At 40.2% G+C, this 242,500-nt stretch overlaps 12 protein-coding genes and 3 long non-coding RNA genes across 20 annotated transcripts in view; 7 read left to right on the forward strand and 8 right to left on the reverse strand.

The window, feature by feature from the left end:
* Positions 1 to 2,069, reverse strand: part of ndufaf5 (NADH:ubiquinone oxidoreductase complex assembly factor 5) — a 19,537-nt gene extending 17,468 nt beyond the window's left edge. Inside the window, exon 1 of the mRNA XM_044342916.1 lies at positions 1,693 to 2,069. Within this exon, the coding sequence (XP_044198851.1) occupies positions 1,693 to 1,935 (243 nt within the window). The 5' untranslated portion in view covers positions 1,936 to 2,069. The remainder of the gene's footprint in view (positions 1 to 1,692) is intronic.
* Positions 2,070 to 3,066: 997 nt separating this feature from the next.
* Positions 3,067 to 12,717, forward strand: esf1 (ESF1, nucleolar pre-rRNA processing protein, homolog (S. cerevisiae)). 2 transcript variants are annotated; one of them, XM_044342312.1, is made up of 14 exons: positions 3,067 to 3,167; positions 4,922 to 5,365; positions 6,237 to 6,574; positions 6,659 to 6,772; positions 6,907 to 7,016; positions 7,254 to 7,406; positions 7,536 to 7,650; positions 7,912 to 8,089; positions 8,162 to 8,344; positions 9,690 to 9,817; positions 9,995 to 10,085; positions 10,663 to 10,754; positions 10,866 to 11,018; positions 11,948 to 12,717. In XM_044342312.1, exons 2-14 carry the CDS (start codon positions 4,945 to 4,947, stop codon positions 12,311 to 12,313), a joined length of 2,442 nt encoding a protein of 813 aa, XP_044198247.1. In that variant the 5' UTR covers positions 3,067 to 3,167; positions 4,922 to 4,944; the 3' UTR covers positions 12,314 to 12,717. The 2 variants fall into 2 exon arrangements, with proteins under 2 accessions (XP_044198247.1, XP_044198248.1); XM_044342313.1 differs by having other exon boundaries at positions 8,174 to 8,344.
* A 1,562-nt stretch (positions 12,718 to 14,279) lies between these two features.
* On the reverse strand, positions 14,280 to 23,965 carry acaa1 (acetyl-CoA acyltransferase 1). Its single transcript, XM_044342809.1, has 12 exons — positions 23,415 to 23,965; positions 22,514 to 22,607; positions 20,586 to 20,643; positions 20,431 to 20,510; positions 20,285 to 20,327; positions 19,552 to 19,650; positions 18,192 to 18,272; positions 17,381 to 17,571; positions 17,126 to 17,305; positions 15,709 to 15,764; positions 14,804 to 14,949; positions 14,280 to 14,703 (listed from the first exon to the last, which is right to left on the reverse strand). The coding sequence occupies exons 1-12, from the start codon at positions 23,583 to 23,585 to the stop codon at positions 14,628 to 14,630; spliced, it is 1,275 nt and encodes a 424-aa protein (XP_044198744.1). The 5' UTR covers positions 23,586 to 23,965; the 3' UTR covers positions 14,280 to 14,627.
* Positions 23,966 to 24,766: 801 nt separating this feature from the next.
* On the reverse strand, positions 24,767 to 30,073 carry btbd3a (BTB (POZ) domain containing 3a). Of its 2 annotated transcripts, XR_006400445.1 has the most exons (6): positions 29,893 to 30,073; positions 29,281 to 29,519; positions 28,364 to 28,454; positions 27,855 to 27,973; positions 26,053 to 27,712; positions 24,767 to 26,019 (listed from the first exon to the last, which is right to left on the reverse strand). XR_006400445.1 is itself a non-coding variant. In XM_044342756.1 (5 exons), the coding sequence occupies exons 2-5, from the start codon at positions 29,418 to 29,420 to the stop codon at positions 26,680 to 26,682; spliced, it is 1,383 nt and encodes a 460-aa protein (XP_044198691.1). In that variant the 5' UTR covers positions 29,421 to 29,519; positions 29,893 to 30,073; the 3' UTR covers positions 24,767 to 26,679. The 2 variants fall into 2 exon arrangements, 1 of the variants encoding a protein (XP_044198691.1); XM_044342756.1 differs by having other exon boundaries at positions 24,767 to 27,712.
* Positions 30,074 to 33,703: 3,630 nt separating this feature from the next.
* LOC122974503 (E3 ubiquitin-protein ligase TRIM21-like) lies at positions 33,704 to 40,125 on the reverse strand. Its single transcript, XM_044342541.1, has 2 exons — positions 36,429 to 40,125; positions 33,704 to 35,616 (listed from the first exon to the last, which is right to left on the reverse strand). The coding sequence occupies exon 2, from the start codon at positions 35,605 to 35,607 to the stop codon at positions 33,964 to 33,966; it is 1,644 nt and encodes a 547-aa protein (XP_044198476.1). The 5' UTR covers positions 35,608 to 35,616; positions 36,429 to 40,125; the 3' UTR covers positions 33,704 to 33,963.
* Positions 40,126 to 40,467: 342 nt separating this feature from the next.
* Positions 40,468 to 105,613, reverse strand: strn (striatin, calmodulin binding protein). 3 transcript variants are annotated; one of them, XM_044342314.1, is made up of 18 exons: positions 105,264 to 105,613; positions 69,134 to 69,237; positions 66,328 to 66,401; positions 65,518 to 65,602; positions 58,889 to 59,059; positions 58,654 to 58,789; positions 57,572 to 57,731; positions 54,702 to 54,815; positions 52,183 to 52,326; positions 51,956 to 52,092; positions 49,932 to 50,107; positions 48,355 to 48,402; positions 46,958 to 47,079; positions 46,619 to 46,786; positions 45,451 to 45,591; positions 44,083 to 44,184; positions 43,216 to 43,302; positions 40,468 to 42,088 (listed from the first exon to the last, which is right to left on the reverse strand). In XM_044342314.1, the coding sequence occupies exons 1-18, from the start codon at positions 105,459 to 105,461 to the stop codon at positions 41,919 to 41,921; spliced, it is 2,337 nt and encodes a 778-aa protein (XP_044198249.1). In that variant the 5' UTR covers positions 105,462 to 105,613; the 3' UTR covers positions 40,468 to 41,918. The 3 variants fall into 3 exon arrangements, with proteins under 3 accessions (XP_044198249.1, XP_044198250.1, XP_044198251.1); XM_044342315.1 differs by lacking the exon at positions 54,702 to 54,815; XM_044342316.1 differs by lacking the exons at positions 65,518 to 65,602; positions 66,328 to 66,401; positions 69,134 to 69,237; positions 105,264 to 105,613 and adding an exon at positions 61,545 to 61,616.
* LOC122974529 (E3 ubiquitin-protein ligase TRIM39-like) lies at positions 76,215 to 78,338 on the reverse strand. Its single transcript, XM_044342572.1, has one exon. The coding sequence runs from the start codon at positions 78,336 to 78,338 to the stop codon at positions 76,695 to 76,697; it is 1,644 nt and encodes a 547-aa protein (XP_044198507.1). The 3' UTR covers positions 76,215 to 76,694.
* A 2,560-nt stretch (positions 105,614 to 108,173) lies between the features above and the next one.
* On the forward strand, positions 108,174 to 109,853 carry LOC122974540 (E3 ubiquitin-protein ligase TRIM21-like). The gene has a single exon (XM_044342582.1). The coding sequence runs from the start codon at positions 108,174 to 108,176 to the stop codon at positions 109,815 to 109,817; it is 1,644 nt and encodes a 547-aa protein (XP_044198517.1). The 3' UTR covers positions 109,818 to 109,853.
* Positions 109,854 to 115,507: 5,654 nt separating this feature from the next.
* LOC122974554 (E3 ubiquitin-protein ligase TRIM21-like) lies at positions 115,508 to 117,762 on the forward strand. The gene has a single exon (XM_044342583.1). The coding sequence runs from the start codon at positions 115,508 to 115,510 to the stop codon at positions 117,149 to 117,151; it is 1,644 nt and encodes a 547-aa protein (XP_044198518.1). The 3' UTR covers positions 117,152 to 117,762.
* A 12,685-nt stretch (positions 117,763 to 130,447) lies between these two features.
* LOC122974426 (E3 ubiquitin-protein ligase TRIM21-like) lies at positions 130,448 to 132,281 on the forward strand. Its single transcript, XM_044342456.1, has one exon. The coding sequence runs from the start codon at positions 130,448 to 130,450 to the stop codon at positions 132,092 to 132,094; it is 1,647 nt and encodes a 548-aa protein (XP_044198391.1). The 3' UTR covers positions 132,095 to 132,281.
* Positions 132,282 to 134,755: 2,474 nt separating this feature from the next.
* Positions 134,756 to 138,911, forward strand: map1lc3c (microtubule-associated protein 1 light chain 3 gamma). Its single transcript, XM_044343021.1, has 4 exons — positions 134,756 to 134,914; positions 135,007 to 135,062; positions 135,158 to 135,264; positions 138,582 to 138,911. The coding sequence occupies exons 1-4, from the start codon at positions 134,782 to 134,784 to the stop codon at positions 138,742 to 138,744; spliced, it is 459 nt and encodes a 152-aa protein (XP_044198956.1). The 5' UTR covers positions 134,756 to 134,781; the 3' UTR covers positions 138,745 to 138,911.
* Positions 138,912 to 170,615: 31,704 nt separating this feature from the next.
* LOC122975005 lies at positions 170,616 to 180,274 on the forward strand. 2 transcript variants are annotated; one of them, XR_006400535.1, is made up of 2 exons: positions 170,616 to 170,912; positions 177,101 to 180,274. It is a non-coding gene; the product is annotated as an uncharacterized LOC122975005 (long non-coding RNA). The 2 variants fall into 2 exon arrangements; XR_006400536.1 differs by lacking the exon at positions 170,616 to 170,912 and adding an exon at positions 174,800 to 175,572.
* Positions 180,275 to 180,542: 268 nt separating this feature from the next.
* LOC122974986 lies at positions 180,543 to 184,408 on the reverse strand. The gene is made up of 3 exons (XR_006400522.1): positions 183,822 to 184,408; positions 181,525 to 183,516; positions 180,543 to 181,272 (listed from the first exon to the last, which is right to left on the reverse strand). It is a non-coding gene; the product is annotated as an uncharacterized LOC122974986 (long non-coding RNA).
* Positions 184,409 to 205,064: 20,656 nt separating this feature from the next.
* On the forward strand, positions 205,065 to 207,746 carry irf2bp2b (interferon regulatory factor 2 binding protein 2b). The gene is made up of 2 exons (XM_044342689.1): positions 205,065 to 206,115; positions 206,445 to 207,746. The coding sequence occupies exons 1-2, from the start codon at positions 205,350 to 205,352 to the stop codon at positions 207,203 to 207,205; spliced, it is 1,527 nt and encodes a 508-aa protein (XP_044198624.1). The 5' UTR covers positions 205,065 to 205,349; the 3' UTR covers positions 207,206 to 207,746.
* An 18,912-nt stretch (positions 207,747 to 226,658) lies between these two features.
* LOC122974992 lies at positions 226,659 to 228,582 on the reverse strand. Its single transcript, XR_006400523.1, has 2 exons — positions 228,215 to 228,582; positions 226,659 to 227,996 (listed from the first exon to the last, which is right to left on the reverse strand). It is a non-coding gene; the product is annotated as an uncharacterized LOC122974992 (long non-coding RNA).
* Positions 228,583 to 242,500: the final 13,918 nt, after the last annotated feature.

A 242,500-nucleotide genomic window follows, 5' to 3' on the forward strand; every position in this document is an offset into this window, starting at 1 on the left:
ACCATGACCAACCAGGACTGACCAGGACTGACCAGGACTAACCAGGACTAACCAGGACCAACCAGGACCAACCAGGACTAACCAGGACCAACCAGGACTGACCAAGACCGACCAGGACTGACCAGGACTAATCAAGACCAACTAGGACTAATCATGACCAACCAGAACTGACCAGGACCGACCAGGACTGACCAGGACTAATCAGGACTAACCAGGACCAACCAGGACTAACCATGACCAACCAGGACTGACCATGACCGTCCAGGACTGACCAGGACTGACCAGGACTAATCAGAACTAACCAGGACCAACCAGGACTAACCATGACCAACCAGAACTGACCAGGACTGACCATGACCGTCCAGGACTAATCAGGACTAACCAAGACCAACCAGGACTAACCATGACCAACCAGGACTGACCAGGACCATCCAGGACTAATCAGGACTAACCATGACCAACCAGGACTGACCAGGACCGACCAGGACTAATCAGGACTAACCAGGACCAACCAGGACTGACCATGACCAACCAGGACTGACCAGGACCGACCAAGACTGACCAGGACTAATCAGGACTAACCAAGACCAACTAGGACTAACCATGACCAACCAGGACTGACCAGGACCAACCAGGACTGACCAGGACTAACCAGGACCAACCAGGACTGACCAGGACCGACCAGGACTAATCAGGACTAACCAGGACCAACCATGGCCAACCAGGACTGACCAAGACCGACCAGGACTGACCAGGACTAATCAGGACTAACCAAGACCAACTAGGACTAATCATGACCAACCAGGACTGACCAGGACCGACCAGGACTAATCAGGACTAACCAGGACCAACCAGGACTAACCATGACCAACCAGGACTGACCATGACCGTCCAGGACTAATCAGGACTAACCAGGACCAACCAGGACTAACCATGGCCAACCAGGACTGACCAGGACCGTCCAGGACTGACCATGACCATCCAGGACTAATCAGGACTAACCAGGACCAACCAGGACTAACCATGACCAACCAGGACTAACCATGACCAACCAGGACTGACCAGGACCGTGCAGGACTGACCATGACCGTTTAGGACTAATCAGGATTAACCATGACTTGATAAAACTAGCAAAGCGCTATATGCGTGCTGTCCAGTTATAAAAGAACTTTAAACAAATTGTTCTACAGGATTCTTTAGATGGAAATGACTTCAGCGTTTGAATTCTTTATGATAAAAATGTATCGTTGGGTTTCATCCTACTTTAATCATATCATAATCAATAAATCAGGACTATAATTTTCTCATTTTCAAGTATGAACTTTGAAACCAAACTTAAAAAAATAAGAATATATAAAACATCTGGTGACAACTCGGCAAATTCTATCTGCTGATGAAGATCAGTAGTTTTCCTGCATCAAGTTTTAACTATTAACACCTGGTTCAAACTCTTACATCATAAGAGGTTAATGACATCATGTAAGTTACACACGTTCAATCCAGGAATCACATCAAAGATTTTTTAGAAGAAAGTGATATTTTATGGGTTTCATACTGTTATGTTTATATTTTCAACTGTTTTGATGATGATGTTTTGTATGTTACATGACAAATATTCAAAACAGAATGAATACAATAGTTTAAAAAGAGGTTGTTCTCTTGCAGGATTATTGGCTGACAGTCTGAACTCACCTCGTCTCTCAGGTAGTCAAACTGGTGGCTTTCCTGCAGAGCTGCCGCCCAGTTCTTCTGCCTCCTCTTCATCGTCCTGTCGAACACATTCATGGTTCCTCTGCTTGCCACTGACAGCCCTCTGCATGGCTCACACCTCGGCCCTGCCTGCAGTCTGCAGCTCCAGCTGCCTGAGGAGGCTGCAGAGGGGGATCCGGCTGCCTGCAGCCTCTGCAGGACTCTCCCGCACACTCTGCTGCTCATGGTGCTGCTTCACAGAGCAGGTCAGCAAGTCAGCTGAGGATTAAAAACACAGATACTCTAATATCTGAGCATTGTGCAACATCTGAACCGACTTCTTCCTGTCCTCCACATTGAATGACCTCAGGGAAAAGAAGGACGGAAAATGCGGAACTGGATTATGAAGGTCTGAATGAAAACTACGGAACTGGATCACAGCCTGGAACTGGACCAAACATTTAAAAACGTCAATACAAATATGTAAACCACTATAATTACCAGTGCAGTGACTTTTGCCACCACAAATACCAATTCTAATAAAAGTAGGGCTGCAACTAACAATCATTTCAACCATTGATTACTCTTTTGATTATTTTTATTATCAATCATTTATCAGGTTAGTCTATGAAATGTCCAAAAATAGTGTTTTCAAATATGTAAAATTAAATATTCACACATTTGAGACAATGAAACCACAGAATAATCTGCACTGTTGCCTTAGAAATGACTCCAGCAATTAAAACTTTATTTAAAAAAACATAGCTGACAATTAATTTTCATTAAATTAACTGGTGAATAATTTTAGCAAAAATTAACACTAATAATCAAAAGAAGTTAAAAGTACAAAAATACAGTTATACCATCATCCATAAGTCACGAGAGAACAGTGACATTATTAAGATATTTGATTAATAGTGCTTTAAAAGTGAAGAAGACGGTTGAACTGATTTTTATCTAAATAATTTAAACCCTTTAGATACGTACAATAGTTTGTTAGGGCTTCATATGTTGCTGTGATCTGTAATTGTACATTTATCACCTTAAATTGCAAAAACAATAAAAGTAAAAGTGTCGCAACGTCCCTCTCCACAAGAATAAAACAAGAATCATATTATATAAGCTGTCAAATAAATGTAGTGGAGTAGGAAGTACAATATTTCTCTCTGAAATGTAGTGGAGTGGAAGTATAAATTAGCATCACATGGAAATACTCAAGTTAAGTACAAGTACTTTATTGTAATTTAAGTACAGTACTTGAGTAAATGTAGTTGGTTACTTTCCATCTCTGAATATTAGTTTCTTGATGTGAAAAACTCGTATTTGTGGTCAGAAACGGCTCCTGTATCCTCAGTGCACGTTTTCTTATGTTTGTCCCTCTTCGCTTGCCTTAGCAGCAAAGGGGCGGGCAGAGAGTTAGGTCACGGAAGCGTGGCATGCCGGGAAAACACGTGTAGCAGGAGACCGGAGAGATATCGGTAAAGATTTAAGCTTAACATTTTTAAAATGTTTAAAACTGATTTTAGTGTGCTTTTTTTTAAGGACGTGCATGCGCAGTGTTGTGTTTGCTGTTGTCTGGTTTTCCCGCCGTTACTAAATGTTTACTGTTTACATATTGTTTACATGTGAGGCGACACAAACACTTTATAACAGTAACTTCAGGCTTAAAAGACGAGTTCACAATGTGTCTTAAAACAACAGTCAGGAGCGTAAATGAACATTAAAGCTGTTTTTCTTGTTGTAATCATTCCTCCTGTTCATACTGACCATTAGAAGATCCCTTCATAATGACCTTACAATGGAAGTGATGGAGGACAAAATCCACAGTCCTCCTTCTGTGCAAAAATGTATTTAAAAGTTTATCTGAAGCTAATATGAAGCCTCAGCGTCCTAATGAGTCAAATCAAGTAGATATCTTTCAACGTTACAGTCTTTTTAGTGCCAAAGTCCCTCTTTTTGTTACTATACTTCCACCTGCAGCTCAACAGGGAAACACTGTCCGAGGAAACACAAAGAGGGAATTTGATGCTAAAAAGACTGTAAATGTGTCAGATATCCACTTGATGTGACTAACTCAGACTGCTGAAGCTGAATATAAGCTTCACACAGACTTTTAAATGCATTTTTTTACATTGAAAGCACATTTGAAGGATCTTTTAATATCCAGTATGAACAGGAGGAATGATTACAGCGAGGAAAACCTCTTTCACTGTTACTATGGACACCTGACTGCTGGTTTAAGACACACTTGAACATTCCTGAACTTGTCTTTTCAACTTTTCAGATTTACTTGGTCCTCAGGGGTGTTTAAAGCCAGATTGCTAGTTAAATCAGGTGTATTTGAGGAAATTCAGATTAATAAATAAGGTTAATAAGTCTTAACTAAATTACCATTGAAACTAATCTCTACAGTAACCTGGACTTGTTAAATGATTAATATGTGCTGCTTTGTGGCCACAAACAATCACTTCTGTCTTTATGATGTCTGTGTTTCTGAGTCAGTTTTTGAACCAGACTTGACTCAAGTTGCTCACATTAGCTTTATGTTGCTTTATGAAACAGATGGTTCAGTTTTTTAGGCTCATTATGAAACTCTCCTCTGAATCCAGATCCTAAAACTATTGATTTCCATTAATAATTACCGATTGATTTAATTTTTTTTTTAAATGTCGAGAGACAAGTTGTGTGCTAAAACAGCCTAGCGGCTCACTTTCTTACTTATTTTTACTACAGTTGATAACATAATTGATAATTTTCTTGGTATAAAAAAAAAATCACCTGTCAGTTTGTCCAGTTGATGTTCATCTCATCGGCTCTATTATTGATGATGGATGTCAAATACCTTTGATTTCAGAAAATATTCAAGCAGAACTAATAGTAGTCAACACATTTTTAGTGTTACTTTAAACTCCATACTTGTTTACCAGTAAAAAAAACCACAGTAATTACAGTGATGATAAATGATATTTCTTAGGCTTTCAAAAAAATCTTCCATTATTACAGACAAGTTTTGTGCCTTTGACACCAGTTTAAATTAGTAAAATGACCAATTCCTAAAAAGTTTGAAACATGTAGAATCTGCTAGAGGCTGACAGAAGTAAAGACATTAAAAACAATTCAGGTTATTTAGATTGTTTTCATTGAATTCCATGTAAAGTAAACTGTTTGGAATTAAGACACTGTTGTCTTTGTTGTCCACGTTAACCGACATCTTGTCTTGTTTTTCTGGCAGGTGACGCTGTGATTTTCGCCGCCATGTCGTCCAAAAAGAAGCAGGGCGCCGATGAGCGTTTCCTGCGTGTGCAGAAAGACCCTCGCTTCTGGGAAATGCCCGAGAGAGAACGCAAAATCAAGATCGACAAGCGTTTCCAGTCCATGTTTCACGACGAGCGCTTCAAGGTGAAATACACCGTCGACAAACGAGGCCGTCCCATCAACCACACCTCCACCGAGGACCTGAAGCGCTTCTACAAACTCTCCGACTCAGAGGAGGAGGAAGAAGAAGAGGAGGGGGATGTGAAGAGGAAGAAGGCGGAGGGCAAGAAGAAGAAGAAAAAAGTGAAGGAGAATCTGATGAAGGCTGATGCAGACGTGAAGAAAGGAAAAGCAGCGCAGAGCAGAGACGTTAAAGCTGAAGTGAAGCAGCCTGAACGAGGAGTCCGAGTCTTTGAAGAAGGTGAGAAGATGTTTTCATGTTCGCTGATACAGACGTGAAGAAATGATCACAGATCGACAGAATCCAAAAGGATCAATAAGAGATTGATTATTGACGTGGTTATTATTGGTTACAGTTTTGATCCAGAAGAAGGAAATGTCTCTTTAAATGTTTAAATGTTTAAATTGGAGGGAGTTTAGTTTATGGACAGAAAAACTTTAATTATCGTTCAGTTCATGTGTGAATCTGATTTGGCCTCAATGAAACAGTTTATTACATTTTGATAATTGAATAAGACGTTTATTGGTTTCAGCTTTGTGAGGATTTGATGCTTTTCTTTGTTAAACATGATGATAAACTGAATGTTTTTGGGATTTAGTTTGTTGATCAGACAAACTTTTAAAGATGTCAGTTTGGAGAATTATAGCAGATGTTTTCTTGCATTTTATAGGCCAAATCAGGGATGCACGATATTGGATTTTTTGCCGATATCCGATATTCCCAGTCTACAATATTGCTCAAAATATTGCTCCAAATTCTTTGATTTCAGCTCATTAAATGTGAATATTTTCTGGTTTCTTTAGTCTTTATGACAGTAAACTGAATGTCTTTGTGTTGTGGACAAAACAAGACATTTTCTGACATTTTATGGACCAAACAACTAATCAATTAATCGATAATCAAAATAATCGTTACTGAGAACAGCTGCAGGAAAGTGTTGCTGTAATAGGAAATAAAACATTATGGAAACGACCAAACTGATCATATCGTTCCTGCTGACAGACTTTTTCTTCTTCTTTTGCTCCGGCTGCAGTTATATTTTTGTGATGTCAAGATGTGAATCTGAACCTTGTAGCCTCTAACTTCACTCTCTTTTTATTATTTTCCTCAGGGGAAGAAGATGAGGAAGAGGAGCAGCGTCCTGCAGAGGAAGATGACCTTGGAGACAGTGTCACAGAGGGGAGCGAGGAGGAAGATGAGGATGATGATGCAGAGGAGGAGAGTGACGCGGGAAGTGGATCGGACGAGGAGGAGGAGGAGTCCGGTCTGGATTCAGGGGACGATAGCGACAGTGGGCCGGATCTGGCCAGGGGGAAGGGCAACATAGAGACCAGCTCAGACGAAGACGACGACGATGACGATGACGTGGACGCCATCCTGCGGAGAGAGGAAGAGGAAATCGAACACGACTGGGGAGAGCTGTGCAAAGACGCTCCGCGGAGCGACGAGGTGAGCAGAGTCTCGGTCGTGTGACACGCTGAAGTAAAAAAACGTAAAACCAGTGAAACTATTTGTTTGTTGTTTGTGTTTCAGGTTTCTGGCCGACTGGCCGTCTGCAACATGGACTGGGACCGGATGAAGGCCAAAGATCTGCTGGCTCTGCTCAACTCCTTCACACCTAAAGGAGGAGCTGTGCTGTCTGTCAAGGTAAAGCTGCTGTAAACGCTTCTAATCTGGAGATTACCGACACTTTTCAAACATGTTTTGTTATGGTGGACAGGAGACTTTTGTCTGTGTGTATGAGAGATAAACAGCAGTGCATGCTGGGTATTGTTGTCCAGATCTACCCGTCAGAGTTTGGGAAGGAGAGGCTGATGGTGGAGGAAACGCAGGGACCTCTGGAGCTGAAAGCGCTGCCTGACGACTCCGAGGACGACACAGAAGAAGAGAAGTAAAACACGTTTCCTGTTTCCTGTTTCAAACCTGTTTAGTTTAATCTGGTTTAATGAGACTCTGGTTGGTTTTCCTGCTAACATGCTAAACAGGACTTCATCACATCACTTATCTTTCCAGAAACAACTTCCTGGATTTTATTTAATCTTTAGAAACTGCTGTGACAGATACAGCTGGATGTGATCTTCCTCTGGGTCTGATGTGTGTGTGTGTGTGTGTGTGTCCGTCCTCTCAGGGTTTACAGGGAGAAGATGCGTGACTACCAGTTCAAACGTCTGAAGTATTTCTACGCCGTGGTGGAGTGTGACTCGACTGACACGGCCGCCAAGATCTACGAGGAGTGTGATGGCTACGAGTACGAGAGCAGCTGCTCCGTTCTGGACCTCCGGTACAAGAAAAAACAAACAAAACATGAAAACCATTAAAATCAGTAATTTAAAACTTCCAACACTCAAACACACAGTCAGAGAGAAGAGCGTTTAATCTTTGTGTCAAAACTCAAACCTCTGTCGAACAGGTTTATCCCTGATGACGTCACGTTCGACGAGGAGCCCAAAGACATGGCGACAGACGTGAACCTGACGGCCTACACGCCCAAACTCTTCACCTCAACCGCCGCCTCCACCTCGAAGGTAAGAAGACCGATGCTTCTTATCATTAAAGATGACGGCAAAAGTCAATATAAATAGAAACTAGAGCTGCTACTAATTATTATTATTATTAGCAGAAGCAGAAATGAGAGAAAAACGGTTAATCAATTAATAAAATTGTTGCAGATAATTGTCTGTCAATCAGTTAATTGACTGATGGTTTAAGCTTCATGATGTAAAACTGTTTCTGTCTTAAAAAACATTACAAACAGTAAAAATGAGACACTTGTTTGAACCAATCAGGTGCAGCTAACGTGGGACGAGACGGATCACGATCGCGTCACCGCCCTGAACAGGAAGTTCGACAAGAAAGAGCTGCTGGACATGGACTTCAACGCCTACCTGGCCTCCTCCAGTGAAGAAGAAGAGGAGGGTGAAGATGGAGGGTTTGTGTTTGGAGAGGAAGACGACACAGCGGAGGGTGAGACGATAAAACTTTACTTCAGTCACACATATTGTTTTAAACCTTTTGACGAGGTTTTTAATGTTTTTGTTGTTTCTGTAGCTGAACGGACGGACGAGCCCGTCGTAGAGGAGGAGGAGAAGAAGAAGAAGAAGAAGAAGAAAAGTGAGGAGCAGATCTCCAAGTACAGACAGCTGCTGAAAGGCATCCAGGACAAAGAGAAGAAGATCCAGGAGGACAAAAGCATGGAGATGGAGATCACCTGGGTGCCAGGTAACGTCTCCATGATCACCTACGTCCACAAAACAGATCATATTTACACTGTAAAATGTTATTTATTATTTTATAACAAGAGATTCTTATCGAACACGAGTTTATGGAAATAACATGAGAATATCAGTCAATATATTGTTATAATAAGTTTCAGTCAAACTTTAATATCAGATCAATAATTGAATTGTTTTGAACCAGGACCTTCAGTATTTGGTTTAAGCAGCTGAAGGTTGTTTCAGTCTGTCAGACACGTACGGTGGCCCTGAAGTGCACATCACAACGACAAATGACAAAACACAAAGCTTGTTGCTGATTGGATGGACGCGCTGTCTTGTTGTTTTAACAGGAAGGAGGCGCTGTCCGCCTTCATTTGGGGTCTGTGTAGTCTCCGCCCAAAGCTGTTCAACTTGACTCATAACAGGATAAACAATCAATGTATTACTTTGATTTTCTGTTCTTCGTGTGACGTAAAAAAAACCCCAAAAAACTCCACATGCTTTCATATATATATATATATAGAAGGATAGATGGATAGATAGATAGATAGAACAGCGCCTCCTTCCTGTTAAAAAGACAGACAGTGCGTCCGTCCAATCAGCAACAAGCTTTGTCGACAGCACACCTTTTCCAGTAGAAGTTAATGTTGTTGTGTTTTCTGCTTTTCCGGTCGTGTTTTGTTATTTGTCATTGTGATTTGTACTTCAGGGCCACCGTAGACACATTTTAAATCATCATTACATATTTCTTTTTGCTGCGATATAAATATAAATATCCGACTCTGTATCAGCAGGTAACAGATATTTAAGGACTCAGATCAAGATTATGACATCATGTCGGCACAATTATTGAAAGGTCTCACACTATAAACATCCTGATACATACAAACAATGTAATGATCTATAAAAAAAATACAATTTGTCTCCAGACAACAGCAGAAGTTCCTGTTTTTTAATGGTTTACTTTGTTTTTAGCGACAGTTAGCAGCTGGAGAATAAAATATCTGAACAGCTACCAGATGGTTTGACATGAATCCTTCTGACTTTTCCTCCAGCGTGATTTGAACATTTATGGTTTTGAGTGAAATATCTCAACAACTGTCAGATGGATTCAAGTGATATTTTATATTTATTTTATTTATTTGTTCCCCTCAGGATGAAGGATGTTTATTTGTAAATCCTCACAGAGCTGCCAGACAAAGTCTCCTTCTTGTTGTTTTATCAAATAAGTCTCGTCCACGGTGACCTCTTTGACCTCTGTGGGTTTTTACAGGCTCTATAAGGCTCTGCCAGGTATTGTGAGGTATTGCGAGCCGCAGTCAGCTGACTGTGTATTTTTGTGCGTGCAGGACTGAAGGAGACGACGGAGCAGCTGGTGAAGAAGAAGATGGAGGGGAAGGACAAGCTGACGCCCTGGGAGGAGTTCCTGGAGAAGAAGAAAGACAAGAAGAAGAAGAAGAAAACTCAGAAAAAACAGGTGAGTCTGCAGACAAGAAGCAGCATCACAGACACCCAATTAATAATTAACAAGCGTGTTTGAACACTGAACAATATTAATTTCAGATGATCCGTAGACAGAAATATTAATCAGACATCAGAAACACTTTATATGATATATTATATATGATATATGATATATTTTGTCTTTAATCAGGGAGCTGACGAGGAAGAGCTCAGCGATGACGAGCTTCCTCCAGACGTCGACCTCAGTGACCCGTTCTTCGCTGAGGAGCTCGGTGCTACAGGTGATCAATACTTTCAGTTTATCAATCAATCGATCAGACAGTCAGTCACAGCGGTGTTGTTGTCTTTGTGTTGGACGGCAGCGTCGGTCCGAACTGGAAGATCAACAACTATCGGATACGTTTTAATGACGTTATTCACAAATATTGATTCAAACATTCAGAACATGATCAAAAAAGAGAAAAAAAACAGGATGCAAGTACTAACAGACGTCTTTTTGTGTTTCCCTGAATGTTTATAACAGCTGAACAGAGTAAAGTTAGTGTGACTCACAGATCACATGTAGATTATTTATTATCTTATATAAAAATATACTGTTTATAATATAAATAATCTCAAACATATTGGTTGAATCTAACGTGCAGATTTGGTCTCTTTGGAAAGTTCACTCTGAATGTTTGGTGACAGTTTGTGTAACAAAATAATCTCAGCTCAATAGTCCACTTACTTAAGATTATTATGAGATGCAGTTGAAAGTTTCCATAAACTTAAGTAAGAGGACCTTTGAGTTCAGGTTGTTTAGTAATGGAGCGTGTTGATCATAAAGGTTCAGTATCGTGTTTGCTGATGTGTCTGCAGACCTGAAGAAGAAATCAAAGGGGAAGAAGAAGAAGCTGGAGGAGGAAGAGGAGCGGACACCTGAGGAGGAAGAGGAGCTGGAGAGACAAAAGGTCAGAGGTCAAACCCAGCTGAGCTCATCACTGAAAAAAATCAACAAAATTATACTCAGAAGAAAATATTTTGTCATGTTAACATCTAAACCTGTGTGTGTGTGTGTGCAGGCTGAGATGGCTCTGCTGATGGAGGACGACGCCGACGACGCCAAACACAAACACTTTAACTACGACAAGATCGTAGAGCAGCAGAACCTGAGCAAGAAGAAGAAGAAGAAGCTGCTGAAGAAAGGCGAAGAGCCGCAGAACGACGACTTCCAGGTGAAACTTTCAGTCTGATTTTAACTGAAACACAAAGTTTCATTTGTTAAACTGTTCAGGTTTGGACCATTTGATCAGTATGCAAATATAAAAAAACAAACATTATTAGGTGAAGTTCATCATTCATTGGCTAAAACTAGAAGATCCACTAATTTAAAAGGTAAAGTTTCAAACATGGAGAGAGGAGGAAACTCATACAGATAAACTAAACCAAACTAAAAGGGAAATTATTTATTATTTATTTATTAGGGACCGAGCCCAAAAGGCAGAGGAATACTGTAAAATAGTAGTCCTATTGTTTTTCATGTGTTTGTTTGTTTCTTTATTATTACGCCACTTAAACCCTTAATTTGACCCCCTAAACATGCTCAAAAACTCACCTAATTTGGCACACACATCAGGTCTGGTGAAAAATTTGATAAAATGTAAAAATTAACCCCTAAAGTGCCAAAATGTGCTCTCTAGCGCCACCTATGTAACTAAAATGGCCCATAGGAATTTTCTAAAATTAAAAGTGTCAGAAAAACAAAAACAGGATTTTTAAGCCTCTTTTCACTTTTATTCAGATACAAATTCTAATACTGGACTGTCTGCACATCCCTAGTCTCTGTTCCATCAGACGACTGAAAAACACGTCTGAAACACTTCGACTAAGATGAACATGATGTCAGATTCAGTCTGATTATGAGACCGACAGTTATAAACGGCAGAACTGTTAATCGATGATGTTTACAGACATCATCAATGATCTCAAATTGACAAAAATCTAATCTGCAAGTTTGTTTTCATGGATATGATGAAAGTTGTGACTCCTTGGATGGAAGGAAGTTTAAGACGAATAATTGCATAATTTGTGGTTAAATTTGGGTAAAACATGCAAAACAAGTGTTTTTTTATTTTATTTTGATCCTATCTTCTCGTGTCTCCAGGTGGATGTTAAAGACCCTCGTTTCCAGGCCATGTTCACCTCTCACCTGTTCAACCTGGACCCGTCTCACCCGAGCTACAAGAAGACCAAAGCCACGCAGAGCATCGAGGCCGAGAAGCAGCGGCGGCGAGAGGACGAGCATCGCCGCATGGAGGACGCCGTCAGCGCTCCGAAGGCCGCCGTTGCCGCCGCGCCCACACAGGTTGCGGAGGCCGCCGCGGGTAAACGGCAAAAAGACTCTGACGCTCCGCCGCCTGCGGACGCCTCGGCGAAGAAAGCGATGGACCCCGGACTGTCTCTGCTCGTCAAGTCCATCAAAAGCAAAACGGAGCAGTTTCAGGCTCGGAAGAAACAGAAGCTCATGTAGGTTCAACTCAACGGACACAAACTGCTTCTCTCTAAACTCAGACTCGGTGTTGACGGTCGTTGGTCGAACTCGTCAACATTTATGTCGGACTGCAGTGCTTCTTTCTTTCTTTTTTTTTTATGTGCCGGTTTGTACAGAAAAAATCCAACAACATGATGATAAAAACAATCAGATCACGTTGAAATGTTTTATTTATTTTATTTTTATTTACTGGTTCAACATAGAAATCAGTGTCAAAGAATCACAGTTTAGTTAAACAAAGATCTGCAGTTATTTAAAGGATAATTCCAGTTTATTATAACTTGTCTTATTTGTGTAGTTTGAACATGACGACAAGTTTTATTAAAGCAGAATTATCCTTTTTAAAAGTCACAGTTGTTTTTAATGATGACAGCAATTAAAAACAAACAAACAAATTTTTCAAACAACATTCAGGTCATAAATTGGTCCTTTTTCTGATGGATCTTCACTGAATTACAAAAATCTGATCTTGACTCATAAACACCTGATTAATGCAGATAAATATCACTGAGTATTGATCAGCTACATCGAGTCAAAGGCACTTAATCACCTGATATCTGAACTGTGTCGTCTATACAGTTATTAACACCTACAGAGCAGCAGCTTAGTGACTCATTTAATTTACATGAATTAATAACGGACTCAACAGTGTGTGTGTGTGTGTGTGTGTGTGTGTGTGTGTATGAGGGGGAAAACTTGTACTGGGGAAAGCTAACGTTCTGCAAAATGCTGTAAAACATGAAACAAACTAAGGAGCCACTTATTTTCCTTCACAGGTTGAAGTTTTGTACCCTGTGTCTTTCTGGATTAATGAGAACAAAGTATTTACAAAACCTTTCGTCTTGCAAAGCTAATTATTATGTTATTAAATTCAAAATGCGCCTTAATGCCTGACTATAAGACTACGAGACAACTCCAGTGTCTGTGCGATGCAGCGTCCGGGTGCTGAACATGTTATTAACTAATGAATAACAATCAATATGTTATTTATGCCATTTGTTAAATCAGAATCATAGAAGATAAAAATCTCAATTCTCACAGTCTTGCAACCCAAACAAAATCCAAGTCCAACGCTTCTATTTCCAATTAGATTCTGTGTCTCAGGCTTTTACCAACAAACGTGTTGAACATGTTTCCTTCCTCACAAAACTTTTGCAAAAGCAGATTTTTACACATATTTTGTAGCTTTCATTGAATTATTGTTTTCTTACTGATATAAAAACTGTCGGCAGGAAGATGTTCTATTTAAAAACTGCACAGAGAAGCTTTACAGTGGGGCTGTAGTCTGCTGGTCAATTAGTTGGTCGATATGCTCTCGTTCGACTAAATTCTCATTGGTCGAATAATCTCCGTGTTATTTTTCATAAGGAGAAAAGTGCTACATCAACAGCTTTCCAGGATTGATCCATTATTTCCTGCGGCGGGAGGGACAGACCAACAAATTACCTGTGAAAACAACGGTTGTGTATTCAAAACACCCCCGTTGTTTTCACAACTTTGAACTCGCCCAACCTAACGGAGACTGCTGGGTCCAACTGTACTCAACGGTTACTGAACGTTTACTGAATCTGTGTTTCTCCATCTTAACACAAAGAGAACTCCCGCCAGGCCAAAAAAATATTTATTATTTGATATCTGAATGAATATCCATTCATTTGAAAATCGACAGCGTTTGGGAGTCTCTGAGCAGCGCTGTTCCGGTACGTGAGTCAACCTCTGTGTCGTTGCCTGGGAAACCACTGGTCGCGCGGCTCCGTTAAGGAGTATGTTTGCGTAGCGAGCGGGAAAGAGCGAGGGACAGAGAAGTGAGGTGGATGCGAGCGGAGCAGAGGAAAAGGTTAGTAGTAAATTGTCAGTCGGGCAGTAAATGTACAGTACAGACTACAGTGTTTCAGTTAATAAATGCTAAAAAGTCACGTCTGTTGTTTCCCCAAATGCCGGAAAAGTAAAGGAGGTTAGCTCCAAAGTTAGCAACAATGGGTTAGCATAACCTGAAGACACGAAACAGAGAAATACAGAACAGAGAAATGTGTGGCTTCAGGTAGTGTATCTCATGTAGCTCTTTGTTTTTGCTCTGCATGTCGTACAAACATGTGACTGACAGTGTGACTGCGTTCAATCACACCGCTGCCTGTAAACAACGTCACAGAAATATTAAAAGGCTCTAAAAAGTCAGATTATTGGAGCGATTTTTAGAGAAGAAATGACTCGTCAGACGGAGCTATTACAGATTACCTCTCCGGTCTGAAAGGGGCTTCTAATCACAGTAACAGTGCTGGTTTGTGGTCGGTTCTTATGGTCCGGGGTATTCAAAGACAGCAGCGGCTCCCATTCCAGTCCCGATGCACATGGACACGACGCCGTACGCCCTACAGACGACATTCAGGGCAGGAAAACACAAGCAAAAAAGGGACAATAAGAACTTGTTTTTCCACACACGTCTCAGTAAGAAGTGAGGTAAAAACGAACCTCCTGCCTCGGCGTCTGAGCTCGTTGAGCAGCGTCACCACCTGACGAGCTCCGGTGCAGCCCAGAGGATGACCCAGAGCGATGGCGCCGCCGTTAGGATTCACCTTCTCCATCGGGATCCCCAACTTCTCCACACAGTACACGGCCTGAGTAAGTGGTAAAGGTTCAGTTCACCCACATCTCCAAGAAACGTCTTCACACACTCAGAGGAAAAGTGTGTTTTTTCCAGAGACTAAAGTCACCCTGTTGAGTTTCTGGTTCTCTAGTTGCACTACGGAGCTTTTACTCTATAGTTCATTATCTGTTCATACAGCAGCCTCCACTCATGGGCGTCAACTAATGATTGTTTTCATCATCCATTAATCTGTTGATTATTTTCTCTATTAATTGATTGGTTGTTTGGTCCAAAAACTGTTAGAAAATTATGAAAATGTCAATCACTGTTTCCAAAAGTCCAAGATGACGTCTTCAAATGTCTTATTATTATTCAGTTTACTGTCACAGAGACTAAAGAAACCAGAAAATATTCACATCTGAGAAGCTGGAATCAGAGAATTTGGACTTTGACTCAAAAAATTAATCGATTATCAAAATAGTTGGTGTTTAATTGTTGGCAACTAATTGATTAATTGACTAATCGTTGCAGCTTTAGTGTCCACAGGAGTTGTTGACAAATATACAGATATCTGCAACAACTAAATTATAGTGTTATAAACCATTTTTTACTGTTTTATATTGATTATAAATGCTAAATGTGGGGAAAATAGTGAAATAATAATGTGTTACCACATGGACAAATAAACAGTTTAAGGTGAAATGACCCTTTAACAGACATCCATACAGAGAGAAAAACGTGACATTTCTGTTGTATCATCACAAACAACCTGAGCTTCTGTGGATCTCACCTGACTGGCAAAGGCCTCGTTGATTTCAAACACGTCAATATCAGCAACAGTGAGTCCTGAAGGAGAAACAGACAGACTCTGAGACGACGAAATGCTTATTACACTAAATAAAACTGCTGGATGGATGAACTGTGGAGACTTTTTGTTACGTCTCAGGCTCTAAACTGTCAGACTTTACTCAACATTCAGTCAGTTCTCATTATACATCATTATGCAGCGAATGTATGAAATATAATAATGACATTTATGTTCACCAAAGTTATTACGATTCGTCCTCTGGGGAACATGAATGTTGGTACCAAACTAAAGCCATCCAGTCATTGTTGTTAACGCGGCTAAAACCTCAGCTGGGGCATAAAGTATACGTTACCCCCGCAGCCTCCGCCACGTAGGGTTCAGGTCATGATATTGTCTGTATTTTGAACATAAAATAAAACAAATATTTAAAATAAAATAAAAACTTTACCGGTCAATAGTTTTCTTTGTTTGATACGTCAGGGATTTTTGGTACAATTAAAACATTAGGCGGGAAATTCAAATCAGTACAGCTCAGTGACAGCATGGGTACCGCTGTCAGAGACACTTAGAAAATGAAACGAAAATATCAAAGCGGTGCCCAAAAACGGCACAACAAGGAAAAAATCAGTGGAATTTTTCTGCCAAACTTACGAAAATCACGACTATATCTGGAACGGTAAATCCTGTCAGACGTGAAGAAGGATGCAGTCTGTTAATAGGTGGGTCCCTGTATAGCTGACAGTGGTTAGCTACTATACAGTTATCGACCATTTTGGCAACAGCCTTATTGTGACGTTAGCTAGCCTGTATGTTATGCTGAGTTTTTTTCCAGAATAATATAAATGTTATAAGGCTTTCATATAGCCGAACCTACGGGGAATTCGTCTTTAGGCACAAAAACGGCTATAGTCCACATACAGAGAAAAATATAGCTACTGCCACACAAGTGTCATAAATACAGGATAGGCTATTTCATAAATAAAAACACAAGCTATAATAAAAATGTTAACGGAATGTTCAGCTTCAGCATCAGGACAGGGAGAGCACATAAAGGCGCAAATTGCTTATAAAAGGGAAAAGCTTGTTCTTTCCTCACAGTACAGCTCTGTAATACTGTAGTACTCTGTAGTACTGAGTATTTGATTATTAAATCCTGCACTCTGCGACAATGTGTAATGGGGTCAAATGCACAGGACCATGGACAGGTCCTGTATCTTGCCTCAACCCCCCGCATGGTTACGTTACGGCTCTGAACCTCAGTAACTTGTTTTAATTATAATTTGGGTGGAATCATTACTTCGGTCGACAAAATTGGATTTAATCCCATTTAATGAATACATTAAATTATTGCCCAGCTGGAGGTTAAACCATATAAAAATAAATCACACACACATCTTACCGGCCTGCTGCAGAGCTGCTGGGATGGCAAACGCCGGCCCGATACCCATGACATCAGGAGGGACCCCCACCACCGCGCTGCCCCTCAGGACTCCCAGCACCGGCAGACCCAGAGCCTCGACTGCGGACCTGCGACCAATCAGCACGGCTGCTGCTCCGTCACTCACCTGACTGGAGTTACCTGAGACACAATAACATGTTTGTGTGAGTCATTCAGACTCATCGGTTCACCTGTTGCTTACAGCTGGAGGCTCACCCGCCGTGGTCGTCCCGTCAGGTTTGAAGGCCGGCCGGAGTTTGTTCAGTCCCGCCAGTGTCGTTCCCGGTCGGATCCCGTCATCCTTAGCGACCGTCACCTCGCGCTCTTTACCCTCGTCGTCCACCAACTTAGTGGTGACCGGAACGATCTCCTGGTCGAACAGACCCGTGTTCTGCGCCTGCGCTGCTCTGTAGGAGGAAGAACCAGGCTGATAAACATGTTGGTGCTCGAGATGAAACGATTAGTCAATTGATCAATCAATCAAATCAACAGAGAAGTCAGTCATTTTTAAGCAAAAATGCCAAAAGATTTGCACGTTTCCGCTTTTCAAATGTGATGATTTTATGTTTTTCTTTGTCATACATGACAAAATACATGACTGAATATCTTGGAATGTTTTTCAGATCAGCTCAGTTTCTTTGGGTTTTTTGTGTTTTTTTTAATTTTATTTATTTTTCATTAGGGTTATAGTGTCATGCAACAAAAAAATGTCATTATTTCATGAAAAAGCTCTCACATTATATAATAAAGCTTATTTAAATAGCACTTAAAAAGTTCTTTCCAAAGAGCAGGCATTAGGCAATAAAATAAGTGAAAGCTGTGAAACTTCTTGATCAAATATTTAGAATATGGGACCAAAAAAGGATGTTACATTACAACTTATTAAAAATAAAGAGAATGTTCTTGTTTAAACCAGAAATTGAGCTTTTTTTGTGTGTCATTTTGGCAGCAATAAGCTGCCATACACAGACAGACGTTAATGTCTTGACATTTACGTAAAAAAAAACCAAACAAACTACTTAATTACTTTTGGTGCGAACTGAGAGCGAAGGCATCCTGTTTCTCTCTGGAGATCCCAAATCTCTCCGCAACGTTCTCTGAGGTGATGCTGCAAAAACAAAAACACACACAGTTATTGATCCTGACATATAAACACAAATCTGATCACAGTGAACAGCTGTACGGAGCTCGTCTAAAGAATTGAAATGAGCAAAGCAGTCTGGTCTATCGAGGTGTTTTAGTGGATTATACATTAATTTCAAAAAGCTAACTGTATTAGATTTTGGAATTAGAAAAGAAATTATGACCATACAACAAATTTTATTACACCAAAAATTTTGGGTGAGATGTTACAAATTGTGGGATTCTGACAAATTTTGAGATAATAAATGTTGCTTTTACACATCTTCTAATGATCATAATCAATTGAAAGTTAATCAAAATCTGGAATTATAACAAAATACATTTTGGGAGTGTTGTAACAGATTTCAGGCTAATTTGAGATTTTGGGTTGAACTTCCAACATAATTTGACGCTTAGAATACAGTTTAAGATTAAACAAATGTTGATTACAGCTAATTTTTGGATTCTGGTAACACAATTTGAGGTCATACATTTTGTGTTTGCATTAAGAAATTTGGGGATTATAACAAATACATTTGGGATTGTACTCAATTTGAGGTTTATCAACATTTGGAATTATAAACAGGTTTTAGGGATAAAACTGTTTTGGAATTACAGAACATTTTTGTAAAATGTAAAGACATTTTAGGGGAAGTACGACAAAATTTGGAATTATACCCAAAAGAGGAGAATAAACAAAATGTATGATTATTTAACAGAGTTTGGAATAATAAATGTTGGGGTTGCTATGACACATTTTGAAATACTAAATAGATCAATTTTGGGGCTAACCAATTGGAGGTTAATTTAAATTTGGGATTATTTACATTTTGTTAATGTTATAACAAATTTGGGGATTACAACACATTTTGGGGCTGCAGTAACACATTTCAGGATAAATGTTTTGTCATCATATAAATATATTTTAGGGCTGTATGGCAACATTTGGGAATATAACCAGTTGGAGGTTTCACACATTTTGGGATTATAAAGAAGATATTTGAGGGTGTTACAACAAATTTGAGGAGAAATTGGATTGGCATATAACACAAAATTATAGTTTTATAACAAATTTATGGATTATAAATGACATTTTGAGAACAATCTGCCAGATTTGGAGGATTTGGGGGCACAAGAAGAAATTTTGTGATTTAGACAAATGATTTTGTGGTGGTGTGACATTGAATTCTGGCATCATAGCATCAGATTAATTCCCTGAGTTAAAGTACACATGATATCTACAGTTGTGTGAGCAGCAGTCTCACCCCATCGGGATGATGCAGTCTCTGGCCTTGTCGTTGTCCATCAGCCTGGAGCTCAGATCTCCAGGGTTTCCCATTGAACGCAATGACATGCTCTCAACTCTGACAGACAGAAACACAAACAGTCACCTGACACCATTTTTACATTTTTAATGTGTATAAGCAGTAATAGTAGTAGTAATTTATTTGAACAAAATTCTCAGAATCACTCCTCGGAATTGTGCTGAAAGTTAATTTAGGACTAAATAAATCCTTCCTCAGAGTATGAAATGTTCCACTCTTACTTTCAGTGAGGAGAAGGACGACTCAGAGCGTGAGACGTCACCACAAAATAAAATCTTTTGATCTTTCAATACGCTTGTTCTCATCAAGATTTTATAAAACATCTGTCTTCTCACTGAATATCTCTGCCTGTACGACGTCTCCTGGAAACTCAGGATAGTTAGGAACAGGTTAGGACACTTCTGCAGTTCCTAAATATTGACTGAGACAGAAGTGATTTCCAAAGTTAAGAAAGTTGATAAAATATTTTTACTCCTCGTCCTAAAAGTGGGACCAAAAACGTGTCACTCTCAGAAGTTTTGGCCAGTTATGAGTGATTTTGTTTGATGTTCTGTAAGTTTTATACTCAAAGAAACTTTATTTCACTTAAGCTTTTATAGCTGAAATTACAAATAAACCTTAAACTTCATGACTGATATCTGAGTCCAGATGTCGCAGATGTTGACTGACTTACCCACAGGCAAGTCCCAGATCAATGGACCTGCTCCTGATGGCTCCTGCAGAGACAGGGTTACAAACAGAGGACTGTGGTTAAGTACACGCTGTTTATTTTGTGTGTTTTTAAATTTATAAAATCATAACAGAAGCATTCAGATTTACCTGCTATGTTAAACAGAGCCTGCAGGCCGGAGGAGCACTGCCTGTTGACGGTGTAGACGGGAACCGTCTCTGGAAACCCACTGAAATCAACACAGAGCAGTGAGACACACTGAGGCTGAATGACAGAGGTGTGAAGTAATGATTAGTAATCTGACCTGAGGAAGTGTGCCACTCTGGCCATCAGAGCGCCGGCGCCGGGCTGCAACACGTTACCTGCAGCCAGAAACACACGGGGCAGAACAACAGTGAATTTAAATGAAGAACTACGTCAAAACATCTGATTTACAAACAGAGATTAATCAACTGATTTCCTGCAGGAACAGGAGAATCAGTCTAGGACTTAAATTAATCCTTCGAGGTGACCAATTAATTAATCTACCAATTATTTTCTTTCAAGGTTAGAAAATGGTGGAAAGTGTTTTTTATATTTTCCAACAGTCTTCAAATGTTTTGTTTTATCCGACCAACAGTCCAAAACTCAAAGATATTCAGTTTACTGTCATGTTTGACAAAGAAAAGCATCAAATTCTCACATTTGAGCAGCTGAAACCAGCAAATATTTGGCATTTTTACTTAAAAAAAGGAATAAAAGGGAATATTCAATTATAAAATCAGTTGCTCGAGTTTGTTTTGAGCACAGAATCATCAATCAGCTGCACTCTGTCCATCCACAGGTGTCCCACAAGGATCTATCCTGGGCCCACTGCTGTTTACATTATATATCAATGATTTGTCATCTGCATGTCCTTATACCAGCATCCAAGTGTATGCAGATGACACTGTAATTTATGTACATGGTAGCAATATGACACAAACACCATGGTTCATGTAACAGCATGGTTAAAGCAATGCTGTTTGTAACTAAACATGTCCAAAACAGTGTCCAAGACAAGCAAGTCAAGAGTTGAGCAGACGTCTTTGTATCAGAGGGAGAGGCTACAGAGGAAGAACACATGGGCACCTGATTATTGCTTTAAAGGCAACATAACATGCTTTTTGTGAGAGATGACGTCAGCTCATCGAGCATGCCCATGAACTTCCATCTGTTCTGTAGGAGGTCGTTCACGTTGTTCACTCTCATATTTCAGATCTGATTCAGCTCCAACATGTTCGGATGGATTTAAGAAGTTGACATTCGGAGTAAAGAAGGAGAAAAAGAAGTGAAATTCTGCTACTATAGTTTGTTTACGTAGCCTCCGGAGCCGGAGGAAGCTTCCTGAAGCTGACCAATCAGAACAGAGTGGGCTCATCAGGAGGCGGGGCCTTAAAGAGACAGGAGCTAAAACGGCCTGTTTCAGACAGAGGCTGAACTGAGGGGCTGCATGAAGGACCAGTAGAAGATAAATAAGGAGTTTTTAACTGGAAATCATGCAAAGATATTCCAGTAGAGCCCCAGAATATAAATATAGAGCTGGAAATGTGCAGAATACGTCCTCTTTAAGACAGACTTGAAAACTGTCCTTTAAACCACAAGTTTTAAAAAGCTTTTGTTGGTTTTGGTTTGTTTGAAAACCAATTATTGATTAATGGGTCATGTGTTTTATGTGCTGAAACTGCTGAGAAATGAATCCATGCTTTTGTTTCATTGCAACTAGATTATTACTGTAACTCTTTATAATCTTGCCTCAGTCAAGGAACTGTAGCTTGTCTGCAGATGGTTCAAAATGTTGCAGCTCGTCTTCTTACAAAGACAAAGCACAGGGAGCAGTTTACTCCACTGGCTGCTAGTAGAGTTTAGTTATCATCTATCAGGCTCTACATGGTGCAGCCAGGGTACATTTCTGAATGGTTGTGTTCTTAAAGTAATTTAAAGTCTCTCAGGTCAGCTTAGCAGAGTCTACTAGATGTTCCCAGAGGTTGATTTAAGATGAAGGGAGACCATATTTGACCCTAAACTTTGGATTACCTCTTACTATTAGATTATCCAGCTCAAACCCACTTATATTCCCTCCCTTTTTAAACTAATGTTTGCTGTTTTGTAAATTCTATTTAACTGGTCATTAACTTGAGGGTTTTTTTTTTAAATTGTCAAATAGAAGAGATTACGTAATAGATGACATAAGAGCTGAAGGTCTTGTCTCACCCACACAAACGTCTCCCAGCTTGTCAGGTGATAGTCCAACATCTGTGAGCACAGCTGTCATCACTGCACTCAGCAGCTCGTCAGGTGTGGTGTCCTGAAACATCACATTCATGTACGTTTAAAATTCTGTCGCTCAAAGTTACTACAGTTCAGCTGCTTCTTTCTTTAGTTTTCAGTGTCTAAACTCCCTCACAGTTGACTACGACAGTAAAAGTACATAAGTATTATGAGCTTGATGTAGTTAAAGTATTGCAGTAAAAGTAGTGGTTTGGTCCCTCTGACTGATCATCATCATTAGATTATTAATAGTGAAGCTAGTTTCAATTACTTTATATACAGTTAGCTAGTTTAGTCCAGTGGTTCCCAACCTAGGGGTTGGGCCCCTCCAAAGGGTCAGCAGATAAATCTGAGGGGTGGTGAGATGATTAATGGGAGAGGAAAGAAGAAAAAACAAAGTTCTGATACACAAATCTGTTTTCAGTTTTTGGACTTTTTCTCTAATCTTTGATTTTTGCTGAAATATTGGATCATTTGAACATTTATTGAAATGAAAGCATGTGAGAAGTTTAGAGGGAAAAATCACTATTTGGTGGAGCTGTTAACAACTCATAGACATGTGAAATGTGACCCCGACTACACACTGCTTTTTGTAAGACGTCAAAAGCCAAAAAGGTTGGAAACCACTGGTTTCATCTTTAACGATGTGTTGTATTTTAAAAGCTTGTTATATTATCCATTGTGTCAAATCTTCATCTGAAAAGTAACTAAAGCTGTCAAATAAATGTAGTGGAGTAGAAAGTACAATATTTCCCTCTGAAATGTAGAAAGTAGCATCACATGGAAATACTCAAGTAAAGTACAAATACCTCAAAACGGTACTTGAGTAAATGTACTTTGCTACCTTGAACGCGCCTCTCCTCGCCCTCCCTACAGCCGTCCTCCGGCCGTGAACCAGCACCACGTCCTCCGGGCTGTTGGCCGCTGCGGCTCCGCACTCCGCGCTGCTTAAACTCCGCCTGTCAGAAGAAGCAGCGGGAGACAAATGTCCCGAAATAATCTTTAATCTGTGCATTATGACGACAAAACAGCCGAGTTCAAGTCTGTAAAGAAACACAGCTGGTCTACTGTGAACTGTCAAACTGCAGCACTTCCTTCTTTATATAAACAGGACGGAAAGAGAAGAGGGACAAACTACAGCGAGCTGTATTGTCGCGTTTTTATTTTCACAAATTTAAAGACAAAAAAAAAAGTTTTCCAATACATTTAATGAGATTATTAGCCAAAATCAATACACAGTCGCAAATATTGTGCTGCTAAACCTTCATTTACTATTTTCTTTTCATTTTATGTTAAAAGTCTTGAACCATTGAATCTTCTGCAAACAGCGTTTAAAACTTTGTAATACATAATTATTTTATTCTACATCACTGTTTAACAGTAAAAATAATATATATTGGCAATTTACCTTTTTTTTTCAAATTTTTCTATATTTCTATATATTTTGTATTCATTTAAACTATTAAATGAAGTTGTAAACATGTATTGTTTGACAAATAAATATAGTAGATATCTTATAGAGCTGTATTATCATTTTCTCAGTCAAACAGTTTTTAAAAATAAATATCAATAAATCAAATTCAAAAATCCAGTGTGGGTCAGACCCAAGTCATTATAGACGGTCTATATATTACTGTTTAATAATAATAATAGTAATGTTATCAACCATTTACCTTTTTGTATATATTTATATCTACATATTTCATATATTAATTGAAATTATCAAATCAAAGTTGTATAAATATATAAAAATTGTTTCCTCAGCGTTTTAATTATCATCATGAACACATGGTTATTATTTTTATTTATAGATCCTTTTTTTTCTCTTATTTATTTCTTCTGTGTGCAATGCTGTTATGTTTTTTATGATTTTATCCCATTTTTATTTTATTCTACACTTTTATTAATTTTCCCCTCGATCCTCATAACTATATCTGTTTTTATTTGATTGTATATCTCAGTCTGTTCAACACTTTGACAAATTTTGTTTTTAAATCTGCTTTTTAAGTAAATTGACTTCACTCATAAAAAAATATCTTATACACATATATTATCATGACTTTTTAAACTTAAATATCCAGTTTATATGTCAGGCTGAAGTCGTCATGGTTTCAATTCACCATCCAGCAGATCAGCTGAGTTTTAACAACAGTCTCGTACTTGTTTCACAATCGGAAAAAAAAGAATTTGGACGAATCGATTGAACCTTTTATTTCCAAATTTGTCACAACAACACATTCATAAGGCCACTGTCACCGACTCACTGCACATTCTGGTTGGAATCAGACAACAGGAAACAAAGACATCCAAAAATATGATTTTCTCCATATAGAATTATATAAAACTGCTTTTTTGTTTTTTCCCTCCATTTTCAAAGAGATTAGATGAAGTAGTGCTTCAGGACACGGAAATATATTTACACAACTGAGACAATAATGACAAAAAAAAAAAAAAACACAAGATGTGGAAAGAAAAGCATAGGAACTGCTGAACATCTGTATCTGTGGGAGTGAAATAAGATGAATACTGTTCTTTAAATACAAACACAAAAACAGACGTACAGTCACACATAAAAATCCTTTCAGACAACCTGCAACGCTGCAGGCTGAACAGGTACATTTCAGGTGGATTATGGGTAAAACGGCCTCTTTAAAGTCGCCACATTTCATCAAAAAGAAAAAAAACCCCCAAGAAAGTAGTGTATAAACCGGAGTAACAGACAGGAGTGTAATATAAAACTCATTATTCAGCTTTAAATACTAAAACCTTTGACAGTAAACACCTGCGCGCACACACACACACGCAAGGTAAAAATAATAATAGTGCTTCGTTCTGTTTTAAAGTCCTTCAGTTCTTCAGAAACAGCAGGAATGTGTTCAACTCTCTAAACGTCGTCACAGAAGGAAAAATCTGCACGTTTCTTTAAGGCAAGAAACTGAAAACCCTGTTCCTGTCTCGGAGAGAGAAGCCTTCAGAGGACGACGACAGTACATGAAACACCCAAACAGCTCAGGGTGTGTTCTTTATTTATTTTATTATACTGTATGTGTTTATACTTCATGATTTAAACACATTAAAATGCACGTTTACTGCAACTCAACGTATATTTTAATGTAAAGCACACTGATTTTAGTTGTAGTGAAATGTGCTTTCATAAATAAAATTGTCTTGCCTGTAAGTCACAGCACTTAAAGACATGATTAGTCAGTTAATTGATGACATCTGATACTTGATTACGACTGTTTGAAGACGTCTGTTGGCCTCAAAAAACATAACTGACAGATAAATTTTCCCCCCGAATTCGTTCAGAGACGTTCGCACGGCTGTTTTCTATAATACTTGTAAAGATTTGGGGTATAATGTTACAGGATTATTAGTGCTTTAATTTTTTTCTCATTGTCAACAAATCTCATGTTTCAACAATAAACTGATCTACTAACGAGTATCCCCTGTGATACATCTTATTCCTCTGTGTTGCAGACGTCCGTTATTGTTCATAAAATTATTAAAAACACGTCAATGAGCCACACGGCTGACTGAAATACTCACTACAGCACCAAATGTGGATTCATCCAAAAAGTCCCAAGCAGCTGTTTTAGTAAACCTTTCTTAAAATTGAAACTATATATTTGTGCGGTGTTTATAAAGATTTACATCTTCAGTAGGAACCGGTGAGCTTGTAGTTGAGAATCACAGACGTAGAAGAGAAGACAGAAAATACTGAGACACCAACATATTGTTGAGATCTGCTGACAGTAAGAGAATTGTAGTGATACTCTCTGCAACGTGTTTACATGAACTCCCAACTTTAACTGTAACCAAGAGAAACAATGTTGACTAAAACTCAGAACAGCTGCTGCAAAAAAAAAGACAAAAAAACAACAACAACACAGGTGATGAAGGAATGTGAGGATTCAGCTTCTGTTCACTGTAACTGACTCTCGTGGTTTCAGTCAAACTGTCATCATGTCTCGGAGGCTCGGCAGATACTTCAGGAGTCCCTCCCTCTTCAAACAGCTTCCTGAGAACTCGTCTCCACGGTTTCAGATATAAAGTCTTCATGGCAGTGAAGCGGGAATCTCTGCGGCGAGTTTCCTTCCGGGCCGGGCTCAGGCGTAGAAGATGAGTTCGGGGATCTGTCCTCCCTGCACTCCGGTGCCGTTGGTGCTGTCTGAGGAGCACTGGAACTGGAAGGTCACTTTCCCACACTGCACCTCTGTCATGCCCTCCTGGCCGAAGTAGCTGAGCTCGTTGCCGTCCAGCACCACGCTGGCGGTGTAGAAGGTGTCCGGCTCGATCTGCACCGGGTACTCGAAAAAGACGGGGAAGGTGCTGCTGGAGCCGTCTGAGAAGTACTTGATGATCCTCTGGGCCATCGGCACGCCCTGCCGCTTCAGCTCGATCTTGGCGTTGTACTCGGCCGAGCCGCAGCTGGAGCCGTACAGGCCGAAGCCGGCGATGAAGACGCGTTTGTCCACGGCGAACTGGATGCTGTCGCAGCGGCCTCGGTAACGCCACTGGTTGCTCCTGTAGGCGCAGGACTGGAAGCGGTGGCAGCGCTGCGGCGCCAGGCCTTTACGCGGTTTGGTGCAGAACAGCAGGTCAGGCTTCTTGGCGGCCGTGTACCACAGGAAGATGTCGTTGGTCTCGTTGAGCGTCAGCACACCGGACTGCGCCGCTCCGTTGGCGAAGTCCTCCAGCGCCATGGTGGGGATGCGGATCAGGTAGATGGCCTTCCCCAGCACCAGACGCTTGTTCTCGATGGTCGGTGTCAGGTCTTGTCGTTGGCACTCGGCCTCGGCCCAGTTCAGCGCCGCCTCGAACACCACCATCTCTTTGGCGTTAAGCGTCTCCCGCCGCAGGATGCTCTCCAGCGTCTGCGTGTCGATGTCGCAGAAGCCCTCGGAGCGCAGCGCCAGCTCAGCCTGGGCGTCGATCACCTCCCAGCAGCGTTGCGTCAGGTCGGGCTCCTCGAACAGGCAGCTCTGGGACAGCAGCACGCAGGCGTTCTTGGCGCTCAGGCTGGTTTCCAGGAAGTTGACGCAGGCACGGGCCAGGTGAGGCACGATGTACTTTTTGGCAGCGTAGAGGGTGGCCAGCACCGTGTCCGCACACAGGTCGATCTCGTCACAGTAGATGTACCTGCGACGTAGAAACAGACTCTCAGAAGTTCTGCATATTTCTACAAAAGTAAATCGTTTTATTGGCTGCAGCTTAACTGCCCTGTTGTGCTAAATGTGACATCAAAGTCCATAAAACCTGAATGAATCAGAGGTCGACATACTTCAGCATGGCGAGGAACGACGGCGGCTCCACGTCAGGGATCCGGATCTCCTCCTGATCCTCGGCCAGTTCTCCGTAGAACATGGCGTGGAACACAGAGCTGCCGACAGCCAGGACGTACTGCCGAGCAGAGCGACGACACGGAACACGTTCAGAAACAATATCAACACTCGCTGCTTTATACTTTTACAGATTTCAAACTGCAAACAGACATCTCACTCTGATAGATTTCCCCTCAATGATTTTAATGGGATTTAATTATTTTACTGCAATACAACAGATATTATAAAAACAAACTTTTTACTTCAGAAACTTCTAAATGCACTTCGTAATTGTTTTGTAATGTGCAAATTTCTATAATTTTCATACAAGTGGTTGTGATTTCTAATAACATTTTTGGTTTTTCTTATGATTACAACTTAAAATTGTATTTTCTTCTTTTTATTACAACAAACCCTGCAGCAGTAAGAACAACCTGGATCTCAGGGACCAGACTGATCCTGGTTTTACCTTGTGTCCCGGCACTCGCTGCGTCCCGCCGGGCGGCCCGACCACAAAGTGAACATCTGCCATCATCTCATTGTTGAACATGACTGAATTCCTGCAAAAACACAGAATTGACCGACAGTTGTTGTCTCTCATGTCATAATGTACTTTCTACTCTACTACATTTATTTGACAGCTTTAGTTACTTTTCAGATGAAGATTTGACACAATGGATAATATAACAAGCTTTTAAAATACAACACATTGTTAAAGATGAAACCAGTGGTTTCCAACCTTTTTGGCTTTTGACGTCTTACAAAAAGCAGTGTGTAGTCGGGGTCACATTTCACATGTCTATGAGTTGTTAACAGCTCCACCAAATAGTGATTTTTCCCTCTAAACTTCTCACATGCTTTCATTTCAATAAATGTTCAAATGATCCAATATTTCAGCAAAAATCAAAGATTAGAGAAAAAGTCCAAAAACTGAAAACAGATTTGTGTATCAGAACTTTGTTTTTTCTTCTTTCCTCTCCCATTAATCATCTCACCACCCCTCAGATTTATCTGCTGACCCTTTGGAGGGGCCCGACCCCTAGGTTGGGAACCACTGGACTAAACTAGCTAACTGTATATAAAGTAGTGTAAACTAGCTCCACCTCCAGCAGCTACAACAGTAACATGCTGCTCTAACACTGATGCTTCACTATTAATAATCTAATGATGTCATATATAATAATATATCAGTCAGAGGGACCAAACCACTACTTTTACTGCAATACTTTAACTACATCAAGCTCATAATACTTATATATAAAATACTGCACTTTTACTTAATTAGTATTTTTCATGCAGAACTTTTACTTGTACTTGAGTTTTTTTACATTGCTGTATTAGTACTTTTACTTCTGAATACTTCTTCCACCTCTGTGAGACACTGACCTCTCCCGGATGGTCGGGTACAGGCCCTGCCAGTTGCAGCAGCCCTGTGCGGCGGCGGTGTTGTTGTTGGTCCGGTTCTGCTGCTGGTACTGCTGGATGGAGGGGAGCAGCTTCTTACTGGGGAACAGCTCTGCTGCCATTATCCTCCCCTCAGACTGCAGGCCGGGTCATAGCAGCTGCTGAACCGGACTGAACCTGCTGCTGGTGGATGAGGAGTGACCGGCAGGCTCCGGAGAGGACTGCCGAGAAACACATTTTACAATCAAACACTGGAAAAAAAAGCACCAAACTACATTTATAATCCGGAGATATGACGCTGGGGATGAGCTAACATTAGCTAAACTAGCCTCACAACGTCAAAGTTCAGAAACGTTACATCAATTAAACCCTAAAACACTAAATATCTTCCCTTTGAGCTGTGTAAGTTAGGCAGACAAACACTAACAAATAAATAAAAGTGAACTAATCAGTGTCCAAACCCCGGGGGGATGATTTTAATGTTAACTTTAGCATGTCTGTGCTAGTTAGTGAGCTAACTGACTAAAAGGTTCACCGCTCAGTTTGTCGGTTTATTTCTCGGTCTATTTGATAAATAACTCGGTTTCCACTCACTTTAGTGTTGTGCAGAAGTGTTTGTGATCATATCTTCTCTCCACGTGAAGCAGTTTTTAGTTGTTAAAGACAACAGACTGGCGGCTCAGCTTTGTTTACAGTAGCTAGCAGCTTCTTCTGCTAATGTTTACAGCAGAGAGAACGAATCAACAGCTCAGTGGCGCCACCTGCAGGTCATATATGTGCAACTACACCTAACTGTAGCTGAAGGTAACTGCTTATTATGTTGTATTACATAGATAGATAGATAGATAGATAGATAGATAGATAGATAGATTTAAAGGCACACTTTTCTTGCTGCTGTGTGATGCTGCAGGTGTTGAATAAAGTCAAAGGAAAGAATTTGACGCACGGCCAACTGTGAACAGCAAACAGAACATCAGTATTGATGTTTATGTAAAATCCCAGATACATTCAGTCACAGTTGAACAACATTATTGTAAGATTCAGACATTAATCCAACATTTTTCAGACCTGCCAGTCACATTAATAGCTGTATTCTGATTAATATTTCAGCAGATTATGTAATAGATGCACAATACTAGAGAAGTAACTCAGTAACTGAGGCGTTTGTGCTCTCTGCAGTTTTCAATATGGACCAACCTCTGTGCTGAAATGTGGACTAAAGCCTGAAACACTGGAAACGGCTCCACTCACTGTATAGAGCAACTTTACTGCCTTTAATACATCTATGACATGTATGCGTCTTGTTATGTTCAGCACCATATTCCCCCAAATTAGCTTTCTTTGAGCTCTGGGGGGAATTAGATGTCGTGTCAATCAAAACAATCATGATATATAATGACCATACCCTCTGAAACATGATTTCAGTTGAACTACAGTCCCACCACAGCAGAAACTATAAGGGCGTCTCCCCATGTGGACGGATAACCAGTCAAGAGGCTGGATCTAAAAACAATACTAAGCAAAAAATACAGACCGAGACACTTCTTTTAAAAAGTTTAATAAAGTTTAAATTGTAGGGTTATTAGTAATTTCATCAGCGTGTTAGTATAAATATGTTAACTTCACTAGATCATTCTCTCTCATTTACCAAATAAATATCTGTATTCATTTGTTGTGAAGGAACACGGTTGTTTACTGATACTGACCCTGTTCAGCTGTAAAATGGTTTAGTGACACAGCCTCTGTATGTTATCAAAATGTGTAAAGATTAACTGATTAAGTATATGAATTGTTCATATTCAAATTCAGTCTTTATACAGACCTGGTATCTTTGCAAACTTTGGGATGTTCACTAGATTTTAAAGCTCTGTTGGTTTGAACAGAGTTTCTCTTCACATGTGTTTCTCATGATGGATCCGTCACCATTGAAGAGGTTAATGAATGAATAGTGGGAGGATATTGAAGACGAGTAAAAGGTAAAAATCCAACTTTTCATTTTAAAATTGATGATTGTTATGTGTCTAATCATAATCGACACGCTAGTATAGACTACTGTGGCAGTATGAATACTTATGAATACTTTGCATGTTTACACAATCGGTGTAAAATTTAAAGATTAATTGATTAAGTATATGAATTGTTGCCACTGCTTAATAAGTTGCTGATCATAAAAAAAGGATCAGCCAGTTTGATTGACAGGACAGATGATCAGAGGGGCGGAGTTTTTACCATCATCATTAACACAGGGACTGAAGTATGGGTAGAGTTTCTCAGTGAAGGAGCAGCCAGTAAAGGAGTAGATAAGAGCTGCAGCATCTGCGTCATAAAAGGAGACCAGACCCTCCTCATAATCCACAAACACCCCCACCTTCTGAAGCTGAGACTTCAGAGAGAGACGGACTGAAGGGTCATTACAAGCACTGTACTCATTTCCATTTTTCATCACTATAGTCCAGTAACCATCCTGAGGACTCAGTGTGATTTTTTCCTTCCTGTTGATCGACTCTCTGGCCACTCCTTAAGTCCAGTCAGTCTTCCCTTCAACCTGAACCTCAAAGTAAAATCTGCCTGAAGAGAAACTCTGCTTTCCTAAAATATTAACATAATGTGTAAATCTCTCTGGGTTGTCTGGGAGATTCTACTTCACATCACCATGATTTACTTGTTTTCCATCATCAGACAGTATTTAGAGAAGAAAGACGAAGAAATAAAAAGTAAGACAGGAGAAACTGTGAAAGAATATAATCAATGCAGATTTAAAAACATCAATAGTGATCATGCAAGTCTCAGACTTTCTGTAAGTGTGTGTAATAATCAATTAATAAATTCCAATTCAATAAGAAAGAATCATTTTTTTGAGTTAGAAACAACTAGCACAAGTTTTTATTAATATGTTTTATAAACTCTTTAGCACATTTTAAAAATGTAACATATTTAATACAATATTAAATAATATGAAAACAGGCTGGAGCTGAATATTATTTTACCAACAGAATTAGAGTGTTAGCCAAACAATCTTTAAATACAATGTAAAATGTTATTATTAGCAGCCATGTACATGATTTTGTGTTCGACAGATTTATATTAGTATTAGCAGCACATGCATGTATATAAGCTAGTGTTCACATGTAGGTAGTCAAAAAACTTATAGGTAGAAAAAATACTATTCAGTAATAACTATAAGTATAACATTACAGGTTGTGTTTGTGTGTTTAGTGGTGAAATGGGAATGTCCAGTCGTGTCACATGATATGATGATGATTTGGATATTGATTGGTAGAAATTCCATTGATATAGTCTTTCTTAAATACAATAATAAAGAATTTAGTGTAAATAAACAGTTTATGATGTTTACAGGATATGTGTTGACTGATGACTGAATATACTGTATGTAGAATATAATTGTGTTTATTGATGTGACCTATATTTTTTCCAGACAACATTAGAAGGAGATATATTTCTACATGAACATTGTAAAAACTCCTTCTATGTGTTTGCATGTGTTCATTTTCAGGTGTTTTTAGCATAAAGAGCTGCTATTTGACAGCTGATACAAAACGATATTTAAAGATTATTTTACAGTCAGAAAAGAAGTCTGCTGAGATGTGATGTTGCTTCATTACTTGAGTCAATAGTTTCTTTCTTCTTTCATGTTAAGAAACAAACATCCAGATGTCTTTCTCAGAGTGTTGCTGCATCCTCCTGCAGCTCAGACAACCAAGGTGGATAACCAATCAAGAGGCTGGATCTAAAGACAAGACTGAGCAAAAAACACACAACAAGACGCTTCTTTTTAAAAGTTTAATACAGCTTGAATTGTTGGGTTATCAGCAATTTCTACATGATATAGAAATGTATTAATACATCAGCATGTTAGTACACTTCAAATAAAATATGTTAATTTCACTTGAGTAGACCATTCTCTCTCATTTACCAAATAAATATCTGTATTCATTTGTTGTGAAGGAACATGGTTGTTTACTGATACTGACCCTGTTCAGCTGTAAAATGGTTTAATGACTCAGCTGCTGTATGTTATTAAAATGTGTCTGTTATCATAATTAAAGGTGAAAAAAATCACTATCACTATTAATATTGATAGAGATCAATAGAATTATACCTACAGCCAAGTAACTTACAAACCAAGTCAGTAAATCTTGGACACTAAAATAATTGTAATTTACATACTAACAGTAATATTAACTTATCACTACATCACTGAGTATAACAGATACCAGTAAACATCTATTTTCACTTTAATAACTCCATCCTTTATAACAGAGACACATACTCTACTCTTTCTGTTCATGTTCAAACCTTGAAGCTAAATGACACACAGTGAAATATTCAACCTCAGGACATCATGACTGTTATCTTGATGAAAAAAATCCAACATAACTCAAATAAAACAGTAATATAAAGAATCATAAATGAATGACCACATGAATCATATCCTGATGAAAACACGTTGAACATGTACATCTTTTAACATGAATGACAGCGAAACTTTAAAAAATGTATCAGTTTATCAATGTTTGGTGTGTTTTTATGTCTCTAATCCATTGACTGCTGTATCAGTATTGTAGTATCAATACTTTGGTGTATATTTGCACAGTGGATGTAAAATGTAAAGATGAATTTATTTGCATTGTTGCAAAAAATAGATCAGGCAGTTTGATTGACAGGACAGATGATCAGAGGGGCGGAGTTTTTACCACCATCATTACTACGGGGACAGAAGTATGGGTGGAGTTTCTCAGTGAAGGAGCAGCCAGTAAAGGAGCAGATAAGAGCTGCAGCATCTACGTCATAAAAGGAGACCAGACCCTCCTCATAATCCACAAACACCCCCACCTTCTGAGGCTGAGACTTCAGAGAGAGATCGACTGAAGGACCAGCAAAAGCTTTGTACTCATTTCCATTTCTCAAACATATAGTCCAGTAACCATTCTCAGGTCTCAGTGTGATTTTTCCCTTCCTGTTGGTGGACTCTCTGGCCACTCCTAAATCCCATTCAGTCTTCCCTTTAACCTGAACCTCAAAGCAAAATCTGCCTGAAGAGAAACTCTGCTTTCCTAAAACACAATAAAAAAAAGAAAATCTCTCTGGGTTGTCTGGGAGATTCTTCCACACATCACCATGATTTACTTGTTTTCCATCATCAGACAGGATGAGCCAGGGATTTGCTGTATCAGGATCAAGAGTCACATCCACTGCATACTGCTGGATCCTCTTCAGCTCAGCCTCAACCAGCTTCTTCATCTCTTTACTGAGCGTCTCCTCCAGCTGAGTCACAGCTCTCACCACAGTCCCCTCATATGATGGTGGACGGACGCTGACCTCTGTCCAGTCTTTGGTGGGTGGAGCAGCTTTCAGGGACGGGAAGTTTTGGAGGAGGTGGAGGTGGTCTTCAGAGTTTGAGAGCTGCTTCACCTCAGAGCTTCTCTTCTTCAGCTCAGAGATTTCCTGTTCCAGCTCTTTGATGAAGTCTTCAGCCTGTTTCTCTGTCGTTCTTTGCTTCTCTTCAGTCGTCTCAATGAGCTCATTCAGGCTTCTCTCAACAGAGTCCTTCAGAACGGTGAAGACCTGAACACCTTCTGCTATCTCTCTGTCTGCAGCTTCCTGACTGAGGTCAACCGAGTGTTTGATCTCTTGAATCTTCAGTCGTCTCTGCTGGATCATCTGCTGAATTTCAGCCTCTGTCTTCCCCAGCTCTGCCTTCTTTCCTTCATATTCTTCTTTCAGAGGAACAAACTCATGTGTCTTGTGGTCTAAAACAGAGCAGAGCATGCAGACACATGTCTGGTCGGTCTTACAGAACAGCTCCAGAGGTTTATCGTGTTTCATACACATCCTGTCTTCCAGGTTCTCCACAGGGTCCATCAGCTGATGTCTTTTCAGACGTGATATTGTCAGATGAGGCTCCAGGTGAGTCTCACAGTAGGAGGTCAGACACACCAGACAGGACTTCAGGGCCTTCAGTTTGGTTCCAGTACAGACGTCACAGGGAACTTCTCCTGGTTTGGCAGCTTGTTGCTCTGAGCTGCTGCTGCTGGCTTTCTGTTGAGCTTCCTGTCTGAACTGAGAAACCATCTCAGAGATGAAAGTATTGATGTGCAGCTCAGGTCTTGTGTAGAAAACCTTTTTACACATTGGACACAGGTACTGGTCATTACTGTTCCAGTGTTCATTGATGCAGTTTTTGCAGAAGTTGTGTCCACATGATGTGGTGACTGGATCAGTGAACACATCCAGACAGATGGAGCACAGAAACTGATCTTCAGATCGCAGACAGCTGGCAGCAGACATATCTACACACTGAGAAGACAGGTGAAAATGTGAAAAATAACTTTATTTTGTTCAACTTCAATTTAGAATACTGACCTTAATGTTTTTGTATTTTAATTGATGTGAAGTTGCTGCTGTAACACTGATGTCTCTAATGTTTCAAACACTAATGTCTGAGGGACCGAACTGGAAGAACGTTGTATTTGTGATGTATTTGTGACTTCTACCAGGTTGCCACTGTGGCTGTTGGGTCAACAAGCTTCCAGATGTTTCACACAAAAAGACAGCAGGCAGTGTGGGGGTTAAATAGTTATTAATTAATAAAATGCTTTATTGCTATTTCCATGACACTTGTGGTCCTCCATACCTGACTGTTGTTTATGACAGACTTGAGAAATAGTGAACCCGTCCTTTAATGCAGAGAGCTTCTTTGCTTCATTAATGAATAGTTAGTCTAATGATCATATCAGCAATAATTATTTGGAAATGGACAGAAGAAATGAGTTTAACAAGAAAATAATTTAGAACAAAAGTTAAAACTTGCATAAAGATAATGATCCAACAGGAGCAGCAGCCCCTCACAACAAGAACTGATGAACTAATTTATCAATTTATGCCTCAATTTTCTAAATCAGTGTTAATAATGATGATAATGAATATATTTCAGCTTTAAAATAAATGTGCCTAAAGTCAGATGACAGTACAATAAATTTATTTGACTTATGTTTATTCAACAGTTGTGAGTTTAAAATGAAAAGTGTAACTTCCTGTTTGAGAAGAACTGTAAGTTTTCTGTTAATTCTGGTTGTTGAAACACAGTAAATATTATCAGCTGTACTCACCGGTGTTTGAGTCAGTTGTTGAGAAAGAAGTGAAGAACTCGGTTTAATTTTTCTTCAGACAGAGACAGAAACAGTTGTGTCGACTGCAGCTCCTCGTGTTTCTGACAAACTGTCAGTTTCATTTGACGAATGTGACGTTGACGTTTCCTCTTTGCAGTGTTGCTCCACCTCTTACTGCAGCTTGTTTGTGAGGTTTCGTTTCCTCCTTCAGGTTTAGATGATCATAGTTAAACACATCTGGCACAAGATGAGTTTAATCTTTGGGAAACATTTTACTTCTGTTATCTTCTTTTTTCTGTAGTTTATTGCAGCTCACAGAATAGTTGGGGGGTGGAACACAAAACACAAACCTCAGTGACTTTAAGAGGAAGACTATGATAGTGAAATAAAACACCTCCACAAACAGTTTCTTCTTCTGCACAGGATTTAACTGCAGTGATACTGTATAGCAGAGTAGTTTCATTTATCACATAATGTGTTTTCATTCACTTTCCAGCCAGGGGAAGATCCCAGTAAAAAAGAAAAAGCACATCACCATCATGATATACAACATATTCCTTTATTGTTGTTACCAATAAATCTGTCACTCTCCCATTTTCAAACTCAAAAACTAATAAAAGAACAATGAAAAAAAGAAAACAACAACTTTGTGTACTTTATGTACATCCAGATGAGCTTCTATAATCTCTCTTTAATAGTTTCACTTTACACATTAAGGGGCAATAATAATCATTTACAGGCAAACTGGACCTGACAACAGTTTTCAGGTTTCAGTTCTGGTTTTTGGCGACAAAATGTGATTTGAAGAAAAGTTTCTGTGTGACACAGTTGAGCTGCCTCCATCAGTACTGACTAGTGTTACTGTGTTTGTATGAGTCGCTCCAAAAGGTTTAATAATCAGATTCTGGAGTGAAAATGGTGAAGGATGAGGAGATCATAATATTGGTAAATGCACTTGTTCTATTGTTCTGAAAGTGAAACAAAAAAAGACGACGTTAATGTGTCATTTACGGTTTTCTGTTCTGTTCTTGGTTCATTTTTTGTCATTTTAATTGTAAAAAATATACTGAAATCAAAAGTCACCTTTATTTTCTTCACATTTCAGCTGCTGTAAACTGTAATTTGCAAACAAAAGTGCAGAAAGCTGTCGAGGTTCTGCTAAATATTTTCATTATCGACTTGTCGTTATTCACTTTGACTGGAAAATGTCAGAAAATAGGAGAAAATAATTTCCCGCAGCCCATCAAGACGTCTTTAAATGTCTTTTTTTATTTGACCAACAATTCAAAACCCGCAGATTCAGCGTCTGCTTGAGATCCATCATCACAGGTTGCGGTTCACTAAAGAGTTTCTTCTTTCTCGCATTTGAACAGTTTTTAGAGGCCTGAAGAGATAAAACCGTCCAATATTTCACCATGAAAAAGCAGAGAACATTAAGAATGAATATATATGTTGTTGTTTTTTCTTATTTCCACTCTTGTTAATCATCTTTTCTATTTCCGAACATCTACTGCAGATAGTTTTCCAGTTTTCATTTGTCACACAAGTCTAAATACGAGTTCTTCTTCTCATTAAAGACAAAAAGCAGAAAGTTTGAACTGTTGAACGTTTGTTTAATCTCCGGTTCAGTTCACTGCAGCTGCTGGAGGAGCTTCGGTTTGTCTTATTGTTTGTGATTGACAGGAGGTGGGATTTTTAAATATAAAATTATTTATATCTGACATGGCGGACGTGCGTACAAAGAGCCAGAATTAAAGATACAATAATTAAAAACTCTCCTTCACATTGGAGCAGGAACGGTTCACTCCAGGTGTTTGGATTCACCTGAGCTGAATCTAAAACACCCAAACAACTAAACTCCATCCATTTTTTTAATGTAATTTAAAGGAAAGCAGACTTTGAATGTAGCTGCTAACTCGTTGTGTGTGTTTGTTGTTGGATAAATAATGTTTGATCATTCGGCTAACACAGAAGTTGGTAAATGATAAGCTGAGTTTCACTTTGCAGCTAAAATATCCCTTAATATCCCCTTTACTCCAGAATAATAAATAGATCTGATTTTATACTTAAAACGGTACACATATCTAGTTCCCCTTTTTACAGTTTTGCAAATCACCTTAAAGCAAAGCCAAACAACAAAACAACCTTTGCAATTGAAAGTTTCCTTCTATTCCAGGTAATCATCTTCAGCCATTTTGAGATGATGTTTTGGTAAAAAGCAACAAATATATAATGTAGTGCTGAGAGGTGAAGTCATGTATACACACTTTTTATAACACCAGCAGAAACCTAAAGGAATAACTTCACTTTTCAAGTAAAACAGAGAACACGTCTTTAAAAAAAATATCTACCTGTATCTTACAATCTGTCACCGAACACAAAGAGTCATTTAAAAAACTAGTAATCGCTCCAAATAATAATAATAATAATAATTACACAAAATACAATATTTCCAGGCATTCAGCATATAAAGCAGAAACAAGTCAGACGGGGAGCTTGTGTGCAGTTTTGGGACTCAACAGGAGTTTTTTTTTTTCACAATAAAATGAGCTAATTAGCAACAGCAACTGTCAGGTTTAGTAGGAAGCATCTTGTCGCTAAAGACGACACTTGGTTGAATCTTTTGGCGTTTTAGGGTCGTAATAAATACTTTTAGTGGTCGAAGTAAAACAAATAAATGAGAAAAGCTTCACTGCAGATTATTATTGCTGCAGTTCGTCAGGATTTCCAACTATAAATATACAATAAAAAGCAGCAGGGTTTCACATCGAGCCTCGTCAAGACAACAATCAAAACTACACAATCAGAAGAGATTCAATCCTGAACATTTTTACATCCCTGCAAGGAAAAAAAAAATCCACCTGACACTGGTTGGCCAAGATTTCAAACCTGAAATGTTTCTGTCATTTCAGAATAGTTTAAAAAATGGTCTCAGTGGGGATTTTACTCTGAAATATGCAGATGTGTTTACAGGTGGAGGCTCGGTGTATATTACAATTATCACTGACAACATGTCACAGCAGCGTCTCCAGACACACTGAAGGTGTTCATCTCAAAATGACACAGATATTTTTGTAAGAAAAGAGAAAATAGTGTTAATTTTCTTTCAGTATGGGGTTGAAAATAGATAATGAGTGAGTTTGTAGTGTTCAGGTGGAAATAAGGACTCAAATAAACTTGTCCTGACTTTAAAAAACCTGCAGCAGCACAGTATTCTCAAACTAAAAGAATTACTCAGCCAGCTCTGCTACACCTAAACTCACCTTTCACCACATTTAAAAAAAAAAAAATCTTACTTATCTCAATACGTATTAGACACATCACTGCTGCCAGAATTAATGGATGCGACACCACAACTAGTGTATTTGAAGCCAAGAGACGTAAACTCCCAGTTAATTCACTGAATCAGTTTTTCAGAAACTGGATTCAGAATTTTTTTTCTCGAAGCTCAACAATGTATGAAAAATATAGAAAGATGTCTGAAACCAGAGGATATTTAAAAAAAAAAGTCCAATCAGGACGGTTGTGATGAGCCACAAATGTTGGAAATGAAACTTGACTGTGTTGGTAATCATGTTCATTTAAATCACCATCATAAGCTTTGGTTTGAGAAGATTAACAAGTATTGTGTGTGTATCAAAGCCTGATATCTTATTCCTTTGTCCGTTGTTGTCTAAAAACTGTGTCTAATGTTAGTTTGTTTAGAAACGGCTCTAAAGACTAATAACAGAGTCACGTTTTCAGTCTCTGGAGAGTAGTTCTGTGTAAGACAGACGCCACTGAGCATGTGCAGGAACGCCGTTCCGCTTATGGAGCTTCGCTAGCTTGTTGTGCTACATATCACAACCTCTTGAGTTTTTTTTTACAATGTAGTTGTACAATACGGTCCTGCACATGCTCAATTGCGTCTGCTGTACACAGAACTACTCTGCAGAGACTGAAAACCCAGTGCAGCGGTGTGACTCATTCATGTGTTTTCAATAGTTTCTGGACAACAACGGAGGAATAAGATATATCAGGCTTTGATACAGACACAATACTTGTTAGTAGATCAGTTCGTTGTTGGTTTGGATCCAAACATGAAGATTTGTTGACAATAAGAAAAATATAGAAAATCACCAGCCTCATCCTCTAAAAATGGATCTGCAACAATAGAGGACTATACAGGAAATTGTTGTGGAGGAGAATTTTGTCCAAAAGTGCGGCTGCAACAGCCTCTTTCTGCAAGTAAAGGCCTGGTAACAGAAGCATTTACAACAGCGACATTTCAGACCAATGACCACGGTTAGTGGACTCACTTGTGACCTATAGCTCAACTCTGACAACCTTTGAGGGAGCAGAGAGTTAATTTCAGACTCTGCTTCAGTATAAACTTCTCCACAAAGCAGACGCAGTACGGTCTGAAGTCATCAAGAGACACGAGTCAATGTTATGAATATGTTCTCCTGAATAGACAGTGTTTGTCTGGCAAGTAGTCATTTTTACAGAAAAACACCTACCACCTACACCTTTGGGAGGATGTGGGATTTTTGATGTCACTTTCTGGTCAGACTTGGTACCAAGAGTTAATTTCATATCATTTAGCAGACGTCACAGTGTTCAAAACATCTAAAAGCATCTTATTTTAGATTTAAATTTGTCAGGTGTCGGAGATCTGACCTCCAGAGGGATGAATCTCTGCCGTCATGTTGTCATTCGCTCTCAAAAATCAAACTCTTCTTCTTCAGTTTACATGAAAAACTTGGGACAGGAAATAATAAAAATCACACCAAATTAATTTAAAAGCAAAAGTCCTGCGCAGTCGGACGTCATCTTGAGGTGAAATATTAGTGCTCATTTTAGTTTGGATCATAAATGTGGGGTCTCCTTCTCCTTCTAGTCTCCTTCTTCACATGTTGGATGAAACATATTCGGTTTGTTAATTTGCTGTTTGGAGGGAAAAAAAAAATCAAACTGGCTCCCACAACTTCTGATCAATTCAAAATCAATTTTCCTCAACACTTAAAAGAATTTATGTTCTGAAGAAAAAAGGCACATTATTATGACAAATATTTCAAAGCAATATGTCGTCAGGATGTTTACGGGAGTGTTCGGGGTTAATGAGGAGAGTTTGTATGTTTACCTGTTAAAGAAAAAGAAAATAGATTCCAGCTTTAGTAAAATGTACCGAGGGTTCCTGTTTTTTATTAATTTCTTTTGCCTTTTCCCCGTTTTGCTCTCATTTATCATCTCATCCAGAGGTTTGTTTGTTTCGGGACCCAGGCCAGCCCGAGTCCAGGGGGTGTGGGGGGTGGGGACGAATATTTGACAAATCTTTAATGAGCAGTCAGGGTCACTGTCACCAGCTGACCACCTGATGATTCCTCCTGCTTCAGAAACAAACTCCTCCATTTGTCCAAAAAACACCAAAACAAACCCCGCCCTCTTCCGTCACGGCGTCTCCTTTACTTGACGCTCGAGTCCGACAGTCAGCTGCAGACCGGTGTCGGGTCATACGAAGACCTTGGCAAGTGCGTCTGCCCCGGCGCTGCCGATATAGCACTTAGTGGGGTGGAACGCCACGTCGTGGATGGACTCCTCAAACTTCTTGCGGTGGGCGGTGAACTCCTGGATGCATGTCTTGCTCTCCATGTTCCACAGACGGATCGAGCAGTCGTGGCCTGTGAGGAAGAAGAGAAGAAGTCAGTGAGGACGGAGGAAGAGCATTTTGTCTCTATCAGGTTAACTGTAAACACGCTTACATCAGACTTATAAAGTACATTTCCATCCACCTGAGCTCTTAATTTGCGCATAAAATATACATGAGATCACATTTAGTAAACCCAAAAATAATGTCAATAATGTGCTCTTTTTTTAAAATATATTGTTAATAGTTTTTTATTATGAAAAGGAAGAAAAAAGGTCTCTTGGAAAATATCAGAAATGCTCCTTTTTGTCTCAGCCTGCTCAGGGGCGTGTCGGTGTCTGTGTTTGATCGACAGCAGCTGGGAGGTGTGTGTGTGTCGGTGTCTGTGTTTGAGTAACGGTATTTAATTGAACTGATGTAAAACTAGGGGGCGCCATCATGAAATGAAAGAATTTAAAATATACATTTTTCCCTTTTGGTTTCTGACTTTTCCTCAAAGGAGAACACAGGATAAATGATTTACAGAGCGGAAATGTTGCTGCAGAGGACAAAAAAAAGATATTTCATTTAATAATTTCATATATATATATATATATATATATACATATATATATATCTTAACACCTGACAGAACAAAGGCCTAAATATGGCAAAAAAGAAAGAAGTCTTGTTTAGCTGAGATGAAAACTTTGGTGTCCATAATGTGAAGCAGATACTTCCAATGTAGATGTAGTTTTGGTGTGTTGCTGCCACCTACTATTACATTTCTCTACTATCTCAGAGGACCAAAAAACAAGAATTAAAAAGGGCAGCAGACAAATACATTAGAGATACAGGAATCCAATCTGTGGGAATGATATTGGAGCCAATACTGACTTTATTAATAAGATCATATTTCATAGTAACGTGTAAATCTACTGCTGCTAATCTTCACTACCTGCATGTACTTCACAATACAGTAAATGTATTTTAATGTGAAAGCGGTGGTAGGCCTTTACTGTCAATCCAGACGTTTTGTGAGTAACATTTGCAGGTGACAGATCAGGAGTTTTTATCGAGTGTCAGGAAAAATTCAGTTAAAGCAAAGAAGTGGTCACCTGTGGTCACATGACCGATAATCACAATGTTCAAGACATCGGTCACCGAAAATGTTTTACTTACTTCCAGACATGAGGTACAGTCCATTTGGATCCACAGCGAGACTTGTGACGGAGTCCAGGTGGGCGACCATTGAGTGAATCAGTTTACCTGCAAATTCAGAATACATTAAAAAAAATCAGCCATTTAATCAGTTTTGGTAAAAGTCTTTAAGGACCAAATATGCTGAGTCATTTCTTACTGAGAAGACTGACTCATTTAAAGGATCAGTCTGGTGATTTTCTATATTTTTCTCCTTGTCAACAAATCTCATGTTTGGATCCAAACCAACAATGAACTGATCTTCTAACAAGTATTGTGTGTGTATCAAAGCCTGATTAGATACCTGTAGTGATCCTCAGGACTGAGGTTCCTAGTAAGGCGGACCCCATTGCACATAAGCAAAAAGTGGTTCCATTTACAGCTTCACTAGCTTGTTGTGCTACATATCTCAACCTCTTGTCTTAATACTACATTATAAATTTCTCAAAGAACTTCAGTAGAAAGTCAACAGGTTGTGACATGTAACACATCAAGCTAGCAAAGTATAATAGTACTATCTTCACTATCACGACTATCATCATAGTAGTACTATATCACAATATTTACTCTTTGGAGCCGTTTCTAAACAAACTAACGTGACCAAACTCTTCATGATGAAGGAACATGTCACCCAGAGCAGCGGTGTGACTCACTGATGTGTTTTTAATAGTTTCTGGACAACAACGGAGGAATAAGATATATCAGGCTTTGATACACACACAATACTTGTCAGTGGATCAGTTCATTGTTGGTTTGGATTCAAATATGAGATTTAGCTTTATCTTTTAAATGTGGTTCTAACAGATGTGACGGTTGGTGTGATGCTTCACTCCTCCTCAGTGTGTCTACCTGTGTTATTATCGAAGAACTGGATGTGCCGGTCCTCCTGGGCTGTGATGGTGATTGGCAGCGTGGGATGACTCAGCACTTTGTTGATCTTGCAGGGAGCTTCTGCGTGGAGGCGGACGTGAGAAGAACAACATTATCGTTTAAAACCCACAATCTTCAGTCCATCAGCGAGGACTGCAGGCACTTAGTGAGAGACTGAAAGCATCGAGGCAACAAGCTGTTTCTCGACTGTCAGAACCAACCAGCATGATGGGCGACATTTACAAAAGGCCTGTTAAATAACTGTAATAATTATATTTTAATTATATTTTTGAGTGAAAACGTCTCAGGTAGGAGTCAGGTCTGTCAAGGAGGATAAAGGATATTTAAGCAGCCGACACAGCAGAGAGGTAGTGCACATAAAAAGAGGATTTTAGATTGAAATATAACTTTATTGAACCCCAGAGAAACTAGTTTGGTCGCCTATGCACAGTAACAGAAGATACACAAGTTAAACAAGCCGACAACATATGAAACACATACAGTAACACGCAAACTAACACATAATCCAAGAGGACATTAATGTAGCTCCCAAACCCGTCTAGTCAATAAACTAATAAACTATATATATATATATAAATATATATATATATATATATATGTAATACAATCAATCAATTAATATATAAGAAGCCAACTGTCACGCACTTAAAAACATGAGCAGTAATACAGGCTGTAAATATGAAATAGAACCTTTAAAATCAATTGAAATTCAATTAAAATTAACCAATCAAATGTTTTGTGGAGACTAATATTACATGCATTCAATATCTGGGTCTGAATAAATATTTCTGATACCACAGCAAACCCCAAAGCTTTGGCATCTATACCAAAATATATATCGTCTTAACTACTTACTTTGCTGCGTAAAAACACAGTTTCCTCCCAAGATATTTCTCCTTTTTAAAGGGTTAAAAATAATTCTGCTGCTCCGGCTCACAATTACTATGGTCGCTAGATGGCAGCTGTCACTCAAACACAACTTTATGTCGTTTTTAGGCGACTAAAATTACGACCTGTTGTGTCGTTTTTCCTGGGAGGTCAGTCAATCAGTGAGTATGTTAACAAGGTCAGGTATCTGATAAACATTTGCCAAATTTAAGTACTTGACAGGTGTTGATATTTGGTCTTATTGACACAATTCAGTCACTACTATAAAAGTAAGAAAATTAGTATCTTTTAAATATAAAAGCAATTAAACAGCCAGAGATGAGAAGTCTGCTGTTTAATTTACTGACCAACGTGAAGCGAACAAATCAAACAGGTACTAAATATTCTCTCCCTGAGAATCGAGGTCACCTTGTTTGGGTCTGTGATTGGTTGACTAACCTGGCGGGCCGGCGGACTCCAGCTTCAGGACGAGCTGCTGCGTCTCCATGTTGAAGAGTCCGATGTGGCCGGTGGTGAACGACGTCACCATGTGAGCCGGCTCGCTGCTCACCACGTCCACCGAGGTCGGCACGCCGAGCTCTGAGAGACATCAGACAGCAGAGACTCATCAGAGGTCAGACGGTAACTGGTTAAACATCACCGACCGTCAATGGAAACAAAACTATTAAAGACACAGAGGATGTCCCAAACAACTGTATCCAAGGAAGACTGAAGAGACTAAAGGAGGAAAATATCTAACAAACAAGACCAACAAGAAATGTGTCAAGCCGATGCTCGATTGATCAGAAAATTTGTGAATCTTCTGGTGATCGGACAGAAAACATGTTGAATTTTCAAGCACACATCGAATTTCCCTGCTGGTGATATAAGAATAAGATGCTTAAATAGCATTTGGCTTAAAGTAAGGCTAACATGCTATAATTAACACGCATGTTAACATGCTGAGTCTCAGAATGTAATGTTTAGTGTGTTAGCTTATTTATACACTAAATGTTATCAGGCTAACATGGAGCATGCACAGTTTAGCATTAGCAGAGCTAAGGCCAAGTAGACTTCAGTCATCCTTATTTGATGTCTCCTATGAACTGAAGTGTTGGACAAGTGGACATTTAGACCTGTTGTTATTGATGCCGAAGGAAAAGTCAGATGATTCATCCTCTGAGGAACATAAATGTCTGAACCCAAACTGATGTCAATGCATCTGATACTGTACATACTCTATACAGTTATCCATAATGGCTGCTACAGGCGGTTAGTTTCTGTGTTGACTTTCATTCAGACTCAAACAAAAGTTTGAAATGATTCATGTAAAAATCATGTTTATTTGTTTATGTTGCCCTGATGTACAACGTTTTGTGCGCTAAATGTGTTTTTGTGTGTTTCCCAAATCTCTATAACAGAGCTGGAGAGAGCAAAGTTAGCATGACACATAGAGCCACAATGGCCTCATTTACGGGAAATACATCGAACCCGGAATTTCCCTTTAAGTGTCGGACTCACAGACTGGCTGATGTGAACAAAAACAGTTGCTGAGTCAGATTTTTAAAAGCTGGACCGCTGAGACTCCTCTGATAACGATCAGGATGTAGGACTGAACGTTTCTCACCTCCTCGCTCGTTGAAAACAGCGAGAGACGGCGAGGTGTCGGCGGCGTTCCAGAGCCGGACCGTTCCATCGGCCGAGCAGGAGAGGAGGCGGTGGTGGGCGGAGCTGTAGACCACACCCCACACCAAGTCTGTGTGACCGCAGAGCGCCCCCCGCAGGACTGACGGCTCTGCCGCAAACATGAGAGAGAGAAGACTGATTAAAATACATTTTCTGCGACAGATTTTGGACACCAGGTGGCGCCAAAGTCTTCACATTTTACCCTTGAAATGGGCTTCAGGGGAATAATAAAACCAACAAAACACATGATGTAGTTTTGATGGGACTAACTGGAACGTACCATATGAGTCGTAGGGGTCGATGTTGGGGTTCGGGGTGTTCCAGCTCTGAATGGTGCCGTCCACCCCCCCACTGAAGCACTGCTCACCGCTCGAGCTCATAGTGACACACAGGACAGCACCGCTGCACAGCACAAAATCATAATTTAATAAGTTTAATGAGTTCTCTTTGAATGCAATTTCACTTAAAAAGCCTTAAAATGAGACGGTTATGGAACAGGATTAAAGCGACATGAGAAGTATGACTGGACTTTTAGGATTAATCTCACAATTATTCTGATATTAAGCCAAAATCATGACTTTTACAAAAGGTTGTGTAGGAATTTTTTTTTCCAAACTACTTTTGTTTTTCCTCACAATAATGTTTTTGTTACCTCACATTAAGTCTCACGTTCCCTCTGATTCACAGAGGAAGGCTGAACTTTAACAGTAGCAAAGAGCACAGATTCATAATATAATATAATATTATTATATTATTCCTCTGCTTGTTGTGACCGCAGTGTGAGAGGATCATTGCTGTAGTTTATGAATACCACAGCAATGACACATTAGTTTTTAATGGGTGTGACACTCACTACATGCATGCGTATGTGTGTGTGTATGTGTGTGTGTGTGTGTGTGTGTGTGTGTGTGTGTGTGTGTGTGTGTGTGTGTGTGTGTGTGGGTGAAGCTTTTTTGATAATCAATTAATAGTTTTGAGTCATTTTTCTAAAGAAAGAATTAAGAAATAATGTCCAAGTTCTCTGATTCCAGCCTCTTAAATGGGAATATTTTTTAAATCTTTGAATATCTTTGGGTTGCAGACTGTTAGCTGGGACAAAACTGGAAAACAGTAACCAACATTTTTCACCATCTTCTTACATTTCATAAACCAAACAATTAATCAATGAATTGAGAAAATAATCAGCAGGTTAATTAATAATGTTTGTTGCAGCCCTCGTCTGGATTCATGATGCTTCCTCTGCTAACGTTAATACCCCAGCAGCTGTAAAGAGTAGAGTAGACATGTCCACAGTCACAGCTGGTGGATGTTTACTGTCAGAGCTCCGCCTTTCAATGAGTAATAAATGCACAATGTGAAGTCTCACATCATCTCTCCGTTCTGTAGTTTCTGCAGAGTCTTAATCTAAACTGAGGGATCAGGTTGGTGTTACTCAGAGATTCTGACGTAATATATTCTGGTGTTGAGCTCAGTTTCTGGCCCATAATTTCAAAAACAAAACAAAAAAACAACAAAAACAACTGTTTTTTAGAATATAAATAAGACATCAGAATACATCCCTACTCCACAGAGCAGTGAAAACACATTGATTTGACTGCTGGATAAAGTCCAGCAGTGCTGAGAATAAATATTTATTTCCAAGCAGCCTTCCAAACAAACAGGTAAACAGGAACTCACCTGTGAGCTCTGAATGTGTAGATGGGCTCCACATCTAAAGCTGCACATCTGGAATATTAAAGCAGAGAACAACAGTTTTCATCGTCTAACATTTGATAGATAATGTCTCACTGTATCTACCGGGAACAGCAGGGATTATGTTGTTTATGCCACTGGAAGGTTTTAACTGTGAAACAAGGAACCAGTGCTGAGGAACATGATCCTGAAGTTATAGAGAGCTGAAGTCATGACATCACTTCCTGTTCCACTAGCTTCTGTAACTCAACCAAGCGGCAACCTCCAGGGCTGTAAAATGAAGCCAGAAACTGCAGTTCCTTGAACGACCACTTGAGGCTCCAAAAGCGAGTCAATCCCCATAGACCTCCATGTTAAAATGTCCAACTTTACAGCAGAAATAAACATGTTTACAGTCTGGTACAAACAACGGTTTTGGTCTCTGTAGCTAATTTCCTCTTTCATGACAACTGTACGGGGGGTGAATGTTTTTATAACTCACCCTTTTAAGTTTTATTAAGCTGTAAAGTTCTGCATAATGAAGGACATGGCTGCTTTGAGTGACAGGTCCACCAGCCGCTAGGTGGCTTGTTTCAGCCATTCGGCCCGCCTCTTTGCCCATTTTTGATTGGCTGGGAGTTAGGCAGCGTCACGCACTGCCAAGATGGCGACGGCCGGAGCGGCTCACTTTGAGCTTCAAAACCGCTCTTCAGAAACCAACGAGTGACGTCACGGTAACTACGTCCATATTTTTATACAGTCTGTGGTAAAGACATGTTGATGTCGCCTCCTACAGGCACAGAGAGTAACAGCAGCTGGGTTTTTGAAGCTTGTTGCCAGCAAAGTTTTAAATCTTCAGCGTTTCTTTCATCGGTCTTTCTGAAAAAATGAAGCGTGTTTCTTGACTTTACTTTACGTGTTCTAACAACTCGGCTCTGCTTTTAAAGCTTGAAACATTTGTGGCTTTAACTTTAAAAGTTAAATAAAAATTATTTTTTTAAAAACTACAGCTGAAAGTTTATCGTCATGGCAGCCAGCGTAGCTACGTCCTCACAGTTTGGTTTCATCCATAAAATCACTCGTAAATTCTGTTATTTTTCCAAACTTTTTAGCTGTAATCTCTGCTGTCATGAAAAGTTAAAACAGCATTCCTCTGTTCTGCTGTCATTACAGACGTCTCAACTAACCAGACACTCAACACATGGACTTGCATTCATAAAAAGGTTGCTAAAACAGATATTTAATAAACAATGATGTCAGATCTTTTTTTTTAATTACCCTCCTTATCTAAACAGGAAGTGAAAAACACATTTTCAGCTCTTAGTTTTTTTAGATCTCAACGGGATTTTGAACTTGAGGTTTTGCTACTTCTGGAACAGAATCAACAGCAAATGAAAACAGGAGCAGATCCAGGAGGCATTTTACTAAAATATGATGGACTATTCTAAACTGGATATTAGAAATAAAGGTTCATATTTAATATAAAGCTGTTTTAAATAAAGGCCTGTATCTCTCTGCAGTTGAGGTTTATAATAAAGGATTAACGGCTTATGAATGAATACAGTGATATTTGAAAGCCTCACTTCTTGGCGGGCGCCGTCTTCTGGAGGTTCCACAGTTTGAGGGTGTGATCCTCGGAGGCGGTGACCAGGACGGGCTCCACCGGGTGGAACGCCAGGCCGCGGACCGAGTCGAAGTGGCTCCGCAGGGTGAACTTCGGGTTCCACGTCTTCCTCAGCGCGTCTTTGTTATTGGTGATCTGAAGCAGGGAAGGTTCTCATTAGGCTTTCTGACCAGTTACTTTACTGTACACAAGTTTCGATTTAATCAGCCTTTAAAGCAGCGTTACACAGTTCTCTACACTGGTGGATCTCAGAGGCAGCGAACCAAATTATACCAAAGACAGACGAGCAGAATCATCAACATTTGGATTTTCACATGACTGTGATTTCTTAATTTATTGTCTGTAGAGACAAAGAGGAGGAATGCATCACTTAACAGTAAAAACTACCAGTAAAAATAACAAAAACCACACCAATCAGAAATGTGTCCTGCGATTACACAAAGAGAAATTTCAACATGTAACAGAAAATCAGTTTAGTTCAATTCAAAACACTTTATTTGTCCCCGAGGAGACACGTAGAGAATCACAGTCAACAAGAAAATTTAAAATCTTAAAATGGAAAAAACTGGAAAAATAAAAAGCAAAAAAACCCAAACAAACCTAAAACTGACTGTCATGGCAGCTTCTCAGTTCAATTTATCAGGTTTCATTTGACTTCAAGTTTTGAGAGGATAATAAAGAGTGAAGTGTTTTTATGCCTCAAATCTGCTGAAAGGCTGCGTTCAGTCTGACTGAAACGGGTCGTCTGTCAAAACTTTTGAACCTCGAGTTTCGACATCCAACACGGGACTGAAAGAGCAATTAAAAATCTGTGTAAGTGCACATTGCTTGTATTTCTTTTTTTTTTTTTTTTAACAAACATTCTTTTTATTGTTTTCACAACATAACAAAGAAATATCAAGTAATACAATTACATACATTGAACGAACATGTCAACCCCCCACCCCCCATATTATTCCAGGTCTTGGTTGGGGGTCGGGATCATGCTTTATAGTCTGTTACCTCGTGTAGAAAAGGAAGAAAAAAAGAAATATATTTCTACAGTATTATTTACTGCAAAGAGCCACGTTTCACATGTCTCCAGGTTCTTCCATCACACCTGACAAGTCTGTTCCTGATACATAGTGAATGAAAAGGTCCCTGATCTGCTGAATATGATGTTGTTGATGTTTTATGGAACAGGTAAAGTTATGGATCGCTCAGACAACCACCTGCTTATACTTGGTCTCCTGGTGTTTTTCCATGAGAGAGCTATTTACTCTTTTTGCCATTAACACACTTAAGTCTATAAATATTCTTTGATTCTTTTTAAGTTTCAAATTATCCGTAATATAAACAGCTGTGGAATTAAGGGTATTTGAATCTGTAAAGTATTTTGAGTACATTGTTTCACCTCTTGCCAGAATTTTTGTATTTCTGTACATTACCAAGTACATTGGAAAAAAAGTACCTTTTTCCTTCTCACATTTAATACAAATATCAGGTAAAGTGCTGTTATATCTGTTTAACTTATCTGGAGTTATATATGTTCACATCAACCAGTTATATTGTAGCAATTTCAGGCAGATGTTAGTGTTTCTCGATTGTGCTTTAGTGAATGTCTCCTCCCACTTTTCTATTGGGATGTCTTCCTGTAGGTCCTCCTCCACGCCTCCAGACGTCCTGCAGATGTTTCTGTACTTCCATCTTTAAACCCCTCTCTAAGCAATTCATGCTCATTAATTGTTCTACGGTTGACATTTTTGGGGTGCATAATGTTTGATTTTGGCTGTATTTTATTTTGTAATGTGAACGCCATATTCCTACTGTTTATCTTGCGAGTGTCCCAATAACAGGTGTGCAGGCTGTGCGGTGTTTGTAGTCTGATAAACTTTCTCTAACTGGTCTCCATGGATCATATTTCATGGCGTCGCTGAACACCGTCTGGGCTGTTTTCCTTCTCAGCACCACTAGAGTGACATCCTGCGTGTCGGTTTAACTCACATCAAAAGCCAGGCTGTCGGCCTCGTTGGCGACGGTCAGTCCGGCCAGTTCTCCCAGTCCGAGCTCGTTGGAAACCGCCTCGTCCACTCTGCCCAGTATGAACGACTTCCCCGATGACGGCAGGAAGGTCATGGCCTCTACGGAGACAAAACAGTCAGCAGGGTTAAAAAATTTAAGTGTTCAGACCTCAAATGAGTAAATTAACTAGCGGTTAAGGAGCAGGTTACCTTCTTCTGGGCGTCCCACTTCATGCTCATTGAGTCTGGGCACACTGGGCCGGGAGGGGGGCGTCACAGGGGGCTGCATGGAGGGAAGCTCCACAACCTCCCGCAGGTTGGCCAGCATGTCCTGGAGCTTAGACCGGTTTGGTCCTGGAGGAGGAGGACGAGGAAGAGGAAGAGGAGGAAGAAAGTGACGCAACAACAAGGAGAAGATGCGAGATGAAGACAAAAAATCAGAGGAGGAAACAGAAACACGGAGGCAGGAGAGAGGAGTTTGGGAGAGAGATGGAAAACAGACAATCAGCAAAATGAAGGCAAAGGAAGATTAAAGATTTTATACTGTCACAAAAAAATACAATTAAATCTGAATCGAACAGCATGAAGGATGGAAATAAAGCATTAGATGGATGCAGCAGCAGCAGCAGCAGCAGCAGCAGCAGCAGCTCTAAAAGCTTCCAGAGGATCCAATAGAAAGAAAGATAAAATAAAGCCAGAAGAATAAAAAGCGACAGAAATAAGAAGAATATCTGCAGAAACAAATGAAATGTAGAAGAGGCAGCTGCAGAATTCATCAACATACAGACACGAAGAAACAAACAGGGATGAACTGATGTTGTTACTGGTTATTAACTGGATTCATCAGCATCAGAAAACTGCATGACAACAGAGTAAAGCAGATCCCTCTAATGGTGATAAACACATTGAACCTCAATTTAAATTAATGGTTCAATAATGGATTAGAGTGAAGGATGTATTTAATATTGACAACATATATGTGATTTTTGGGGAAAGTGATTCCTTTGGGAGGTTTGGGGGGAAACGTGCAGAGATTCAGGAAATCAACAGGAAGTTAAAAAAAGAGGTGAAGATTAAAAAGAAAAAGGTGGGAGGAATAAAAGAAAGGAGGAGCGGAGTATGGTAACCATCAATAGAAAAAAAAAAAAGACAAAGAAGATGGGAGCGATGTCCGCTGTGGTGCAAACACTCAAAACACTAAACCTCTGATATACAGAAAGGACGAGATGACAAGACGGAGTGGAGTTAGAGAAACGTCCAGGATTGATTCTCATATAATTTCCCATTATTGTTATTATTTTAAAGGATCAGTCTGGTGATTTTCTACATTTTTCTCCTTGTCAACAAATCTTCATGTTTGGATCCAAACCAACAATGAACTGATCTACTAACAAGTATTGTGTGTGTATCAAAGCCTGATATATCTTATTCCTCCGTTGTTGTTCCAGAAACTATTAAAAACACATCAGTGAGTCGCACCGCTGCACATGTTCCTTCATCATGAAGAGTTTGGTCACGTTAGTTTGTTTAGAAACGACTCCAAAGACTAATAACAGTGATCAGGTTTTCAGTCTCTGGAGAGTAGTTCTGTGTAAGGCTTGAATTTGTACTGAGAAACTTACAATGTAGTACAAAGTCCAGAGGTTGTGATATGTAGCACAACAAGCTAGCAAAGCTGTAAACCGATGTATGTATGAAGAGAACTGGGGCCCCGTTCATTCCTATGAAAGTTGCTCAGTGGCGCATGAAGCAAAAAAAAAAAAAATCGACTTCCTGGTGTGAAAGTACCCGGATCTTCCACATTGTGCGGCCCATAGAGCATGCGCATAGTTTCACTGGCCGAGTCGACTACTTCCAGTTTAGCCCTCCAGCTAACTTGAATGGGGATAAAACAATTTAATCATGCTTGTAGGCTTCTGAAATGTGATTGGACCGAACGGATTTAATTCTGATAGTGAGTCATTTCGCGGGGGATGTGACGCTCAGAAAAATGTATCCGCTGATTTACAGACGTCTCTTTCACATTTAAGTCTATGGGTTTAAGTCTTTTTGGGTCAGTGTGCATCACGTGACGTTGTAATTACACGGTTTGGCCGCTATGTCAAATTGGCTTCAAAGCCTGGTGCTCTTCCTGTATCCACATTCAGAACCACATTCCCGCACACGCTCAGTTGTGTCTGCCTTACACAGAACTACTCTCCAGAGACTGAAAACATGATGCTGTTATTAGTCTTTGGAGCCGTTTCTGAACAAACTAACGTGACCAAACTCTTCATGATGAAGGAACATGTGACCCAGTGCAGCGAAGTGGCTCACTGACGTGTTTTTAATAGTTTCTGGACAACAACGGAGGAATAACATATATGAGGCTTTGATACACACACAATACGTGTGTGTACTAGTAGATCAGTTCATTGTTGGTTTGGAGCCAAACATGAGATTTGTTGACAAGAAGAAAAATATAGAAAATAGCCAGCTTTATCTGTAAATAGTACACTGATATTGCTGATATAACAAAAATTGCTCATAAACTTAACTACACTACTGTCGTTATTATAGTAAAAGGTGCAGTTGTATCCTGAGTTGCAGTGTGATCGTTCCGCCGGACTGACTGAGAGGAAATTAAACCGAGTGAGAAAATAACAAGTATAAACTAAAGAAGAGTCAGAGGAACAATGAAAGAGAGTTGGGAGAAACAGGATGAACCACAGGCCCGGTGCTGGACTTACTCTTCACCCCCTTCTTGCCCTTGCGTTCCTTCCTGTACTGCTCCTTGAGCTGGGCTATCAGTCCCTGGTCCACATCCCAGGCCAGTTCACCCAGAGGAGACTGCTCTTCCTTTTCTACAGGCCAGTAGGAGGAGGAGGAGGAGGAGGAGGAGGAGGAGGGTGGGGTAGAAACCTGTGATAAGTGTCTGGATGCACTACATATCCAACAACTTTACTTTGACAAAACTACAGAGTCACATGGGATGAGGAGGAAGGTTTTTAAGGATTTTTCAAGAGAATTTCCCTCAAATTCTCCTCTACTGTCAAACAAACAGGTATGAAACAGTGAATGTGTGAAACACAAATGAACACAAAAGATCCAACAAACATAAATGGAGAATAACTGAGTTCACATGAAGCTGAAACAATTCTTGATGGTTCTCAGCGGTTCTGAAAGTGAAATGTTAATGCAGACGAGAGACGAGTCACAAAACACTTTTAACTGTGAAGAAAACATTTCACAAAGATGATCATGACTCATGAGAGAAAGTTCTGAACACACAAATATTTTTAAGTCTCTGTGGTAACAGCAGAGGTGTCAAAACCATAAACGGTCCAGAACTCAAATACTTGACTTACAGTCAAAATAATAAAACCACTACAAGGACACATGGAGTCATAAATGTCTCTGATTAGTGCCTAAAAACAGCTCAGCCAACATCATCCAACCGTGGAGCTGCAGCAGGTTCAGACCTGCAGGTAAAGACCAAGCGGCAACCTCCGGCGCTGTAAAATGAAGCCAAAAACTGCAGTTCCTTGAACGGCCACTTGAGGCTCCAAAAGTGAGTCAATCCCCATAGACCCCCATGTTAAAATGTCCAACTTTACAGCAGAAATAAACATGTTTACAGTCTGGTACAAACAACGGTTTTGGTCTCTGTAGCTAATTTCCTCTTTCGTGACAACTGTACGGGGGATGAATTTTTTTATAACTCACCCGTTTAAATTTTATTAAGCCGTAAAGTTCTGCATAATGAAGGACATGGCTGCTTTGAGTGACAGGTCCGCCAGCCGCTAGGTGGCTTGTTTCAGCCATTCGGCCCCGCCTCTTTGCCCATTTTTGATTGGCTGGGAGTTAGGCAGCGTCACGCAATGCTAAGATGGCGACGCTCTTCAGAAACCAACGGGTGACGTCACGGTAACTACGTCCATATTTTTATACAGTCTATGGTAAAGACATGTTGATGTCGCCTCCTACAGGCACAGACAGTAACAGCAGCTGGGTTTTTGAAGCTTGTTGCCAGCAAAGTTTTAAATCTTCATGTCTGCAGCTCTGCCAGCTGTCAGTCTGTTGGTCGGTTCACTGCTTCAGTCCAGACTGAAATATGCTGCTCATTTCTGTGAAAGTTGCTGGTGGCACATGAAGCCAAAAACTCATGTTTCTGATCGCTGGGCCCATGGAGCATGCTCAGTAGAGACTTCCTGTTGGCTCTCCGCTCACTTGAAGGGGGATAAAATGATTCAATCACGCGGCTCTTCTAGACTTTCCAAATGTTATTGGACTGAATGGATCAAATTCTTCAGTCATTTCACTCAGACACTTTCATTCACTATTTTTCAGCTGCTCCTTTTCCAATGATTGTGTGTGTGGGGAAGAAACACTTTTACAATTACAATTTACAATTTCGTTTAGCAGACGCTTTTATCCAAAGCGATGTGCATGTTTGGGCCGGTGTGCATCATGTGACGAACCTGGACGTTGTATTTACAGTTTGGCCACTAAGTCAAATTGGCTTCTGAGGGAACTGGGTGTTACAAGTGGGTTTTCTGGTGTAGAACTGGTCTGAAGAGGACCAATCAGCTCCTCCTTGTGAAGAATCGACAGTAAGAGCACATATCTGCCAAATTGTAGTTTCTTGATTTTCCTGCAGTCATAAATGACGTTGATAAAAATAAACCTGGTCTTTTGTCGGTCAAAGGTCACATGAGCAGATCACTGTGGGGGAGTTTACAGGAATGACTGCAGCCATGATAACAGCGTGCTGAAAGAAAGGATCTCATCATCCGTCCTGGTAGCCCGGGGCGACTGATGCGTCGGGTTGTGGAGGTGGCGTGGGTTCAAGAAAAAAAAAGGCTTCAGAGTCAGAAATGACAAATCTGTTTCGTAACAGACGGCACGCAGCCAAACAGACTGTTTTTAAATGTCCTTTGTTACGTGTGCACTCGACTGGTTTATTAGCAGAGTCTGTGAAGGGAAAATAAAATGATACAGCTTTAAAAAAAAAAAAAGAGAAATCTACAAATCAAAATGCTAAATCTTCCCTCTTTTGCCAAATGCACAGACTCAGTTCAAGGCCTCGGTGTGTGTGTGTGTGTGTGTGTGTGTGTGTGTGTGTGTGTGTGTGTGTGTGTCGTGCTGTACTGAGTCAGCACTCCTTTACAACTACAGTATCTGGACTGTGAAGTGTTGAATCACGAACTGCGTGGGGATGCTTTTTGTCATTGGCCCCGACGACACTGAATGTGTTGCTAGGTAACAGTAGAAAAAAAAAGGGGGTTTTGTGTAAACTGTGGGGGCAGCCGGGTCACCAGCTGGGAAGAGAGTTTTACATATATACAGCACAGGATCGGCCTTGTTCTGCCATTCAGATCCGTCGGTTTGATTTCTTTTAAAATATTTAGCTTTGTTGTATTTGACCTTCACAGACTGAGTTCTCTCTTCTATTTCTTTTCTGCAGATGACTGGCAGGACTTTGCCACCAAAGAGATTTCAGAAACCTGCTTTTCTTCTTGTTCCTTCAGCTGGATGTTGTTTCCTCACCTTAAATCTAAAAGTTTAACACGTGAACCTACGAGCAGGATTTGTTACATGTTCGGTTTGGTCCACTCACCCCACTCTCCGCTGTCCTCTCCGCTCCTGTCAGGTGATCCGTCCAGTTCGTCCGGACTGGCCAGGAAATCGAAACCCTTCAGGGCCTCCTCTGTGTCGGGGTCGTCGCTGAGGTCAGAGGTCGTGGAAGACGGAGTAGACGACTGCTTCTTCCTCACCATCTGTGAGGGAGAGTTATAAAATTGCGATTTAAACTTGCGGCTCAGACAGAAAATTCAGGTTGTGTTTGGTCGTCTAACAGAGTTTTTACAGATTCACCGTCTCCCTGTAGCAGCAACTTTCAGATTTAAGAGTGTGAGCTCACATACTGTAGCAGACATAACTGTAAATATAAATATGACCAACCAGGACTTTAAGACCTCGACGGCTTTTAACCTTTGGCCAAAACACAAAGACTGTTTCTAGTTTGATCGACTGAGGTTCAGAAGCATTTTATCAAGACTTCTGTCAAAGAGGAAAACACAGAAATTATCTTGACGATCTTTCTGATTTTTTAAAAATCTAAAAATCTGAAATAAGCTTTCATTGATCCGTGAGTGGAAAACCAGATGTTACAGCAGCACATGAATGAAATCAATTGAAATTAGAAATAGAATAAATCAGAGGCGACATTATAAAAGTTATACACGACATACACATTACAGTACTTTAGAATATGTAAGTGAATTGTGCAAATATTTGTGCAAAAGAAGTCCAGTAGTGCAACTTTGTGTGTGAAGTATATATATAATATAAGTATAAAGGTGTGAAAAATAATGTACATAATAATAATATAATAAAGGATATAATGTTATATATATATATAACAGGTGCAGGTACACATACTGCGGTAAAAATACAATACTATTAAGTATATAATATAATAGAAATAGAAGAGAATAAAATACTCTGTTATGTGTTATATAACATATAATCATATAAAGAGCAAAATAATAATAATAATGTAATAGTATTATAGTGTTGTTATAAAGTTATTTAGTTTAGTTTTAGTTGTTGTAGAGTTCTTCTTCCCCCACATAGTCAAACAAATGCAAGTGTGCAGCTGTAAATAAACCAGAGTGTGTGTGTGTGTTCGTGTCTTACTGCAGCCAGATCCAGGATGGTTTTATCCCGTCCTTCGCTGTCCTCCTCCTCGTCCTCGTCGCTGAATTCTGCTGCAGCGCTTTCTATGAACTTAAAGGCCTCCAACACGGTGGCCGAGTCCGACATGTCCGGTTTACTGGAGGAGAGAGACGAGCAGCTTATATTACCTAAGATTTCTGTAGAATCATCTAAATAAACCTTAATTCTGTTATATAATTACTGTCTCATCTTGTACCTGACCATGCCGCTGTCCTTCAGAGAGGAGGGTTCGGTGCCGTTGACCATCGGTTCGGTTTTCTTCTCTGAAGGTTTCTCTCCTGAGTCTCCGGTCAGACCCAGCAGTGCCCTCACCCTCTGAGACTTCACATCCAGGATGGTGTCGGTGTATCCCACCTCCTGCAGGTACCTGAGAGGGGAGCAGGAGACGGGAGACAGGTTAGAGGAGGCGCAGGAGGCAACGAGAGCCTCTGGAGGAGAAGCAACAACCGAGGTTTGACCACCATCTTCTCTCTCTATCTTATTCCTCCGTTGTTGTCCAGAAACTATTAAAAACACGTCAGTGAGTCACACCGCTGCACTGGGTGTCACGTTCCTTCATCATGGAGAGTTTGGTCATGTTAGTTTGTTTAGAAACGGCTCCAAAGACTAATAACAGTGATTTTCAGTCTCCAGAGAGTAGTTCTGTGTACGGCAGACACAACTGAGCATGTATGGGAATGTGGTTCTGTTTACAGCTTTGCTAGCTTGTTGTGCTACATATCACAACCTCTGGACTTTGTACTACATTGTAAGTTTCTCAGTACAAATTCAAGCCTTACACAGAACTACTCTCCAGAGACTGAAAACCTGATCACTGTTACTAGTCTATTATTAGAAGAGATTTCTTATAAAAGTGAAATCCTTCAATTAGAGTAGTTTTGTCTGTTTTCTCATCTCTTACAGCATTTCTTGGCTGTTTGACAGATGATTCAGATGATTGTGGAAGTTAAACTGAGCTAATCAAACACTTTGAGTGCTGACTGACTCTAACAGACTCACTATAAGCAGACTGGAAGAAACTCGCCAGTCAAACAACCCATAATGCATCGCTCTCTGTGGGGGCGGGTGTCACAGTGATGCTCTCTCCTTTCAGAAAACGATCTCTGATGTTGTGAACGCGTTAATTAATTTTGTCTCGTCCACAAAATAAGATGACCCCACTTTTTAAAATGCAATTTTCAGAATAAAACACCGTCTTCTATTCGGACTAATACATTAACTTTTGTACTTTAATCAAACACTTTGTTTTATTTTGAAAATATACTATCAGTGGCATCCTGAAAAATAACAAAAATGTGAGTTCTCAGCTGTATTTTCATTCTTTAAATATTTTATTACCTGAATTTCATATTCATAAATGCAAATTTACTGGTAAAGTTACAAAGTCACATAAATGTCACTTTGGCACAATGACTGAAATGATGCTGATATTTGAATAATATGTTTTACCATCATGGGTGTTTAGAAAATTTGCTGCTCATTTATTTTATATTCATGTAGTATTTGTACTGCAGCAGCAGCTCTCCAAAAATAAACATAGAACATATTAAATTAAGCAGAGATTCTGCTTTTCTTAATGTATTAACAAACCCCGAAGAATGTAAAAATTATAAAAACTTTTATTTTGTTTAAAATATCTATAAAAATGTCAAGCTAGCCTAAAATTAGAGCCGCAATTAGTTGATTTATCAATTAGTTGCCAACTATTAAATTAATCACCAACTATTTTGATAAACAATTAATTGTTTTGAGTGATTCTAGCTTCTCAAATGTGAATATTTTCTGGTTTCTTTAATCCTCTGTGACTAAAACAAGACAGTTTAAGTTGCATCTTGGCATTTTGGAAACACAGATTGATATTTTTCACTATTTTCTGACATTTTATGGACCAAACAAGTAATCAATTAATGGAGAAAATAACTGTCAGTTGCAACTTCATACAGTAAATGCAGAGTCTTTGTTCTCTGAGTCTGTTCAGTTCCTTCTGTGTTATTTGTCTTATATCTTTATCAAACTATACAGGAAAAAGCAATAAAGTTGGCTACAAAAAACAACTTAAATAAATCAATAATCTACACTTGGTCTATATGTGATAATGACACAATAAACTTGTTCTTGTTTGTTTATTTCAATCCAGAAGAAAGAAAAAGCTTCTGAAGGAATAAATCCTGCTTTTTTTCTGCCTGAATAATTTCTTCCTCATTAACACAGAATGTAGATGTTGGTTTGATTCCTGCTGGAAAATCTCCACACAGGAAGTGACAAAGAACTTAACGAGAGATAATAAGATACTTTAAAACTTCATCTGAACACTCAACACAATCCAAACATTCAGTCAATAAACCCACAAACACTCGGAGGCCTGATATCTTCATTCTGTTGTTGCAGCGGTGCCTTGCTGTACCGCCGAGCTCCACAACAACACAATTACATCCACGAAGCAGCTTCCTTAAAGAGCAACGCCACCCATGTTTGTGAACATGAACATGAACACTAAAACTGGAGGAAAGAATCCGCTTCTGCTCAGCGGACGATAGATCAGCTGCAGATTTGTTGAGTTTTCTTGATTTTTGTTGACTTGTATGATTTCTAGCACACAAATGAGGTTTGAACTCAGCACTTTAATTAACTCAAAACAAATCAGATTAACATTTTTGTGGCTGCAAAAAAAGTCAAAGCTCCATTATTTAGCTGCTGATTTTAAGTCTTTTCTGGCTGATTTTGAGCTTTGGTTCAACATGATGCAAACTCACAAATGCTCCATCGTAACGGAGAGAGATAAAGTTCTTTTTAAATGTGCAGAATTTCCCTTTAACCTACCTCGTATCAGAAGAAGTTTATCTGTACTTTACCTCCTCGCTTCGGGGGGGAACCGGAGAAGCAGAGAAGCGCTCAGACTGGCGAGCAGCGTTTTATCAAGAGGTTTTATCCTCAGTGGACCGAAGTTTAATGTGAAAGCATCTAGTGTGTTTGTTCATAGAGAGAGAGAGAGAGAGAGAGAGAGAGAGAGACAGAGGGAGGAAGGTCGGCCTCCCTCCCTCTGTACCAGCCTCTCCGATCGCAGGAGGCCTCGACGGCTCCACACAATCCTCCATTCACTGTCAGCACAGACACACTCGCTGTCAAACACACACACACACACACATTCAGAAAATAAATAATATGTGAGCAGACACACAAATGTCCTCACACACACAGTTACTAGAGCCGCAACTAACCGTTATTTTCATTATCGATTAATCTGTCAGTTATTTTCTTGATTAATTGATTAGTTGTTTGGTCCATAAAATGTCCTTCAATGTGTTTGTTTTGTCCACAAAGACATTCAGTTTACTGTCATAGAAACCAGACAATATTCACATTTAAGAGGCTGAAATCAGAGAATTTTGACTTTTTTTACTTTAAAAAATCGATTATCAACATAGTTGGCGATTAATCTAATAAGAGGGCAACTAATCGATTAATCGCTGCAGCTCTAAAAGCAGTAATGGACAACATGAGACAGAAAACACAGAAAGTCTCACAGATGTAAACATTTTTCTAACAAAAAGACAAGATCTGCTCATCTTTGTATTTGTTATGTACAGTGTTGGGTGTAACGCGTTACTGTAATCACACTACATCTGTCTGTAACGCAGTAATGTAACACGTTACTGTTCCTACATTCAGTGATAACAGTGGAGTTACTGATCAAAACATTCTGTCGTTACTTGCGTTACACGAGTTCTTCAATTATCTGCATTAAAAAATAATCAAAGGTGCCTTTCATGCTCGCTTGCACAACAATCGCCTGACCTCTCACTTTGACTTGAGTTATGAACACACGAACACACGTGTGTTGGAGAAAAGATGCACACTACTTCAAATTTTTTATGTGAAAGGACAAGAATGTGACGGTAAACTGTGCTGTGAACACAACATCACACAGCAGCACCTGCAAAGGCAACATGCTAACACAAAGACTCCAGGACACCAAACAAGCAGCCAAAGCTTGATTCTCAACAGGTAACGTTAACTAAAGCAGAGATGAACAGGCCTGCAGCATCGTACACAGTTCAGAAACATACTCAGCAAAATACCGATAACAGACGTCCATCATCATCATCATCATCAGACAGGAAATCTTCTTCTTCTGTATGTCCTCCTTATTAAGACAAGGATTTGCTCTGATATGTGGGCGTATGTAAGGTTTAACGTTATATTGGTAACTGGCAATTACACCACAACGCATCTCAGACGTTGTTGCGGAGTAATGCAAAAGTAATGTAACGAGTAGTGAGATTAATTAACCTTTCACGGGGAGTAATGAAGTAAAGTAATGAATTACTCTTTAAAAAAGTAACGAGTGATGTGTAATACATCACAACCCCAACATTATGTATAAAAAGCAGCACACTGGTGGACGTCGTTGTCTTCTTACACAAAACGATTTCCAGAGAAGAAAAACAGATCAATATTTCAGCCGCTTGTCAATGAAGTTGGAAGATGTTTATTTATTTTAGTATCAGCTGTTCACCTGCCATCAGCCTTTTCCTAATTATTAGTGTGTTCAGAGCTGCAACTTATTTTCATTATCAATTAATCTGTTGATTATTTTCTTGATCAATAGATTAGTTGCTTGGTCTTTAAACCCTAAACTGTCTTGTTTTGCCCACAACACAAGATATTCAGTTTACTGTCATCAAGACTAAAGAAACCAGAAAATATTCACATTTAACAAGCTGGAAACAGAGAATTTTAGCATTTTAGCATTTTAGCATCGTTTCCTGCTCCAGGAGTTAAATACAGCAAAGTCAGCTAAACTTCTGTTTAAAGAGATGCGTTACAGCGTCTGTAGGTCTTCTCCTCTACTGTCCCATGTGTTTGACTCTTCAGCTGACAGCAGCCAATCAGGAGAGAGATGCTCCAGGCTGCGCTTGGATTTTATAACTGAACTAACGACCAGGATGCACTTTTTATTCCTCTGACTGTTTATTCCTCTGAACAACATTTAAAACATACATACAGGTAAAACATGTAGCTCTTATATCAGTTTAGTGCAGGGCGGCTGCTCTGCAGGTGCGCTTGATTTTACTGTAACTGCAGTAACCGGGCGGAGACATGAATAATATTTCTCATACGAGGCTGTACTGAAGAAAGAAACCAATAATAATTAAAGCTGCAAGCAGCGTTGAACGGGCCCTCGCACCTCTGCGCACGTCCGACCGCGGCGCAGTCGAAAGTCTTCTGTGACGGGCATGTAGATGTTTTCAGACCCGGCTGTTTTCAGACAGTGCAAGAAGGAGATAAACATCACTTCCTTTTGTCCACTATTTTGCCTGCTGCTGGGGCAGCACTGATGGAATATTGTCATGTAGATGTGTTCAGGCCGAGACTCTTATCAAACATGTAAAGTTTGGTGCAGACTGGAGCATTTACAATAAAGTTATAGCAACTTCCTCTGTCATGATGAAACATCAAATCTCAACAGTGTGAGAATTTTCTGCAGGATGAGACATGAGACAAGTTTTGGGCCCATTCACTTGAATTTTAATTAGTAAATTGGAAACTCTTGATGAGTTTGTGTGTAAAACAAATTAATTTCCTAATTTTCATCAAGTTTATTTTTAGAAAAGTAAAGACTTTTGACCCACATGACCTGGTCAAAGTTTGATTGACATGTGTACTGTCAGGTGTGTAGAGACAATAAGTAACTGCAGCTGTACACAGAAAAATACTCATATATTTGAATGGAGAGTGTGAGCGAACCGCTAGGTGCTCGGGCCCTAATAAAGGAAAAACTGCAGTACAGAGCTACAAATTTTAGTTTTGAAGGTATTTTTCTGCAGCACTTTATCACTAAACTGTCAATCTCACTCTGTTTTTTCCCTTCCCCTCATAGGTCATCCCCACTACTGAATTATACATATAAGACCTATAATTATTGTAAAATAAATGATAATAGCACCAAACTTCATACAAAGTTTGTATATAATGTACTGTATGTATATAGACCTTTCTGCTGTATCCTACAAAAATGAGCTGCATTCAACCCCCACACCAGTGGCGGCTGGTGACCCAAAAAATTGGGGAGGACAGGAGGAAAACCAACAAACCACATCAAACTATATCATTGTTCCCCACCTGATGAAATCAGAGGGGTGGGGGGCAATTTTATATGCCTGATAATGTTTAGTATGTCGGCCCATAAGAACCACATATATGTAACGAGGTAAATACAGAGAATATGTTACTTTTCCTTCTGAGTCGACGCATCAGTCTGACGTAGCGACTATGAGTCGACTGAATATCCTGAGTCTGGTACAACGCTACCAGACAAAAAAATAAATAAATACATAAAAGTTGCATCATCTGTGTGAGAACATGAATCAATGTGATGGATCACGTCTGCAGGTCGATTATCAGAGTGATGAAGTGAAACAGCGATCGATCACAGAACTGATGATTTAGAAAACATCAGCAGGAACGAACAGCTGGAAACATGAAAAAACACTTTATGTTTATACATATATAAACAATATGTTGGAAATTAGGTTTTCAAACACACACACACACACACACGCAGACAGGAAAGGAAACACACACCGGCTCCAACTGGTCACAGTGGATTAGTGTTTGATTCCCATTAAAAGTGTTAATCTCCTTTAAGAAGATTGACTCTGCTGCTTTCTGCTTTTTGTTCTGAGACACTTAAACACACACATACTGCTGTCCCATGACACTGAATTAGGCTGTGTGTGTGTGTGTGTGTGTGTGTGTGTGTGTGTGTGTGTGTGTGTGTGTGTGTGTGTGTGTGTGTGTGTGTGTTCATGTGTGTAAACTCACTGTCTGAGCAGCTGGCGTCCTTGTTTCCAGCTGAGCTGATGGCTGCTGTTGGGAGGACTGGGAGCCTCACTGTCATTCCCTTCATCTGAAACACACACACAGAGAGAGAGAGAGAGAGAATTACTAACATGTTTCTGTTCATCCATTCATTATTTTCCCAATGCGATGTAGTCCAGAGGTCCTTCTCCCCGGCTACAGCTCCTCCTGGGATCCCAGATGGGATCCACAGGGAGGCGTCGTGATCAGGTGATGAACATGAAGCAGCAGCTGATCAGTGTTTTTCCATCTGAAATTAAAATATCATGAAAAAGTTTTACTGCTCGGCTGACGAGGAAACGCAAACAGACTGAGTGAATAAATGATGAATCACGTGACTCGAACGTCACTGAAGAGCTGAAAACATCAGATGTGTGTGGAGCGATGATGAGGAGGCTGTAACCTTCCTCACATCAGTACATGAAACTAACAGAAACATCATATTTCCATCATGTTTTCCATCGTCTGAGCTTTGACTCTTTTAATGACATCGTCTCGTTGTTTCCTCTTCTTCTTCTGTGACGGTTTAACGGCAGCGACTGGAGGATCAGCGCCACCTGCTGTTTATCTGCTGATATTCACACATCAGCAGTGGACGGAAACAAACATTCAAACATTTCCTTTTGGAATTTTCTGGAAATTCAAACAAACGTGGGATGTCAGGAACGAAAAACTGTCATTTTAACCATCTGTGAACAAAATGCTGCACTATAATAAATAATCATTCAAAGCAACATATTATTACACCGTATGTAATAAATGAAAACGTCTTACCTGAATCATAACTAGGAGGTTTAATCTCCCCTTGGTTCAGTTCTGTCCCATATTTCAGTTTATGATATTTGGCCCTGAGGATGAACACACACACACACACACACACACACACACGTATAACATGGTTATCACAATGTCTGATAAGGTCTTATTAGTTTAGTTAAATCATTCTTGTTGAATTATGTCTTTTTGGAATAAATATTATCAATCTTTATGTCGACGTACATGTGTTTAACCTGATTATTAAATAGCTTAAAGATGTCACATTACTGCTGATTATTATCTATAAAAACACAACAAACAGCCACCAGATTCATTTAATTTCAGCTCAACATGAGACTTGAAACCTGCAGCAGAGACACAGTCAACATTTATTGATAAAGTATCTGATATACAGCTGAGTAAACGCTGAATGTGAAGGATTATTATATTTATCTGCAGCAAGTTTCAAGTCTCAGCAAGTTCATTTATAACAGCAATGATGGATATTGATCAAAAGTGGCTTAAACCATGTTGCAGTGATTTGTAATCAGGATAAACTGATCGGATTTATCAATCAGAGTCACTTTGAAATGAAATGAAATCTGACTGCAGATTAAACTGTTCATGATTATTAATATTCAATAATAATATCAACATGTCACATGTCTCACTTTGTACATCTGCTGAACATTTAACCAATAAATCATTTTCATATTGATGAATGTTGTTCTACTTTTACTACTACTTCTACTTTTTTTTTTTTCATCATCTTACTAACCTTTTATTTCTGATGCCACTTCATGACCTCATCTATAGAAATAATGTTTTCATTTATGTATTTTATGTGTCTGGAAATAAAACAACGCAGTTTAAATCAATAAACGAAGCAGCTTCACATTGTCAGGACAGTTTTTAGGAGAGAAAAATAAAACGAAAAAAAGTGAAAAGTGTGCGTGATGAGATTTTTGGTAATGAAGTAAATTTTTAAGGGAGACGACATGTTTCTAATGTGAAGACATTTTATTTTGAAAGTGAGGGAACAAGAGAACATTTCTAAAGTGAGGATATTTTATTTTGAAAGTGAGGGAGCAAGAGAACATTTCTAAAGTGAGGACATTTTATTTTGAAACTGAGGGAGCAAGAGAACATTTCTCAAGTGAGGACATTTTATTTTGAAAGTGAGGGAGCAAGAGAACATTTCTAAAGTGAGGACATTTTATTTTGAAAGTGAGGGAGCAAGAGAACATTTCTCAAGTGAGGACATTTTATTTTGAAAGTGAGGGAGCAAGATAACATTTCTAAAGTGAGGACATTTTATTTTGAAAGTGAGGGAGCAAGAGAACATTTCTCAAGTGAGGACATTTTATTTTGAAAGTGAGGGAGCAAGATAACATTTCTAAAGTGAGGACATTTTATTTTGAAAGTGAGGGAGCAAGAGAACATTTCTAAAGTGAGGACATTTTATTTTGAAAGTGAAGGAGCAAGAGAACATTTCTCAAGTGAGGACATTTTATTTTGAAAGTGAGGGAGCAAGAGAACATTTCTAAAGTGAGGACATTTTATTTTGAAAGTGAGGGAGCAAGAGAACATTTCTAAAGTGAGGATATTTTATTTTGAAACTGAGGGAGCAAGAGAACATTTCTAAAGTGAGGACATTTTATTTTGAAAGTGAGGGAGCAAGAGAACATTTCTAAAGTGAGGACATTTTATTTTGAAAGTGAGGGAGCAAGAGAACATTTCTCAAGTGAGGACATTTTATTTTGAAAGTGAGGGAGCAAGATAACATTTCTAAAGTGAGGACATTTTATTTTGAAAGTGAGGGAGCAAGAGAACATTTCTCAAGTGAGGACATTTTATTTTGAAAGTGAGGGAGCAAGAGAACATTTCTAAAGTGAGGACATTTTATTTTGAAAGTGAGGGAGCAAGAGAACATTTCTAAAGTGAGGACATTTTATTTTGAAAGTGAAGGAGCAAGAGAACATTTCTCAAGTGAGGACATTTTATTTTGAAAGTGAGGGAGCAAGAGAACATTTCTAAAGTGAGGACATTTTATTTTGAAACTGAGGGAGCAAGAGAACATTTCTAAAGTGAGGACATTTTATTTTGAAAGTGAAGGAGCAAGAGAACATTTCTCAAGTGAGGACATTTTATTTTGAAAGTGAGGGAGCAAGAGAACATTTCTAAAGTGAGGACATTTTATTTTGAAAGTGAGGGAGCAAGAGAACATTTCTAAAGTGAGGACATTTTATTTTGAAAGTGAGGGAGCAAGAGAACATTTCTAAAGTGAGGACATTTTATTTTGAAAGTGAGGGAGCAAGAGAACATTTCTCAAGTGAGGACATTTTATTTTGAAAGTGAGGGAGCAAGAGAACATTTCTCAAGTGAGGACATTTTATTTTGAAAGTGAGGGAGCAAAAGAACATTTCTAAAGTGAGGACATTTTATTTTGAAACTGAGGGAGCAAAAGAACATTTCTAAAGTGAGGACATTTTATTTTGAAAGTGAGGGAGCAAGAGAACATTTCTAAAGTGAGGACATTTTATTTTGAAAGTGAGGGAGCAAGAGAACATTTCTAAAGTGAGGACATTTTATTTTGAAAGTGAGGGAGCAAGAGAACATTTCTAAAGTGAGGACATTTTATTTTGAAAGTGAGGGAGCAAGAGAACATTTCTAAAGTGAGGACATTTTATTTTGAAAGTGAGGGAGCAAGAGAACATTTCTCAAGTGAGGACATTTTATTTAGGAAAGACTTTTGTTATTATTTGCTTCAGGTGAAGGTTGAGTTCTACTGCAGGGAGTGTCCTCACAGGTCTGCTGTACTAACCTCTCTTGTTTGAGGGCGTACTCCAGCATCTTGATCCGCCTCACCAGGTCCTTCTTCAGGTTCTCCTGACCTCGTCTCTCCCCCTGCAGGAAGGCGATCTGAGCCTGGAGGGAACACAGGAAACACTGGATGATGACTGATGATTTGAACTTAACTCTCCGCAGTGTTTTCTATTAAATGGATGCATTTACACTATATAACAGCTTTTATCCAAAGCGCTTTACAATGTTTCTGCTGCTCACACACACACACACACGCCGACAGCAGCAGGCGACCACGCAGGGTTCTGGTTCAGTCGAACCATCGACCTTCAGATTTGTGGACGACCTGCTCTGCCCCCAAAACTATTAACCACTGATTTACTTTAACGTGTGTGTGTGGATAAAAACAGCAACACACAAACCAACAGACGGTGTGGATGAGATTAACGGAGTCTCTCGGGGGGGTCAATAAAAGCATCTAATCTCCATTAAACACGATGAAGTCTGAAAACACCTGACAGTCGTTTATCTGTGAGGCTCCGTGTTTCAACATTCAGCACATTCAGCTGTTGTGATCTTTGTAATTATTAGTCTTGATGATCCTCTGTGCGTTCTCCTCTTCATCTGCTCTGCGACCGTCTAATTCCCCCGCAGAGATCATTAAACTTTCATCGAGTCTAATTCTGTTTTCGTTAAACTCGGTCCCACCGAGGATCCAACTGGGAGGCGGCGTGTGGATTTAGGAAAGTGATGTGTGGTTTCTCTGAGGGGGGGAAGTGCTGCGAAGGACCATGAAGGCTGAAATAACTCTCAAACACACACACACTGATCCATAGCAGAAAACAACATTAACATTTTTTTTTTCTTTTACAAGCTTCATCTGCCCAAGACTGACAAGATATTAATCACTGAAAAACTAAATAAAATTGTCCAGCTACAAATTAAAACAGTAAAAAGATCATTAAGAGAGAAACAATAAATGAAGGTAAATACAGTCAAAAACAAAAACATATGATGTAAACAAGCAAAGAAGTCTTGAAGTCAGAAACAGATCTGAGTGAGTGAATGATTCCAGTCTGATGGAGATTTAAATCTAAAAACACGTCTTCCAATTTCTATTGAAATTACAGAAACAAGTCTGATGATCTGAATGGTTTAAATGGATCTAAATGGATCTAAATGGATCTAGGGACTCTTGTAAGCATGAAGGATGGTTAAAGTAAATACATTTAAAAAGAAAAAGCACTCAATGAAAAATGTCTCCTGGAGTTTAATGGGAACCAGTTTGAAACAATGACGAGTCGCCTCTAAAAACAAATCCACTGACTGAACTGGCAGCCATGATGATGATGATGATGATGATGATGATATGCTGAACAGAATATTGATTTTGCATCATTTTTTTTTTTTTTTTAGTTTTATTTTAAGTTCATTTCATCATATTTAAACTCCATATTCATTCAGATTAAGACATTATGATTTCTGGGCAAATTAGTGTTTTTTTCTGTTAAGAAAAGTCAAAAAAAGAAAACTGGTGAATTCCACATGTTCTCTAAAATCACTCATACGTGTCTCTTAAGAATGAATCTTGCTTCTAGCATGAAGGAAGATGCAGTTTTCTTATATTTCTATATTTAAAAATAAAGACTTTGACAAAACTTTCACTGAATCAGGACTCGACCCAGAAACTGACAGGAGATTCTAAAAGTTTACTATAACTGTCGCTCCACATCCTGGCGGTCAGGAGGTCATCAGGTTGTGGCGGCGTGGTGTTCCTATTCAAGAGGACGAGGGTCCCAAAGCCTCCTGGGAAATGAGGACAAGCTGTCTGAGTGTCTAAACGCTGATGGGACTGTTGGGAGACTTGTGACCGACTAACGTTGTGCGACTCTGCGTCTGATCCGTCTTAACGTCTCCTCTCAGACGTCGTACCTGGTTGGACACGAGGTGGCGGCTTGGCGGCGTGGGAACAGACGACATGTGACCGACCCCAGGGGTTGAGGTCACATAATGTGGGTAGAAAAAGATGAACAAAGCAGGGAAAACTTACTAAAAAAAGTCTTTCAAGCAGCGTCTGAAGGTTGTTGTTTGGTCAGACGAAGGTCGTTGAAGGTCATCAAGCTGAGAGACATATTCATATCATATAAATGTGCTTAAATGTTGTCGTTTTGTGCTCTTAAAGGACGGTTCAAGCTCTTCCCACGCTGCAGGACACCTACAGCAGCAGCAGGGTGAGACTGAGAGCCCAAAATATCACAAGAGACACTTCACAACCCAACAATGGAGGGTTTGGACTGCTGAGGTCTGGCAGACGCCTCCACAGTCACATGACTGAAGAGGAGTTTCTATCCTCAGGCCAACTGGATCCTCGACACACACACACACACTTCACTTCAACAAAAACTTCCACACACGGACACTTTTACCTGCACACCAGGTTATTTAACTATAAACACTGGTAGATTCTGGGACTGGTAAGATTTGTATGTATATACAGTAGTTTTTAGCAGATTGGTGTATTTACTGATGATTGATTGATTATTTGTTGATCCGTTGGATATTCCTGCACAGTAACTGAGGATCCTCTTCACTCCTCTGCATGTATGACTTTGTATCTCTGTGCATGTGACTAATAAAGCTTTTTGAATCCTTGAACCATGACTGTTGGTTTGCGCTATTGTTTACAGTGTGTTTGGGAGCTGCAGGGAATCAGCTGTTACCCTGCTGGATCGATGCCATCAGCGCTGACATCATACCCTAACCCCCCCCCCCCCCCCCCCCCCCCACCCCACCTTTATTCCCCTCTAACCCTCACATATGTTTGCTATGAGGTCTCATATTAAATATAACACCTGACCTGGTTTTTACAGCGACTGTACACACAAACACACACAAACTCTTGGAGCCAGCATGAAAGCTGCATCACTGCACACGTTGCCTCCTGTTCTTTCACTCTTTTATGCAAAATACTGCAAAGTATTCAAGGTGCAATAAACTATATTAAGTTACTTTTTTCTAATAACACTCAATTAAATCATTCCTGCAGGGAATAACCAGCCAGTCTGCTGCTCTGTGAAAAATATGTTCTGCTGCTTTTAGTTCATCGTTTTGCTCTAATAACAGTAAAAAAAACAACAAATAAACAAACAGAAAAAAAAAGGTAAAACCAAAACAATGCTGCCTCGTTTAAAACTGTGGAGAACCGATCTGCTCAGGAGCTAACACAAGCTAACGATATGCTACCTGTCAATCAATACTTAGTGATCCTCCAACCATTCATCTAGCGCCATCATCAGGTCGACATTTTAATTTGTCCAACACTGATTTATGATCAAATACCTGCAAAACTACAGACATTAAACACTTGGTGTTTTGTGCTAATTAGCAAATGTTAGCATGCTACAACACTAGTAAAAATTTTAATTCATCTGCATGTTAGCATTGCTACTGTGAGCATAGTGCCAATGCTAAAGTTAGCATTTAGCCCACCACTGTACGTTACGGAGCTGTTAGCATGACTATAGACACGTTAGCGACACCACAACCACATAACATGTAAAACACGTTAAAGGACTTTCATCCGCACACATCAGGATTCACTTCTGTCTGTTTCCCACCAGTGATATGAGTCAAATCACCGAAAACTTTTACATCCCAATTATAGCTGCAGTACTTCTGTCTCTATGTGTAGTTTGTATTACAGGCATCAATCAACACGTAATGACAACACAATGGTGAGTGTTGCACTTTAGTCTTGTTCCAGCTTCTTCTGTCCATAAACCAGCTAATATACTGTAATAAAATGTAATACAGTAATAAGAAATACTGATTTAAAGTACTGACTGTTGGAGAAATTATGTTCGTCATGATAAAGAAAAAATATTTTACTTCTTGAATCTACTTGAATCAGAATGTGGTCTGTTGTGTCGTCTCTCTGATATTGCAGAAATGATCGAACCAGTTTGGAAATAAATCAATCTGTGATTCATTGTTTTGTTTTGAGCAGAGTGGACGATGCAGGCTGCTGCTCACACACACACACTCTGAGGAGGAAGTAGGACACCCAGCCCTTCATCCATGTCAAACACACATGATAAGTGGGTCGCTCCACACTCGAGGCCACTGCGTCTGCATTTCACTGAGATGATGACAGTAAACGTCATTCTGAAAATGAGACGACGATGTTTGAAAACTGTCGGAGTGACAGGAAACGCTTCATCACACAGAACCGAAGCTTAACATGATTCCTGTTAAAACACAAACATTCTGCATCTATTTCCTGATTCTGTTGGTGCAGAACTGTTTAGTCTCTAAAGGCTTTCTGCCTTAATGATTGTTCAAAATCAATAGTGATTGATTACATTGCCAATAGCTGATTTTGGACAGCTGTTGATGTGTTTAAGGACAATCTGATGTCTGATATTTGAGTCAATTATCAAACATTTTTCACCATGTGAGCAGCTTTGGTCCAAACTGAAAAATCTCAACAACTATTGGACAGATTATCATGAAAACTTGTACAGATATTCATGTTCCCCCGAGAATGAATCCTACTGACTGTGATGATGCTCTGACTCCTCTAGTGTAATTTCTGTTTTTTTATTGAAACATCTAGACATCTATTAGATGCATTTCTGTGACATTTGGTCCCCAGACGATGACCTTGAATAACTTTGATTTCCTGACTTTTCATGTAGCGTCATCATCAAAATTTGAATCCGTCCTTTACTTTGGTTTATGACTAAATACCTTGTAAAAATTATACTTGCTAAACATCAACATGCTAGTATTATCATTGTGAGCATGTTCACATGCTGACGTTAGCCCTTAGCTCAAAGCACCACTATGCTTCAGTGTAGCCTCACAGAGCTGCTAGCATGGCTCTTGTTTTCACATAAGAAATGATCAAATAGATATGATCATCTAAAGTGGCTCATCAGTGCAGTTTCTGCACCTGATCATCAAAAAGTCCAGATGAAGGCTATGTGCCAAAATAAGTGTTTTTTAAAAATGTATTAACCATATTGTTTGTATAAGGACTCAAGAAGTCTTACGGCTGTTTATCCAGCCTGCCCCTAACATGTGATGCAGTAAGACATATGGGAAAGAATCATAGCTGCATAAATATCTTGGCTGCATCCAAAGAGAGACAGTTTCTAATATGTCTAAAATAAGTTGTACTTTATGGTTTTAACTGGTTTTTAAACATGTTTCTTAAAGTTTGCATTTGGATCCAGTGTCACACCAAGATATTTAAAATCAGTAACTATGTCAATTTTTTCACCTTTGATGAAAATATCAGCGTTAGGAGGTTGTACCATAGTTTTAGTGAAAAACATACCGTTTGTCTTGTTTACATTAAGACTCACACATGATTGATCAAGCCAATGTGTGATCCTTTCCGATGCAATTGTTAGCTTAGCAGCAGCTAACTCAACTGTTTTTGCATGTGTGTACACAACGGTGTCATCTGCAAACATTTGTAGTTCTGCATCATTACACTGTTGAGGGAGATCATTAATATATAGGCTAAATAATAGGGGACCTAACACTGACCCTTGTGGAACACCGATTGTGCACTTCATGTTACTGGACAGTGTGTCACCAACTTTAATGCATTGTCTCCTATTAGATAAATATGAAGACATGCATACCAGTGCTCTAGAAGATAAGTTGAATTTAGAGAGTTTTGAAATTAAAACATCATGATTGACTGTCAAATGCTTTATGTAGATCTAAAAATACAGCACCAACTACTCCTCCTTTGTCAAGTCTTGATTTAATTTGCTCTATTAAGTGCAAGGTAGCAGTTTCATTGGACTGATTTGCTCTAAAGCCAAACTGCATACAATGTAGACCAAAATTGCTTGTATTAAGAAATGTTGTCAGTTGTTCAATGTCAACTTTCTCAGCAACCTTTGAGAGTACTGACAGTATACTTATTGGTCTGTAGTTACTGCTTCAAGGCGATCTCCAGATTTAAAAATAGGCGTGACAACGGCACATTTCCAGTCATCAGGAAAGGAGCTGTGTATGATGTATATGATCGTCTTCACGTTTCAAATAGTCTGTTTTACATTTTTAAAAAAGAAAAGTAGTTCATCAATGCAGTTTCTGCACACTATCATCAAAAAGTCCAGATGAAGGCTGTATGCCAAAATGTGTGGGTTTTAGAAATTATTTTAGCCAGAAAAATTCTTGATATACATAATCTGTTTTACAAGGGAGACCTGGTCCAATTGAGCTGCAGTAGAAGTATAATAACAAAAAGAGGGACTTTGGCACTAAAAAGACTGTAACGTTGAAAGATATCTACTTGATTTGACTCATTTGGACGCTGAAGCTTCATATTAGCTTCAGATAAACTTTTAAATACATTTTTTGCACAGAAGGAGGACTGTGGATTTTGTCCCCCATCACTTCCATTGTAAGGTCATTATGAAGGGATCTTCTAATGGTCAGTATGAACAGGAGGAATGATTACCTCTCAATAGATTGTAGGTCAGTAAAATAAAAACAATAATCAATGCAGAGAGAAAATATTGAAACATGATGATACAAAGCTGCATATGTAGACTAATAAGTGTTTGGTAAAGAAAGCAGAAAAACATTTGTGATTGTTAATGAACTGTAACAGAAACACAAACACAGCTTCTCTGTAAACCAGGTTTTATTTTTTGTGTTTGGTGTTCAACAAGTCACTGCTTACTCAGGCCATGTTTTTAAAGCTTTACATTAAAACTACAGACATAGTTTAGTTTACAGGTTTTTACAATCACATATTTACAGATTTCTTTAAATCATAATCAATCTCATCAATATTCAAACAAACAAATTGGCCAAAGTGGACAGAAACGAAACAAACCTCAGACAAGATAAGAAAATCCTTTATACACATTATACATATATTCTATTAATCAACTGTAGAGCTGCAACTAATGATTATTTTCATTAATAAACAACCTTGTTTTAACCTGTTTTTGAATCATTATTTAATCTATAAAATATCAGAAAATAGTGAAAATATTCATCACAGTTTCTAAGAGTTCAAGGTGTTTTTGAATGTTTTGTCTGACCAACAGTCCAAAACCCAAAAATTATTCAAGTTACCATCATATAGAGCAGAGAGTAGCAGCAAAACCTCACATTTAAAAAGATGGAGCCTGAGAATGTTTGTCTGACAAATAATTTAAACGATTATCAATCAATCAATTCATTTCTGTTGTTCTGTCATTAAGTGTTTCAGCACTTATTACAACCTGTAAAATATTGACACATATTCTGTGGAGTCATGGTCTCAGCCGAACTCTACAATGAAGCTTTATGACACTGTGAAATATTCACACTTTGTTTTCTGTGGTTTCACTTCAAACTGAAAGTTTTGTTTTTTTTGGAAACTTTGTCTTTTTGACTAGAAATGAAACTAAAGTTCTGTGGATTTGATCAGATGTTTAAATAGAGATTTAATTTTAGATAGAAATCCTAGTTTGTGTTTTTTCTCATAATAAACAAGAATGTGTTTGTATATTTACTCTCTTCAAAAACAAAGACACATTTATGACATAAAACAGGTGATAACTCTACTCAGTTTGATTGACAGGACAGATGATCAGAGGGGCGGAGTTTTTACCACCATCATAAGGATAGGGACTGAGGAATGTGTAGAGTTTGTCAGTGAAGGAGCAGCCAGTAAAGGAGTAGATAAGAGCTGCAGCATCTACGTCATAAAAGGAGACCAGACCCTCCTCATAATCCACAAACACCCCCACCTTCTGAAGCTGAGACTTCAGAGAGAGAACGACTGGAGGGTCATTACAAGCTATGTACTCATTTCCATTTCTCAAACATATAGTCCAGTAACCATCCTGAGGTCTCAGTGTGATTTTTCCCTTCCTGTTGATGGACTCTCTGGCCACTCCTAAAGCCCATTTAGTCTTCTCTTTAACCTGAACCTCAAAGTAAAATCTGCCTGAAGAGAAACTCTGCTTTCCTAAAACACAGGGACTTGGAGAAAATCTCTCTGGGTTGTTTGGGAGATTCTTCTTCACGTCACCACAGTTTACTTGTTTTCCATCATCAGACAGGATGAGCCAGGGATTTGCTGTATCAGGATCAAGAGTCACATCCACTGCATACTGCTGGACCCTCTTCAGCTCGACCTCAAACAGCTTCTTCATCTCTTTACTGAGCGTCTCCTCCAGCTGAGTCACAGCTCTCACCACAGTCCCCTCATATGATGGTGGATGGATGCTGACCTCTGTCCAGTCTTTGGTGGGTGGAGCAGCTTTCAGGGACGGGAAGTTTTGGAGGAGGTGGAGGTGGTCTTCAGAGCGTGAGAGCTTCTCCACCTCAGAGCTTCTCTTCATCAGCTCAGAGATTTCCTGTTCCAGCTCTTTGATGAAGTCTTCAGCCTGTTTCTCTGTCGTTCTTTGCTTCTCTTCAATTGTCTCAATGAGCTCATTCAGGCTTCTCTCAACAGACTCCTTCAGAGCGGTGAAGACCTGAACACCTTCTGCTTTCTCTCTGTCTGCATCTTCCTTACTGAGGTCAACTGAGTGTTTGATCTCTTGAATCTTCAGTCGTCTCTTCTGGATCATCTGCTGAATTTCAGCCTCTGTCTTCCCCAGCTCTGCCTTCTTTCCTTCATATTCTTCTTTCAGAGGAACAACATCATGTGTCTTGTGGTCTAAAACAGAGCAGAGTATGCAGACACATGTCTGGTCAGTCTTACAGAACAGCTCCAGAGGTTTATCGTGCTTCATACACATCCTGTCTTCCAGGTTCTCCACAGGGTCCATCAGCTGATGTCTTTTCAGACGTGAAGCTGTCAGATGAGGCTCCAGGTGAGTCTCACAGTAGGAGGTCAGACACACCAGACAGGATTTCAGGGCCTTCAGTTTGGTTCCAGTACAGACGTCACAGGGAACTTCTCCTGGTTTGGCAGCTTGTTGCTCTGAGCTGCTGCTGCTGGCTTTCTGTTGAGCTTCCTGTCTGAACTGAGAAACCATCTCAGAGATGAAAGTATTCACCTTCAACTTAGGTCTTGTGTAGAAAACCTCTTTACACATCGGACACGAGTACTGGTCATTACTGTTCCAGTGTTCATTGATGCAGTTTTTGCAGAAGTTGTGTCCACATGGTGTGCTGACTGGATCAGTGAACACATCCAGACAGATGGAGCACAGAAACTGATCTTCAGATCGCAGACAGCTGGCAGCAGACATATCTACACACTGAGTATGAAAAACAAAAGACACAATTTATTCAAAATAAATTTAAATTATTTGTTCAAAAAGAAATAAAGATAATTATTGTTGTATTAAGTATAACATGTGATATTAGGAAGTAATATTGAATTATATCTCTGTTATTGATCGGGATGGGAACATGTGAACAGAGTCGTGAGCAACTGTGATCATTGAAGTCGTGCTGGCAGCTCAAACATTTATCCACAAGGCTGCATGGTGAGTTTAAAGTTGTTGTTTACTTTGATGACGTGTTTTATGTGAGCTGGTTTACACAAACACAGTAAGAGACTGTCATCTGCAGCTCTTTATCTAACAGCTCATTGTGGCTGTTTCTGCTTGTACTATTCTTCCATACAATCTTTAAAATGAACCACTGACAACATAACACAGAATATGTCCATATCTTGTTGTGTAGACCAACTGTTATTGAAGAATAGCACTGCTAACAAAGCTCTGCTAACTTGGTGACAAACACATTTTATTACCTGCAGCTGCTTCACAATAAAAGCTGCTGCTTGTTGGTAGAAAGCTTTTAATGTGAAACAGCTACAGGAAATAGAATGCAGTGTGTCTGTAGGAAGTGATCAGTAAATAGTAATAAGACCAGGAAGGTTGGAGTGAAGCTGAACTCCAAACCACAGAGATTCAGTTACAAGTTACAAAAGTCCTGAGAACTGACACAGAGAGACTGTTTAAAAAACAATTAAAGTTGTTTCACTGAATCTGTGTAAAAACATCTTTAGTTATATTGTCACTAATTTCACAAGTGTCAGTATGAAATGAAAAGAGTGGAACTTCCTGTCTGCTGTGTTAAAGCTGGTTGTTGAAACATTAAATATGATCAGTTGTACTCACCAGTGTTTGGCAGAGACTCTGCTGTGTTGTTGAGAAAGACTTGATGAACTCAGTTTAATTTTTATTTGGACAGAAGTGGAGAGACTCGACTGCAGCTCTGCTGTTGCTCTGAGAAACTTAGTTTCAGTTCTGCAGAGTGACGTTGCAGCTCTCTTATCTTTCCAGTGCTGCTCCTCCTCTTACTGCAGCTCTGACTGAGTTTGTTTCCTCCCTCTGATTTACAGGATTATTGTGAAATATCATGGAGCAAAGGTGAAACTGTACAGGTGGGAGGAGTAAGACACGTGAAAAGTTGTTGCTTAGCTTAATTATGTGTGTTGAAAGTTTGAGGTTTTTCACAAGGTGATCAAAAAACAAATAAACCCTGATTTTAGATTTACTTTTGTCACAAGAGACTAAAAGTTTTGGACAGAAACACTGAACTATGCAGCCAGTTTTTCATGTAACTATTAACTTCTTTTTCTTTTTATCTTGAACTGAGTTCAACAAATGTCGTCTGGTCAACGTTGATGTTAAATCAAGAGTTATTTCAAAAACACATTTTCAACTTTTACCTTTTACACTTTACTTCAGCAAACACGGAAAGAGGTGAAAGACAGTTGACAACAACCAAAGGATCATTTTATTTTATTTCATGCAGATATGATTTCTATCTTCTAATGGTCAGTATGAACAGGAGGAATGATCACATCAAGAACAACATGTTTCAATGTTCATTTGGACTCCTGACTGTTGTTTTAAGACAGACTTAAAAAAATTGAGAAGCTGTCCTTTAAGCATCTGGTGAAATAGTGACTTTCAGATTTATAAATAGAAATCAATCAATAAATCAATTACTATAAAAGATCCTGAAATGAACTCAAAACACTGTTAGCCTGGAAGGAAATTCATCTAATTAATCTCTTTTCCAATGTGGACATGACAGAACAAGTCTAATGGAGCCTGAAGCATCAATACTGTTGCTATGGTTACCTGCAGTGTAATATACCTTTAGAAAATTGGTTAAACTGTAAACAGACGTGTGTTCATAGTTACACACAGTCACAGAAAGAAATTAAACTCTTCAACTGACACAATCAATTAATTTATCTACATTTCAAATACAACAATCAGTTTCCTCTTCCTGTCTGAAAGTGCTGTGCTTTATTGAGAATAGTTTCATCAAAACAGATTTTCATTGGTAGCTTTAAACCAAATGATGTATTTTTTTCAGCTGATTTAAGGTCACTGAATCTGTAACATCAAACTTCACCGTGTTGCAGCTGTAAAGACGAGCAGTTCGAACATCTGCAGTGACTACATCGTCTGTTGCCATGGCGTCTGAACTAGGTGGGATGGGTGATGTTTAACGGGGTTTTGTGTAGGAAGGCATCAGTGGTGCGTCGGCGGCGTCTTTCCTCATAATTATGGATTTTACTGACAAGTCTGAATGTCATGTTTCAGCAGCGGCGTGTAAATGCCTTACAGCGAGGAGAGAAACAAATCCATAGCTGAGGTCAACGCTGTGGTACATCTGTACAATCACAAGACCTCAAACTGCTGCTTTTATTCTCAGGTTCAATTGTGTTGCTTTTCACTCTGGTTTCCACTCCAGTCCAGTTAGGCCACAAACAAGGGTGGACAAATATGGAGGGGGGTGGTGGCCAATGAGTGGGACTTCTTTTTTTGTTCCATTTTAACATTTTTTTTAACAAAATGACTCAAAACGATCAAAGAGGACCTATTCGGCTCATTTCAATCTCTATATTTTCACTCCACTAGAGCAGCTTTGCATGACTCACAGTTCAAAAAACTCCTTATTTATCTTATACTGGCCCTTAATGCAGTCCCTCAGTTCAGCCTCTGTCTCTAACAGGCAGTTTTAGCTCCTGTCTCTTTAAGGTCCCCCTCCCGGTGAGCCCACTCTGTTCTGATTGGCCTGCCTTCTAGAAGCCTGCCGAGGGGAGAGTCGTGTTAAGTTACCGCCGATGCAAACCCAACATTTCCTGCTTTACTGCTTGGATTATTATAAGCAGTAGATAGATATTAAAGATATTAGAAGCTTTTAAATGACTAAATAACAGGAGACCTTTATTGTGAAGAATTTACAGGAAATGAAATGTGTTCCTCACTGAATTAGCGAAGCTTTGTTAGCGGTGCTAAAAACCAGTCGACACAACAACATGTGGAGATATTTGGATCAGGGAGGAATAATACAAGTAGAAACAGCCACAGTGATGATGATGTTTGATGAAGAGCTGCAGACGACTAGCACACCTCCAACAGGCAAACAACTCATTTTTACTTTTCCCTGCTGCGTAATGGAGTCATGGCTTGGCATGACTACCCCCAAAACAATGGAAATATGCAGTAATGTTAGCGGAGCAGAGTAGTGAACTGGTGTCACCAGCCGACTTCGGCTCAGGCCGAAAGTAGAAAAAAAACGTTGGAAACTGAGCGTCTCATATCTCATGTTCATGTAAACAAGTACAACAATCAATCTTAATGTGTCAACTTGTGCTTTGAGGAAATGTGAGAGGCATTTTTTACCATTTTGGACATTTTTTTTTTTACACTAAATGTTTAATTGAGAAAATCATTAGTTGCAGTGCTGGTAGTGAGCAGTAAACTCAAACTCCGGGCTTGAAAAAGTCCTTTCTTTCTCTTCTGTTTATTCAAAACTAACCACAGATATAAAACACACCACATCCTGTGTGTCCAGAAAGATCTGCCAGATAGAGCAACAGATGGAAAATCTTTATTAACTGTAAAAAGGTTGTTATTCCTCTGCTGAATCGGCAGGTAGGACCTCCACTCAGAGCTGCCTTTACACTAAATGCAGGAAAAACTATAACCCACTTGTTAAAAATTACCATCAGACTTTTTATCCTTTTTAGAGGAGAGTCAGTGCTCTACATCTGATCACAGAGGGAGCAGCGAAAAGAAACTGCTCTGATTCATAAAAGCTGCACAGAAAAAAGCTCTTCTTAACTTATAATAATGCTTCTCAAAAAGGTTTTAAATTCATATTTTTATGGTTCTGATTCACCAGAATGTTTAATATCACTTTGTGCTGGCAGATATTTCAGAGTATGAAGCTGCAGACATATTTTCAAACTGAGCAGGTACTTGATGATGTAACATAACTTAAAATGAATCCAGTAAAAACAACACATGGCTCAACACCTCTCGTCAGCTGGTTGACTGTTCTTTGTCCTTGTTCTGCCTACGTGAAGCAGCATTACTCTGAATTCTCTAAACAGTGTTCAGGACCTTTATGTACCTCAGTAACAGAAAAAAAAAAACAGCTTTTAAGTTCTAATTTCCTGTTTTCCTCAGTTAATACAAACTCAACACTTCTCCATGTAGTGTTCATTTTGTCAGCTATTCTTTTTAATTTGTCCTGCATCAAATGTCCTCGTTAGTTTTTTAAATGATATTTATCAACCTCATCCTTCTTTTTTAAGTCAAGCTTTAGTTGACTAAACGTCTGGACATTTTAGTCTCATCTTAGTCAAAGAAAACTGTTATTATTTCAGTTTTATTCAATGAAAACTTGATGTTTTAGTCTCTTTTAGCCATCAGATTCGAGCCAAAAACATCTTCAAATGTCTTGTTTTGTCTAATCAACAAAAAATCATGTAAATCCTCATTAGAGAAGCTGAAACCAGCAAATATATGGACATTTTCTCTTATAAAATGACTAAAATGATTATTTATTCATCAAAATAGTTGGCAATTCATTCTCTGCCGATCAACTAATCAATTAATCGGCTAACTGTTGAAGCTCTACTGTCAGCAACAAGTCCACATGTAACTGAAATGATCCTGATATTATAGATATTTCACAGATTCTGTATCTGTGTTGAGCTGAAACTCACTGGTTGACTTTCTGTTTGTTCACTATAATAAAACATTTGGAGCAGACTGTCGGGATTAATCTATAGAAAGTGAACATTTCATCCTGATAATCATGATTTCCTCCGTCTCTTCCTCACTGAGCCGCCGTCTGCCTGCTGTGAAGGATGTCGCGCTACAGAGTCTTACTTTGTGTTCTTGAAGATAACAGGGATTACAGTCCACAGGAAGATTAAAGTGTGTCAGCGTTCAGCTGCCCTCGATACAGGAAACAGCACACAGACAGGAAGTACAGCTCTCATTAAAGTCAAGACCTTTTCAGACGTGAAGTACCTAATTTTTCTGGCTTCGTCTGTGTGTTAAACTGATGCTTTTTGTCATTCAGACACACAAGACTTTTACATTAATGTTCGTTACAGCTTTATTCAGACATGACGGGACATTTACAAGAAAGAGACACTAATGTTTGCACGACATTTAGTGAGCAGCACAGAGTTAAAAATGTTATAAAAGGAAGAAGACAGTTCCTAGTAGCATCACTGATGGATTTTAAAACCTATTTTGCTGTTTAAGTCTTGATGAATGATGAAAATGTCTTTTTCATACCAGTTTCATCATTTAACATTATTAGAGAGCAAATTCTGTAGTCGGTTAATTATTACAATTAGTCCACTGACTGGAAATTAATCACCAACTACTGATTTATTCTTTTAATCATCTTTCAGGCAACAATATCAAACATTCAGTTCAGCTTCTCACTTGTGAGGATTTTATGTGGGGTTTTTTTTGTCATATTTGTTAGTAAACTCTTCAAAAATCTTCAGGTTTTGGACTGTTGGTTGAATGAAATGAGCAGTTTGACTACATTAAAATGATTATGAGCACTTTTCACTATTTTATGACATTTGGAAGACAATAAAATGTATCAATTATTCAAGAGAAAATCATGAGAAGATTAATAGATAATTAAAACAGTCGTTAGTTGCAGCTTCTGCCTGTTTTATAAAGTCAAAGCGCTGCATGACCAGACGTTCAGTTTCATCACTGTTGGCTCGCCTGCTGCATGTAAAGCTGGATATTCATTTATTCATTCATGCAGCTGTGTGAGTGAAAACATAAAATACAGAGAACTGATCAGATTGTCCTCAACAACTGATTGAACTATTTTTATTTTCTTTGTGGATAAGAGATGAAGAGATAATAAATGATGTATTTAATCTCAAAAGTGTTAAAAATGTTTAAGGTCTGATCTTGTGAGATTGCCATTATGACTTATGTAAAAGGGCGTTTATTCAGACATGAAGCCAACAGATTAATGTAAAGGGCTGCATGTCTGAAGAAAGATACTATATATACTACCGTTATACTGTATATAATACCGTTATACTGTATATACTACCGTTATACTGTATATAATACCGTTATACTGTAAATAATACTGTTATACTGTATATATACTACTGTTATACTGTGTATAATACTGTTATACTGTATATAATACCGTTATACTGTATATATACTACTGTTATACTGTATATAATACCGTTATACTGTAAATAATACTGTTATACTGTATATACTACTGTTATACTGTAAATAATACCGTTATACTGTATATACTACTGTTATACTGTGTATACTACTGTTATACTGTATATACTACTGTTATACTGTGTATAATACTGTTATACTGTATATAATACCGTTATACTGTATATACTACCGTTATACTGTGTATAATACCGTTATACTGTATATACTACTGTTATACTGTGTATACTACTGTTATACTGTATATACTACTGTTATACTGTGTATAATACTGTTATACTGTATATAATACCGTTATACTGTATATACTACCGTTATACTGTATATAATACCGTTATACTGTATATACTACTGTTATACTGTGTATACTACTGTTATACTGTATATACTACTGTTATACTGTGTATACTACTGTTATACTGTATATACTACTGTTATACTGTGTATAATACCGTTATACTGTGTATAATACCGTTATACTGTGTATAATACCGTTATACTGTATATAATACCGTTATACTGTATATAATACCGTTATACTGTATATAATACCGTTATACTGTGTATAATACCTTTATACTGTATATAATACTGTTATACTGTATATACTACTTGCTGCTCTTAACGTCTCTGTTTTATCTGTGTTTATTTCATATTTTGAGGCTCTAAGTTTCCAGAGTCGGGATGAAGATGAAGGCCATAACTTGCAGAATGAGGAGTTATTGAGGCAGATTTGATTTCTGTATAAAATCGATATCCACTGCTGTGTATTCCCACACATTATAAACCACTGAGGAGCTGCTGCTGCTGCTGCTGCTGCTGCTGCTGCAGTCGGTATCTTCACCTCCATCCTGCTGGACGGGCAGCGTGGGACGACACGCAGCCGAGCAGCTCATCACAAAGAACAAATCACTACAGTGACTAATATGATCTATAAATCTTCAACAGCTGCTGCTTCATCATCCGAGACGTTTTGGTGGAAGATGTTTGGAGTTTGGAGAATTCCTGTCAGGTAGATGAACAGTCAGTAACTGTTCATCTACCTGACTGGTGTGTGATTATTACACCAGTAAATAAATGTTTTATGATGTGACAACTCTGTGGTCGTCAGGGTTTAAAAAAAACTATGTTGACTTTCACTTAGCAACCAGAAACTAACCGTGATGAAGTCTGGACGGACGATGGAAGAGACATCAAAACTTGTTCTCCTTCTTTGAGTCATAACTCAAATATGAACACAAAGACATGAAACACAGATTTATAGATTTAATATGATTTATGCTTCCCGAGGATACCATTATATCTGATGTGCATCGAAAATAAACATCCATAAATCTGCTTAGAAATCACAGAAACTCTCCGACTCTCCTTATAACTGCAGAACTTACCTGAGAACCATCATGTTTTAAAGGTTGAGAAAGTTGTGTTACACTGCAAACAGGAGCTGCTAACAGCTGATTCAGCAGACTTTTAATGGAGACAGTTTGCCAAAATGTGAATAAATATTGGCAAAAAAAGCATCTCAAGTTGTAGCTCACAGCTAAATCACTGAATTGATGGCAACGTTATGGGAACTCCCCAAATCAAAGTAAGAGAGGGAGCGAAGAATATTAACAGGAGTGAAAACATCCATTAATATGAACCTTTTTCATGCTGCACTATCAATATTTATTAGGGACTGAGCCCAGAAGGCAGAGGACTACTGTAAAACAGTAGTCCTCACCTAAGGAAGAGGACCCTATTGTTTTTTGTGTTTGTTTGTTTCTTTCTTTATTATTAAGCCACTTAAACCCTAAATTTGACCCCCTAAACATGCTCAAAAACTCACCAAATTTGGCACGCACATCAAGTCTGGTGAAAAATTTGATAAAATGTAAAAATTAACCCCTAAAGTGCCAAAATGTGCTCTCTAGCGCCACCTATGTAACAAAAATGGCCGCCATGGCCCGTAGGAATGTCGTAGAAAGATCAAACCAAAACTCAATTATTTCACTCATCAAGACCTACAAATCATATGCTGACACCCCTGACCTAAATCCAACAGGAAGTCCACAATCAGCCTTTCAAAATAAGACTTTGCCCCAATTTTGGACCCCAAACAAACGCTATCTCTTCCGAGGGCATTAATGTTATCGGCTTCAAACTTTAATAGATGACTTATGACACTGTGCTGAAAAAAAGTTGTTAAAAACTCGAACGGTTTGGATTTAATAAGCCCTCAAAGTTGCAGTGCCACATCACCCTTGCAATGTAAAACAATGGGGAGGCAATCTATGGGCATGAACTTTGTGTCAAACAGAGGCTTCTGACGTCTAAACTATAAGTCTGACCACTTTCAAACCTGTATCAATGGAATCGCCACGAAATTTCCTACTAAAAAATGATTTTTAATGTAAGATTTGGCCAAAGTCATGGGATTTATGAGGAGATTTCACAAGAAGCGTTCTCTAAAATCCTCCTCTCCAACTGCTCCTGGTGATGTCACTCCCTCAGTGCTGTGAAACATTCCGCAATACACACTCATTATAAAATCACAGGAGGAGCAAGAAAAGACTTTAAAACTCACACTCTAATATCTCAAAAACAATAAAAGATAGAAAAAACATGTAAATTCAAGATTTGTAGGTCAAAGTCTCGTGACTCATTTAAAGTTCAAATAAAGTCTGTATCTAAAACTATGTGGAAGCAGTAAATGTTCAAAAAGGTGTGGGTTCACTCACACTCTCCATTCAAATCAAACTTTGACCAGGTCATGTGGGTTAAAAGTCTTTACTTTTCTAAAAACAGACTTGATGAAAATTAGAAAAATAATTTGTTTTACACACAAACTCATCAAGAGTTTTCAGTTTACTAATTGAAATTCAAGTGAATGGGCCCAAAACTTGCATCATTTTGATGCCACATGTGTGAGCAAGACAGACATGTCTCACCCTGCAGAAAATTCTCATCCTGTCAATCAGTCTTTCAAAATAAAAGCACACCACACTTGTAAGAAATATCCCTCATTTTTAAAAAGCAAAATGATCTGATCCTGACGGGCCAGAGTGCGAGGTCCCGACCAACGCTGCTTGCAGCTTTAATTATGATTGATGCTCAGAATCTCCTTTATCCATTCAAATTTGTCCTGTGTTGAAAACCAGTTGACATACTGACAAAAAACTCAGTTATCACAATATCAAATTGTTCCGGGGAGTGTTGGTTTGTCTGATTGGGGGCTACAGTGTCAGACTTTGAGAGCCCTGCTCTATAATAACATGTCTGCACTGTACACTGTATTACCATTGCAACAACCATTAGCTGTTTCCAACAGGTTTCATGTCTCTGCAAGCTGGTTTTCATTGAGTGAATCTCAAGATTGACTGTATGATTTGGACGCTGGTCAGCAGTGATTTATAGTACGTGTCATCTGCTGGAAACGAGTTAAAACATCAAAATTTGACTTTTAAATGTGAGTTTCTTCTAAACTTCAACAGCAGAGGTCACACCGTTGCTGTTTTCACTTCATAATACAGTCACTCCAGCCTCTGTAACCTCATTTAACCACCTTCCAAACCCCCTAATACCACCACCTCAAACCACATAATATGCCTGATGACTTCGTATGACCCCCCTCGCCGAAGCCGCATTAGCATTGCGGCAAACGGCTGCAATATTTTGGGACACAAAGAAGAGTCCTGTGGGAGGGGGGGATTTCCCGCCGTCTAAATCTGGAGCAGCGAGGGGATTATTCTTCCGGGGAGCCGGAGAGGAGGAGATGAAGAGACGGAAAGATGAGAGGGAGAGCGTGGAGGGGAGGATAAGCTGCTGGGCGAGGGGGCAGACGGAGGGCTAGCGGGGGTCGGGGGGGGGGGGGGGGGGGGGGGGGGGGGGGCAGGTCTGGCTGATACACTCAGAGAGCTCAGTCTTTGCTCTCGGGGACGAACTGTCACATCCACAATACCATTTCACTGATAAGGCTTTCGGTAGGAGCTGCCGATGGCCAATAAGCATTTAATCAGAAACAAGCAGTAAACAGCTTTTAAGTCGATATGTTGAACTTGTTAGCAAACAGTTGCTTTTATTTCCACATCCAGCAGTTACGGAGCAACATTATCATTCATTTGGAGTCGTGTTTCTGTCCACCTGGTGAATGTGAGTCCAATATTCACTCTCTTTTAGCTCTGTTTTTACTCTCCACCATCTCCTGAGGGAGCTACTTAATGCTCCACTATGTTCACCAGCTTGTCTACAGCTAACTGTGTCTGTTTGGTGCTGAGCAGGTAGTGTACAGCGGCCCAAAACGACGCTATGAGAGCGCTGAGAGTGAACCAGAACAGTGAAGTTGCAGCCGGACAGATAATCAATGAGCTGAAACTCACTATAAAGCTCCGTAAAGCCGAGAGGAGCTGCAGAGTCTCTGATAATTCTCTGTAGGTTCATCACTACGAGACACAACTCTTTGGTACGTTTTTTATAATGCTGTCTTGGACGTGCACCACATGTTTTCCATCACATGCTCACAATCCAGACACGCTACATACAAGGAAAAAGGACTGAACAAGGGATAAAAAGATCAATCGTGTAGGTGTCTGGTTAGTTATCAGGTAATCAATAGTCACACCCATCCAGACTGTAAACACCACCTTCTATCTGCTCCGTTTCTTTATAACTGACCTCTTGCTGATCCCAGCTGGTCCATCTGTTCAGCACAACATTACATCCAACTCGGCTCCTCCAACAATAATCTGGGTGTTATGATTGATGAGAAACTAACTCTCACAAGTGAATTCATGTCAGGTGTTCCAGTGTAACTAAGGAAGCCCCATCAGGAGGATTATGGCTAAAATAAGATCATAATTGCTGTTATGAAGTTAGGATTAGGCATATTGACCTCTCACTGAAAGGGCAAAGGTCAGACTACTGTACACCATCGTGTGTTAGTAGTTTGCTGTACAGCCAACATACATCACATCAGTGCACCATGGAAACAAAACCTTCATCAAAACAGATGCTAGGTCACCATGGCAACCTGAGATCCCTGTTTGCTAGAGCAGAGAGAGAGAGAGAGAACTGTACAGATGCAGCTGAATGACATGAAAACTACAGATGTCATTTTAATCTTTAAGTTTAACATGTTGGAGAGTTTGAGATGTTAAAGTAGAGAAAGAAAGCTGATACACTTTCACTTCTCTACTTGTGCTTTAGTGAGTATTTCTGACTACAGTATGTATGTTCATGGTGATGAAGGAACACGTCACCCAGTGCAGCGTTGTGGTTGTTTTAATAGTTTTTTGGGCGACGATCGCTCGATAACGTTGGAGCTCAAACCAAATCAGATTTAGCTTGTAGTGTAAAAAGACTCTAATATGTCATTCAGTGTTAACTGAGTTACAATAAGTCCAATTATGAGCTTAATAAGAGAACGCTGGCCTCGGTTAAGGCGTTTAAATGACAGTTGGATTTATTGCAGAATGGCTTTTATGTGGTTTTTATTGAATTATCTGAGTCGAGTTAAATGACAGACGCGGTACGTCTCCCGACAGTCTCTAGTTTCCCTGGAGGTGTTTTCCATCACGCAGAAAACCACAGACGTATAAAATATTAAGATTATCATGAAGGAGGATGAAAACAAAGCTCATCACCATGTCGCTTCCCTTCTTTCTTCATTTCTATTTTGCAAAAAAAAGGAGCTTTGGCACATCTGGGCTTCCCACACCACCGCCACCGCCACCGCTGCCGCTGCTGCTGGCATCACGATGACGCCAGACTCCACCGCTCTGCTTTTACAATGAAGGAGAAAAGACGAACGGAAAGGAAAGGAGGAGGAGGAGGAGGAGGAGGAAGGGAGGGAGGTGTAAATGAGACAGAGGATGATGGGGAGGAAGTCTTCTGATATGATGCCCAGAGGAAAAGAGATCAAGCCGGAGTCAGAGATGGGAAGAGAGAAAAGAGAAGAAGAAGAAGGGAAGAACAGGGAATAGCGGCGGAGCCCGAGTGACAAAGCCGCTTGCCCTCTCGCTTCTTCTTCTTCTTCTTCCCCCTCGGGGGAGAGTCGACGACAAGCTCTGAAGACGACGAGACTTTAATTAGAACAACATAAAGAGCCGAGAGGAAGAGGAGGAGGAGGAAGAATAAAGAAACGGAAGAAGCTTCATCTGTTTCTACAAAAGGAAAAAACCAGCACGAGTCAGTTCTCATAGTTAGATAGTAACTGAACTAACTGCAACAATTAACAATTATTATACTAATTATACTATTTTGATAATTAAATCATTGTTATTTATTAAAGCAAATGTTTTGATTTAACGCTCAGGTTTGACAATTTCTTTGACGTACCTGAGCGTTAGATAGAACTGATAGTGAATACGGAACCACGGACTCTGACTATTCTCTGACATTTTATTTTATTCCATTAATTGAGAAAATAATCAGCAGATGAACTGATAATGAAAACAGTTGCAGCCCGAAACTAAACCCTTGAATCATCCTCATCACAAACATCCACAATAAATATCATGGGAACCTGTAACGTAGCTGTTGAGTTCATAATAACTTGTGTCTTAACAACGTCAGACAAATAACATGAAGATTTGGAGGCTTGAACTGGTTTTGACGGGCCGTGACAGGAGTTGAGACCTGACATGAACGACTCGGACTTTCCCAAATAACTTGAGACTTAACGTGTCTCAGAGAACTTAGAATCTGCTGATACATCAGAGAGCAAAACATCACCTGAGAGCTCTTCATATATCTCCTCCAGAAGAAGATGATCCTCTAGTCTGGCTCTGTTATTCATGGACCGGAGCCTCGACCCCCTCGGGAACTGGAGGAAATTGGCTGTTTTTTGGTCGTACTGGAGGTTTAGTGCAGAGCCGCGGTAAGAAACAGAGATTTATGAGTATCAGACTCTGGCTGGCTGCAGAGGTAAACACAAGACTTTACCTTCATATCTGCTCCGCCGAGGATGAAGGAGGATAAGAAGAGGAATGAAGACTCTTCCTCAGGGAACATTTATGTTTTGTCTCATTTTTACTGTACACACTGTTCTCAATACATGAACATCAAATAAATAACAGGAAAGAGGAAATAAACTCCACATATGAAGACCAGTTCAGACGGTAAGATGGTTTCTTAAACTAAGAGAGGTGTGAAACAGACACGGTTAAAGAAAAATTCTAATTTTTTAAACCAAAATTTCTCAACAACACTATTTTATAGGAGAGCAAGAGTTGCTCAGTGACATATAATAATAATAATAATAATAATAATAATAATGATGATGATGATGATGATAAGAGGAAGACAAACAGTGTAAAGACATTTAACTGAGCCAGAAGTCAGACGAAAACAACAGAAATCCTCCTCAACTCTGTAACCAATTGTATAAAATAAATTAAAAACTACACTTGAAATATTAATTATTTTATTAATTATTATATGAATAAGTTTCAGCCTCATGTTACCTGTAGAAGAACGTCTCCAGGTTGGCTGAAACCAAGCAGCAACCTCCGGGGCTGAAACATGAAGCCAAAAACTGCAGTTCCCTGAACGACCACTTGAGGCTCCAAAAGCGAGTCAATCCCCATAGACCCTCATGTTAAAATGTCCAACTTTACAGCAGAAATAAACATGTTTACAGTCTGGTACAAACAACGGTTTTGGTCTCTGTAGATAATTTCCTCTTTCATGACAACTGTACGGGGGTGAATTTTTTTATAACTCACCTGTTTAAATTTTATTAAGCCGTAAAGTTCTGCATAATGAAGGACATGGCTGCTTTGAGTGACAGGTCCGCCAGCCGCTAGGTGGCTTGTTTCAGTCATTAAGGCCCGCCTCTTTGCCCATTTTTGATTGGCTGGGAGTTAGGCAGCGTCACGTACTGCCAAGATGGCGACGGCCGGAGCGGCTCGCTTTGAGCTTCAAAACCGCTCTTCAGAAACCAACGGGTGACGTCACGGTAACTACGTCCATATTTTATACAGTCTATGGCCGAAACTAAGGATTATTTTTTTTATTTATTAATCTACTTAATAGATCGAGGAATCGTTTTGTCAGGAAATAGTGAGAATGCCTCTTATATTATCCTTAAAATCAAATGTAGCATCTTTAAATAGCTTGTTTTACAGTTATCAGTTTATTATCACATTAGACAAAGAAACGCAGCAAAACCTCAGGAGTGAGAAGCAGATTAGTCAATCAACTAATCGATTAATTGACTAATTGTTGCAGCTCTCATTCCAGTACAGAACCACACAACGAATAAATTGAAAAAGAAAAAAAAAAACATTTGGATTTTTATGTTCTGTTTAAGTATCGTAAGAGAAAAAGAGAGAAATGTGTGTTTGAACTTTCCTCCTTGACTCTGAGCAGAAACCTGCTGCTGTTATTATCCAATATTATCACCGTCATTATCTCTTCTCATAAACACCCTCATTAAATCAATCTAATTTCAGCACCCAGTGTACCAACACACACACACACACACACACACACACACACAAACACACACACAGGAATTCACTGGGTGTGTTTGTGTTTTTCCCAGATTCCACCTACGCTTGACACTTATAATGGTCTGTGTGTGTGTGTGTGTGTGTGTGTGTGTGTGTGTGTGTGTGTGTGTGTGACTCCCACTACTTCACAGTGTTTTACCTCCAACATGACGGAGGTCAAAGGTCATAAAAGCCAGACAATGATGATGTTGTGTTACATTATCTACAAGCTCTGGCAGCAGAATAAATGAAAAAAAATCACCTCATGTTTTGGTCTTTTAGATGCAAATGATGGAAGTTTGCAGTAAACAGTTCAAAGATAAATAATAATGTTGAATGAAGTAATTTTAAAGTCAGCAAACAGAGTATTTTTATTAATAAATGTCTGGAGGGAAACATTTAAAGATGTTTTGGTAGCGCAGTAAGCAGAGAGTTGCAGTAATCTGATAATAAAAATGTTCCAATGTCTCATTTTGATGATGTTGTTTACGTGACCTCGTTAAAATACGATAATTATAATAAATATAAAAATAAAATACAGCCGACGTTAAGTACAAGTACAGATATGCCAACATCAGATTTTCACAATAATTGTGGCCATAAATATCACAGTAAACTGTATTATGACGATAATCATCAAATATGCCTCTAATACGACTATTAGAGCTCCGATATAGTTCAATTACTTTAAACTATAATCAGCCTGGATTGAATCAGACTGAACAAACTGAACAATCAACACTAAAAACACTAAAAACACTAAAAACACTAAAAACAAACAAGCCGGCTGGTTGTTTACAGTTTAAATGTCTTTAGATGCAGCTCAATGACAAACTTCTCTGGAGTCATTAATCTTTAATATTTGAATTAAGAAATAACTTTATTTATTTTAGTCACACTTATTATTAAAAAAGTACAAAATATCAAATCCTAATCGCAGCTGAATGGAGGATTATTACACATGTGGTTGTAAAACATAAAGTTATTCATCTATTGCTGTTTGTAGCAATAATAAATGTCCATTTCTCTATTTTCCATGTTTTCTGCTGTAAGTTAAACAACCACTAATTGTGTTTTTACCCACAAACTTATGAAGGAGGGTCGATACTGACACTAACGAGCACTAATGAAGGACGCTGCTGATTACACACTGATCAGATGTTTGTGTGCTGCCTTCAGGTCAAAGCTTTACAAAAAAAAAGAAAGAAAGAAAGAAAGACTTCTGCTCTCGTCTTTCCAGCCACGTCGACTTTAACCTCCTCTGGATGGAACGAACCTTCAGAAAAACCACAGCAGAGATGCAGGTCAAACTGGGAATCAGGTCATCTGTCTGTCTGAATCAGTCGTCACTGTCGAGAGTCTGACCGCCGCCGCTGCTGCTGCTGCTGCTGCTGCTGCTGCTGCTGTGATTCCCTTCAAGACATCCTGCCAACTAACACTAAATGTCAAATCAGATCCGCGACCTTCCAGACGACCCCGCCGGGCGCCGCGAGCGGGACATGATTCACAACCGCAAAGACGTGTCGCCTTACGAGCGCCGTTATCCAGAGACGCGCTGGCGGAGAGCGTTACAGACTCTCTTTAGTTTTGTTTTATTCTAATTAAATATGAGTCATGTCTGTTTTCTCTGATGTTTTATGAGTCTTTAACTGGTTTTATGCTTCTCTGGTAAAGTTCAATTATTCAGAAGCAACAAAGAGTTAATGGGTCAAATATTTGACTGTTTTTAGAACAACAGGAGATGCATCTCTGTGTGAGACACATTCTTTAACATTGGTGCCAATATGATGATAATAAGAATACAAAATGTTTTATTATATTTTCCCTTTTTTAATTTGACAAAACGTCTCATCACAGGACAAGAACTTTGAGTTTGAATGTTATTTTCAGTTATTTTTCTTGAGATTTCTACACAAATCAGACTTGTATAAACTGAAACTTCTGCACTCTGATTGGCTGGAAGGTTTTGGATGAACTTTTAGTTACCGGGCAGTAAAACCAGACACCTGTTACGCAGGTATTTGCATTTCTAAATCAACGCACCAGTGTCAAACTGTAGGTAACGATCAGCATCAGAGAGGCTTAACTGACAACAACAACAAAGACAAGCAAAGAAAGATGAAACGTCTAAATCAGTAGGAGGAGGAAAAGAGAGGAGATGCAACCTGAACAGGAAATAAAGAGATGAGGAGCGTCTGTGTCGTCTCTTCTGCTTTTATTTAACGAGTCAACCTGAAGAAGCTGGATGTGAAACACACCGTTCGCTCCAGGAATAACTTTCTCTACTCTCAAGCATAAACTTCTGATCTGTTTTGACCCTGCTATCGTTACCAGATATCAGTATCAGCCGCGGTACTGCGCTATCAGTCAGGCTGCGGTGTAACCTGTAGTGTTTTTGTGTGTGTGTGTGTGTGTGTGTGTGTGTGTGTGTGTGTGTGTGTGTGTGTGTGTGTGTGTGTGTGTGCAGGGCCCGGTTCACGTCAGGCTGAAGGGGGGAGAGTGTGTTCATGTCAGGGAGAAATCTTGGCCGACTGCCTGGTGAAACAAAGCCTGGTTACGGCGCTGAGGCGTGGCTCGGAGTGGCATTCACGTCCACCGCTCTGAAAAACAAGCAGGTGTGCATGCCATTCCTTATAGGGCAGCTTCACACCGACAGACAAAAAAAAAAAAAAAAAAAAAAAAAAAAGACAAGGAGGAAGAGTGTGAAAGAAGACGAAGGAACGAGCTGGGTCACAGAAACCCGGGCCGGGCTGCTGCAGGCTGCAGTAACACTTGTCATGCGTGTAACTTCAGCCTCCAGCTGCATTATTCAGACACAAAGCACTGGAGAGGTGCTGCTCCCAACATACACATCAAAGTCTCTGTGAGGAGCAGGGTGTTATGGGTAGTCGCAGAGGAGCGGACGCCTGCAAACCTCCAAATCTCGACATCAAGCGAGTTCATTGACAGTTTCTGTTCCTTTTGGAGCATAAAAAGAAGCAGACATGTAAACGTCTGTGAGCGACCTCCAGGGAAACATGAGATTGAAACGTTAGTTTGAAGATGTTTTCTGCAGAGACGTGACGCTGTGTGCAGCTGCGTTATCTCACTTGTACTATAAGATAGAATGAGCTTCATAATTAAAACGTTTTAATTGGGAGCCTGTCGGTGTTGCAGATGTTTCTTAATTCTAATTGACAGGTTGTTTTAACATGAGAAGAAGTCTGGAAGGATGTATCATATGGTTCTGATATCACCAACATGACGGCAGAACAGTCAGCTGTCACAACTAAAATCCGCTCCGATCCGAGTGTGAACGAGACGCACACGGCAGAACACTAAGACGAAGGAAGCTGGAGGCTGCTAGGTACGGCAACACCACTTGGTCAAACTATTAACATACAAAATTAAATAATTCTGCCAGTTACTGCAAGTTATTTTGTTTATGAATCAATCGATAAATATCACTATATTGACAGTTAATCATTATATATTTGACAAAGTGTCTGTTGTGTATCATCGTATCAGTTTGTTTCTTCATTACAGGTTTTAGGTTTCTCCAGTAACAACAGACACCTTAAACCAAAATGCACAATAGACGCGCACTTACCAAATTTCAACCAAACAGAACAGAACTCATGTGTGATACTCCCCAAACTGGTAACCAGGTAGGCAAACTCTTTCTAAAAACCAAGTGCCTACAAACAAATTGACAAACCCCCCCCCCATCATCACAGGAGGTAGCAAAAACAAAAGCGGGCCAAATTACCACAGAGGCTACATTTCATCTTACCAAAGTGGTTCATTTGATCCTGGACGAGCCCCCAATATGTCACAACCCGGCTCAAGGCTGGACAAAGGAGGGGAGACCACACATGAGTTATAACTAAAAACAGATTTATTGTACATAACTTAAAGATAAATGAAACTTAAAATGAAGCTTAAATGGCAGCTGGAGGCAGTCCAGGTGAGCTGAATCCTCCTGACGACCCGACTCCGCCCACCAGGCTCCTGCAGGTAAGAGTCTGTTCGGAGGGGGTCGTCACACTGTCCAGGTCGTCTCCTCTGAGGACGTCATGCTGACTCAGCTGGAATATCTCAGCTGGTCTCCATCATGTCTCCTCTATATGCTTTCAAGCTTCTAAACAATGCACGTAATAATCATGACGAGCACAAACCATGCACACTTCCTCTGGTTGGAGTTGGCGGTGAGAGAACAGGAACATTTACAGGATAGTTTCAGTTGTTCGGCTCTATCGTGTCACATACAGACACCGTTTCTGTCTCCTGCAGAATAAACAGACAAATAAGCGGTGACACTAACTACCCACTAACTATGTGTAATGTCTGTGCAGAGCTGCAGAAGCTGTACAAACACTGTGAACAAGCAGATATGAATTAATCCTCTGCACACAAACGTTACAAAGACACATGACGATGAGCAGCAGAGCCACGAGCAGATGAGCACATCTGTCTGCCTCTCTGCGAGGGGAAAATATCACTTAATTAGTGAAGGAAATGGGCTGCGAGAACAAGGCAGCGGAAAGATAAGAGCGGGAGAATTACTCGCCGCTCCGGCGGTGATGATGATGATGATGATGCACGTGCTGCAGAGGCGTCACATCACATCCTTCGCTGTGCATTTACAGCCAAACACATGTACAACGACTGTCACATTAAAACTGACCTTCTACACAAAGCGGCTGGTGTGTGTGTGTGTTTTGCACTTCAGAGCTGCAATGATTAGTTGACTGACAGAAAATAAAGTGTGAACTAATTTGATGATCTAATTATCGTTTCAGTCTTTTTTTTTTTTTTTTTTTTTAAATCAAAAATGACCCAAATTTGCTGGTTGCAGCTTCTCAAATGTGAGAATTTGAATTTCTCACTATTTTCTGACATTTATAAAGATAAAGTGATTCATTCAGAAAATCATCAGCAGATTAACTGATAATGAAAATGATCATTAGTTGCAGTTCCACACACGTACATGAGCCTTTACGCCATAACTATACGTGCGCTCTTACACCCCGGCGGAGGTGATATCAGCTAGTTAAAGCTAATCAGAGCGTCTCTGTTACCAAAAAGTAGTAACCAAACATGGCGTCTGTGGTGTATTTACTGCCCAGAATAAAGAAAAAAGAAAAGCCAGAACATGTGATGTGAGATATTTGAGTCACTCGTTGAGGACAGACGGAGACTTCCTGTCTGAATGAAGAGGAGACAAAGTTCAGCTGGAGCTTCGTCAAACTCATCAGCATCATTGTTTTGAGTGGAAGTGAGCCAGAAAGAAACAGGTCAGCGTTTTCTTCTTGTTCAGACAATACAACATCCTCTGTCCTTAGACAATCAAATCAGGAAAAACTCACAAAAAAAACCCTCAGGAAGAAGAGGAGGAGGAGGAGGAGGAGGAGGGATCCCTCTTCCAGGACACTCTAAAAAAATCTTAAAAACATAGTAATAACTGTAAAAGTGCACAACGGTTGAACTGTTACCGTCCAGTGTGTTTAATCACAGGTACATCAGCACTGAGCAGCTTCCAGTCGACTCTCAGTCAAACCTCACTGAATAAATGAAGATGAACAGATCAATCAACAAAAACTGTTTTCATGCGACAAAGAAAAAGCAGCAAATCTTCACGATCAAGAAGCTGGAAACGATGAATGCTGATTCATTTTCTGTTTATCGACTAATCAATTAATGGATTAGTTGTTTCAGTTCTGACAAAAAGCTGTGTGGAAACTTTACTGATTAAGTTTTAGAAGGACTGTGTGGAGCGACGACTGCGACGGCCTTCGTTTTAAAATGCATTTATTGTGAAGTGTGAGCAGGAAGTGTTGGTGTGATATCGGCAGCTTTACGTCTCCATCCATCCTCTCGTCGGCGTGTTGGTGTTCGGCCGGCCGTCGTCCTCTCGGTGGTGTATTTATAGCCAAGGCCGGAGAGGAAGGAAGCCGAGCGGCAAACATCCTTCTGAGCTGCAGCGCTGTGACCGTGTGACCCGCTAACAGAGCTCACGCATGACTTCACCTCGACGTCACGTCCCAGCAGCCCCCCGGGAACAAAAAATGCTTTTATATTTGGGTGTAATTGACCGACAGTAATGCCCATAAAGATGGTTATTTGGAGATTTAACCAGAGTTCACCAGAGTGTTCAGGGAGAGCTGGTCATCTGTTATGATACACACACAAAAATAAGGGTTTTTAAAGGGTTTGTTGGGCCAAAGAAAAGAATAAATCATGAATAGGTAGAGCAATGAAGCCTAATGCTGAGCTCTACTGCTGCCTGATAATGAGCTCTACTGCTGCCTGATTCTGAGCTCTACTGCTGCCAGAAAATGAGCTCTACTGCTGCCTGATTCTGAGCTCTACTGCTGCCAGAAAATGAGCTCTACTGCTGCCTGATTCTGAGCTCTACTGCTGCCAGAAAATGAGCTCTACTGCTGCCAGAAAATGAGCTCTACTGCTGCCTAATAATGAGCTCTACTGTTGCCAAATACTGAGCTCTACTGCTGCCTAATAATGAGCTCTACTGCCGCAGATACTGAGCTCTACTGTTGCCTGATAATGAGCTCTATTGCCGCCAGATACTGAGCTCTGCTGCTGCCAGATACTGAGCTCTACTGCTGCCTGATAATGAGCTCTACTGCTGCCAGAAAATGAGCTCTACTGCTGCCTGATTCTGAGCTCTACTGCTGCCAGAAAATGAGCTCTACTGCTGCCAGAAAATGAGCTCTACTGCTGCCTAATAATGAGCTCTACTGTTGCCAAATACTGAGCTCTACTGCTGCCTAATAATGAGCTCTACTGCCGCAGATACTGAGCTCTACTGTTGCCTGATAATGAGCTCTATTGCCGCCAGATACTGAGCTCTGCTGCTGCCAGATACTGAGCTCTACTGCCGCCTAATAATAAGCTCTACTGCTGCAGATACTGAGCTCTACTGCTGCCAGATACTGAGCTCTACTGTTGCCAAATACTGAGCTCTACTGCTGCCTAATAATGAGCTCTACCACCGCCAGGTACTGAACTCTATTGCCACCTGATAATGAGCTCTATTGCTGCCAGATACTGAGCTCTACTGCCCCCTAATAATAAGCTCTATTGCCACCAGAAACTGAGCTCTGCTGCTGCCAGATACTGAGCTCTACTGCCACCTAATAATGAGCTCTACTGCCGCCAGATACTGAGCTCTACTGCTGCCAGATACTGAGCTCTACTGCTGCCTGATAATGAGCTCTACTGCCACCTAATAATGAGCTCTACTGCCGCAGATACTGAGCCCTACTGCTGCCTGATAATGAGCTCTACTGTTGCCAGATACTGAGCTCTACTGCCCCCTAATAATGAGCTCTATTGCCGCCAGATACTGAGCTCTACTGCCGCCTAATAATAAGCTCTACTACCGCCAGATACTGAACTCTATTGCCACTTGATAATGAGCTCTATTACTGCCAGATACTGAGCTCTACTGCCCCCTAATAATAAGCTCTACTGCTGCAGATACTGAGCTCTACTGCTGCCTGATAATGAGCTCTACTGTTGCCAGATACTGAGCTCTACTGCCACAGATACTGAGCTCTACTGCTGCCTGATAATGAGCTCTACTGCCACCTAATAATGAGCTCTACTGCCGCAGATACTGAGCCCTACTGCTGCCTGATAATGAGCTCTACTGCCACAGATACTGAGCTCTACTGCTGCCTGATAATGAGCTCTACTGCCACCTAATAATGAGCTCTACTGCCGCAGATACTGAGCTCTGCTGCTGCCAGATACTGAGCTCTACTGCCATCTAATAATGAGCTCTACTGCCGCAGATACTGAGCTCTGCTGCTGCCAGATACTGAGCTCTACTGCCATCTAATAATGAGCTCTACTGCCGCAGATACTGAGCTCTGCTGCTGCCAGATAGTGAGCTCTACTGCCACCTAATAATGAAGTTATTTTAAACATCAGTAAGTCTGATTAGTGACATTGATGTCAGCCTACAATCATATATGAGCATGTATGCACCTCCTCCCCTCTCTTCAGGAAACGTTCTACACAGAAGACTTTGTTTTCGTATAACACACACTGAGTAATCTCTCCCATCTTGTGTGCCAGCTTCCTCTGTTTCCTCTTCCTCTTCCCTGCAGAGGATTACCTCAGAGGAAGTGACAGTGACATGCAGTCCGTCTGCAGCGGAGCATTCAAACAACACGGCTGCAGAACAAATGGATTTGCAGCTGAAATTGGTTTCCAGCACCATCAGCTGCAGGAGGAGGAGTAGGATGAGGAGATGGAGGAGGAAGAGGAGGAGGAGGGGTTGTCAGCTCCGTCCCGCTCTGATCGGCTCGGAGCTCAATGGGAAGGAAAATTAAAAATCAAGGAGTACAAGAGAGCAGCAGTTTCACAATGTATCTGCTCTGTGGAGCTCGTCTCCCATCTTCTGTAATACAAAACAGCTCAAACAGCCAGAAGACGCTGCGCTGTGATTGGCTGGGACGTTGTAATGAAGGTAAATGGTGCACAAATGCCACATAGAGCCACACGTCATTACCTCACAGGAAGTGATTTCCTTTATGGATGTACTGTCATCACACCACAGGTCGGCTGATGACTCTAACTTATGTAATATAACAGACAGAGAGCTTGAATGCACACAGAGCAGAAACATCTGATTGGTCGAACACTCTGCAACACCTGCACTGGGTTTGGAGGGACAAGTTTCTGAGCGACGTCATCAGTGAGCAGAGACAAAAAACAAACCAGAATGACTGAGAACTTCTGAGAAGATCAAGATGTAAAGTTGTTTTTGTGCTGGAGGGAAAAAACGTTCATTTATCTCCAGAAGTTGGACGATTTTACACTGAAACTGCAGGAAGAAACATTTGTCTTAAGTTCAGACAGTTTGTGTTTAAGGCTGTTTAATGACACTGTCAGACTCTGTGATCAATACTTTGGTGATCACTTCGATGTGTAGTTTCAGTGTTTCTGTGTAATCTAAAGGCTTCAGATGGAAAATGCTTCACGTTGTTACATTTAGAACTTTTCAGAGAAAGTTGTGCAGAGTCATGATCCTGTAGCTGATCAATAATACTGATTAAATCCTGTATTGACATAGTGTCTTATGATTGAATCTTTGCCTATATTCACTCAGTCCAATTTCATGCTAGCGCTTATATTTTTTCCTTTTTTTATGCTAATGATGATGAAAAATGCTAACATTACTTTTTTTATGTTTAATGATAACGTTTTCTTAACTTTGAATCATAATGTTATTTAAAATTTTAATGATAATGTTATTTTTTATGTTACTGTTACTTCTATATTTTTTAAGCTAACGTTATTACGTTACAGCCAACTTTGTGTATTCTGTGTTAGTGTGACACATACGATGTTTATATCTAATTGCCCACATATTCACATGTGTTATTTTATATATGTATGCACTTTATTGTTGCATGTTTACAGACACCCCCCATTCAATTTCAAGCATTTCTAATTTGAGTATAAAAGGCAGGTATATGCCTGCAGGTATATAAGCTGCAGGTTTGCGCTGCGTTCTTCAGTTAGCGGTTAACACCTGAACCAGTAAAGCCACTGAGGACCAGCCGACTCACTATCACGTTTTCCATTTATTCTTTTAGGTGGGTAAATGTCACATAAGCATTGATACAGTTTGTCAGTAACGAAAGTTCTCTATTTGTGTGCCGTTATGCATTGTAGCATATGTTGTTTGTAGTTTTTAGAGGTGTTTGTGCTAGCTTGGTATGTGTAGGGTTTAATGTTGGAGTGTTCTGTAGTGTATATTTTCTTTGTTTTTATTTGTTTTCTCCTAACGGTTAACAGACTGTAGACAGAGCCAGAGCCCGCAGAGCCAGTTTACTGTTGCCATGGCAACCAGGCAGCTTACAGGTTATTATACGTCATCTAACTATACAGCAAGAAATCCTTATCTATCTGTATGTATGTATGTCCTTTGCATATCACGGGAACCGTTCGTCCGATCTACTTCATACCTGGCAGGTGTATTGCTGAGGACCAAAGGGAGTGCAGTGTAGAATTTGGTGCAATTCGGACGCACGACATGATCAGTATTAATAAACTTTGAATAAACAAGCGATCAGTGAGCCGTTCAACTCTGCCGCAGTGGGGCGGGGCTTCTGGGCTCTGCGACTGTGTGAGCGACAGACAGACAGCGGTGGAAAACTTTCTCTGAGAGAAAGACTGTGAATGACAGAAATACAACGTTGTTTTCTGATTGTTTCACAGCGGTTATGTTCTACAGCACAAATAAACAACCATCAAACACTCAACAGATTTACTGCACAGACAGACACTCCAAGTTTCTGTTTCATTTTCCTCCTCTGCAGTTCTCCTTTTCAATCATTCATCACATCCAACTAATGCAGCAGTAAATACAAAGAACGACAGAACAAACCTGTGAGAGAGAGAGACTGAGAGAGGGAGTGGTGGAAAGCTCTCTCTGAAACAGAAACCCTGTGATTGAGATAAATGACTGACCAGTCAGAGGTCTGCAGTGTTTTCACAACACCTTTTAGTATCAGCTCAGCTCCACAAAGAGAAAAGTAGACAGCGAAAACAGCTTTTAATCAAGAACGGACAGACTCTGAGGCTGCTTCCAACTGGCATTTCAAAACCAGTATCTCTCATGAGCACAAATCTTCTGAGCAAATATACCCACTTGAATGATCCCAACTGAAGCCACAGAAAATAAACGTCCTAAGAGCCCAATATGATTGATCCGCTTTATTATGTTATGTATTTTCTTTTTAAATGCAGCCGTCATGACATCATGGCAACATGTTTTCTACTCCTCTGCTGCCCACACTGCCTTGATTTTGTCACTAATTTAGATGTTGGTGGTAAATAAGCCAAAATAAGTTTATCTATTCACATAAGAACCACTATTAATATCCTGTAAAATATACTCTGATAATGTGTCTGTATTACAGTTCCATCACATCGTTCTGCAAAAATAAATCTAGATCAACATAAACCAGATAATTCTCATTTTGTTAATTCTCTACAGCTGTTCGTTAGGTAGATTTAATCATGGCTACAGGACGGTCCTTCTCAAAATCAGGTACATTTTTTGTGATTAGTGGTGTTTTATAAGCGGCTCTCTGAACCAGGTTAACTGTCCTGCAGAGACTGACAGGAAAACACTGGACACCGTCAGCAGACCGCCTCCAGTTGGCTCCTAAAATGAAGTTACAGCTGATACAACAGCAGACCCAACATTTCGTGACTCAACCAGATCACGCAGTACATCACTGTGAGTCCATTATCGGACAGATCACAACGACTGACGTGCAGTCTGACATTTAGGTGTGTGTGTGGGGGGGGTGGGAGGCATCATGTCAGTCTCTGAGCTCTGGGTGGTCCAGGCACTCTTGTTCTTCTAAATAAATTCTTGGTTAAGGAGAAATTAAGTGATGCCTGGAAAAAAAAACCCCAAACCAAAATCAGGCACTTACTGATAGCCGCAAACGGGTTTGTCCGATAATGGATCTAATAGCTTGTATACAGGGTTTTCTGCGCTGCACAGGTAACCGATAAGCGACGTAGCTTGGCTGAGTTTTATTAATTATACAAATATAAGCTAACATCATATTATCATACAACAACCGACATTCACCACACAACAAAACTGGAAACACTGAAATCTCAACCACATCTAACCTGGTTAGCAAGTAGCCCGATATGAGCTCAGTCAACACAACATCACGCAAACATGCCTGTAAATATTTGGCATTTCTACGTCTTCTTACTTGACATTAAACCAACAGACCTCAGGAAGACTATTCAACACCTTTTCTGGAACCATTCAGGCCTTCCCTCAAATTCGGCATCTAATAATTAGCAAATCAGCTCATATGTCAATAACATTTTACATTTCAGTATAAATGTGCGTCATATTCAGCGTACAGACAAACACATCACAGGAGACGGCAGCAAATAGTGTAAAGCATCCCCCAAAAGTACCAATGTTACCAAAAGACGTGTTTTTAAGAGGAAAACACCAATGCCGAATTTTAAAAATGATCTTTTCCTTTCAAAATAAGTTGTATTTCTTACTTTATCTGGCACATATATTCGCCGATAAGCGATGACATAATGAATTTCCACATTTTTCAGTGCGGTTTGGCGCAGCGTTTTCCCCCGTTGGAGACCAAAGAAACCCTCCGTGATTGCTTACCTGCAGCTCGGCCCGCTCCACCTCCCACTGCGCCCTCTCCACCTCGAAGCGGGCCCACTCATGCTGGAGAAAGTGTAAAATCCCCGGGATGCTGTACTGAGCCCTGGCCGCCTCTCCGCCGCCGACGTCGCCAGTCTGCGGAGCTTTAATATTCCCACCGCCGGGTAGGAAGACACCGGGGCCCGCCTGCTCGTCCATGGCCGGACCGGTGCAGCTCTGGCTCGGGTCCGCTGCTCTCAACCGTGTCGGTGAAATATCCTCAGGAAGGAAATATAGTCCATCAACAGTCCGACTGCTGTCTGAACCAGCTGTCAGACGGTCAGACAACCGTCCAGCTACCGGAAACAACAGATACAAGGCTTCCGGTCTAGACTTTCAAAACACAACCAACAAAGACAGGTACAGTGTGGCAGTGGTTCTCAAAGTGTGGTCCGGAGACCCCAACGGTCCTTCAGGGGGTTTCAGGGGACCCCAGCAAAAAGGGGAATCATTTATTTTCACTATGATTTCATCCACAAGGAACACAATGACAGAATGTCTGACTATTGTGGCTTTAATGCACTTTCATAAAACTTACATACATTTAATTACATAAAACATCTAAAATTAAAAATTCTCATCAGATGGGGGTCTCTGGTCTAACTTGTGTCAGCTTAGGGGTCCTTGATGTGAAAAAGTTTTAGAACCACCACAATATGATACCAGTATGTACCAAAGTGGAAATAAATCATTTATATTTGGAGAATCTGTGGTAAATTAAGACTCATGTAATGATATTTATTTCAAAATCTCGTTATCATTTATATTAGTTTAGTTTTTTTTTTTCCTTTGCTCTTAAAGAATGGATTCAAAATTGTTCAAGTGTGTCTTAAAACAGTCAGGAGCCCAAATGAACAGTGAAACATGTTTTTCTTGCTGTAATCATTCCTCCTGTTCATACTGACCATTAGAAGATCCTTTCATAATGACCTTACAATGGAAGTGATGGAGGACAAAATCCACAGTCCTCCTTCTGTGCAAAAATGTATTTCAAAGTTTATCTGAAGCTAATATGAAGCTTCAGCATCCAAATGAGTCAAATCAAGTAGATATCTTTCAACGTTACAGTCTTTTTAGTGCCAAAGTCCCTCTTTTTGTTACTATACTTCCACCTGCAGCTCAACAGGGAAACACTGTCCGAGGAAACACAAAGAGGGAATTTGATGCTAAAAAGACTGTAAATGTGTCAGATATCCACTTGATATGACTAACTCAGACTGCCAAAGCTGAATAGAAGCTTCACAGAGACTTTTAAATAACTGTGTGGACACACTGTGGATTTTGGTTATTTTTGGTTGTTTTAAGACAGTACTATCATCTCAGTACAGAGATGATAGATTCTACATTTATCCCTGTCAGGACTGTGGTGGTTCACCACAAAACAGTCTCAACTAATTGGCTTTACAGCAAAAGAACAAATAAGGTAGAACATGAAGCAAAATATAGAAATCGTATCTGCTGAAGTAAAGTGTAGAAGTAAAAGTTAAAAAATGTGTTTTTGAAATAACTGTTGATTTAACATCAATGTTGACCAGACGACATTTGTTGAACTCAGTTCAAGATAAAGAGAAAAAAGAGTTAATAATTACATCAAAACTGGCTGCACAGTTCAGTGTTTGTATTTTAGTCTCTTGTGGCAAAAATAAGTCTAAAATCAGGGTTTATTTGTTTTTTGATCACGTTGTGGAAAACCTCAAACTTTCAACACACATAATTAAGCTGAGCAACATCTTTTCACATGTCTTACTCCTCCCACCTGTCAGGTACTTCAGATATTCCATAATAATCCTGTTAATCAGAGGGAGGAAACAAACTCACAGTCAGACCTGCAGTAAGAGGAGGAGCAACACTGGAAAGACAAGAGAGCTGCAACGTCACTCTGCAGAAATGAAACTATAAATTTGTCAGAGCGACAGCGGAGCTGCAGTCGAGTCTCTCCACTTCTGTCCAAATAAATATTAAACTGAGTTCATCAAGTCTTTCTCAACAACACAGCAGAGTCTCTGCCAAACACTGGTGAGTACAACTGATCATATTTAATGTTTCAACAACCAGCTTTAACACAGCAGACAGGAAGTTCCACTCTTTTCACTTCATACTGACACTTGTGAAATTAGTGACAATATAACTAAAGATGTTTTTACACAGATTCAGTGAAACAACTTTAATTGTTTTTTAAACAGTCTCTCTGTGTCAGTTCTCAGGACTTTTGTAACTTGTAACTGAATCTCTGTGGTTTGGAGTTCAGCTTCACTCCAACCTTCCTGGTCTTATTACTATTTACTGATCACTTCCTACAGACACACTGCATTCTATTTCCTGTAGCTGTTTCACATTAAAAGCTTTCTACCAACAAGCAGCAGCTTTTATTGTGAAGCATCTGCAGGTAATAAAAGGTGTTTGTCACCAAGTTAGCAGAGCTTTGTTAGCAGTGCTATTCTTCAATAACAGTTGGTCTACACAACAAGATATGGACATATTCTGTGTTATGTTGTCAGTGGTTCATTTTAAAGATTGTATGGAAGAATAGTACAAGCAGAAACAGCCACAATGAGCTGTTAGATAAAGAGCTGCAGATGACAGTCTCTTACTGTGTTTGTGCAAACCAGCTCACATAAAACACGTCATCAAAGTAAACAACAACTTTAAACTCACCATGCAGCCTTGTGGATAAATGTTTGAGCTGCCAGCATGACTCACATGTTCCCATCCTGATCGATAACAGGGAAAATATAATTCAAAATTACTTTATGTAAAATCACATATTATACTTAATAAAACTGTAATTACCCTTATTTCTTTTTGAATAAATAATTTAAATTTAATTTTAATTCAGTTGTGTCTTTTGTTTTTCACACTCAGTGTGTAGATATGTCTGCTGCCAGCTGTCTGCGATCTAAAGATCAGTTTCTGTGCTGCATCTGTCTGGATGTGTTCACTGATCCAGTCACCACATCATGTGGACACAACTTCTGCAAAAACTGCATCACTGAACACTGGAACAGTAATGTCCAGTACCTGTGTCCCATCTGTAAAGAGGTTTTCTACACAAGACCTAAGTTGAAGGTGAATACTTTCATCTCTGAGATGGTTTCTCAGTTCAGACAGGAAGCTCAACAGAAAGCAAGCAGCAGCAGCTCAGAGCAACAAGCTGCCAAACCAGAAGTTCTCTGTGACGTCTGTACTGGAACCAAACTGAAGGCCCTGAAGTCCTGTCTGGTGTGTCTGACCTCCTACTGTGAGACTCACCTGGAGCCTCATCTGACAATATCACGTCTGAAAAGACATCAGCTGATGGACCCTGTGGAGAACCTGGAAGACAGGATGTGTATGAAGCACGATAAACCTCTGGAGCTGTTCTGTAAGACCGACCAGACATGTGTCTGCATGCTCTGCTCTGTTTTAGACCACAAGACACATGAGTTTGTTCCTCTGAAAGAAGAATATGAAGGAAAGAAGGCAGAGCTGGGGAAGACAGAGGCTGAAATTCAGCAGATGATCCAGAAGAGACGACTGAAGATTCAAGAGATCAAACATTCAGTTGACCTCAGTAAGAAAGATGCAGACAGAGAGATAGCAGAAGGTGTTCAGGTCTTCACCGCTTTGATGGAGTCTGTTGAGAGAAGCCTGAATGAGCTCATTGAGACGATTGAAGAGAAGCAAAGAACGACAGAGAAACAGGCTGAAGACTTCATCAAAGAGCTGGAACAGGAAATCTCTGAGCTGATGAAGAGAAGCTCTGAGGTGAAGCAGCTCTCACGCTCTGAAGACCACCTCCACCTCCTCCAAAACTTCCCGTCCCTGAAAGCTGCTCCACCCACCAAGGACTGGACAGAGGTCAGCGTCCGTCCACCATCATATGAGGGGACTGTGGTGAGAGCTGTGGCTCAGCTGGAGGAGACGCTCAGTAAAGAGATGAAGAAGCTGCTCGCTGAGGTTGAGCTGAAGAGGGTCCAGCAGTATGCAGTGGATGTGACTCTTGATCCTGATACAGCAAGTATGTATCTCATCCTGTCTGATGATGGAAAACAAGTAAACTATGGTGATGTGAAGAAGAATCTCCCAGACAACCCAGAGAGATTTTCTGATTGTTGCTGTGTGTTAGGAAAGCAGAGTTTCTCTTCAGGCAGATTTTACTTTGAGGTTCAGGTTAAAAGGAAGACTGAATGGGATTTAGGAGTGGCCAGAGAGTCAATCAACAGGAAGGGAAAAATCACACTAAGACCTCAGGATGGTTACTGGACTATATGGTTGAGAAATGGAAATGAGTACAGTGCTTGTAATAACCCTCCAGTCCGTCTCTCTCTGAAGTCTCTGCCTCAGAAGGTGGGGGTGTTTGTGGATTATGAGGAGGGTCTGGTCTCCTTTTATGACGTAGATGCTGCAGCTCTTATCTACTCCTTTACTGGCTGCTCCTTCACTGACAAACTCTACCCATACTTCTGTCCCTGTCCTAATGATGGTGGTAAAAACTCCGCCCCTCTGATCATCTGTCCTGTCAATCAAACTGAGTAGAGTAATCACCTGTTTTATGTCATAAATGTGTCTTTGATTTTGAAGAGAGTAAATATACAAACACGTTCTTGTTTATTATGAGAAAAAACACAAACTAGGATTTCTATCTAAAATTAAATCTCTATTTAAACATCTGATCAAATCCACAGAACTTTAGTTTCATTTCTAGTCAAAAACACAAAGTTTCCAAAAAACCAAAACTTTCAGTTTGAAGTGAAACCACAGAAAACAAAGTGTGAATATTTCACAGTGTCATAAAGCTTCATTGTAGAGTTCAGCTGAGACCATGACTCAGTTTCACTATTGTCTGACATTTTATAAAGTATAAAGTAAGACTGAGCTAATTCAGTTCTGAGACGGGTTTGAGTGCCTTTAGTTTTGGCTATTGTGTGCATCCATTGAATCGTAAATACTGTTAATATAGTTACCTGTATATTCCTTCTTTGCTAAGATGATTTTGCTGTTTTTTTGTTGGCTGTTACTGCTAGTCATGCTAATTATGCTAGGTTTAGGTGATGTACAAGGTTTTCTTAGCCTGTCTTTTTGTTCCTTTTTTTGAAACCACACATACATGTACCCCCACATGCAAAGATACCTGTGTGATACACCCTGTAAAGCCACTTTTCTTAGCCCAAACTATTGTCTTTAAAGACAAGATTTATATAAAATACTCTGAATAAAAAAGTTCAGTTATCCTGTTGAAATCCTCCAAATTACATCTAGTCCATCTCCATCGTTAAAAAATTCCAGAATCTAGAAATATGCAAATATATTAAATTATGCTAACATATTATAACATATTTCAAGTTTTCCTGCTGGACACAAGATGTCTCCTCCTTCACTGTAAAGTTCATTCTCAGTGTTTGTGCTCTGGAGGTTTCAAGTTTCCACATCACATTGGTGTAAGTTGCATACTGGATCATGATTGGCTCCAAACTAGTTGTGATGTCACAGATCCTGCTCATAGCCCCGCCCATTAAAAAAATCAGGTTTTCAATGAGCTCAGAGAAACTTTCCTCCTTCAGCAGATGAATGTAAACAAACTGAACAAACATCATTCTGCACAGAGAAGAAGAACGACATCCAACTGAACAAGAAGAAAAACATGTTTTTAAGGGGAGGGGAACTTTAACAGTCAAAAAAACTAAACTGAACAAAATATTAGGAAAAAATAAAATAATAATAACTTTCCAAGCAGCTTGTGTTTGTCACAGTGATGAAAAAAATCAGTGATGAATTTCAAGTTATGTGAAGCAGCAAAATGTCACATGTAGCATCACTGAAGCAGTTTGTTGTTTTTACTAATTAGGTGAAATACAGACGGAATTCATTATCAAAATAATTTATAATTTTTTCTGTTAATTGATAAATCGACTGAAACCTGACAGTCTGTTTCAGACAATTAAAGGGACAAAATTCTCTCCACAGTCTTATTTTGAAGGCAAACCATTTAATTACCTGCTGACGTCAGCCCACTTCAGTCCCGCCCACTACCTACATCTCCTCACATCATTGGCTGATCCTGTCTATCCAATTGGAGACAAGGGTGCATTAAGGCTAGTACAGGTAGCCTACCTTAATATTTAAGTTTTTAAATAAATGTATTTATTTATTCATTTACAATCTCAGTTTCAGGGTTGCTAACACAAAAACATATTTTTATTGTTATTATATTAATATCATCATGTCAGTTATGTATAAACACAGATGATTGTCACATTAGACTCTAATTTAGATAAATACTCATCATAAAAAATGTATATTAATTCACTGGCTGAATGACATCTCAACACACATCTTCTTAAATGTGGCATTGAATGAGTTTCTAACAGTCACCTTAAGGAAACGTTTAAATAAAACAATAGAACAACAATTAAAATGCTGCAACAACCTAATGGAATGGTTATTATTATTATTATTTTCCAATGTTTTATTTTTTTATGAATAAATCCTGATTCACATGATATCACATTTTATTTGTTTGGTAAATCACTTACTGGAAACATGCAGTAGTTCTGTGTTGTTGATATTTCATGTGTGTAATACAAAGCCGAGAAATATGTTAGATGTAATTGTGATTTACACTATAAGGGGGTATCTGTAATAAATAAATAATGTGTACATTTACAGGGTGAAACAAAGATTATGGTTATGAAAAGAATTAAGTTGCACAATATTGAAATACGGTACTTAAACCTGCATTATCTGATGTTTTGTTCACTAGTTTTCATCAGAAACAAGAAGTGAACACAACACTGATTGACAACAGCCGGGGGGGGCGTGTCGGTGTCTGTGTTTGATTGACAACAGCTGGAGGGGGCGTGTCGGTGTCTGTGTTTGATTGACAGCAGCTGAAGGGGGCGTGTCGGTGTCTGTGTTTGATTGACAGCAGCTGAAGGGGCATGTTGGTGTCTATGTTTGATTGACAAGAGCTGGAAGGGCGTGTCGGTGTCTGTGTTTGATTGACAACAACTGGAGGGGGCGTGTCCGTGTCTGTGTTTGATTGACAACAGCCGTGGGGGGGGGGCATGTCCGTGTCTGTGTTTGATTTACAACAGCTGGGGGGGCGTGTCGGTGTCTGTGTTTGATTGACAACAGCTAGGGGGCATGTTGGTGTCTGTTTTTGACTGACAGCAGGTGGCAGGCTGCCAGTGTTACACCGTATGAACAGAAAGGAAACAAACTGCTGTAGCTACAAGTCATGGACAGACAAGCACCAGCATCTAATGGGTCCAAGTGACATTTGCATGTTTACATGCTGTTTAATGTGCTGCAGCTGAGCAGCTAATTAGCTATCTAGCTGCTAACTGATGTTAACGGTGCACTTTTCCCTGGTGAATGTTTGTTTGGTGGCTCATTCAACAAGCTGCAGGACAAGACTTGTGTTTATGTTTGTAAGTTAGATGAGAAGGAGACTTTAGCAGGAAAGCTAATGTGGGTTGTGGTTCAGAGTCTGTGGCTCTTGTGCTGTGTAGCAGGATGCTATCAGGCTCAGTGTGACCGTCTGCTCTGACTGTGATAGAACACCACATTATCACTTTATGCTTGTGTTATGTTTGGAAATAAGGACTCCAGTTGACACATAATGGAATGTAAAACTAGCTGGTGACATCATGAAATCAAACCATTTAAAGTATACATTTATCCGTTTTTGGTTTCTGACCTTTTCTCAAAGGAGAACAGGAAAGAGATTTACAGAGCAGATATGTTGCTGTAGCAGACAAAAAAGGCAATTTAATTTCAGTTGGACTTAAAGCCAAATATACAAAGTCAATACCAGTATTTGCCCAGTGTGTCTCCATTTTGAGTGTATCAAATGCTTCAAAACAATAAACAAGTGTCAACATAAATGCCTCATATTGATTCAGTGTTATAGAAAGTTTTATTTGGCAACCCAATCACCAGAACCAAACGTTGGCATTGAACGTTTCTGCAAACCACAAAGATGTTGAATATCTATGTTTCAACACGTGTAATATGAAGCATATTAACATTTCTACAAAACGTAGCATATTATCATTATCATTAACATTTCTATTCGTTGAATAATGATGTTTTATGGTGTGACAATGCTGTGTGGTTAAGGTCTAGTTGGATTTAGGTACAAAGACCACTTGGTTAGGGTTAGGGAAAGATCATGGTTTGGGTTCAAATAAAATAAAAAATAAAATAAAAACACACACATTAAAAACACCTGGTTTTCTCGCCAGTAAAACAGCTGCAAATGTCCTGATGTCTCGTTAAAAAAACACCCACTTTTGTCGGTTGAAACGGGAAGCGGGCATTGGTTTCGAGGTTGTCTCGAAATGAAACTTACTAAGTATCCACCGACCCCTCCTCCTCCTAATAGGAAAGTCAACTCATATTGATCGCATGTGAACTATGTCACTTTAAAAATGTTGAGATGTTTTGTTGACATTTTGATATGATATGTATTGTTGAAATGTTAATATACTACGTATTACACGTGTTGAAATGTAGATATTCGTTGCAAACCAATGTTTCTGTGGTTTGCAGAAACGTACAATGCCAGCCTTTTATTCTGGTGACCGGGGGGGAGTCGGGAGATCTGCTTTGGTCCCCAACAGTAGTGTCCAGCAGAGCACATGATGAATGGAAATGTTAGTCTGCATTCTGACATTTTTGCGTGTAGGTTTCTCATTTTCCCAACGTGAAGTCTCCAGCTGCTGCAGCGCCTCCATGTGTCCTTAAACCCTACTTAAATACCAGACAATAACAGTTGCTGCACATTTGTACTGACCAGCGTGTCATTAAGAGCAGCAGGTATATGAAGCAGCTAACAGCGTGCAGCCTGCCAGATGACTCATGACTTCCTCTTGTTATAAACCGTCTTTCACGTCATTTTGTGAAGTAATCTGGAAACCGTTTGTAGAAGTTAAAAAATGTTTTTTTGAAATAACTGTTGATTTAACATCAATGTTGACCAGACAGCATTTGTTGGATTCAGTCAAGATAAAAAGAAAAAGAAGTTAATAGTTACATGAAAACTTCAGCAATAAAAACTGGCTGCCTGTTATTTACAGTCTCACCTTTGCTCCATGATATTTCACAATAATGCTGTAAATCAAAAGGAGGAAACAAACTCACAATCAGAGCTGCAATAAGAGGAGGAGCAACACTGGAAAGATAAGAGAGCTGCAACATAACTCGGCAGAAATGAAACTATAAGTTTGTCAGAGCGACAACAGAGCTGCAGTCGAGTCTCTCCACTTCTGTCCAAATAAAAATTAAACTGAGTTCATCAAGTCTTTCTCAACAACACAGCAGAGTCTCTGCCAAACACTGGTGAGTACAACTGATCATATTTAATGTTTCAACAACCAGCTTTAACACAGCAGACAGGAAGTTCCACTCTTTTCATTTCATACTGACACTTGTGAAATTAGTGACAATATAACTAAAGATGTTTTTACACAGATTCAGTGAAACAACTTTAATTGTTTTTTAAACAGTCTCTCTGTGTCAGTTCTCAGGACTTTTGTAACTTGTAACTGAATCTCTGTGGTTTGGAGTTCAGATTCACTCCAACCTTCCTGGTCTTATTACTATTTACTGATCACTTCCTACAGACACACTGCATTCTATTTCCTGTAGCTGTTTCACATTAAAAGCTTTCTACCAACAAGCAGCAGCTTTTATTGTGAAGCAGCTGAAGGTAATAAAATGTGTTTGTCACCAAGTTAACAGAGTTTTGTTAGCAGTGCTATTCTTCAATAACAGTTGGTCTACACAACAAGATATGGACATATTCTGTGTTATGTTGTCAGTGGTTCATTTTAAAGATTGTATGGAAGAATAGTACAAGCAGAAACAGCCACAATGAGCTGTTAGATAAAGAGCTGCAGATGACAGTCTCTTACTGTGTTTGTGTAAACAAGCTCACATAAAACACGTCATCAAAGTAAACAACAACTTTAAACTCACCATGCAGCCTCGTGGATAACTGTTTGAGCTGCCAGCACGACTTCAATGATCACGGTTGCTCACGACTCCATTCACGTGTTCCCATCCCGATCAATAACAGGAAAATATAATTCAATATTACTTTACCAAATATCACATGTTATACTTAATACAACAATAATTATCCTTATTTCTTTTTGAACAAATCGTTGAAATTTAATTTTAATTCAATTGTGTCTTTTGTTTTTCACACTCAGTGTGTAGATATGTCTGCTGCCAGCTGTCTGCGATCTAAAGATCAGTTTCTGTGCTCCATCTGTCTGGATGTGTTCACTGATCCAGTCACCACACCATGTGGACACAACTTCTGCAAAAACTGCATCACTGAACACTGGAACATGAATGTCCCTTCCTGGTGTCCCATCTGTAAAGAGGTTTTCTACACAAGACCTAAGTTGAGGGTGAATACTTTCATCTCTGAGATGGTTTCTCAGTTCAGACAGGAAGCTCAACAGAAAGCCAGCAGCAGCAGCTCAGAGCAACAAGCTGCCAAACCAGAAGTTCTCTGTGACGTCTGTACTGGAACCAAACTGAAGGCCCTGAAGTCCTGTCTGGTGTGTCTGACCTCCTACTGTGAGACTCACCTGGAGCCTCATCTGACAATATCACGTCTGAAAAGACATCAGCTGATGGGCCCTGTGGAGAACCTGGAGGGCAGGATGTGTATGAAGCACGATAAACCACTGGAGCTGTTCTGTAAGACCGACCAGACATGTGTCTGCATGCTCTGCTCTGTTTTAGACCACAAGACACATGAGTTTGTTCCTCTGAAAGAAGAATATGAAGGAAAGAAGGCAGAGCTGGGGAAGACAGAGGCTGGAATTCAGCAGATGATCCAGAGGAGACGACTGAAGATTCAAAAGATCAAACACTCGGTTGACCTCAGTAAGGAAGCTGCAAACAGAGAGATAGCAGAAGGTGTTCAGGTCTTCAAATCTCTGATTAAATCTGTTATGATAAGCCTGAATGAGCTCATTGAGATGATTGAAGAGAAGCAAAGAACGACAGAGAAACAGGCTGAAGACTTCATCAAAGAGCTGGAACAGGAAATCTCTGAGCTGATGAAGAGAAGCTCTGAGGTGAAGCAGCTCTCACACTCTGAAGACCACCTCCACCTCCTCCAAAACTTCCCGTCCCTGAAAGCTGCTCCACCCACCAAAGACTGGACAGAGGTCAGCGTCCGTCCACCATCATATGAGGGGACTGTGGTGAGAGCTGTGACTCAGCTGGAGAAGACGCTCAGTAAAGAGATGAAGAAGCTGCTCGCTGAGGCTGAGCTGAAGAGGGTCCAGCAGTATGCAGTGGATGTGACTCTTGATCCTGATACAACAAATCCTCATCTCATCCTGTCTGATGATGGAAAACAAGTAAACTGTGGTGACATGAAGAAGAATCTCCCAGACAACCCAAAGAGATTTTCTCCAAGTCCCTGTGTTTTAGGAAAGCAGAGTTTCTCTTCAGGCAGATTTTACTTTGAGGTGCAGGTTAAAAGGAAGACTGAATGGGATTTAGGAGTGGCCAGAGAGTCCATCAACAGGAAGGGAAAAATCACAGTGAGACCTCTGAATGGTTACTGGACTATTGTGATGAGAAATGGAAATGAGTACAAAGGTGGTAATTACCCTTCAGTCCGTCTCTCTCTGCAGTCTCAGCCTCAGAAGGTGGGGGTGTTTGTGGATTATAAGGAGGGTCTGGTCTCCTTTTATGACGTAGATGCTGCAGCTCTTATCTACTCCTTTACTGGCTGCTCCTTCACTGAGAAACTATACCCATACTTCTGTCCTGGTCCTAATGATGGTGGTAAAAACTCCGCCCCTCTGATCATCTGTCCTGTCAATCAAACTGAGTAGAGTAATCACCTACTTTATGTCATAAATGTGTCTTTGTTTTTGAAGAGAGTAAATATACAACACATTCTTGTTTATTATGAGAAAAAACACAAACTAGGATTTCTATCTAAAATTAAATCTCTATTTAAACATCTGATCAAATCCACAGAACTTTAGTTTCATTTCTAGTCAAAAACACAAAGTTTCCAAAAAAAACAAAACTTTCAGTTTGAAGTGAAACCACAGAAAACAAAGTGTGAATATTTCACAGTGTCATAAAGCTTCATTGTAGAGTTCGGCCGAGACCATGACTCCACAGAATATGTGTCAATATTTTACAGGCTGTAATAAGTGCTGAAACACTTAATGACAGAACAACAGAAATGAATTGATTGATTGATGATCATTTAAATTATTTGTCAGACAAACATTCTCAGGCTCCATCTTTTTAAATGTGAGGTTTTGCTGCTACTCTCTGCTCTATATGATGGTAACTGGAATATTTTTGGGTTTTGGACTGTTGGTCAGACAAAACATTCAAAGACACCTTGAACTCTTAGAAATTGTGATGAATATTTTCACTATTTTCTGACATTTTATAAAGTAAATAATGATTCAAAAACAAGTTAAAACAAGGTAAATTGTTAATAAAAATAATCATTAGTTGCAGCTCTACAGTTGATTAATAGAATATGTGTATAATGTGTATAAAGGATTTTCTTATCTTGTCTGAAAATAAAACCTGGTTTACAGAGAAGCTGTGTTTGTGTTTCTGTTACAGTTCATTAACAATCACAAATGTTTTTCTGCTTTCTTTACCAAACACTTATTAGTCTATGTAATGGCAATTTTCATTTTTCAGTGTCCTTTCTTTTCCTATTTTTCCAGTTTGCCAGTAATACACAGGTAAGTTAGGTTAGGAGTGATCTTACACAGATTCAGAAACAGATTTTCTTGTCGGTTGGCTGCCGTTTAGTTTGTTGTTTTATTGAAGTATTTGTACAAGTCATGAACATACCAGGTTTCTGTCCTGCTAGCCATAGTGTGTGTCTGTTACTAGTCTGGTAAGAACTATCTGGTCTGGTAAGACCTGTATGTGCTCCCTGTGCTCAGCCTGTCTCTTCCACGGATTCACCAGCTGAGAAGCAGAATGCAACAAGCATCTCTTTCTTCATGGACTGGTAACAACTGGGCATAGCCTAGCAATGTAGTATAGCATAACATGGCTAAGCAAGACTGTTCAACGTAATCAATGTACCGTACACATATTGATTTGGCTTATGTTATTCAGTGAACTATTGTTGTGATGTCCTTGTTGTTCACAGTCAGATTATAGCATAGCCACACCGCTAGGTTAATGTTAGCATGCTTAACACATGTTACATCCAGTAACTAGGCCTTGCATGCAACTAACCTCTTCATAACCTGGCACATTTAGCCTACACCAATTGGCCTTGAATAGAGAACCACATGGTTAAGAGGTTTAAAACCTAGCTTTTCAAACTTTGGTTCAGGCAGCACATGTGGCCATATTGTCTGCATGTCATGTGCTCAGTCAACACGTGACTTCAGCCATCTTACCATTGTCTTCCACACACATACCCACCCACACACACACACACACACATTTGTATGTAAGTATACTTAACTAGATTAATATTATGTGTTTTGCTCTTTACCTTTTTGTTTAATAAATGCTTTTGGATATACCTGTTGTCTGTTTTAATGTTGCACAAGAATGAGTTTTGCCAACCTCTGCTCTGGAAAGAACTCCAAAATCCTTCCACCATAACTAGTTATTGATATGATAATTTTGTTTATAGTTATTAAGTTAATTGTTAAGCAAAGTTCCAAATTGATAGATTAATACACCTTGAGACTGAATTGGCTATCTTTTTCCCTGACTCCAGGGTGGTGCCCTGTTATTATTAATTCGTATTAATAATTTTATTGATTTTAATAATTAATAATTATCTTGATAATCATTAATTATTGCTGATAGCCAAACTTGTAGCCAAGGCCCAACAGATAGAAGAAGATGGTTTGGTGTGAGTGCCTCCAGGTCCATTGGATCATCAGAAATTTTGGTAATGGGTCGATCATTCAAGATTGCTTCAACTTCACAAATTTAAGTTTGCAATCCTTCATCATCCAAAACTTGTTGCTTAAGAACAGAGCGCAGCACATTTCGAACCATGCAGCTCAGTCGCTCCCAAACACCACCGTGATGAGATCCTTAACCTCTTTATCCCTCACTGAAGCATAGCACTCTGGATTTTGTCATGATTCAAGCCACTGAGTGCTTCTCTTAATTCTCTTCCCACTCCGATAAAATTTATGCCATTGTCTGATCTTAAAGATGAATCTTCCTAATGCATGGATACAGGAGTCTGTGTCAAGTGTATATGCAACTTCAAAATGTACTACCCTGCTTGCCATGCAGGTGAAGATTACACCATATCTTTTCACAAGACTTCGTCCTCTCTTGATCTCTATAGGACCGAAGTAATCCACTCCTACATCTGTAAATGGAGGCTTGTCTGGTAAAATCCTCTCCAGGGGCAAGTCTGCCATTTTTTGTTCTCGAACTCTGCCCCGCTGTCGTTTACACACAACACAGTCTGTAATGACCTGTCTTGCAGGAGAGTTAGCTTTGATAATCCAGTATTTCTTACGGAGGCGAGACAGCATATAATTTCTTCCTCCATGTCTGAGTTGTTCATGAATATGTCGTAATAATAGTGTGGATATGTGAAGGTCCTTCGAGAGAATAATTGGATGCTTGGCCTCCTCTGGCATCACTAGTCTATTCAGGTAACCACCTACTCTCAAAAGTCCATCATCCAGCACTGGATCCAGTTTGTACAAATGATTGCTTCTTTTGACGCCAGGTTTACCAGCTTCTAGTACAAGCAGTTCTTCTTTGAATCTTTGTCTTTTACTGAAAGAGATAATGGTGCTTTCTGCTTGGACAAGATCTTCAGGACATAAACACTGTCCACAGAGTGTTGTTTTAAAGACTTGCATCTCTTTTTCAAAGCTCCAAAAGGATGTACTTTCATCTGGTATTCAACAAGATCTTGCTGCAAATGACTATCGGGCCACCACAGGAATCACAGATAGTCACAATACTTTTCTGATACTCTGACTTGATGAAAAATTGCTTGATGTCAGCCATCAAAGCAACCGGCTCTTGTCTGAATCTGATGAGAACTCCAATGAGTGAGTTGGTAAGGTCTGGACCCTGCAGCAGTTGGCAGTTAAGTCATGTTCCTTTAAAGACTGCACCACAGTCAAACACTACCCTTAAGGTTCCTTTCTTTGAGTGATACACTCCGTGATGTGGGATGTACCAGAGTTCTCCATAGCTTCGATTCAGCTGGTCAACTGGTACCACTTCAGCATAACCATTGACAATCAACTCACGGTTCCGATACGTAATCATGGATTTGAGTCACGGATCGGATCTTTTTAGGATCAGCAAAAAAAGGGGAGAGACAAATAAAACTCTGTTTTCCATTTATTCTGTAACACACAGCAAGAAACAGCAATGAACTTTTGCCCATGGTCTTAAATGAAAACTTTCAAGACAAACAACATTTAAGATGTCCAATGTTTAAATAAAATAAAATAAAATATATGAAATATTCAATGCTCAATTATTGTTAAATTAAATTGCAATATGAAGCATGATACCTTCCTCTTTTAAACACGGTAGTGAATGAAACAACAGTCTGTGTCCACATCATCAAAACTTGATGATAACTTAGAAACATGAACACACGTCTTGTCCAGCGGCTTGTTGAACGAGCCATCAAACAAACATTGACCACTAACATCAGTTAGCAGCTACATAGCTAATTAGCTGCTTAGCTGCATCACATCAAACAGAGTGTAAACATACCCCACATGTCACTTCCGACCCGTTAGATGCTGCTTCGATCGTTACCCTTCAAAATCCCTGTTAGTGACATGCTGTCTGCCCATGTCTTGCACTTACAGCAGTTTGTTTACCTTGTCTTAAATGAGACATTAAATTTTGCAATTAATCCACAGTTCATATGCCTGCCGAACCGTGGGGGGCGATCCCTACGGATCACAGATCAACTACGATCAGTTGCACCCCTAGTTAACACTTGTTATTCTAGTCACTTTAAGCATATTACTCAATATACGACTCAGCTTAATAACGAACTAAAGAAACTGTCAGAAGCAAGCAGCCAGACCTCCTGCACACTCATGCACTAATCACAAAACATCAACAGGTGACTGAACAACCATTCAATTAAAAATGGGATCAATTCCACATGAATGAGTGAGTCCAAGCAGCTCACTGTAACTTCAACAAGCAAACTACCCACAACACATTATATGATCTCTGCTGCATTCTTGTTCAGGAGATAAATTCACACAACAGCCACAGAGACATTTAACCATCAGAGATTAAATTAGCGACCAAAGAGACAGAGAGAGAGAAGCTGTATATGACTCACGTTATCTGATGTTTTCTTCTTTCTTTCATGGAGATGAAGTATTCATGTCATAACATCCATTTGTGGCTGTTGGTCATCTTGTTTGTTAATTAACAGAACTTTGTGGCTGCTGGTTAACCAGTCTGATATCATTAGCAACAATGACAAACAAGCTAACTCTCCTGGTTGTTTCTCCGGTTGCTTCTCTCTCCAGCCTCCCTGGTGGCGTCCTGCTGCTGCTGCGCTGCACAGTCCAGATCATTTCTTCCATTAGCTTAACAACAGTCCTTAACAGTCCTTCCATGGATGTATAAAGAGTCCTTCAGGCTGCTACAACAAGCCAGCTGTTGCATTGGCTAACGCAAGGAGCTATCCACTGCTGCTACTCTGCCTTACAGTGGAGAGAATTGAAGATGAATTCTGGAAACTATCATTGGTCAAATTTAGGTCTGAAGTGGTGGAATAATAAGAAAGAAACAAACAAACACATGAAATACAATAGTGCCTTCACACCTTTGGTGCTCAGGCCCTAACAAGAACTTTGCGAATTTCCTTTCATTAGGGACCGAGCCCAAAAGGAAGAGGACCCTATTGTTTTTCGTGTGTTTGTTTGTTTGTTTCTTTCTTTCTTTCTTTCTTTCTTTATTATTATGCCACTTAAACCCTAAATTTGACCCCCTAAACATGCTCAAACTCACCAAATTTGGCACACACATCAGGTGTCATGAAAAATTTGCTAAAATGTAAAAATCAACCCCCAAAGTGTCAAAATGTGCTTTGTAGCACCACCTATGTAACTAATATGGCTGCCACAGCCCGTAGGAATGTCGTAGAGAGATCAAACCAAAACTCAATTATTTGTCTAATCAAGACCTACAAATCATATGCTGACACCCCTGACCTAAATCCAACAGGAAGTCTGTAATTAGCCTTTCAAAATAAGACTTTGCCCCAATTTAGGCCCCCATACAAAAGCTATCTCTTCCGAGGGCGTTAATGGTATCGGCTTTAGACTTAAATACATTACTTATGACACTGGGCTGAAAAATAGTTTTTAAAAACTTTGTAATAACTCGAACGCTGGAAGTTGCAGTGCCACCTCACCCTTACAATGTAAAACAATGGGGGGGCAATCTATTGGCATGAACTTTGTGTCAAACAGAGGCTTCTGATGTCTAAACTATAAGTCTGACCACTTTCAAATCTGTATCAATGGATTCACCATGAAATTTCCTACTAAAAATATGATTTTTAATGTAAGATTTGGCCAAAGTCATGGGATTTATGAGGAGATTTCAGAAAAAGCGTACTCTAAAATCCTCCTCTCCAACTGCTCCTGGTGATGTCACTCCCTCAGTGCGGTGAAACATTCCGCAATACACACTCATTATAAAATCACAGGAGGAGCAAGAAAAGACTTTAAAACTCACCCTCTAATATCTCAAAAACAATATAAGAAAGAAAAAACATGTAAATTCAAGATTTGTAGGTCAACGTCTCATGACTCATTTAAAGTTCAAATAAAGTCTGTATCTAAAACTATGTGGAAGCATTAAATGTTCAAAAAGGTGTGGGTTCGCTCACACTCTCCATTCAAATCAAATTTTGACCAGGTCATATGGGTTAAAAGTCTTTCCTTTTCTAAAAACAGACTTGATGAAAATTAGAAAAATAATTTGTTTTACACACAAACTCATCAAGAGTTTTCAATTTACTAATTGAAATTCAAGTGAATGGGCCCAAAACTTGCATAATTTTGATGACACAGATATAAGCAAGACAGACATGTCTCACCCTGCAGAAAATTCTCATCCTGTCATTCAAACTTTCAAAATAAAAGCACACACACTTGTAAGAAATAACCCTCATTTTTAAAAAGCAAAATGATCTGATCCCGACGGGCAGAGTGCGAGGCCCCGACCAACGCTGCTTGCAGCTTTAATTCCATTTGTTGTCAAATTTTCTCGTACCAAAATGTTCTTTGAGCAAATCTTTTGCTCTTTGATAGCCCTTGGCTGGGGGCAGATGTTGACAACTGCACTAAGTCAACAAAAGTCTTTTGGATGCCCTCTTGTATATTGCTCTAGAAAATGCAGGGAGTCACTGTAGTCATCACTCTTTTTTTCCACTTCTCTCTCAAATGCCCTGATGAAAACTTTGTACTGTAAAGGATCACCATCATAAACAGGAATGACTCTTGGTGGTAAAGTAGAAGAGAGATTTTGTTGAGCCAGGAGAGCAGTGATGTAATTTTGCCTCTGTATTAGGTTACACATATCATCTTGGTTACCATCATTCAATACAGGGGTGTAGTGCGAACATGCCCCTGCATACCTGGCTGCATATGACTCATATGTACATTTTGCCTTTGAGGAGAGTGTTGTATTAGATGGGTCATATCATGAGGTCGAACAGATGGTCCATGAGCTGTTTCTTTTGGTCTAACAACCTGTTGCTGGGAAGAAGAGTCAGTTTCCTTCAACACATTCTGATGTTTCATTTCTTGCAGTTCCTTTTCTCAAATTAGAGTTCATCCCATCAGACACTCTAGAGCTGCTTCTTGTTCCAATGACCTCAAGTATGTTGATTTTTGCATTGGTTGCTGCCAGTTCAGTTTCTACTTCCAGTTGTTCTTTCTTTCTTTTCAATTGTTCTTCTTGTGTCTTAAGCTCATGTTTTTTCTTCAGGGCAGCAACACGTTCCATGAGAGCAGCCTTTTCTGCCTGAGCTTTAATGCAAGCAGAGGATGTTGAAGATGCACGTAATGAAGAACTGGATTTGTGCTTTGATTTAGGTTTTGAGGCATTCGAAACGCTGTCATCAGGTCCAATGTCATCTGAATTTACTACACTTTGTAGTATGACACTTTCAGCAATGGAGTGTGCAATTTGCTGTCCAGCCTCAGGTAACCACACCTTTACGTCTTGTATAAACCCTTTAAAGATTTCCATTTTTTGTTGAAACCACTGATTTTGCTTTTCAAGTTCATCTTTAGGCAGTGGTAAATTCACCAGTGATTCATGGTTTTGCTTGACTTCATCAAAGAGCTTGATTAATTGAAACAAATTAGATTGTACTTCTCTTGCATTTTCCTTTGATTTCATGAGCTCTTTCAGAATTTCCATTAACTTGTTAGCTTGTTTACATTTCCTGTTTCTTGTCTTCTGACAATTTGCAGTGAACAATTCCAAGCCTTTGGCAGTGTGTTTGATAACTCTTTTTTCCTTTTCAACATCGTCATCTTGTGACTGAGCATCAGACTTAACAACAGACATATTTGTCCACTGTCCCTTTAAGACTTGTTGACAAAAGCCGAATGCCGGCACAGTGTTTCACACAGCTGATCGATGTGCAATTGTAGCTTTCAGTCTTCAGTCAACCAACTCCATTATAATAGCCGTTTTCCAATACAGCTTCACATATAGCTTCTCCAATAAAGCTTAATGCTTGCACATACATACTCACTCAGTTTGATGAAGATGTCCACCTGGTTGGATGTCCTCTTTGTTGTTCCGCAAGACAATGCTCAGTCTGTCTGAATGAATCACGAGCTCCAGTTTCAGTCGGAGAGACAGTTCTTACTTAGGTGTAATGGCAATTTTCATTTTTCAATGTCCTTTCATTTCCTATTTTTCCAGTTTGCCATTAATACACAGGTAAGTTAGGTTAGGAGTGATCTTACACAGGTTCAGAAACAGATTTTCCAGTCAGTTGGCTGCCGTTTAGTTTGTTGTTTTATTGAAGTATTTGTACAAGTCATGAACATACCAGGTTTCTGTCCTGCCAGCTGTAGTGTGTGTCTGTTACCGGTCAGGTAAGAACTGTATGTGCTCCCCCTGTCTGTGCCTATTGTTTCCTGTCACCTATGCCCCTACATATTCAACCCTGTGCATCTAATGACCGCCACCCAGTGTCCAAAGTAATACTATAAGTTATAACTAAACAAATGATATGCCAACAATCAACATAAATGGCTCCTACAGTCATATGCAGCTTTGTATCATCATTTTCAATATTTTCTCTCTGCACTGTAGGGTAAAGTCCCTGCATGTTTCGAAGGCAGACAGCACAAGCCTCAAACAACAGACCAGCTCTTTCTTCAACATCCCAGGAATGCTGTCCAATAATATATAAGTGAGAGTCCCAAACTCCTCACTGACCAGACCATCTAAACAACCTGCTGCAAACAGAAAGGATCAGATAAGGAACCCCCCATCTCCTGTATGGTCACCAAACCAGACCACTGACCCTTAGATTTTGTCTAAGGTCAATTATTGTTGTGTGCTTATGTGTGTATATCACAGTATGTGTTGTTATGCACTTTAGTTAGACTTTTACTCTACTGCCTTTAAGCCAAGAAATGTACCACTAACATAATCCCATCATCCATGATAACAATATCATGTTTAGTACCATTCTGCTTGTTTCACTTTCAGAATACTAAAGCTACTATCGAAATTGCAAAATTAGGAATCATGCAATTGTTGAATTGTGAATACGTTGATTAATGGAGTAACTGTATTCAGGAACTGTGCTCGCCTGTCCCTGGACAGGAGGGGACTGACCCTACTCCCCCCGAACTCTGCAACCCCTGGGATTGGCTATGATGCACCTTCTGGGCAGGCAGACAGAAACTTTAAAACAGGGTCTTATCTGAGACTCTTTGCTGTTTTTTTTTAAAGCTGCATCTTTTGGCTGCTGCTTGCTTTTGTCTTTGTCTTCTTGCTTTCCGCCATGCTGGTTGAGAGCCTGCATTTTGCTGGTCTGAAAATGTGACTCAGAACAACAGGAGGTGAAACATCAGAATGTAGAGTCATGAGTTGAGGATCAAACCGAGGAGAGCATGAAAGCATAAACCAGGAGCTCTCTTCCAATGGAAACTTTTCAAGTCCAGACCAGCCAACTCATTCATCATTACAAGATCCAAACTCCAGTTCCTCACCCGAGCACATCAGACACCATTCTCTGCAAGAAGCCACCCCAGAGAGCAAGCAAGTATTTGTACAAAATCTTAATGAACTTGCTTGAACCCTGGTGCTTTCATGATTTGTCATTTCAATTGGCAATTCAGAACTAAGCTGTTGTACCGTTGATTTGACTGCTTCTCAGGTACCAGTCATCTCATCTGTTTATCAGGTCTCTCATACCAACTACACAATAGATAACTCTGCATCATGCATTCAAATCATTCACTAGCCATAGCCTCGTGTACCAGTTTCAGTCACTTAACCTTAAAAGACCTATACCTTTGCAAAATCATAATTAAGATTAATAACAATCACAATTCTAATTGATCTCTCTTGTGTGGCCAACAAGGAGGATTACTTCCCTGTTCTTATACCGACTCTAATTTGAGTTGTCACTGGACGAATAACTTCATGTTGGAGTTCTGCACAATAATAATTCATAATTTCCCTATAAAATCATAAAAATATTTGAGTTCACAAATTCCTACACCCAAAAACTGCACATATCCAGTTTCACTCTCATACAATCATCACTTGCTACAGCCTCAAAAATGACCTTACAGTTAACACAGTGTCAACAAAAACTTTATTTCATAAAGTTAGGATGTACTGTAGGCCTCTATAGTTTGTAGTAGATTGGTTTAAATTGTATAATAATATACTAATATACTTGCAACTGAGTGTAGTTTCCAAATCTGTTCAGTGCTACTTAGAAGTGAATTTCATCCCAAATTACCAAATTCAAAAAAACAAAAGTGTTTCTGGATGAACACAGCTGGAATTTAGAGCTGGAAATTATGAAAAAGCAAATAGAAATAATTAGTAGAGTACACTGAGATAAGAAAGGATCAGATTATACAACTAAACCTGATTTGTATTTAACTAAGTCTTAATTAAGACTGAGCTCTGCTGTCTATGTTCTGCAGAGATGGTATTTAAAGTATTTTAAATATGATTGTGATAAGGTTTGCAAACAAAATAGTTTTGTTTTATCTCATAAAAATCGTTAGACACTAATGTGGCTAAAGATTGCAAAAAAAGTTCTAGAATGACATGTTTTAACAACTTAGATGGTTTGTAATTTAATTTGGTTGAAACATTTATCTGATGAATTGTAATGACTTTAGTAATCCCTTGAATTTTTGTCTCATGTCATCAACAGGTCAGAATTACTCCTTCTCCAAAACTTCAGTTCATGACAAGATACGTCTAAAATAAAGACTGAATTCCAGTCAGCTGTAGGTTAGACTGGCTTGTTAGCATGTAACTTACAGTTCACATGCTAACTGCATGTTAACTATTCTTAAACAAGCAGGTTATTGCAGTATTGCTGCTACAGCCTCCATTGTTTTCAAAGTAAATATGAGAGCAGCACTTTTTGTTACTATACTTCCACCACAGCTCAACAGGGAAACACTGTCCGAGGAAACACAAAGAGGGAATTTGATGCTAAAAAGACTAAATGTGTCAGATATCCACTTGATATGATTAACTCAACTTTTAAATGACTGTGTGGACACACTGTGGATTTTGGCCTCCATCACTTCCATTGAAAGCACATTTGAAGGATCTTTTAATATCCAGTATAAACAGGAGGAATGATTACAGCGAGGAGAACCTCTTTCACTGTTCATATGGACACCTGACTGTTGTTTTAAGACACACTTGAAAAATTGTGAACCGTTCTTTAAGTTATACCCCTCACCATTAACATTCAGGACAGTCCAATCAGAATTCATACACTTTGAGTTATCAGCGGATATTTACCTGAAATCCTTCATAAAGCAACTTTTACAACTCTTTTACAACCTGTTGATTAAACTTGACTTTTGTTTGCTGAAAATATTGTTTTTCTCCATATCCTGTATAAACTGTGTTTACATATTTTCAATTAAAAAAACACTAAAATATGTTATTTGTCAAGTGGTGTCCAAACTTTTGCATACAGCTGTATATATCTATACACTACAGGATCCTTTCTGCTTAAATATTTGCACGTTCACTTATACAGTTTAAGGTATTGTAATATTTATTGTATGTAGATAATTTTAATAAATAATTTAACTAATTTAATTTCTTATTTCAGTCTTATTTATTTCATTAAATTAGGAGTTCATCTATTTTCTTGCTGTAACTTGAATTTTCCCCCCAATGAACAATTAAGTTTTATCTAATAAAAGGTTTCTGTTACTGCAATAAAAGTTTCTTAAACAGGGAAGATCATTACAGTCATCAAGATTTACTAAAACAGGTTGAGGATTCAAACCATCCAACTCCTGCTAACAAACACTTTTTAATTCTTTAAATGTTCCAAACCTCAGATTGACAGCAGAGCTGCTGACATGACGTTAGCTCTGTGGCTAACAGGGATCACACTACAACTCCCAAACTCCCAAAGGACAGTGCTGGCAGTGTGAAGCATCACTCAGTACAGAGATGATAGATTCTACATTTATCCCTGTCAGGACTGTGGTGGTTCACCACAAAACAGTCTCAACTAATCGGCTTTACAGCAAAGGAACAAATAAGGTAGAACATGAAGCAAAATATAGAAATCGTATCTGCATGTGGTTGAATAAAATCATCCTTTGGTTGTTGTCAACTGTCTTTCACCTCATTTTGTGAAGTAAACTGGAAACTGTTTGTCGAAGTTAAAAAATGTGTTTTTGAAATAACTGTTGATTTAACATCAACGTTGACCAGACGACATTTGTTGAACTCAGTTCAAGATGAAGAGAAAAAAGAGTTAATAATTACATCAAAACTGGCTGCACAGTTCAGTGTTTGTATTTTAGTCTCTTGTGGCAAAAATAAATCTAAAATCAGGGTTTATTTGTTTTTTGATCACGTTGTGGAAAACCTCAAACTTTCAACACACATAATTAAGCTAAGCAACATCTTTTCACATGTCTTACTCCTCCCACCTGTCAGGTACAGTCTCACCTTTGCTCCATGATATTTCACAATAATCCTGTAAATCAGAAGGAGGAAACAAACTCACAATCAGAGCTGCAGTAAGAGGAGGAGCAACACTGGAAAGGCAAGAGAGCTGCAACGTCACTCTGCAGAAATGAAACTATAAGTTTGTCAGAGCGACAGCAGAGCTGCAGTCGAGTCTCTCCACTTCTGTCCAAATAAAAATTAAACTGAGTTCATCAAGTCTTTCTCAACAACACAGCAGAGTCTCTGCCAAACACTGGTGAGTACAACTGATCATATTTAATGTTTCAACAACCAGCTTTAACACAGCAGACAGGAAGTTCCACTCTTTTCATTTCATACTGACACTTGTGAAATTAGTGACAATATAACTAAAGATGTTTTTACACAGATTCAGTGAAACAACTTTAATTGTTTTTTAAACAGTCTCTCTGTGTCAGTTCTCAGGACTTTTGTAACTTGTAACTGAATTTCTGTGGTTTGGAGTTCAGCCTCACTCCAACCTCCCTGGTCTTATTACTATTTACTGATCACTTCCTACAGACACACTGCATTCTATTTCCTGTAGCTGTTTCACATTAAACGCTTTCTACCAACAAGCAGCAGCTTTTATTGTGAAGCAGTCTCTTACTGTATTTGTGTAAACCAGCTCACATAAAACACGTCATCAAAGTAAACAACAACTTTAAACTCACCATGCAGCCTTGTGGATAACTGTTTGAGCTGCCAGCACGACTTCAATGATCACAGTTGCTCACGACTCCGTTCATGTGTTCCCATCCCGATCAATAACAGGAAAATATAATTCAATATTACTTCACCCAGTATCATGTTATACTTATTACAACAGTAATTATCCTTATTTCATTTTCAGCAAATATTTCAAATTGAATTTTAAACAAATTGTGTCTTTTGTTTTTCACACTCAGTGTGTAGATATGTCTGCTGCCAGCTGTCTGCGATCTGAAGATCAGTTTCTGTGCTCCATCTGTCTGGATGTGTTCACTGATCCAGTCAGCACATCATGTGGACACAACTTCTGCAAAAACTGCATCACTGAACACTGGAACAGTAATGACCAGTACCTGTGTCCCATGTGTAAAGAGGTTTTCTACAGAAGACCTGAGCTTCACGTCAACACATTGCTCACTGAGGTTGTTTCTCAGTTCAGACAGGAAGCTCAACAGAAAGCCAGCAGCAGCAGCTCAGAGCAACAAGCTGCCAAACCAGGAGAAGTTCCCTGTGACGTCTGTACTGGAACCAAACTGAAGGCCCTGAAGTCCTGTCTGGTGTGTCTGACCTCCTACTGTGAGACTCACCTGGAGCCTCATCTGACAGCATCAGGAATGAAAAGACATCAGCTGATGGACCCTGTGGAGAACCTGGAAGACAGGATGTGTATGAAGCACGATAAACCTCCGGAGCTGTTCTGTAAGACCGACCAGACATGTGTCTGCATGCTCTGCTCTGTTTTAGACCACAAGACACATGAGTTTGTTCCTCTGAAAGAAGAATATGAAGGAAAGAAGGCAGAGCTGGGGAAGACAGAGGCTGAAATTCAGCAGATGATCCAGAAGAGACGACTGAAGATTCAAGAGATCAAACAGTCAGTTGACCTCAGTAAGGAAGATGCAGACAGAGAGATAGCAGAAGGTGTTCAGGTCTTCACCGCTCTGAAGGAGTCTGTTGAGAGAAGCCTGAATGAGCTCATTGAGACGATTGAAGAGAAGCAAAGAACGACAGAGAAACAGGCTGAAGACTTCATCAAAGAGCTGGAACAGGAAATCTCTGAGCTGATGAAGAGAAGCTCTGAGGTGAAGCAGCTCTCACGCTCTGAAGACCACCTCCACCTCCTCCAAAACTTCCCGTCCCTGAAAGCTGCTCCACCCACCAAAGACTGGACAGAGGTCAGCGTCCGTCCACCATCATATGAGGGGACTGTGGTGAGAGCTGTGACTCAGCTGGAGGAGACGCTCAGTAAAGAGATGAAGAAGCTGCTCGCTGAGGCTGAGCTGAAGAGGGTCCAGCAGTATGCAGTGGATGTGACTCTTGATCCTGATACAGCACATCCTAAACTCATCCTGTCTGATGATGAGAAACAAGTAAATTATGGTGATGTGAAGAAGAATCTCCCAGACAACCCAGAGAGATTTTCTGTTTGTGTTTGTGTTTTAGGAAAGCAGAGTTTCTCTTCAGGCAGATTTTACTTTGAGGTTCAGGTTAAAAGGAAGACTGACTGGAATTTAGGAGTGGCCAGAGAGTCCATCAACAGGAAGGGACAAATCACAGTGAGCCCTCAGGATGGTTACTGGACTATATGGTTGAGAAATGGAAATGAGTACATAGCTCGTAATGACCCTCCAGTCCGTCTCTCTCTGAAGTCTCAGCCTCAGAAGGTGGGGGTGTTTGTGGATTATGAGGAGGGTCTGGTCTCCTTTTATGACGTAGATGCTGCAGCTCTTATCTACTCCTTTACTGGCTGCTCCTTCACTGAGAAACTCTACCCATACTTCAGTCCCTGTAATAATATTGGTGGTAAAAACTCCGCCCCTCTGATCATCTGTCCTGTCAATCAAACTGAGTAGAGTAATCACGTGTTTTATGTCATAAATGTGTCTTTGTTTTTGAAGAGAGTAAATATACAAACACATTCTGGTTTATTATGAGAAAAAACACAAACTAGGATTTCTATCTAAAATTAAATCTCTATTTAAACATCTGATCAAATCCACAGAACTTTAGTTTCATTTCTAGTCAAAAACACAAAGTTTCCAAAAAAACAAAACTTTCAGTTTGAAGTGAAACCACAGAAAACAAAGTGTGAATATTTCACAGTGTCATAAAGCTTCATTGTAGAGTTCAGCTGAGACCATGACTCCACAGAATATGTGTCAATATTTTACAGGCTGTAATACGTGCTGAAACACTTAATGACAGAACAACAGAAATGAATTGATTGATTGATGATCATTTAAATTATTTGTCAGACAAACATTCTCAGGCTCCATCTTGTGATGTGAGGTTTTGCTGCTACTCTCTGCTCTATATGATGGTAACTTGAATATTTTTGGGTTTTGGACTGTTGGTCAGACAAAACATTCAAAGACACCTTGAACTCTTAGAAACTGTGATGAATATTTTCACCTTTTTCTGACATTTTATAGAGTAAATAATGATTCAAAATCAGGTTAAAACAAAGTTAATTGTTAATGAAAATAATCATTAGTTGCAGCTCTACAGTTGATTAATAGAATATGTGTATAATGTGTATAAAGGATTTTCTTATCTTGTCTGAGGTTTGTTTAGTTTCTGTCCACTTTGGCCAATTTGTTTGTTTGAATATTGAATAGATTGATTATGATTTAAAGAAATCTGTAAATATGTGATTGTAAAAACCTGTAAACTAAACTCTGTCTGTAGTTTTAATGTAAAGTTTTAAAAACATGGCCTGAGTAAGCAGTGACTTGTTGAACACCAAACACAAAAAATAAAAGCTGGTTTACAGAGAAGCTGTGTTTGTGTTTCTGTTACAGTTCATTAACAATCACAAATGTTTTTCTGCTTTCTTTACCAAACACTTATTAGTCTACATATGCAGCTTTGTATCATCATGTTTCAATATTTTCTCTCTGCACTGATTATTGTTTTTTACTTAATTGACCTACAATCTATTGAGAGGTTTGTTTTCTACTGAAGTAAATTATCCAAATGTTTTTATTGTTGCACATTGTTAAACTTTATGTCAACTGTACAGTAACCAGTATTTCAAGTAAAAGAGATTCAACAATAAATTCTGCAAACTCGTTCTGTACCAATAGAACAAACTACTATCAGCACAGAAAACCAGTCTGGACCAACAGCCTGTGGACTCCTGTTCCATGTCAATAGTCAGTTAATTATTGCACCGTTTCGTAGCCATTTTTAAAAGGTTCAGTAATTCCCTAAAACAGCTGATTTCTGTAGTTTTTAAAGGACGGGTTCACAATTGTTCAAATGTGTCTTAAAGCAAAAATCAGGAGCCCAAAAACAGTGAAACATGTTTTTCTTGCTGTAATCATTCCTCCTGTTCATACTGACCATTAGAAGATCCCTTCATAATGACCTTACAATGTAAGTGATGGGGGACAAAATCTACAGTCATTTTTGTCTCAGTTGGGTGGGGTGTGTCAGTGTCTGTGTTTGATTGACAGCAGCTGGGGGGGTGTCTGTGTTTGACTGACAGCAGGTGGCAGGCTACCAGTGTTACACCATATGAATGGAAAGTAAACAAACTGCTGTAGCTACAAGTCATGCACAGACAGCGTGTCGCTAACAGGGATTTTGAAGAGCAACGACCAAACCAGCATCTAATGGGTCTGAAGCAACATTTGCAGGTATGTTTACATGCTGTTTAATGTGCTGCAGCTGTGCAGCTAATTAGCTATCTAGCTGCTAACTGATGTTAGCGGTACACTTTTCCCTGGTGAATGTTTGTTGGTGGCTCATTCAACAAGCTAAGCTGCAGGACAAGACTTGTGTTCATGTTTGTAAGTTAGATAAGAAGGAGACTTAAGCAGGAAAGCTAATGTGGGTTCAGAGTCTGTGGCTCTTGTGTTGTGTAGCAGGATGCAATCAGGCTCAGTGTGACCATCTGCTCTGACTGTGATAGAACGACACATTATCACTTTATGCAAAATTTGATTTGCTGTGTTGAAATAAGGTCTCCAGCTGACAGATAATGGGAGGGTATCTAATTGAAATAATGTAAAACTAGGGGGAACCATGATGCAATCAAACAATTTAAAATATACATTTATATGTCTTTGGTCTCTTTCTCAGGAAAGGGATTTACAGAGCAGATAAGTTGCTGTAGCAGACAAAAATAGGCAATTTAATGTCAGTTGGACTTTAAGCCATATATACAAAGACACTACCATTATTTACTAAGTATGTCCCCATTTTGAGTGTATCAAATGCTTCAAAACAGTAAACAAACCTCAACACAAACGTCTCATATTGATTCAGTGTTATAGAAAGCTTTATTTGGTAATGTGATATCAACAAACAGGCTGCAGTCCTCACTCAGCTGTAAACTGCTTTAGGGTCCCAGCATTGCTGCTGTCGGCCCTTCTATGAGGCCTCTTGTCTCTGCTCGGTCTGGAGCTCCGCTGCTCCTCTAACCTGATTAATCCGCAGATGATTCACGCTGTGACTGCGGCCATGTGCTAATCAGCTGATGCGCCGCAGCCGCCTCTCCTCTCTATTTAACTCCCGCTCTGCTCTCTGCAAACACATGTTCAAGCAGCTCTCCATCACACACACACTCTCTCACTCATACTCACACACACACACATACACAGACAGCATGCCTCCGTTTGACAAAACCCATCCGCAGAGCAAACCCTTCAAACTGAGGAAGAGCTTCGGTAAACCTTTCAAACACGTCAAAGATGGAGGAAAAGTCGCTTAGAAACTAAAAAAAAAAAAAAAATTAAACTGTTTTGCTCTTTCTGTGCAGCTACGAGGAAACAAGAAGTGGCAGGAATAAGGTCCAAATTCCCCAACAAAATCCCGGTAAGTTTGTGACAGAAATGATTCATAATTCATCATGAAATGTGTTTTTATTTTTTTATTTTAACCTCATCTGTCTGCTGCTGCTGCTGCTTCAGGTGATAATTGAACGCTACGAAAGGGAAAAGTTTCTTCCTCCGCTGGATAAAACCAAGTTCCTGGTGCCGCATGAACTCACCATGACTCAGTTTGTCACCATCATCAGGTACAAATTCATCTCACCGTGTTTATAAGTGCAGCCAAGAGCCCGAAGTGTTCAAATATATCAAATATGTCAGGCGGAATATCAGAGAAACTGTTTAAAAATGATACTGAAGATGTTTCGACTATTTGCTGAATGATGCAACCGAAGAAAAGATGATGTCTCAGGTCTGAATATTTCAGTTTAAATATGTAGTTATGATTTGTATGAAAAATTGCGTTTTCTAACTTAAAACTTTTTAAAGGGGGAAATTAGCATTAAACCTGGTTTTAAAGGTAAATCTAAATCCTTCTGTCTTTTAAAATTATTGAAAAAAAAAAACCAACATGCTAAGTAGGACTGCAGCTAATTTTATATTTTCTTGATTGATCAATTAGTAGTTTGTTCCATAAAACGTCAGAAAACTGTGAGAAACGTCATCGATGTTTCCGACAACCCAGATGCAACCTGAAGATCCTCAGTTTACTGTCAGAGGACTAAAACCAGAAAATATATATTTTTAAGAAGCTCAAATGTGTTTTTTAAATGACTCCAAACGATAACTTGATAATCAGAATAGTTAATGATTAGTTTTCTGTTGATCCAGACATGTTGTACTGTAGCAGAAGTGAAACTCAGACTTACTGGAAAAGATCTGTTGATCAGGTGATTATTTATTTATTTTTAAATGTAGGGACCGGTCTATTTTCTGGAAATGATTAAGAAATATTAAACTTCACCCACATTCATAAATTCTACCTGACTTTCAGTCTTTTGACACTTCAGATTTGTTACTTCCTCTCAGATTCTCTTGTCATGATTACTCAGCAGAAACTGTCAACACATTACAAACTGTTATGTAACCGATACGTGTCACACAAATCTGTTTAGGAAACGACTAATAAGACGAAATCTGAGCTCCCTCCCCCCAAATCAACATTTTGAAAGAATATTTTCTCTAATTTGTGAGCTCCACCTCATCAGTCTGCTTTATGTGAAGTCTTATGAGTCTGTAGTTCGTCCGTCACGTGGTGATTCGTTGCAGAACAGCTGCTGACGACTGGACACGCTCACTTCAGACGTTTTCCTTGTCATCTGAATTAACAGGAACGTTTTCATCTCTGCTGCCGTCATTCCACCAGAGAAACCTTTTTAAAGTACTGTCAATATGTCACGCAGCCTTTTTTAAAAAAGAAGTCAGGCTTTAAATCATTTTTATTAATACTTCACATTGCCTAGAGGACGGCTCTCACTAATACACGTTAAATTCACTTAAAGAATCACTTTTCTCACTTTGTTTTTAGTTACATCTCTTCATGCAAATAGTTAGTTAGTCCAGTTTTAGAGATTTCAGCCTCCATTCAATTCAACAGCAACATGTTTCTATAATATTCTGGATAATCCAAAGAATATGAAGTCAACAGTTTCATCAGATCTTTTTTTCTTAAGTATGAAGCAACTTTAAAACTGTTCAGTGTGTTTCTGGAAAAACGACATAAAACATTTTGTAAATACTGTCAGCAGAGACAGAAATAACCAGTAAAATTGCAAAACTCAATACTAGAAGTGAGAATTTGTTTTTTTTTTTTCATGAACCAAACTTTTGAAAGATCTTGTTTTATTAATCTTAAGAGCAGACTGAAGACTGGAACTGACTTTACTTTGTTCTGATCAGTTTCACATCTTTGACCCTGAAGTTAATCAGCACCTATTGATTTAAGTGATTTTTCTCCCAGATCATCTGCATTTAAGTTGACTGTAAACAGTCACTTTCACTCCAGATCTCTCAAGTTCTTCATTTCATCTTTGTCATCGTTACACAGCAGGAAGTCAGCAGTTCAGTTTCTCTGCTTCAGTGGTCAGATGAGTGTTAATTATCTTAAACAGGAAGTAGATTGTTGCACAACAATCAAGATGTTTACTTTTTTAAAACTCCTTAAACTTTAAATTCCAATGACTGATTTATTAAACCACATTTAAACTTCCATGATGTAACGAGGCTGCAGCTGCATCAGAGTCTTAAAGCTCAACAGACAAGACTTCAGCTGTTCACAGATTTCACACCACATACTGATACTGAACAGTTTGTTCTGTATATTTTCACAGCTGGTATCCAAGAAGTCCATGAGACTGATTCATTTCAGAGTTAATAAATTAGGTAAAACTTAAAATAAGGGCTGGATATCAAACCTCAGTACATATCTGGTACAGATGGAAATGTGTCAAACTGTCAAGTGTTGGAAAGTTATTGAACGTCTTCATGTTTGTTCTTTTATACTTTTTTATACTACACGTCCTGTTTTGCATCTACAGACTTTATTTCATTTTGGCAAAGATGACCTTTAACATTTAAAAACTTTCAAATGCATAAAAATCTTTTTGGTGTCGATACTGAAACTCTATAAAAGTTCTGGAACTGAAACATGATTAATGTTAGTTTTTCCTGCTATAGAAAGTCAACATGTCTGCTGTGAGAGTGGAAGTTAAGATTCAGCTCAGTTTAACCAGCAGTTGAGATCATTTTATCAAAGATTTCTCTCCCACACTTGAGTTACTTTAAGTGTGATTTTATTCCAACACCCTGCTGGAGCCGTCCAACTGAAACGTGTTGCTAACAGTCATGTAAAATCATTCTAAGACTCTGATTTATTTTTTATTTTTCCTCTTGTTTTCAATCCGGTGACTTCAAACAGCAGCTTTTTGTCCACTGAGTGACTTTACTAAGCAAAGACACTCCAGATCTTTCCCTTTCACCGTCCTGTCCACACACCTGTAACTCAGGCGTCTTGAGCTACTTTAAATGTGTTTTGTATTTTATTCCAACACCCTGATGAAGGGTTCTTATTGTCCTCAGTCATTGTGGTTCTTGACTCTGAGGGCTGAGTGATTTTTAGAGAAGTACTTTTTGTCCTCTTGAGATTAATCTCAGTTTAACCTGAAGTTGAGTCTATTTTGTCACACAGATGTTTTTCTAAACACTTACTACCAGTTTTGTTTTGAGCTGTCTGTGGAGCCATTTAGAAATAGTGCCTCATTTTCACTGTGCAATGCATTGTGGGGATAATAGTCTGCATTCTGACATTTTTGTGTGTAGGTTTGTCATTTTTTCCATAGTGAACACACACATACTTGGAGCTGCTCAGAGTTATGATTGGAATTTGCAGCCAGCTGAAGTCTCCAGCTGCTGCAGCACCTCCTTTAAATACCAGACGACAATAGTTGCTGCACATTTCTGCTGACCAGCGTCTCATTAAGAGCAGCAGGTATGTGAAGCAGCTAACAGACAGACAGCCTGCCGGACGACTCATGACTTCTTCTTTTTGTCTTTTGTCTCGTGTCAGGAACCGCATGGCTCTGCTGCCCACTCAGGCTTTCTACCTGCTCATCAACAACAGCGGACTGGCCAGCATGTCGCTCACCATGGCTCAGGTTTACAAAGACCACCAGGACGAGGACGGCTTCCTCTACATGACCTACGCCTCGCAGGAGATATTCGGACACTAGCGAACGTTCACCGCTTTAGGTTTTATTCAATGATGAAGGCTGCTGGCCTCTTAACTCAGCTGTAAATAGAAAAAAAAATATTCTGTATATATTGTAATATTTGTTTGTGTAAGATGAATTTTAATTAATCTGTGTGGATCCAATAAATCTTATGTATAAATAATGAATCTGTGCCGTCTGATGGTTCAGATTAACTTTCTATCAAATAGTTTTTACAGTTAAGTTGTATTTCTGAAGCTATTTTCAGTCCAGTTAGTATAAAGTTTTTAAAGTCAGCTTAGAGTCACATCTACTACTTGTACACAAATGGTCACATATGACCTTATTGATCCCTGCTGTACATGTTACTGTAGACCTGAAATAATTAGTTGATAGAAGAAAGGTTTGATAACTGACAGTTTTTGAGCAAAACTGTCCAAAATTCTCTGGTAGCAGCTTCTCATGTGTGAATATTTGCTGTTTTTATCATGGTGAACAGAACATCTTCATGTTTCTGACGGTTGTTCAGTCAGAACGAGTCATCTGAATGTAACTCGGGATTCAGGGAATAATGATCATGATGATTTTCACTATTGTCTGATATTTTATACACTGATCCATCAAATCCAGTTAGCTGTCAGATTTTGTTTCACTATTTTTTTCATTGTTTGAATTAGAGCTGCAATAATTGGTCAATTATTAGTCGATTGTCAAAAAATTAATTAATTATAACAAAAAAAAAGCCAAAATTCTCTGGTTTGAGCTCCTGAAATGAATATTAGAAAACTGAATATCTTTGGGTTGTGGACAAAACAAGACATCTTAGGTTGCATTTTTTTTGGGAAACAGTGATTGACATTTTTCACCATTTTCAGATATTTTAAAGACCAAATATCTAATTGATTAACCGAGACAATAATCAACAGATTATTAAATAATGAAACCAATTGTTCATTGCAGCCTTAGTGTGAATCAGATGCAGGTTAATCTACAGTATCGTCCTCTGAGCTGCTCTCTGTCCACTAGATGGCAGCATAGATGCACCAAACTGAAGCTGGAGTCACTGAATCTCCTTCAGTTTATAGTTGTTTGTTCATTTCTTTGGGTTGAAAAAGACATAAAAACAAAACATCTTTATACCAGTTTCATTATGTGTCCTGGAGGACGACCTGGGAATTCATTGAAGACAAAAACAGACTTTTACAGTTTAAACACAAACCTGATGTCTCAGATTGTTTTTTTTTCAGAAAAGGTTTTTTGCCTTTGAAGAAACTTCCAAAGAAGAACATAAAAGTTTCTTTGTTGGTCTCTGATGCAGAAAAAAATAGTTTTTGTATAAAATATTATAGAATCAGACAGAATCTCGACCCACAACCTCGTTCATAGTAAACCTGCTGGAACCTGGTGTGGCTGCATCAGCTCAGAATAATTAATTATCAGCTGATCAGAACATTGATCAGTGTCATGATAATGAACATCATGTCTGAGTCTCTACATTAACTACAGTCCAGTCTGAATGCTGACAGCTTTAACTTCATTTTAACGTTTTTAACATAGAAGTTTTGTGTCAAGTTGGCGACTTTTTAAAGTTTTTGCAGATTCTCCCTTCAGTACGGTAGCCCAGAGGTGCAAAACACAACATTTCAGGAATGTTAAAAGAAAAAATAAAGCAAAGAACTTTAATAGATAAAAAGTAACATAAAAATGTACATAAGATCTACAAATATAAAACCTCAGATGAGCGATGCTACGATTATTGTGGCCAAATATCACAGTAAACAGTTTTATCATGATAATCGTCAAACTTTACTGAAATACAACTAATTAGTGCTAAAATGTACAGTAGCAGTTAAAAGTTTGGACACATTTTCAAGATCAAATTAATGGGAAAGTGTGTTAAATTACACTTTACAAATTACACTTTGCATGACATATTTTTATTCTGTTCAATTACAAAGTAAAGATTCCTTCAGTTCTTGTGCTATAATGCAAAAAAATAAAAGACTTTTTCAAACATAAATCTGATGAAAGGACAGCGTTCTGTCTCTGCTCACTTCAGCCAGTTTTGTCTGTTGAGGAAAATATCTTCCAGTGATTAAGACTTTACCACATTTCATCACAAATGTCATTAGAGGAGTTGGCGTTAGTGGTCTTGTGGATCTCAGTGGCTCCTTTAGAGTTGCAGAGATAGTTTTGATGATAGTTTACACTTCATTAGCTGTAATGAAATTAAGAAAACTGATTACGTCCACTTAATCTCCAGCAGCTGCCTCACTGAGGAGGAAACAGTCTCTCAGTTTAACACAACTTCATGGTTTTACAGGATTCACCTGTGAGTGTTCAGGCCTCAGTCAGCCTCTTTAAAGCTAAAAGTCATTTTTATTAGGAAATCAGTGATTTTTATTTTGACTACATATGTATTTGTTTCAATGTGTGAGACAATTTATGAGTAATTTACGAGGTTCACAAATGCTTTTTCCAACCCACAAACATTTATCAACCAATTTGAACAAATGTAAAACAAAACAAAACAAAAAAAAAAAAAATTGAATAATTTTTCTGCTTACATACACTCACCGGTCACTTTATTAGGAACACCTGTGTAATATAAAGTAATCTAATACAACATAAATTCTACTTCATGAAGCTTTTACATTGTCAGTTTTTGTTGACATTGTCAGAAAGGTGATAATTCTACTTTATATTCATTAATAAGGTCGTAGTGGGTGGTGGTGGTGAACTGGAGTGAATTACAGTGAATGGTGTTCCTATTATAATGTCTACTCCAATTTGAGAGAGGCGAAATATTAGGAACACTTTCTAAATATAATTCACTCCAGTAAACCATCCACTACGACCTCAATAATAAACATAAAGTAGAATCATCACCTTCAAGCTTCATAAAAGTATCATTTATGTTGGAGCTGTTGTATTAGATTCATTAGATTGAACAGGTGTTTCTAATAAAACGGTCGCTGAGTGGATGTTTCTAACTTCAAGTTCGTTAATCTAATATTTGCTTTTGAAAAGCTTCCAGAGCATAAAAATGTCTTTGATCATAAATTCATCATGTTTATGACTTTCTTAATCTCTTAGTAACTACAAACTGGTTTCAAACCAGTGACTTAATAAAGCAGGTTGCAGCATTAAAACTTAAATATCATAACTTGAACAATAAACAATCTCATAGTGTAAACAGGAAGCATCACGAGCTTTAACATAACTTCCACAAAATGAATCCTTTGTGACTTTACGTGTGACTTTGTTTTATGTCCATCTGCAGAAATATGTGTTTTAAAATAAGTTGTATTCATGCAGTTTTCAGTGAGATTATTAATTAAACTAACCAACGTTGGGAGTCAGCTTTTATTTCTTAAAATAATTCTACTGATCTACAAGTAAACACATACGCAAAGTAACTTATCTTTGTTTTTTTCTGATGTAATATTTGACAGCAGGATTAGAAGAAGTCATATAAAGGTTGAACACATATACATCCTGCTGTGGAGCAGATGAACTGATGGATTTATGTCAGAAGGTTTCGGTTTTGTTTTGTTTTTGAGAGAAACTTTTTGTTTAATGGAGTCAGAGGTTCTGCTTAATGTCCTGCAGCAGTCAGCCGGTGACCGCGGATCCTCTGGGAAGCCAATCGCTGCAGTTAATGAAGCCTGTTGTTGTGCAGCTGTAATGGTTCCAGCTTCACACAGACTCATTATGCCTATCTGGATGTTCCCTCATTTGGTCTCATTTGGGAAATGGGGTTTTTGTCTTACTCATCAATTAGCAGTGTTGGGAGTTTAGAGGGGAGCAAAAACTTGTACATTAGAAACTTTTATTCTTTCACTTTAATTTCTAAAGTCAGCGAAGCTTCCAGACCATGAATCTAATTTCCTTAAAACACTCCAGTTATCCTCTAACTTGTGTTATTATCTATTGGCTGCAAACTTTAATACAAAGGACACGACAGTATGTTTAATACTGTCAGAGGTCACATGATAATGACAATACAGTTAATTTAATTAATTCAATTAACAAGAATTAAAGCTTATTAGACACAGGTGTAGTGACTTGATTTCGACAAAACAAAAAAAACCTAAGCCACAGTGAGGACTTGTGCTTAAGATGTATTTATTTACCACCATGTACCATTACAGCCTTTGCTATACGCACACTTACACCAATAACTTGAATGAAAACAAACAAAAAAAGGCTTAAAGATTAGCCTCTAAACGGCGGTCAAAAACTGTGTGCTTCTCCCGGTGAGCAGCACACCTGAGGAGTAATTACCTCTTCTTCTACATATGCATTTCCATATGCTGCTGTCCAACACTCCACCTACCACTGTGGCAACCAGGGAATGACCTTAACACACACACATAGATACAAATGGCTCTAACAACAGGAATAGTTCAACATTTTGAGAGATAAGTTATTTCTGAGAGTGAGAAGATTGATATCTGGGGTCAGGATGTGGTTAGCCTTAGCATAGCTTAGCATAAAGACTCAAAGCGGGGGGAAACAGCTAGCATGGCTCTCGCTAAATGCACTAGAAACTGAAGAATGCAAAAACAAAACAAGCTAAAAATATTTCATTTTAGACAAATAAAAATATAAATAAATAATCTTTAAAATGTTTATAAAGCACTACATTAAAACCAGGTCATTTGAGTTGTTTGATTCGTTTCATAGTGAATTTAAAAAATGCTACAGGCTAATAAACAAATCTTTGTTGTTGTTTTATTAAAGTTGATATTGAAAATATTGCAACATCACTGAAGAAGACTACAGATCGGACAAAAAGAAGAAGATGTAAACTGTGATGAGTGTTAACTACGGACTGTTTAGGTGATAATTTTACTGTTTACCTTCATTTTCAGGTAAAGATGGGGGGGTTTTTGCGTCATGTCTGATCGTCTGACTTTCTACTTTTTAGTGATGTCTCGTATTCACAGATTTCAGATATGAACTTGGTGATTATAATGTTGTTATTGATAGAAATGATGATAAAACTACTAAAACACACGTTATAAGTAGAATTATACTTGAAGTAAATAAACAGTATTTGATCATTTTAACTGGTATTTGACTGAAGTCCAGTTGGAACAGATCAGATAGTAAAATCCAGGGTAAACAGAGTAAACAGTCTCCAGAACTCGCCTCAGTTTACTTTCAGGGAGTAAAAGTGACTCCGTCCTTATTGATATTCACCCAACATTTAAGCCACACTTGATGAGCCATTTACGGACATAAAATATCCCATTTAACCTGCGTGTTCATTAAAAGTTCATGTGCTCCCTTCACAGCCCTGCAGCAGGAATGAGGTTTAAATATTCATGATCCCACCGACAGACTCGCTCACCTCCACCAAACCAGACTCTGTCCTTGTTTGGCCTCAGCGTCTCTCCTCCTCGCCTGCCGACGTCACTCGGCTGTCTGGGTTGCAGCAGAGGTCAGAAAGTTGCAGATTCAAACCTGCGGGCTGCTGAGGAAAGTTTTTGGGGGTTTTGATTGTGAAATACTTTCCAGGTTGTCGTCCTCGATCCTCAAAAACTCTCACTCATCGTTTGAAACCATGTCTACATTAAACCGCGTGAAAGCGATGCGTCCAAAGCAGGAGTTTCAGTTCATTCCTCGTTAAAGCGCCAAAACGGGTAATTCTCCTCCTACTGGGCATGTGCGGAGGACAGACGAACAAGTCAGCCGCAGAAAACCAGAGAGAGAAAGGTGGCAGATATCTACGTTTAACTCTAAACAAGAGAACAACACACACATGAAGCCGTCCGCCATTGTTGTTTCTTCTTCCAATGAAACGCAGCGCTACTGCCACCACCATGACAGCATTTCTACAAAGCTCTGTTTTCCCCGTACACAATACAACGCCAAGCCGGCGTTTTCACATCTACACACTCTGGAGGCTGTCAAGGAAAAGCTCCGTTTTCAGGGGAGAAAAACGTTGTTTTAGTCTGGATGGAGGAAAGAAAACGGACATGGTCACCATCGGTTTGAAAAGGGCAGAAACACAAAGCAAAAATACAGACAAAACACAAAGGGTTGCGTTGGTGTTAGCGTTTTGCTACGGGTGCAGCACAGGTGTTAAGATGAAATAGAATTCAGGAAGTCCAGAACAGAGTTTGAAGATGTCGTGGAAAAATCCTCAGATGGGCCAATAAGTCTTCAGATTACTCACGACTCAACACAAAACTCAAAAACTCATAAGAAAGAGAGAGACTCAAAAAAATACACTGGAAGCTGGTAGAGTTCAATATGAAGAGGTTTACTGTGCATTTAAAACCGAGGCCTCCTTGTCCCGAGACAAAAGAAAAGACTTGATGCAAAATCATAAAATCTCATATTATATACTTTTCAAAACCCCTCCTATTGTGGGGCTTAGTTTCTAGTCTCCACCTAATTTTTAATTAAATTCAGCCATCTGGTCATTATTTCTGAGATTCATAAGTGACCTTGACGCTTTGGTGATAATACAAGTGTGACTTATCTTAGCGATTACTGTCTCAGCATCTTCCACCTTTTTCTCACACTAAAAATGGACCCGACAGCCTTTAACCATTTCACACAGAAAACCAAATTGCTATATCACATATTAACCTTATTGCTAACTTCCATGGGAACTGTCTCTTATTGGCTTACTGCTATCTTTGCACTCTCACTGGCACATTCGTCATAAGAAGGCAGTTTTCCACCACAAAGGTTTATCAGACACCAAAACACTGAGTGGATGTTTATAATTCTACAATATGAGACGTTAAATTACATCCAGAGCATTTGATAATGATACGTTAGCTTAGCTTTTTTTAAATGTGTCTGTGCTGTCTGCATGTTTTCACAGGTTATCAGCTGTTTTGTTGCTGCTTCTTCTTCTCACTGGATTGTAGATGAATTTATTCCAGGAGGCGCTAACGTCAGATAATGTTATTGCCTAACTCTGTCACCTGTAGATGCAGACGGAGGGTCTCTGGCACAACTTCACCTTCTTCCAAGGTGCACGGAGAAGGGAAAGAAGTCTAGAGAGATGAGACCTCCAGCAACACTTGTAGTATGAAGAACAACTTTATTAGTTGACCGACGCATTTTGGCTTGTGGCCTTCATCAGGGTCATCATCAAACACATTACAGACACCACTGAAATAAAGTAAGTTGGGTATGAAACAACCAATCATATACATCCAGACACATATCAGCCAATGGGGCGTCTACAAAGATGGGTTGGATATATTGGTCATGTGGCTTCAGGCCAATCGTTGTCCAAGAAGGGACATGGGTGACACCATATTTGGTCCATTGTGGTGTATTTTCAATGGGAGTCATAGTGTGCTAACAGACAATATTAAGCTATGCAGGGTGATTTATAAACATTATAAGAAATAAGTGGTAGTGTGTTGAATTCTTATTGATGATGTATTTGTAATCTCACAAATCACATTTAATCATGAAGAAGTGCGGTAAAAGAATCACAAGTCATACACTGGATAAAGTTGTTTGTATTACATGATGCTTTGCTTGGGTTTGCATTAAAGTCTTCACCTTTTTTTAAAAAATACACTCTAGAGGAGATCAAGAAATAAGGGTGTAAAATGGCAAGAATAACTTATAAAAAATAAAAGCCAGGAGACAATTTGGCAATAATGGTGTAAAATGATCCCCAGATGCATATCCAGTTCAGCTTATAACCTATCTTTGAGAGTTTTGACCAACAACGAGTGAGGAAGATAAATTATAATGGTGTAATTGGCTAAAGATAAAGAGGATGGACAACAGGTGTGACCTATAGATATAATAACCTACACCCTGGAGGCCAGAACCCTCAGAGCCACCTGGTTCATCTTGTATACACTGTTTGCTCTCCTTTTTTGCCGGCATTAAAGAACACTTTGCTGCTTTTTTATCATCTAAGAGTAGTTTTTTTGACCTTGTGTTTTTCCAACTGCAATCCATCAATTTGACAGGACACCATTAACTAGAAAGGTGCAACTAGGGGGTTTTTTGTTAATCCAAAAATGTGCCTATTAAATGTGACATACATTAGAAACACTTTGATTAGGATAATAACAATAATAATAATAGTGATAATAGTAAAGATAAAAGGCTTTATAAAGTGCTGTGTATAGAGAGAGCAGAAAGATGCGTAATACAACAATATAAATTGATAAAATTCTCCTGGAAGTTACATTTATATACAACTAAATAATTTCCCCTATTATGTTGTGTTGGTAAACATAATCGTAACCTGGATGATGTTCACAGGTAACGTTTATGACGTTTATGACATTTTGACAACGTTTAGACAACAGAAGGTCTTTGGTTCATGTTGTGAAGGATGATGGTTTCAGTTAAATGTTCATAAATATGTCGAGCTTCAAGTCACTGCAGACATTTTTGTGTATTAATCTTTATCTTTCTCTGTCGTTAAACTGAGTCTGAACTCAACCAGATAAAGTTTCATGCTGCTGTAGTTTCTATCATCTATCAACTCATACATTCAGTATCAACATTTTTGCAACTCGCCAAAAACTTTAATCAACATTTTCTCATTATGTTGAGAGAAAACATGATTCAGCCAATTTTACATCTATAGTTAAATGTATTTGCTGTTGCAGTTTAGTAGTTTTTGGGTGTAATTTGTAGGGATACAGGGTTGGACTGACAGAGCTTCTTGTTTACAGCAGAGCAGCAGGTCAAACACCTAAATCAACTTCTGAAACGAGAGATGTGATTGGCTGCTGCTGCTGGAGGAGACTGTTTTACTCATCAGGAGCTGCGAGCGTTCGATTCCACAGATGCTGCAGCGTGTTTACAGTTTTACAGGCTCACGTACTAAAGTCCACATCTTGAAAACTCTTCACAAAGTCAACTTGACCAACTTGACGCTGCCAGTTAATTTTACACACAAAAGCAAAAAACATCCTTCATCCAACAGACACAAACACAACAACTCATCTGTCAATCAAACACCGACAACAGGCAGCACATGAGGATCTTTTTATGTCCGTGTCTGTGAAGTTACATCACTGTTTTATTGTGTTTATGTAGTTTTTAATGGTTGATAGTGTATAAATGTGTATATAGTGTAAATACAGTCAGATGTGTAGCTCTCTATAGAACGTACTACTTTATTTCTGACAGCACGTCTTGTGTCTTTCGGTTGAATATAGATGTATTTCAGTGAATACATGTTAGTGTTGAACATAAAGTGAAGAGTTTGGAATTGAAGACTATTGAACCTTATGGACTTAATGAAACACAGGATTTGGGTTTTTGTCTGAGATATGTAAATATTAACTTGTATTTCTCTCCAAAGACTATTTGGACTCTTAGGGAGAGATGAACCACTAGATCCTCATTTAGTGAAGTAGAGGGACGGCTGTAGGACCTGTAGTCCGTTCTGCTTCTCATCTCATCCTATTCAGTCAGTTGTTTACGGGATGTAATGAAGTTTAATTATATAAAATGGTGTAATTCTTGTAACTTTGTGCAACATTAATCACGTCATGTTTTTTTGTAATATGTATATTTTCATTTTCGTGCCCTTTGTAAAATGTTACTGTGACTGTGATAATTAAGTCATGTGACTCAGATGTATTTATCACACCTGTGAGAACAGTCGTACTGAGCGAACCTGAAGAAGCTGCAGGCGAAACACGTTGTTTGCTCTTAATAAAGTCACAGTAAAGTCATTACAGTGTGTTAATGTTGATTTTCACCTTATATGTTCCTGCGACCGACCAGCACCTGACTGAAAATACCGGCTGTGCACGAGGATTTATGTCCTTTTATGTCAAATGTTTTGTTGCTTGTTTGTCTTTGTAAAGTATTGAGGACATTTGAAGGCTGTAGTCACTGAACGCTTTCTGTGTGAATAGTATCATGATATAATAATCTAGTTTTTGTCATAGTTTTAATTGATGAAATTAACACTGCAGGGGGCGTCATTATGTTGATTGGTTAGACTGAGTGTGTGTGTGTGTGTGTGTGTGTGTGTGTGTGTGTGTGACAGCTTGGAGGAAGACTTCCTGCAGTGTGTCAGAGCTCCGTCTTCAAATCTCAATCTGTTTTCTGTTGAGATGACAGACACACACACACACACACACACACTTCAGTGACAGTGTGAAAATCTAATGTGTTTTATGAAGAATCAACACTTTTCTTTTTAATTTGTGTCAGTTAATTAATGATAGAAAACACAGATTTAAAGAGACAACAGTCACGTGTTTGACATCAAGATCATTATTATTTTTAATTTATTGTCACTGTAAAAGTGTTTTCATACACAGTATTTATCATATATTCCTAAATGTTATCAGAGACATAGGTGACAATATATCAGCAGATGTTATTTCATAAATATCTTCAAATATATTTTGTCAAATAGAGCAATAGAGTTGTAGATCAAATATAATTATAGTCAACAGAATGTTCAATTAAACAACAAAGAATGTAAAAAATATAAAAAATACAGAAGAAAATACAGAAAAAAACCCAACAAATGCCAAAACATAATAATCAAAATTTTGACATCACTATATTTTTTATTTATTAAATCTGATCTTTAGAGGTTTTCTTCATCATGCAAGTATGTTAACTTATATATATTTAAGTTTTATTTAAATTAAAAGCTTGTTTTCTTTCCTGTAAACCCCTCCGGTGGTGAACCGTCTCCTCTCTGTTCTCCTGCAGGTTTGGCTGCAGCTCCTCGCTGCAGCTGCAGGGGGCGCTGTGGCTCCAGGCAGCAGACGGCGGTCCCAGCATGCTCTCTGTCTGGCTGTCTGAGTGAGCCGGCTCTCTCTATGACATCACATTACTGTAGAGTCTCTCAGGAAAACTCAGTTTACACACTGAGAGGAAGTGACCTCCAAAAAATTCAACCGGCTACAACGAGCTCTTCACATTTTTTTATATTTTGACATCGACGTGACGTTTCAGGTGTTTAACCGGAGCTTTCAGTCAGAGCTCGAGCCTCTAAAAAATATTTAAGCAGAGAGTCAGCTGTTTGCTGCCAAACACTGACTGACTGTGACTGTCTGGAAAAATGACTACATGAGGCACTCTGAAAGGAATGGCTCAACATACTTGGAGATACAGTTATATGCTTTAATGAGATGGATATTAATCTGATGTCTGTGTGAGTCAGGATGTGGTTAGCCTAGCTTAGCATGAAGACTGCAAGCAGGGGGAAACTGCTAGCTTGGGTCTGTGCAGCTAAAAGGTAAAGAGGACATAACATGCTGCTTGTGATTTATATGATGTCGGATGTTAAACATGGTCAACAAGTCTGAAGGCTCAGTTTGCAAAGTTACTTCCTCCCTGTGATGACATCATATCATCCACACTGTCATTGTGTTATGTTATTATATATGTATATGTTATATATTCTTTACTTCTGTACTAACACCTAGCATACACTGTGTGAAGTGATAGTCTCCGTTCTAACACTTAAAGGGGACATATTATGCTTTTATTATGTTGGTTTTCTGTTGTTTATGTCCTGTTATGATGGTGGATGTTAAACATGTTGAAAGTTCGGTAACTCGAGGTATGTAGAAATGCTGCCTGCAAGTCAACAGTCAGGGCTTCAACCTGCCCTGAACGCTTCGTTTAAGACTTCGCACGTGCCCATAAACAGCTGTCTGTCCTGTAGTATTGGTTACTAAGGCTGTCGCTAAGGTGGTTGCTAAGGTGTTTCCATGTGTCATTCACGTTGTCCACTCTCATATTTTGGACCTGATTCAGCTCCAACATGTACAGATGTAATTGAGAAGTTTCTATTTCGAGTATAGAACAAGAAAAAGAAGCAAAATCCTGCTACTATAGTTTGTTTACGTAGCCTCCGGAGCCGGAGGAAGCTTCCTGAAGCTGACCAATCAGAACAGAGTGGGCTCATCAGGAGGCGGGGCCTTAAAGAGACAGGAGCTAAAAACGGCCTGTTTCAGACAGAGGCTGAACTGAGGGGCTGCATAAAAGGACCAGTAGAAGATAAATAAGGAGTTTTTTTAACTGGAAATCATGCAAAGATATTCCAGTAGAGCCCCAGAATATAAATATAGAGCTGGAAATATGCATATCACACATATCTTAACACATTAACACACACTTAACACATATCTTTGTACACATAGAGAAGTAAGGAAGAGTTATTTATGTCTTGTTGAACTACAGTTGTGCAGCTTCCCTGAAGTCTAGTTGTCACCTTGTGCCTGTAAGTAAGTGAAGCTTTATTTTTGAAGCACTTTATAAAACCAGGGTTTCAAAACTGCTTCACAAAGAGCGACCCCTGTCTCCTAGAATATACGATACTAAATCACATTGCAAGGAGAAATGTGATAGCTGGCTGGATTATGTTCACAGGCAATGTTTTTGAATGAATGAAGCACTGCATTAATCTAATGTACCAAAGTCACAGTGAAGTGCGGTCAGTCTCTGGAGAGCAGTTCTGTGTAAAGCAGAGGTCACTGCCTGTTTATGGATTCACTACATATCACAACCTCTCGACTTTGTACTTAAGTTCTTTGAGAAATGAATAATGTCTGTGTTGGACCTGATCAATACAACGAGTACGTCTGATGCACAAGGAGGACTGATGGGATGTGATGTATTCAGAGGAGGAAATACGACGTGCAGAGACGTGCTGAGAGGGAGAGACTGCCATCGACAGCAGGACGCAAGATCTGAAGGGAAAAGTTATGTTGTTTATATAATCATATGGTTGTATGAACACTAACTTCATACGTTTCATAAGTTGAAAAGACATCATACAAACGACGTTCCTGCACATGCTCAGTGGCGTCTGCCTTACACAGAACTACTCTCTGGAGACTGAAAATCGCTGTTATTAGTCTTTGGAGCCGTTTCTAAACAGGTTTTCAGTCTCTGGAGAGTAGTTCTGTGTAAGGCTGGAATTTGTACTGAGAAACTCACAATGTAGTACAAAGTCGAGATTGTGATATGTAGCACAACAAGCTAGCAAAGCTGTAAACAGAACCACATTCCTGCACATGCTCAGTTGTGTCTGCCTTACACAGAACTACTCTCCAGAGACTGAAAACGCGATGCTGTGGCTCAGGAGGTACAGCGGGTCGTCCACTAATCGGAAGATCGGCGGTTCGATTCCCGGCTCCACATGCCGATGTGTCCTTGGGCAAGACACATACATCAGTGTATGAATGTGTGTGAATGGGTGAATGTGATTCGTAGTGTAAAAAGCGCTTTGAGTGGTCAGAAGACTAGACACACAAGTACATTTACCGTTAGTGTTTGGAGCCGTTTCTAAACAAACTAAGATGACCAAACTCTTGATGATGAAGGAACATGTCACCCAGTGCAGCGGTGTGACTCACTGATGTGTTTTTAATAGTTTCTGGAGAACAACGGAGGAATAAGATATATCAGGCTTTGATACACACACAATACTTGTTAGTAGATCAGTTCATTGTTGGTTTGGATCCAAACATGAAGATTTGTTGACAAAAAGAAAAACAAAGAAAATCAGCAGCTTTAATCAGCATGTTGTTTCATCACTGAGGTTAAATCTGCCAGTTTTAAATCTGAATGTGTAACGAAACGAAACAATAATCTTTGTTCGTCACAGCCTTGTAAAACTTTTTAAAACATGATTCCGTCTCTAATTTATTCTGTCTGAGTTCATGTGGGGAAATTCTCAGATGATGAAAGCCTTTGTCCTCTTTTCCTCTCTCTCCCTCTCTCTCTCTCTCTCTCTCTCTCTCTCTCTCTCTGTTTCCTGTTTACATGTCAGAGAGCTGACCAGCGCCCGGCGAGAGAAGAGCAGCGATGATGCAATCTGACCTCCGTGACTCTCGCTCATTCATGTTTGTTTCACACACGCCTCCTTCCTGTTAAAGCTCCGATTCAACCGCTGCATCCACACGAGACAGACAGCAGAGAGTATATTTCATTCATTTCATTTAAATTATACTTAATTTCAGTTATATTAAATCTGATTTATTATTTATTAATTGTAATGTTATTTTTAAAAATGTACTAATCTTAATATTTTTTTATGTTTCCTTGAGTCTTATTATATTTATATTAATATTTATATATTGGTTCTATCCTCATAGTCACATTATTATTTGTGTTAATTGGTAACTCACACACACGATAAACATGTTTATTTATTTATTGCTCTTTTTTTTGCAAACTTCAGCTGATGTTTAAGAATAATAATATCATTTTTTTTAAAGGTTATATGTTAAATCTGCTGTTGCAGTGATGTTTGAAACACTTTTCTATTGTGTTAATTGTTAATTATTAAACGTTGCCTTTATAAAAATACAAATAAAGAAAATATATATGTATTTGACAGTAGAGCGCAGTTTTTGGCACATTTATTAGATCAAATACTTACTACTAATACTCAAAATTAAGACCTTAAAGGTTGTGACAGGATGGAAATGTGCAGTAAACAGACTGAGCAGCTCTGTGAGGCTCTCTGAAGGTTAGTAGTGTCTCTTCATGGGCAGCGTAGTGCAGGGGAGGCCACTGGTAATAGTGAGGAGGAGGAGGAGGAGGAGGAGGAGGAGGTTGTAGGTGTGAAGGCGTGTGCTGCTGGGACGAAGGCAGTCATCTCATCATTAGCATGAACCTTCTATTAGTCCTCTCAGCGTTCCTCTCTCTCTCTATCTGTGACTTCATCCAGGCATCACGATGATCTTCCTCTTGCTGTTGATGCAGCTGCTCCGCTCGCAATGAATCCGATCGTTCTGTTTCTTTTGCGTGTTTATAAAAGCGCCAATCATGCTGCTCGCATCGGTCGCTGCCTTCCTCTTCCTCTCCTCCTCCGTCCGGTGCATTTATGAACATCTCACACACTCAGCGCTCGTGGTATATCTGGACACAATTTTTCATGCTGTAGCGACATGTATGTTAGTAACACTGTCAGCCAACTGTGTGTGTGTGTGTGTGTGTGTGTGTCTGCTTTGTGCTGTGGGCTGAGTGGGCGTTTCCATTTGAAAAACCTGTAAAGGAAAACAGGTGGTTTAAGTAAAAGTAGCGATACAACACTGTGAAAATACTCCACTAATAGTCCTGCATTCAACCACTTACTGAAGTAAAAGTATGAAACTAGAATCAACATTTGCAAAGTGAAAAGTAACTAAAGCTGTCAGATAAATGTGCTGAAGTAAAAAGTACAATACACAAGTAAAGTACAAGTACCTTGAATTTGTACTAGGTGCAGTACTTGAGTAAATGACTCCATTGAGTTTCACTGCAACATATTGATATTTTGACTCTTCTTTGGCTGACAGTTACGTGCCACTGCTGGATGAACTGGCATCGATTTAAGGCCGATTGTTCTCTCCAAAGCACACATGAAGCGTGACTGTGGATCTCGACGGCCAAAGCGCAAAAAAACCTATCTGTAGAATTGTCTGATTGGCGGATTTCACTTTGGATGATGAGAACGAGGAAGGCTGCTGCAAGATTAATCCCGCCCTTCGTCGTGACAGAAAAGTCACCTGACGAAAACCTCCAATCAGGTTCGCTGGGAACATGTTGAGGTACAAAACCTCCAAGACCGATTCTGACCCTGGTATAGTACAATGTAGTAACTATTACACTGGCCCATCTTTTTACATGAGAACAAACTTAATTTTACTATTAATTTAATTGTAATTATTAACTTCATTTAGAGCATCGTTGTGTAGAACCTCTTCCAACTCGCACCATCTGCAAAATGATCCAGGAAAAGTGGGGAAAGACCTCCTATCTGCTAATACCTAGTTGGTATCGTTAACACATAATAGATTATGTCCTGAGTATCCTTAACAAATAGCAATCTGGAAGAAAATAATACGTTTTTTATAGTTTTCTCAAAAAAAGTGCATTTTTCAGATCGGAAGTTTTGCTCTTCAGCCATTAATATGTCTTCATAAAGTCATAGATTATGAATGAAACAGACCGAGGAGCGTCCGGGCCTCCTCTCAACTATAGTTTGCGTTCATTTTTAAACACATTTCACCACAAAATCCAGACATAATTCCCTCCAGGTGTCATGAGAATATCATGGATGCCAACGTTACTGGTGGACTAACTGGTCCCATCTTGATGGGATGGTGGTGATGGTGTTGATGGTGTTGACGGTGTTACCGGCGGTGGTGTGATGGGTTGTGACTCAGTGATATTAGGCTCATTTATTGCATCGTACCACGGAAATCTTTCTAGCGTTGCAGCCTCATTTTCTTTAGTTTGCATCGTTCTGTTGTTCTGTTGCACCCACACACATGTAAATACTCTCAAATTATTCCATAAATCTTTGCATTTTTGTGTGTCATGTCCAGTTGTGATTGTATGTTTTTGTCTGCCCAAATTTCAAGCTAGCATTTAATTTCTTCAGTAGACCAGAGAGATCCTTTAACGATCCTTTAATGTTTGAACCGGACGGTTGAATAATAACAACGTTGTGTCCTAAATGTTAACAATAGTTTTCACATCGATGCAAATGAGCCGTACTCGAGACCGCCTCGTCATGTGGACTGTACGGTTCACAGTGTTCATACTAATCAAACTTTGCAGTCAACCGTACGGGGAACCAGGCTCGGGTCCCTGATGTAAAAGCCTCCTGAGTGAGTCGGATTATTGTCGCAATATTTCACCGAGCTTAACGTTACTTGATAAATTAAACTCCTCCGGTCGGACAACGAGCGCCCCGCCCTCTGCAATCCCATCAGGCATTGTGAGAGCTCAACTAATCCGTCCCCGTGAGCCCCGACAGGAACAAACAGTACACAGATATTAAATACATATATGACCAAACACACACACACACACACACATCTAAGACATGCACACGTGTCTGTACGCTGTGTGTGTGTGTGTGTGTGTGTGTGTGTGTGTGTGTGTGTGTGTGTGTATGGACGCGTCACGCCACTCAGCGGCTGTGCGGGCATGTTTATTTTTCAAAAAGCATCGTCCGTGCGAAGAAGAGAAGAGGAGGCAGCATCTGAAAGACTTTCTCCGTTTGATGTCTTTATCTGAGAAGTCACGCTGAGCTTTGAAGTTTTCCCCCGACTGCGGCCATGTTTGCTTTACAAATGAGACAGCTGAACCTTTTCACCCTGCAGCAGCGGACCTCTCTTCTTCTTCTTCTTCTTCTTCTTCTTCTTATTCCTCTTCCTCTTCTTCTTCTTCCTACTTCTTCCTCTTCTTCTTCTTCCTCTTCCTTCTTCTTCCTCTTCCTCTTCTTCTTCTTCCTCTTCCTTCTTCTTCCTCTTCTTCTTCTTCTTCCTCTCTGGCTTTATAGTTTTCTGATTTTCAAGCAGTGTGGCGTAGTACTGACAGCTCAGCTGCTTAAAATGTTCTGTCTACCTTATACAAACAGGGTGGACTAAATAATAGAAACACCTTTCAGACAAACTGACATTCACCTCAAACCTGCTGACAAAAATCTAAGAACTACTCAATCAGCCGAAATCTGCAGCTCCTCTCAGCTTTACGGAGCTTTATAGTGAGTTTCAGCTCGTTGTTTATCTGTCTGGCTGCAACTTTACTGTTCTGGTTCACTCTCAGCGTCTCATAGCGTCGCTGTACACTACCTGCTCAGCACCAGACAGACACAGTTAGCTGTAGACTAGCTGGTGAACATAGTGGAGCATTTAGCAGCTAAAGAGCCAGATATTTCCCTCAGGAGTTGGTAGAGAGTAAAAACAAGAGCTAAAAGAGAGTGAATATTGGACGACTCCATATGAATGATAATGTTGCTCCGTAACTGCTGGATGTGGAAACAAGTTCAATATATCAACTTAAAAGATGATGAGATGTTCTTCTTGTTTCTGATGGAAACTAGTGAACAAAACATCAGTTATTGCAGGTTTAAAAATATATTTGCTATATATATATTTTTTTACAATACAATATTTGCTCAGGGGTATGAAGTACAAATACCTTATAATTGTACTTTATTTGTACTTTATAATTGTACTACCTTAAGTAAATGTACCAAGTATTGATCAGCAGATGTGTTGTGATCTGTTTACAGAAACTGGACTAACTGGTCTTTGAACGCATCGTTACTGTGTGTCTTCACTCCGTCCACCTGTCTGATGTTTGATGATGTAACCTGCAGACTGAGATGACATTGATCAGTCTGAGTGATGTCACACACACACACACACACACACACACACACACACACACACACACACACTCCGCCTCCACCCTGCTGGACTCGTCTTGTGTTTGTCTCGACAGTTTGATCTGTCGCTAGGCGGAACCCTCAGAGTTCACTGTTTTCCTTCTCTGTGATTTATGAGAAACGCTGATTAACTCTGACCGGAGTTTCATTTCACATCTGTGTTTTTGATTTGTTGTTGGACTGGACGGACGAACGAATAAAACACACTAGTATGATTTAAGACGATACAGCGAACAACCAGGTCAACTAGGTGTAGGACTTTTATTAGGTGTGCAATCACCGAGGTTCTGGAGCCACATACAGTATTGCAGCATCACCAGAGGACACCTGCACTATGATCTTTGGTTGTGATCCAACATACCGTCTTTGCACAGACCTTGGAAAAAGTAATGATTTTTGGCCCCGTAGGGAAACAATGGAAAACATGGCTGCAGAAAACTTTCTCATCCAATATCTCAAAAACTATAAAAGCTAAAGTCATCAAACTTGGTGCACAGAGTCTCTGCAAGTTATGGATGATTTAGCATTTTTTGGTTAATATCTTACTTCCAGCTGTTTCTTACTTCAGTGTAGAGATCTTTCCCATCGTCTCTTTGGATAGAAGCGTTTGTCAAATGATAAAATGAGAACATGAACATGAAAGAAAAAGGTTTTTAGTGGATTCATTGGATTTCTGTCATGTTTTAGAATTTTTAGGCAAAACATATTTTTCACTTTTTCCTCCATATTTCATCTAATTGTCTCAAAAACTCGTAGATACGATATTTAGAGGATCCAGGACATCGATCAGATGATGCATCACGTCTGTGAGCTGGTGGATCATCTGAAATCTTATATATTCACTTATATATTTACTTGGATTCATCATTAATGATCAATTCTTGATATTGTGCCAAAAATATTCCCAGTTTACCATCTTTACATGCTTTGATTATGATTTACATGGAGCGATCTGTATTGATGTAGTCGTCCCTTAATTATTCTATCTATTATAACTTATAAATATAGATATATTATATATTAATACAGCTGCCCGCAGGAGGAGTTATTGATTAACACTAATAACACATCTGCTTACAGCTACATTATATTGTGTTATAAACATGTATTAATGTTTGTATAAATGATTATAAATTTAGTTTTACCTGTTATATTTCTCAAGTGTTTCTGTTATTTTGTCCCTGCACTGCATATTAAACATAATATATATTTTTGTTTGTTATGTATTCCAGATGTTATTCCAGATGAAAATATCATTTCAGAGATGGAGAGCTTTAAAAATAAATACATTTTCACCTTTTGTGATTGTTTGTTTCATGTCTGAAAACATCGTAGATCATTTTTTTGTTTCCCAAAAACACATTAAAAGATATTTTTCTTTATTTTTATATGAAAACGTTTCAAGCTGGAGGCAAAATTTGGGCTCGAAACGTATTTGTTCAATACAAGACAACTTGTTCGGAGCAGCTTTGCTGTGCACACAACATAATAACATACAAACAAACAAATAAATAATACAACATACAACACACAGAAGGAATAAAACATCAGGAAGCTGTATATGTGGAATAAAAAAAAATCCATAAATATGATCAATAAATAAGCTTGACAGACACAATCAGAAGCAACGATGATGATGCTGAGACCTGCAGAGCATTCAGAGGGAGTCACATGTTCTACACATGAAAACATCATGTTCTTCAGAAGCTTCTCCTCTTCATTCATCGAGTTTAAACTTCGTCTTCGTCACTTATCGTTGACGTTTTTCTGTTTCTTGCAGCTGCGATGACCTGATTCCTCAGTTTCACCCTTCAAACCGTTTTTCAGACAGTCTTTCATCAGAGTTGTGATGTTTACTTTGACTTTCCAGACGACCGCTTGGCCCGAACCGAAAATCTATTGATCGACTCCAGACTGTACAGATCTGAGCTGCCAGACTTTAAAAACCAGAACCGAGAGACGTGATCACATCCCCTCCTGTTTTCTCCTTTTCACCAGCTCTCACTATGTTTCAGAACTGACTTTACGAGCCGGTTCGTAGTGAATCTGTTCCAGAGTCTGAGTCACTGACCTCTTATAAAACATTATTGTTAAAACAAACTTTTATCTGAGAGTTTTTCCTGATTTTACTAGTTTTATTTCAAGTGTCTTTTATTTCTTTTAGATTTTCTTTTACCTTATATTACTGGAATAGTTTTTTAGCAAGTTTTAAAAAATCTATTGATTTTATAATTTATCAAATTAATTTTTAATTTGCTGCCTCATATAAAGAACTCTGTAAGGAGGGTTTTATAAATAAATATAATACATACACATAAATATAAATATCCTTCTTCTTCTTCACTGGGAATCATTTCCTAACGAGGTTTGTCCTGCAGTCATCTAACGAGTTCATTAGCCTAACGACCCCAGATTTGACACGTTCACAGCTGGTGACTCCTGAGTCTCTCTGTGATCTGAAAACAATACGGTCCGACAGAAAACTCCTCGCATCCTCGTTGTCATGGCAACACGCCGCCCCGTGTCAAATCTGGGGTTGCCAGGTAACAGGCGGGGCGGACGATGAGAGCGTGGGTGCGTGAAGGTCATGTGGTGAAGAGGAGGAGGTGGAGAGAGGTGAGGAACCACTTCATGAAACCAAACCGACACCGGAGAGAGAGATTTAGACCTTTGAGTGACCATAAAATACTTGTTAGCACCACAGAAGAAGAGTAAAGGTTTCGGACGACACATTTAGACTCGTTAGAGACTGTTTAACGCATCATTCTGCAAATAGTTTTATGCGCTCGATGATCTTTTCACATTGAAGTTATTGTGTTACTTCTTGGTCACAAGAGGAATGTTCAACAATCAAACCTCTTCTGATGATTTATAGTTGAACAGTTGACATTCTGGACAGGAAACTGATAGTTTTGATCATTTTATTGAATTTTCTAACCTTAAACTCATCTTTAACTGCCTAAATAACCAGACTGCTCAGTGTTCAGGGACCTGCTGGTGTAAGGAGCCCTTTAGTAAAACTCAGTTCATTCTCGTCATGACCTTTGTAACGGTGTCACACTCAGAACAAACTGCATTTAAGCTCTTAAAATATCTAAACTATCAGTATAATGTTTGTCTAAGAGATGTAATTTCTATTATAGCCTCTGGGAGATGCTACTTTTATCTTTCTAGTCATAAATGAGTCTGTTGTTGCGAACCTCAAAAGAATCCGGTTGTGTTGAGGTTGAGCTGCTGCTGCTGCTGCTATTTATAAAACAGAGACAGAAACACTGCAGGTCATTAAACTGGACGACACCTGGTCAGAGTCACTGTTACGGCGTTCACATCACGTCAGACGGACCAGAAATAACAACCTGTTCAAAAAAAAAAAACCCAGAAAACTTTAAAGTGCTTAAATGTTGGATGTGAGATTTCACATTAACGTCCACATGAATCTGTGTAAACAGAGTCTGAACCAGCTGATCCAGATACGCGGTTTGATCATGTGACTCCACAACGACTAATCTGGCACTTCTATCGGCAGTAATCAGCATCATCTGTCTGTAATTTACCAAACCGTTACACATCACTGTTAAACAATAATGATGTTTGATGATGTGACAACGTTGTCTTTGAGGTCTGGTTCGGTTTATATATATATATATATATATATATATATATATATATATATATATATATATATATATATACGACATCTGAACTGCATCACTGCTCCGGGTCATAATTACTACGACCGCTAGATGGCATCTGTCACTCAAATACTGTATATCTATACTTATTTAACTGCATTTTACACTCAAAACTACTCTGATAAATAGTTTTTATTCTCAAGTTTGTGAGTAAAAGTGAACTTTTATCTTCTACTTAAGTACAGTACAGTTAGATAAATATGTGTCCTGATCTTTCAGCCGTTAAGACATTAACACATACCGCGCAAACATTCCTGTGAGGTCAAAGTTAGCTTTGACTTTTAGTTTCCAGCTGACACAACAGACATCTGATTTCATAAGAATATTTCCTCCAGAGAAGAAGCCTGCGGGCTCTCTGACAGACTACACCCACCACCACCACCACCACCACGATGAGCTCACAGTTTACAAACCGGCTGCTAACAAACTGCATCATCTGTGAGTGTCGGCGTGTGTTGTTGCTTTGTGTAGAGCGGTCCGGGGGGGGCGGGAGGGGAGAAAGTCTCCTTGGTGAGTCACTGCTAGTTCAACCACATTTCACTGTGTTGGCAAACAGAAGCAGAACCTGCTCAGGCTGATGTCGCAACACCCAGAATACTTCCCTTACAAAGTGCTGTCAGCAGCTTTTCACCAACTGTGCGATTACACAGGCATGTAGAGCATGTATGCAAATCATGTTCAGTGTGCAGAGCTGGTGTTAACCCTTCACTACCCGCTGGGTCAACCAGCTGAAGAAAAATGTGGATTAATTGCTGCGTCTCAAATCGCATATTTCTGTACTTACACTTAACATTTTGAGTTCATAAGTGTGTTCACGCTTAGAAGTTCACTGTGAGTACCCAGATGGTGCACTAAAAAAATGGTCAGAAAGTTGAGTGTGGAACTATGGACGCTTCTCACCCTCAATGGTCGCCATCTTGGCTACGTAGCAGAAGGGGAGGGACCACTTTTCAAACTGGAAATGGCGGCCGGGTACGTTGTAACTACAGTGAACATCACCACATTATACAAATGTAAGTTATACATGTGTTTTTTAGCACTAAGCAGTCTGTAATGATTTGGTAGCGCGAACGACAACGCGAATGCTAACGCTAGCTGATGCTAATTTGTGACTGTCAGTGCACAACGGCTGTGTTTGATTTCAGACGACACTATCCTGTCTGTTTCCATCCACTCCTGATGTGTGAATATCAGGAGATAAACAGCAGGTGGCGCTAAATTCTCCAATCGGTGCCATTAAACCGTCGCAGAAGAAGAAGAAGAAGTCATTAAAAAGAGCAGCAGTCAAAGTTCAAACGATGGAAAACATGATGGAAATGTGACATTTCTGTTTGTTTCATGTATTGACGTGAGGAAGGTTACAGTCTCCTCATCATCATCGCTCCACACAGATCTGATGTTTTCGGCTCTTCAGTGACGCTGAAGTCACATGATTCATTTATTCACTCGGTCTGTTTACATTTGTTTTCACACAGCTGCTGTTACATCTCAGACAACAGGAAACACTTTATTAATACAGAAATTATAATTATGTATAAAAACAGTTAATGAGATGTTGCACTGAGACATATTTAAATGGTGGACTTGTTAATACACAGTAGATGCTCCAGCAGCTGCCTCTATGTGGAGTTTGTATGCTCTTATTTTGAAATGCTTGACTCACCTCCCTGAAGCGAAGCCATGCGAGGTGCGTTTCCATCCACCTCTTTTTATTCATAAAAGCAAATGTAAACAGAGACAAAAACATCAGATCTGACAGCTGTTTGTCTTGATGAACCAGCTCCTGATATTAGTGGATGGAAACATGTATTTTCTTTTGCAGATTTTCTTGAAATTCAGTTAAATTTCTCTGTAAATTCAGATGGAAACCTGGCTACAGCCTCAGGAAACTTCTCCCCAAGCTCAGTAGGTTTCCTCTGCTGCTCCAGTTTCCTCCCACACATCCATGTTTTGTTTTGGGCCCTTTAGCAACATAATAATGTCCTCAGAGATGGAGTCAAGAAGGGGCCACTAGAGGAGGAGGAGCTTCCTCAGAGATGTTAATAAAGTGTTAAAATAGCACCAAATAACACCAAACCACACCTGTCTGTCCTGTTCTTCCGCCTACCCTTTCACTGATTCACATAACGTAATGCTGCTCCATTAGCATTCAGGTGTGAGCATGTTGAACACACAAACACACACACACACACACACACACACACACACACACACACACAATCCGGTCATTGTGCGGCTCTCTCTCTCGCTCGGCCGCTTTAAGAAGAGCAGCGATCCGATTCCAGGCACGTCGTCCTGCGTGGCGGATGAATGGCCGGCCTTGTTGGACGCAGCCACAGGAGAGGGATAATGGAGAGATGTGATGTGTGTGCGTGTGTGTGTGTGTGTGTGTGTTTGTGTGAATATGAGAGTAAAATAGTAAAAGTGCGTTGGCCTTTTTCATATGAGTGACGACTCAGGAGGGAGATGTGGAGACTATGTGACCTTTCTCTCACCCACATGGACTGTTGGTACACCAAGAACAAGTGTGTGTGTGTGTGTGTGTGTGTGTGTGTGTGTGTTTATGACTTGCATGTAATTAGGAAGTTTGAGTGTGTGTGTTTTCCGGAGGCGGAGGAGGCAGGAGGAGCTGCGGCACGCTGAACATTTAGTGTCAACATTGAAATATTTTTGTGTTTTCTTTAAACATTCACCTGTTTTGAACGAGACTGTGTTACATAAACAGACTGACAGGTAGGTTCCTGTAATCTGATAATTAGCTACTACTTCCATATTCATGAGTAAATGTGGCAGCAGAACAACAGATCTTTGTCTGATTTTCTGCTTTATTTTACAAATAATTTGTGTGTAACACTGTACTGGTCTGGTGTTTAGTAGGTTGAAGGTTTAAATAATCTGTGAAGTTAATGATGCTGTGGCATGAGCGTAAAAATGCTCACAGCACCTCTCTGAACTTTGTTTACTTTGTCTATATTTATATTCTGGGGCTCTACTGGAATATCTTTGCATGATTTCCAGTTAAAAACTCCTTATTGATCTTCTACTGGTCCTTTACGCAGCCCCTCAGTTCAGCCTCTGTCTGAAACAGGCCGTTTTAGCTCCTGTCTCTTTAAGGCCCCGCCTCCTGATGAGCCCACTCTGTTCTGATTGGTCAGCTTTCAGGAAGCTTCCTCCGGCTCCGGAGGCTACGTAAACAAACTATAGTAGCAGGATTTCACTTCTTTTTCTCCTTCTTTACTCCAAATGTCAACTTGTCAAATACATCCGTACATGTTGGACAACGTGAACGACACATGGAAACACCTTAGCAACCACCTTAGCAACCAAGGCTACAGAACAGATGGCCATTTGTGCTTTAACTATAGTATTATCTATCATAAAGTGTAAGGTCTTTTTCAAATACTTAAATACCACTTTTTTGTTATATTACCATTGACATAAATAGAACAATAACTAATGTACTCATGTCATAATTAATACATATATATCATTTTTTAAATGTCCTCATATGCACCAGCGTTCGTGAGAATTTTGCTCTTGTACTTTTGGTTTTGGAAAGATACTGCTTACAGTCGCACTGCAGCTGCAACGCTTCAAAATCATACAAACATCTTTTACTCATGTCGTTTCTGTTTCACACATACATTCTTCATCCGGCAAAACACATCTGATAACACAGAAAAATAATAGCTTTTAATCTGATTATAGCAGTGATGCCAGGAAAGCAGAGTAAAGATTCATATCTGATTGTTGACACAGCAGCTGCTGATGAAGTCTTTACAACCATCTGAAGTTGAGTGACACACTTTCTCAAAGTATGATTACACAATCCAGACCTACTGTGGTTTGTTACGCTGATTAAATCTCTCAACCACCAGGATGTTTGCAAACATAACCACAAGCTTCTGTTCACATCAAACCAGTTTCCTGCTCAGTGTGAGAGTTGATGATCAGACTCTCTGCTCACTGAGTTCCATGGAAAAAAAATCATTAAGAAGAAGGAGGAGGAGAAGAAGAAGTCTTATGTCACTGAAAACCCCTCGGGACAGTCTGTTCCCATCAGTCATCTCTCTCTGAATCCTCACCCGCTGAGAGGCAGGTTACCGTGGCAACAGCTGCGAGTGTCATCCTCTCCTCTCAAGACAGGTTTGACAGAAGAAGAGGCCTGAAGCATCGCCGGCGTCACTTCCTGTCCAGCCTCCGTAACTCAATTAGCGTTTTCCTTCATCAGCGTGTTTCTTCTCTCTCTGCATATTCTGAGACGACTCAGCTACACTACAGCAGCTGCTTTTAAGAAAGTTAAAGGATGATTCTGGTGATTTTTCTTCTTGTCAACAAATCTCATGTTTGGATCCAAACCAACAATGAACTGATCTACTAACAAGTATTGTCTTATTCCTCCGTTGTTGTCCAGAAACTATTAAAAACAAGTCAGTGAGTCACACCGCTGCACTGGGTCACATGTTCCTTCATCATGAAGAGTTTGGTCACATTAGTTTGTTTAGAAACGGCTCCAAAGACTAATAACAGCATCACGTTTTCAGTCTCTGGAGAGTAGTTCTGTGTAAGGAAGACGCTACTCAGCATGTGCAGGAACACAGTTCTGTTTACAGCTTCAGTAGCTTGTTATACTACATATCACAACCTCTGGACTTTGTACTACATTGTACTTTGTAAAGAACTTCAGTATAAATTTCAATCTACTTGCATCAGAGGAAGCTGGAATATAGTCGCACTTTTTATCTGTAGAGACCAACGTGTTAAATTGCCATCAGATAACAGTTTTTGACATTTGGTTACCTGCACGGTTCAAAACCTTTCAGTCGACACAACAGCAACAATCATGGATCAAACTGTGACAGAAAGCGTTCAGTGACTCAAACACAAACAAGCAACAAAACATTTGACATGTTTACATCCTCACTTCCAAACTCTTCAGTTTATGTTCAAACACTAACATGTATTCATACTGAAATACATCTATATTCAACCAAAGAACAAGACGTGCTGTCAGAAATAAAGTAGTACGTTCTATAGAGAGCTACACATCTCACTATATTTACACTATCAACAATTAAAACCACATAAACACAATAAAACAGTGATGTAACTTCACAGACATGGATATAAAAAGATCCTCATGTGCTTCCTGTTGTTGGGAGTTTGATTGACAGATGAGTTGTTGTGTTCATGTCTGCTGGAAGGATTTTGCTTTTTTTGTGTGTAAAATGAGCTGCTGTGTCAGCAGTGTGTTGGTCAACTTGACTGTGTGACGAGTTTTCAAGATGTGGACTAGTGGTATTACAGTGTGTGTGTGTGTGTGTGTGTGTGTGTGTGTGTGTGTGTGTGTGTGCGAGCAGTGAGATGAAGTTCCTTTGTGTTGCCTTCCAGACAGTGAGAGTTTAGGTTTCGATTTAGAAACAGGTTTAGAATTAATTTGAAGTCAGACGTGGTCGGTGTCAAATTCACTAATGCATCGTCTGTGTGTGTGTGTGTGTGTGTGTGTGTGTGTGAGTGTGTGTGTGTTGTGCTCTTTGGCTTGCACAGCCACACTCTCATTGGAATGCGAGTGCATATCTCGCTCTGCAGCTCGCCCTCCCCTCCCGACACACACACACACATTCATACACGTCCTCCCTCCTCTGAGAGTCGTGTCAAAAATAGCTCCGCAGCTACAAGTTGTTCTCAGGCTCGGCCTCTCAGGACCCCTCCTCCTCCTCCCCCTCCTCCTCCTCCTCCTCCTCCTCCTCTCTGTGTTGATGATGTAACGTCCTCGTCAGCTCCGTGGCTTCAATTTGTCGCTCTTTGTTCGAGCAGGAAGGGGAAAAATGTCCGTTAAAGGCCACCGTAGTCTGTGCCTGTTGGTTTTGTTGTGATTCCTCCTCCTTTTATTTCCCCCCCTGAAGCGAACATGAAACAGGCCTCCCTCTTTAATCCCCATCACATTTCCTCTCTCTGTGTGTCCCCCCTCCCCAACCCCCCCCCCCCCCCCTCCCCCTCCCGTCCTTTTTTCCGCTCGCTCTGTCGTCCACGGTGACGTCCCCTCAGGCTGCTGCTGGTTTCCATTACTGCTGATGACAAGGCCAGAGTGTGTATGTGTGTGTGCAGTACAGTAAAATGATTTTAAATGTGAGTGAGGTCCCCCGACATCACACACAAAACACAACAACTCGTCCTGCTCATCAGATCTGCAGAGAGGAAGTGTGTGTGTGTGTTTATTGTGAGGTAACATCCACACTGACAGGACTGTCTTCAAGCATATTGTTTCCCATCCAGCAGCAACAGCAGCTGTACTGGTGCTGAAACAAAGCATTCACATGGTTTCTCTTGCATAAATTCTCTCTGCGCGTGTTTAACATCACGTACAGCGTGACTAAATGACTAACTTCACTTCACACTTATAGAAAAAAACTGTCAAACAGCTTCCCAGGGAAAGTCCATGACAAAAATAGAAAGTAAAGCCCAAGGAAGTGCAACGGATACACTTCATAAAATAAGACGACTGCTGGATTTCCTGTAAGCGTTTCATAAAAGCGAAATTTACTGATTTACACAATCACATAAAAACCTACAGATAACATAACAGCAATACTTACAGTCCAGGTGATGTGTTCACTTTTTCATAAAAGCATGAAACTGGGCACACTTGTACAGTTTGGAGCCCTGAACATTTTCAGAAATGAAGCCATTGCAAAAACACCTCGTGGTGGCCATGGCGACCAATTTACTTTCTGCTATAACCTAATTATGTATATTGCATCATATCTCCTGAACCAAACATGATAACACAGAAAAGGTGATGTCTACCCCCATGTTATGATGGTCAAGGATTACAATGATACCATATACAACATCATTAACTGTTCAGGTGAATCCTTATAGTCCTTCTGTTATAAGGCCAAATGGTGCAAATTCTATAAAAAGTGTGGATGTTAAGGGGTTAACTATTCACCTGAACAGTTAATGATGTTGTATATGGTATCATTGTAATCCTTGACCATCATAACATGGGGGTAGACATCACCTTTTCTGTGTTATCATGTTTGGTTCCTAATGTTGTCATGGTGGAAAGCAAAACGGCTGCCAGCCAAATTACGCCATTTCTGAAAATGTTCAGTATGCCCCATACTGTACAAGTTTGCCAAGTTTCATGCTTTTATGAAAAAGTGAACATAATTTTCACATATCACCTGGACTATTAAGGAACATTTAGAAAACATGACAGTCTGCGCTTCAATGCATATGATTTTACCAGGATGTATGACGCAACAACACCGTTCATCTCGTAATTCTGAGTTTCTCCACTTATAAATAGCGTTGACGTCGACGTTCAAGTTGTAATTAGAGCTGAAGAACTCTGACAAACATCATCAATCATCTGTAGCTGAAGCAACACGTTACAGTACGACGTGTGAGAAGCTGTTTGACATGAAGCTTTAGGTTGTATTTCAGTGCAACAACAGGTGAAACAGTGACTTGAAGAAAAAGTGAGTGTTTGCATACACACCCACATGTATGCAGAACCACAAACACAAACACACACCTACACGTGTTCGCTGCTGACGTCTTGTGTTTTGTCCTGCCTGCCTCTCTGTTCTGACCTATTTGCGTGTCCGTGAAACTATGTGGGCTCGCTTCATAAACACGCTGTAACAGGAGGGCGTGGCCGATTGGGCGCGCCGACCAGAGAGCGACCGCAGGGCAGGCTGGTGATTGAGGCACATGATGGGAAATGCAGAGAAGCCACGGGCGCGGCTGAAATCTGCTCCTTAAATATAGACCTGACAGTGTGAAGACGACTGCGGAGGCTGCTTGTTTACATTGAACATCAGAAGAAGAAGAAGAAGAAGAAGCACTCGCAGACCACAATGTTGTTTATTCAATCACTGAAGTCCAGAAGTGTCTGAATAGCAGAACTCTGCAGATGGAAACCACCAACAAAGTAGCACAGAGTGAAATTTGTTTTCTTTTAAAGTCATGGAAGTGCTCAGATTTATAGAAACTTCTCACCAAAGTGGAAACCTTGTAGAGAAACAGCAAACTATGGGCACTTAGAATCAAGTGAGTAATAAACGCAATGAAAACAAACATGAAGCTGCTCTTATGTGAAATTTAAAGTCTCTCTCGTAGCAGCCAAAGTATCAAACAAAGCTCAGATGAACCCAGAATGATGTGCACGAGTTTGTTTCTCTGATTTCACCTTAAATCTCAGTTTAACACGTGAACCTACGACCAGGATTTATGACATCACAACTCGTTTGGAGCCAATCGTGGTCCAGTATGTGGAAACTTGAAGCCTCCAGTGAACACTGAGAAAGACATCTGGTGTGATTCTGGATTTTTACACGATGGAGAGTTTTTAACAGAGTATTTTATATGTCTTAAAACATGTCCAGAGTAGATTAAGATAGACGGACAGATACACTTTAAAACAGACTGCACAGCTAGTTTATGCTGATTGTTTTTGGTCTGAAGGCGGGAAATTAATCACCAACATGACTGTACAACCAACTATCATCACTGCATGTTGATAAAAACACAAAAACATTTTAATTAAGCAAGATAATTCATCATATTAAATAGTTTTGCACCTTCTTTTTTAAATGTTTGGTTAAAGTTGTTGGTGTGTCGCTGATCTGAAAACTTCTTGTTGAGGCGTTTAAAGACACTCGGACATCTGAGATTTAAGAGAGTTATTTTAAATGTCTTTTAAACGGTGCCTGTGTTTGTATATTGTTTATCTTTCCAACAACAACATTCATCAGTAAAATGATTTTAGGGAGCTAAATGAAGGCATCAACACAGAAAGTTTTTCTGCATTTCTACATGATGACAGAGTTGTGAAGTGTGAGGAGTTTTTCTTCATTCTGTATTTACGTTTCAATTATTTCTTTAATTGATCTCCTCGATGTTACTGAATACAGAAACTCTTCTAGATAATTAAGATCTTACAGGTAGGGATGCACGATATTATCGGCACGTCATCGGTATCGGCCGATATAAGCTCTAAAATGAAATATCAGCATCAGCCCGAAATGAACATTTTCTGCTGATTATGAGAGGCCGATATGTCGCCTTCTCCTCCGCCGCCTGACTGTGCTTCCCTCCACCGACTGTTTCACCCTGACGGTCCCGGTGCCTACCCTGCAGGCTGCACTTCACTCAGCTGCCCGTCAGACCAGCTGCTTCTTCTAGCGGAGGCTAGCTGGAGGCTAGCTGGCTGTGCTTCTCTCCGGTCATGCTGCGGCTAACGCTCCGCTAGCCTCTCAGCTAACGTTAGCCCCGGCTCTCCATGTGGATCCAATCAGAGCACCGAGTCCCGGTTTGTTATTCAGGTTAAAGCGGGAAGAAGCAGCGGGTCTGACGGGTAGCTGATTGAAGTGCAGCCTGCGGAGGAAACACCGGGAACGTCAGAGGGAAACAGTCAGCGGAGGAGCTGCTACTATGATCGGCTGCACAGATAGGAAACACCTCGGCTGACAGGATGTACCACTCTGTTTGGGGGGGAAAAAACTTCTTCTTTTTGGTTTATAATGGCGGTTGGCAACCAGTGTATTAGGTGCATTAGCACCACCTTCTGCTCCGGAGTGTGGACCAGAGATTAAATCCTACACATTAATCCTGTCTGTCTAATAAACTCAATGAAAACTCTACTGCTGCTCCCACTTGGCAGGTTCATTAAAGTTTTAATGCTGAGCTCCTGAACTCCAGTCTTCCTCAGTTCTTCCTTCATATATTGTCTTTCTTGATCATATTTAGTACAATCTATGCTTGCATGTGTAATACTGTAAAAAAATATGTGCATATATCGGCATCAGCAATCGGCCACAATGAGTTGGAAATATCGACATATCGGATATCGGCAAAAAATCCAATATCGTGCATTCCTACTTACATGTTTATATTCCGCTGCTGTTGCTATGGAGAAGAAGCCATGTGCGCATTTCAGAGCGTAATGAATTCAAAACGCGTCGTCGCTTAAGTTGTAAACAAAACGTGTCGCCATGGTTACCGAATTCACTCAAAGTGACCCAGAAATTAAAAGCGAACTGATTTAATCTGCAGGTAATAAAATCAGTTTTCTCATCACGATAAACTTCATCTGACATGTGACCAAATTTAAGCTCCGTGATTGGCTGTTTCTTACTGAAATATACAAGAATCAGATATTTTCTAACGCAGTCGTTCCATCTTTTATACGGATGATTTAACCAGGAGAGTTTTCATGTGATCCGAACTGTAGAAGAGTCACAAAATGAACAAGATTTTTTACAATCAGGTGTCTGAAACAGCTCCTCCCTCCTCACAACTCTGCAGCACAATACGAGAAAAAGGTGAGTGAACGTCGACTGTGATGGATGATCTCTCTGCGAGTTTATTGTCATATAAAATGAAGAGAAACAGCTGCTTGGAAACGAGTCTGAAAGCTGAGAGCGTTTTATAAAAAGCTTCTGCAGATACTGTTTGTAAAGTGTTCAGGGTTTGTAGTTAATCAGCTAAAATATGCAAAAACTGTCGATATGCTCCTTTAAACTTCTCCGTCTTGCTCCATTTCACATCAGCCTGGCTCAGTGGCTGACTGGCTGAATAATGCATTGTGGGTAATAGGAGCTCTGTGGTATTTCCATTGAAGCAGAAAGTTCCCCATCTTCCTCACACACACACACACACACACACACACACACACACACACAGCTAACAACTCTCCTGGCGCAGCTCGCCGGCGGATAATCAAGAGGAAAAGCATCAGCGAGCCGACTGTGTGAGGTTCACTGAGATCAAGGGATGAATTTAAAAAAAAAAAAAAAAAAAAAAAAAAATATGAATCTCTTCGCCGTGTTTGAAGGAGCCAAAAAGCAAGAAAGATGTCTGACGACCACAGACTGGCGCACGTTTATCTGCTCACACTGGTGAAAATATCAACTATTCAGAAATAAGAAATAAGAAATAAGACGTGTTTCCAGCTCAAATCACAACCGGATGTCAATGCTGAAACCCTCCCGACTGTTAACTATACATATAAAACTCACGTTGACGTTATATCTATTATTTCTGACTCCAAAAAAGGGAGGATTCAATGAGACTTCTCCTCATGAAAGATGTAAAATAAGAAAGAAAAAGACAGATAAAAGAGTAACATACTCCACTGACTAGCTTTAGTTGCCTAAATTAAACCAGAAACTCTTACCTCAAAGTTTTTCACTTCATGATTCCCCTAAATTCCCCCCCCAAAAAAAGTCACTCATCAGCTCCTGGAGAACATGTCTAGACTTGTATTCATGCTTTGTTTACATGTAAGCAGAAGAACAAAGCACCGTGTGATTGTCAGTTAAACCGTCTTGTGCTGTTTGACCTCCTTCGGCTGCTGTTTGATTCCAGGAGAAAGACGAACGCAGGAAAATATGAAATGAGTCACATTTTTTTCCTCCGTTTAACCAAAACATGCAGTTCAAGCAGTCAGTCAGTCAGTCAGTCAGTCAGCAGGACTCCAGTGGAAACTGCAGCTTTTTGTTCCTGCACGTCGGCCAAGTGGGTCACACATGGAACGTTTACAGGACAGTCTTGACAGTTTCCATCCCTTTAATTTTTCTACATATTTGGCCAAAAAAAAAAAAAAACTCTCTGAAGGATCTTTCACTCACAGTCGCACAGCAGAGAAAAATAACTTGAGAGCTCAGCAAAAGACAAACCAGTAGACAGAAAATGATGTCTTTCATATTTTGTGAGTTCAGGAACAAAACACACACACACACACACACACACAGAGTCTCTTACAGTAAGGTCTGATCATATCAGCTCTCAAAACAATTTCACAACAAAATCAAATCATTTCAGTGGAATCGCAGCAGATGTTCATGCTAAGTTGTTACTTGAGTGTGGTCTCGGTCTGAAGAGGTTTTTAATGATCTTGGGGGAGTCTAGACTTAGACTTGACTCAGTCTCTGTCATAATACTTCAAGTGTGTCTTAAACCAACAGTCAGGAGCCCAAATGACCAGTGAAACATGTTTTTCTTGCTGTAATCATTCCTCCTGTTTATACTGACCATTAGAAGACCTGTAAATGTGTCAGATATCCACTTGATATGACTAACTCAGACTGATGAAGCTGAATAGAAGCTTCACATCTACTTTTAAATGACTGTGTGGACACACTGTGGATTTTGGCCTCCATCACTGACATTGAAAGCACATTTGAAGGATCTTTTAATATCCAGTATGAACAGGTGGAATGATTACAGCGAGGAAAACCTCTTTCACTGCTCATATGGACACCTGACTGATGGTTTAAGACACATTTGAACTATTGTAAACTTGTCCTTTAAATCTCTGGTTTCTCTTCTCTGTGCTGCTGTTTCTGTCTCTGAAATCAAAATAATGTGTTTAATTAACACACAACAAACCTTGCAGCATGTATTATTCCAGTGTATTCCTGCACAGAGGGGGGGGGGGGGGGGGGGGGGTGTTAACAACAGTTAATTTCTGCCTCGGGGGCTTCCGAGCAAGTTAATCCGGCTGAGCAACCCGAATAACCAACTGCTCTAAACTGCTGACTAGCCTCTTTATTTCAGGATTATAAACTGTAGCTCAACCCTCTGCTGCTCGCTTCATGCTGAGTCAGAAACTTGACGGTTACGAATCACCTTCACAGGCTGAATTTGGGGTCTCCGGTTGTTTTCTCCAGATGTTTTCTGCACAGTTTGGAAGATGGGCGCGACAGGCCGAGAGGTTTGGAAGAACAATTCAAACGAAGACGAAGAGTCAACAGCTATGCTACTTAGGCAAAGCTTAATGCTAACACATCATATTTTAGGATGTTAACATTTACTAATCAGCAGTAAACAAAACTACAGCTGACCAGATGGTGGCGCTAGATTACAAGTCAAAGAATCACCAAATTTATTACAACTCATCTGGACGTTGATATGAATATTGGCGCCAAATTTCATTTCAATCCATCCAACAGTTTCAGAGACATTTCATTTGAAACCTGTCAGTATCATAGTGGCGTTAAAAGAAAATTCAAAGGATCATGAAACTCAGGAGGATTCATCTTCTGATGACCATTAAGATCTTTACAAAATGTCACAGCAATCCAGCCGATAGTTGTGGAGATATTATCCCGTACAGCCTCGCTGTTAGCATGCTAAAGACAGTGACGATTATCTGTTGGATTGTGGCATGAAGTGGACTGAAACCTCATTTAGCTGCTTTACACGCCATCCACCACCTCCACCTTCACAGTTTTAGTTCACACTTTTATATGTTAAAGTGGCTAATAATTAATATTTTCAATAACTCCACAGTCTGATCTATACAGTAACAGTGTTGGTTGTGGCTCGTAGTGATGAACCTACAGAGAATCATCAGAGACTCTGCAGCTCCTCTCGGCTTCACGGAGCTTTATAGTGAGTTTCAGCTCATTGTTTATCTGTCCGGCTGCAACTTTACTGTTCTGGTTCACTCTCAGCGCTCTATTAGCGTTGTTTTCGGAGAAAAAGCTGTAAAAAGCCGCTGTACACTACCTGCTCAGCACCAAATGGCAAACAGACACAGTTAGCTGTAGACTAGCTGGTGAACATAGTGGAGCATTTAGTAGCTAAAGAGCCAGATATTTCCATGGATGTATAAAGAGAACCGGATACAGGAAGAGCGCCAGGCTTTGAAGCAAATTTGACATAGCGGCCAAACCATGTAATTACAACGTCACGTGATGCACACTGACCCAAAAAGACTTTTTCCCATAGACTTACATTGTGAAAGAGACGTCTGTAAATCAGCGGATTAATTTTTCTGAGCGTCACAACCTCCGCGGAATGACTCGTCTCACTATCAGAATTAAATCCGTTCGGTTCGATCACATTTCAGAAGCCTAGAAGAGCCGCATGATTGAATTGTTTCATCCCTACTCAAGTTAGCCGGAGGGCTAAAGTGGAAGTAGCCGACTCGGCCAGCGAAAGTCACTAGTGCGCATGCTCTATGGGCCGCACGATGCGGAAGATCCGGGTACTTTCACACCAGGAAGTCGATTTTTATTTTTGCTTCATGCGCCACTGGGCAATTTTCATAGGAATGAACGGGGCCCCGCCTCCGACGCCATATCCAGTTCTCTTTATACATCCATGGATATTTCCCTCAGGAGTTGGTAGAGAGTAAAAACAGAGCTAAAAGAGAGTGAATACTGGACTCACATTCACCAGGTGGACAGAAACACGACTCCACATGAATGATAATGTGATGGAAACTAGTGGACAAAACATCAGTTTAATGCAGCTTTAAGAATAAACTACTTAATGTAACTTGTGACCTGCTGTCGTAATTCCAACGTAATTCTGTGGATACGAGGAGTGAATAAACATCCCTGTCTGTTAAAAAGAGAGGAATGAAGCTAATTTGGTTTATCAAATGCATTTAGAAAGAAACTTAATACTGTCACAATTAGATCACATTTCATCCTGAGGAGCCTTCAATCCATCCAGTTGTTGTTTAACTATTTCAGTTGACAGACTGATACTGTCGTCCATAAATATCTTTATTAATATTTAGATTTAAGGGATTGAGAATGTAGGTAACTGAGCAAAAATCATCTTGTTGTTTCCTCTCCTCCGAGCTGCTGACGAGGTTCCTTCTCTCTGACGCTGAGCTGCATCTGAGCGCCACGTATTTTTGTTTTTTGTTTTTTTGGTTTTTTTTGCCTCAGCAACTGGATCCTGTGAGAGAAGCCGAGCCGTCGTTTCACATGGTGTCGGGTCTCCACCATATTGAATCCGAATGGGAACGGCAGTGTTGGTTTACGCTCCTTCCTTCAATAGCGGTGGGACAATGGGAGCGGGACAGGCGAGAGGCCCGGACCGCCCTGGACACACACACACACACACACACACAGGCCAGACAGACAGACAGAGCATTGAAGAGGATGAGGATCCATCAGAAAGCAGCGCCGGTTACAGGGAGAGTCTCGGGTTCGGTGTCTGGAGAAAAAAAAAAGGCTCCTGGTCGGTAACAGTAGACAGGAAGCTTTGTGGAACGTGCGACGTCTTTATGCATCAGAACAAACTGCTGCAGTGTGGAGCTGCAGGAAGGTCGACGTCTGACAAGTTCACAGAAAACTGAAATGGGAATGTTGTGCCACCATGACAAAAACATACATTCATTTTATAATCTTTATCATTATATCGAGAAGAGAAAAAACACTTGTTATATTATTCAGCAGCTCATGAAGAAAGTATGATATTAACTGCAACTGGACCTCATATTATGACAAATGACAGACGGGTAGAAACAGGATGAAATAAAGGAACTTAATATTCTAGAGATAATTACTGTGAGTTTCACTGTTAATGAGAACCTGCTAAAATACAGACCGACACAGTTTTTATGTCCAGATTTAATATTTTAGATACATTTAAAGTATTTGTTCCACAGCAGCCTGAACTAGATGGGGTTGTTTTACGTTATTGTCTAGTCTGCGTCTCTATCGTAGAAAGAACGAAGCCCGTGTTTGTCACAATAAAAGCATCTACTGTTATAAGAAAAAATTACCATTATAACGAATTTCATAATAAGATAGTACATTATAAATTATCTTATAATAACAAGAAAATAATACATTTTAATTCCAAAACTTTCTCGTTATAATGTGATCATTTTTCCTGTTATAACGAGAAAAGGTTTCTCGTTATAACGAGCGATACGCTGCCATAGAAAGTGTCTCAATGTAATGAGTTGATTTGATTCATAAATGCTGTAAATGCAACCTGATCTACCAGATTCTTGCAAACTGTTCAATGGTCATTTTTTTAACATCTTTCTTTCTAATGTCTGTATTGTGCAAGTTACGGTTTAAAATAGACTAAGAGTTTCATGCTAGAGTCTCTGCACAGGAGTGTTTTATAGGCTAACATGCTAACGTGATGTTTTGCAGGTATAATGTTAACTGTAACTGAGTTTAGCTAACGTTTGCTAATTAGCGCTAAATACAAAGTACAGCTGAGGCTGAAGGGAACGTCATGGTGTTTGGTTTGCAGGTATTTGGTCATAAACCAAAGTATTGGATACATTTAGGAATAAAAGTTTTAGAGCTGAAACGATTAATAAATTAATCGAGTTGTTGATCAACAGTAGAATTATTCACCAACTATTTTGATAATCAATTAAATGTTTAGGTGCAGTTGTTGGTTTTAACATCTTCAGTTTATGGATTTGCTGCTTATGTCTGTTTTTATATCATTGTAAACTGAATATTTCTGTTAATACTAATCCATTAATTGAGAAAATAATCACTAACTGCAGCCTTAAAAAGTTTTTACAATTCATCCTCTGGAGAACATGAATGTGTTCAGTCCATCCGATAGTTGTTGAGATATTTCGATAAGAGGAAAAGTCAAAAGTCATTACGTGGTTTGGGAAACATTGTGTTAGTTAAACTTCCTGTAAAAACTGCATTTTGGTTGAAATTCTACAAGGTCAGGTGAGTAATAAACAATCCAGACATGAGTTTCTGATGTTTTTCTGGCTTTGCAGTGAGCGCAGATACAGATCGGTGTAGGGAAGACGGATACGAGCAGAGAGAAGTGGTGATGACCTCTTTCTCCGTTGCCTTTTCCTGTAATTGTCCACCATTGATTAAAGACAGAAACCTCCGAGTGAACAAACCGAGGTGGAGGAGGAGGAGCAGCTGGTCACCTGCTGTCAGGGTGGCAATGGCAGGAAATCCACCATAAACACTCGCTCTGTTTTCAGCGGCGGCTTCGCTCGGTGCTTCTCATCCCAGAGGACCTCCAGACTGATTGGAAAAAGCTTTTTTTTTCCAGATGCTTCAAACAAACCATTCATCCCGACAACAATGAGGTCATCCACTATTCTGGCTCTCCAAACAGGAATCCCTAAACAAAGTTTGGTTGGTTCATGTTTGGCCGCAGCGTTGTGTGTGTTCACTGGTGTGTGAACTATTATGGAAGGACATGAATGGGAGTTTGTAAATTGGACGGCGATGGCCCTCCACCTCCCCCCGCTGAAGTGACATCAGCCGAGAGCAGGAAGGCTTTGAAACCGAGCGAGGACAGAGAGGACATTTAGCTCCCTGGTTTTTTAAAAAAAACATCTTACTGCAATCTGGGTGTTTTTCTCCTAAATATAAAGTTTCCATGGACACTGAGTGCCTCCTTAACATCAGGCCTTTTAAACTTTTTAAAGCTACACTGCTCTGTTTACAATGTACGACTGAAAAAAGGGGGAAAAAAATCTTTCCTTTAATTCCTCCATTTGTTTTTCTCCCAGCATTTCAGTCAAGGAGAAACATTTCTACAAGCCGTCTGCAGAGACACTCGCTGCTAAGATAATAATTCATTTATTGATCAATTAATCATAGTGAATAAACAGTGATGAATATGCTGTTATTGCAGCAGAGTTCAGCAAAACATCACCAGACTTGTTTTTATTTGTGGCTACATGCTAAATGTTGTACAGCTTCCCAAAACAGAGAAGAAGTGTGTGTTTATTGATGTTGTTGTTGTTGTTGTGAGACCAAAAAATATAAAGAAAGATACTCTTTGTGCAAAGAGTTTGGAGGCTCGTGTGTAGTTTTATTGCTTTTCCAAACACAAAATAGAGTAAACATGAGGAATGAATGAACTGTGTCAGTCTGCTGTAACGTTAGCATGTCTGTCCTGTTACCTACAGTAATAACTGGTCTTTGCATCATTGTGTATTATGCAGCGCTTTGTACAGGTTTCTCTTTCTTTCTTTTTCTTATAAGTCAGTTAACATTAAAAACCTTAACCTTAAAAAAGAGGCAAAGATTTCAACCAACTCACAGATTTAAAATGAATCAGCTACTAAGCTACAGCTGATGAAATGTTGACCTGTCAGTTAGCATCACCGATTAAAAGAAGAATATCATTTTGGTCTAAACTGCATACAGAGCTGAAGTCTTCCTGTCTTCATGAAAACATGAAACATATTCCTGGAGTTTATTTTCAATATTCTCATAGTGTTCAGCTCCACGACAGACGCTACTGTCAGAAATTTAAACCTTTATTATTTTAATAAAGTTAAAAAACATTTTCGTTGTGTGCACAGAAAAAACCACAGCTCCCATTAAAAGAACTACTGATGCAGCAGTGCAGATACTTTCATCACCATAACTCGGTTTCGTCCATATCTATAAAACTCCCCGACGCTTCCTCCTGCATCACTGTTGCTGTTTGTATCTGTAATCTGAGCTGTGTAAAGACGTCTAACAGTCCTGCTGTAATTACAGACACGACTGAACTCACCGCCGCCCTGCGCTCGCTCATGGACTCGTCTCCTCTGTCGAACCCTGATGTTTAGCAAACATTCATGTCATATCAGAGTAACTGTAAGTTTCTGACTTGTAAATATTGTTCACATCAACCTCCAAGTTATAATTATAAGTGGGAAACTCCTGAAAGCTCCAAATATATCCGATTTGGTGCTTAATAATACGGAAGTGCCTGAAAACCCATCAGATATGGACGCCTCCCGTCAACCACAGTCAACTTAATTAAACCCAAATTTATTGGATATAATATTTTTGTCAATGCTCAGTATTTTAAACCCTCATACGACCAACTCAATTATCAAAAAACCTTCCTGAGTTGTCGGATAATGTAAACACTCAGGTCGTTAACATGGGAATCTTTCCGATCTTTCGCAACCATCCAACGCAACATCAGCCTGTGAGCATCTATCGCTTATGGGAAACAATGTTCATCACAGGCCGCTCAAAAACATAAATATTGAATGGTATTTAAAAAAACCTCCCATTCTTATCTAAACATAAGCAAGTGACATGATGTACTGTTGAGAAAGGTTCTGATCCAAGAAGATTTTTTTAACTTCTGGAACAGAACCTGGAAGTTCTGGTTTCACTTTGACTCTCTATAGAGTTGCATCTATCTCACATCAGCTCTTTTGTATCTCCAGATGAAGACCACATTTCCCATCAGCCCCGTTATTTCCTGATGACCATAAGTTGTTTCTTTGACCGTCGACCTTTCAGTGCTTCCAGACTGGTTGCTGCTAGATCGGATGAGCTGGAGGGATAATTTGCGACACGCTGGCAACATTTTAACCTAAACTGTAACCTCGCGAGAGATCGTCCCTCCGTCCCATCCAACCTAGCATTTACCTTCCTGAATCCTCAGCAGGAAGTCTGAAAGATGTAAAACGGCGCCCTCTCTCTGCTCTGTGTTGTAAAGCAGTCTGCAGGATTTCCCTCCAAAATCTGACCTGCTGGATTAGCTATGACATAATTTGTTTATGATGATATCTAAATGGTGATCTGATCAATGGTGATGTGGAAACACTTGATGAATCACCTTAATTTGCCTTCAGTTTCCTCATCGTCTCATTGCCTCTGTCCTATTAATAGCTCACTGCTGAGTACAGTTCAACAGTTAGGAAAACAGTGACTAACACATAATTGCCTGGCCCAGCTCTGGAAATCTGGTGACACATGAAAGCCTTTCCCGCGGCGGGCATTCACCCATAACCCCTTGCTCTTGGCATGATAACAGTGTTTACCGCTGATGTCATGCAATGAGGCGACAACTCATCGTCACCGGGGTCGGTGGCCCGAGAAGCTGCGTGGTGGCGGTTAAAGGTTCATTTGCGAAACACCGTTTCAAGGAAGAAATGTAATATAATAATAGTTTATTAATTAATGAATAACTTGTTTCACCAGAAAAAATAGTAAGAACTGTTTATACTGAGTGAGTCTAATCTGCTTTAGTTTAGCTTTAAGGTTAAACAAGTAAACCAACATAATCTCAACAGCTATTGGCCAGATTTTAATTAAATTTACTCAGAGGACCTTTGTTCTAGTTCCAGTTATATTAAAATCTAATGGGCAGATTATAATAATATAATTAAATGTCTTGATCACATTCCCAAGAAGGAATGGATGCCGTAGCGTCCAGGTGGCGCTATAGAGGCTTTTAGACTTGACTTTCCTCACTTTGCATGTTTCTCGTCAGCTGCTTTCTCTGCCAAGTCTCCCCATAATGTTTATGATATATATATCAGTATATATCTTTAGCTCATAATTTGAAAACAGGAGCTGTGTTGTTGTCATGTGTAAATATGAGCGGATCACGGATCAAGACTATAAAACTGCTTATTAAAGCTATGCAGACGACACACAAATGTTACTGTTGTTACTTTACTGTGTCTTCAGAGAAAACACAACCACGCAGAAACACTGTGCTAGCTAGTTTACAGCTAAAGTACAGTTGGTATTTTGGCTGTTTGGGGTGAATAAACACAAACGATCCAGTGGTCAAATATGTGTCACTGATGTGAGATGAAAATTTGCTTCTTTCTGTCTGAACACAGTTAAACTCACTGTGAACTCAGTGAAAGTCTAGAGAATTCTGTATGAATTAATTTAGTGTTTCCATGTGCTGTAGTTTCACTTTCTCAGATAAAATAGTTTCTCAGGTTTCCAGTTCAGTGAGCTCTGAGTCACCATGTTCCAGCGAGGAGGTTTTTATTGTCCTCTGCTGATCTTCAAGGAACAGACCATTCATATTTGTTCTTGGCTCTCGGCCCTCATTGTAGTGAAGACGGAGGAGGTTTGTTTTGGCAGGGCGACTCAAACATTTTTGGCCTCCTACCAAGCAGCTCTCACCTCATCTGCTGTGCTCCAATCGCCTGCTTCACCTGGTTCTGTGCTGAAGGAAACAGGAAGTCAGACAGGTCAGGACCAAGGTCAGTCACAGCGGTCACTATATGCTCACCGACAAGACTTTAAAAGTGCTGCGTTTCAAAATGACACGCAATAAATTGTACATACGAAGCAGTATGCAAAGTTAAAGATTCATTTTTTTCAAAGTAAAAGAATTTTTTTTTTAAAAAAAACATCTTGCAAAGTTTAAAAGGTTTAATTTTAACTTTTCAAGTGTACAGTAGAAAATGTTACTCACCACAAACTAACATCCTGTCAATCACCCTGAAAGCCATAGAAACCAGGTAACGGCAAACTAAACACACCAGTAAACACTGCTAGCACCCTAGCAACGTAGCAGTCAACCATCTAGTAAACAAATGTGACACATCATCAACTAGTTATCATTCATCTGCCACATCCTTAACACTTAGCGGTGTCTCAACAGATAGCAACACTTTATCTTCCTCTTTGCAAAGGCCAAGTGGTGACTAATGTGTGTAGCAACAAGTCCCAATTACACAAATTGGGAGTTTAAGTCAGAATAATTGTTGTGATGTGTTTTCAGCGACATTAAATAGCAGTTAAGTTAATGAGACTCTTCCTGGTTTTGAAGTCTGGACTTGTGCAGCTTCACATTGTTGTTTAACAGAATGAGGGCAGGTTTCCTGTCTGGATGCCTCGGGTGTCAGCGGCTGATGAACGAGCAACATGTTTGGAAACTAACTCTTGGTGTGCAGTGAGGTCATGTGGTTCCTCTGCCAAGTCAGCAGTCAGCCGGCTGATTCGGCCTCGTCCTCGCCGTGAAAAAACGCCGCTCGCTGATGAGATCAGAGGTTACATAACCCGAGTCATCACTTGATCTCCTCTGTGAAGTGAGATGACACTGCGGCTCGTCGCCAAGCAGAGTGACAATACAGAGCGGTTAATGCTGACAGCAGAGAGGAAAACCTCCCTCCTCCTCCTCCTCCTCCTCCTCCTCTGAAGCTGAAAACACTAATCCTCTCTGTCTCTCTGTTCACCTCGCCTCCTCTCTGTCCTGCTTTCTTTCTCTTTTTATAGTCAGGATTCAACCAGCGCCAACACCCCGCTGATGAACTCAGTGCGTCCTGTTTTCTTTTATCTGTAAGGCTGTATTATCTTTTTACAGTGCGTCATCACACTGACTTTATTGCATTATTTTATTCACATTTCAGTCAGTATTTGGTGTCTTTTAGACTTTGAGATTTGGACTAGACGTTAAAATTCTGCAGGCATAAACAGTGATTGAAACTCGCCGCTGTTACATGAGAAACATTTGTGAAAACTTGTGTGCAAATCTCATCACACCTTGTTGCATCAGCAGTGGAAAGTAAATTTACTCAAATCTGTGGTTAAGTATAATTTTGAGGTACTTGTGCTTTACTTTTACTTTTATTCTTCTACTCCACTGCATTTATCTGACAGCTGAAGTCACCAGTTATTTTCCAGGATAAGACATTGTATTAAAACCTATATGATAAGCTTATAAATTACAACACATTGTTAAAGATTAAACCAGTCATTTCCAATGTTTTTGGCTTGTGACCCCTTGTAAAAAAGCAGTTGTGTCATTTTTCAGATGTCTCTTAGTTGTTAGTAGTTCTAAACTTCAAACACATGGTTTAATTTCAGTAAATGTTCAAATTATCCAGAATTTCACTAAAAAGCAAAGAGAACAAACCAACAATGAATTATTGGAACAATTGAACAATGAAGTTATTGCCAAAGCATTAATATATCAGAATATAACAAATACACTTTAAACAGAATGATCCATGAGGACATACAGTATACACACAAACACAACTCTCTCTCTCTCTCTCTTTGCCTCCTCCAATCAGAGCACTGAGTCATGGGGTTGCACAATAGCCGAGCTGCGTAATCACATAACGCCGGCTTATCTGTCTCGCCAAGGGCACCCAGTGTACTCTGACCCACTGTGTGTGTGTGTGTGTGTGTGTGTGTGTGTGTGTGTGTGCAGAGTTAAGCAGTCTGAGTGCAGATGCATTAGGAGGAAGTGAAGTGGAGTGAAAAACAGGCTGTAGAGGTGCCGTAGAGCAGGTATACCATCAAATCAGATCACATCCAGGTAGACAGTAAAACATATCAGTCTGGTAGAGAACAAGCACATAAACCTTGATGTTTAGAGGCTGGAGCACTTTGACGGTTCTGCAGCGCTGATTTTATTTCTTAAGCTGACATTTCGGCAACATTTTGCCTTTTTCAGAACCTGCAAGACAAAACTAAATCACATATTTGTATATAAGAAGCTTCCAGAGCAGCCATATGTTCAAGCCATCATGTTCAACATTATGATCCTGTATGAATGAATCACTGAATTTTTATTTTCACGTCATATCATCAAAAATGATCCATGGGATTATATGACATGCAATAATACAACATATAAATAACAATTCATGTATATATACATTTTTCATTGCTTTCAGAAGTTATGTCCCCTCATTGGCTCATATTTAAGACATTTTAGACATCTGTCCAACGCTTTAGTGCAGAGACATTTACCTCGATTACCTTTAACTGTGGATATTCCTGCTCTCCGGAGGATGGACCTTCTGTAATTGTCTGTAACAGACATGGACATTCAGCAGGACAAAGCCCAAAGTCTCCCCAGGAGGGCGCCGGAGAACCCGACCTCCTCAACTGCAACAGCCACGGCTTGAAATTGAAGCCAATGTGGAAGTCCCTTAAAGTGCGACACTGATGGTCTCTAGATGCTGGCTCCAATAGACTCCCAATCAAAAAGCATCAACTTCTCATGAAATACATGTTTTTTAACAAGCGGTTATGGTCTCAGTCTCTAAATTCTGGCCCTCTAATAAGTGTGCTGGTGGTCATTTTGGAAATTATTGCTGCTATAATAAGATACAGTATAAAGATGAATAGTGGCTTTGATGTCTGCCATGTGGTTGTTGATTGACAGCTGTGATTGACAGTTCTGGCTCCGGGACTCACACTGAATCAGACTATTGTTGCAATATTTCACTAAATTTAATGTTACTTGATAACGATACCTGCCATGTTAGCGCTCTGTATTCCCAGTAAGCTAGCGTTAGCTTCGGTCTGAGGTAGCGGGGCGTGTTTCCAGAGCGTGAAAGGCAACACCCCACACTCCTTATCCGGAAGGTCGTGACCAGGTGGCACCGACCATAAGCTGCAACTCTGGGCTTTGAACTGGAAACCAACTGGTGACGCTACAACACAATCACATCCACCTATCGTGCGTATGCAAAAGCACCCCTGGGAACATCCGACCACGCATCGATCCACTTGGTTCCTACTTGCAACCAAAACTGTTAAAAACTGGTCAAATGATACAAGTGAAACACTAAGAGGCTGCTTTGAATGAGTCATGTGAAAACCTGGATGAATACACAGACACAGTGACATCATACATGGACTTTTGCAAGAACATCTGCATACCTATTAAATCTGTGGCGTAATTTGGTAACAATAATAAACCCCGGTTCTCACGCAATCTAATTGAATTGAGAGAGAAAAATACTGCATTCAAGAGTGGGGACATGGAAAAATACAAAGCAGTGAAATATAAACTCAGATCTGCAATAACGAAAGCATAAAAAATCTTATGCCCAAAAAACTGGAGAACAAATTTGTCACAAACAACTTAAAGGCAAAATGGAAAAGTCACCTGTTCCCACTGATGCAGACGCCGAACTACCAGACAGGTCGACCTTTCCCAACCTCTCGCCTACCACCACCATTAACTGAAACAAATACAGTAAGAAGGGTGTTTCGTAAGCTGGATAAAGCAGCAGGCCCAGACCATCTAATCTCAGCCTTACTAAGCCACTGCTCAGAACAACTGGACCCACTCTTCATCAACAACTCCTCACTCAGCCAACAAAAGGTCCCAGCTCCCTTCAAAAACTCCACCATATCCGGCCTCTATGACTACAGGCCTGTGGTCCTGACATCAGTGACTATGAAGGCATTCCAGCTCATATTCTTGGCACGTTAAACCTCTTACATCCCCCGCTGATGGACCCATGACATGCACATTGTTCATACTGGTCCACAGATGATGCAGACAACCTGTTACTGCACTTTATCTTCTAACATCTGGAGTCCAAACATACTTCTGCAAGAATTCTGTTAATCAGTTTCAGTTCTGCTTTTAATCTTATCAGCCCTCTCAAGCTGCTCAGGAAACTCCGGGACATGAGCGTTAATATCTCACTGCGCCTCTGAATCCTGCGGGTTTTGAAGGACCGGAGCCAAGTTGTCAGATTTCAATGATATCACTTCCCTCCCCCTTACCACCAGCACGGGGGGGGGGGGGATCCGTTCTGTCCCCGGTTGCTCTTCTTCCTCTTCACCAGTGATTTCAGATGAACATCAAACTCCATCAGGATTCTGAAATACGCAGATGACACCATAATCGTATGACTGATCTCAAAAAACAATGAAGACGCCTACAGGCTGGAGGTGGAGAAGTCAGACGACTGGTGCAGGGAAAACGATCTGGTCCTGAGTGAGAAAAAAGACCACTGAAATGACAGTCGACTTCAGGACAAAACAACGACCTGAAATGCGACCTCAATGCTAACCATCACATGCAAAGAGCCCAACAGAGACTCTACCTCTTAAGACAACTCAAAAAACATAAAGTCATGCAAGGTCTACTGGTCCAATTTCACACAGCGATAATCCCGAGCATCCTGTCACTATCGATCACCGTCTGGTACAGAAGCACATCTAGGAACACAATAAAGAAAATGGACAGAATTATCACCAGAGCATCAAAGATTACAGGCTGCAAACTCCCGGCACTGGACTCCATATACACACAACGCAACAAGCACTCAAGATCACAGATGACCCTCAGCACTCAGCTCACCATCTTCTTCAGCTTCTCCCTTCAGGTCACCAGGAGGCAGGACAGAACGGAGCTTCTTCCCCAAAACAGTTGATTAATACACAAAAGTTGGTCTAAATGTATTATATGGTATGTGGAGCTGTGTACTATATGTTTTTTCTTTTTGCACTGATGTGTGTGGTGTATTGTCAGTCACTCCATCTATACTGGTATTAATTTCAGCAGCCCAGCTGTGTGGTAATAAAAGAAACTCGTCACGTCCATCTTCATGTACAGTCTACGGTCCTCCTGAGTCATAACTCAGTCAAATCTGAACACACAGACTTGAAATACATATTGATATCTTTCAGTGTGACTTACAGTTCCTGTTCAACATTAAACTTCCATAAATCCACTTAGAAATCAGAGAAAAAAGCAGCAGAATTTACCTGAGAATCCTCAGATTTTTAGGTTTTCTTCAGTATCACAGTAATCCGGTGATAGTTGTCTGTACATTCATGTTAAACTGCAAACACATGATGTTTAATGGAGAGTATTTGACAAAATGTAAACAAACATGGTGTAAAAACTGGAACTGCAGCAGCACATTTGATGAGCTTTTATGGGGGTTTGCTCTCCTGATGCTTTTTTTTGTCTGTTTAACTGCTGTAATTATTACTGTTGGTGGAGATGAAAAATGAGCCACAAACAGAGAGGGACTGGATTAAAACCACAGAGCAGCTGGTGATGTTAAAGTCTCCCTGAACAGGTCTTTAGACTAGCTCATCGTCAGAAATGTGGAGTCGTTTCAGGACTCGGTGGTGAATGTTTTCTGCAGTTTTATTATTTGTAAAAGTGTTTGAAAGAAGCTCTGATATGTTTGTGTGTGGACACATCGGCGGGTTCAAAGGTTTATGAGCAGCGCTGAAAATAGAAAAAGGAAAGAGAACAAAGACACACGGACGCGAACCATAAAGATAACACATGCAAATAAACGCTCAACTGACAAAGGAGGAGGATGCTGTTTCCATCTCATCTCATTGTTTAAGACCGAATCAAACACATACACAACTGCTTCCAATGTGGTTTTCGCCTTCATGGGGAGGCCCGGTGAGGGAATCCACAGCAGCAGCAGGCTGGACGACAAAACCAGAGATTGGGGGGGGGGGGGGGTGAGTGGGCGTGGGGTCCTGGAAAACTGGCGGGGTGAGGATTCATGTGCTAGACATCATAAAACTGTTTCCTGCTGCTCAAGGACTCAGGGAGGGGACTGGAGCTGTTGTTTTTTTACGAGCTTCTCCTCCCAAAATGAAACAGACAAGTGTTCATAATAACAGCACCAGACGTGGGCGGAGTTTTATTCATTTTAAATATTTAGTTTTTTTTTTTTAAACCCGCGTGGAGGAACAGGTTAGCGGGCGCAGTCACAAAAAGTTTAAAGGGAATAAATTTAGCAGTGTTGTGAAAGTGCGGCGACACAGAGAGAGATTCTGTTTAAAGAGAATTCAAAGAAAAGATGATTTTAAAAACATTCATAGACACTGTGTATAAACAGTTCCAGGAAAAGTCAAGTACATTTAATTTATATAGCCTAAAATGACAAATTTGCCTCAAAGAGCTTCACAACTACTGTATGACACACTGTCCTGAAACCCTCAATTTGAGTAAGAAAAGCTGCAAAAAAACTTAACTTCAAAGGAAACTAGTTCTGCAACTAACAGTTATTTTAATTAACAATTGAAAAAATTGTGAAAAAATGTAGAGGCCTGTATGATGTGAAGTTATATACAGTTTGTAGAAGGAAAAAAGCAAATCCTCACATCTAAGCTGGAACCAGAGAATCAGAGGCAGTTTTGCTTTGAAAATGACTGAAATGATCAATCGATTATCAAAATAATTAACAACATAAACCAAAGAGAGACGGGCATCACTCTCTCTGTGTCAGAAACCCAACATGTGATCAAGGTCATCAAGATAAGCAGCAGCTTATAAAGCTCCTCCACCCTGTAATGGAAAAACCAGTTGAACTGTGCCAGCGTGGCTTGCTGCTAATACCACCCTATACTGGGAATAAAAGCTCCCAGTTCCGTTTTTGGAGTACTAGTCACACTTGGTATCGCAACTTCCGGGATCATCACATGATGCACACTGGCCCCAAAAGCAATTTTCCTCCTCACACAATCATTAGAAAACAGGATTTGATCCATTTATTCCAACAACATGTGTAAAGACGTACGATTAAATTGATCCCATTCATGCGTGCAGAAGCAGGTTCGGAGCTGTGTGGGTGAGCAGCTTTCATAGGAATGAACAGGGCGACGTTCTCTGAACACAGGATCCAGTTCTCCTTAATGCATCCATGATGGTAACAGACCCAAGAAATGTGGTAATGTGTCACTTTTAAGGAGAGACAGACTGTGCTGCATCTCCAGCAGAGCAGCGTTATATAAACTTGTTTAATAGCTTCGTCCGTTTTGGACTCTCTGGTTCTCTCAGAGGTCAGAACCGTCGAGCAAAATCCACTGATTGGTTTGATTCCAGCGAGTTGAACTGACGTCTCAAACCAACAGAAGGTGCTACCAAGCATCGATCTTTTCACTTTTTGCTGATTGCACATTATTAAAGTAGTGACGTTTGGGTTTTGTCATTTTCTTTACTTGTAGCACTTTAGGATTTTGCAGCTCTGGTTGGATGTTATTTGTTTGTAACTGTTAATCTGCTCTCGTTGCGATGAAGACTGAAACTCTGAATAAGACTGAATGATCTCTTTTATCACATCTTATGTCTTTAAACTATCTGACACACGTGTTTGTTACATTATATTATTTTTTTGCGTCAATGTTTTCAGGAGCCCGTCGGATCAGACAAACCTTCAAAAGCAACAAACTCTGTCTGCTCTTCTTCTTCTGCTGCCTCGAAGGATGTTTACTGCCTCTGAACCACTGAGGAGAAACTCCCTCAATATTCTACCATCCGCCGTTCAGCCGGCGCTCGGCGGCTTTGAACTTGTGGCGAGCTCGGTGTTTGATGTCGGCAGCCTGGAAGAAGCATGAACCTGTGGTTTGGTTGTGGTTTGTCGGGACGTTACGTAAGCCGTCATTATTTGCAGCTTCTTGCTTCGGGGGCCTCGGTTACATCATGGTTGAACTTTGCCGTGTGGCGCTTGTGTTATTTTTGGCAAAGCAGCGTTCAGCACCTGAATAGAGAAGGCCTGGCGCCACGCTCAGGAAGAAGAAGAAGAAGAAGAAGAAGAAGAAGAAGAGGGGGAGTGTGAGGTGAGATGACAGGAGCAGTTGCTTCAACCAGTGAGGCTGTTAAAAAACCCACCAAACTTAAACGCTCCCCTGCTGATGAGTTTAACAGTTTGTCCCTGAAGACGCTGTCGGAAAAAGTGAAGAGCGATGGCGAAGGAAAAAGTAAAGACGTCCCAGATTGGAGCGAGTCTCTCTCTCTCTCTCTCTCTCTCTCTCTCTCTCTCTCTCGGTGACTGCTTTTACAGATTATGATATTCTTTTGGACTGAAAAAAACCCTTACAGTCCCCCCCGCTTATTAAATCGTCTGCGGTCTGGAAACGTTTTCCTGACGAGAGGCTGCTGGCTGCGCTCCGCTCTGCCATCATCGTCGTCATGTCAGCTCGATAACGAGGCCGATTCCCAGACACGGATCTCCTCCCATCTGCTTTTTAAGCTTCCTTTCTTTTCTTTTCTTTCCTTTCTTCCAGGGAAATTCCAATCATTTCCCCTCTGGAGGCCTGAGCTGCTCCCTCCGCCCAGCAGCCGGGTTTATTTGGAAATGCAGGTTAGACCTGAAGCTCTGTCCTTCCTGTCTGACCCCCCCCTCTCCCCTCCCCCCCTCTGAAACTGGCAACCCCCCCCCCACTCCACTCCACACACAAACAGAAAATCACCATCATGGCTGCAGATGTGGCACATCTGGCTCCAGGACTGAGTCATTATTCTTGGCTCACTCTGATGTTCCGCCCCCCCCCCCCCAACCCCCCCCCCCCCACCTCCCTCTGCCGCCATGGCAACTGACGAATGTTTGGCAGGAAGCCCTTGGCATCGAGCCGGGATGAATGAGTTGTGGCGCTCAGGGAGAGCGAGCAGGAATCAGACTGTGTGACAGAGAGGAAGCTTGTGAGAGAGTTAAAGTGTATAAACAAAAAAGAGAGAGAGAGAGAGAGGGGGTGGGGGGGGCGAGTGGAGGTGGGCGGGGCTTCAGTTTGGCGGGGGTCCAGTCCGACCATAAAGCTCTGAGGCTGAATCGAGGCCTTTGGCAGAACACCAGCACTGCCTGAACAAAGCTGAGTGTGACACCGCCGCCGCCGCCACCACCGCCACCACCGCTCCCGCTTGGCAGCCGCCACGTTTTCCCAGCAGCCCTTGCCTTGGCAGCTGGCCGACCTTCCCCTGCAGGCCTGCAAAGAGGATTAGGACAGCGGGGGGAGGCGTGTGGGGGGGGGCAGGGGAAAAAGAGAGCCTTGTTGTTTTTCTCTTGTCTCCTCACTTCGCCCTCAGTGACATCACCGCTGCTCCAATTCCAGATGCGAGGCGTCCAAAAGTGTTTTTCCCCGGGTTTATTTGACTTGGCCGTCCATTTTATAAACGCTGCCGGCGGGTGCTGAATCTGGGGGTGACTGGGGGGGGGCGGGGGGTGGGTGTGCCCAAAATGGCGCCTCCTGCAGTCTGCAGCATCAACAAAGACGCCCAAAACAACCGGCTGTTTTTATTTTTGCTTGAAATTATGAAAAATGGAAACCAGCAACACCAATCAGAAACTGTGTGCAGATACTGAAGCGCTGAGTGTTAAATAAAGAGTTTCACTGTCTGTGATGTTGCTACAGCCGGCGTTTATTCTGATTTGTTTTTCGGGATGATAACCAGCTAAAATATCTTGACAACTATTGGCTGGATTGCCATGAAATTTGCTTCAGACATTCATGTTCCTCAGAGGATGAATTCACTTCATCAGGTCAAAGTTTTCAGTTATTCACCGAAATAATTTGGTACAAAGATTCACGGTTCCCAGATGATGTATCCTGATGATAGTTACACCAGCAGGTTGACTTTTTTTGGGTGAAATATCTTCACAACTACTGGGTGAAAGCATTTAATGTAGCCAGAAGTAATGATGGACAATACTACAACATTTTTTAATGTGTGATTGTATTTTGCTGTTGTTGTTTGCCGCTGCATTGGAAAGCACTTTGTTGTCCTAGCTTGAAAAGTGCTATACAAATAAAATGATTACTATTATTATTATTACTATTATTTAAAGCCCACAACCATTAGCTGCTCTGTCAGGCTTTTGAGTCAAATGCTAACGTCAGCATGCTAATATGCTCATAATGAAAATGCTAACATGCAGGTATAACAATAAACATGTTCATTATCTTATTTTAGCATGTTAGCATGCTAACATTTGCTACTGAGGCTGGTCATGAAGTATTGGATAAATTAAAACTTTGACCAGATGATGGCGCTAAATGGGAAGTTAATGACTCCCCAAAGTCTTTACAATTCATCCTGAGGGGAACATGGACGTCTCAAATTTCATGTCAATCCATCCAACAGTTGATGAGATATTTCGGTCTGAGCTAAGACTGGAGGAAAAGTCAGACAATCACCAAAAGTCATTAGGATTCATCCTCTGGAAACCATGAATGTCTGTACAAAATTTTATTGCAATGTATTGTATATTTGTTGAGATATTTCACTCATAACCAAAGTGGAGGACCAACCGACAGCTAGCATGGCTAAAAAAGAACTTACATTGTCTTAAAAGGCAGAATTTTCCTTTCAAAGATGAATCTTCTTTGGACAGAAAGATGTCAAAGTGAGGTTGTATTCATTCATTCAGTCTGACATGATGATCTTGTTAACAGAGTTCTGTTTAGAAGCAGGGTTAGCTTGTTTTGTCCACCACCAATCAGAAGTGATTTATTCGTCCCTCTGAACTCATTTTAACTCGACACAGAAGCTGTGGTGATGGTTTCTTTCTCTAATTATCTTCACATTTTGATCAAAGAAACACGTCAGTTTAAGAGTTATTTCTGTATGTCGAACAACCCACGCTATTCTTCTGTTGTTTTTTTGTGGTTGCTAATTAGCTAGAAAGATAACGTCCCCATTCTTAATCTGAAAGCTGTGATCAGTAGATGGTTTCTGAAACAGTCATCAGTGAACACAACACCGGATCTATATGAAGCGTTAAAAATAGACTACTCTGAGATGTTTGATGGTGGTTGTGCTTGATTAGGCTTTCAGCGTTCTTCAGCCTTTCACATTTTGTTGCCAGCATTTATTGATTGTTCTTCTAAATGTGTGTGGAGATCTATCAATAGATTAGTGAGTCATTCCATGAGTCTATACCTTTAAAGACGATGAAAGTCAATGTGCCCGTCTGAGGAGGGTTTACTGAACTCAAAAGCATGTAAATGAGACAGAGACGTGTTTGCTGAAATGGTAAACAGACTGCTGTTGGTCCTCCGCCAACAGTCCCGCAGCTAGAAGAGAAGCAGAAGAAGAAGAAGAAAGCTGGAGCGGCGTCTCAGTAAACAGGAAGCAGTTCATTACTGGTAATATCCTGACAATAAAGTTATGTGCTGATGAGTGAGGAGATTAAAGCGCATCGCCTAGCCTCTGTTTACCCTCCACAGACAGGAGGAAACACAACACATCTGTTCTGAGAGAAGTCCTGGCGTGCTGACGGCCTGCAGGGGCGTTTACCTCCTCGACCTGACAAACAACTCAGGAAAACTACAACTGATGGAACAAATGTTTTATATTTATTTAGTAAAAAACTAGACAACAGTTCAACATGGCCTCAGGATGAAAAGTGTTGGACAGAACAAACTGTTCTTAGAGTTTTACCAACAGAACATGTAAAGTGACAGCATTGTAGAGAAAAGGTCATTAAAATCTGAGAGGTTCGTCCTCTGGGGAGCAGGAATGTTATCTGAACATTTCATGACATTTAATTTTTTTTCTGAAGTGAAAAATGTGTTCTGATGGAGGAGAAAAGTCTGAACAAACAGACATGAAATACATATTTGTAGATTCAGTTGCAGCCGGACTGAGATTAAAACATTATTTTGATGCAGTTTGAAGCCTTATTTGATTATAATTATAATTAAACAGTTTCTATAAGGCACAGATGATAAATCCTACTGACTTTTCATCCAGCAATACCAGCAGATTCACACTTTGGGTTCAGAATAAAATATCTTAACAATTTAACACAAAATTTGGTACATTCATGGTCTCCACAGGAGGAATCACAAACTGCTTATCCTCTTATTTTTCATCATCATTTCTTCAACTTTTCAATTTGTCCAATAGTTTAGTTCATGATCAAAAACCTGTAAAACTAATGACATTCCTATTAGCACCAGATATACAAGTTTAGTGCTAATTAGCAAATGTTAGCAGGCTAGTTTTAAGATAACGACCTTTGTTAACCTAACCTGTCGGACATCAGCTTGTTAGCATTGACAGTGTTAGCATGTTAGCATGCTGATGCTAGGCTGTAGACTCTCAGTCTTATTAACATTCTGATGATTAAGAGAACTGAAAAGTGAGTCTTTTTTAAATTTAAAAAGGGCCAATTAAGTCATTTCAAATGCTCATTAATACTAAAATTGACAATGAAAAGTAAAGAATATTTAATAATAATAAGAGGAGCTGCAGAGTGGCTGTAGTTTCATCGCTATGATTCACCACCAACACATCACACACTGACAGATCAGACTGTGGACTGGTGAATAACTTTATAGCATTATAGAAGAGATCAATCACTGAATATCATATTGATCATCATGTCCACTGAAGAAGCAGAAATCCAAACATCTGAGTTCACAGGACGTTTGATTCCACGGTTACAGAGGTAACTTCTCTCTGATGAAAGCAGAGAAAACTTCATCACAGTGACTCAGAGGATGTTTGAGAAGCGTCAGAAATGGCTTCACTGTACGATCAGGAAGCTCCGGGCAGACCAACAGTGAGGCGAGCCTCTTAATAATTGAGCAAATAGCTTTGTAGTGTTGTCTTTGATGTGTTAAAGCCGGTTTAATTTTTAAACAGAGCATTTTGTAAATGAAGCACAGAGCGCAGGGCTTTGATGATGTGGAACAGATGATGCACTGAGGGCAAAAAAAAATGAAACCGTTTCTTTTTAAATCTCGCCTCAATCAGAGGAAACTGTCAGCAGTCCAAATAATTAGGAATTGGCCTCAAATTCAAATAGAGAAACAGATTAGCCTCCGCAGCCCCGGTGGGATCCACTCTAAACACCATGTTTAATGAAAAGCAGTTTGAAATGTTATTTACAAGCTTTTGGCAATTAATGACGTCTGTCATCAGACTGAGAGCTCTGCCAAACTATTGTCTTTACTCTCATCTCACGACGTCTGAGGAAGATCTGAGTTTTAACGCTTTAATGAACCCAAATCAGCTCACAGCTGGTAAATATGAGCAAAAATATGTGGATTTTATGAGAGAAATCCACTATGCTGGTACAAAGGAGTTCAGCCTAAAAGGAACTCAGTTCAACACTTTGGTCCACAGTGAGATATCTCAACAACTAATGGACAGTCTGACATTAAATCTGCTTAGCGACACCTTTCCTGCAGCGCCAACATTAGGAAAAACTTTCACTTGTTCACAAGAAATATCAAAAACTGAACTAATATTTACTGATCACATTCATATTAATCAGAGGAGGAACCCCACCTCTAGTGCCATCCTCAGGACAAAATATCAACTTTTCAAACAAGATGGCACACTACATGGCCAAAAGTATGTGGACAGCTGAGTAGCCTGAGCAATGGAGCAAATACATCCCAATTATTCAATTAGGGGAAGCAAAGTTATGGTTTTGCTACCACACGTGACCAAAGGTCCAAACTTGAGGTGAACGTATTAGAAATGCTGCCTGCAAGTCAAAAGTCAGGGCTTCAATTTGCTGTGAACGGTTCTTTTGCAAAGTTACCTCTACTTCCTCCTCACATGACATCAGATTGTTCGCACATGCTCACAAACAGCCATCCCTGCCGTTGCCTTGGTTGCTAATGTTGTTCACGTTGTTCACTCTCATATTTCAGATCTGATTCAGCTCCAACATGTACGGATGGATTTGAGAAGTTGACGTTTGGAGCAAAGAAGGAGAAAAAGAAGTGAAATCCTGCTACTATAGTTTGTTTACGTAGCCTCCGGAGCCGCAGGAAGCTTCCTGAAGCTGACCAATCAGAACAGAGTGGGCTCATCAGGAGGCGGGGCCTTAAAGAGACAGGAGCTAAAACGGCCTGTTTCAGACAGAGGCTGAACTGAGGGGCTGCATAAAGGACCAGTAGAAGATAAATAAGGAGTTTTTAACTGGAAATCATCCAAAGATATTCCAGTAGAGCCCCAGAATATAAATATAGCGCAGAAATGTCTTTCATCTTTTTCAACTTCCACTTTAAAGAATTTAATTGAATGTTTTTTAATGGTACTGGTATTAACAATTCATGCGATATAAACCTGATTTTCAAAAGTGAAAGTTTGTCTCCAAAAATAAATATTATGACTCATGAACTGTGTGCAGCAAGTTGACAGGCTGTTCTGCTTTTGCAATTGTTATTAAGTATTATTATGACTCAAACTTTGCCTTCGTCATGTCCTTGCTATGAACTGTGAAGTCTGCAGCCCATCAAACTCTCTGGAGGTCCACAGAAAGTCCTCCTGAGGCTGCTTGTGGACTCGTTGGATTCTGGATTTAGACTTCCTGGTAACAGGCCTGTTAAGTACCAGGGAGGCCTGGACATTTAGATTCAGCCCAGATATTGAGCCCTCACTGACTGAAAAGGAAATACATTACCTTAAGGAAGTGCAGTAATGACGTTGCGTCATGAGACCTTTAATTGTATCTGCTGAGCTGATCAGATGTTTTTAGAGTTGAGGACCAACATGGCTGTCAGAGGGATTCTCAGTAACATATTTTCCATCACAGTGAGCCGCTGTGGACTGAACTGTGACTGTAAACAGTTAATCAGTCCCGGACTCTGAAGCTCCAGTTTGACCTTAACGTCACCTCCCAGCTCTGCCTTTTCCTGGGCCGATTTCCCAGCGCGCAGTCCCCCCCCCCCATGTGAAACTGCTAAGCTGAATAAACTGACTGCGTTGACCCCCACAGCCACGAGGCCAAGTCTGCAAATCTCCCCTCTGAGCAGCCTGAGGAGGAGGGGATGGGGGGGGAGGCTATTTAAAGACCCCGCTGATCAGGCAAAACAGAGAGCTTCATCGGCCTGCAGCGTCCCACATCCAGGTCCTGAGACCGAGTTACAGTCTGATACACGACGGCCCCTCGAGATGCAGGAATATTATCAGGAGTCTTTTTGACTGTCGCTCTCACTGTAAAGGCTTCAGTCTACTTCAGAGTAGATCATACATGTGGTCTAAAGATGTTTTCGTCTCTTCTTTGAGTGTCCACACTCATGGAAGGATTATGAGACAACAGGCCCCAAACCCCTTCCTATAGGGGCAAGACCCCCAGACTGAAAGAGACGCATCATGTGTAGTAGTTTTGTGCTTCTGTCAGTGACATTTTGCAGGAGAATCAGACTCTCAGGTGCAGCTGAACTTCAGTATTTAGTTCAAACTGGAGATGAAGAGACACAGCAGATCCACACTGACTCATCTGCACAGATATTACACCAAATACTACAACATATTACACAAAATATTACAGGAAACCATCAAAGGAAACCCTAACCCTAACCTACCCTAACCCTAACCTACCCTAACCCTAACCTACCCTAACCTAACCCTACCCTAACCCTACCCTAACCCTACCCTAACCCTACCCTAACCCTACCCTAACCTACCCCAACCCTAACCTACCCTAACCCTAACCTACCCTAACCCTACCCTAACCTACCCTACCCTAACCCTAACCTACCCTACCCTAACCCTACCCTAACCCTAACCTACCCTAACCCTACCCTAACCTACCCTACCCTAACCCTAACCTACCCTACCCTAACCCTACCCTAACCCTACCCTAACCTACCCTAACCTACCCTAACCCTACCCTAACCCTAACCCTACCCTAACCTACCCTACCCTAACCCTAACCTACCCTACCCTAACCCTACCCTAACCCTACCCTAACCTACCCTAACCTACCCTAACCCTACCCTAACCTACCCTACCCTAACCCTAACCTACCCTACCCTAACCCTACCCTAACCCTACCCTAACCTACCCTAACCTACCCTAACCCTAACCTACCCTACCCTAACCCTACCCTAACCCTAACCTACCCTAACCCTAACCTACCCTAACCCTAACCCTACCCTAACCCTACCCTAACCTACCCTACCCTACCCTAACCTACCCCAACCCTAACCTACCCTAACCCTACCCTAACCTACCCTACCCTAACCCTAACCTACCCTACCCTAACCCTACCCTAACCCTAACCTACCCTAACCCTAACCTACCCTAACCCTAACCCTACCCTAACCCTACCCTAACCTACCCTAACCCTACCCTAACCCTAACCTACCCTACCCTAACCCTAACCTACCCTAACCTACCCTAACCTACCCTAACCCTACCCTAACCCTACCCTAACCCTACCCTAACCTACCCTAACCCTACCCTAACCCTAACCTACCCTACCCTAACCCTAACCTACCCTAACCTACCCTAACCTACCCTAACCCTACCCTAACCGTAACCTACCCTAACCCTAACCTACTCTAACCTACCCTAACCCTACCCTAACCCTACCCTAACCTACCCTAACCCTACCCTAACCCTAACCTACTCTAACCTACCCTAACCCTAACCTACCCTAACCTACCCTAACCATAACCTACCCTAACCCTAACCTACCCTAACCTACCCTAACCCAACACTAACCCTAATTTACCCTAACCCTAACCCTAACCCAGGTTCTATTTTCTTAAAGCACAAGCACAGAACAAGAAATGTCTCCAGCAGTCACTTCAGACAGAGGAGGACCTGTTCATCAATCCTTATACATCCACACTGGATGAAACGCTGACAAACCTGCCATTAAAGCCTCCTCGTGGTTGTTTTGCTCTGCCTCACTGATCTCTCTCTAACAACTCTGTCTCTGTAGTCTCATCGTGATGAATCAAACACAAATGGTGTTAATGGTCTTTGGTGTTGCACCTTGTTCAGTTCAAACACCCTCTGCTTTCATACCTTTACACACCCGACCAATCGCAGCATAAAGTGGGCGTTATTGTGGGATTGTGTGTCTCAGAAAGACACTGTTAATATATGTTCAGACAGGACGCAGGTGGTGTGACTGCAAACAAAATCACGCAAATCAAACAAAGATGCCAGAATGATGCGATGAAAATGTCTCAACTTGAACAAATTATTACTTTACTTCTACTTTATGAATCAACTTCATCAACGTACAGAGACAAAAAAGGGAAAGAACGAAAAAGAAAACTTTAAAATATCTTTAGATGATCCAGTGAGCTCTGTGTTTGTAGCACACTGACGCTTCCTAAAGATAAAGTACATGAAACACCACAAGTCAGGTTCAAAACATCAACAGCGAGTTGGGAGGAAATGTGTTGCTGCCGTAACAAAAGGGAATCATTTCAACTTCTTGCTTAAACATTAAAACTACAAAAAAAGTCTCATTTGAACCCATCTGTGGGACATATTTTCTCATATTTATGAAGTAAAACCATCTTTTTCTTCATATTTTTGATTTATGTCATTATTTCCGTAATAATATTGTTAACTAGTGACTCTGTAGCCTGAATAAAGGAATTAATGCAAGTAATTTTTCTTAATTAAGGAAACAGTTTGAAATATTTTCTGTAACTCAGGTTTATCATTTACATTTGAGTTATGGAGACATTTTAACCGACTGACGGTATAAACATATACTGAATGTGTGTATCTGTGTTTCTGAACTTAACACATATGTTTTGTTATGTGTTTAGGTGCTGAATGACTGATGGTGGGAAATGTCGTCCATGCTGTCAGTTCATGTTTGTGTTTCCATTTGAGAAGTGAAATCACATGAAGGATTTCCCTCCTCCCCTCCGCTCTGTGGGAGGCAGCGACGGGATGATCAGTCGCCTGACTGAGAGGGATTTAAAGGGTCATGAGGAGAAAGGCTTCAGAGGAGGCTGAGACGACCAGCAGCTATGAAATCCTGATCAGGACGCTCACATTTAGATCATGTCCACACTAAGTTCAACTGGTAAATGCATCTTTTTCTCTAAAAAACTAAAACGGCCTCCAGAGTGTATAAATGTCAAAACGCCGCCGTGGTGTTGTAGCGGAGCTTTGTAGAAACGCTGTCATATCGCTGACAGACCAGATGGTGGCAGTAGTGTGACGTTTCATTGGAAGAAGAAGATGAACAAACACAACGATAATGACAACAATGGCGGACGGCTTCACGCTGACGGCTTTATTGTCTACTTTGACAGCTTGTTTAGAGTTAAACGTAGACATCTACCACCTTTCTCTGCTCAAACTGTTGGAATCCGCTCGCAATAAACTAAATATCAAGAAGCTGCTGCGGAAACAGTATACCGTTTCTTCTTCGCTGGTTTTCTGTGGCTGACTTGCTCATCTATCCTCCGCGGAAACACTTAGTGTTTTTGCATGAAAACGGCATTTTAGAAAGCTTAAAGAGGAAATATTCTGCTTTTTGTGATTTTCTATTATTTATATCCGGTTTTGATGTCGGATGTTAAACATGGTCAAAGCTCCAAAACTTGAGATGAGCGTGTGTAGAAATGCTGCCTGCAAGTCAAAAGTCAGGGCTTCAACCTGCTCGGAAGCTTCGTATGCGGCTGTTTTTTTCTACCTTGCTGACGAACTGACATCAGCTCATCACACATGCTCATAAACGGCCGTCTGTTTCGTAGGTTTGGTTGATAAGGTTGTTGATAAGGTTGTTGCTAAGGTGTTTCCTACTATAGTTTGTTTACGTAGCCTCCGGAGCCGGAGGAAGCTTCCTGAAGCTGACCAATCAGAACAGAGTGGGCTCATCGGGAGGCGGGGCCTTAAAGAGACAGGAGCTAAAACGGCCTGTTTCAGACAGAGGCTGAACTGAGGGGCTGCATAAAGGACCAGTAGAAGATAAATAAGGAGTTTTTAACTGGAAATCATGCAGAAATATTCCAGTAGAGCCCCAGAATATCAATACAGAGCTTGAAATATGCAGAATATGTCCCTCTATGTCCTGTGAAAGCTGATGAAACCACAAACAAACTTCATGTAACTCTGCTGTATTTCTCCTCTCTTCCTCTTCTACTGTAGATTTGCCTGAGAGCAGCTGATGTGTGAACGCCGTCCAGGATGGAAACAGCTCGCTGCCTCCTGCACATTTGCCTGCAGTGGCTGAGGCCACGCTGGAAAAACAGGACGCATTGTTCAACTGTGGCCTCTTCCTCTTCCTCTTCCTCTCTCTCTCTCTCTCTCTCTCTCCGTTTCCATCAGCTGACTGGTTGAGCGAGGCGAGCCATGTCATGATGCTGTGCAGCTTCGGCCGGAGCGGAGTTGAGCCGAGTGCAGCGCTGCAGCCTCTGAGAGGAGATAATGCTGCTGACTCACCGCTGGCCAGACAGCAACTTTATCACTGATCAGTCTGCTGCTTTTTTCCCTGAACTCCTCTTCTCTGTGTCCTCAGGTCCTTTGACCTTTACAGCACTGTGTCTTTACTTATGAGACTGTTTTATTTTAAATACACGGCTCCTATTAGTGCACAGGACTGGTGATGATTTACTAGGTCTGTATGAATGAATGAAATACTTTTTTATTTACATGTCATATCAGTAAAATGGTCCATCCCACATCGGATTACATAACATACAATAATACGACACACAGTATAAATAGCAACTTCTTGCAAATGACATGCATATTCCAACCGCTTTTGTCTGCATTTGTTTTATCAGCCTGTCAATCATCTATAAAGCTTGTTGAATGACACTAACCTTTACGACAGCTGCTATACAAATAAAGTTTGATTCAATGCCAAAGAAAACATCACTGTAAAATACAGGCTGTGTGTAGTATGGAGGAGGAAACATGTTTCACACAGAAGAAAAGGAGAATATAAAAGCTATTTATCTTTTAATAATCAGCCGTCGTATTTCACAGTGTTTTCATAGTTTCAACATCTTCCATAAGAAAGTAAGTTTGTTTTCAGTTTTACTGAATAATTTTCTGCTGTAATTATTAACACAAAGAACAACATGAAACAACATACATTTCATTTTCTGCTTCATTTAACTGACATAACTGAGAGAACTCATCCTGTTCTCTAATACTAACATGAAGTTACTGCAGTAAAAGTACATAAGTATTATGAGCTTGATGTAGTTAAAGTATTACAGTAAAAGTACATAAGTATTTTGAGCTTGATGTAGTTAAAGTATTACAGTAAAAGTACATAAGTATTATGAGCTTGATGTAGTTAAAGTATTGCAGTAAAAGTACATAAGTATTATGAGCTTGATGTAGTTAAAGTATTACAGTAAAAGTACATAAGTATTATGAGCTTGATGTAGTTTAAGTATTGCAGTAAAAGTAGTGGTTTGGTCCCTCTGACTGATATATTATTATATATGACATCATTAGATTATTAATAGTGAAGCATCAGTGTTAGAGCAGCATGTTACTGTTGTAGCTGCTGGAGGTGGAGCTAGTTTACACTACTTTATATACAGTTAGCTAGTTTAGTCCAGTGGTTCCCAACCTAGGGGTCGGGCCCCTTCAAAGGGTCAGCAGATAAATCTGAGGGGTGGTGAGATGATTAATGGGAGAGGAAAGAAGAAAAAACAAAGTTCTGATACACAAATCTGTTTTCAGTTTTTGGACTTTTTCTCTAATCTTTGATTTTTGCTGAAATATTGGATCATTTGAACATTTATTGAAATGAAAGCATGTGAGAAGTTTAGAGGGAAAAATCACTATTTGGTGGAGCTGTTAACAACTCATAGACATGTGAAATGTGACCCCGACTACACACTGCTTTTTGTAAGACGTCAAAAGACAAAAAGGTTGGAAACCACTGGTTTCATCTTTAACAATGTGTTGTATTTTAAAAGCTTGTTATATTATCCATTGTGTCAAATCTTCATCTGAAAAGTAACTAAAGCTGTCAAATAAATGTAGTGGAGTAGAAAGTACAGTATTTCCCTCTGAAATGTAGAAAGTAGCATCACATGGAAATACTCAAGTAAAGTACAAGTACCTCAAAACTGTACTTGAGTAAATGTACTTAGTAACTTTCCACCGCTGGTTTTTCACTTTCAGATCATCACAGTGTGAAATATTAACAGGATGTTTGGAGGTAAAGCAGAGAAAACTGGAGCTGACTTTGTGTTTACTTGTGCAGGTTTGTCCTCAGTCAGCTCGCTCTGAGAGCAGCGAGGGAGATTTACAGTTTGCTTGGTAACAACAGCTGAATTCTGTGATTGGCTGTTGGCCCGGTGACGTCACGGGTGCCTGGCACCGGGACTGGAATGCAACAGAAGGACTGAAGAGGTCGAGCTTCAAAAACAGCTTCAGCACACTGACAATGCTTTCATCCTACAGAGACTTCATGCTTTACGACATTAATATATTATTTTATTGTGTCATCTGCTCTTGAGGGAGAGAAAGAAGAAATGTGATTTTAAAAAAAAAGGGGGGGGAAGAGAAAATAAATGAGTTTGTCTTCCATGATACAGTCTTACTTGTTGAGTCGCTGATAGAGTCTCTGTACAGTCAGCTGAACTCTGCTCAGGGTTTTGGTATTTATAAAAGCTCTTGGTTCGCTGTAGACAAAGATAAAGAGAAAGAAGGAAGAGCTCTCACTCTGCCTCCGATTCCAGGACCTGATTCTGACACACAGAGCAAAAATGATCCTCCTGTAAACTAAATGCTACAGTGGTTTATATATTTGGATGTTTTGTCCATTTTTTTTTAATCCACACAACTTTATTTTAGGTATTGTACATTTAAAATGAAAAAGTAGTGTTACTCAGGGTTACTCAGAAAAACAGATTACGACATATTACATTAATTTGAAAAGTGAATTATAGTTTTTTTCTACACACAACAGGAGCAATTTGGGGTGAAATGTCTTTTTTGCTGAAGGACATGTTGACATGACGCTGGAGAGATGACTGTAACCATCACTGGAAACTCAAAATCCAATATTAACACTTACACAACTAATTCGAAATGACTAAAACTGTTTATTTCTTTTTACTTGTTTAGGAACTGCTACTAAAATTGCTAATTTAGGCTTATTTTTTTATATGTCTTGTGTTACTACAAGGCTATAAAAGGAGGTAAACATCTTGAAATGTTTGGATAACAGAAGTTTCTCCTGTTAATCTGCAGATATGGTGTGAATTTATGGAAAATATCAGTAGATTTAGTATTTAGCTAATATCATATGACAGGCCGTGTTAGCATTGATAGCTTACTGGTTGTCAGTTAGCAAAGACTGTTTGTGAGACTTTTGTTTGTTTGTTTTTTCAAGCGTCACATTGACTCAGGAATATAAAGACAAGTCAGACTGTAAGTGAAACATATGGAAACAAAGCTAGCAGAGCTTATTATTTATTTTTATCAGTTTATCTGAACACGCTGCTGGAGGTTGTTTACTGGTGCGTTCCATTTGAACTGGTAAGTCGGAATTCCAGAGTTCCCAGAGGGAAATTTCAACTGGAACAATGGCTAACCAGGCCAGAACTGGTTTTCCGACTTATTGTACTGGAACGCAGTCAACACGGGTGTGACATCATTATTCCCATCTCCCACTTCCGAGGTGACTGGAACGCAGCATTACCTCACAAAACAACATCAGTTCAATACAGAGCAACGCAAGAATGGAATTCACTCCCAAATCATATTAAACAACAAAATAATACACATGGTTTGAAAAGTGCTAAAAGAAACTTTGGTAATTATAAGTATTATTTTGGTGTGAAAGGGTTCTATTGGGCATTTGATGTTAAATTATGACTCTTACATGTTTTGTTTAGAGTAGATGTGCATTAGGATGTGTTGTCATGTTAGTCTACTGTGATGACTGGTGTAAATGTGTATTTTTGTATTGTCACCTTGTGAACTGTGTGAACATGCAGATGCTAACGGGGATCAAACAAACTTTTAATTAAAAAAAAATATATATATATATATATATATAGTGACATTTTACTGAAGTTATTGTTGTTTCTTATTTTTAACTGTGTCATAGCATTTCTATTGACCCGTACATACTGTTTTTTTTTCTGACTCATAAATTATTTTTCATTTTTAAATACCTCATCTATGTTTAGAAATGGTGATTAATCCTTAATGAAGCTTTCAGAGAACAGAGGGAGGGTGTATTCTTTAGGTTTTGTGCTTTTTGTTTATGGAGAAAAAAACATTCACCATTACACTATGCTGTATTATGTTCCCATGGTACCTAAAATAGTAGAACATAACAACCATATTATATGATTTAAATGAGCGTTATTAAATGTGAAGAATGCAACAAAATTTTTGAAAGGTAATTTTTGAATTTTATGAATACATACGGGTCAAATTTAACCCCCTTTATGTACAAAAAAAGTTTAAATATTTCCATTCTGGATCACTTTAGGAACAGTCATAAAATTTCAGTATAAAAGAAAGATGTTTTTACTGCTCTCAAATGTAAAATGGCTCAAATTTGGCTTAAAGGCTTAAAGAGCCTAAAATGTGTTTATTCTTTCTTGCTTTTAGTGACATTTTCATTTTTATTAGAGACAGGAAATTCTGTGCTAAATAACCTGTAGTCGCTACTTGCCGTCACTGAAAAACCGAGACGGAGTGACACCTCTGCTAAGACTCGGACACAGACGATCTTCGTGTGTCAGCTCCGGATAAAGATAGAGATACGGTGTGAGCATGCGCCCGAGGGGTCGTCGAAGAATCCAGTAAATGGAAGCCCGGAGCACGAGCTGAGTGTCGCTGCTGACGTCACGGCGCTACATTGAGAGCTCGCGCTGAGTTGTAAGCGCGAGCTCAGACGGAGGCGCGCGGCATCAGAGGACACAACTACGATGAGCTCCAGTCGGTGCGACGCTGCTGCTTTCTGACGGAAAATACTACCGAGTTTTATTCTTTTTTTCCGGTTACTTCTTTCTTCTTGCGACGTAAACAAACCGGCGGACATTTTGGAGCATTTCTCCTCCGCTTCGGGCTTCAACATGTCCTCCGCGGCGGTCGCTGCCTCACGGAGGCAGTCCTGCTATCTGTGCGACCTGCCCCGCATGCCGTGGGCGATGATCTGGGATTTTACCGAGCCGGTGTGCCGCGGATGTGTCAACTACGAGGGGGCCGACCGGGTGGAATTTGTTATCGACACAGCCCGGCAGCTAAAGAGAGCCCACGGCTTCCAGGAGGGCCGCTCTCCGGGGCCGGGGAAGCCCCAGCACCCCGGGAAGGAGCTCAACCACTCGGCCGGAGACCCGGGCTCCCGTCCGCCGCAGCCTCTGGACCGCTACCCGCTGTCCGACCGGCCGCCGCGGCTGGGACCGGAGTACCAAGCGGGCAGGCAGGCGAACGGCCTCCCGGTGCCGAACGGATTTCCAAAACCCGACGAACCCCCGGAGCTGAACCGACAAAGCCCCAACCCCCGCAGGACTAGCACGGTTCCTCCCAGCTTGGTGCCTTTGGTGAACGGCGGCATACCGACCGTACACCCGCTCAACGGCCGCCCGGCGCAGATGGGGCTTCCCGGGGTGCTTGCTGCGCCGGGCCCCGGGGAGCATGGCAAGCGACCGGAGGAGCTGAAAGACAAACACCGGCCGGACAGCCTGTCGGACCTGTCGGACAGCCACAAGGACTGGATGAGCAAAGGCAAGACGGTCCGGGACCTGATGGCGCTGCACACCTTGGACAGCCGGTTCAAGAAGGAGCACGCGGCCATGCAGCGGGTGATGGGGTATGAAAGCGCCTCCTCCTCCAAAACAGGTAAAAGCATTTCTGATTCCAGCTGGGATATTTTCAACCTGCATGCTGTGCAAACAGGAACTTAGTAGCTCTGAAATTATGTGTCAGCGAATTTCACGCACAGCGTGACGCCTTTAACCCGACATGCTTAATGATGACGCGGCTGACACGCACCCGCTAACCTCTGTGCACGCGGGGCTCTGGCAGAGGACAGCAGCTGCATAAAAGCAGCTTTATTCACCATGTGTGGAGAAATTTCCCGTGTTTCATTATTCAGAGCAGCATGCTCCTGTGTGTGTTTGTGTGTGTTTATATGTGGTGTTGTGTTTAATCCTCTTCCTCTTCCTCAGACAGGGGGAAGCACCCTCGGAGCATGAAGAGGAAGGCCTCCCCAGAGCCAGAAGGCGAGGGCAGCGCCCCCAAGATGAACGGCAGTGAGGGCCAACCTTGGCTCCCATCACCATCTGAGGTCCTGAAGATGCCCCCTGCAGCCCTGCCCGGCTTCTCAGCTGCGCCCCCTTCCACCATCTCCCCCCACTCACGCACCACGCCCCCTGAGGCCGCCACAGCGCAGAACGGTCAGTCCCCCATGGCGGCCCTTATCCTCGCCACCGACAACGCAGGCAGCACCGGCTCGCCTAAGGACGGCAACCAGGTACACTCCACCACGGCGGGCGCGCGGCGGAACAGCGGCAGCCCGCTGTCTCCGTCCTCGGCCTCTCAGAGGAGGCTGGCCCAGAGGGAGGGGCCGGGGAGCGCCAACCCTTCTGGCCCGCACGTGCCCGGCGGCATGGACCCTCATGCGCCGCCGCCGCAGAGCATTCCGGACTCTTCGGTGCCGCCCGGCAGCGTGCCGCTGTGCTGCACGCTGTGCCACGAGCGGCTGGAGGACACTCACTTCGTCCAGTGCCCGTCAGTGCCGTCCCACAAGTTCTGTTTCCCCTGCTCCCGGGAAAGCATCAAGCAGCAGGGCGCCACCGGCGAGGTGTACTGCCCCAGCGGCGAGCGATGCCCGCTGGTCGGCTCCAACGTACCCTGGGCCTTCATGCAGGGTGAAATAGCCACCATCTTGGCCGGGGACATAAAGGTAAAAAAGGAGCGGGACCCTTAAAATGTTCACCAGCTGTTTTTTCTTGAACTTTTTTTCCTTTTTTTGTAATTCAACTACGGCAACAACAGCAGGACATAAAGCAACACACACACACACACACACACACACACACACACACACACACACACACACACACACACAGCAGTCATCCAGAGAGCCCCAGACAAACTGACGGACATGTACATATTGGACACAAGGGAAGTGTATACTTCGTAAACATGGCTGTATAATTTTTTTGATTTTTCTTTTTCAATACATTGTGTTTCTATATTTTTGAAGATGAAAGGTATGTACTCCTCATAACAGACCCCCCCCTCCCCCCCACCCCCCCTCCCCCACATCACACTTGTTTCTTTTCTGTCGGTGTACTTTAGGTCTGGAGACAGTCCCTGTCAAACATAGAATGTGACTAATCTGAGCACTTGGCAAAAAAATTAATAAAAAAAACAAACAAAAGAAAAAATGCTTCTAGCTGTACATGTATGCACTTGTTTAAGAAAAAAAAAACTTGCCAAATACAGTTTCAGACCTTGTAATAACACCTCTAGTGTCTCTGTGGTTTTGCTTATTTTTTTTCCATAATCAGCCAGCGAGGAGTCGGTCGGAGAGTCACGGCCTGATTGTGAATCAGCCATGATGCAATACCTTCCAACAGGAAAAAACCGGCTTCCAGGGAATAGTGGGAGGAAGAAAAGTCAAGGAGAGAGAGAGAGAGGGAGAGAGAGAGGGATGAGGGATGAGGAGGAGGAGGAGGAGGAGGAGGAGGGTGAAGGCCGGGAGTAGAGAAGTGTGTTGCATAAACGTTTTTGTACAGTAAATCACATGTAGGCGAGTCGAGGCCGCTCGCCGCTCAGCCTCATCTGCTCTTGTGAGGCGTTACGTGATAAGGAGGGCCTAAAAATAGTCGCCGTGGAAACGCGATGCGCGTGGCTTTCAAAGAGAGAGAGAGAGACGGCCCGGTGACAACGCTTAACACCCTGCGTGACAATATGTTTTGACCCCCTCACCCCCCCTCACCCCCCCTCCGGTGCTTTTTTTTGCTGACATGCTTGGATCCGTGTGTCGCTGGCGTCTCACCAGCCATCTTTGTTTTATTCTTTAAGAACAAACCTTGGCAGCAGATTGTTGTTGTTGTTGTTGTTGTTGTTGAACCGACGCCCTGATTCCAGTGAAAACATACCGAAGACGTGAGGTCATGAGCGGCGGTGGCGGCGGCCCCCGCTGGGACTGTTACGACGGGGAGCTGAGCAAGCAGCTCGTCACCGGTGTGTGTGTGTTTTTTTTTTTCCACATAGCTCTGTCAGGATGACGGGATGAGACGCCTCTGGGCTCTGTTTGTCCGCCCCCCCCCCCCTCCCCCCTCCCTCTGGGACGGGAATCCAAACAGGCTTCCTGCTCCACAACAAACTGGTTTCATCAGACAAAATGGCTCCTGTCAGACTGGATCTGAAGTTTGTTTTTTACTCATCAGAACAGAAACATTCATTCGGCTCGTTATCTGGTTTTAAGTTGATATTCTGCATAAAAACGTGTGATTCTGTCACTTGTGGATATTTTCTGCTCAACACGTTCGGCTGCTTTTTTGACGGAAGAAAAATAACACATGAAGAAGAAGGAGTACAGAGGGGCCCATGCCTCGGAGCAGAGGGGAGGAGGAGGGGCGAGGGGCGGTGGGGGGGGGGAGTATATAAATGCCTTGCTCACGGGTCACGTGCTCTTCGGTGGAATTCCTGAGTCACTGTCCCCCTCCCCGCCCTCCTTCCTCTTCTTCTTCTGCCTCCTCCCCCCCCAACGCTCTGCTGCAATAACACGCCTTCCACTGTTCAAGGTTGATCACACGGCGAGCGGATGAATGGGGGCCTGTGTGTGTGTGTGTGTGTGTGTGTGTGTGTGTGTGTGTGTGTGTGTGTGTGTGTGTTTATGCCGCGGGGCCCCCGCCGCTTTCAGCCGCCATTCAGACCAGCAGCCAGGAGAGCAAAAAACCACCGTTAACCCTTTCCTTTCCTGTCTGCTCTGCTCGCCGGCGGCAGGTTTTTAAATCTCCATGACGACACGTTTTTAAAAAGTTCAAACACATTCGATGAAACACTTTTGCACACGCAGCAAAATCTGTGACGTCTGTGTTGTTTGAGCTCGTTAGAGACGAGTAGAGCTGCAACATTTAGTTGATCAATCAGCTGGAAACTAATTCTGATAATCAATTAATTGTTTTTTTTAAGAAGAAAATGTCCAAATTCATTGATTCCAGTTTGAATTGTGAATATTTTCTGGTGTCTTTCGTCGTCTCTGACAGTAAAAAAGATGTTTTAGGTTCAAATCTTTCAACATTTTTCACTATTTTCTAACATCTCATAATAATCAAATCACAGATCAATCGATAATTGAACTAATCGTCAGTTGCAGCCCTACAACAGATTCCTTGTTTAATGAAAGCTCAAACGATCAGTTGATCGGTTTAATTATCTTGATAATTGATTAATCGTCATTTTTACAAGCAAAAAAATGTAAAATATTGCAAAATTCCAGCTTCTCAACATTGACTGACTGTCTCACCAGTAAGGCTACAAACGACCCATAATGCAACACTTCCTGTAGGAGCTGCAGTTATATTGATATTATCTCCGTTCTGCAGTTGTGAAATTGTCACTTTTTTCTAATAAAACCTCCAGATTATCGTCTTATTCTGGGACCAACGCAGCACTTTGAACTCACATAATTAAAGCAGAGCTGAAACAATTAGTTGATCAATTAACGGACAGAAAATATTGAACTATTGAAGCGATTAATCACTTTTATAGTGTTGCAGCCTCTCACATGTGAGTTTTTCTTTGATTTATTTGATAGTAAATATTTCTATTTGACCATGTTTGGGTTGTGGACTGTTGGGAACACCATTATCATTATCATTAGTTGCAGCTTTAAACAAAATATATCAAACTGCTCGATGCATCAGTGTTCAATAAAGAACAAATACTGAAGTTTGAGAGAATTACAGGAAACATCTGAGTAAAGATTCAGCTGAAGAACATTGAGATCCTGGAAAAATCTGCCTGAAACCATTTAATTCAATGTTTGACCTTTTTTTAAATGTTGTAATTTTAGTTTTAAAAGTTTTCACAATATTGTATTTTTTTTATTTTTTTGAGTTAAACCAGTCTAACAGACTACAGACCAGTCGTCTGACCACTGGTCACCAGTGGGTTTGATTTTGTAATTTTGTATTTTTACATTCATTTCCGTCACTGACATTAAAAACATCTTAAATCTCAGTTAAAGAAACTTTAAAGCTTTTTATAGTTCTGATCTGATTCTTTTCCAGATATTAACAGATTAGTTTAATTATCTAGAGAACTAACGACAGTTTAAAGAAGAAGAAGAAGAAGAGTTGAACGGGAGGTCAGCAGTGGAAGAGTTAACAGTCTGTTCATGTTGTAGGCGGACAGACGACTTCTGACACATGAGCTGCTTTGAATGTAAAACCATATTGTGCAGGATTCACAATAGTAACTCCAGCTGTCAGATACAAATCAAATATATATATTTATATATATATTTAACTCTGGATTGTAAGAAAAAGGAAAAGTATTTTGAAATGAGTTTCTGAGCAGATCTGACATCAGTACAGCTTAAATCAGGCAAAATGAAACTTCATCACTTGATCTCTGAGAACTTTTCTGATGAGTTAAATGTTCTTCTTGACTGGAAGTAAAAAAACTCAAGGGTCCACTTACTAGCTTGTTCTGGAGCTTTCTCATTGATCCGCTGACCATGAGAAACAGTTTCAATGTGTTTTTTTTAAATCAGTGTTTCTCCTCTAAAAACACACTGGGGGTCTTGTTTCCCTTTAAAATTGTGAGGTAATTTAATTTTTTTTTTATTTCTGGTCTTTTATTGAAAAAGGAAAGCAGGTTTCACTCTCTCTCTCCTTCAACCTTAAAAAAAAAATATAATAAAACACTCAGATGGGTTAAAAAACTTCTTGACACAAAAAAATGCCTTCGGTCTGCTGATCCTTTTGATGTCTGCCAGCCAATCAGACGGCCAATCCAAACCAGCTCCAGACCTCCGCCCTCTCTCTCTCTCTCTCTCTCTCTCGCTCTCTCTCTCTCTCTCTCTCAGGCTGGTTCGTCTCTGGCGTGAGGTCGGCCTCAGATTCCAGCCGAGCCAGCTCATTTCTTTTCATCTGTCACCGAAACTCAACACCCAGAGGGCCTGAAGAGCCAGTGGCCCGAGATTAATGGGTTTGCTCAAATTACGTGGCACACTCAGAGAAAAACTGAGGGTTTCTCTCTCACCCCCCCCCCCCCCCCCCTCCCCCCTCTCACCCCCCCACCTCTCTCTCTCTCTCTCTCTCTCTGTTTGTTCAGCTGTCGCTCACCCAAAGCTCTCCTCCTCCTCCTCTTTCCTGACTCTGAAGTGCAGGATGAGGCTGGAGGAAACACGTCTTGAACTCATTGGCTGGAGAACAGGCAAACACACACACACACAGAGAGAGAGAGAGAGAGAGTGAGTGAGTGAGCGAGCGAGCGAGCAGGAACAACAAACCTCAGCTGTTCTCACCTCCGAACGCTGCCAGTAAAAACAGCTCCCATCAAAATGCTGAAAATATCCCGTGATTTCATAGAACTGGCTGCAGCTTTGAAACTGATGTTAAACAAGGAATGATTCATTACCTGATTCACCCGAATTCACCTCCTTCCTCGTCGTGACTGTTTTTCATTTGTTTCACATCACAGTTTTTTTCTCCGATGACAGATGAAGTCGTCAAAACAGGAAAAAAAAAAAAAAACATCTTTGTTACATTTGGAAATGTTTTAGCATTTAGCGTTTTCAGCAAATGACTAATTGTCTACAATTTGAACAATTACTGGTTGTACATGTCTGTGATCAAAATAGTTGAATAGTTCTGAAAAATATGTTAGAAGTCATCACATCTGGTCGGCCCATGTTTCATAAATTGCATCGATATGGACTCGAACTGCAGAGTTTCTCACGTTTTATCTCAACCGACCGAGTCATGAGTACGGTTATTAAATAGAGCTTCAGGGCAACAGAGTTACTACGGTTTGGGAACGCTGGGCGACGGGCGACGGAGGTGTAAAGTATAAGATCATCGACCACAAAGTCAAACATCTTCGCCTGCTGCTTGTGATGATATAACAGCAGTACTGTAACTTTATCCGTTGCTATACTGCTGCGTATAGTCGGCCTATGTTTGTTTTGTTTTTTTTGTATTGTACTGTGTTGTGTGACCACAGCAGGAAAATAAACTTGTTTTTTTTCCTCACATTACTTTTGCTTTACAAAGTGTAACGTGAACTCTTGAAATGTCTGAAGAGAATTTTCACTTTGATACACGACAGCAGTCAGTTAACTTCAGGAGAACAACACCAACAGACTGGTTCAGCAGACGTTCACGTACACGTTTCCTGGTGAAAACATGACGGACAAAACATTGGTTGGTTTTTACACCATGTCAAAGGAACGTGTCATTTTGGTGGCGATGACTTATTTATTGACACAATAACTTAATTCTGAAACATGAGTCAACAGTTTTGGGTGAGTTGCAGCCTTTTGCAGGTTAATTATAATGTTTTGCTGCATGTATGAGCTATTTTGGGAAAATGCATCCTCAACAAAATTACAAACACTAGACAGTACGAGGCGTGACGAAGGCCAGTTTGAAATAAATGAGGCTTCAGCTGCTTTTTAAAGGCATCAGAAACCTTTTTGTTTTCAGTGGAGCGCGCGAGGGACAACCAGTAAGCTCTGGTCAGAAGACCAAAGTAACCTACTGGTGATATAAGGTGGAGCAGGTCTGACCATGCAGGGCTCTATATGTGAAAACAAGAACCTTCAAATGAATCCTAAACTTGATGGGAAGCAAAGAAGATCAGATGGGTGTGATGTCCCTGGTCCAGGGACTAAGGCAGGTGAAATTCCAGTAGTCTAACCGGGATGATATAAAAGTGTGAATAATCTGTGATACAACAGACCTGAGTATGAACTTATAGTATGAACGGGTTAATGATTTGTCGATCGAAGTGCATCGCCTGATCAAATGTTACACAGAGAAGATTAGACTGTGCAACTGAAGAAAGGGACCCAACGCACTGAGCAACCTTGGAAGCTCCGCTATCTGAAGCAACGATAAGAACCTCAAGTCTTATCTGTGTTAAGTTGTAAAAAGTTGTTAGTCATGCAGTCCTTACTGTGCAAAACAGTCTTAAAAGAGACATACAGCTGGATACCATCAGTGCAACAGTGATATTTCTAAATTTGCTAATAATGTGACCAAAATGAAGCATATACAAAGCAAATAATATAGGACCCAAAACAGAACCCTGGGGTACACCACAGGAAAGAGCAGCGGTTTCAGACATGTAGGGAATAAGCAACCCAGCCCCGGGGCGCTCCCAGAGACATCCACCCACCGCTTCAGCCTTTCAGTCAGGATGCTGTTCAGTATCAAAAGCTACACTGAGATCCAGCAGCACCAAAACAGAGCATTCACCCACAAAAGAAGACATCATTATGTCATCGGAGACTCTTGAGAAAAGCTGTTTCAGTGGAATGTTTCTGACAGAAACCAGACTGGAATTTATCTAAAATGTTGTGTGCAGTCAAGACAGCAGTGAGCGGTTTGGCAACAACTTTCTCTAAAAATGTTGAGATAAAAGGCAGCTTAGATATAGGCCTGTAGTTTTTTAGGAAAGCATGAATCAAGGTTAGTTTTTTTTTCAGAAGAGGCTGAACAACTGCATGTTCAGCCTCACCCTGACATCTCTAATCTTATAAACAAAGGAAAAGAGGAAATAATAGGCACATCAGTAGGTGCAGGAGTGACAATGCTGTTGATGGTGTCAAACAGGACTTTAAGGTTTACTGGAGGAAGTTAGAAGCCCTCGCATCCTTAACCATGCTGTTGAACTCAGTTAAAAGGTCTTTGTAACAGAGATGGTGCACACGGAGCTTGGTGAACTTTCCCAGTTGAATAGTGTCATTTAACCAGGGGGGGATGAATTGATGGAAGGGAACAAGTCTCATTTTACTCGGAGCCACTTTATCCTAAACACTGGAGCGATGTGTATTAAAGAGAGTGGACTAGACAAGTAACGTCAGTGTGAGAAGAAAACACTGCGCTGGGTCAAAAGCTGCAGAAAACTTCTCAGCTGAGATTTAAGATGCAAGAACAATTTACATGTTTTTACTGGGAAAAGAATGTAAATTAAAAGACAAGTTGAACAGGTTGAACCAGTGACATGCAGCTCCTCACAGCAAATAGAAGAAATATTTAAAATGCATAAAACAAGGTCTAAAGTATGACCCCTAATGATGTGTGGGGACCAGACAGTGATATTAAGCAAATCAGCAACAAAGCTACAAGAAACGTCATCTATGTGAATATTAAAACCACAAACCGCATGTTGTATGTCAGCGGCTCTTAAAATGAGACAATTGGTCCCAAAACAGATTAAAACGGTTAATTAAACCCACATCATATGCCCTACAAGCGGACTGAAGCCGGTTGTGAAGGCTATGGAGTCTGCTACAGCAACCAGTACTGCCAGCCTGCTGTGGGAATTGAGATAAAAAACATAGTTTCCACAATACTTCAGGAAATTCCTAGTTATGGAATCACAAGGGGGTGAAAGCTGGGCTCTGTCAGGACAAAACACAGCACATTCAGCATCCATTGTGTTGTACTTTGTGTTTAGTGCTAATTAGCAAATGTTAGCATGCTAGCACGCTAAATTAAGATGGTAAATATTACCTACTAAACATCATCATGATAACATCTAACTGTTCTTATTCTCATTTTTAAAACGCCAAAAGTTTGTAAAAAAAAAAAAAAAAAAAAAAAGTTGATGCTTGACTGTGGACAGCCAATCACAGAGCTAGGTTACCATGGTACCATGTTTTCTTTACAACTTCAACCATGAAACATTTTGAATTCATTACGCTCTGGTTTCCTCTCCATAGTAACAACGGCAGAGGCTCATGGGTATTGAAATGACGGACGAATCGTTATTTCTCAGGAACAAAGTTGAAATAATGTAAACTGATGGTCAGAATATAAACCTGTTGGATCGTTATATTATTCAGGAGAGTCCTGAGTTTCTGTGGTCGGTAATATTGAGAAGAACCTTTTAAGAAATTAATTGAAATGTGGATTCATCATCAGCAGCTCCTTCCACTTCACAACTCTATTAGCTTCAAATAAAAACAGAAGAACATAGTGCAGACTACTTATTAAACCTGTGTAGTGGAACAAAATACTAATTCAGCAGCTGGTAATTGAAATGCTGAAGGTTTAGCTTCACTCTGTGTTCAACTGAATGTTCAGCGGTTTATCTCTGAGGTCAGCTGCGGACAGGAAGACGCGTATCTGGAGCTGTATCAGTAAGTAAAACCGTCTGCTGTCACGTGACCGCCATGCAGCCTCAATGTTCGCAACAAGTGTTCACAGCCCTCCCGTCGCTGCTCTGATCTGCTGCGCTTGGCTTCAGGCTTCAGGGGGTTTTTTTGGGGTGGGGTGAGCTTATGTTTACCATGTGCTCCTGGGTCATTGTGTCCAAACAAGCAGCTCGTACAGGCAGGGTCGGGGCCTCTCTTCATCTGGAGTGTGTCCAAATCCAAACGCTGTTCAAAAGGTCAGTCAACCCCCCCACATCCCCACTACCCACACCCCCCGCATGAAAAACGACCCCCAGCTCAGGCAGAGCACGCTGCAGTCACACACAATGGTCAAACCTGGCTCCTGCCACGTCAGCACTTTCACAAATCTGCCCCGGGGTTTTAAACACGACCCACTACCCCTCCACACACACACACACACACACACACACACACACACACACACATACACACACACACGCCTACACTTTCCTTTCCATGTTATTTTGACTCATATGGGACACTACAACTCTTAAGCAACATCCAGAAGGACCATATTAAACCTTTATTGTCCTTGTGGGGAAAATGTATTTGTTGCAACAACTAAGTTGATTTAAATTTTAAATTGTACATGAAGACTGTGACAATAAGAAAGAAGAATAATCTATAACAGCACATTTAGAGATCAACTTAACAACCTTTATTATGAAAACTGTACAGAGGAAAGTTTTGGGGAGAATTAAGAGTCTGTTCTTTGAAGAGGATGCTGGTGGTGACGATGGGATCCTGAATCTCCAGATGATCTGAAGATCTCTGCTGGTGAGCTGTGTAACACTGAGAGAGGACAAACTCAGAGGCCTTCGTAGGAGAGAGATGAGATTCAGCTGGCAGTCATCATCTCAGCAATGCTTTGCTTTTTTTCTGCATATTTATTCTTTGTCAGTCAGTTCCACAGAAGGTAACAAGGGTCAAATATATCAAAAGATCTATTTCAGACAAAAAAAAACACACCACTAAACAGAAAGTTGACGGTGGATGATTCTGCAAAACATTAATTAATCCTACAATAACATCACATGGTAAATACATTAAGGGTACAGAGCAAGTTTAAACTCCTTGTTTAGCTGCAACTTTAGCTTGTATTTGGAGTCGTGTTCTCTTTTAACTCTTGTTTTTACTCTCTACCAACTCCTGAGGGAAATATCTGGCTCTTTAGCTGCTAAATGCTCCACTATGTTCACCAGCTAGTCTACAGCTAACTGTGTGTGTTTGGTGCTGAGCAGGTAGTGTACAGCGGCTTTTTTTACAGCTTCTTCTCTGCAAACAGCTGCCTGCTGCGGCTGAAAACGACGCTATGAGACGCTGAGAGTGAAACAAAACAGCCGGACAGATAAACAATGAGCTGAAACTCACTATAAAGCTCCGTAAAGCCGAGAGGAGCTGCAGAGTCACTGATAATTCTCTGTAGGTTCGTTATTGTTGTTATTATAAAATATATAGATTACAGCTGCTTTAAGAGTCTGTATATTCTCAGATGAACTCTCTCTTTCCAGCCTGCAGCAGAGAAGGAAAAGGAAGGAAACATGTGAAAGGTGTGTGTGTGGTGTGTTTGGGGTGGGGGGGGTGGGGGGGGGGGGGTGGAGGTGGTGTATGGGGTTGCGGAGGGACGGCGGCGGCGGCGGTGGGTCAAACCCAGCAGCTGCACTCTCTATAATTAGCCGGCGAGGTGGGCAGAGGCTTCTGTGCCATTAATCAGCGAACTCCCAGCAGCCAGCACCAAGAAAGGAACGCGGTGCCGTGTTGACTCTTTATCTGGAAAAGAGGTTTACGGAGGAGCGAAGGCCCAAATATAGCAGCCAGCGCTGAGAGAGCCGCGGCCCTGTTGCCTGGATATCCCTGCTGGAAGGTAAACAGAGGGGGACGCTGGATTTGCCACGTCAATGAGCTGGCAGGAAGTAAAGGCCACAGGCAGGGAGGAGGGAGGGGGGGGGGAGGAGGAGGAGGAGGAGGAGGAGGAAGGGGGGGGGTGGAGGCGATCCCTTTCATCCAGGCTGATACTTTATAACCTGAGAGCAGCAGGCTGGGGGCTGTCGGCTGGCTGGGGAAGCAGTTTTACAGTAGAGCAGAGGGTTCAGAAGCAGCATGCACCTTATCTGGCCGACAGTTTTATTACGCAGCAGACGGAGCCGAGCAAAAGCTGATATTGATCACATCAGACCTGCAGAGATAAAACAGACAGGAAGCTCTCTGCTGCAGCATCTGTCAGCTGGAAACAGCCTCCAAAAGTTACAGCACACAGGAGAGACTGTTAGGGCCAAGAAAAGAGCTGATATTTTAACAAACACCTAAAACTGACAAAATGTTTGTAGCTACAGAACTTACACCGACTACACGCGGTGAAAAGATCCGGATGATCTATATTACCGAGTGCAAACCGAGATCTTTTTTTCTCCCCTCGGTGTCGGTGCAGCAGCAGCCGAGCGTGTCTGAGCGCCGTGAGCTCGAGTCTGCAGATAAACAAGATCTTGTCTGAAAGGTCACCTTTATGGTTTCCTGGTAACGTGTCGGAGACATGCAGCTGAGAAAGAGCAGCGGGGGTTAGAGGACACAGAAATATGTAATAAACAAAAATAATGCATCCTCGGCTGATATTTTTCAGATCTTACTGATATTTCATCATTCTTGCTGTGACATTTCAGGGGTTCAGGTGATTCGTGTTAAGCTCAGGCATGCTGGGAACCTTTCTACCTCAAGTTCAGGTCCATCCTCGCTCAGACGTGCAGAAGAAGAACCCTTGAACTGTTCTCAGCTAAATGTGGACTTTGTATTGTGACTCTCGGGGGGGGGGGGGGGGGGGGGGGGGGGGGGGCGTGACTGATGATGTTTAACAAGAAAACAGACTGAGAGGCCTCATGTTTGCTAACTTTGAATTGAAATACATCACAGAGGAGACACAAGAGCTCACGAGCTTCCCCCCTTTTTTACCGCCGTTCACTCGCTTTCTTGTCCTTCATGTTTCGGCTTTTTATGACTCAAAGCTTTGATTAAAGTTATGAAGATAAAACGTCTGCCTTCCTCATCCATCCGGCCTGTGGAGCGTCAAAGTTTTGGCAGAGTTTTTTTTTCTTCTTTCCCCTCTAAGCCTCCTTGTTTCATCTGCTTTTTTGGCAAAGAGATCTTTAAAGAGAAGTGCTGCCATCCTTCCGGCCCCTCTGTTTAGCCTCAGCTTTGAGAGTTAGCTTTTAAATACAGTGTGGTTTGTGCTGCTCAGGGCGGAGCTGGGCTCTCTGCCGTGTTGGGGGGCCCGGCTCGTCTTCCTCAGATCTGCTTTGTAATTAAATATCCCCCCACAGCAGCAGCAGCGAGGGGACGCTTAAAAGAAGGGAAGAGCTGCTTTTCCTGCGAACCTTCCTCTGGTAAATGTGTAACAGCTGCTCGGCATTTCAACCAGGCTTACTCAATATTTGGGTTGTTTCCCAAATCAAAGTACAACCTTTAAACCCTCCTCCTCCTCCTCCTCCTCCTCTTCCTCCTCCTCCTCCTCCTCCTGCAGGCCGCTGCTATATTTGATTTGTGCGCTGACGTCAGCACGGTCGCTCTTATCTTCACTTTCACGAGCAAATGATAAAAATCTGTTTATATCGTTTGTTTATCATGGAGTGAGTGTTGTCCTGAGGCTCTCCCTGCTGTTTAGGAAACAGTTTTGAGGATTTATAACAAGGATTTAAGAGGGAAAACCAAGAAAACTCCTTTTTCTACACATGAAAGACCTTCACTCACAACTTACATTAAGACATTAACTTCAGTAAATGTAGCTCACAGGTGTCTTAACCATCTATCAAACTGTAAAATACAGTCTCATAAAGTCCTCTGAGTTCAATCAAGGGTTAGAAAGTCAAACATGGAAGAGGGCTTGGTAGTAGTTAGTAGTTTACCAGTCAAAGTAAAACTACAAGGCAACAAGTATGTGAACATTCTTCCACAACAAACGGAGATAATCATTTCTTTATGGAGGTTTGAAACAGGAGGACAAACACAAACTGTTGCCATAAAAAGTTGAGAAAACTCAAGCTTTCAAGAAAAAAACCCCTGATAGTGCATGCTGGGAAGTCTGCTAATAAGCTAAAATGATTCTGAACAACTTCAAATGATAAGTTAAGTCCACTATCAGTTGGTCATTTAATCATTTTGTTACAAAGACCTGATTATAAGAAAGTGATGAAGGTTTGAAATGTTCCCTAAATCACAACTTGATGTTTTTTTACTGTTTGTGTTCAGATTAAACAAAGAAAGATAGAACATGTTAATTAATGAGCTAAAGATGGATTTTTTGAAGTTTGAAGCAACAGCAGCAGCCGTTAGCTTAGCTCAGAGGTTTTTAAACTGTGGGAGAGTTGAAAGGGTCAAATCTGAACACAGACATGATACACATATTTATAGATTCAGTGACTCACACTTTCCAAGGATATTATTATCTCCAATGTCCGTTGCAAATCCACTGTAAATCACAGAAAACAGACTCTCCCTTTAACTACAAAACTCGCCTGTGAATCATCATGTTTTTAAGTTTTCTTCAGTATCAGAGTGATCATGTGATAGTTGTCTGTGTCTCCATGGTTACACTATAAACAGGAACAGATCATTTGTCAGAATTTTAAAGGAGACTACTTGACAAAGATTTAAACAATTAAATAAAAAAAACAGTGCTTGAATTGTAGCCTCCTAGCTTAGATAAGCTAACGGTCTGCTAGCTTTAGCTTCGTATTTACCGTACAAACATGAGAGTGTTGATCTCTAACTCTCAGCATGAAAGTGATTAATTATATTCCCCCAAAATGTAGAAGACTTCCTTTAATATAACTGATTACATCTTACAGTTTTTCCTGTGTTATCAGAACTTTCTCACTTTGTACCGAATCATAGCTAATTATAATTAATTTAGTTTTAATTTCAACTTATTTATACATTTATAGTTTGTCATTTTAGTAATTTATAATCCTTATTCATACCAATTAATCTAAGTGTGTGTATTTTCAGTGAAGTACCCTCCTCAGTGTTAGAGAATTACACCAAAAACACACTTAAGTATTTGATCATTTCACTTTAATTTTAAAATGAACCGTTTAAGAGCATTATAAGGATTATAAAGGATTGTGTTTCCTTGTATGACAGAAAGAGTCTTATCCTTAAAATCTTGTCCCTTTGCTCTTGTTTCTGCAGCTTCTTTTGTTAATGTGTGACCTTTACTCTGTGAAATAAACACAAATCTTTATCTGGGAATTACAACATACTGTATACCATGTCGCAACATCTGTCCGCTGAGAACTGAGTGTATACTGTGTGTAGCTGCTGTTATTGAGACAAAGTCCAGAGTGGAATGAATGTGCGTGCAGGGTCAGGCTTTGGTTAGTTGTACAACAGTGAACACGTGGTCGGCAGACAGTTCGCTGCTCTTTACAGACAATTTAGCTCTGTGTTTGGCCCACAAACGCTGTGTAGAGCACATTTAGCCAAATGTCAGACTGTTTACACCAGTGATGGGCAAAGAGCAGCCTGTGGGCCTCCAAACAAAAATATTTCACCCTCTTAACAAAAGTTTTCCTTTTTATAGATTACATCAAATCTTTTACATAACGCTTCATAAATCTACAGTAGATAACGACGGGATGAGAAGTTTTCTTATAATATTCCTAGAAGATGTACTTTGCGTCAGTTCGGCTCTTCGCCTCCACATTGTGCCTCGAAACCGTTTAACGCTCTACTAATTGATTATCACTTATTTAACTAATGTCCAGGCCCACATGTAATCTGCGTGATAGACAATATTCATTTAAGATGGCAAAGATTGTTTTAATAAGCACACATACAGTAAAACAACCTAGAATGACCTCAAGCAGGCTGAAAGACATATTTAGTAGACGGTTCAAAACAAAGTGTGAACATTTGTTGGAAAAGTCGAGCAGCATAAAATGCAGGAACACATCATGGCCACTAAAATGCAAGATTCAATGTGGAGCGGAGAGAACAAAAATTAGTTTGCGTAAACATGAACCCTTTCATGCATAGTGGTCACTTCAGTGGACAGCTGTTCAAGAGCTGTTTTCTTAGATATGCATGGCCACCACATCAGCCACCACAGTGGACTCTAGTGTGTCGTCCCATGTTTAAAAAAAATGAAGTTCAAATATTTTTTTTCATGCCTAAAGGGGAATAAAAACGCTGACTGAGGTTATCATAATTCATGCATGAAAGGGTTAACCATTAATCATCACAACACATAAACAAACAAATACATAAATAAATAACTGGTAAGGCCCCTTGACCTCAACTTCACCAAATATCTTTTGACGCCCTCTAAAAACGGCAAAAAACATGACACTCCAACATCAAACTTACAAGCAGCATCTCTACTGGTTTAAAATCTGCGGAAAATCTGTGGAGGTGTCGGAACTCTGGTCTCAGATTCTGTGTTGGCCTGCAAACGTCCTATAAATGACTTACTGCTGATGGTTATTCTGAACTGTTACCAACTAAACATGTAAATATGTAATAAATATGTTTGCCCTCCAATAACTAATAACTTGCCCATTGTTGGACCTAATTGCACCAGTTGAACCTGGTTTACACTATGATATATATTTATATATATATATATGTACATGATTGTCAGGCCTTTACAAACATCCCAGAACGCTTCCCTGTGGAACACCAGAGTTTAGATAAATGTCATCCCTGCGAGCCAACCCCCCCCCCCCCCCCAGAGACAAGGATGCACTGGATTACCATCCGGATGAGGAGACGCGTGTCGCTGCAGGCGCTGGGAAAGAGATTCCCCATCTGACTGGCAGTCAGCTGATAGCAGGTGGATAATAAATGCAGGCAGTGTGGAGGAAGAGAAAACCAGGTCACCGCTGCTCTGAAACAAGGACACACATTTTATTTCCTCTCCTCGCTCCTGTTCCAAAGTAGAGGGGGGTGGTGGTGGTGGTGGGGGGGGGGGGGAATGACTGGAAAACAGGATTTATAGTCTGGGTTATTTTCATTGGAGTCATGAGGTTTCCAAACTGCTGCTCTTCCTCGTCGTGCTCCGGCTGTATGTCACCTCGCCGACATAAACGTCCACAAACCCAGAGGGACTTTAAATTACCGCAGTCTGAGTGGGAAGAAAACACCTCCGTTTTAAAACCGTCACCTTTCTCTTTTATTTATTTTTCTTTCTTTTGTGGTGATGGTAAACTCTTGAAGAGGGCGCGTCATTAGTCAACATGTCTTTGTGTGTGCCGTGTTTCAGGCAGCAGGCCTCAACACGACATACGTCAGCACCAACTGCTACGACATGTGGTTTATTTAACGTAAAAAGAGGTTTTTTGGGGGGTTTCAAAGACAGATGTGCTGAAAGTTGCTCAGACTCTTCCTGAATGTAACTATCATTCAGTTCAGTTACAGCCACATATTTAACCTGATTTCTCTAATGTAGTTAAAGGTGCAGTGTGTAGAATTTAGTGGCATCTAGCAGAACGGATTTGGCAGAAATGGAATATAACATTGACAAGTGTGTTTTAATTAGTGTATAATCATCTGAAAATAAGAATCATTGTGTTTGTGTTACCTCAGAATGAGCCCTTTATATCTACAGAGGCAGCAGGTCCTCTTCCACAGAGCCGCCATGTTTCTACAGAAGCCCAGAACGGACAAACCAAACGCTGGCTCTAGAGAGGACCTTTTGCATTTTTTGGCAAGGTTCATCAGTTGGTTCTTGGTATTGCAACCACCGGCATCATCACATGACACACAAACAAGCATTTTCCCTCCATACGCAATCATTGGAGAAAAAAAGCAACGTTTTAATGGTGAATATGTTTTTCTGAGTATCACAAAGCCCCTGAAATGACTTTTTTATTTTCAGAATTCGATCTATTTGGTCCAATAACATTAGAAAGACATCTGAGTAAAGTTTATCAGTTTAACTCTCCACAGCTGATCACATTACTGTGAAAAATGAGACTTTTTACTCATTTTGATGATAAAATTGAAACACTTTAACACCCCTTTTACTATCTAGTATATTATAATTGTTTGTAACACACTATAATGTAGTTAAAAGTGTTTAATACATGATATTTTCAACACATAACGTTTCTTATAAAGACATATTTTATATAATTACAAATTAACTACATTACATTACAATTAATCTCATTCATTGTGTGTTTATATGCCTGCGTCCTTTACAGGAAGTTTGTTGTTAACTAATAATTAAATGTTTCTTATGCTTATAAATTAAAAAGTGGATTTAAATAAAGTGTTACCAGTAAATTTGCTGTGTGTTGATTGTAATGAACTGCAGCTGTTTGGCTCTTGGCGAGCTGGTCAGAGGTCACAACACAGAGATAATATTCCTCTTCATCCTCCAATCCATATTTGTCTCCTCTGAAGGTTTGAAGGAGCAAACTGAGGTCTTTCTTCTTCTCCTCCTTCTTCTCCTCCTCCTCCTCCTCCTTCTTCTTCTGCATGATTAATGTCGTCCTCTGCCACCACGCCCCACTGCTGTCTATTTTTAGACACCCATGTCAGGGAGTGCCAGCATCCTTTGTTGGCCACAATTCACATGATGGATGAAATCATCTCAAAATCCTCCTCCTCCTCCTCCTCCTCCTACTCCCTCCATCCCCTCACACGCTCCCTCTCTCTCCCCGCCCGGCTCTGATATCACCATGAACTGGGGCAGAGAAACCCTCCTCGTTTCATCAGGGAGGAAGGAAACAAAAAAAAACAGAACTGCCTGAGCTGCCTCAGTGTTAAATCCCCAAACTGGATTTTGAGCGATGAAGAGGAGGAGAGACAGTGAGGGTGAGAACAGATTTCAAAACAAAGAGAAAACATCTAACAGGACGTTTGTTCTGTCTCTCGCACCGAGTCATGTGATGATGAGAATCACCTGACGGCACAGACTGTAGATTACAACACGTTAACGGCGTCGGTTACAGGATGCACTGTGAGACCAGGACAGTCACTGTGTTTCCATCCACCTGTTTTTATTTGGATTTTCCATTTGCAGGTAAAAAATTGAGTGGAAAATTTTAAAAATATTGAAATATCGCAAAAAAGTGTTTACAAATGTAAACACACTTAGTGAATAAATGATGACGTACATGAACGTATGGAAGCACATTCACCAATGAAAACAAAACTGGGGGCTTTATTGAATAATTACAGTTATGAGATAGTAAGTCATAATTACGAGATACTTAAGTCATAATTATGAGATACTTAAGTCATAATTACGAGATACTTAAGTCATAATTACGAGATACTTAAGTCATAATTATGAGATACTTAAGTCATAATTACGAGATACTTTAGTCATAATTACGAAATAGTAAGTCATAATTACGAGATACTTAACTCATAATTACGAGATACTTAAGTCATAATTATGAGATACTTAACTCATAATTACGAGATACTTAAGTCATAATTACGAGATACTTAAGTCATAATTACGAGATACTTAAGTCATAATTACGAGATACTTAAGTCATAATTACGAGATACTTAACTCATAATTACGAGATACTTAAGTCATAATTACGAGATACTTAACTCATAATTACGAGATACTTAAGTCATAATTACGAGATACTTAACTCATAATTACGAGATACTTAAGTCATAATTACGAGATAGTAAGTCATAATTACGAGATACTTAACTCATAATTACGAGATACTTAAGTCATAATTACGAGATACTTAACTCATAATTACGAGATACTTAAGTCATAATTACGAGATACTTAACTCATAATTACGAGATACTTAAGTCATAATTACGAGATACTTAAGTCATAATTATGAGATAAGGCCTCTGATTGTTTTTTCTTTGGTGAATGTAATGCTCTTCTGTAATCATGTGACTTAAATGTCACTGAAGAGCTGACATCAGATCTGTGTGGAGTGATGATGAGGAGACTGTAACCTTCCTCAAATGAACACATGAAACTAACAGAAATGTCATATTTCCACCATGTTTTCCATTGTTTGAACTTTGCCTGTTGCTCGTTTAATGACGTCATCTTGTTGAGTCCTCTTCTTCTTCAACTGGAGAATTAGCACCACCTGCTGTTTATCTGCTCATACTCACAGAGCAGTGATGGATGGAAACAAACATTCATTTGAATTTCTCAATATTCTGGAAATTTGGTTAAAATTTGAGCTAAATTTGGATGTAAACCTTGCTAGTGAGACTAAACAGAGGAACGGAGTATAAATGAATGGAAAGGAGATGGACAGTAAACAGCATCTGTTGGATTGTGATATTTTCATCTCTGACTGGAAGAACAACATTTTAATATCACATCAGCTCCAACAGTGTATAATGTTTCAAACATGCGTAAGACGTGACCAGACGTACAGACGGGTGACGAATAACAGGGAAAACCAACATAAAGTGTTTTAGTGACTGTGAAGGTCATAGCATATGATTCACATCATTTTCATACTCATCAAACCAGTCAGTGACCCCTCGTGTCCTGTGAATTGGGGCATTGTCATCCTGGAAGAGACCACTCCCATCAGGATAGACATGTTTCATCATAGAATAAAGCTGATCACTCACAACTACTTTGTATTGGACCCAAACCATGCCAGCAAAATGAGCAACCAGATCCCTTCACTGTAGGGCTCAAACATTCAGACCTGGACCTGTCTGTATGTGTGGGGTCTGATAGCCAGCTCCAGTTTGGATCCAGCTCCCAGTCAGCAAAATACCCATATTCATTAAGCTCAGACACTAACAAACTATTAAACCTCTCATCTCTCTGCACTCCTTTTTTATTAGCAAAGATCAATGGAAAACAAATAAGTAGGTCTCAATCATTTAACCTTCTGCATCTGTGTTTGCCTGTTAAATAAATTCTTTCCCTGCTGCTTGTCGTCCAATGATGTCGTCCGATGTGTTCATTAGTGTCACATGACTATATCATCTTTGTGTTTATGTTGTCTGGACTTGAGTTAAGATTGGACCAACTAACGATGGGAAAAGAAAACCCACAGCTAGCGCTATGTGAAGGGTTTTTTTTTTTCTTTTCTAATTATCCACAAACATTTCAACACCAACATACAAATCAAACAGATTCATTCTTAAGAGGCACGTACGAGCGATCAATTTCCTTGTACTTAGAATTTTCTGTGACGTAAGAACAAAATTTATGAGGTCAGAGCTGTCGTACGAGTCCTCAACAGACAGTCTGCCTTTCATCATCATCAAGGCTGCACATTTACAGAGAGAGTTTTTAGATTTTATCATTTTTATTGGCATATTTTGGTGCAGCAGCCTAACAGGTCGCCTTATATGGACATTTTAGTAGCGTCAATGATGCTAATGAGCAGATCTCATGACATTCAGGTGACATTCAGCAGACTGAAAGGAGCGATTTACAACAAGTCTGGACATTTAAGATAGTTTGTTGAATCTGAGAGTCAGAGAGGTTACGGATAAGAATACGAAACTGTTCATGAATGAGGCCCAATCTCTCCCAGAAGATACCGATGACATCACAGGTGTAAAACAGGGTTTTTGATTGATTCAAAGTCTTTGGCATTACATATAAAATTAAACCAAATTCTCAAAATCTACAAGAGTATATATCATAAATAATGAACTGAACCTCTTTTATACACTTTTTGAGCGTTACTGTGTATAAAACTGCATCAAAGCGCCGCTTTGTTGTTATTTTCACGTGTAAAGACAGAACCAAAAGACGTGACGGACAGTAGACCGGCAAGACAGCAGCTGCTGACCTTCTGACCTTTGACCTTTTCCCTCGTAACCCCCACCAGCTACATTCCTGCACCTCACCGTGTCACTGACGGTGTCATCACTTTGCAGACATGCACTTTTTGCATGTGTGAACTGAATATGTAACCGACACACTTATACAAAGCTATAAGTGTATGTTATGTAACCACACACACACACACACACACACACACACTGTACACGCATCCACATGTGAGAAGTGTCCTGCACACATGCACTCAGTGTGTAGCTGCCGTGTATAAGCAGCATCTCTCCGTGTTTCTCTTCTGCCTCGTCAGCAGCGTTTTTATCTGCAGCGCAGCGGAAGCGGAGACGTGTTTCTAATCCCGCCGCAGGTCACAGCCAATCAGACGGCCCGGCTCTGATCGTTTCAGAGACTCTGACACAGTAAACACACACATAGTGAGATGAAGCGAGTGTTTACCCTGCAGCTTGTTTCACTTCATGTCTTTTTTTCTCTTTGTATCTGCGTCGTGTCAGACACACATCAAAGAGCGGCAGCCGCTCGGTGTTTCGACCTTTATCACCTTCTTTTGTTTGTCAGGTGACCCGCTCACTTCCTGCCCAAGTGGAGCTGGAACATAATCACAAACACATACATCATGTCAGAGATTTACACCTGATTGAAAGACGTGACACTCAAACATCTGAATCTTTCATTTAAATTTAGATATGTGAGTTTTTTAAAAAGGTTTTTAGTATTCTGTGTTTTATTGTGACTTTAATTGTTTTGCCATCTTTCCCTCATGTTATTAATTTGTGCTCATGTTGCTAATATTAATTTTAACTTACGTTGTTGTTGTTGTTGACACTGAACTGAGCTGCTTCACTGACCTGAAACCAAACTCTGGTTGATCTGAGGTCATTTACTGTGAGTGAAGTGAACTTAAATGTGTTTAAGTAATCTAACATCTGCATATGTAGTCAGCTGTAACATCTGAACACTACAGGGGAAAAAAAGCGAGAGCCAGCAGAGAATCTGAATGGTTTGCTGAAAGTTATAGATAAATAGATCATAGACAGTTAAATCAATAGTAATGCTTGAAGTAGCTAAACGTAACAGATAAACAGCTGAAACATCGACCACTTGGATTGGTAAATACAAATACAAACTTGAATAAACCAACCTAAACACTGACGATTCATTGTCATGTATAGAATTAATAGTGTTAAAGCTAGAATGTAATAATAATAATAATCTTTATTTATATAGGACCTTTAAAAACACAGTTTACAAAGTGCTTTGACAGACAAAGCAAAAGTAGTACAACACAAAGCAAAGATACAACACAAAAAAACAATAGAGATGATAAAAAGATCAAAAGTACAATACAAAGATGTTTGAAAGTCAACATTAAATAAAAGTAAGTCTGTAAAAATGGGTTTTAAGAAGTGATTTAAAAGACGTCACTGGTTCTGTGAGTTTCATCTCCTCAGTCAGGTCGTTCCAAAGCCTGATGGCAAAAGCAAACGCAATATGTAACTTTTCTGCATTAAAATGTCTAAAAACAACTAGACCTACGTTATATATGTTGTTGAGTTGTGTACTTACATTATCTCAAATGTTTCCAACATTTGGTCGCCTGTCAATGGCGTCATACCTCCTCTACCAAAGAGTAAACACGCACACAAGATAATACGTTTGCGTTGTGGTTGTTTGACATAAACTTTTATAAATTGACTTTTATTCAGTTTTAAGCCACATTTTTATGATAAACTTTTTAGATCTTGGTCGTTTTTTAACTGTATCTTTTAACCGGATGAAGGATTTTAGTCATCGGACGTCTGGATCTTAAGTTATCAGAGAAACAAGCTGAGGAAACGTTAGCATCAGCTCGGCTAACAGCCCCTCCAGGAAGTCCGGTGGTCACCAAACATCGTTGGAGAAACAGCTTTACTCAGTATTTTTACAGTTTTAATCCCTGCGGATGTTTGTTTTTGGAGAGGAGGAGACATCTGCAGATAATTCGACTCCCGGTAAAAACATCCTGAATGTCTGGATCTTAAATTATAAGAGAAACAAGCTGAACAAACGTTAGCATAAGCTCGGCTAAAAGCCCCTCCTGGATGTCTGGTGCCCGCTGAACATCGTAAGAGAAATGTTGATATTTTTATGTGAAACTGTTTTATTCAGTGTTTTTACCTGTTTTAATCACTGGAGAGGAGGAGACGTCCTTAACAGTGAACCCGGAGAAGCTGGTTGTTTAACAATATAGACAACAACTCCCATGATCCCTTGCTACTTCACACTGTCATCACAATCTGTCTTTTCCTATTGGTTTGATTGAGAGACCTCTAGCGGCTGAAATTACATATTGTGTGTTTAAATAACATCTAGTTGAATGTATAACATGCTGTGTCGGAGGGTACGTGAGGACATCTGATGAGGCTTCGCTTCTTCAGATAAAGAAGGTCGGGAACCGCTGACATGAACTACGACACCCAGGTGGCAGAAAAACAGAATTTTCATGATGCCTTTTTTTTTTCTAGCATCACTTTGCTGTTTGAAACATGGTGATTTGTATGAGTCAACAGCAAAAGAGGTAAAAAAAAACCAAACCTGCAGGAGTTAAAGATAGCAACTTCCAAAAGAAGAGAAGAAGAGTCTGACAGTGTGTGATGGACAGGCGTGGTCCGGCTCTCCTGCTGTTACGTAACCGGCCCGCCTGTGAACACAACTTCAGCTGAATTTTCAACATCCTCGCTGATCAAAGGCTCGTCCCTGCTCTCTGCTGCTGCTGCTGCTGCTGCAGGCTGTGAAATATGAATTTATTTCTCCTCCCACACTCCGTCCATGCATACCAATCTGACAGCTCCTACTATCATCTCCATGTGTGTCGTATGGCCTCTGGCTGCAGCTGAATATATCTTCCAGTTTCCAGCTCTGAGCGTTTTGTGTGTTTCTAGACTTTGGTTGCTCTTCTCGTGTCGCGATGGAGGTTGTGTAAGAGCTCCGGCCCACACGGCCGAGAGAAAACCAACCACCGAAGAGACGAGGAAGAAGACGGACAGCTGTGTTTAATTTCTATCACAGTTATAAAGGAGTATTCCGTAAAACCCGCACTTTCTCTCATTTCATCTTCTGACTTTCACATTCAGCTAATATTTTAGTCAGAGATAAATATCTCAGCATCCGTTAACCTCCTACGAGGCCCCGGGGTCCCTGTTGACCCCAACTATATATGACAGTACTTGTTTTAGTCATTTTTTAAAGCGAAAAATGCCAAAAAACTTTCTGGTAGAAGCTTCTTTCCAGTTTTCCATGATAGTAAACTCAACATCTGTGAGTTTCCGACTGTTGTTCAGACAAAACAAGTCATCTGAATATGTTCACTGGGCTTCGGGGAATAATGATCCACATTTTATACACTGAACAGTCGATGGATTATTAAATAACAGCGTGTAGCGGTTACAGTACTCCTGTTGATGGAATAATACGAACTGTCCCTCAGTTCTCTGTGTGCAGTTTGATAAAACAACAACTTTACAACAAATGAGCTCAATATAAACTAAAACTATTAACCAGTCAGAGCTCTGATCACTGCCGCTAATTTATAATTTATTTGAGATTAATCAAATTATATAAACCCAAAGGATGTGGAGTAATCCTGAGACTTTTGAGGGACCAATAAGCTGTTTTTTACTGTATGTGTGTTCTGGTTTGTCATTCATGACCCCGTGACCTTTCCTCTACCTGGACTGTCAGGACAAACTAGATATTTTTATCTGCAGTACTACTTCAGTCGTCAGTATGTTCTGTCTAATTGCTAATTATGCAGCTTGTTCTCTTCAATCTGTGTACAAATAACAACTTTATTGCGTGCAGGTGAAATACCAATCCTTCCCAGAGAAGTGACGTCATATAATGTGATTTTCTTTAATTTTATAAGGTGATTTTGTCTGATTAGAAGGTGGCGGGTTGGTGTGTTGTTAGATAATCAACTGGCAAAAAGCTTAGTGTTTTAAACCGAACCCTGATCTTTCCTTAACCAACAGTGTTAAAGCTAGAATGTGTAACTATTCACATTAAAATGTCTAAAAACAACTAGACCTATGTTATATATGTTGTTGAGTTGTGTACTTACATTATCCCAAATGTTTCCAACAATTTTCAAACCCAGAGAAATCTGTCATTTAATCAAAGTAACGGACCGTTTCATTTGGTCGCCTGTCGATGACGTCATACCTCCTCTACCAAAGAGTAAACATGCACAAGATGCATACGTCTGCATTGTGTTTGTACAGAAAGTGTTATAAACTGATGTTTATTTGAGTTTAAGTCAAAATCAAATTTATTTTAAAATGTCCAACTTTACAGCAGAAATAAACATGTTTACAGTCTGGTACAAACAACGGTTTTGGTCTCTGTAGATAATTTCCTCTTTCATGACAACTGTACGGGGGATGAATGTTTTTATAACTCACCCGTTTAAATTTTATTAAGCCGTAAAGTTCTGCATAATGAAGGACATGGCTGCTTTGAGTGACAGGTCCGCCAGCCGCTAGGTGGCTTGTTTCAGCCATTGGGCCCCGCCTCTTTGCCCATTTTTGATTGGCTGGGAGTTAGGCAGCGTCACGCGCTGCCAAGATGGCGACGGCCGGAGCGGCTCACTTTGAGCTTCAAAACCGCTCTTCAGAAACCAACGGATGACGTCACGGTAACTACGTCCATGTTTTTATACAGTCTGTGGAAAAACATTGATTCTTTATGTGAAACTGTTTTATTCAGTGTTTTTACTGGTTTTAATACTCGTGTACGTTTGTTTTCGGAGACGAGGATGCAGATAATGGGTTGAATTAAAACACTAATTTGTTTCATTAGAAAATGATTTTATACTAAAGTTTTAATAAATGTAAAATCACTGCTTACATTTTAAAACCTTCCTTACTGTGCGACACATTTCACTTTCACTATTAAAAAAGCAAAACAACAGGTTTTCTTGATATAATCAGCTACGAGTGATTTTCCCAGCAGGACGAAGCTTTAACATCCACCTGATCCCGTCCTTTCATTCACTGATTCGCTGAGTCCTCCCCGCAGGCGCGGCAGGATTTCCATCATGACCCGGACAGCTTCACATGCTCTCATCTCTTTCCCAAGCTAAAAAAAAAAAAAAAAAATCCATCCCTACTCTAATAACAGCCTGTGCATGGTAGCTGAAATCCCCACAGAGATGTCTCTCCCTCTGTCATTGTTAGCTGTGAACATCTGGTTCCCAGCCACGATTCATTTCATGGAGGAAGGACCGAAGCGTTTCCCCTCCTCCTCCTCCTCCTCTTCCTCCGCCGTGGTCGGTCGGGGATGGGATCGGCTTTTGTGGGAAGGGGGGGGGGGGGGGGGGGGGGGGGGGGAGAAACTCTCCGGTGTCAGCCGCAGGCTCATGGAAAGTTATCAGGCAGGCCAGGAGCAGGATATGTTTAGATGGTGGCAGTGGTGGTTTTTTGAGGGAGGAAGAGGGGGAGCGCATATTTGTAAGAGGGGATGTTTGAGTCCGGGCGCTTTGCCAACTGAGAGAGAGAGAGAGAAGAGAGAGAAGAGAGAGAGAGCTGGAGGGAGGAAGAGGAGGAAGATGAGGAGGGATGCAGAACCAGCAATTCAAGAAAATAACGTAGGATTATTTAATCTTTATTCTTCATTCTAAGATCTGAAAGTTACTGGTTTGGATTTTCTTTTAATCTATTTATAGCTCAGACTGACTGAAAAAAAAGCCTGAAAAGTAAAAGAAAGAAGAAAGATTTTCTTATTTTACACAAGAATCAGATCTTACAGGATGGATGTGATGTTATTAGACACTCACATGCTCAGACCTACATTATAGAGGCTGTTTCCTCTCTAAGGCTGCAAATAACCATTATTTTTATTACTGATTATGAAACGTTAGATAATACTTTAACAGTCCAAGCTGACGTCTTCAAATGTTTCGTCTGATCAACTTTCGTGTAGAAAAGCTTCGAATCCTCACAGTTAAGAAGCTGAAACCAGCAAATGTTTTTATTTAGCTGAACAGTGCAACAGGAGTTCAGCGCTAAATTGATGGAGTACTTTTTTAATGAAAGCTGTCATGTGAGGATATTTTAGAAAGAAATCACTTTAAAAACAAACAAAAAAAACGTCGGAGATGGAAAGACGTTGTTGTTGGATGTAATCTTGGGGTTTTGCAGAATTGCACAATATCAATGTTCTGTCTGGCGACTGAGTTGCAATAACAGACAAAAAACACTTTGTGAGATGGAGATTCTGTCAGAGTATTAAAATGTTTTCACCTATTTACTGAACACTTTATACAGTGTACAGTAATGCAAACATGCAGTGAATGTTTCAGTAAGTTTACTATCATGGAAAACTGGAAAACTAGCAAATATTCACCTTTGAGAAGCTGCTACCAGAGAATTTTTGGCATTTTTCTTCTTCTTCTTTCTTCAAAATTGTTGCCGATTAATTTTCTGAATACTAATGAAGCTTAGCGTAAATTCAGGCAGGAAGACCTTTAACCATTCATTCATTTCCCTCTCCTCTCTTTCTTCCAACGCTCCTCCCGCTTTCCCATCAGCTGTTCAGGGGCGTCGCTCCTCGTTATCAAATCAGATCGCTCCACGATTACTAACCACCAATCACAGCTCACCTGTCAAACTCTCCTCCGCCCCATCCTCTACCTCCACGGACGCACCCCGGAAGCTCTCTCCTCCTCATCCCAGATCTTCATCTCGCCTTCTCCACTCCATTACTTCAGTTCACCAGAAGCCGCTACCTACACCACCAAGATCTACGCCTCTTCATCACCACCACCAGTGTCGAGACTCATTCACCTTTCATATCCAGCGACATCACGATGGCGTCTAATCACCAAAGACTTTTCCACCTTCATCTATCATGCTTGTTCAATAAACTGAGTCTTTCCTGATTGAAATATTGATAGAAAACTGACGATCTTTTAGTTTGTTTCTCAGCACTGAACAGAAACCTGAAAGTCAGCAACAAAAACCATCTGAATAAGTTGATTTGATGAGAAACTTCTCAATCTTCAAGGTTCAGATACAATCAAGTCAAACAAGACTTTAGTATCTGCAAAAAATTACTTAATTTGCACTCCAGTAATTAATTTGGATCCTTTGTAGGGTTGTGCCCGAATACAAATACGTTATTCAGCATAACACAAATAGTTGTTTCATACGAATATTTTAAAAATTATTTGTATTCAGGAAGAAAAAAAACCCCGTCAAATACCAGCGTGCAGGTTGGTTACATCACTATCTCAGTGTCTCTCCTCTGCTCCGCTGTGACGTCTATCAGCAGGTCTCAGTGAGGGGAGTCACATCCACCTGCTGCATGACGCACATTTCCTAATTTGGACACCACTACCGGAGTTGGGGGTGTTCCCCAGAGATAAAGCTGAACTACTGACGTAAGTGAAGTGCTCCCAAGAGACTCTTCATAACCTGTTGTTCCCCTTCTCCTTTCCACAAAGTTAGGTTGTAAAAAATAGGCAATAAATGAAAAGTGAAAAGCAAGAATCACCTTTGAAGATCTTTCAGCGCAGTCGTCTATGATCTGGGAGACTCCAGTTCGAGACCCGGTGTGGGGACCTCCTTCATAAGGTAGTTTATTCATGAACACTTATTGTAGCACTTTAATTTTCTAAAATTAATAGTGTCATAAAAACAAAAACAGGATTTTTAAGCCTCTTTCCACTTTTATTCGAATACAAATACAAATACTGGTACATCCCTAATCCTTTGTAGTCATTTTTAACTTCTTATTTACTGGTTTTATTTGTTTTAATTTGTTTCTACCAATTTGTTTTTAATCCTGGTTGTTTTTACATTGTAAGTCGGCTTTGAGACTCTTAAAATACGTTTTGGTCGACATAAAATCTTCCTGCACTGTTGACGAAGATGAAGACAGACTAGATGTTGACTGTTTGTCTGCAGCGGATCACAAGTCTCTTCAAGTTGGTTTTCACAGATATATATTGAAACCCAGCGGCTGCCAGGAGGGTAGCAAAAACATTTAATAAATGACATTCATCAGTCCAATCCGCAAGACCTGATGAAACTCGTGTGTTTTCTTTTCCTGTGTATCCTCGCAGAGCCCCCGGGCACACAGACTGAGAGAGCTTTCTCCTCCTGCGGAGAAAACTCAAAAGTGAGAAAGCGTCTATGAGGAGGAAAGCCAAGCTTCCACTGTGGTCGACCTACTTTTACCAGGAGCCAACCTCCATCGAAGGGAAAATGGCAGAAATATGGAAACCGAGCCTCAAACGCTGCACTCAAGAGTTTGGGTTCAGAAGCACTTTAAAATGGCATTTAAATTGCTCTAAATATGGATGTGTGGGAGCTCAGAAGTCTTTCTGGGGGTTGTGTTTGTGCATATTTTACTTCATGCTCTGTGATTTGATTCCAGTTCAGGTTTTTAACTCACCACTTACACTGGAGGAAAACACTCAACCTTCAAAAACTTTGCAGGGAAAATATCTTTTTCTTCCAGAATATTTTTTTTTTTTAAAGTTGGAACTGAAGATTTTCTGAATGTTTTTTTGTTTTTTTTTTACTTTAAAGAGTAACTTAACACCAGGCTGAAAAGCATTTATTCTCTCTGCTCTGGTTGACAGTTTGAAGCCAGCATCACTGGCCAGAAGTGTGCTCATTGCACCTTTAACTCGGCCAACAGTGATGTCACACGGTACCGGGGTACACCTGTATGTCACCGCAAGCGAGGTGAGAGGTCAAACCACAGGAGGTCTCTTTGAAGACTAAAATCTGCTGGTAGCTCCATCACACTTAACATTAAACCCAGACTGTTATTGTTGCTGGGTAGACTGGTGGCTATTCTTAACCAGTATGAGTGAATACTGTAAATAACATCACCATACATTCACCACCGACTGTGTGTGTGTGTGTGTGCGGCTTTTTCTGGATACATGAAGTTATATTTAAAACAAATATCTGATCCCAACACACTGAAACCCTAAACTAATTTTACCCACACACACACACACACACACACACATTTCTGTACTTGTGAGGACCCTCATTGACATAACACACTCTCCAACCTTTAACCTTAACCTTGTAATCAGGTCTGAACTTTGAAGAAGTGAGAAACAAGACAAAATGTCCATTCGTCACTTCAATCATCTGATTCTTCAAATTAGGGTTAGAGGGTTAGGGGATTAGGGTTAGAGGTATTGGGTTAGAGGGTTAGGGGGTTGGGGTTCGGGTTAGGGGGTTGGGATTAGGGGTTTTTTTTCCCCAATTTTTTTAAAACATGTCCTCACTTTCCAGAAATTTCACTTTTCAAAATGTCTTTTTTTACCAAAAAATGTCCTCATCTGCCTAAAATGTCATCACTTGTTATATTTAAAAAAAACCCTCCACTTGCCAAAAATATGCTCGATTTTCCTTTTTATCATCCTTGATTTTCATAAATGTCTGTTTTTCAAAATGTCTTCATGTCCCGTTCACTTTCAGAGACGTCCTTACTTTGAGCCAGTTTTTCTTTTTTTCCTCTATTTCAGTAGCTGCTGAATAATTTTTTTCATCTTTTTAAATGTTGTGTTCTGTAAACTTCCTCGAGTAAACAGCTCCTGTTTACTTGTTTGGTGCTCTGCCCTACTTTATATCATAGAGGAGAAGCTGGTTTGTTTTCTTCTTTTTAAAAAAAAAAAAAAAAAATCAAGCTTGTGTCAAACGCTCTCAGCCTAATTTTGTCCTCATTTCTTTTTAGCTCTGGCTGCTTAAAACATAAACACGTATCAATGAATAAATAAATATGGATGTACAATGCAAATACGAAAGGCTCGACCAAAACAAGCTTTGGGTGAAATTATAGACAGACTTTTAACTGCGGTAAAAAAAGTGGCTGGTGTTGTGTTCAAAGTGGTCAACATCTGACTCTGACCTCTGACCTTCAGGCTCCTGAATACTCCAGCTGTTTGTGCCATGAAGGTGTGTGTGAGGACCAGCAGTAGACACAGTGTGTTTTTAAGAGGGTCTAATATGAAAAGTGTCAACATCATCTGTAATTGTCTCTAACCCTGAGATTCCACCGGGAGCGTGTCAGAAGCGGAGTGTCTTCACTGCGGGGAAGCCTTCCGCCGTTTAAAGTCAGTTGCACTCCTACTACAGTAATTACAGCAGCCTCGTCAAAGCTGATAAAGTCCCTTAAGGCTACCGTAATTACTGCAGTAGCAGGGCAACTAAACTGCCCAATTTTGTTAACTTGCTCAGCTTTCGTTGATTTGGTCATTTTCCTTGATCTTTGTTCTTCTACTATGGTTCAGTAGGCTACGTAGTTAAATGGTTTCTTTATTCGTCTGTTTTAATTGCGTTTATTGTTGATATACGACCAGGAGTCTGCATGGGGTGTTTTATTTTGAAAATTGGAATCGGATACATTGACTAGAGGGTTAGGGGTTAACCCTTACCCTAACCCTAACCCTAACCGCAGAATACAATAGCAGCAGAAGAAGAGAAAGAGGGGTAGGTGGTATTTATAGGAATGGTGGAAGGGGCGTGGTTGAAGTGTGGTCCTGCTCCTGAAACTTCACAATTTGGCCACTTAGAGACGTTTTGGAGAGGTTTGGGGACACCAGTGACACCACAAACTAAAAACTCCCATACAGTTAGGTCTAGAGGTCTGAAATTTTATACAGGTGTGGTTGGCAAGATGTAGAAAGTATGTGGAGATTTACATGGTTCTGGCATAAAGCATGTCCTAGTTATTGTTATTCAAATATGACTCATTATAGACAAAGACCAAAAACTCTTTTTTGAGCCTTATTTGAACTGATGTAGTTTTGGTTGTGTTTTAGCCACATGCTAAACAAACACATTTCAAGAAACTAGAGGATGTCACCTTTCAAATGAAGCCTAATACTGGCATTTTGGCCTCATAATTCTTATAAGTTATAAGTGTTTCCATTTGGGTATACCAGATAGGCGAAAATTTAAATTAAAAAAAGGGTGGATACTAAGAGGTTAAAGGATAGTTTCACAATTTTTCAAGTGTGTCAGGTGTCCTTATGATGGTTTTCCTCGCTGTAATCATTCCTCCTGTTCATACTGGATATTAAAAGATTCTTCAAATGTGCTTTCAGTGTAAGTGATGGAGGCCAAAATCCACAGTGTGTCCACACAGTCATTTAGTGGAAATATGGCGTCTTTGTGTTTCCTCAGATATCTGTATAATAAATACTATTAGTATGTAATATGCAGTTGGCCCATTGCATGCTGGGATAGGCTTGATGGATGCATGTAGATGAGGACGTGTTGTGTAAAATTATCTGTTCTGATGAATATTTGTTTTACTGTAGTCTGCTTAACATACAGTACGTTGGTTAAATCCGGTCCCAGTGATGTTCAGACATGTCTGGACGTGTTTTTCCATCATCACCATCGGCGCGATGCGTGTTTCTGTTTTTAACCGCGTCTCAGACTAATATTCATGCCGACGTGTGACTGTGCATGTGTACAGCTGGCACAAACAAAGCTGAGATGGAGGCAGCGACACTCGATCTCCACGTGTTTTCCTGTAGCTCGGAGCACATGGCCCACTGTGCGTCCCCTGTATCGGGTGTCACGGTAAGCAGAGAAGCTCGGCCTGAGTCTGTTATATTTAGACTTAAGGGGGGGGGGGCTCAGCGCTGCGTTAACCCCCCCGCAGCCACACAACAGGCTTCCAGCTCCGCCTCGGGTTACGAGCCGCTCAGTTTAGCACAAGCGACGTCGGGGAACTAGTCGGCGAACGTCAAGGATTTATGATGAGAGATAAAAGTCCATCGGGTGTTGCTTAAGGACACCTCGCTCTGTTCTGTGTGACGCCATGCCAACCCCCCCCCCCCCCCCCCCCCCCCCCCCAAAAAAAAGAGACAGGGAGCGCCGAGGCCGGAAACCCAATCAGGAGGGCGGGAATGGCTCCAACACGTTGACTAAGCAGAGACGGTTGGCATCCTGTCACTGCACAGCTCAGCTGATATACTGCCGAACAAACAAACTCTAAGATTCATAAATGTTCTGTGGAGCATGATGGGTAAATGACACATCAGAGAGATCATCTGAAAGTCAAAGGCTCCTTAAACATGAGGCTGTTTTCATTCCAGACATTTCTTTCAGTTATTTTACATAATGCATAAGAATCAAGTAGGAAAGTATTTAAACTTGCTTATGTTTTGTTTTCACAGTGAAAATCCAATCTGCATTTATTTGACACTGTTTATAGCGCTGCCACTAGTGTTGCCAGATGACAAAAAGCAGACCAATCAAAGCCGAGAACCTTTTAATTTAGGAAAAGCTTTTTGTTTACGGTGTGGTGCAAAAGTTTGAGACACTAAAAGTAAAGTGAAGATGCAGCTTTGCCTTTAAAACAGCAGCAGTTCTCAGTGTTTCAGTCGTTCCTGCATCTTCTTCTTCTTCTTCTTCTTCAGCTGCTTCTGTCTCTTCCTGTTAATCCCAGACTGACTCCATGATGTTGAGATCAGAGACCATCTGCTGCAGGACTCCTTGTTCTTCTGGTTGCTGAAGATAGTTCTTTATGACTCTGGCTGGATGTTTGGACTCGTTGTCATGCTGCAGATGATCAGACGCCTCCCTGATGGTGCCGCATTATAAATAAGAACCTAAACATCTAAAGTGCCTAAAACATTTGCACAGTACTGTATAAATCATATTATGATTTCTATCATAAAATTGTCATTATTGTAACAGCTTTTGAGTTTGCCCAATGCAACACTCTCCGTAAGTAAAAAACAACAAATACTCAAATTACTGTAATAACACAAAGAAAAGCAGCAGACTCTCACATTAGAGATAATCAATTATTAAAATAGTTGCCAATTAAGTCTTCTCGTTCAATCAACTAATCGATTAATCGTTCCAGCTCTTGTTGGTTTATAGTGTCTGTGACACAAAATGAGCCCAAACAGGAAACATTACCTGCTTCTGTACCTGCGTACTGTGAAAAAATAATGATTTACATAAACATCAGAAAAACAGATGAGATGTTGACATCAGGAAGTTGTAATATTCTGTATTACATGTAATATGGTCCTGAGCCTTCAAGGGTTTGAAGATACTAAAATTTAGGGGTGTGCCCGATAACAATTAAACATAGCACAAATAGTGTTTTTTTTATGAATATTTGTTTCATACAAATAGTTATCAGGAAGAAAAAAAAGCAGGTCGGTTACATCACTATCTCAGTGTCTCTCCTCTGCTCCACTGTGACGTCTATCAGCAGGTCTCAACGAGGGGAGTCACATCCACCTGCTACATGACGCACATTTCCTTATTTGGACATCATAGTTACTGACACATCCAAAGTGCTGCCGAGGGACTCTCCATAACCCGTTGTTCCTCTTCTCCTTTCTACAAAGTTAGGTTGTAAAAAAATAGGTAATAAATGAAAAGCGCAAAGCAAGAATCACCTTTGAAGTTCTTCTACATGTTACAGGCTGTGCTGTCTCTGTGTTATGGGTGTATAAATAGGTAGAGGTCTGTCTGCAATGAGGTGATGAGTAAAGTTTTAGTTCAGTAGTCAGCGCAGTCGTCTATGATCTGGGAGACTCCAGGTCGAGATCCAGCGTGGGGACCTCCTTCATAAGGTAGTTTAAGTAGGATTTTTAAGCCTCTTTCCACTTTTATTCGAATACAAATACAAATAATTTTGCTGCCTCAACAAATACAAATACAAATACAAATACTGGGCTCTCTGCACATCCCTACTAATATTACTGTCAGTCAAAGGTGGATTTTTGGATCTTGGATCAGGAAGTTTCCAGTGTTTCATGCTGAAATCCTGCAAACACATCAGACGTACTTTATATCACTGATCTGATTTACCTTCCAACAGTTAGACTGATGAGTCTTTACCTGGTGACGGGGGCACGGGGGGTGGGGGTGTATTTAATGATATGTGATCCTTTGATTGATCGAAGCAGCTCGACACCATCGCCGTCCTCTTCAGGTTATTGCTCCAGCTAGCGTTTCCTTCAGAGGAAGCTGCTGACTCAGACGCCCAGATGAGACTCCGGCATCGTGGCGTCCGCAGGGTTCCCTCCTCTGGACGTCAGGTGACCGGACCGACCTGGTCGCTGTGATTTGTCTCCAGCAGCACGGCAGCAGTGGCAGGTCTGCCATTGATCTCCACAGACTCGGAGCCCGAACGCAGGCGTGTAATCTCTTAAATGAGAATTGATGGCGCTGTCAGAGTCGATGTTATCCCTCCGAGCGCTGGTGAGGCCTCTGGATGGAGCCGCCATTATTTTAATTAAAACCAGCGGAGAGAGGAGGTGTGAGGAGGAGAACGACAGAGCATGAAACACAGAGCGAACGCATCATTTTTAATTTATTTTTAAAAAAAATTTGTATAGCAGAAACAAAGAGGATTAACGTTTAAAACCTTTCTGTGATTAAAACCAAAAGACGAGGTGATGTGTGAGCGCGGGACAGATTCTCTCTTTTTACTGTCAACACGATGAAATGTGGACAAAAGGAGAAAATACAACAGTCTGTTTCTGGGAAAAACACCAGAAAAAAATTCAAGAACACTGATGCTGGTTTCTGTGTCCGTCACGCTGTGAGATATGTCAACAACTATTAACATTTATATAAAAAAAAATTTGGCGGCAGTTATTCACGATCACCAGAGGATTACAGCTGAAAACATGTGGAATCGAGATGCGACTGTTTTCCCAGAAATTCTCTCTGTGAGATATTTTAATTAACTTTTACAACTTCTGGAACAGAATCCAGAAGTTCTGGTTTGACTTGCATATGAGAAGGTTTAATCCTCTGAGGGGGAAACACCTTTTTAATTTGAAGTTTTCAGATGACATCATCACACTGCGATACTTTATCACAGTGGACGGAAAGTGAAAGTAAAATGTTCTGCTTTAAACACAAAGGATTTGTGCAGGAAGGCGACATATGGCGGCTCCATCGCTGGCTGTTCGGGGGGCGGGGAGGGGGGGGTCGATCAGCCGGTGGAAGCCTGGATAGCAGCAGACGTAGCTGGGATGCCTTCGCAGGGCGACTGGGTGCAGGCTGGAGGACTGAGGTGGGTGTTTGCCTCAAAATAGCCTC

Source organism: Thunnus albacares, chromosome 3 (assembly GCF_914725855.1).
Source record: "Thunnus albacares chromosome 3, fThuAlb1.1, whole genome shotgun sequence".
Lineage (NCBI taxonomy): Eukaryota > Metazoa > Chordata > Actinopteri > Scombriformes > Scombridae > Thunnus > Thunnus albacares.

Excerpts from the sequence above, each read along its gene's own strand:
- esf1 (XM_044342312.1), top strand. The coding sequence starts at position 4,945 with ATGTCGTCCAAAAAGAAGCAGGGCGCCGATGAGCGTTTCCTGCGTGTG. Across the intron at positions 6,773-6,906 it reads GAGCTGTGCTGTCTGTCAAG|ATCTACCCGTCAGAGTTTGG; the intron begins GTAAAGCTGCTG and ends ATTGTTGTCCAG. Across the intron at positions 10,086-10,662 it reads TGAGGAGCTCGGTGCTACAG|ACCTGAAGAAGAAATCAAAG; the intron begins GTGATCAATACT and ends ATGTGTCTGCAG.
- acaa1 (XM_044342809.1), bottom strand. The coding sequence starts at position 23,585 with ATGCACAGATTAAAGATTATTTCGGGACATTTGTCTCCCGCTGCTTCT. Across the intron at positions 19,651-20,284 it reads GATCTGGGACTTGCCTGTGG|AGTTGAGAGCATGTCATTGC; the intron begins GTAAGTCAGTCA and ends TCTGTCTGTCAG. Across the intron at positions 17,572-18,191 it reads GCTCTCAGTTCGCACCAAAA|AGCAGCGCAGGCGCAGAACA; the intron begins GTAATTAAGTAG and ends TTCCTCCTACAG.
- btbd3a (XM_044342756.1), bottom strand. The coding sequence starts at position 29,420 with ATGGCAGCAGAGCTGTTCCCCAGTAAGAAGCTGCTCCCCTCCATCCAG. Across the intron at positions 27,974-28,363 it reads AGCGAGTGCCGGGACACAAG|TACGTCCTGGCTGTCGGCAG; the intron begins GTAAAACCAGGA and ends TCTGCTCGGCAG. Across the intron at positions 27,713-27,854 it reads TCGTTCCTCGCCATGCTGAA|GTACATCTACTGTGACGAGA; the intron begins GTATGTCGACCT and ends TCTACGTCGCAG.
- LOC122974503 (XM_044342541.1), bottom strand. The coding sequence starts at position 35,607 with ATGTCTGCTGCCAGCTGTCTGCGATCTGAAGATCAGTTTCTGTGCTCC.
- LOC122974529 (XM_044342572.1), bottom strand. The coding sequence starts at position 78,338 with ATGTCTGCTGCCAGCTGTCTGCGATCTGAAGATCAGTTTCTGTGCTCC.
- strn (XM_044342314.1), bottom strand. The coding sequence starts at position 105,461 with ATGGACGAGCAGGCGGGCCCCGGTGTCTTCCTACCCGGCGGTGGGAAT. Across the intron at positions 66,402-69,133 it reads TACGCCCTCAAACAAGAGAG|GGCCAAATATCATAAACTGA; the intron begins GTTAGTACAGCA and ends GTTCATCCTCAG. Across the intron at positions 43,303-44,082 it reads GTTCTTCGATAATAACACAG|GTAAACTGATTCACTCAATG; the intron begins GTAGACACACTG and ends CTGAATTTGCAG.
- LOC122974540 (XM_044342582.1), top strand. The coding sequence starts at position 108,174 with ATGTCTGCTGCCAGCTGTCTGCGATCTAAAGATCAGTTTCTGTGCTGC.
- LOC122974554 (XM_044342583.1), top strand. The coding sequence starts at position 115,508 with ATGTCTGCTGCCAGCTGTCTGCGATCTAAAGATCAGTTTCTGTGCTCC.
- LOC122974426 (XM_044342456.1), top strand. The coding sequence starts at position 130,448 with ATGTCTGCTGCCAGCTGTCTGCGATCTGAAGATCAGTTTCTGTGCTCC.
- map1lc3c (XM_044343021.1), top strand. The coding sequence starts at position 134,782 with ATGTTCAAGCAGCTCTCCATCACACACACACTCTCTCACTCATACTCA. Across the intron at positions 134,915-135,006 it reads CAAACTGAGGAAGAGCTTCG|CTACGAGGAAACAAGAAGTG; the intron begins GTAAACCTTTCA and ends CTTTCTGTGCAG. Across the intron at positions 135,265-138,581 it reads CAGTTTGTCACCATCATCAG|GAACCGCATGGCTCTGCTGC; the intron begins GTACAAATTCAT and ends GTCTCGTGTCAG.
- irf2bp2b (XM_044342689.1), top strand. The coding sequence starts at position 205,350 with ATGTCCTCCGCGGCGGTCGCTGCCTCACGGAGGCAGTCCTGCTATCTG. Across the intron at positions 206,116-206,444 it reads CGCCTCCTCCTCCAAAACAG|ACAGGGGGAAGCACCCTCGG; the intron begins GTAAAAGCATTT and ends CCTCTTCCTCAG.